Source organism: Parasteatoda tepidariorum, chromosome 10 (genome assembly GCF_982258835.1).
Source record: "Parasteatoda tepidariorum strain Cologne lab strain chromosome 10, Ptep-v5.0, whole genome shotgun sequence".
NCBI classification, from domain to species: domain Eukaryota; kingdom Metazoa; phylum Arthropoda; class Arachnida; order Araneae; family Theridiidae; genus Parasteatoda; species Parasteatoda tepidariorum.
Window position 1 is genome coordinate 101,782,660 of NC_141764.1, and position 288,358 is coordinate 102,071,017.

At 30.3% G+C, this 288,358-nt stretch overlaps 6 protein-coding genes across 8 annotated transcripts; 2 read left to right on the forward strand and 4 right to left on the reverse strand.

Moving 5' to 3' along the window:
* Nucleotides 1-26,692: 26,692 nt before the first annotated feature.
* On the reverse strand, nt 26,693-27,288 carry LOC107448885 (small nuclear ribonucleoprotein Sm D3). Its single transcript, XM_016064236.3, has one exon. The coding sequence runs from the start codon at nt 27,155-27,157 to the stop codon at nt 26,795-26,797; it is 363 nt and encodes a 120-aa protein (XP_015919722.2). The 5' UTR covers nt 27,158-27,288; the 3' UTR covers nt 26,693-26,794.
* A 125-nt stretch (nt 27,289-27,413) lies between these two features.
* Pex14 (peroxisomal biogenesis factor 14) lies at nt 27,414-48,379 on the forward strand. Its single transcript, XM_016064269.4, has 6 exons — nt 27,414-27,608; nt 33,305-33,389; nt 34,847-35,064; nt 38,792-38,950; nt 41,240-41,322; nt 44,879-48,379. Exons 1-6 carry the CDS (start codon nt 27,543-27,545, stop codon nt 45,126-45,128), a joined length of 861 nt encoding a protein of 286 aa, XP_015919755.3. The 5' UTR covers nt 27,414-27,542; the 3' UTR covers nt 45,129-48,379.
* Nucleotides 48,380-52,131: 3,752 nt separating this feature from the next.
* Nucleotides 52,132-109,669, reverse strand: Sf3a1 (splicing factor 3a subunit 1). The gene is made up of 21 exons (XM_043038809.3): nt 109,360-109,669; nt 105,859-105,897; nt 102,715-102,843; nt 100,934-100,968; nt 100,315-100,433; nt 98,149-98,308; nt 95,386-95,448; nt 95,198-95,288; nt 91,461-91,532; nt 91,308-91,384; nt 88,716-88,799; nt 87,996-88,143; nt 84,413-84,511; nt 72,880-72,960; nt 71,267-71,358; nt 68,809-68,951; nt 68,118-68,482; nt 66,094-66,311; nt 61,277-61,378; nt 55,371-55,442; nt 52,132-52,308 (listed from the first exon to the last, which is right to left on the reverse strand). The coding sequence occupies exons 1-21, from the start codon at nt 109,469-109,471 to the stop codon at nt 52,207-52,209; spliced, it is 2,403 nt and encodes an 800-aa protein (XP_042894743.2). The 5' UTR covers nt 109,472-109,669; the 3' UTR covers nt 52,132-52,206.
* Nucleotides 109,670-110,861: 1,192 nt separating this feature from the next.
* LOC107448911 (meiotic recombination protein REC8 homolog) lies at nt 110,862-175,219 on the forward strand. 2 transcript variants are annotated; one of them, XM_087153525.1, is made up of 18 exons: nt 110,862-111,087; nt 113,530-113,604; nt 114,636-114,704; nt 117,892-118,028; nt 124,625-124,697; nt 133,662-133,852; nt 135,827-135,909; nt 140,024-140,079; nt 145,731-145,863; nt 151,461-151,610; nt 152,426-152,480; nt 157,906-157,989; nt 162,410-162,468; nt 164,343-164,409; nt 164,489-164,525; nt 168,631-168,824; nt 170,096-170,293; nt 174,199-175,219. In XM_087153525.1, exons 2-18 carry the CDS (start codon nt 113,552-113,554, stop codon nt 174,267-174,269), a joined length of 1,710 nt encoding a protein of 569 aa, XP_087009651.1. In that variant the 5' UTR covers nt 110,862-111,087; nt 113,530-113,551; the 3' UTR covers nt 174,270-175,219. The 2 variants fall into 2 exon arrangements, with proteins under 2 accessions (XP_087009651.1, XP_087009652.1); XM_087153526.1 differs by lacking the exon at nt 110,862-111,087 and adding an exon at nt 111,559-111,678 and having other exon boundaries at nt 174,199-174,402.
* Nucleotides 175,220-185,613: 10,394 nt separating this feature from the next.
* spz6 (Spaetzle domain-containing protein 6) lies at nt 185,614-213,957 on the reverse strand. 2 transcript variants are annotated; one of them, XM_071184375.2, is made up of 6 exons: nt 213,912-213,957; nt 203,184-203,461; nt 200,902-201,096; nt 196,877-197,161; nt 195,043-195,368; nt 185,614-187,245 (listed from the first exon to the last, which is right to left on the reverse strand). In XM_071184375.2, coding segments are annotated over exons 1-6 (1,104 nt in total). In that variant the 5' UTR covers nt 213,930-213,957; the 3' UTR covers nt 185,614-187,243. The 2 variants fall into 2 exon arrangements, with proteins under 2 accessions (XP_071040476.2, XP_015919718.3); XM_016064232.4 differs by having other exon boundaries at nt 195,039-195,368; nt 213,912-213,956.
* Nucleotides 213,958-229,986: 16,029 nt separating this feature from the next.
* On the reverse strand, nt 229,987-272,334 carry LOC107448909 (dehydrogenase/reductase SDR family member 7). The gene is made up of 8 exons (XM_087153537.1): nt 272,167-272,334; nt 258,220-258,369; nt 252,879-252,982; nt 249,839-250,031; nt 234,364-234,410; nt 233,213-233,332; nt 232,395-232,561; nt 229,987-230,119 (listed from the first exon to the last, which is right to left on the reverse strand). The coding sequence occupies exons 1-8, from the start codon at nt 272,285-272,287 to the stop codon at nt 230,056-230,058; spliced, it is 966 nt and encodes a 321-aa protein (XP_087009663.1). The 5' UTR covers nt 272,288-272,334; the 3' UTR covers nt 229,987-230,055.
* Between the last annotated feature and the right edge of the window lie 16,024 nt (nt 272,335-288,358).

Genomic DNA, 288,358 nt, shown 5'->3' on the forward strand with positions numbered 1-288,358 from the left:
ATGAACGCGCTTTTTCTAGAAAATATTCTTAGCATCGAACTTTTGGTTTCAGTGTTACTATGCTCTGCTGAAAAATTTTATTTGGCCAAGATATACTGTATTCGGCCGTTTTTTTTTTTGCTGAACATTTAGTACGTCGCTGTACCGAATACCGCTCATAACCGAAATGCCGCATCAAAAAGTGTTTATTTAAATGCGCGAATAGAAATTCGCCTCTTGTGATAACATCGCAGTTAATAATAATAACGTGGAAAAGTATAACAATTAAAAAAATAAAAAAACTTAAATTAATGCTGAACTCAGCACGAATAAAGCGTGTCAAATGAGCGATTTAAAATTCCTCATAAAATAATCGGAATTTTTTAAACTACGCGGGAATGCATAGCAATAACTGCCCCAAAAAAAATGGTTGAAAAAAAGAAAGAACTGCCGAAAAGTGATTATTTAAATGAGCGATCTGAAACTCGCGTGTCGTAATAATATCGTTATAAAAATTCAGGATTTTCGAAATTGTGTGGAAAAGCGGAAATAAGTGCTTAAAAAATCATTTTGATTTATGATAAAATCGGCTTAAAGAAAGCGCGGTAAGCATACATTTACTATAGAACAAATAAAAATTGAGAGCTTAAAAACGTGATGACTCAAAAGTGTGATAAAAAAATTTAAGACATTTTTGATTATTTTTTATGAGTTCAGAAGCTCTCGCGCTTCAGTGATCGGAGGGCCGCAGGTTGTGCACCCCTATTCTAAGCAATTAAATATATAAATTTAAGTGAAAAAGTTCTTATCCTTCTAAGTTCTCATTCTTCAAATTAAAGTTTATTGTATTGGTCATTTTTGGTTTCTTCTTGTGACCCAAAAGAAATAGATTTCTTCCAAGCAAAGTACCAATCCTTGTCGAAATCTGATTATTGCAAGCCCTGATTTAACATTTTGCTGTCCTTTTTTGTTGATACTCAATTGAAATTGTGAGTTGCTGCAGGACCTCAAATAATAGTCCTGGTGTATCAAGGAAATAAAGTGATTGGTTTAACGCCCAATCCAAATTGTGGGTGTGATATCTACATACACTACAACTATATTGCCATTACCTAAATATTTTAAAGCATTGCTTTAAATTTTTATGTATTTCAATGAAGATCACTTACATACACATTTATAAAAATATTTTAAAGTTGCCCATTTTTTTAAAAATATATATTTTATAAAAAATTTCTATGTGTTGTTGGTGTGACATAAAAAGGACATGTATTTTCATTTTTCAGCACAAAAACTTTAAAAATTCTGAGTGATCAATTTTCTAAACACTGAAACTGTTTTTCTTATGTGGCTGGTTCTTTTTGTTTGTCTCCTTTGCTTTGACTCATTATTTCTAATTATTCTGCATATGCATGAGTTTTTTTTAAAAATATTCACTGGTATATAAGACATGCTAACTTGATTCAATCATGAGGTACAGAAAAAAATTGCAAACGATTATGAAAAAGTTAAGCAGATTTTACTAAAGCTGTTTAAATTAATGCCTAAAAAATTTCGCCAAAAGTTTTTCTCGCATAATAAAAATGTAGGAAGTACAGTCCGCAAAAAAAAAAAAAAACGAATCACCCTGAATAACTTTCGTTCTAATGATCGGATTTTCACGAACTAAGTGTCAATCTTAATGGTTCTTGGGGGTGACCTCAAATATGCTAATTAATTAGTGTTAACTATTAATTAATTTACGAAATCAGATACAAAAACGTACTTTCTCTGAATAAACATGCATTTTTTTTTTACATATTTGGATTTCTTATCTTCAAAATATAGGGGGTAGCCGCAATCTGGGAAATGTGGTCCCCGTACTTGGGTCAGGAGAGCGATTCAAAGTTCGTACCCCTTAATGTTAATTTCGCTTTTTGTGTTTTCAGTCATATTTTCAAAACTAGTGAAGCAATTCAAAAAAAATTTGCACCCACTCATAAAACTCATTTTCCCAAAGATAATTTCATGCAAAAAATATTTTTTAATAATTTTTTATTATTTAATTAAAGTGAGGATGAAAAAATATTGAATTATAAGGTATAAATTTTTTATACCATATTAATCTACATATTTTTCAATTGAAAAATCTAAAGTTTCAACTGTTTTTATTTATTAGAAGCTGAGAAAAATTAAAATTAATTATTTTTAAAAAAATAATTTGGCGACAATAAAGAAATAACTAATTGGGGCGATTAATATTAAAATGTGATAAACTTTGGAGAAACTTGACTTCGCGCGTAAAATTTCATATTTTTTTCGCTAATAATCGTTTGCTAATCTTTTTATTTCTTTCACACTATAAAATACGATGTTTCTTTTTTAGTCATTTAATAATTTATTTGCAATTTAGTGAAGAATTTAGAATAAAAAACACTTTATTCAACAAATGTCTAGTTTTAAAAAAGCGTGCTTCTGATAGAATACACCAGATTGTGCTTATTTAATGTGATTATTTTTTATTTATTTTATTTTGTTTTTCAATAACTGATACAATTTCAATAATATACATACGTATGCATAGATTTGGAATAATATATTTATCAATTTCTTGAATATATATTTTATAAATATTAATAAAAATACGTAGTCAACATTTTTAAACATCTCTCACAACATCGCAAATTTCTCAACATCTTATAGGGTAAACTAAACAATGAAGGAACACTTAAGCTTAGCTTGCCTTTAAAAAAAATTCATAAAAATTTCAAAATTTGTAATTTTAGCTAAATGATGGTGTCGACATATTTGTTATTGAATGCAAATTACGTAAAAAAAAAGTTAGATAACTTACATAATATTGTTTTAAGCTTTTGGTGGTTTAAATAATAAGTAGTAAGATGACCAAGTGAAGGAACAGTTCTTACCAGTGAATAAACACTAAATTTTCCAGTGAATGAACACTTAATTTTGAGAATGTTTAATGCTCGTTAGGAATCCATAGGCCACACAAATGTCTAAAAACAAGATTTTTCTTGGAATTACGACATATAACCATAGTTAATGTGGAAAATATTACTTTTTTTTCAGTCATGGAATGGAAAGTAAAATATGTTTAAATACATAATTTTAAAAAAATGTTTTTCATTTTTTTCCCCTCATAATTTAATAGTCCGTTCTAAATTATGAATGTTTATCATAGTGTAATCCGATGATGTTTTTATTATTATAATTCGATCATTTTTTTGTTTACTCTTTTCCCCATATTTTTTAAGCTTTTTTTTAAAAATCTTTTTAAGTATTTTTTTTCTCTTCGTCATGAGTAATTTATTTCTTTTGATTTAACCTTCCTTTTTTTTTCCAAATTTTTGGCCAATGTAAATGTATCTTCGAAATTTCTTTTGATTTTCCAGTTCCATTTCCAGAATTCCTCACTGGATAATAAATGAGAAAAAGGAGTTTCAAAGTTTGAGTAAAACCCATTTCTCATTGACTTATATCTAGTAGTTACTTATGAAACTAATTGTTTCTGCAACTAACAATGCCTCAAGAGGAGTTATCTCAAAATCAGTTTTCAAGATACTTTCATTATTAATGTTAGTTGTCTCAGCTTCAGAGCCAAAATTTGATTATACAATTGTTCTTTTTGAAATAAATTCTTCCATATTGAGAAAAGCACAGGCTATTGGATATTTGGGAGATTAAACTTTTCTGTCAATGTTCCTTTAAAAATTTGCAACATAACTTGTGAGATTTCCTTCGCAAGCTTCTGAAGAAATAGCGCATCGTTACTCTCGAAGCATGTGTTTTGTTGATAAGTTGTCTTGCTCATTAACTCTTGGTGTCTGTTTTGCATGCATTTGTTACAGTCAACGTTTTCTACATCGAATGGAAAAATATCGCATTTCATAAAAGCATTTTAACTTCATCAGTTGATGCCTCAAATCTTATTTAAAAATGGATGTAAAATTTTCTAGACATATTGTTTTCAAGATCTAACGAGAGATTTCCATGAATCAGGTAGAAAACTAAACCAGAAAATTTGTTTTGAGGAACAAAACTTTCTCAGTTTCAAATTAATATGAGATTTATACCTATCCAGAAGAAGCAAAATATGGAATTTGATTGCATTTTTAATTAACCATGGGTAGAAACATTTGCAATATATTTGTAAAATGTTGCTGCGGTCATCGTTCCATTTCTTGAATAGCTTTCTCCAATGAAATAAGTAGCAGGGACTGATTCTGTAATATCTCAACGAATTCTTCTGTAAGGAAAAACTACCAATGGAGGTACTTTTTCTTTCCTAGGTACTTTAGAATATAAATCCTTATAATTTTTAAGGCCGAAGATTTTTCCCGTTTAAGGGCAGTATTCAACTCTTGTTTCATTCGCATTGTAAATGCAATCACTTTATAAAAGGATGCCAGGGCTACTTCCCTCCTAAAGATTCTTCTGAAGTTCTTAAACCCAGTATTTCGAATATTATTCTCTAAGGGAAGTTTTGCCTTTTGAAATTATCTTCGCATTCCATTGAGTTATCGGTGGATGTCGCCTTAAAAAAACTTCACCCATTTTTCGCCTAGATAATTGTCTTTAAATGGATTTTTCCTACCAGTTCCCGTTAGGACATTAAGGACGGCAATAAGATAATAATTTGGCTAATTATTGGCACAAAATCCTACAAAGAAATTTTCCATTCAAGCTTTTATTATTATATTTAGTTGTTATATTTAGTTAATAAACATAGTTTATTAAGGTGTCTAAGGTATATGTAATAACTAATCACTACATTTATAAAGATAAATAATAAATTAATTATTATTATAATTCTTTAAATAAATTTAGCAATTACATTTGCATATTTAAATGAAATTGTTATAGGAACTATTCATACAACATTTAACTGAATTTTAGGAGTCCTCTATGTCGCTGAACTACTAATTATCCATGTAAAATCATATTTCACACATACTATTCATTCACTGGGAAATCTATTCTCAGTGAAGGAACATGCCTGTTCCTTCACTGGTTAGAAGTTGTTGTTTTTTTATTTTTAACATAATTTTGATTTATAATATGACAAAAAGTACAAGAAAATTAAAAATTTTCTTTTCTTCTAAATTTTAACATTTTAAAAATCTTATTCTTTACCATTTTACGTTTATTATTTCTTCATTAATATACTAATAAATTTTTTTAGAACTTTAATTTAGATTTTCTTTAATTTAGGTTTCCTTTTTAAATTATAGTCAAGTTTTTTTTTAAAGAATTATTGTCTGCTAGCTAAGAATAAAACCTTGTTAAGAAATTAAAAACATTCAGCTGTTTAAAATTATTTAATGCAAAACAGCTGATTATTTACTTAGCATACTATTTTTTTTGAAAAAAGAATATAAATTATTGATTTTTTTTTTTGTTTGTTTCCTGTGACTTCAACTTAGATTATCTAAAATAGTGTTGATGTTTTATAAGTCACTACAAAGAGGATAAAGATACCGAACATAAAAAGCTGTGGAATAGTAGCCAATTTTTTTAGTGTCTTAAAATATCTCAGTATCTTAAGTGTCTCCTACTATCTTAGTTGTGAAATTAAATTTTTAATTATCTGACCACGTGTGATTCACTAATTATTTCATTATATCTTTTACTCTTTATGATACTAAGTAGATTTTTTTTCTGATAATATACTAAACTATTTTGTTTAATTTTTTACTTTAGCATGATTTCCAAGATATTATTGTAGTATAATTTGTTATCAGGAAAATACCTTATTTTGTTAAGCAGGAAATATTGAAAATTGATTCCGAAGCTGTGCCAATTTTAGAGTCATCTGATGCTATAAAAAATGCTTAAAAAATACACAATGTCCGAACTTATTTTAATAAAAAAAAAAACGTGGCAAGAAGGCTAACATACTTTTCACAGAAACTGTGAAAGCTAATTTTTCCTATATTTAGTCAAAAGAGGATAAAAATGATATTGCTCCAAGGGACCTACTCAATAATTTCGCTATTTCCAGAATGAAATCTGTTTGATCGAAGCATATTATTCCTTAAAAATTAAAACGAGGGAAAAATTAACTTTTATTATTTATCTAAGCTTATTCCATTTATTTAATGATAGCGATATTAAGGTTAAGGATATGCGTTGGAATCTCCGTTTATTATTATACTATAAATGTATTAAATCATGTAGCTTGAATAATTTATTTTAAGTAAATTATTTAACAATTTTAAGCAAATAAGGGTGTAAAAATAAACTCGATCGAAATACTCCGAAAGTATACCCTGAAATATATGTAGAATAAACTTTGGAATCGATATATTAAAAATACCTTTTCAAACAACTTCGAGTAGGACGGAAACGCTAACTTGTTTAAAAAAGCTGTCCTCGTAACTATTTAATTTCGATTCCTAGTACTAGGGGACATTCCATTTTCACATTCGACTTTTAAAATTTCAATTGTAAACGGAATTTTTTTATGACTTAAATTAAAATGTTAAGGCTTGCAGCAAAAAAAAAAAATTTTTTTTTACTGCATTGATTTTTTTACAAAGTAGTGAATTATTATTTTTTCAATCTAAGAACCTGTGCCTGTAACATATGTAAGACTTATTTTAATATCGAGTGATATAATTTAATATGTTGTGTAACTAAATGGATAATCCCGAGAAAGTGAATCGAAAATATAAAAACTTCATTGATTTAAAAAAATAATAGATGATAATAAAATTAGACATGTTTTGAGCGTCCAATAATAAAAGTCACAAGTTATCCACGCCTGACAAGCGATTATATTTGAAATCTCGAAACATATCGACTTTTACTTCCCTCTTCATATGTTTTGAAGCCAGTTGAGTTTTTATCGTCAATTATACTGTTTTACATTTGGGTCTTGATCATTATTTTGATAAGGATATTACACTCGTTAAAGTAAACATATGCATTTTAGTATTTTATCAGGATTCATGTGGTCTTTAAAAACGTAAGAACATCAAAGTTGTAAAAGTTATATTTTTAACTTAAAAATTACTTTTTGACACCAGATATTTTGAGTTAATGAAATTAAATATTTTATCTTTTAAGTTTTTGTGCCCCCATTTCAGTATCTTATGGATCTTACGAGCTCTGCTTAAAAAGAGAGCAACAGATATATATACGAAAACAAAAATAACCTTAGTAGCAGTATTTGGTGATAAATGTAGCTTATCGTAATTGAAGAATATGCTGTGCGACATTTTATGGTGAATTTGCGAACGTAAAAGTTTCAGAATGTATCGAAACATGAGGATGCTATTTGCTAATCATCTTTATCCAAAGAAAACGATGTAACCAAAATATCTAGTAGAATGAAGCGATTTTTAAACAATGAATCCTACAATATTCAACATATTATTTCAATATCTTATTCTTAAACATAACATATTTCAATCTTTTTAAAATGCCACTAAACATTCTGCAATTCCTTGAGTTATAGAAAACAGAAATATTGTAAATTATAGAAAACCTTGTGAATGTGCATTAGAATTATTATACAATCTACATTTTATTTTTCAAGCACTTTTTTTTCCTTCAAACTTTCTTGCCTAGAAGAAACTTTCTTGCCTCGATTAAAGCTGTAAAAATGATTATCCCTAAAATTTTGTCTATAGCTATAATAAGTTATGTTCATTTGATTTTAGTATAAAATCCTCGAATAAATATAGTAAAAACAGTGTAATCTAAATAATATCAGACAAGGGCGCCGACAGAATAATATAAAAGGCGGTGCAACCCTCTAACAAACAAACCCCCCCCCTATTTTTTTTTTTTTTTTTTTTTAAATATTGGGTTATTACATTTTATTTTGTTATAACATATACTTTTATCTGTAAATTTTTTTCAAGATACATTTCTTCATTGCTAACAAGATATTTTTTAAAAACTACGAATTTACGTGGTACGAAATGTGGAGGAATAGAGAAAATTCTTATGAATCCTTCGAATACATCGATTTAGCTATTGAGGCCACACCGTTTTATCCAGCTGTAGCGGAGGCAATCAAAATAGGCCTAACTCTTCCAGCTACTACGTGCACTATTGAACGCACTTTTAGTATAATGCAACGCATGAAAACATGGACTCGGTCTACAATGTCTCACGAGAGATTAAGTAGTTTGTGCATGCTCAATGTGCGTAAGAAAAGAATCAAAGATGACTCAGAATTCATTGAAAACGTTATAAACAGATTTGGACAGCTAACAAGAAGATTACAATTCTAGTTTGATTAAGCAATTTTTTAATTGTTATGTATCAACAATTACTTAACTATTTGTTTTAGAATAAAAATATTTTTAATAAAAAAAAATTATACTCTTTAATTGTTGAAAAAAAAAGCCAGAGGGGTGCAAGTGCACCCCGCTGCCGGCGCCCTTGATATCAGATAAAAAGTTCATGTATTTAAATTCTAAAAACTATCATAAATAATTTATAAATCGATTCAAATTCACTTTTCAAAGGAGATTAAAATAATTTAATTTTTTTTTTTTGCTTTTTGGACAGAAATCCCCTAAAAAAATTGTTTATTGCCTAGAAACTTAGAGATATTTTCTATTAACAATAAATTAAACCCCTCCGAGCAATCACTGAACATTATTTCAATTTTTCTACTATCAGAGCTTGGTTGCGTAGCAACCTAGTAAAATTAAGCACTCCTCTTTTGAATTAGTCAATAGGTTATCTTAAAATATTTATTTGCGCAGGCGACTTTTTTTGGCGGTTTTCTGGACTATCGCCAAGTATATAAACCTTTATTGCGGCTCAATTTACCACCCAAATTTTTTAAAATTTTGTCTACCCCCCCTAATTCAAGTGTCTAGATTCCAAATATGGAATCCAGAATTGGAGATTGACACTTAGTTCGTGGAAATCCGATCATTAGAACGAAAGTTATTCAGGGTGATTCGTTTTTTTATTTTTTGCGGACTGTACATGGAAAAATTTTGCTTACGAATTAATAAGTTTTTTTAACGAATGGATAGATGGAGTTAAAGTAGATAGTTTTGAAAAGTTGAGAGATCTTATTATAGCGGATCAGATAAAACGTTAAGTGTCGCAAGAAGTAAAAGATCATTTTATTGATGATTGGTCTAGGTTCATTAATCCAGATGATTTAATAGAAAAACTGGATGATTATGATATTTTGATATCAACTTTTAAGAATAAACAGCCGCGTAAGGAAGGATTTTTCGACAAACGGAACTTCGTTAAAGATGATACAATTGCTACGTACAGCGAAAAGAAAAAATTGTACCGTATGAAATGAAACATAATGAAAGAGGTGACCTAAATGCTTCAACTGTAATAATTTTGGACATATTTCTAAGGACTGCCCTTCACCAAAACCAGTTATAATATGTCGAAAATGCAATAGAACAGGTCACATAGCCAAAAATTGCTTTTCTAAAGCTGAAGGTAATTGTTCAAGTGATAAAAGTTTATCTGTTACGCAAGGCGAAAATACCGAAGAGAGTGCTTCATACTTGTAAAAGGCAAAACTTAATAATCGTGACGAAGTACAGGCTTTAATTGATACCGGCAGTTCTTGCTGTCTTCTTAAGATGTCAGTTGCTCAGAAACTTGAACCTGCTATCAATGAATTGTATGGTTTTGGAAATCAAAAGGTTCCTGCAGTAACCACTGTTGCAAAGATTGAAGCTGATATTGAAGTCGATAATGTAAAAGGCAAAGGAATAAGTATTTATGTTGTTCCTGACAATGCGCAGCCAGTTGATCTAATTATCGGACGAACATATCTTGACCTACCGTACATCGCTTATGCCAGAAAAGATTTCATATCGGATATCGATCGGGAGGAAGAATCATTTAATAATTTCTTAATCGAAGAAAAAGTAAATCGAATCTGCTTTAAGGTTGTTAAGGCAACTGAATTATAGAAATATAGAGTCAATCTAATTAAATATTAAGCAGAGGATATCGAAAATGGACTAATTATAATGGTACAGAGCCGTTTTTATGTTTATAGGGGCCCTTTATGAGTAAATTTAGAGAAAATTTTGAATAATTTCTAAAAATTATTTTATTTTAAGAGTAAAAAACATATAAATTAATTATAAAAGTTTATATACATTATTTTTATCGAAAATTTATGGTAACAATACTTGTCGCGCTTTTTGAGAGGCGAATCTTCTATCACATCATCAAAATCAATTTCCTGTAAGACATACATTTTGCTTTGCAGATCAAAATCTGTTAGACTTAAAAGCATCAAATTATAAAGGTGTGTAGAAAATATGCAAGGAGTTCGAAAAAATACAAGGTAATACAGTTTAATTATTAGTTTTTTTTTATATTTATAATCGCCGTTGAAAGTTATAAAAAAAAAGTTAAACATTGGCTCAATTTTGAGCCAAAGTTTAACTTTGAAATGTTAAGAGAACTTGGAGGAGTTGATGACCCCGACAGATTTAACATGCACCAGTCACCATTTTATACTTGGGTATTATTCGCCCGGCTCAATTCGAACTCCCATTCTCACGAACACGAGTCCATAGCCCTACCATCAACCAAGCTATCGTGGCCAAATTATTAGTTTATTTTATAACGGTCATTGAGCAGCCCACGCGATTTCGAATTTACTACTACTAATGTTTATCTCCGTAGCCTTGTAATTTTGAACCCAATCCAGCAGACAAGAGAACTCCAGCATCAAGTAGTGGAAGAAATTTTTGCTTTCGTGGAGGACGTTTTGATGGAACAAGCCCGCATTTGAGTTATATGGAGAGGAAAACCACGAAATCCTCCCACGGTTAGTCTGATACCAAGGGAACTCTAATCCATGATCCGCCTACCACTGAGGATATTTCACGTCAGCACTGTGGTCGGTAAAAGCCAGGTGTGGAATTCATATCGATCAGCCATCATTGGGATTCGAACTCGTTGCACCTCATTCGGAGGAGAATGTTCTATCCCTTGAGTCCAACTTTATTGAGTAATAACTCTGCGGCAGGTACCAATTTTCCAATTTTATTGATTGGTACCAATTTTATTGATTTGCTTAAGTTTAATCATCTTCAAAATGTAAATGGTAATTCAATCGTAATTTTTGTAGAAAAAAAAGGAGACAAACCGTTTTTCCTCTTAACCTGCAATGAATGCAGAAGCAACCACGAGGGTTAGTGAGCAAAATGAACAGGTAGCGGAGCCTTCCAGTTTTTTAAATAATTGTTAAATTTTAGTTATTAACATGCGTACTTAAAAAAATAAGAAAAACATTTTTCAGCATTAAGGAATAATAATTAAAAACTGTCAGCTGGAATAGAACCCACGATCTCGCAGTTTTATGTTAGATTTCATAATCATCAGCCCCAACTATACACACCTGCCTTGCGGATATTTTTTATTTTTTAAATTTAATAAATTAAGTCATTTGGATATTTGACATTCTTGAAAAAAGCTTTCCAAATTACCATTTTTAACGTTTATAACAAGTATCTTCAGGGCGATTCTTTCGTTACGTGTGTTACTTTTACACGACATATTTCAACTTTAACACTTATTATAATAAACTTGTTAGATATTTTTTTATGTTTTTCTTAATTTGTTGTTAAATCTATATGTGTTGTAAGTTTTCAAAACGAAGATTAAAGGCGCAAATTAATTTGATGTTGAAAAAAAAAATTTCTGAAATTTTGTTACGTGTGTTACCCTTTATAATGCTAGATATTTGAAACTTTGAATATATTCATTTAATTCTGTGAAGTATAAAGGCAAAAAATTAAGATATTTTCTTTTATAGAGAGATACAATATCGAAGCTGTGTTGAGTGATTTTTAAAAATTTCTTGCAACAGTAAAAACTTCTTTATTTTGGTGAAATTGGTGCGTTACGTGTGTTAACTGAACGTTACGTGTGTTACCCTCTGTGAATATTTCAACTGAGAAGTCATAAATGTTGCACTAAAACATTTATTTATTTTAATTTAGCAGAAGAAAAACAATTTATTTTAGCAAATAAAATAGTTAATGGTCTGGAAAGATGGTTGTAGCCCTTCTTTATACTGGTTTAGAAAGTAAAACATAGCAAATCTTAGGCACATCTATTCCTTCAAAATCATTTCTGTTTGGAAACAAAAATATGCATATTTTCCAATTATTTTATGCAAATATTGCATTTTAAGTTTACAAGCATGTGCATTTGCGTCAATAATGTTCCCGAGATAGAGCATATGTCGTTTTAATTTCAGTTATAGGCGTACTTCTGATCAGGAGGGAACAGAAATTGACTTACTGACTATTTGTGTGCCACAATGTGCATCTATGCATCTTATTCAAGTATCTAACGATACTTATGCATAGATTTTATGCTTTGTATTACCGTTGCCATGTATTGATCTTTTCAATTAATATCTTTATTTCCTTTTGGCTAATATATAATGCTGTTGTATTAGGCATGAGTTGATTGGTTAGCTTTGCAAACAGCACTGGATAGCAAATAAATTTTTTTGTATAACAACACAATGATATAAATAACTTTGCTTTTTGCTTCGCTTTCAAGATTTTGTACTACACACCTATCCCATAGAAGAAACTTCTGCATGTGATATCGTAAAATATTTCCAAATTAATTTCTTTTTTTATATTTTGATTGACAAAATATGAAATAATTCAACCATATATTTATTTTTAAATTCTTAACTTGACTTATTACTATAGAAGGTTTCTGTTAGCTCATCTTCTGAAGTAGAATCGTTTTTAAACAGTCTTAAAACAAAAGTGACATTGTTTCACCTTTGTCTTTGCCTTAGGAAAATATTGTAAAGGACTCTATTTTAAACTCCTTAGGAGAGTATCGTCTAAGACAACAGCTGCTGTGAATAACGGAACTGTGGCTGGATAGCATAATGCTGATTGAAATTCGTTTTGATATTCAAAAGAATATGCTATTGCAAAGTCAACTTGAATTTCCCTGGTTTTAATGCTAGATATGTTTGTTTGGAAAGTATCACCTCGGATTCTTTTAACTCTTACGTATTATTGAAAGTTAGTCCAATTTTCAAGAGTAATTTCAAAACATTCTTCTTGCACATTTGTCATTATATATTTTTTATTGTGAGCTATTGTCATCTTTTTCTCATCGTTACCAAACTACAATAAATGATGGTTAGAAATCTATAACAAGCAATGAGAAATTTTTGTAAGTATCAGAAGCACCCTTCCAACAATTAGATCCAAAATTTCTTTTACTTTATATACATAAATACTTCTACCATCACCATGTATTGTCATAAACTTAATTTTAGCCTTCCAGTTAAAGAATAAAAATTTCATGATATTTGTTTTAATTCTAAGTTTTACAGTAGCAATAAATTTTTTAATCATAAAGCACTAAATATGAAAAATTAAACAATGTTTAGGATGCAACTGACGAAAATCAGTATAAGCCTCCCTTAGAAACATTGTTAGATAGTTCTTTCGTTTTATTGCCCGTTTTTCCCCGTAATAATCCAGAGAATCAGCTCTTGTTTCAATACAAGCATAGTATGGAAGAATTTACCCCGACCCGCCCTTATTTAGGGCATACGGGTAAATGTTTATTAAAATCAAAAAAAATATCCAGAGAACAGTAGAAACATAAATTACATAAAATACACATCAGACATGGCAACAGCCCATGAACATGGCGGGCGTAGAACAGCTAAAATCATGTAAGGTGCTAAACATTAAAACAGCAATATATTAAAAGTGTCAATTAAAAGAATAATTTAAAAGAGCAATTTAAAAGATAAACGTGCAAAAATTACAAGAGAACAATATTGTAAAACAATTAAAAGCATTACTATTAAAACCAATTAAATAGTACAAAAGTAAATAACAATAAAATTGGAGCAAGTAAAAGAAGAATAGTTTATAAAAGACATAGTAAAAAAATGAGACACCCAAGCTGGAAGGAACAAGTTCCGAGACATTAAAGACCGTCCCCCAATACATCCTCTAAAGTTTGTTTAATAATCTTTTTTATGATATTTCTACAAGTCAGGTTAGCATAGCATTGATGTTGGCCAATATTATTAAAGTTATTGCCCCGGATTGTCTGGAATTGAGAACAATTTATTAACAAGTGATCAATAGATTGATATTCACCACAGTAATTGCATTCTGGAGTTTTGTGGAATAATTTATATTGGTGTTCTCCAAACACTCCGTGGCCTGTTAAAAATTGATTGAGATAGAAGTTTGCTTGTAGTCTATTTAATTTCGGGTCTTTAAAAAATTTGAATGTCTGTCTCCCTTTCTCGGAACTCCGCCAATCCAGCCCCCAGCGCTTCATGCTATATAATTTAACCTGGGTTTTAATTTGGGCGATGGAGCTTGGGACCTCAAGGGCAACCCGGCAGAGATCGGTGGCTTTCTTAGCTGCTCGATCCGCCTCCTCGTTGCCTTGAGTACCTATATGAGCTTTAACCCAATTGCAGAGTATATTGGATCGCCATAATTGTTTAGTGTTTTCAACAATTTTTGAGCTTGATACTGGGTTTTGTAAGGCTTGCAACGAGGAAAGCGAATCAGTATAGATAGTGGCGTCTGGATATTCTTTTTTAGAGAGCCAGAGAAAAGCATTATTAATTGCCACCAATTCTGCCATGTAAACACTACTATTGTTTGAGATCCTGGTGGAGGTTGCCTCGATTAAAGTACCGTGCATTTTAGTAACAATGCCGAAGCCAGTTCTATATTCTGTGGTATCAGTAGCGGAGTCGACAACCTCCAAATACAATCATAGTATAAACAATCTAACTTTTGAAGCAAATCCATTTATTAATAATTAAGTTCATCTGAAAAACTTAGTGGTGAGACTTTTACATCATTATCAATCTGTTTTGAAAGTTCAAGTCTAACTTTCATTATTTCCTTATTTTCTTTCCTTTGAAGTGCAGAATCTTATGCTCTTTTCTTTTTTTCTTCATCTTCTTATTCTTTTAAATCCAGATAAGGACACTATTTTAAGCTTATCCATTTTATAATAATCTAGCAAATGCAGTCGAAATATTCTACTTAACCATAAACGTATAACAAATAGAAGTTTGGGAAAACAATTTCCAAAAGTTTCAAAATTATCGTCTTATTATGCTGTTTTTTTATTAATGCTTATACCGACCTGATTTTACAAAAACCCACAATCTTACAATTCCGTATTTGTGGCATTGAAGTTGCGTGGCGGTTATAAAAAATGTCCGAACATGATTTAAATCTTTTATTGAAAATAAATAAATAATTAAAGTGTATAAGTACCTCTAAAGGCTTGGTTTCTTAGGACAGGACGCCGTCAGCTGGAAATCAGCGTTAACCTCTGATTGGTCCATTTGTGAGTTTGATAGTATACGTCATCGAACGCTCATCTTGAACTACAATTGCCGTCCAACTCAACTGCAGTTGGATTACAGCGTGACGTTAACCACAGAAGCAATGGCGGACAACATCCAACAGCACATTGAAATCAGCCAAGATTTTGATTTTGACATTAAACATAGCTTCTTCATTAAACATAGCAGTCTTCATTTAGCTCAGCTATAATGTGTTTTTTCTTGGACAAAGTCATTATTTGCTCTCTAAAACACTGGTCGACAATAACAAAATCAATGCAAATTCAAAATAAATATTTGTTTACGTTATTAACGCATGCGCAATGAGAGATAATGTCTGCGTTAGACCGACTGCTCACGCTGAGCTAACAAAAAAGTATTTTTTTGGCGTCAGATCTACGTCAACTTTCCGCTGACGCCCAGATAAGGCGCTAGTTCTAAGAAACCAGGTCTTGAGCTAACAAACCAGTATTTTGTTGGCGTCAGCGTGACGTTGACGTCACGCCGACGCCCAGATAAGGCGCTTGTCCTAAGAAACCAGACCTTAACACACATAACAGTAACGCGCTTAACTTTTCGTTACGTGTGTTACCTTGAATAAAATTAATTATAAAATTTTAACTATTGGCAGTTTTAATTCTAGAATTTTTTCCGTTGCATATCTTGCCTTCTTAATTTATAAAACAAAAAATTTTTAAATTTTCTTTTTTACTAAAGTTTTTACAGAAAAAAATGCAAAATTATGTTACGTGTGTTACTGGGAAATTAGACTATCTTGATTAATCGACTTTCAAACAAGCAAAAAAATTTAGGCCAAATTAAAAAAATACATTAAGCAATGATAAAAGAGTAAAATAGTTATATTTATTACTAAAAACTATTTTATTGCTCCTTAATATTTTAAGAACTCCATTGGAATATAACATAACAAGTAAGAGAACTCCTGTTAAAATTCATAGTGTTCCACCTTTAGTTAGAATTCACATAAATATTTTTTGTAATTCAAAAAACTATCTTAACTATTAAAAAATGTACATCTTCTAGATTCCGAAATTGTGTCATTTTTGATTTTACGATAATTTTGAAAATTTAGTCACTCAGGACCACTTTTCGTGGAATCGCCCTTCAGTTTATTTAGAAGTAAACCATAATTCGGCTATCTTATTCATTTTTAGCACCAAAAATATATGCACCAAAAATAAATTCAAAACTAGACTAGATATAACACAAGGATTGCAAATTTAACTGTCGGATATAAAGCCTTATTTAAGATTGAAAATGATAGAACGATGAAAAATCTACATTCCCCGAATTAAATATTTTAAAAATAGTCTGTTTTTAGGTTATAATATTCTTAATTACATTAATAAACTTTAATCGTAATGTCGGGGTTCCGCCGATGGAAGACATTTAATATATCAGTGGAACACACTAAAGCTTTATATCAATTAGCAAATTAGTTTTAGAATTGCAATTATAGAATAATTATTATAAGATTATTATAGAATGAATAATAATTATAGAATGAAAGGTTTTAAAAGACAAATATTTGTTAATGTTTAATATTTAATCTAAGAAAAAACATAACCCATATTGAAATTTAACGAATAGCCCCTAATAAATTTCGTGACAAAAAAGAATTGAAGCCTGATTGATTTCCGGATTTTAGAAACACCTTCTAGTTTTACTATTCAATCAAATTGGTTTCGATGTCTTTCATCCCACATGTCTCACTAGTGATTCAGCATATTTTGATATCATTTTTGTTTCGTTCTTACTTAATATTAATTTGTTTGCGACAGTTATTTTTTTACTACTTTTTCGCGTATTAATTGTTAAAGTATTAATTGTTTTTTGAATTGACAATTTCAATCATCTTTTAGGTATTTAAAACTGCAGCATATCACATGAAAGTATTAAGTATATATCATTTTTACAATAAAGTAAAATAAAAAGAATTCTGATCCTTAGGAACAGATATTAAATAGTCTCATGATCGAATGATGGAGCATAATTACCGTTTCAACAAATCAAAATTTTTTTTACCTTTTAAACTAAAAATTTACTTATTTTTAAATAATTTATTAATACTCAAAATATTTAAAAGATGATACGACAATGAAGTTTTTTATTTTATTCAATCATTTATTTATATTTTTTCTATTTCATTAAATTAAATGCACACGTTTAAAATAAAACAAAGCTGTCAAAATTTCATATATACAGGGGTGATTGTGAGCCCAAGTCAAAATTCCGGAAAAATTAAAAAAAAAAAACGTTTTAATTGAAAAATTAAAAAATAATTTAAACAAATTTTTTTCTCCCTTTTCTCAGTATTTCTTAGTTTGATTAAAATTTTACGCATACCTATACCATTTACACGTACCTATGATGACCTGGAGAAGTAATTAATATTTACAAATATGTCTTTCTTTCTTGAGTTTATGATTATAACAACTATTTACTGATAAAAAATGAATATTAATCATGAATATAAGCTTATTAAGTATCTCTCTGGCTCTCCCTTACAAACAAATAAAATAAACTGTGTTTTTAAGTTCCACCTTTGAAAATTTGATTTCCGGAAGCTTTTGTGATCAAGGATTTTTTGAAACGTCTGAACCTTCGATCTCCGGAAACTTCCGGATGACTGTTAGCAAAAATTCCGGAAATCCGGATTTTTTTCCGGAGCACAATCAGCCCTGTATATAGTATCGATTTTTAATTTTAAGAAATTGTTCCGACTTTGATATTAGGAAATTTAAAATCCTTATCAATGAAAAAATTGAGAAGCCTTATTAACTTTAAACACATAATAGCAACAAAAAGGAGTTAAAAATAGAAACAAATATGATTAATAAACAATAAAATCATAAGCTAACTAAATAAATTAATTTCGTGTACGAAATTTTATATTACAAATTAAACATATTTCATATTTAGAGGAAACATGGAAAATTTGGTTATACAGGAGTTCTAAACAATTTTTTCTCGTGTTTAAACATTTTTTTAGCTGATGATCATTTGATTTCAATGCACTATTAAACAAAATCATATGTTGTTTCTGTCTATTAGCAGTAGGTAAAATTAAAATAAAATTACATTTGTTGTATCAATTTTATCCAGAACAGACCAAATCAAGAGTTATGGCAAACAGGCCAGAGGCCAGTCAAAGAGGGAATTGAATAGTGGCCCGCCATTTAAATAAATAAACAAAAATATCTCAATGTATATATAAAAAACTGCGCAAACCTTTCACGTTTTCCCTAAAATCAAATTGATTTACCAAAATTGATTTAATAGAAACCTCCAACGTGAAAGATTTATGTCTTCTTAATATCCTACGAAATTTGATATAGAAATTCCTATTTTCCTCTTACGATTGATTTGAAAAATAACAAAATTAATTCAACTACAATAATTAAATAAATTAAACAATTAGGCTAGTTGAAACATTTAGGATGATTAAAGGGGAAAAAAAAGCTTTTATAATAAATTTAAAAAAATTTCTAAATTTTGCAAGAGAGAAAAATTTGAATTGAAGGAGTCCCAATTTAATTGGAAATCTCAAGACAGATTCTAACAAGACCCTTCCCCTATTTACAGCCTTAGAAATGTTTTCTTCATAGAAATTTATGACCAGAAATCAAACAAAAGAATGCAAATGTTTTCTGTGGATATCTGATATTTCCGAAGTTAGGAAAAAAGAGCCCCTAAGCAATATCAAGAAACTAAAAACATTTTTTCACAGTGAAAAGTGACGAGGCCATTTGACAACTCTGTGGGTGGTAGCTACGAAAGTGGGGATATTTTCATGAGTGGAAAAAGCGTTTTATTGCTCTTTTGGTTAGAAAAGTGAAGAATAACAATTATTTTATATTTGTAAACACTTTGATTAGATTTTGAAAAGCATCCGACTATGTAAATAATAATCTGAATAAATCTCTGTATAAAACTTTAAAAAAAGAAGAAAAAAGTGGGATCTGGGGGTCCTCTTGAGTTATAAATAATAAATGAGTTAGAATTAAAAAAAAAAAAAAAAAAAACAATTTATGCAATGAGATTTTAGACTTTTCGGGGGCTTTCCTTAAAAACGACTGTGGTTTGCCTCATCGCTTAAAATTTAGGGGGGGGGGCTCTCTGCCCCCCCCCCAGTTTGTCATACCGCTAGATAGTAGAGCAGTGTTCCCCAACCTTTTTATCACCCCGGACCTGTCAACGTTTGATAATTTTACCGCGGCCCGCTGGGGGGGGGGGGCGTTGATTGCTTATATTTTAGATTATTTTGATTTATTAATTTTCATTTAATTGTATTCAAACATGGATTCAAAATAAAATACAGTTACACCAAAAAATAAATATGAATGGATTTAACATTTTAACTTAGTAGAACGTTAAATCAATCAGAACCCTGAGCTTGTTTCTTTGCAATGAGGCGGCTCCTTCTGGGGATAATCGGAGACAATGATACATTACAAACATTAAAAAATTTATGCCACTACCTTCGGGAGCGCCTTTTATTTAATTCAATAAAATTTTAATGGAACACAGATATTTTTAATTTGGGGTATAAACCTAGGAATTTAGATTTAGTTTCAATGAAATGGGCGGCACGGTACCATTTGATCCACGGACCGGGGGTTGGGGAACACTGTAGTAGAGGAAGCAACTAAGTAAGACATAAAAACAAAATAGAGAAAGTGATAACTATCAACTACATGCAGTTCTGGCCTTTCTCCCTCTCTGTGAAGCGTGTTTGTTCTTTTGAGAAAGGGAAATAATTCTCGGAAAGTCTTTTAAATGTTTCTTACAATTCCTTTCATGTTAAAGTAGAAATGCAATTGCAAAAAAGATAATATTAAGCAATTTTCTCCTCACAATCAAAATATATGATGTGGTGCTTTCATGCCCCTTTGACCTTCGGAGCCTTCGAAGGCCATGCTTGCTTATGCCCCTGTCTGAGCAATAGTAATTACAAACTGAGAAAACTTGTCTTAATTTTTTAAAACTTACAATTTCAATGATTAAATGATTGAGTAAGTAAAACAAAGTTGAATATTTAACCTGTGGAAGTATTTTTTATCTGTTTATATCCAACAGCCGCTGTCATGATTCAGAGACTATTAGATGGAACAATAAGAGATTTTGCACACTTCTAGAGAAATAAATCTGATCTAAAGACATAAATAAATATCCTGATATCATAATTATTGATACGTCAAAGATTTCTTTAACCCCTTAACTTGTGTGCTCGAGTTAATTTGAGCAGTATTTTATGCTGCTATAATTTTTCACACTCGAATATAACAATGTGAAAGATAAGAAGAAAAAAAAATCGTTTCATTGATATTTATCCTTTACATAGGATTGTAAGCACTTATTTATTAAAGAATAAAATATATACCCTTTTTCCATGGAACAAAAGCGCAGTATATCAAAATCGTCCACCAAAAAAAAAGTTGAATCAGGTGCGGAATCAATTTTTTTCAAAAAATCTGTGTTAAAGGGTTAAGCTACTAAATTATATATATATATATATATACGGTGAATGACCGAAATTGGTGGTTGGTCGATTTCCACAGTTGTATGTCGACAGTCACATGCTTTGGTAAATATCCGAAATATAAACTAGGTCTAGTTAAGTATACCCTACATGTTTTCTTTAAAGGTCAAGTGCCCAGTACGCATTTAACTGGTACTCCGAACACTGATGTTTCTTCTATATCTTAGGCTGATATTAAAAAATGAAATTAATATCACAATATCAACAAATAAATTAATATCAAATCGGATCTAACAAATATTTCAGACATTCACTAAAGAGACTATGTGATTGTTGACATTCACCGGTGAAAGTCGACATTCTCTTGATTTCGGTCATTCACGGTAATATATATATATTTACCGCGTTACGGTTTTTTAAATATGAATTTTTAAAGAACTTTATGTAAAAATATTAAGGATGGCAAAATACATTTAATGTATGCATTGCAATTTTGTAATATGTCAATTGTTTTATGTAAAGAACTCTCACATAAATCTTTCCACCACAAATTAATGGATTCTGATGGATCAAAATTTTTAATGGTGACATAGGACATTTTAATCAAAATCCTGCTTTCCAAAGTAGATCTCTACATCAGTGTTTCTTAACCTTTTTGGTACAATGGACCCCTTTTAAAATTTTTTAAGAAGTCACGGACCACCCCCTGTGAAAAAAATTATTGCAAAAAACATCAATTATTAGAAAACATTTAATTTTATTATTTTAATAGTATACAAAATTTTTAAAATTTAAATTTTTAATGTGAAGGTTGCCGCTGCTTTTCCTTAATTAATAAATTGGATTGGGGGATGGTATTAGACAAAGCAACGCGCATATCATGTTCAACATTCAATCGATTTCGATATTTTGATTTTATTGTCACAAGTGTGGATGATTCCGCTTCGCAAAGATTTACTGTAGCAAATGGAACTATAGCTGCCATAGCTCGCTTTACAAGCAATGGGTAGGCTTCCAAACATTTTTAAAATTAGGAGTAGTCAGCGGACCCCCAAAATATGACTCATGGACCCCTTAGGGGTCCATGAACCACAGGTTAAGAAACCCTGCTCTACATCAATGTAATTTTACTATTAAACGCTCTTTAAAAAAAAGGAATGGGGAAAAAAAAAATTTCCGGTTGTTTATTTAATAAATCGCCACTTTTTTCGGTGACTGGCCATATGGTGAGTTGTTATTTTGAAGTCTGCTAAAGGATATTGTGATATAAGACTTTTTTTTTTTATAAAATATGTGATAGTTTGCTTGAGAACAGTTAAGGAGTTAAAGTTTTTTAATTAATCCCCTTTCCTCTATGATGTTCTTTGTTTCTTGTAAGGCACAACGGGGATTTTTTGGTGCAGATATTGATATGGATTTTCGTTTTAGGTATCAATCCTTGCTCACAAAAAAATAATAATCAATAAATAAAAAAGATTAATAAAATTTTGACTTTATTTTCAGGGTTGACAAAAATCATAATTTAAAAAACAAAAATTTGATTTCTTTTTTACATTTACTTAAGTACCTAATAAAAGAATTTAATAATACTTATTATTTAAGAACAATATTATAGCTAAAATAATTAAATGTTTCAATCTCAACTTGATAATTAATGTTAAAGATCGGGTGACTGTTTGTTAATTAGATATCTAATGAAAAGCAAATTAGTTAAGATCTGAAAACTTTGCTAAAAAATATATTTTTAAATTAAGTTAGGTAGAACAAGTCTTGATCTAAACAAACTGCATTTAAATAAGCATAAAACTAAATGGATATCATAAAAATATATTTTTTGCCCATAAATTATTTTATTAATGGAAAATTATAATTTAAAAGTTTAATGACAATCTTATCCAGGTTTAGTCTATTTTTTTGGTCACTTTTTAATTATAATAATTTACAAGCATATCCCTTTTGTTATTTCTTATTAAATAACCTTTTTTATTAATGAAATGATATTTTAAAAAAATCCTATATCTAAATGTTTTAATTAATTAGAGTATAAAACTATTTTATTCAATAAATCAATAATTTAAACTTAGTTTAAAGTATTGATTTTTTTAAAAAATCATGTTGATTTAAATCAATGTTTTTTAATGAAATGATGAAAGAAATATGCATGTAAATGCACACTCCTCTTTTTATTTCAGAATAAAAACATTCAATGTCAATGAAATCGATATTTAAAAAAAAAAAAAAAAAAAAAACACTCTTGAAAATACATGAATTATATTGTATAAAATTACCCCTATGACTCAAAATTTTTATTAAATATATATTTTTTCCATTAATTTTAGCCAAAATAAATGAAAAACATTATACTTTTACATTTACATTTTAATAATTTATAGTTATGAAATATAGCTTTAAAAACCGTTGTTTTTCTCTGCTTTAAAGGTAAAATCTTCCAAACAGGGTCAACTTTTGAACAATATTTTTTTCAAATTTGCACTTATCTAAATCAAAGAGAGCAATTATTAAACACTGAAATTACTTTACTCGACAAAATCAATCATTGGCAAATTTTCGAATATGAATAACTTAAATAATTGATATTTTTAAAACAAATCACACTCAATTTAAATCAATGCTTTTCTTTTATTGCAATAGTGAAAGAGATATGCATGTAAATGTATAATAATTTATAGGCATGTACCTTTCATCATTTCTTAGTAAAATACCATCATAATCTATGAAATCAGACTTTTTTCAAAAAATCACACCTTAAATAATGCATTTATTAATTATGTTGAATAAAAATATTTTATAAATGTACTGACAATGAAAAAAAAGTTTGCTTTAATTAATGGCTTTAAAAAAATCGAGAGCTTTAAATGCAAATCTGCTAAACATATATGAAATTTTCGAAATTTGTACAAAAATTATATGTACAGTTTATACGAATCGATCTTCCCCGGTGCTTCATTTCAACATTTGTTGAAATACATTGCATTAAGCAACGGTAATTTGAATTTTCCTTTCAAATCTCACAATTAGGAAGACTTGGGTTCCGTGAAAACAAATTTTAAGCAATTAGTTTTTAGAAAAAAGTTTCTACTCCTAGAAATTTCATTCATAAAATTATATGTTCATTCATAATTTAAAACTAATCAAATGACATGTTTTACTTTTTAAAAAGATTCATTGCAGTAACTTCATAATTAATTATAAACCATTCTTTCTCATTACATTGCTAAAAGGCAAAAAAAAAAAAAAATTACTGAAATAGCTTTTCTAAAAAGTATTTCTTTTCTGGATCCTTTTGGTAATAATAAAGTAATATTTTTTTAGCATATACTACATTTTAGACTTATACTTGGACCAAAATGGTGGTTTCATGAAAAAAACCCATGGGGGCTGTGCTTTCTTTCCTTCCTCAAAACCTCAGAGTTTTAACGAATTCTGGTGTAATAGGTAGCCATCTCAGGGCAAGTCACAAGTCTTTTGAAATTACCTTTTAGCGATGTGAACAGGTATTATTTTGGAAATACATTTGATTGCTGGTTTCGGAAACCATTGATAAAATTTTTATGGAGGTACAAGACAAAACTTTAGTGGTAGATACAGATATTAATTTAAAGCCTCGGAATAGGTATTCACCCTCTTGAATGTTTAAATTCCTTACTTTGAGATAAAAGCTATTAGACCCAATTCAATTGATTCATACAAAGATAGCATTTTTGTATATTTATGAATACAAGTCTAAAATTAGGATAAAGTTAATGAAACAGGGATGGGTGTGCGATATCTAGGAGTGAGGTCGATGCAAGCGGTTGGCCCCTCAAATCAGGTTTCTAACTTCCCTGATTTTTCCAGGTAAAAATCTTGAAATTTACAGGTCAGCAAGGTTTTTTTTCCCTTCCCATAAAGTGTTGGATTGATACAAGAAAAGTACCAATATTATAAAGTATTTTATTTAAATTGTTTTACTTTAATGTAACATATTAAAATAAAAAAAAATAAAAACTAAATATATTTTAACAACTTAGCAAGATTTTGTTTACTATTTTTGAATTTTTAACGTTTTTGTACAAAATGTTTATAAAATTAGGATGGATGTGGAGAAAATAATATGTTTAGCTTATAGACTATACAGTAGAGCACCGATTACGAACTGCTCGGGACCGAACGTGGTTTGAATAACAAAAAGTTCGGATAATTGGAAAGTTGTTTAAAATCTAGTTTAAATTATTATTATTTATGCAACAATACATGTATGTATATATGGTATAACAATACATGTATGTATGGCTACTATAAGAAAGTTACTAAAAAAGGTTGTAAATTAAATATAGTCTTCAGATGTAGTGGATATTATTTATTCTTCTAAATTTAGAAAAATTGTCAATAAGTTAAAAAGTATTCTAAACTTAAAAAAAAAAAAAAAGAATTCGGATAATTGGCGCTCTACTGTAAGGTTTTTACTGAATAAAATATGTCTTAATGTGTTACTTCCAGTAGTTCTTTCAGAAATTGCACCAAATGGCAAATACAGAGTGACTAAAAAAAAAAAAACCTTGATAAGTATTGCTCAATATGCTTTCATTAGGGATGTGATGAACAGTGATTTGGCAGAATAGTCGGCTATTCGGCCAAACAAATCGTCTGCATACCAAATATTAGGTGGCCCAATGATATTTTCTTTTTTCATAAAAAAAAATCATTCATAAACATTCATTTTTTATATATAAATAAATTTAGTCACTTTTGAAAATTTATCAAAACTTAGCTATATTATTGGTAATAGAAAAATATAATAGTTTTCCATTTTAAGATAAATAAAAAGCTAACTAGCAGCTATAAAAAAAAGCTGTAGTTGTAAAGTTAAATAAAATAGAAATAGAGAAATAAAAAAAATATTCTTTTTATCCTTAAGACAAAACTGTAATACCAAAAATAGTATTTGACGAAAAAAAGCATAGGTACATAAAACGTTAAGAAAAATAGTCAATCACAAACACAAAAATCTATCTTAATTCGCAGAAAAAAAAATTCAAAACTGAACATCTGTTTTCTAATTATACTGCATTTGCAAGAAAAAGTGAAGAAAAAAGAACCGTCTAAACAAGTATAAGAGTGAGCAGAATTTGCACAAAATCTCTTGAAAAAAAAATTTGTATGAAAGAGTAGAAAACAATATCTACAAGAAGAGTTTTGCAGGTTTAATCAATAATTTTTAAGATTTAAGAGTGCAGATGAACAGGCCCGTAGTAGGTTAAAAGACTTCTCATTTTTGAACTAAGGGCTATTTCGGTATCTTGATCTGTTATGCAAACTACAATCACCAAATGGATTACAAACTTTTTAATTTAAAAAATACATAAATAGTGGTTTGCTTAAGAGTGGCTACAAGTTATACCCTTAAAGTTTGTCCCTTCCTATGATTTTTTAAAAATTAGTTTCTGCCCAGAATTAAGTAAGACTTGGCTATTATTTTGGTTTAGAGCATGAAATTGACACCCTCCCCAGAACTACTTTAACATAATCTGCTCATACACGTCATTTTTAGTGGAATTTAATAAGTCCAGGCCATCATAACAAACATTTCTAAATGTTAATTGGCGAACCATCCACGCAGACATAACTTTACAACGATTTTTATAAAAAAAAACAAACATTTAAAAACAAAAATTACAACACTTCTTTTTTTGGTTTGTTTCAACTGAAAGCAATCATGTTGTTAGGCGATAGTTGAGATTGTGTATTACAGGAATGGCCGATAAATCACTGTAATGAAATAAAAAAAAATGGAATAATTGCACTCATAATTAATTATATAAATTTGAAATTGTAGTTACTGTGAATAAATGAAAACTATCAGAAAATACGATTTTCAAGAGACATTTAATGAATAGACAATCACAGTGAAGCATAATTACATTTCATATGACTTTTCTTTAAAAAAAAAAAATACAGGAACAGATGAATTAATAACGACGACGATCACCACCACCACCACCAAATCGGCCGCCTCTTCCACCCCGACCTCCTCTGCCTCCACGCATTGGGGGTCGACATTCACGATTGAGTTGTTGAACTCGGTCTCGTGCTTCAGTTGGAAGTCCGATGTATCGGATCTTAGCTCCTTTCACGTAGACACTATTCATTTCAACTTCATGTCCACTAGCGAATACCGCTTTGACGTTGGTGAGAGTTAAACTCATATTATCTTCGGAATCAAGAAGAGTCCCAGTGAATACCTCACCTGTGGCTGTATCAACCACCACTTTTTTATTTTCATACTCCCTTAAAAGTTTCAGAGGGACGCCAATTTCATCAGATCTCGACATAATAATTAATTAAAATACAACGATACCGTTAAATATAATAAAATTATTCAACAATTAAAATAAGGCGAAATACCGGGAATCAGAAATAGTTTTATAGAACTTTTTTCTGTGTCTAATAAAAGCAGTTTACAGTTAAGTAACCTCATTCAGAATATTTTAACTTTGGAAAACAATAATATATTCTGGTGGCCAAGATTTGAACCAATAGTTCAGGTTAAAGCGATCATATATACACATTCAATTATATTTGACGAATTTTTAGTTGATCAAGGTTCATAAGTGGCTAGTTGATGTTGAAGCGAAAAAGTATTTGTTGTTGATTTTACTTCCTCTTCTTTTCCCCAGCGTTTAACTTAACTCTTTGTTTTAAATAATCTTTCTAAATATGTCGGACAATCAAGATTATACCAATAATGAGAAAATAGCAGATTCTTCAATTCGTGATCATTTGGTTAGTTATTTTTAATTTATAAATTTTGTTCTAAAATCCAAAGGGATTGTAACTAAATTTCTTAATATACAAACTGCTTTCGTCTTAAAGTTATTTTAATTAGTGTTAAAGTTATTCTTTTGGGCTGATAATTTATTTTAATCTATACTTACGATCTATTAAAATGAACCTTTTTTCTTCATTTTTGAAAAATTTTTGTGCATTAACAAACGTCAGCATAAGTCGAAATGTTTTGAACTTCCGACCGATTAAAAACGTGGAAAAACAAAACGTATATACGAATTCTGCTATGCCCGAATTTACTCGGGATAAGAAATAGTTGCAATATATACAGGATTATCCAGTTAAAAGAGTGATCTGGGTTACAGGGATGAGATTCTTCCGCGGATTCGCGGATTTCCGCTTTTTTTCAGATTTTTCCATTTTTCCCGCTAATTTCCGCTGAAATTTTTTTTGCCCAAGTTAAAATGTTTGATGAGGAATTTAAATTTCCGCGGAGGGAAATTGTTGAAGTCCCTTTTCCTCTCTCTGAAGTTTCTCTAAAAATCATTTCCTTGGGATAAAACTGGTTGACCTTTATACAGGGATGAGATTTTTTTTGTCTCTCGAATTTCAGCCTTTTTATCAAAAACTCCTATTCTCTAAAAGTTTCGTTTTTTTAAATAAATATCCCGTTTTTTTTAAATTAAGTCATTGAAGTAAAATAATTATATTTATTTACGATTTTCAAAGATAAACAGAAAATTCAATCTACGCCCTAGCTGCTAACTTTTCCGCATTTTTACTTATTTTAGCTATTTTCTCCGATTTCACGCACAGAAAATAAGATTTTCCGTATTTTTTATCCGTCGGCTGGATAGCTCGTATTTTCGTAATTCTGATCTCGATTTTCATTCACGCGATTTTAATATCAATCATCGATTTTCGTATTTACCTGATTTAAAAGTTGCACATTGCGATTCTTATTTACGCTATTTAAATATCGTATATTATGATTCTTATTTACGACATTTAAAAATCCAATATCGTGTTTTGTATTTATGCATTTTTAAAATCTCGATTTTATTATCAAATCTCGATTTTCATATTTACCTGATTTAAAAGTTGAACGTTGGCGATTTAAATATTGTACAGTGCGATTCTTACTTACGAGATTTAAAAAATCAATATCGCGATTTATATTTACGAGCTTTTAAAGCCCTATGTAGCAATTCGTATTCACGTGAGCTTAAAATCCAATATCGTGATTCGTTTTTGTGGTTGTAATATCGCGCGATTTAAAAATTATGTATCGTGATCAAAAAGTTAAAAAATCATGATTTGTATTTTCGCATTTTTTAAATTCGATGTAGAGTTTCATATTTACGTGATTTGAAAGTCTCATATCGGGATTTATATTCACATGGTTTACAAGTTTAAAAATCGCACTTTTTTGTCAAATTTTTGTTTATATATATATATATATATATATATATTTTTTTTTTTCCTTCTTTTTTTTTTTTTTTTTTGGATTTCCTCTTTTTTACTTTCTGACTACTCTCATTCCTGGTTAATTCCTGATTTCCACATATCTGGGGTAAATAATTATCTATTTTCATGAAATTTGAAATAAGAACAAGAATTCTTGAACATTTACACCAATGTTATTTGCTGTTTTGTTTATAAAGTGAAGTATTTTTTAAAACTGCCTACTATACTTTCCTTTTCAAAAGATTGGTTCCTAAATATGATCTTCCACCCTCTCTTAATTATTCATACTATCACGGTTGATATAACGACCCTTATGATCCGGTCGAAAACGGAAGTTATAAAGATCCTGAGAGCACACAAAATACCTTAAATATTAACTCAGTTGAAAAAAGATCAATTTTTCCAAGGACTGCTATTTTTTTGGTAAGAATTTGTAACTAAATAGAAAAGTCGGTGCACAATATTAGTAGGAATGTTATTGATATTCTAACAATATTAATATAATATTGAAATAATACTTCATGGCTGAAAAATACATTAAAAATAATATGCTGGTTCGGGGCTGCGACTTTTGATAGATAACATGCATTGAGGTAACTGTGAAGAAAACATGTTTTAATTTGGAAATAAACCACAGAAGTAGACTGACATTTCATAAAAAGAGTGAATATAATTTTCAAACAAGAGAAATAGGGTTGATAAATTTGTTGTATTATTTGAAAATGAAACTACAGAAATTATGAATGACCACCTAGAGCTTAAGATAAGAATTTAGGGAGTCATATTCTTCATTCAAGAAAGATTAAAGATGTTTTACATTTATTGTGTAGTACTAATATGAATGGAAATAATGGTTTAAAAAATTTATTTAAAACTTTTTCTCAATCAAATGAATAAATTTTGGTAACTTTATCAGGGATGAGATTTTTCCGCTTTTTAGCAGATTTCCGCTTTTTTTCACTTTTATCTCTTGAATTTCAGCTTTTTTATCAAAAATTCAGATTTTCTAAAAATTTCACTTTTTTTTTATAGGTATTCCGCTTTTTCAGAAAATTCACCGATTTTCAAAGAGAAACAGAAAATTTAAACTATATAGCTACCAATCCTTTCTCATTTTTACTTATTTTAGCTATTTTCTCCCCTTTTACACGCAGCAGATAAGATTTTCCGAATTTTTTACCCGCCCTCCAGATATATCCGATTTTCGTAGTTCAAACGACGCTGTGTCTGACAAACCTTTTAGAGGTCCCAAACATGGAATTTGCTAATATCTCGATTCTTATTCACACGATTTTAATATCAAACATAGCTTTTCATATTTGCTTGTTGCGATTCTTATTCACGCAATTTGAATATTGTACGTTGCGATTCTTATTTACGAGATTTAAAAATCCGATATTGTGATTCGTATTATTTACGTCTTTCTAAAAATCTATGTAGCGATTCGTATTCACTCAAGTTTAAAATTCAATGTCTTGATTTGCTCATGCGGTTTATAATATCAATCATTGATTTTCGTATTTATACATGATTTTAAAATAAGGCATTAGGATTCGCATTCTGAAAATTATGCATCATAATTCTTATTTATGCAATCTAAAAATTACGCATCATGATTCGTATTTGCGCTATCTAAAAGTTATAAATTGTGACTTGTGTTTACGTGTTTTAAAAATTCTATATCCCAGTTTGTATTTTCAAAATCGTATATCTAGTTTCATATTCATGTGATTTCAAAATCCATAATTGTTATTCATATTCATGCAATTTTAAGATCAACTATCGCGATTCTTGTAAGAAGTAATTTTTTTAAAATTAGTTACTATAAAGTTGACTGTTTTTCTAACGACGATTATTAGTATATGTAAGTGTTACAACATCAGAGAAACTGGAAGGGAATATATTCAAAACTTATATTCTGTGCTTGCAAGGAAGAAAAAATAGGATTTGTCACAAGATGTTTGAAGATGGACTAACGACTAAATATAGCAAACAGAAAAGATATAGCAAACAAAAGCAATCACTTAAAAAGGGATTTAAATTTTTTTTTTTTTTTTTTTTTTTGGAAAAAGAGTAATTAACTCATCATCAAAATTTTATTTATAATTGCTGTTATTTATGCTATAAAATGCAAAATTCTTATCAAATGAAAAGCAATTATCTAAACAGTTGCTGATTGTCATGTAATTTTTCAAACTAAAATAGCAAATTTTGTATGTTAAGGAGTTACTATATATTTCTACTTCACTGTTATTGATATGTTTCAGAGGGCTCTACTTAGATTAGACTATGATATGAACATAATGATTTGGTCCATTGTTAAAGTTTTTGTTTTCAATATAATTTAAAAATTAATATTACTGATATATTTACTATAAATCACATAACAGTATTTATTAAAAGAAATGAAATATTAATGTATATTCTCAGTAGTTTTAATTTGCTAAACCAGGTAGTTTTTTAAGTAATAATTGTCTCTTATGTGAACAGAGGGAAAATATAATTTCCAGCTTTATTTTTTCAGTTGGTAATTTTTATTTTCACTAAATGTTAAGTATCATTGTAATCATTTATATAATAATAGATTAGTACACAATTGTATGTCAACAGATTATTTATTACTTTAAACTGCCTGGAATTTATTATTAAAGGGTTGTACTTGCGTAAAATTTACTATTGTGGAAATTCAGCTTTTTTGCCTTTTCGCTAATCTCATCCCTGCTTTATTAGAATGAATAGACATTAAAATAATATTGTGGCTATGGAATAGCGAGTGAGACTCTGCGTCGGTCATTATAATGGAAAGGTCACTGTAATGGGAGAGGGTTGTACCAAATAGCATAGAATGTATTTTGAAACTGTTGACAATGTGTCCTAAAAGAGCTCCTAAAATACAAACTATGTGTTTTACGAGCTTCGCTAATTAACAACCTATTATTTCAAATATTTTGTGCAGGAACCTTATAGCAATGAAATTTCCAATTTTGTTTCACTATCTTATCATTTTAATATTTTACCTAAAAAAAAAAAAAATAATAATAGCCATTTTTACAGATTTAACATATTTAGAATATTTCGAAATTTTAGACACAGCATGCAAATATTGCTCTTTGAATTGCATAATGTCCTAATTTTCCTCACTTAGATCATTATCATGTAACAAATCAAAATTATTACAATATTTTACAGTACTAAAACAATGTTACAGTATTACTTTTACAATATTATTACATTACAATACTTTTATCACTGAATCTTTTTTAAATTTTTTTTTATTAAAGTACATGTCTTAATTTTCATGAGCTCTGTATGAAATTAATCATTTTTTGTTTGATTAAAAAATTTGTTCTTAAAATTACCCATAAATGAAACTCTGGATATTTCAAAACAAAGGAAACTAGATTGATTCTCAATTATCTTATCTGCCCACTATGATGTCCTATTAAAACTAATTCCTATTCACAAAATTAAATTTGAAACTTACCATTTTCACATCGAATCTTGTGCCCATGTAGGATCTAGTGTGTAATAGTCAATAAGTGGCAATTATGTACCAGCATGAAATTTCAGCGTGCATGTTATGTGGTCTCAAAGTGCTCCATTTTTTCCTATCAAGGAAAAAATCTATTCATATTTATTAAACTAAATGGGTTACTTTTGATTGAAAACACTAATAGCTGAAAAAGGTCTTATAAAATAAGTTTATGTTTTTTGACTCTAAATATTGAGCATAAATTAGTGTTTGATACTTGACTTTTGTGATTTTTCCAAACCTTGGTAAATGTGAAATTAGCTTAGACGCCACTACAAATGATACTAAGCCAAATATTTTTTTTCTGTGATTGGTTTGATCCTAACATAATTAAAGTTGCAGACAAATTTTGGATTATGATACTAATGTTAATCCCAAAAAGAATTCTGATCTTCAGAAAAGGGATAGTCTTGTCACTTTGCAGAATTTTATGTAACAAAATTATTTTATATTCAACATGTTCAAAACTGATAAATATCTGTTTGAAAGATAAGATAATGGATGCTGTTAGTATTGACATTAATTAATCACAATGCATTTCAGTTCTTTGAATTTTATAAAATATTAATAATGAAAAACAATTTATTATATAATAATAGTTACTGCTTATTAATCATATTTATGCACTGTTTTTTTTTATGTACCAGTTAATTTCTAATTAATTTTGAAGTAATTTCATGTAAACCTTTTTCAGGTGGAGACAGCTGTTAATTTTTTGCTAAATCCAGATGTTAGACAACGACATGATGATAGTAAAATCAACTTTTTAAAGAAAAAGGGTACTTTAATTTTTTTTAAAAATTATAAAATTAAAGAAAGTTATATAAACTTTGTGACAAATATGAAATATCAACTACATCATTTAAAAGCTTTTATTTGAGGTATATTATAATTTTTATTAACAAAATGTTTATTTCTTGATAAATATATTTGATTAAAAAAAATTGTATTTATTTGCAAATTTTTTTTGTTGTGAAAACCCCCATTATTTTAGGAAGAAAAACTGATGAGTTTAAAACAATTATGGAGGTTCTTGTATAAAGCAAACAAGAGCCTCTAAGGTGTTTATAAAAATTGAATTTTTATTTAAACTTATGAAATTGTATTTGGTTATCAGTAACTGTTTGTAAACTAGTAATATCACAGAACAAAAAGAAATTAAAAATAACTTGTGATATCACAGAACAAAATAATTACTTTAAAATTCATAATATCTAAACTGAACCAAAATTAAAAATAAAATAATACATTATTTTGGAATAATACCTTTTAATATATTCATAGAATATGACATTTTGTGAATTAAAAAGATTTCTCCAAATTCAGGAAATTTCCTCTAGCAACAAAAGATATTGAAAATCTCAAAAAATAAGTATGTGATTTAGTTTTTTCCTTAACTAAAAACAAGCTTTATTGTCCCTTGGTACAATCACTATTTATTGTTATTGAAATCAAAATTGTGGTGAATTTAAATGGACTATTATTATTGTTTCATGACTAAAACATTCAAAAATACTTTCTATAACCCAATGAAATTCATATTCCGAAAATGAAAATTTTTATTTTTATTTTTTAAATGTACTTCTTTAGGATGAAATTTTGTCTTTCTCCTCAAGACTTCAATGCTTCAGATCTTCACATTAGCTGTGTTGCCATCTGTTGGCTAAGGTCATAATTATAAATAATTCTTAAGTCGTCATTAGGTTTCTAAAGAACAAGCGTCCCCGATACTCTCCTCTATTTATTTGAGGAATGCCCATTTTATTTTAGAAATGTTTTTATTATATCGGCTATCTTTATTTTTATTTATTTGAGACTAAAGGGCAAAATTAACCGTTATCACAGGCCACATGACATCTAAAATAACAAAAGACGATTGAAAAACTGTCTGCCATTCGCCAATTTTTTTTGAGGAAAATGCACCTCATGTGCATTTTATTATTGTTATTTTTTTATGAAATAGGTATGGAATTATTATGAATATTTTATAATATTCTTAAAATTACTTTATTTCACGCTTGTTTCTTGAAGTCTTTCTTTATTTTAGAAATGAGCCTTGTAATATTTTGAAAAATGCTTCGAAAGAAATATCTTACATTATTAATATCAACAGTTTAAAATTTTCATTATTTCAAAAACTATCCACTTGTTTAAAGAAGTGGCCACTGTTAAAAATGCTACAACTGGTCAATAGCAAAATTTACTAATTCTATCTGAGACTCATTTTATATTTTAGGTCTAACAAATCCAGAGATTTCAGCAGCGTTTGATAGAGTTAAGCTTGATTCAAGATATGCTAATTCAAGTGTTTCCTCTGATCTTACAAACAAACTTTATCACACAGTTCCACCAGCTCCTTATCAAGGCTACTCATTTTTGTCTCGTCTCACTGGACTTAGTTCATCTTTAATTATTTTTGGCGTTGCTATCTATGGATTACATCACCTATACAAAGTAATTTCATTCTTTCAATTAGTTTGTCTTTTTATGAAAAGTATTTTTTTCTTCTTCTGTACTTTGAAATGCTAATTTTGATGAATTAAATAAAAATTATGAGATGCTTTATCTCAGTGGTTAAGGGACTGAACTGTCCCTGTTTCTTCCCCAATGGCAGTCTGAGGCCCACCCAGTTTCATATTAGTGGGTACAAGCTTATCTGGGAAATAAAGGGGGTCAATGTAAAATGCTGATCACATGACTGGTGGTCATGAAATTGTGCAGTCCCCCCCCCTGATTCACAACAAGCTGTTGCAGGAATACTTTATTTTTTAAAAAATAAATTTTATTTCTAAAATAGGTTAGCCTATTTTTTAAAAATAAAAAAATTCTGTTTATTTTCTTTAATATTAATTATAGTAATTTTAAAGACTAAACATTTGTTTATTTGCCTAATATTTGTCATATTTAACCTCCCTTTCTCATTATCGTGGTAGCTAAATCCTATCCAACAATCTTCCAGCTTATAAAGCAGGTAGTGGTCAATGAAGGCAAAGCACGGGCTTTAAAGTGTCTGTGCAAAGAAGCAATGGTTTAATGGATGATGGAGTAGAAGTTGAACTTCAATGCAAAGGACATGGCAGGGAGCATATGTGACATGGGCATATTAAAACTGACACAATGTCTATAAAAATGTTTTTACTGAAGTGGCTAAGCCAAAGAGTTTTCATTCAAAACGTTATGAAAAAAAAAAAAAAAACTTCCTTGACTTAAATTAGGCCTGTTAGAGTTTTTTTATCTTCAAATTTGTTTTTATTTAGCATTGAGTTTAGAAATTTTAAGGAGAAAGAAAATTATTTGTTGATAATGTGATATCCAATTTTTAAAACTACTTTTATTTGCAATAAGAAATATTATGTACTTTATATTTAAATTTTTTTTTAAGTATAAGTTTTAATTTTTTTAGACGTCTTTCATGTCTTTAACTTATTTTTGACTACAAAAATGTATTTCTAATGATTTTTCAATTCTTTTTTAAAACTTTGTAAAATTTTCAAAAAAGTTTACGAAATTCTTTGTTTTTCTCTTTTTTTTGTGGAAAAATTTATAATAATAATAGTACTAATGATAGTAGTAAATCTCAATAGTAGCATCAGTTTTGAAATTTTCATTTCTAATGTAAATTTGCTAAGTTACGAGATTTTAAAAATTGGAAGTCACCACTTTTTTACCATGCACTTCAGTGAAGTCAAATTCGTGAACTTATGCGATTATTAGTGGCTATTAAAATTCTGTATATTTTTATATGTCTAGATTGATTAAGTATTTAGAAAATTATTTTAGTTTTATATTTCAAAATCTAATTAAAGTAATATTTTATAAGGTACTATTTACAAACATCTGAAATAATTTTCAAAATTCTTAAAGAATGTTGATTAGGGTTAAAAACAGCAGAAAAGATGCATTTTAGAAATTTGAAAAACGAACAATAGTTTTCCATTTAAATTGAAGTCTATTTATTTATTTAATTTAAATATTTTGTAAGGATTTAAAAAATTCAAAATAATAATTTTTCTAATGGCATAAAAACATTTACTTACAATGTTTTTGGAAAAATATTTTAGAATTTGCAAAATATATGTATAGATGCAGTGTTTTGTTTGGTAATATTCAGTTTTATTTAACAAACTAAGAAGAAAAATTCAGACAAAATTTTTATGTAATTAAAGTTAACTTACATTTAGAAAAATAAAAGGTTTTTTATTTTATTTTATAGTTTAAAAGTTATTTTACTTTATAAGTTTTATTTTATAAAGTTTTTTTTTAAAATTTTATCTCACAAAGGACTTTACTTCTTAAAAGTCGAGGAAAGTGTTATTATCCCTCAATTTTTTTTATATAAGTAATATATTAAAGCTTTAGTATGAAAAGTATTATGATTTGTTTGCGTTAGTATAATAAAAAAAGTTTTAAACTAGAATTTTTTTTCTTTTTTTCTTGTAAAAGTATTATCTCTAAATTTAGGAAGTCTAATAATTATTAACAGCAACAGCTATATCATTTTATTACTATTTAAAAATTGTTTATTGTTTTTGTTTTTCCTCTAACTTTAAATGCTCATCAGATAGTTTTTAAGTGGTATTTTGTCCATTAGGTTTTCAAACATCGTTATTTAAAATTAGAAACTTATCACCACTTAAAATTAAAATAATGAGAAAAGTTTACAACTAGCTCTCTAGAACAGTGTCTCTCAATATTTTTCAGCTGTGGAACCCTAAATAATCGACCTCCTTTTGGCCGAGCACCAAAACTTTATGAATAGATTTCATTAGCGATTGTGACCATATCAATTAGCAAAACACAGTTAATTATTTTGAAAATATTTAGTGAATGAATGAAATTTTGTTGAATTCACAGAACTTTCTACACCTTTTGTAAAAATTTATTCTAGTGTTAGTTACTTTTATGTTATTATTTTTTATTCATTTAAATTTATTTTCCACACCACTGCATATATATGATTTAAAAGTTCATATGCAACGTCACTTTGTTCCAGCTTTCTTGTTGTGAGACTTTTAAAATGTTGGCAAAATAACCAAACATTCCGAAAGCATTGATTTTTAAATGTCTACCACTCTATAAAATATTTTGCAGAAAAAGTAGCAGTTGATAGGTCTGTATATAGTTCTTAAGTGATTTTAGTGTATGTATAAACTGAAAATTGAATTAGCTGAAATATGGTTTCCATTAAAATAAATATGAAAAAAGGCATAGTTGAGAATGGTTGTAAGAGAACCATGCTTCTTCATTGTTGAATTTCATTATTTTTATTCAATCTGAAATTCTAATGGTATTTTTCAGAAATGCATTTATCCTTTTCATAACTCATACATTAGAAAAGAACATGGTTTTGAAATTGCTTTCTGTGCAAGCTTTGCAATAAAATAATTTCATAAAAACGGAATATTATATAAATAACGGAAATATTAAATAAATAATGGATTCTTAATTAAATATAAATTTAATTACAGGTTTCAAAAATCATAATGGTTAAAAAAAATTCCTGATTCTCGTAACCCTTTTAACCCTTCCTTCCGTGGAGGGGTTAAAGGGCTTTGCGAAACACCATTTTGGAACCGCTGCTCTAAATGATCTCATAGTCCTTATTGAATTAACTGCTGTGGGAAATCTCCAATATTAAATCATAACTTAAATACGGATAAAGTAATCCAAATAAGCAATTATATATTAAAGTCTTACAATGTTATCCTCATCATGGGACTAACTTGAAAACAGCAATAATTATTAAACTCATCATCTAAAACTTGGTCTTTCTACATTTTGTAATTTTTTATCAGACAAAAAATAATAATATAAAAACAGCCAAAGGAAGTGGTAAAAAAAGAACAGATTTAAGGAAACCAAAAAGAATGATGACTTGACTTGGTAAGTCATTCTTTCCATCTATTTTTAAATAATAAGTATATTTAATTAAATGTCATGGAATATATATTTTTTATTCAACTATAATAATTAATTTATTAATAAAATATGATGTTTTTAAAATTGAAAGCTGGTTTAGTTGAGATATTATTTTTATTTTATTATTATTTAGGACAACGAATTTGTATGACTCTTTAGTATAGTGATCATAGATGGCCCAATATCTCATAATGTTAATGAACTGGTTCTGAATATCACCTTTATTACTGCTGGCGAATAATGTATGTTTTTCTCATTCTAGAAATTCATAAGACCTTGGTTGCTTAATGAAGATGAGGAATCATTGAATCCTATAAAAGAATTAACAAAAAATTTGGCATTGTTGACAGAAACTGTAGAGAAATTGCATGCCACAGTTATGAAACAAAACGAAGAAATTAACAAATTACTACAAATAGAGGTGATATATCTTTATTGCTGATGTCTGAAAGATAGAAAATGAACAATTTATTTTTAAGGATTAAAATAACAGTACATAATTTTACAGTATATTAATAAAATGTGTATTTAATTTTGATTAAGGATCAGCTCGTTAATAATTTTTTTCGGAATAACTTTTTAGTTCTAATTCTATTATTGTCAATGATAAAGAAAATTAAAATATTTAATTTACATTTAAATTCCATTACCATTTTGTTACATACATTTGTTTTTATTTTATTTTCAGAATTTTTAAAAGGGATTCAATTTTTGTTAAATCTAATTTCAATTCTAATTGTGTTAATTATCTGTATAAATATTGTGAATATTTCATGTTTATTTAAATTATAGAAAGCACAACTTTTGAATGTTTAGTTTTAAAATATTCTATAAAAACAATCATGCAATTAAAAATAAAGGAAATTGTACAAAATATAGATATTACATGTATTGAATACTTATTAAAAATCTATTTAATTATCTACAAGACATCAAAAATATATTTTAGAAAGATAGTTCATCTGAATATAGTTTAAAACATAATGATACATCTAGCATGAGTAAGCCATTACAAGCACAAATATGATGGTTTTTTGACATATAGCTGTTTCAATGCTTTAAACATGAATCATCTTTAGAGACAAGTTGAACTAAATTTCCAAGTTGAGCTGACTCCGATTATAATGATCTTTTGTAGGTTTGAAACAGCTGTAAGTGCTTTAACGCTTATGGTTATATGTATTATTTCTTTCAGCACAAACTATATTTATTTATGTTCTAAGTAATTAATCCTTTCAACATTAAAACTACAACTGTAAAAAACTCAATTTTAGGAAAGGAAATTTAATAAGTTACACATAATGTTTTTTCTATAATTAAAATAAAAAATTACGTCAAAAAAAGTTTGTTTTTTTAGAGGTTATACTAAATCTGAAATTTTGCTGCATTAGGGATATATTACTTGATATTTTTACAAATAAATCATTCTTGATATTTGTGGGGTTTCATCATACAGCTGAAACTGTATTGCTTTAGACAGAAAAATTTTGAAGGAATCTTAAAAACTGTCAATAATCATTTTGTACTGTATGCAAAAATCTTTGCACCTTAAATAACTTTTGATCTAATGATGGGATTTTCACATACCAGGATTCAATCTTAATGGTTTAAGGACCTTATTTTAAATATGCTTATTAATTAGTGCACACGATATTTTGAAATACAAAATCAAACGCAAAAAAACTTGCTTTCTTTGAATAAATGTATCTTTTTTTATTTGATTTTTGACATTTAAAATGTGGGGGTAGCCGCAATCTGTGAAACATAGCCACAATAGTTTGTCAGGAAAGCAGTTGTAAGGTGGGACTCCTTAGTGTTAATTTTACTTTTTGTCTCAAGAACTTTTAAAGCAAATTTTAACATTTTTGTAGACAATTTAAAAATTCGTTTATCCAAAACTAGTTATATGTAAAAAAATATTTCTTTAATTTATTTAATAATGGTTAAAAAAAATAAGCATAAATTTTTAAGCAAAATTTTAAAGCATAAGTTTTTTTGCATCACTTCAAAAAATGTCATTTAAAATGCAAAATTCTAAATTTGAGAAAAATCGGTTAAATATTTTCTGCGTTTTTAAATTCTAAAAAAAAGTTATATGATTAAAATTTAATTTCTTGAGAACTATTTGACTGATTTCATTCACATTTTTTATTTATCATGAAAAATTTGCTTCCTTAAAACGATGTGAAAAATGGTGTACTATAGTACTCATATTTTTTTAACCATTATTAAATAAAATATTAATAAGTAATTAATAATTTTTTTGTACGAAATTGTTTCAGATAAACAAGTTTATAATTGGGTGCGAAAATGCTTCGTTTTACTTAAAAGGCTTTTGAGATATGATGATATATACAAAAAGTAAAACTAAGGTTAAGTGATCCAAACTTTCAAGTTCTCCTGACCAAACTATTGGGACCCTATTTTCCACATACCAGCTGTCCTCCATATTTCAAGAGTCATGAATCTGAATCTGTCAAAAAAAAAAAAAAAAATGTTTATTCAAAAAAATATTTTCTTCTGCCTGATATCCAAACTTAACATAAAATATTGCTTGCACTAATTAAGTAGCATATTTGAAGCCCCCCCCACCATTTAAACCATTAAGATGAAGTCTTAGTATGCAATTAATAGATAAAAATTATTCGGAGTATTCCAGTTTTTTATTATGTGTATTGTTCATTATACATTTTATATTTTTGTGTGTTAGGGCTGTGGATATGCTCCTACACCTGTGATCTTGGAAGATGTGAAGCGGGAAGTTAGCTCACTAAAATCTATTCTCATTAGCAGGTTTGTTTTCTTAATTACAAATTTTTAAAAAATACAATTATAAAAGAAAGGAAAAAAGTTCATTAAAATAATCTCAATGAAGTTTTCTTTCTGGTGGTTTACAGGCAATATAGGGATAAGCCTCATTTTTCTCTTGAGAAAAATGTTTAGATCAAATTGTTCTTTTGTGTTGTTTCTATGTAGGCACTTCACAAGGTTCCACTAAATAACAGCCTAATAAAAATAATCGTTTTCCTTTCATTAATTGGATTTTAAATGAGAGGTAACAAAAATGTTGAGATAGGAATGTTCAAAACTTAAAAAAAAAAAAAAAATTAAATAAGTTAGTGAAATTGTTCAGAATGAATGAGTGAACTATAAAATCAATACTTATTTATTAAAATGATTTAAAACAACAAATTTGACTCTTGTAAAAAAAAAAAATTGTTTCTAATATATTTCACTTTTAATCTTATAATTTACACGAAATTTATGCAGAAAATCTTTCCATCCTCACATTTATATTAATTGCAGTCAGTTTTATTAATTATTTATTTTCACCGTACTTTCTAGTTGCTTAATTTACATCCTAGCTAAGATTTACTTTTTGAAAGTTAAGCTACATTTTGTAAATTATTCTAATTTTCTTTCTTACATCAATTTGTATCGCCTTTTAGAGTAAAATCCCTTTAGTAATTTTGTGAATAATATTTTGCGAATAGGATAATTTTTTTTAGTCAAGGAGTTTATGCTAACTGTACAGAAGAAGGCACTTTGCGGTGTTTCAAAATTTGACTTTAATGGTAGACTCTGCACAATGTTTAACTATGATCATTGACATGGCGCTGGGGGGAGGACATAAGGAAATGTGCCCCTTTAATAATTTTCCTAAATTTCCAAATTGCTTAAAGTTATTAGTTTTTTAAATCCTAAAACTTTCAACATATTTTATAATTTAGAAGTTTAACAGTCTTAAAAAAATCAAGAATTTTCGATAATTGATATATAATTGAACGAAAATAATTTATGGTTATCAATTATATGTGAAAGCTGTCTTAAAAAGCCATAAAGATTTTTTTTTAAAAATTTGTTACAATTCGAACTCAATGATACAAAATTTAAGAACAATCAAACAATTTTTCAGTGAATTTAAGTGCAGTCGGACCTCTATTTAAAGAAGTCGATAAATACCGATAATAATTTCATTATATGGAAAATTCGTTAATTAGAAAATCACCTTTTGAAATACTTAAACAACGCGAAACACGTTATAAATTCATAAACACTAAACAAAATTGAAATAGCAATTGATACACCTTTATCTTGTAAACTAGTATTTACCATTTATTTTATAAATCTTAACCATAAAAGAAATTTGAATGGAAAGCAAGAATAGAGCAAAACATTATTCAGTGTTACACTATCATGCTACATACAATTTTAACTAAAAATAGAGCTAAATTTATGTATAAAATTATAGCTGTATTTATCATAAAAGTAATTTTAAACATACATTACCACATGCGTTTTTAAGTTTAATTGCTACTGATGAAATCCATTAATTTTGTCTGAGTTTTTCGTTTGAAATGCAAACGAAAAGATAAAGGGATTTTACTGCTCTCTAAAAGTTAAGTGGCATCGAAAATCAATTCAAGGTCATTTCCCCTTAAAATGCGTCAATAAGTTTAAAATATTTTGGGTAATAGGGAAAGTGGATCTCAAAGAAAAGATCGTTAAATAGAAAATTCACTTCACTATTTGAAAGTTATTTTCCGAAGAAATTTCCAAAATGTTCTTGGTTCCTTGAAAAAAATCACAAACTAGAGAAATTCGCAAAATGGAAGTTTAAATAGTATTATTTATTTATTTTTTACATTATAATTGTAGGTTGCGCCTATTTTAGTTTAGTTTATGCACAATAAATTGTTTTTAGTTGTAATTATTATTTATCAACACTTTACATTAATAACAAAAGTTTTTTAGTATTACAGTACAGAACCCGTTATCCGGAAATCAGAAAACCGGAAAACCAAAAAACCGGAACGGAATTCGATAAATTTTCTCGCCATTTTCAAAAGAAAAAAAAATTTTTTTTTTTTCCTCATAAGATTTTACGATTTTTCTTTCTTTTTTTAAAGATGTTTACCTTACCATCAGTTTGGAAATAATCATTAGCGCATTACTTCATCGTTTTTTCTTATTTTTAAGATTATTTAAAAAAATTTCTTTTTTTTAGTTGGGTTTAACAATAAAAAAAAACGGCAGATTCAGAAAACCGGAAAAATCAGTTATCCGGAATAGCGATGGTCCCGACCGTTCCGGATAATCGGTTCCCTACTGTATTTTAGTTTTCTAGGAGGTTCCTCTCACCAAATTGCCTTTTAATCATCTCTGTTCTTTAATATTCTTAAAAGTCGATATATTTAAAAAAAAATTTGTTTATACTGGTTAAACAGTTTTGTGTACATTTTGTTAATATGTTAATCGCAGCTAAATAAATGATTACTTGGATTTAAAAAATATTCAAGTTCACTAAGAAAATAATACTTTGGAATCCAGATAATGTGTTAAAATAAGAAGTGTAAAGTAATTTTTACTTGTTAACTATACATAACCTTCAGAAGCTGTACAAAAATATGGAAATACTTCTATAAAACAATCTTTCTTTTAGAAGCAAATGTTTTAGAAGATTTTAGAAGTAAAATTTTTTTCACAATTTTAAAGATCAGGCTAGAAGCTTTTAAAAATTGTGTTTTTTTTTTTTACCCGTGCCAAATTTGTGTCGCACAAAATAAGTGTAGGAAGTTAAGAGCTTTTTTTCTTTTTTATTACCACTGTAATTTTAAAATCACATTCCTATAGAATTATTTCAAAATTGCTAGTATTAAAGCTATTAATTTCATCTCCTTATTTTGATCGATCTGAATTGGACAAGAGTAAAATGGACTAAAAAGCCTCAAGCATGATGTTTCTCATCGGGCAAATACGTTTTTTTCTTCATATATGGCATAAAATCTCTTTTAGAAAATGAAAATCTTTATCACAACAAACAGTGAAACGTGAGGCTTTGAATTATATGGAGTTTTTTGTTATGCAGACCATTTTACGAGTTATTAAACTTATCTACTAAACATGATAGCAATATTTATCTGGAACAGGTCATTCATTAAATGCTTTTAAATAGTTTTTTGACATTAATACTTAAAAATGCAAAAATATACTCCGAGTATTTATTATTTCCTGAAAAAAAAAATCGGAATTTTCTAGAGCATTTGCCTGAGCAAACCAAAATTGACAAGTTTATCAATTTTGGTTTGCTTAGGCTATGAAAAGTAACCTCTTAACACATAATTAAATGGATAATGTAAAAGATAACAGTTCATGCTTAGTTACAAAAATTTCGTAATTTTCATTGTAGACTCACAAAATTAATTTAAGTTATGAAAAATTGTGGTTTATAGAATTGCATTACATAGATCTTCCACTGTATTATACTTAATTGTTATATGTAAAGAAAATTGAGCTTAACATTTATAGACACTTCATGTGTTATTAGCGAAATGTCCTTCCTTTCCAGGCATCAGTTTCCAGCCATGCCACAAACACAAACAATCAAAGCAACCATTCCATCTTGGCAGTTGCCTTCAAACGAAACACAGTCCACAGATGAGGACATGAATTCCACATGCTTACCTTTTGAAACAAATCTCTCCTCAAGTGATGGATCTATTAATAGTTTGTTGCCTCATTCTGATGTTAAACCAAAAGATCCTGGTGCGAATGAAATGACTGGTTTGGAAGAAGATACCAAAGCAGATAATGTGTAATATTATTTGTGATATGTAAAGTTTACTTTTATTATTTACGAACTAACGTTGATAAATTTTTGATGAAAATGTAGTTTTGTATTACGGTAAGTAATGTTGAAGTAATTTAAAATATTTGTTAAATATTTTTTATGGCCTGTAAACTGAAATAAGAATTAGAGTATTATTTCAGTCAATTTTTTTTGTTCATAATATCAGATTATTGTTGCTATTTCTTTGGGCTCATTATGGATACTTGATTCACAATTAGCAAATTTTTCTTATCGATGAGCGTTTATGTGATCGAATTTATGGACGAACATACATGGATGAAAGACTTTGCGTTTGCATGTAACCAGCAAAATATTTTGCATTCCAACATTTTTGTTCAAAAGAAACCTTTTCAGTTGTTTTTAGTTTCAATCAATTGTAACGAGAACTTTCTGAGCTGTTGTTTATTTTTTTCAAGTTGTTCAACGTTGAATAAAGTCAGGGTTACATTGAAACTTTCATATGTTAACTGAGGGAGATTGGGGACATGTTAACATTAGAGACGCGTTTAGCCCATCTCATCTCTTATGCAACACTTCTATTTTCTCTAAAATGATAAAAATATTAGTGTTGTGATATGCCTGTTAACAGAAACCCTCCAGCACAGCAGCAGATTATTACAGCACCTGCCGATCATTTTTTATCTTAGTTTTATTTTTAAAAGGCAAGCAAATAAAAGTGAAAAAAGCATTGAGAATCCTCTTTTCCTGATCGAAACTAAAAAGCTGAATTGGCGGATGCAGCAAAAAACAAAGAGTAAAGATTTTCTGTTACTTGATTACAGACTTAACTGTACTGGAATTTAATCCAATTTTTTAGTATCTTTGTATAAAATTTAACTTAAATTCAAACAACATATATAGCTTTTATACATCATTTTTAAGGATCTTATATTTGCAAATTTTCTTAATGTTTGTTAGATTAAACTTATTGTTTCACAATAATAATCTCTGTTTGTGTTGAGATTGCAGACAAATTTGGACTTATGAAGATAGTGCTACAGACTCCCTCCGTAACTTTTGCTACTGGGGCGATGTGTTAGAGTAAACTATTTTTACTTAATTGAATTAATAAAAGAATAATTTTGTGGGTTTTTATCAAGTAGAAAATTCCATAAATTGGAAAATCATTATCAACGGTGGATATTCTGTAACAATCTATTTTGGCAGAAAACTGCATAATAAAACATATTTCTTATTAAAAGTTATTGATAATTCAAAAGATTACATCTTAACACAAAAACACAATAAATTATTTTCAGAACATGACGATTTCATCTCTAAAAGAAAATTTTTCAAATGGGATGTAATTTACCTGTTTTTTTCCGTTTGTTACCAATGATTGAAAAATGATGAATTTTTGAAATGAAAAACATACTCACCCCCACCCTCAATGACTGGTTTATAAACGTTTGACTATATTTTATAATTCAAAAATGGAAACCAAGTTTTAAAATGGTTGAAAAATTTCCTTTTTTTAAAGTATTCTATAGAAGATTGTCATTTTTATGTAATTTGTATTTTTTCTTAACTTTATTATGAAATTTATGTTGATAACTCAAATGTGCAATGCTCTTAAAGGCTCTCTTGTTTATTGATAGCATATTTAATAATGATAAATCAAAATTATAACCATAATTAATAAATATTGATAAAATATTAGTAAAGTGGGAATATACGATGTTTAAACACTATAAAATGTAAACAAGTTAATTTGCAAATTATCTGTAGGTTTTGCTCACTTCCAAGGATGATCAGTTCTTCTCTGTAACCAACAGTTTCTAAATATACATGAACTAAAATTTAGAGGCACTATTTTAGTGCCTTTTATTTTATTTATTTTTTATGGGTTCTGATATCAAGGATTTCTCCTTTTTTTCTGGTTTTGTTGATCAAGCACAGTTGTATTGTGAAAATAATATGTCTTTAATTGTTTACACTTAAATAATAGTACACAATAGCTGTCGAACTTGGAGATATAAATTCTCCTAAAAGTTTTTTATTTCCTTTGGATGGGAATTAAACAAATACAACAAAGAAAGCTCTCTGACAGGCCACTATTTTGCGGATACAAGTCTGTAGTGTCTTGCAGTGATGGAGGTATTTTGGATTTATAGATTCTTTAGTCACATCCAGGATGGTCATATATACGTAAATGATGTTCTCTCAGACAGTTATGGCGTTTTAGGAGTCAGAAAAGAGTCATCTGGTATTGCTTATACTTTCACGTAGTCAAGAAAGGGTTCTCAATTTCATTGTGTGTTTTATACAGAGCTATTTGGTTGATCCAGTCTGCTCATTACGATATATGCTTCATTGGTTAGGTGAATGATTACACTATTCTAAAAGTCTGATGAGCTCTGAAGTATTTCCTCCAAAAAAAGGTTTCTTCGTTTGAAATGTAGCATTAAGAGTAAAACAACTTTTTCTAACTTATAGTGAATAAACATCAGTCGTATCAAAGCAATATCTCCATCAAAAGCTATTATCATGTGTCCCTCAACAGATGCATAAAATGAAAACAAATCTAGAAAAACTTACTGTCAATTATGATTCCATTTTAGCATAGTTAATGTGCAAATTACACCTTCCCTAGCCAACGATGTGTCAGCCCAGGTACTAAAACACTTAATTGCTGACCAGACACTTGAGGGTTCTATTCCCGCCAACAGTCTCGTTCAAAAAAATTAATTTTTTTACTAATTAATTAACTAATTATTTTTTTACTAATTTACAAATTAATAACTAAATTGGTGGGCACTTAGTTATTTTTATGGATGAACACACGAAAGCAGCGTTTCCCAATTGTTTTAATTATGCAACCATAAATAATATCTAGCCTCTTTTAGCGAAACCCAGACATAATAAATATTGACCAAAAATTGACTTTTAGTCTGTAATAGTCTTAAAAATTGGGTTTTATGTCAGACATAGGTCAGGAGCAGCTTTTTATCTACTTCTAAATTTGTTGTATGTATAAATTGAAAAGGAATAAAATAAGCTGAACTATGGTTTTTGTTAAAATTTTAACAAAATGTAAAGAACTATTGCAAACATTGAAAATATTTATCAGTGAGATGTTTCAAGACTGTTGAATTATTTATTTTATTTTGAATTGAACAGTTAGATTGGGAATACAAATGCAACTTTTTAGAAATGCATTATCCTTTAAATCATTTTTCAATACATTAAAAAAAATCTCTCTTTAAAAAAAAAAAAAAATCTTTGCATTTTGATAAAATTAACTGAAATATTAAATGAATGGATTATTGATTAAATATAATTACTCGTATCAATCTCAATTGTACTACTCGTATTCATTTAATTTAAATATAATTACTTGAATATAAATTTCAAAAACAATTAAAAGTCTTAAACCTTGGAACCTGTAGGACACTTTCACAGAACCCTGGGGTTCCACAACCCTTGCCCTAAAGCAGTGTTTCCCAAACTTATGACTTTTGTGTACCCTTTCTAAATTTTTCGTAACGCTGTGTACCACTAATAACAAAATGAATTTATTTTTTACTATAAAAAATTGCACAAAATTTAAAAATCACACCTGACTCTTGACACCACTAATTATTAACTGATAACTGCAAAAAATAGCCAATAGAAAAATACGTAATCGTAAATTTTCACGGCTAGCTTTGTTTTTAAATAAAATTTTTTGAAATTTTCGTTTGTTGCAAGATATTTCGCAAAAGAACGCGTACCCCTGCTAAACTGTTCCCGTACCCCTGGGGGTACGCGTACCACACTTTGGGAAACACTGCCCTAAAGGTATAATATATACACCAGTCTCATGCCTAAGAGCCTATTATTTGCAGAATTTTTTTTTGTAATGATGCAAAATAAAATAAATTTTCTTATAGAAAATATATATTTAGTTTTTTACATTTTAATAGAGATGTAAAACAAAATAGTGATTAAGCTGAAAACTATTTGTTATTAAAGTTATCATTTTGTAAGACTTCAATTTCAGATCAATAGGTACCAATTTGCTTGAAAAGTAAAGGTGGCAATACCAACCACATAGCTTTAGTACCCTTGGTCTTTATGGTTCATTTCTTTAATAAATAATAATCATATTTAAATTTTCAAAGTTAACAAAAGACTTAACTATAAATCACATTATCTTTCATACACATATTATACTATGAGCAAACTTTTAATTTAAAAAAAATGTACTTGATTTTTCTGCTGAAGAATTAATTATTGATTAGAATTAATTATTGAAGTTTAAGAAACTCTGCTCAAAACCAATTAATGTCTACAACACCTAATCATATCCATTATATGTTATTTATTATACAAAATTTTTTTTATTGTATTGATGTACACTATTTTCTTTATTTTAATGAAAGAGATATAAGTATAACTACAAGTTGTATACATTTTGATTTTACTTGTAATTAAATATTACTCATGTAAATAGCAATAAATCTTTACTGTTATATATTTATTTTTTTCATTTAAAATTATGCCACATAAAGAACATACGCTATAAACTTTATTAACTTACATTACAATATTTTAAACATAACTGTGGAACTCAAATCAAGCTGAATCTCTGTTGGCTAACAGTGCAAGTGCCTTAAAAATAAACTTTTAGGACATAGAAGACAAATGATTCTATTCCAGTGTTTTAAAATAGTTTATAAGAGCTGGTATAAGAAAATGCTTATAACAAATGTTTATGGTTTCAGATACATTATTTTTTTCTTTTAAACTTTTGGAAAGATCCAATGACTAATAATACTCCAACACACCTCCTCGTTTATTTAATGGTTATTACAAATGTAAATAATGTTTATCAATAAGAATATTTTTATAAGGTTTGAAAGTGAAATTTATTAAACATAGTATCATATTCTGTTTGTTACTGAAAAATAAAAACCAGAAATCTCAGTAAAATTTTTAAATATTATTTTCACTCTTCTCTTTTTATTTCTTCCCCCAATACTGCTTTTATAATTGATTTTGTACTGCAGAGTATCAGAGCTTATTATTTATAACCCATCATAATATGCAGCAACTATTATTATTATTTTTAAAGACAAAAATATTGTCCAGAGAAACAGAAAAATAATTTTTAAATTTACTCAATTACTTTTTGTTTTAGGTACTCAAATTAGTTTCCCAATCTGCATTTATACATAAGTCAAAGAAAAATTATGACTTTCTAAAATTCCCAACAATGTTATTAAATTTACTGGAATTTTAAAAGATAAAAAATTTAAAAAGTGAGGGGGAAAAAATACATAATTTTTGAAAAATCTAGTTGCTTGTTTATTGACTTATTCAACTTTTAAATTATTTTATTAATTTAAAAGTGTAAAAAAAAATTTCTAATTCAAAAAATAAAATACTAATATTCTTTTTTGCATACTATTTTTAATTTTGCTGTACATGTGTTAGATTAAGCACAATATTTACAATGACTGTGCTACTGTCGTATACACATTTGAACTAATGAAAGTTGTGCTGCATATTGAGTTTGTAAATTCTACTACCAGGTTAGGATCTATGAGAAAAACACCTAACATTTTATATTAATAACTGAATTACCTATGAAATAATGGGTATTCAGCAAGTACATGTAGATAGATGTATGTAAATACATTTTTATTCCTCTAGCAAAAAAGTTTGTATGAATTCGAATTGCAAAAATTGTGTGTCAATATTATGTACTTTTATTATAAATTTTTAAAATACTATTTACACTGTATTTTAAATGCTAGGGTGTGAGATATCTGCATAAGCAAGTTTTTTTTTATGATTAACATTATATTTTATAATTTATTTTTTTACCAAACTTGTTAGTATTTTAAACACAAACTACATAAATACGATTTTAACAAATCTAGACTATCAATTATTAAAAAAAAAAAACAGCCTAGTGTCAGGGAACTTGTCTGACAACACCAGATGTTTGGTCTTCTAATTGTATACTGGACTCTATTAATTTAGATAGATGAAGGTAAAAGAAGAGTCAATAATTTATTAAATGCTTGATTGTTTGGGAATTCATTTTATTATCCAAATATATATTTCTCTTATGTGGCACCATAAACTCTATTATTTGTTAGGAACATAATAGTTATTATTCACTTTGTTAGGGTGTCTAAAGTAATAATTTAAAGTGTTGAACAGGTTAGTTAAGTCAAATATTTCTTTTAGAATAATGTTGTATTTATATTGAAATAAAAACTTAGTGTCAAAGTAATTACTTAATTTATTTTTAATCTGTTCTAAAATGGCTATAGAAATTTTAAGCATAAATTGGTGCCGCATACTGTCACACCAATTATTAGTGACGAAGCTTACCTTTTTCGAGAAATAACATATAAATTTATATTTTATACAAACTCAAGTTATGGTTTGAGAGATGAAGTAGTACAGCATTGGGATGAATGAGTTTATTTTATTTTTATCTTATTAGAGACGGAAATAATTTTAATACTTCTGCCTACTATACGCTGAAATGTTCAAAACTCATTCTTACTATTGTGATTTCAATGGCTGCTGGACAGATTTTTAGTAACAATTGAAATTCAATACATAATACAATTCAACTCATTGATATATCGTGGACATCTGTTAAAAATAATTAAAACTGAAATCGCGGGCAAAATAAATTTAGATAATATAATGCTTAAAGCTAATCAAGGAGCTAAGATTGGAGGAGGGGTTGAAGTTTTGGTGTGCATTTGGCTTGTTTACCATTAAATTTGATATGTTGTACAAGATAGTTTCGAAAGGTGGTTAATATTTTAGTATTATTTTGAGCAGCTGCAAACAAGAGCGCAAAATACCACGCTTTTTGCGAAATTTGATAGGGTAAAAAATTTTATGATAATACCAGATTTTGTACAATCTTGCTTTTCCAGACTTTACTTCCTCCTGTATTTAGTAAGATTTAGTTTGTTTTAAATTTAGAAAGGAATGTAAATATAGTAACGAGTAACACATTGTAAATCTAATAAATTTATTTCAAGCTAAAAGTAAAACTAATTGAATACAATTACAGTTCAGCAAATTGTCATTTACTTTTTGCGTCCACCTCTTTCTTTCACTTGAAGAGAAACAATTGAATTGGGGGTGATGTTGTAAAATGCCAAAGAGTTAGAATCCTTGATAAACATACCCTGTGAACAAATATATAGAAACATTGATATAGTTTGTGTCTTTTTTAAAGCAACATAGGTATCAAAGTACATTTTTTAACATGAAAAAAAGCATGTTCATACTTTGTGATTTATTTAATTTTTTTAAACTTGTATTTTAAGCTATAACCAAATTATAAAATTTTCTGACAATACGCTATTAAAAATTTTGTTTTATTTATACATAGTTATAAGTCAGTGATGTGATTGACAAAAACACAAAAAAGAGGAAGTTTATAACTGTAGTATTAAACGTGCAAAAGAAAAAATGATATGAATTCAATAGCCAATCTGATAATGATTACATTATTATCTATTCAAATAAATATAAATAAATGGTAATTATGTTCTTAGATAAAATCTTGAATAAAATTTTTTTTTTTTTTAATAATTTAGATAACTTTGAGTAATTATGCATAAGCAGGATTTTATGTATCACATCATTTTAAAAAACATTTCTTTAATGGTCAAAGGACCTTTATGGACTTTCTCATCAGTTCTTTGTTTTTTCGATGGTCTTTTATTAACATGACTGATCTGTAGACTGCGTTTTGCAGACTTTTGATCATCAGTGTTGATAGGACAAGAAAGTTCATTTCTCACACAATTTTTAGAGGCCTTAGATTAAGAATCGTGATGTTGGATTTCAAAATCACGTGAATAAGAATCGCGATGCTTGATTTTAAAATCGCGATGCCGGATTTTAAAATCGCGTGAATAAGGCGATATCGGATTTTAAAATTGCGATGTTGGATTTTAAGATTGCGTGAATTAGAATCGCGATGTTCGATTTTAAAATAGGGTGAATAAGAATCGCGATGTTGGATTTTAAGAGTGCGTGAATAAGAATCGCGATGTTCGATTTTAAAATAGGGTGAATAAGAATCGCGATGTTGGATTTTAAAATCGCTTGAATAAGAATCGCGATGTTCAATTTTAAAATAGCGTGAAAAAGAATCGCGATCCCGGATTTTAAAATCGCGTGAATAAGGCGATATCGGATTTTAAAATCGCGATGTTGGATTTTAAGATTGCGTGAATAAGAATCGCGATGTTCGATTTTAAAATAGGGTGAATAAGAATCGCGATGTTGGATTTTAAGAGTGCGTGAATAAGAATCGCGATGTTCGATTTTAAAATAGGGTGAATAAGAATCGCGATGTTGGATTTTAAAAGCACGAAAATACAAATAGCGGTATTGAATTTTTAAATCGCGTAAATAAGAATCACGATGCATAATTTTTTAGAGTCCTTGAATACTTATCGCTACGAGTAATGTTTAAATAGCGTATAAATTCGAATATCGATGTCTGATATTACAACCGCGTGATAACGAATCGCAATATTGAAATTTAAAAATATATCTGAATACGAATCGCGACATTGGATTTTAAACTAGCGGGAATATGAATCGCGATATTGGGTTTTAAAAACGTTTAAATACAAATCGCGATATTGGGTTTTAAAAACGCTTAAATACAAATCGCGATATTGAATTTTTAAATTGCGTGAATGGGAATTGATTTTCAACAAAAGAAAAAAATTTTCAACAAAATATCATTTACTGCATAAAAAATTTTTCCGCGCGGAAATTTATGAAAAAAGAGCGGAAGATATGGAAAAATCTGAAAAAAGCGGAAATCAGCGGATCCGCGGAAGAATCACATCCCTGATAAGTACAGTAGAGCGCCGATTATCCGAACTGCTCGGGACCGAACGTGGTTTGGATAATTGGAAAGTTGTTCAAAATCTAGTTTAAATGATTATTATTTATGCACTAACTTCCCTTCACACTTTTTCTAGGCTTAAAACTGTCAATACTATCTAAAATAACTCTAGCGTGTTTAAACATTTTTTTTTCCAATTTTAAATATTTTCTATTAATTTTTTTAAAACTTTTTTTTCATTTTGAATTATTTTTATTATATTTCAGCTTTTCCTAATTTTTTTTGTCAATTACTGATTTTACCACATTTTTCTTTATTTTCCATTACCAAAGAAATCCAGCAAAGACTTTTGTTTCAAAGAAGATGCTCTTTTTTGAGCAGCCATATCACTTATTCTTTTTAAATAAATCAACTGAACTAGATCAACATAATTTTGACATTCTAGTCAATATCTAGCGAATTGCATGCTTTTAAATGAAAAGGTCCACTATCTTGAACTAGATCACCTACTTTTTCCTCTTTGTCTGTGATTTTCATTCAAAATTTCAGTAACAATTTCATCATTTAAAGTCCTGGGTAGTTTTCTGTGTCTCGACAACAGTCTAATATTTCCTCTGCTGTATAATGTGGCATCTTTTCATCCGGAAGAGCTACTGGTTCAGAAACATCAGTTTCGTTTGCTTTTCTGTTAAGAATTTTATTCCAAGATTTAAAATTCCAAGCACTGTAATCACTAATCATTAACCATAAGTGACAACTACCCATTCCCAAATTGTAGAACTTCAGCACTTATCTATTCATAAACTCCTTCTGCATTCCAACCATTGTAGACTGTCAAAATGAAGCTCGCATTCTTGGATGATAATTTTTAGTTGAAGAGGGTTAAAGGGGTATGTAGGTTTTACTGTATAACAATACATGTATGTATGGCTACTATAAGAAAACTACTAAAAAAGGTTGTAAATTAAATATGGTCTTTAAATGTTGTGGATATTAGTTATTCCTCTAAATTTAGAAATATTGTCAATAAGTTAAAAATTTAAAAAAAAAAAAAAAAAAAATCGGAGATAGTTCGGATAATCGGCGCTCTACTGTATTTATACATAGTTCAAAACTCATGATTCAAAAATAATATTAGAGTACAATTTTGAAAAACTAAAATTTATATTTCATTACACTTAAAAAATAATGAACATATGCTACAAATCATTATTTTAAATTGGAATAAAAATCTTATACGTCTGAAAGAAAATTTAGAGAGGAAAAAATTGCTTAGGAGAAATAGTGGCTCTTCATGAATTTTCGCCACCCATTTAAGAGAAAAAGAAAAGGGGAATTTTAGGAATTAATTTTCTAAGTAACAGCATATGATCTCACCTCAAGTTGAAGCTTTTGTTTACCAGGTGGCATTGCAATTGATTCATGAACCTTAGCTTTGATAACAGACACCTGCAATTATAAAGGTAGATATAAAGAACATAGGAAATTAAGAACTCTACCAGATATTGATAAAATACATGGTTAAAAAAATGAGTATAGAAAAGAGGTTTAGTCAGGAATTTTTTATCCATTATAAAACAAACACTGAGATAGAAAATAAACAGAAGCTAAGTTTCTGCCACCCAAATAAAGTCTCATTATTTATAAAATTTGCAAAATAATTTGCAAATTGCGAGGATTCAATGCATATTATTGTTCCATGTGCACGTTAAAAAAGACAACACATATTTTTATTATTTTCAAATCGTAATAAAAAAGCAATGCTCTGCAAAACCCAACAGCCCGTTGTTTCAGTAATAAGCTTCAGGACTAGTTAGACAAAACATTTAAAGTTTTTATAAAATTGAATTTATTGACAAACTGTTTAATACTTTTTAATTGTCGTTTTGTTTGTTTAACTTTTTAAGCATTAGGTAACCTAATGCTATTTAATACTATATTGGATTTCTTTTTAAAGGATGCCAAATGTAAATTTAGAGAAAGTCAATTTTATTTTAGCACTAAAGCAAACTATGATTAAATTTACATTCAGTACAAACTTAATCAATTATTTCTCATGGGACCATTCATTGTGAATGATAAGTACAGGAAAATGATGAATACTGGTCAGCATAAAATATTAAATAATGACCTTAAAAGTAATAAAGCAGTAATGGACTTGAAATTCAACAAAATTTACGATAATAAAGTATTGTAATTAAAAAATATGTGCATAAGGCAAAAATATTTACAATGCAAAAGAAAAATAAACAAATTTAATAACTGATTTGTGACAGGGTTCCACATTATTTCAATTTCTATATTTTTTGTTTTTAACTTTATTTCAATGAGGAATAAAAGATATTTATACAATTGATGTGCACTATTATTTTTTTTAATAAAAAATATTAAAAAAAAAATTTAAAATGGTTAGGCATTATTTATTGCTTAAAATTACTACATAAATGTTTTTTGGATAAATTAGGAGTGTAGATCTTTCGTTACTTTGTTTATAGTAAAATATACCATATAACAGAAAGACATAAACAATCACAAATAATAATGATAAAAAAAAGGTCAGAAACACTGTTCAGATATAACACGGCTAAAACCAAAGAAAAAAGATTTAGAAAATCGACACAAATGCACTTGATGAAAAACAAAATCATAGCATTAATAAAATATAAATCAATTTTCTTTGTTGTCAGCAGCATAAAATTAATAAAAGTCATAAAGGTGTTGTTTTCCTATAAAAATTTTTTTGTATCCTTAATTTAAAGCCATTAAACTGTAATATTTAATTTGTTTGATTTCTTAATGAAGAGTTCAATGCAATTCTTTGATATGACCTTATTATGATACATTTTAAGATAAACTTTTTGAAATCTATGTCCAACATTATTAACCATTTTAAAATTATTGCCTCTTGGTGCAAATAACTTTTACACACTTGTATCCGCACGGATTTGTAGCGCCACCTAGTATAACTTGTAACACTGAGAGTGTGTGTGGAAGCAGAGCTGCAACGAGCTACAAAAAAAGCTCTCTTCCAAATAATACTAAATAAATATTGTGCATAATTTACAGTCCACTTCTTTCTATTTATTGAGCGAGTTTACATTTATTTCTACTCAAGACTTAAGTAACATTGACAGTTAGAGATATGTACCATCAACTGAGAACCCGGCAGACATCATCTCCAGAGATGTTGATCCTGATAAACTTTCACAATGTAGATTGTGGTTTGAAGGACCAAATTTCTTGTGTAACATCCAAATAGAGACATTCCATCCAGAGTTATTGAAGATGAATTTTCTAATGAATTTAAACCATCTAGTGACTTCAATTGTTTTTTTAGTGATAATAGTAATTTTCTTGATAAATTTCTGGAAACTAGTAATAATTATAGCAAACTCATTCGTGTATTAAGTTTTGTATATAGGTTCATCGATAATTGTCGGAGCACTTATGACACATCAACTGGGTCTTTGTCTTCAGATGAACTTAAAAGAGCTGAACTGAAATTGGTAAGTTTAGTGCAGAAACGGGAGTTCAGCAAGGAAATTAGAAATTACAGGTGAAGTTTCAAAGCAGAGTAAGGTAAGAAATTTATGTCCTTTCATTGATAAAGAAGGTCTCATAAGAATAGGTGGACGTTTGTCCAATAGTGAATTGCACTTTGACAAAAAATTCCCATTATTGTTACCAGAAAAACATAAATTAACAAAGTTGATAATTATTAGTAATCATATTAAGAATTTACATGTTGGACCTCAAACATTATTGTTTATTATAAGGCAAAGATTTTGGCCAATCAATGGCAGATCTATTTGTAGAAAAGTAGTTCGTAAGTGTTTGTCGTGCTTTAAAGCTAAACCAATAACTTGTGATCAACTTATGGGTGATCTACCCAAAAGTCGTGTGAGTCAAAACTTTCCATTTGCCATTTCAGGTGTGGACTTTTGCGGTCCATTTACAATTAAATACAAGAACCAACGGAAAGGTACTTTTCAAAAAATTTATGTCGCAATTTTTGTATGTTTCGTCACAAAAGCGATTCATTTGGAGCTTGTGACAGAGTTGAGCTCTCAAGCATTTATAGCTACATTAAAGAGATTTTTTTCGCGTAGAGGAAAAAGCAGTATTCTGTACTCAGATAATGCGACTAATTTTGTTGGGAGTAATAATGAGTTACAACGATTATTTAGCTTAGTTAAAAATCCTGATAAGAGTTTATGTAATTATATGAGTCATGAAAATATCAAGTGGAAATTTTTGCCACCTAGGAGTCCGAATTTTGGAGGGCTCTGGGAAGCTGGAGTGAGATCCTTCAAATATCATCTGAAAAGAGTAGTGGGTGATAAAAAATAAACTTATGAAGATTTTTTTGACTGTAACTATTCAAATTGTGTCCGTTTTAAACTCAAGACTGCTTACCCCATTATCTTCAGATGCCAATGATTTGAGCGTTCTCACTCCAGGCCATTTCCTGATCGGAAGACCGTTCACATCAATTGTTGAACCTGATGTAACCAATGTATCTGATAATAGGTTGAGTTTATGGCACAAAACCACTAAATTCGTGCAATTAATATGACACACTATTAGAAATTACAGTTAAAGAGTTAATTATAATTATAGTTAAATTATTAAGAACTTAATTAACTTCATGCCCAATGTGATACATGCAAAGATTGCATTAAATGTATCAGCCTGTTTTTTTAAGTGAAAACATTACATTGCTGTTGTGATTTTAATTTGTGATCAAATTTGTTCAGGGGTGATTGTGGGATTGAGTAGAAAACCCTGAAATTTTTATGTGCAAAAAATCGATATTAATTTAGATATCATACATGTTTCATATTTAACATAACTTTTTAAACTAGCATTTATAATTAAATTACCTACTAATGCAGACACCTTTAGAGTAACTAATTCGAGAAAAAAACTTAAGTCTTACAAGAATCACGATGTTGGACTTTAAAGTCACGCAAATATGAATTGCGATATTGGATTTTTCGCATGAGCAGAAATTGGGCATTGGATTTTGAGCTGAATACGAATTGCGATATTTGATTTTAGAAATGCGTAAATACAAATTGTGACGCTGGATTTTTAAATAACAAACAGGAATTGTGATGTATGATTTATAAACTGCATGAATACATACCGCAACACAAAGGTTTTAAATCAGGTAAATCCAAAAATTGATGTTTGATACTAAAATAACATGAATAAGAATTGCAATGTTAGCAGATTCCAGCACAGTACCACATATGCAAAACCTGCCAAACCAAAAGAATGAAATTGGTGAAAGAATCGCGTAAGACGTAATTCTTCATGTAATTGACAAAAGAATTTAAGTAAAAGTCTTGTTAATGAGATTTAGAAAAACCCTCTAAATTTTTTGGATTATAAGATTTTGATTCAAGAGAGTCTGCGAACCAATGATCTTGAAACACACGGAATTCAGCGATATTTGAGCAAAAATAGCATGCCCTGGCTTTTAGTTTTTAGACACGGAAGAATTATAGGAAAAACCTAGAATTCTGGGGTATCCCCGGAATACAATCACCCCTGTTTGTAATAAAAATATATCTTTACATTTCATTTTTAAGCAAAATTATTTATGTTTACTAACAAATCTTAACAGAATCATAAGGGGAATGTTTGGATGCGGAAAAGGGGACGCAAGCTGTCAACTGTGATGTAAAAAAATGTTTATGAAGACGAATGACAATTATGATGAAGTTATTATCAGGAAAGTGACTGCCCCCCTAACTCTAGTCCAATCAAAAATTAGTAAGCAACATTACTTTACTTAGTGATCAGGATGTAGAAAAACTATATATACTAAGTAAAAGAAATTTAGCAGTAATGTTTTTTTTTTTTTAATTATTGAATCCTTTTTTTTTCTCTTAGAAACTAATATGCAATTAATAATTATTATACCTTCACTGCACTAGAGGATGGAGGGCAGAGATTGCGACTTCATGTACCTTTCACAAGGTTGGCAAGATTCTGCCGAAGTGGTTAAAACCACGGGTAGAAACAGGCATGGCAGAAACCCTTATCTGCCACATTTGTGGCAGAAACTGGCAGAAATTCAGAAAATGACATAAAAGTACTGAGATTGACATACAATGGATAACAATTAAATGTTAAACAAAGTACATTTTATTTACAAAATTATGAACAAGAAATTTGAGAAGATTGGACTAGCAGGCATTGCCATCAAGGAACAAGAATGATTTGTGAAACTTTCATCTATTGCATATTTTTTAAAACCGGACCACCATGTAGCAGCTGGGGTAGTTGACAGGAAAAATAAGTTTCAGGAAATGGGTCCGATTTGTTTTATATAAATATTTGATATACTGCACTCTTTATAATTAATATAAACAAAATAATATATATTTACAAACAATGAATTAAAAAGTTTGTTACAGTTATATGGAGTTACATTTTTCAGTTTACTTAAACAAAATGTCATTAAGCAATTACTAGAACTAATATAGATGTATTTTTAGTTTCGGCCAGCAAAAAGCCAACCCTGACCTCTCAGGCATAAAGAATTCAAAGGCAAGGCAATCCCCTTAAGTCCTCTAATCTTAAATAAAAGCAATCTCCTTAAAGATTATACAAATTGTGTATAAAGAAAAACATCAAATATTAAAAAATACCCTGATAATTTATAACATCTACTTTAGAGCTCCAAAAAAAGGAACAAAAAAGAAAGAAAATTACTGTTTTTATGTAAATGCATTTTGATGATAAATACAAACTGCAAGGTGTATAGAACATCATCATATTGCCTGTAATAGGAATTTCTTGCAAACTTAACTTTCCACTGATTTTTTTTCTTTTGTGAAAGTAGTGAAGAAGTAACAAGGTTGTATTTCTGGTTCTCACTACTCTCAATCTTCTGAAGAAGCGAGACATATTTTCTTAATCAATGATTTTTCACTGTAATGCTTTTAACCAGATAATTTTTTATATAAAAAAATACAAATAAATTAAAATTAGTGATTTTAATCATTTAATTTAAATGGTAGACACCCTTGATTTCTTTACTTATTTTAATACCAAATGAAGCAAGTCAATTTATTTATTACTAAATCTCTTCACCAAATTTTTAGCAAACATTTTTTGCTTTAACAAAAAATTTGGTATTAAGATACTTTTCCTAGTACTGTGTGTGCACTCTCTTTGGTTTTTTCTGTACTGTAATAACTTAAATAAATTCCTCTCCAAGTTGGCTCAAATCTAATTATGAATAAAGAAAATAGAAAAGGTATATTTACCATATCCGTCAACGGCAGAGTGAATGCTAAAACTTGACCATTTAATTTCCATTCAGGTTTCTCAGCAACCATTGGAACTTGAACTCTGAATGTAACAGGACCCTAAAATGTTTTACAATCAAGAATTAAATTCAACATAAGAGAGAGTAAAAGAGTAAATGTTCTTTGTTACAGGGTTAATATTTATAAATTGCAACAGATATTTGGCTTCAATATTTTATTCAATTAGAATATAAAGCATTAAGTTTAGCTAAATATTTGAAACAAAATGATAGGCTTATTGTTTTACTATGAGAAACATTTTCTTTAGAATAAATAGAAACAAATTTTAATACATTGTATGCAAGTATGTTGGTAACACCTTTTAGTAGCTCTAGCATTTGTTTCTACGAAATACAATCCATGTAGCACCATTTCTGCAACAAACATTACAAACAATGCTTACCTACATTAGGCTAACACCATCCCTCTACTCCTAAGTTTTTTTTTTAAATACCCTCAAAAAACAGATAAGACAAAAAAATTACATTTTTACGTATCATATAATGTGTTAAAATATTTAGAATTATTTAACGAAGTAGAAATGCTAAACTACAATTAGTCTTTCTTTTTTTTTAGCATGCCATTAAATATTTCGATTTTTCTAAAAGTATCTAACTTAATTTGAAAAAAAAAAAAAAAAAAAAAAAAACTAACATTTTAAGTGAAAACAAAATTATATATTTCACTATTCTTTGTTATGCCAGCAGCAAAAATCAAATAGCACTGCTTAAAAAAATAAATAAATAAACAGAATCAATCAACTTAGAAAAGCTTAGATAAATAATTAATGTTTAATTATTATAGCAATAATTCTAGATTTGCAATGACACTGGGTCCAGAATTATCATAGAAGTGGTAATGTTCTGTTGTAGATGTGCATTTTTATGAAGAGACATTATCGTGCGTATGTATACATTTAAATTAACATGTATGGCCTTAAAATGAAAAATCACAAAATAATAAGCTGCTCCCTTTAGAAGGATGACGAAATGCATTTTAAATATGATTAAAAAAATATTATAACAATAAACATTAAGAAATTTTATGTAAAACTTAATACCAAGAATTTTTTTTAACAGTTCTAGCATATTTATTGTACTGTTTTTCTTTCTCCCCAAGCTAAAGTAAATACTGAATATTTTACAATTAAAAATAGTAATAGCTTCTGTTTTTCCACAAAAGCTAAATCTCAGGGATGAGAGTAGTCAGAAAGTAAAAAAGAGGAAATCCAAGAATATATATATATATATACACACACACACAAAATTTGACAAAAAAACTGCGATTTTTAAACTTGTAAACCATGTGATTATAAATCCCAAAGATTAATTTTAAAATTGTATGAATATAGGAATATGAATCCTGATATGAAGCTTTTGAATCACGTGAATATGAAACTCTATATCTAATTTAAAAAATGCAACAATACAAATCATGTGCGTAACTTTTAGACCACGTAAATACCAGGGATGAGAGTAGTCAGAAAGTAAAAAAGAAGAAATCCAAGAATGAATATATATATATATACAGTGAAACCTCCGTTAAGCGGACATTCATGGGACCAAAAAATTTGTTCGTTTATGAGAGTTGTCCGTTTACGGGAAGGGTACCCTAATAACGAAATTTAACACCGTAAATTGTTTTTAGAATATTCTCAAAGATGTAGAAATAATTAAATAATATCTACGAGGATACTGTAAATATCTACAAGAATATTTATTTAAGCAATAAGAAAGATAAAAAAGAATATATAAAGAAGTTTGATATAAATACATAATTCTGGATGTAGCTACAGATAAATAAATAAATAAATATAATTTTACTATTAGCATACATACTCAAGTTAGACATATGATTCCAAATATGAAAATCAATGTTTGATATTACAGCCGCAAAATTGAATCACGACATTGGATTTTAAGCTCGCATGAATATGAATCGCTACATAGGGTTTTAAAAGGGAGTAAAAACAAATCGCGATATTGGATTTTCAAATCCCGTAAATAAGAACCACAATGCACGATATTTAAATCGCCTAAATAAGAATCACAACATTAAACTTTTTAATCAGGTAAATACGAAAACCGATTTTTGATAATAAAATCGCGATTTTAAAAATGCATAAATACAAAACGCTATACTGAAATTTTAAATCTCGTAAATAAGAATCATAATGTACTATATTTAAATAGCGTAAATAAGAATCGCAATGAACAACTTTTAAATCAGGTAAATACGAAAATCGATGATTGGTATTAAAATCGCGTAAATAAGAATCGAGATATTTGCAGAGCATGGACTTGGGATTTCAAAAAGGCTTGTTTGTATTGCTTTTGTTTAGACATAATAAATAAAAATTTACAAGACTAATTGAATGAGCAAATAAATATTTTCAACACGAAAATGCGAGCTATCTGGCGGACGGATAAAAATGCGGAAAATCTTATTTCTGTGCGTAAAAGCAGAGAAAATAACTAAAATAAGTAAAAATGCAGAAGGGTTAGCAGCTAGGATGTAGTTTGAATTTTCTGTTTATCTTTGAAAATCGTAAAGAAACATAATTATTTAATTTCAACGACTAAAAAAAAAAGGGGGGGGGGGCGGAATCTATAAAAAAGAAAATAAAAAATCAGAAGCTCTTAGAGAATCGGAGTTTTTGATAAAAAAGGCTGAAATTTGAGAGGCAAAAGCGGAAAAATCTCATCCATGTATTAAGGTCAACCAGTTTTATCCCAAGAAAATGCTTTTTAGAAAAACTTCAGAGGTAGGATTGAGGAATTCAACACTTTCGCTCCACAAAAAATTAAATTCCTCATAAAATATTTAAATTTGTTTAAAAAAATTTTCTGCGGAAATTAGCGGGAAAAATCTGAAAGAAAAAAAAAGCGGAAATTCGAGGAAGAATTATATCCTTTTAAATCTAAATGAAATAGTTTTGCAACTAGTTTTTCTTCTTTTCTGTCTTAATTTCATCCTTGCTTCAAAAATGAGTAAGAAGAAGCTTTTGGATCGAATGCTTCGTGTTCAACTTAAGAATGTCTAGGTCTTTGCCTTGTAGAGCAAATTCCCAGTTTTGGCCCAATCAATTGTTTTTGCAGTTTCAGTACAATTGTTTACGTATATTAAATCTCAACATACAGTCATGGCCTACTTATACAATCGTTTTTGGGTTACAAGCTTTTGCCCTGTTCACTGCAATATAAAATACATAGCAGTTCTAATAGTAATATAAGAGAAGCTTACCATAATAATTTTATTGTATTTCATTAAAGAATAAATAGTGAAGTTTCATATGATAAAAAAAGTTTTAAAAACATCAAAATTTAAACGAATCATGATGGGCTTGCACAATAGGGAAGTACTCGCCAATTTATTTGCTTGCTAGGTTTAATATCCTTGATAAAAAAAAAATTTGTCCAGATTTTTAGCTTTTTGTTTTGATATTCCTGAATTTTTGTATATGAACACCCCATTTTTTAAGAATGCAAATTTCTAAAAACACATGAATTTAAAAAATTGAAATACTTACATTTTTGAGCCAAATATTTTTATTTGAAATAATAATGCTAGTAGAAATTGCAAAATTTGATAGAAATCAGAGACTGTCAACTAATCATATACATGGTTAGTAGACATAAACTACGAATACGACGCACATCAAAATAAATTAACTTGTAAATACAGATAGACTGCAGCACATCTACCGTAAATGATTGCCCTATTTTGCTAGCATATAGCCGTCAATAATTTTTCTAAACACTTGCATATGTATTCTTCTAATGTTCAGGATTTTGAAATTAAACAGGGTGGCCACTCCAATCAGATTTCAAATTTCTCTGATTTTTCCAGATAAAATTTTTAAAATTTCCAGGTTTTTGCTTCTTTTTTCTTATACAGTATAGGATGTGTACAAGAAAAGTGTCTATATTATAAAATATTTTATTCAAAATGCTATTTTTTTTAACATATCTTGAAAAAAATAATTTATTTTGATATTTTGGCAAGATTTTTTTATTTCTTCTTTAATGCTTCGGTACAAAATTTTGAATCAGAAATCATATATTGACCAACAAAAGAGTAAAATTAAATAATAATATATAGTTGGTTCTTTATAAAATCTATCATTATTCAATTATAACCAACTAATTTTTGAAGAATTTTATAAAGTTAAAAATACAAAAACATTTTGTCAAAATAGAAAAAAGAAATTTACCACCAAAGCATCGGAAAAAACTTGAGCCATAAATGGATTCAGCCCAAGGACAGAATTTAAAAACAGAAACTAATATCCTAATCTGCTTTTCCACCTCCACCAGAATCTTTCCTAAATTGCACAGTCCCACAGCGATCAAAGATTTCTACATTTGTTTAGCAACTGTGAGAGCATTTTATGTTACATTCAAGTTTAACAGAGCTGTAATGGAGCAAATTTTGATGCAAGCAAAGTATTGCTAAGTTGATGATATTTCAACTGTTTGGCGATACATTTCTGTTTAAAAAAAGTGGGTATAATGGATTAAATAATTTAAATTAAGAAAATTAGTAAATAATTTAAATTAGTGAAATTAAAAAAAATATCAAAGAAAAAATTTCCAGCTTTTCTTTAAAATTCCCTGATTTTTCCAGGCTTTTATCCAAATTTCCCTGATATTTCCAGGTTTTTTCCAGTATAAAAAAAATTCCCTGATAATTCCAGGTTTTCAAGGTTTTCCAGGTGGGTGGCCACCCTGTTAAAGATATTCTAATATTCTTCAAATAATCAGGAAATATTTTACCTTATTCTTTTTTAAGAACTCTTCTTCAGACAGAAGAGATTCTTCAGTCTTCTGTTTCTTTTGGGGCGGCTCATCCTCGGATGTGGGGGTAGCAGAGCTGCTTCCCCCAATCAGAGGCTGTGTGGCAATGGGAGGGGGAGGAGCGACGATTTGCATGGATGGTACAAATGGAGTGCCAGGAGGTCCAATAACTGGGGGCATGGGTGGCCGAGGGATAGCTAGAATGGAAGGAACCAATCAAGATAACAAAAAATATATTTGAATAGCATAAATAGAGTTTCCATTTTCTTTAAAATCTTTTTTAATTTTCACTTTTCCTTTATTATATTAGAATATTTTTATTACTACAATAGTTCCCTTTTTACAATTCATAGTAAGTAAATTAATTGCAATTTTACTTATATTCAAATTCAACACAAATTAGAAATGCATCACATTTCAAAATGGATGGAATAAAATAAGCAATGATCCAAAAAGAAAAAAAATATGGGATCTCACATACGTACAATGTAGAATTTGAAAAATATGGAAGCTTATTTTAATGAATCAAAATTATAATTTCTATGAATAAAAAATATGCTAATAATAATTCCCTTTTTGACATTACAATAAAATTAATAGAGTTTAAATTAGAAATAGAACTCAATAAAAAATTAGTATTTTTTTAGACTTTAATTTTTTAATAAATTAAAGCTAACGCTTAATTTTATCAGGAAACTAATTAACAAGCATATTTAATATGAATCTACTGTTGGAGAGGATATCTTAAAAAACAATGGAATTCGTTTTTTGCAAAAGATTTGATTCTTGACCCTCAAAATACGGCAATAATTTCAGAAGCTTTAATTGGAGAGCAATTTAAAATGTTTAGATTTCTAATGTTATTTTATTCAGAAAAGAAAAAAGATTTCTAAAACAAAATTATAAAATTTTATTGATCTTCTGCAATTATTAGTCTTTAAGCCTAAACCAATTTTATTTATTACAGTGGAAAGTCTCATATCCGGAATCGTCAGACTTTCGGTAAGTCGATAATTAATTTAAATCAACAACGTAAAAATGCATGTGGTTGCTTTATATTTGGAACTTTAGTTACAGATTTTCACAAGGTTTTTAAAATATTGATATTTTAATATGCCATTACGACATCCCACGAATTCCAAATCATACACATAATTTCTTGATCCATTCGATTAGGAACGATACCACAGTGAATCCACGTGGTTTTGACCATTGTTTTTTCAGTGTTTGTCAAAGTAAATTTTCACTTGGTTTTTAAAACCTCAATGTTTTAATATATCATTTCGTTTGACCAACTTCTAAAAATGCATTTCGCTCTCAATTATTGACGATTTCCCCACGATCTGACAAAGATTTACGATCAGATTTTTGTCAGGTAGCGCTACCAATTTTCATAAATATTTAATGATATTTTTTCATACACGGGACAGGGAATTTCGAACCACTAATTTGTAGAATTACTTTTTGATGTACTCGATTTGTGACAATTTAATTCAATAAAATTTTCAACAGCCTAGGATTTCCACAGTCTTTAAAATTTTGTTTTTATTTTTAATAAAATATTATTACGGCCTGCAAATTCCGAATTGCACTTTTGAAGAATTACTTAATGACCCGCTTTAGTTGTGACGATTTCATCTCAAATTTACTATTTTCAGTATGCCTTACTCTTATAAATAAAATAACAAAACAATTACATTTCATATTAGAATTGGCAATAAACAATATAAAAAAAACTTTTTTTTCTATTTCAAGACGAATTTCTCTTTGAAAAAACTTAGAACTTCTCAGCACACCAAACTCAAAATATTTTTATCTACTGACTCCTTAAGCGTTTTAATTAAACTTCTAAACATTTCCCTGATTTTTCAAGATTGATGAAATTCCTTGATCAGGAGGCACCCTGTTCTCAAAATTAAGAAACTTACCAATTTTTTACACAAGAATTAGAAAAACTTTAGATGAATTTCTTTAAAAAAAAAACTACTTGAAGAGTGCTGTACCTAAAAGATGAGGTGGTGGAGGTCCAGGAGGTGGAATTGGAGTCAATATCAAACCCTGAGGAGGAGGAATCATGGGTCGAGGTGGCAAGATGGCAGACACTGGAGGCATGGGTATAGAAGGCATGGGTGGCAAAGGAGGCATCACTGTAGCAGTTGCAGTTGAAGGGGGCATAGGCGGTGGTTGTGGCTTAGGAGTAGTAGTTGTAGTAGTAACACTACTAGTGGATGGAGTAGTTGTTGCAGCTGTGGTGCTCTGTGGAGGAATTGTTATGAGCTTCACGAGTGAAGCTGAGGATACTGCAGATGGCCCCAGAGTTGAATCTTGAGGCTTTGACGGTCCAATCCTTTCTTTCTCTTCATCAGGCCTGTAAGAAATATCAGCTTATAAGAATCATCAGGCATCAGAAAATTAAGTTTTGTATTCATAAGTTTAAACCTACTTTGTAATATCCTTGGGAAAAATATAATTTTTTTTTTTTAACTAAAAAATATGTAACTTTATTTTTTCATGGTTTTAGAGTCAAAAGATTTGATGAAAATTAATGAAGTTATACAGCATGAAGAGTATTTATTTATGACAGTTTAAGTCAAAAGCAATAACAATGGAAACATGTTCTCAATGTCAGTGGCAAAAATGTTTTTAACATTGATAAGATTTATCTAAAAGAAAAGAAAGAATAGAAACACTCACAACAATCCTTTGATTTTATGAATCTGTTGAATCTGCTCCTCAATTGTAATGTTTGCACGTGCAGCTCTGGTGGCAGCCTCCATGCTGGCAGTGTGTCCATCCCAGGTCACTTTCTCTGGACGTTTCTTCTCTTCTTCACCAATCTGAAAAGAATAGTTTTAATCTTTCTGAAATTGTTTCTTTGAAAAGACAATTAATCATCTTTTTATTATTTTGTGACATAGAAAAGTTAACAGTCAAAACATACATATTTGAATTAACTTCAACCAAAATCTAAACAAATAACTGTTTTGAGGTATGCTTTTTTCGGTTCATAACAGAATCTTTTTCCTTGCTTCAAACAACTAAACTTGAGGTATATATTTAAAGAGAAAGCAAATTAAAGAGGATAGTGCATTGCTAGTCATGTATTTACAGTAAATATGGAGAAGCACATGGTTTCAAATGAGTGGCTAATTTTATTCTAGAATATATATATATATCTGAGTGTAATATAAAAAGTTCCAACAAATCTTTCTATATTATTTCTTAATTCGTTATTTAAAATAAAATTCGCTGTTCATATAATTAGTAATTACCATCCTCTTCCAGAAATAGATTGTAGAAATAAATTCCCCCCCCTTTAACACGTTGACTGCCGCACGCATTTACACTGAAATCTTTTTCAGGCCACGAGTACTGCTGTACAAAGTACTCCCAAAGATATTTTTATATTGAGAGTCTCTGGTGGTAACAAGAATAATATGTCGCTCCATTTGTTTCTATGGTATCATGTCTGTTTATTTCTGTCCGTTGTGTCGCACCTATTTCTCATCTTGCCACTTCACACGATCAGTTTGAATCTTTGCCCAGTAAAGAGTATAGCCAAACATTTTTACCCTTATTCATTGAAATTTTGAAAAGAAAAATGGAAAACTTATTTCTTCGTGAGTCAAATAGCTTCGTGAGTTAAATTTTTACGAGGCTCACAATAATTCTCATAATAAATCATTTTCGTATTACTTTTATAACAATTCAATAGTTTTGTTACTTCCTGTAAAATATGCTTTCAAATAAAAACGAATATCCTTCGCGAGTAGTAAAATAAGCGCCACCCCAATACGGGTGATGCGGCCCGATCAGAAGTTTTGCTGTTACCTGAATATGGGTGACGTGGCAGTCAACATGTTAAGCAAGTGTGAGAACCTAAGAAATCCTTTGAACCTATCTCATGAGAGAATTACAATTAATAGTGTTTCCCTTATTTTCATATGACTTGGAAAACAATGAGGAATACTTGGGAAACTTTTCCCTGACATTAAATAATGGAACACAATGATTTTCATTTTCTTTCTCCTCATTAAAATTATAAAATTAAGAATATTGTGTTTTTCCCTGGCCTATGCCTGCTCTGATTTCCTAGCTCGGCCAGACTTTATACTTTTATATATATGTGTATATATACATTTTAACACTTAATCTTTAAACTGTTAACCACAAATTTAGTTTGGATTAGGACCTGGATACATTTCTGCAAAGAATTTTTTCCCCTTGATGTTATTCAAACAAAAGCATCCAAAAAGCTGAACAGTTTAACAGGATTAAAAAATTTTTTTTTTATTTCTTTTTCATTTATAATTAAATGAATATACACTTCCAACAAGTGCTATGAAATTTCACATGTTGGTTAATTGCATTACACATTCAATGTATTTTCAAATCCAGAATGACGACTTTTCTTCCTCCCCTCTCAAAGGAAGAATGACATTCTGGTGCTACCCAAAGTTTGAGAGTCTTCATCTAAATAAGATCATTGTACTTTCAGAGCCCATAGCTACAAGGGTACAATGCATTACAATTTTCAATCAGTGACAAAAGGAGAAATTGCATAGAAACTAAGTCTGCAGTTAATTTAATTCATTCAAAATGCTATTGTTATAAAATTAACTAATCTTTTGTTCTTAAATTGAAAATTTTTATTGTAAGGTATGAACATATGACTTATTTCAAATGCCGTAGTAAACGTTTAACAGGCACAAAAAAAAATGAAGCAAGTTTAAAAGGACTTTATGGAGCGGAAACATGCGCAGGAGAAAACCTTTCTACTGCACATTTCAACCTAATTCTTTTTCCTAGATAAGTTATTTAAAATTTTAAGTATAGAAAAAAGCGAGTTCAAGTAAACCTAGAGTAACTCTTAAGTTTTCAAATTTTTTTTTTTTTTGGCAAAATGTCATAATGTAAAGATGGGAAGATTTACTTAAGATAACGCAGTGTGGAATGCCATAATGTGTTTCCAATTTGAAAATATTTTTTCAGCATTTGAAAATTGATGGTTTAATCTAGGTTTAACTGAACACATTTTTCTCTTAATTTTATATTTTAAAATACCAATGGATTTAAAACAAGATGAAAGGTTTTTACCATAGTATAGTGCCCTCTTAACATAAATACGTTTTGAATTCGCGGCAATAGTTACCTTTTTACCAATAGCAGTCTCTTCAACACCAGATCCAAATATATCAGTTCTTCTTTCAGCAAACTGCTTGAGACTGCTCTCAATGGATGTTCCTATAAGAGAAACAACTTTCTGTTAGATTTCCTTTCGAAATAATTTAGGGGAAAAATAACATAAACCCTCATAAAATTAATATTAATTAGGAAAACATCAATCAACCATTTAAAGAAGTTAAAAACCAATCTTTCTGCCGTTAAAAACATTATAAGTCAATCATTAATAACTTATCTAATAGACAGTCACATAATTTACGAAATATAATATCAACGTTTGTTAGTCTGCCTTTTTTAAGATTAAAAATTATTTTTGCTAATACAATACTTCTAGTTTTTATTACATTTCAAAATAACTTTCAAACATAAACTCTTAAAATATAATACAGCTAAAGATAAGTTAAACAAGGCTTTATTATGAATATTTTTGAGGAAAAAAAGCATTATATTTTTTCTAAAAAAAAAGTCACAGGAAGAATACTCATTACAAACGCTTTAAATAAATTATTTGATACATGAATAAATTATTAGCATAGATTCACATTAGATTCCATCTAATGCCTTGGAAATGCAAAGATGGACTTTATAATTTCTCATTTGCAAAAGTTAATGTTGAATCTATAGACAATGATAATACTGATGAATTAAATGAAGAGTACACGACCTTTTTTCGGAGGAAGACTAGATATTTCTTTTGATGGATTTTCACATTCTGATTATTGTACATGAATAAATTATCTTTTTTTTTTTAAAAGAAATATTTAATATTCTATACTTATTTTTCTCACTGAATTTTTATTTTTTCACTTATTTTCATGCATCGCAACTATACAAAGATTTAAGAATAAAGGATTGCTGTAGAAATGAAGTTAAATTTACTAATTAAACTTTATATTTGCTTCCTTTTGCTATATCTATTTTTATTTTACTTTGTTTATTTTTTTGTGATTCATAGTCAATCAAATATAGACGATTTTTAAAAATTATGCTCTGCATTTTCTTCAGTGGCTTATTTTTTTGTGATTCATATTTAATTATGCTCAATCAAATATAGATGATTTTTTAAAATTATGCTCTGCATTTTCTTCAGTGGTTTTTTTTTTGTGATTCATATTTAATTATGCTCTGCATTTTCTTCAGTGGCTTATTTTTTTGTGATTCATATTTGATTATTTAATTATGCTCAATCAAATATAAATGATTTTTTAAAATTACGCTCTGCATTTTCTTCAGTAGCTTATTTTTTTGTGATTCATATTTAATTATGCTCAATCAAATATAGATGATTTTTTAAAATTATGCTCTGCAGTTTCTTCAGTGGCTTATTTTTTTGTGATTCATATTTAATTATGCTCAATCAAATATAGATGATTTTTTAAAATTATACTTCGTATTTTCTTCAGTAGCGTTTATTTGTCCCCCTCTACATCATGACGATTTTTATCAAAATTAGGGGGGAGGGCTTTATCCGTATTTTATGGTAAGATAATTTTACAAAATCAAATATTGTCTAACATTACATTTTATTGAAAAAATCTAAAAGGAAAAAGAAAAAAAAAAGAAGAGGGAAATATTATTTACCATGAGCATAAACTTCTTCTTGAGTCATCTTTTCTTGAAGTGCTTTATCACGTTGTTCTACCCATCTTGGATCCAATAAACCTGCAAAAGAAATGCACACTTTTACAAACCGTGTCAGTAATTGAGACAAGTAATTTATTACGAAACACATTTAGTTCAAGACTGTAAAAAAAAAAAGGAAATAATGGGAAAGAGAAGAAAATAAAAATAACCTGAACTGAACAGAGAATCTATTAAAAATGAGGAATTTTGTCTAAACTGAGTTCTAAAAAAAGTTATCCCCTTAACGATGTTAATTTTCAAGAAAAGGGTCATAAAAGTGCATATTTTTTTGGATTTTGTATTTGTATTATGTATTTCATTAGTGCTGCAACTAGTTTAAAATAAACTAAGTATTTACAATCACCTTAAAAATATCCTGGTACTGCCATCAGGTGTGTAAAATGAGAAATAAAATGTTCCCCGGGCAAATGAAATGAATTAGTTTTATTCTTATTGGCGCATTACTACTGAACACTCCAGCCCGTCAATATCAAGGGAGCGAGAAATAGTGGGTGAAATCTCAGCCTGTCATTTTCACGGGAGCGAGAAGGAAGCGGTAAAATGACAATACATAATTAAATGAGTTCAATTAAATAAGACATTTATTACCATATAACTTTTTTATTCAAACCAAATTCATTTAAACTCTATTTAAAATTGACTCCTATTTGAATTGTTATGTGATGTTTTCATATTTCCCTTTAGACAATAGAAAATATAATAAATGAAGCAATTTGTTTCTATTTTATTGAGTCTTGTCTCAAACTAGACTAAAACTTATGAATACAAATTAAAAGTAAAATATGAGTGCTACAAAGGCTCAGAAAAAAATTCCCTCACATTTTCCAGATTGATTTCACCAATTTTTGTTGTTGAGAGTATTAATTTTAAAACCAATTCTTCAATTTGTAACATATTCTTACATATATAATATGTTACAAAACACTAACATTTAATATTAGAGTTGAAAATAAACAATTTCTAAAAAAAATATTTGTTATAAGACAAATTTTTACAAAATTAATTGACTTACCAGGACTTCAAACTCAAATTAATTTATTTTTAATGATTATTTTCAGAATAGTAATATTTTCTAATTCTCCGGTTCTTATAAGCAATATGACAATGTCATTTTAGTTGCTTTTGAACAGTATGGACTTAGCTGCCAACTTGTAAAAAACAAAAATAGGAAAACATAACTTGACAAGTAATTTGAACTGACAGTATGTATTAACACCGTTTTTCGAAGCCTTGTCGTCAAGGAAAATAAAAGCCATAGTTTAAGTGGCTTACACTTGAAGCAATGCGATGATTTTAAATATATAGATAATCTCGCCAAGAAGAATTATATGGGCTTTAGAATAGACAAATAACTTATATAAGTTTAAAAGTTATTAAACTTTTTTAAAAATCACCAATTTAGGGAAATATTTTCACCTAGATGGAAATTATCAAGATCACTGCCTTATTCTCAGTTATTGCTCACTTTTATGAGCCCAGGCAATGCAGCATTGGAGTAAGTTTTTAAATATTAAAACATTAAACCACAAACGCTTTTCATTTTCACAAAATTGTGGCTTTTCTCCAAACTTGTTAGATAAATAAATGCTAAAAGAGTTTTTTCTATTTCGATTGATTAAATAACATAAAAAAAGGGTATAGGGTCGATCTTCGTCAGTCGTTTAAGATGACGATCTCATGCATTCAACTTACGTCGGTAATGCCAGGGTGTGTGGGGAACGGCCATTCCCCCCCCCGCTTGCTGTTGGTCCTTTTCGCATGGATCACGACGTCATCCATTATCTGTTTAAAGAGTATTTACGCTTCTGTTGAAGAAGATTATTTTGCATTCTTTCTTTTCGTTACTCATTTGTCCCTCTGTTTGTGAGAGTATGCCTACCAGATTAATATGTTTTTAAAATAAATTTATTGTTGTAGAAACTTTCCACCGTCCTGAATATCAAATTTGCATTAGCCTGGATTTAGCTGAGTCATTGTCAACTTCAATTGGAGAAACTTAAAGGTGGGGTCCATTCCTGCTTGCTATTTTTGCAAAGTGAATTGTTAACTTTAGCAGGGTTCCCATTCAATTTTTTTTTTTAAAAATTCAATGACTTTCAAGGACCTAAGATCATTTTTCAAGGACCTATTCAGTATTACAATTATATGCTAAATTACATGTCAACTAGATTTTACAATTACGTAGAAGCAGAAATTGTATATTTTTAAAACACAGTGCTTATTTGACAACAAAAAATTAAATTATTTATTAAATTTATCATCTAATAATACAAATGGTTGATAATTATATTGCTGTTTCAAATCACTTTGAAAAATTCCAAAAAAAAAAAAAAAATCCAATTGACATAGGATACTAGCCAACATTTAAAAACTAGCATCAGTGAAACTTTTCTTGAAAAATTTAATGAAGTAAATTAATGAAATTGAGTGAATGAATAATGCATATTACATCAAACAAGCATATTATAATTGATAAAGTTCGTGTCATTGCACAGTTATTAAAATATAAATAAGTTTTTTAATATGTTAGATCAAATTTTAGGTTACAGGAAATGTATATAATTAGATAAAATATCAAAATATATCCATTTAACATGTCTGTTTCAATTTTAACAACAAATTATATATTTTGTTACTTCAGAAAATGAGTAATGTATTTTAAACATAATAAAATCTATTGTAGTACAATATTTTACAGAAAACTAACTAAGACTTACAAGCTTTATTTTCTTTAAAATATATCCATAAAATGTGAAGGGTGATTTTTAAAATTTTGTGAATATGCGTAATTTTCACTAAGCATAATTTTTAAATCGCATTTATACAATTCTAGATATACTATATATAAATCAAAATTATAAGAAAGGTGAAGTAAGTCTCAAAGATTATGTAAATCATGTATCACAATGTGTGATTTGTAAATTGAAATTGTATTGAATTGAAATGTGTGAAAGCCTCTCATGTTTTATCTTTCCAGAGAGAGAAAGGTTGAAAGAAACCCAGTTATAAGGTGGGCAGTGATTCTCTATCTCAGAATTTCTTGACTAAGAATGCGAAGCTTATTAATATGTAATTGTAAAAATTACTCTTACTAGCAATACCATAAAAATTAGAGGGGGATATTTTTTTCAAATAAAGAAGAAATTTTATTAAGAAAAAATCTATTAAAAGTCCTGCAACTATAAAAACTTTTTTCTTCTAAAAATTCAGGTATTTTTTCATGAAGCTACAATCAAATCTGTAATAAATATTACAGGGGTAAGTAGCTACATGAAATTTAAAAAAAATATACACATATTTTAGTAGGAAAAAATTTACGTAGGGAGCCAATATTCATTGATTTTGGTTATATTTCGAGTTTAGAAAATAATTTGTAATTAAAATTCACAAAAATGAAAAGAAATTTATGCATTTCTTTGATATGGCAAGCTAGATACAAAACTGACTCCTTTCAACTGTTTATTCATTGAATAAGTTACTGCAAACTTTCTAAAATAAATCAAGCAAATACATATTGCAATTTTTGATTTTTAAATTGCTTGAATATTAATTGCGATGTGTATTTTTTAAATCATCTAACTGCGAATTGCAATGTGTGACTTTTAAATTAGGTAAATAATGAGTAAGGATATTTGATTTTATGATAGCGAGAGTAAGCACTGTGAGGCACCAGAAAAAAAAATCTATGAGAGCAAATTACTGACAAAGGCACATTTTCTGTTTCCTTTCCATTTCAATGAAAAAACTGAGGAGTACTTTTTTAATTATTTCCTGACCAGTGATTGAAATCCAAGACTTTTCCAGAAATAGAAAATTTCCAGACTTTTACTAGTTTTTACGAATTTACCAGTTGTTTGCCACCATAGAAGTAAAAAGGCACAAAAAAACTGAAAAATGGGAAACTTTGGACCCAAAATGGTATTTTTGGAACAAGATTAACAATCAGAACAAATAAGATTTAATTGGAACAGTTGGTAGCTATGCTAGGGTAGTAAAGTATAATTGAAACTTTTAATGTATTTTAATAATGAACTAGATTTACGATTAGATTAGAAACATGCTTTTAAGTTTTTATCAATTAAGTTAAAATAATCTCAAATTTCAAACTCAAAATACCTACAATTATAAAAAGAAAGTAGGTTTTTATGTTATTTTCCTGGCTTCCCTAAATCATTAACACCAAAAACTATATATCGTCTGAGCTCTTTTAAAATATCTAGTTGTTAATAACCCAAAGTGTCAAACAAAAGAGCAAGGAAATAATTGTAAACTGCACTGCCCTCTATAAGATATTAGAGTTATTAAATGAATATTCCTTAAAAAAATTATATAGTGTGACCCTTGCTAGATCTCGGGGGGTTTAAAATAAGGGAAAAAGCTTAGTGCCAAATATTTTATTAGTACACAAATAGCACACGGACAAACAAACATAAATTTAATTAATTAAGAAAAGAGAAATAAAAGGAAGGTCCATTCAGTTCGATGTCTGAGCATCCACTGCCTTGTACATGGTGGCGCTGTTGTAGCTTAGTTATGCGGTTGCTACAGTCTCCCCCTCTGGCTCCGACAACGTCCCGGCGAGGAGACAGAAAGAGCAACACTTGGATGTGGATTTTGGGAAAGGGTATTAATTTGGGGTCTTTTTGGTCGACCTCGCTTACGAAGCGGATATATTGGCTGAGTGTCAGTATCAGGAGTTTGAACGTAAGGACTCAAGGAAGAGGTATGATAAGTTCCGACACAAACATTGGGTTCATTAGGAGTTGAAACTTCATAACTTGTTGGTGAACGTTGGGAAAGTATAATATAAGGAACGTCACGACGAGGTGCAAATTTAGCTGATTTTTGTTTAGCTTTGTTACTTACAGGGTGTGAAGCAACCCACACGCGATCACCAGGTGCATATTGAGAAACTTGTCTTTTTCTTTTATCGGCATATATTTTTCTTCGATCTTGCTTCTTTTCAATAAAATCCTTAATTTGTGTCGAATATTTCGAAAATCTTTTTAAGTATGGTGTAATTTCTGCAACAAAATTGTCATTGTGAATAACTGGTCTAAGGTCATGTTTTATGTCATCGAGAGTTCGTAGTTCTCTGCCGAACTGCAGAAATGCTGCAGTTTGTCCTGTAGTTTCGCACTTTGTAGTATTAAGCGCAAAACGTATCATCGGAAGTTTCTCTGACCACATGGCATGATCATCACCCACAAGAATAGAAAGTCTGGGTTTCAAATCTCGATTCTTGCGTTCAACTGGATTGGCTTGTGGATAATATACAGGAGTTAGTATTTGTGTAATGTCAAGTAAATAACAAAGTTGTTGGAGTACGGCACTTACGAACTGAGTTCCATTATCACTAATAAGTCTACGGGGAAGGCCATAGCGTAGAAAAACTTCTTCTAAAAGTGTCATGGCACATTCTCGAGCAGTGGCAGATTTGAGAGAAAATAGTTCAACCCATTTTGTAGTTGGGTCTTCGATAATGAAAATCTATTTTTTACCGTCAGCGGTTTCAGGCAAGGGACCGAAAAGATCGATCGACAATGTTTCGAATCTTTGGGAATAAATTGGAGTTCTTAGAAGACCGGCTGGTTTTTGGTTACTTGGTTTGTATCTATTGCAATCTTTACAGTTTTAACATAATCCGTGATGTACTTGCGCATTCCAGGAAAGTAATATCTGGTTGAAATTCTGTGAAATGTGCCCTCTGCACCATAGTGTCCTGCAGTTGGGGCATCATGATGTTCCTTTATCACTCTTTCTCGTTCGTGAATGGGGACGACTAACTGCGCTTCTTCTGAATCAGAATCTGGAGCGTAACGGTATAAGACACCTTGGTTCATGACATAACCTCTTTGAGTCCAATTTGCAAAATTTTCGTCTCTTGAACCACTTTCAAAGCTGTCTATTATTTTCTTCACATCTTCATCCTTCAACTGTTCTGCTCGAACATCACTGGCTCTTTTAGATGGTAAGTCCACGATGATTGTGCAGATTTCACAGGTCGCTTTTTCATGCACACAATTAGGACGGGAAAGCATATCCGCAATGACATTCGCTTTACCAGGGATGTATTCAACTTTTAAGTTGTAGGATTGTAGCTGTAATGCCCATCTTGCAAGACGACCTGTAGGGGATTTAAGGCTCAGAAGCCATTTCAAGGGTTGGTGATCAGATGCCACAGTAACTTCCGCTCCTTCGATATATCCTCTAAACTTTTCGAGTGCCCAGACCACAGCAAGTGCTTCCCTTTCAGTTGTGGAATAATTTCGTTCTGCTGGGGTTAGCAAACGGCTTGCATACTCTAACGGATGCTCATCTGGACCGTGTCCCTAAAGAAGAACAGCACCTAATGCATAATTGGATGCATCGGATCGTATGACAAAAGGTTGTGACTCATCAAGTTGCTTGAGAACTGGTGGAGAAATTAAACACTTCTTAAGGAATTCAAATGCAGACTGTTCCTCTTTACCCCACTTCCACGTGGTCCGCTTTTTGGTAAGATTGCTCTAAGGACAAGAAATCGCAGCAAATTGAGGAATGAATCTTCGATACCAGCTGCATGTTTGTAGGAAGGATTGAATCTGTTTAACATTCTTTGGTGGCGGGATACTAGCAATGGCCTCAACTTTGGCAGGGTCTACTTCGATACCGGAGTTGGTAATATAATGTCCGAGGTATTTGACTTTGGAACAAGAGAAATTGCACTTTTCTCGGTTAGCATACAAGTTGAATTGTTGAAGACGTTCAAACACTAAACGTAGATCTTCGAGATGATCTTCAAGTGTGGGTGACATTACTATGATATCATCTAAATAAGCAAGGGTGTTTACCTTTAAGCCATTTCGAAAAATGTCCATAAGCCTCTGAAATGTTGCAGGAGCATTCTTTAGACCAAAGGGCATTCTTTTGAATCGGAAAACCCCAAACTGGCATACAAAGGCAGTTTTATCTTTGTCTGGTTGATGCATGTTTATCTGATAGTAACCGGAACTCAAATCAATAGTTGACATGTATGATGTATGTTTGGCTTTATGGAGAAGGTCGTCCATACGAGGTAATGGGTATGGATCTGCTTTGGTGACCGCATTAAGCTTGCGGTAATCGATGCATAAACGGAATTCTCCATTTGGTTTTGGAATAAGAACTGCAGGTGAGGCATATGGAGAGTCACATTCCTCGATAACTCCTGTAGCAAGGAGTTTTTCAATTTCTTTTCGTAAGATTTCTTTTCTGGCAGGAGAGAGTCTATAGGGTGCCGATGCAACTGGAGCTGTATTCCCTGTTTCGATTCGGTGTTCGATATATGGTGTAGCATCTCCCCCTGGACGGAAGATATGCTCGTAGTCATTCAATAAAGCATTGAGTCGTCTTCTCTGGTTAGAGTTAAGATTTTTCCCTTCATGTGGTTGAAGAAAAGTAGAATTCTTTGCCTTACTGGTCTCAACAGAATCGGCAAACTGTTCTGTAACCTCTCGTTGGAGTGGAAAACTTTCTGCTGGTGTAGCGTTATTCGTAACTTCAGAGAAAAGGTCTTCAGCTTCTGGCTGGCTTTTGCAGAGATTCGCTGGGGTAGCGTCGTCCACAATTCCAGATAGATGATTTTTGACTTCCGGTTGAAGTACATCAGGATTTTCTGAAATATCGAGTTTCACAAATGGGAAAGTTTTATATGGCCTATTACTGAAGTACCACGAGTGTTCTTTGAGATTTAGAACGATTCCTGCTCTTTCTATAAAGTCAATTCCAAGCAGAGTATTATTTCTTTGGGCCTCCGGAATGGCGAAAATTGGCATTGAAAATCTTCTTCTTTCCAGATAGATATTTACATAGGTTTTGAAAACTTCCTTTTTTGGCTGGCTACCGTCGGCCAGAGTCATGGTAAGGTTTGACTTTTCGAAACGAGTCCCTTGTTCTCTAAGGAGGTGATAGAGGCTTTCACCAGCTATGGTATGAGTTGCAGCAGTATCTGCGTATGCTGTTCCCCACATTCCATTGATGTTTACTTCGAGGATTGCCATCTGGCTGGATGTTGACAGACTGTTCAGCTGAATGCTATGGAAACGAGTTGAAATCTTCTTTTCAGTTTTAGGACAATTTGGACAGTTCGACTTGATAAATCCTGGCGTGCCACAATTATAGCAGTAAACAGAGGAGTGTTCTTCTTGCTTGGGCTTCTCGAATTTTCTGACCAAGACCTCTTTCTTCGCAGAGTTGAATCTGGGATAGTCTTCTCTTGCTTTTGTGAATGGTCTCTTAGTGGTAACCACTGGTCCTTCTCTTTTTGTTTTATGACGAAGATTGTCGTATGCGTCTAATTTTTCAACAAGTTCAATTGGCGAGATGATTTCACTCCAATCATCCAAAAAATGTTCCTTGAAGTCTGGTGGACATTTCTTTTTTATCTGATCAGTTATTATGAGTTCTTTTAGCTTTTCAAATGTATTAACATTAACCTCCTTAATCCAATTTTCGAAATAGCTTCGAAGTTCAAAATAAAAATCATTCCATGTGCAATCAGGGTTTTTCTTATGAGTTGCAAATGACTGTCGAAAACGCTCGGCACTTAACTTGAATCTTTTCAGTAAGATATCTTTTATAAAGTTGTAATCTTGAGCTTTTTCATCTGGTTCTCGAGCGATGATCTTTGCAACGTCACTGGGCAGGACTCCTACCAAATATGCAACCCACTGATTTTCTGGAACTTTTAGAAACTTTAGTTGCCTTTCAAAGAGATTGAGAAACAATGACATGTCATCCTCTTTTGCATTAAAGTTGGGGATCAACTTTTTCAATTCAAGTTTCGGTGAATCGGCGTTCAGAACGGGTGATGCCGGTGAAAGTGAAGACAACTTTTGGGCTTCGAGTTGTAGCTTAAGAGTTTCAAGTTCATGAGCTCTTGCTTTTTCTATTCTCTCATCTTCAATTTCTTTTTCTTTGGCGATTCGCTCCTGCTCCATTTCCCTTTGTTTAGAGATTTGAGCTTGCTCATTTGCCTTTTGTGTAGCGATATCTTGCAATTCAGATGCCTTTTCAAAGGAAATTCTCTCTTCTATTAAAGTGGTTAATAAATTTTTTGTTAACTCTTCGTCGTATCCCTCAGACTCGACAATTAAGTCCTTTAGTTGGATGACTTTTAGATTTTCACCTACGTTCAAACCCAATTCTTGTGCCAATCGTCGTAAGTCTTCCTTTCGACCTTTCGCAAGGTAAGCCATTTTGTAGAGTAGTTCAAAATTTTCGTAATAGTTGTAATGTCTATTAAAGTTTCATATTCTAAATAACAGTTTGTAAAAGTTCGTGTTTTTATAGTGTCCTATAAATCCTAATATAAGTACCACTTATTTATTCTAAAATAGGTTAAAATACCTCAAATTAAATTTACCTTCACTTCCAATTTGATATATGAAATTTAAATATGAAAACATGTAATAAATTCACATTGTCTGAAGAGTTTTAAAATTGCAAAAATGTTTAAAAAATATTGTATTTACCACATAAAATACTACCACATAAAATATTCAATGATAGAAATAAAATTATATTTACTTAGAACGATGAATTAAAATTCTATGATGGAATATTATTTTTAACTGTTGTAACAAATCAACCTTCACTTTTATGCACGAATACTGATTCAAGATAATTTATTATAAAATTTTTCATTCTTAAACACAGAAAACACTACTATACAAAATAAAACCAAAATAAAAGTTCTAATAATCTTCTTTAAAAGCTAAACAAGATTGCAAAATAATAAATCTCTATTCTGGAGATTAAAAAAAAAAAAAATCATTAAAAGAAGCAATGGAGAACATGACTTGAAAACCAAATTATAATACTTCTACAGTTTCATAAAATTTATAACTTTTAAAACATACTACACTTACTTATTTTGTAAAAATTAAACAGTGTGTAAATATGTAAAATATCTTTGCTCAAAAAATATAAAGTTCAATTTAATAGATGACACTAAATGTTTACATCATAACACGTATCTTTTTTCTTATAATTATTAAATATAAGCACAAAAAAAATAAAGAACTGATTTTTTCTTTTAATACTTTTGAGGAATCAAAATATCCAATTTATTTCAATAAATGTTACGAGAGCTTAGTATTAATGACATCTTAAACCACCAAATAAAATAAAATAAAATACTCATTTTATAAACGTTCTATTGGGATAACATTTTTTCAAAACACATAAATAAGCTATTCTCATTTATCCATGAATTAAATAGTATTTTTAATCCACAACTTCCTGGTTGGAATGAATTACTAATATACTTTTTAAGAATGATTGCGTAGGCGATTGAAAGTGAAACTTTCTAACTTTACGTCGCCATCTTTAATAAACATTCAATAAATATATAAATGTTTTATGAAACTAAATATTTGCTTTTATCACTTTCATGAAACAAAATAAATCAGTTGTTACCTAACTTAACTAAAATTATAGAATTCGGGGTGAATTCTGAAATACTTTTATACATTTTATGATTAAAATAATGAACTTATATTCAGAAATACGTAAACAAATCTCAATCGTGCAAAAGCAACTGTGCAATAACAACAAAATAAAGCTCGGATGAGCTTTCGCAATTTTTCTTCAAAGTAATACACATATTATAGAGCTTTGGATAAGCTCTTTAGAAAGTACTAAATATATATAATTCAAATAAGACATTAGTTTTTGATAATCATCAACATAAGTTTCCCTTACGATAACACTGTATAAACACTCTTTTATGAAGAAAAATTCAATGCTTAAATATTTAGAATGCAGTTTCTAAGCTTTTGCACAATTTATACACTTTAAAACATAACACTAATATTATCATTAAGTTTCAATAGTTTGTAAATATTTAACTGAATATTTTACTGTAAAAAGTATACTTATCAACGGATGCGGGACTCCGTACAGTATCTTTATGAAAACCAGTACCACTGGTACACATCAAATCGTATGATTTCTTGCAGGAAAAGGATTTTCCAAAAACAATGATGAACGGGAAAGGGTTTCCCTGGTTTTCTACCTGAAAAATTATTGAGCAGACGCTCAGACTATTTCGAACAGAAGACGTTGGGCGCCAGTGTGACCCTTGCTAGATCTCGGGGGGTTTAAAATAAGGGAAAAAGCTTAGTGCCAAATATTTTATTAGTACACAAATAGCACACGGACAAACATAAATTTAATTAAGAAAAGAGAAATAAAAGGAAGGTCCATTCAGTTCGATGTCTGAGCATCCACTGCCTTGTACATGGTGGCGCTGTTGTAGCTTAGTTATGCGGTTGCTACAGTAGAAGATTTTTATTTAAAAAAAAATTCCTTTCAATTTTCTATTTTCTGAGAATTACCCAAGAGGATACCTCATCAAAAAATAAATCATAATAAAAATGGAATATATATATAGTATGCACATATTTTAATAAATAATAATTTTAATACATAAAATAAATGTTCATACCAATTCTCATGTGTTCTTGCATTTTATCAGCTGGAATTTTCTCACCAGTGATTGGAGATATTAGGAATTGTTCAGTCACAGGCTGGTTTGGACGCACACCTAAAAGCATTAATAGAAAAGAAAATTTGCAGAATTATTATTTCAAAGGAAAGAAAAAGATGATGTGCTACATAAATGTAAATAATGAGCCCTGTACCCTAATCATCAATATTCTCTAATATCCAAAGATAAATATGTACTTTTATACTTTTTGCTTTAACATCAGATTAAGTTAGATCTATTTGAAACGAGTCTTTAAAAAAATAAATAAATAAAAGTCGAAACTAGCATAAATCACTTGATTTTATTTCTGTTTAACAATTTAAATTTTTTTTAATTGAAAAAAAAATAACATTTCAATAAAGAGAACGTTTTTAAAATAAACTAAAAAAATAATAACTAAAAGTGGATGAAAATATTGGAAACTTTTAAATTACATAGAGCTAAAGGAAAATTATAAACATATTTTAATTAGATCCATCTAGTTTCATGTTTCCTTAAATTCAAATGCTTTTAAAACTTATTAAATAAACATTATCCTAGTTCTGTCCAGAGTAATTTACAATAATTTTATATCAGTAATAATTTACTCTTTATCGGATATCTAGTTGAGAAATTATCTCCCGTTTTTCAAATCCACAAAAGTTTTGAGCTAAAACAAAAATAACTATGATCTTATTTTTCATTGGTTAATTTGCAGTAATTAAAACATCTCCCCCACTCTAGTACGAAATATTAACTTTTTTATCCATGATATTGTTTTTAAATAATAGTAAGCATTAATAATGTGTTTTATTAAATGCTTTGGTTAATAAATGTGAAAAATCTGGTTTAAACTAAATCAGTTTTTTTTTTAAATCATGATTTTTGTCAATTTCAGAGACTATGTTTAAAGAGTCGTAATTTCAGAATTAAGAATGTCATGATTACTAAGCACCCAGAAGCAGAATATTTTCAAATGTTCTGCAACAGGACTTATTAATATATACAAATGTTCTGCAAGGATTTCACAGCGAAAAAAAGTTAGCTTTACATTAAAATACCGTATTTTTCGGCGAAAGCGCCGCTTCGTCAGAAGCGCCGCACCTCGATAAAAATGAATTTTTTAAAAAAAAAGTTATAGAAAGCGCCGCAATGGCGCTGAACCGCGTATATCAGCATCCTTTCAGAAGAGACCTTTAAATTACCATTTAGAATATCTGTATAATAAAAAATTACATTTTTTTATGCATTTCACAAAATAAAGTTTTAATTTCTAAATTATAATAAAAAATTTCTTTTTCAGCAAAAAAAAAGCAACAAAAAAAGTTTTCTCTTTCAGCAAAAAAAAAGAAAAGAAAACAACAAAACTATATAAAATAAAGTTGTTCTTACTAGTTGGCACCGCGCCAAAAAACAGAAGAACAGCAAAAAAATATTTATGTGTTCAGTAGCTGAATTAAGGCTGAACTGATTACAGGAATCCGTAAAACAATGCAATAAGAAAAATAAAATAAAAATTTATTAAAAGGAAGATTTTAAAATTTATTACCGTTAACAATTTGAGGAAAAATTAATACATAATAACGAAACAGCTAACAATAACGAAATAACTAATAATAGCAAGAATAAGAAATAACTAAACAGGCCCCAAAAAAAATTCTGAAGAAATTAGCGAACGGGAAATAAGTTTCACTTTCACAATCTTTGAGGGTGGAATTTTAGTGGGTAGAATGCCCCTCCTTCAATGGAAATAACCCAATGTGACTCAATATTTAAAAGGGGTTGGAGAAAAGAACAGGGTATGGGACCCCTAATCCAGCATTCCAAAATTTGGCACTTAATCTGATCTAATCTTTTTTTTAAATTTTTTTTAAAGAAATTTATATTGATAAGACAAAAAAAATCAGCTATATTCTTTTTATTTGGAATTTTATTCTGTTGAAGTAACTTACTTTATTTTATCTTTTAAAAATAAAAAAGCATGAAAAAAAAATTATAAATCTGTGTCAAAAGAAACATCTGTTTCTTAAGCAGTTTAAAATAAAGTGAGAAGTAAAAACACTTGCATTTCCAATGAACAAAATAAAGAAATGGAAGTTGGAAAAAACTGATCAATCAATCTTGACAGCTGTGCTTGTGCTTTACCCCCCAAATTTCCCTCTTCTGTTTGACCATAAATTGGCCACACCCAGTTGACATTGAAACTACCACGTGGACAACAAAATGAATTCTATCCCTTTTGCGGTTTTTTATTCGATTCATAAATTTTTTTTTATTTTGCCGCTTTTTATTTTTTCTTGTTAATTGTTGCTTGCTTGTTTTTTTTTTATCGTTATTAGTTTTCAGCTTGTTTTTTGTTGTTATTCATTGTTAGTTTCTTAGCATTAATTGCTAAAATTTTTTTTTTTTTTTTTTGTAGTTCCCTGTTAGCTTTTTTTTTTCTTCTTGCGAGGTAAGCGTCTTTTGTTAAAACAAAATGTTATCTAAAAGAAAAAACGAGAACTATGATCTCGCTCCAAAGAAGAAACGATTATTTCTTCTTCATAGGATTCTGATTATTTCTTCTTGATTATATTATATAGATTATTATTTTGATTAGTAAAATTTCTCTTAAGATGGGCCAGTTTTAAATTCACCCCATCATAATCAACGATCGAAACTTGACTAAATTTATTGGTTTTACTGAAATTAACAGTGGAATACAATTATAGTAAAATTTGGGGGCCATATTGGAATTTCCGAAAGAGATCCGAAGTTCGGCATTTCGTCAGTCCCGTGAGTGTCGGATTTAGGGTCCTATACTTCCTTTTCTGTTCGCTCAAATTACAATTGCCAAGGCGCTAAATAGATTTCTAGCTTGCGATTTTTCCTTAAGCTGGGGGTGGATACAAGATGCATACCTTTTAAATTTTCTCCTTATGCAATGTTTTTTTTAAATTATTATTTCGTTTATTTATTTTCTTACAGGCTGCTGCCAAAAAGTTTGCTAAGAATTGGCTATGTTCTGCAGCAGATCGCGATATGGGCGAATATTTCGTCGACTTCGTTATTAATTTTTTTAAATAGTCTTTCTCTCAGAAAATTATTCCATCTTAAATAACTTTCCTTCACAAATTTTTTTGCTACTAAAAAATATTTCGTCGGAAGCGCCGCATGTAGGAAAAAAACAACTTTTTTTTCGATAGCGCCGCGGCTCTTCCGCCGAAAAATACATATTTTCATTTATTAAAATACAGGATCATACACAGATACTGTACATTATTTTTAAACCAAGGCAAACATTCTTGATTTGTTACTTTTTCAATCACTTTTGAGGTGAAAAATTTTGTTAATGACGATGAATTATTAATAAATTATTATCGCAGGAATATGCTGTCACTTATTCAAGATTGCAAGATACAAATTGTTCTGCAGGACCTCGTTTGTTCTGCGACATACGTCACAGTTTTAGGCACTTTCTGCTTCTGGGACTAAGCATTCAGAATTAAAAAGAAAAATGACATCACTTAAAGGCTAATATATTAACTCTTATCATTAATTCCATAAAACATCACTGTTTTACCTTTAGGGTTGTAATCCTTCCTGATGACCACCTGATCAGGTTGTGGAGGGAGAGGAGGTAGCATGGGAGTCGCATCTTCACTGGGTAATGGAGGAGGGCTTGCCCGATCAGTTTCTTCGTCTGAAGAGGAAGAACTGTCATCAGCAACCTGCAAAATAATATCAATTCAGCACAACTACATGCAAAGAAATTTAAAATGACAAAATATGATAATCTAAATTTGAATATTTAAATCCTTTACCTTTTCAGATTTTTGAAAAGTTTACTAAATCCACATCTTTTTATACACTTATGTTGAGAGCTTTTTAAACCCAATATCCTTAATGCATTGAACTTCAAATGAGCAAAATGTTAATTTTTTAATTTATTACTTCTTACATAATTTACAGAACCTCAAAATTCCTCTTGTTTCAGTTCTCTTAGATTTTTGATTTCCAGAGTAACCAATAATGGTATGTTTCGAAGATATGATTTTTTGTTTGATTATTTAGAACAAAATGCGTAATACTGCGTAGTTTTTTTCTTCTTTAAGTTGACTGATTGAGACTGATCAGGAAATCAAAAAAAAAAAAAAAAAAAAAAAAAATAACCTCACCAGAAAAATTAAAAAAGAGAACTGAAAACTCTGAATAATGTAATTTGTAGTCTAAAAAATTATATATATATTTTTCAACATTTCAATTATAAATATGAATTTAATGATGTTTAAAAAGATTTTACCTTATCCTTGCTAACTTTTTCTCTTCCTGGTTCTTTGTCACTTCCATCATCATCTGATTCTACTTCCATCTCCACATCTTCCACCTGTAACATCAATAGAAGATAAAACTAATCATCCTTTATTCAGATAGAATAAAAACAACACAGTTTTAAAATCTGAAACAAAATATTTCTAAAAATTAAAGTAACTTTGTATCAAACAGAAAATTTTAAATTAAGATAATATATAGCAGTGACAAAAACTTTCACATTCGCTGACAGTTCCAAAAGTGATAATTTTATCTTAAATCTTAACAGAGTGTCAAGAAGACTATGGTTGAAGAAAAATTACCTTAAACACATTTAAAAAATCAAATCTGTAAATTCCAGATACCAACCTACCATTTTTTTAAAAAATTAAATTGATAATATAATATTGAATAATTTTATCACATAATAATTTAAAAGAATTTTACGTGTCTGCATTCCCCAGAGCATTGATTCCTTTAAAATAAAAACCTTTCATGTCTTTTTTATGGCAAAAGAATTTGTTATTATATTTGTAGTTTATTATTAATTATACTTTATTTCTGGCAAAATAGCTTGCAAAACACTCTATTTCAAGATTCTCAGACCCCATTTATAAATTATGACACCAAAGAATCTATTATAGAATCATTGAATTTTTAGAAGGGCGGATAATTTTTTTTTTCATTTTTAATTCATTATATTCAATATAAGATGAAATTGATTTTAATAACTAAGCGAATTATCAAGTATCGTAATTAACAGAATTTTTCCAAATATAAATGTTCGGTTTTCTTCTTTTTAGAATTCAGATATCTGCTTCACTCCTCTTCTGATAAAACACTTGTCAGCAATATTATAAGCTAAAAGTATTTATTTGTTCCGATTAATATGCATTGTTATTTTATAACTTCTTTTAAACTGAGATTTCTTTTCAAAACAGTTCTAGAGATCAAAGTTTTTATTTATCTATTTTTTTCAAGAGTGTGTTTGAAAATTTTTCTTTTTGAGAGCTAAGTTGATAACTAACTAATTATCATTTTCACTTTTTTTCAATTGTTTACATTACAGTTTTTTTTTTTAATATCCAGATCCATTTGTTCAATTATTTTGTTTCTGATAATTTTAAGTAGAGGTTTAATTTTAAGTAGAGAGTGTTTACTACCAAAACTACATGCTTTGACTTCATTTAAATCTATTCTCCTCTGTGTGGACATTGATGATTTTTTAAGTAAAGCTGGTCAATTTTTTATTACTATTTCATATTACTGTTTTAAAATTAGTAATCAGTTCCATTAAAAAAAAGCATAACATAGGGGAATGACCGAAAATTACATAAAATGAGGATGGAATTCTAACTAGCTCAAAAGTGATTTTGGTATAAGCCGCCAAAAAATAGTCTATATTCAAAGTTGAGTAAAAAAATTACTCAAATTTGAAATCCCCCTGTTGCAATTTAAATTTGAGTCATTTTTTGACACAGATTTTGCAATAATGTAATCATCTGAAAATAAATGTGAAAAGGCTATCAACTATCAAAAAAAATTTATAGAAAAACAACAAGGATTAACCACAAAATATCGCTAATCTAGAGCATCAAATTGAGATAACTAAGTTGATACTCCTGCATTATAATAACAACGTAATGATACAGAAAAAAAGTAGAAAGAGTCAAGAAAACTATCAGTCAATGACTTATTTATAATTACAACTGTAGAATTGGATGTGCTAAATGAATCGAAAAAATTGTTAACATATAATCACTTTTTAAATCTATTATTCATATATACATGTGTTGTAATAATATTGTACTAATTAAAAACTCCTGTGGAAATGTCTGGGGGAAAAAAATTAAAAATAAAGCAAAATTAGATTAACAAAGAAATCGAGTGTCAAAAAATGCTAACTTAAATTTGAAATTTGCATGTTACAACATTGTGTTACAAATATCACAATTACTTGAAAATCCATGTGGAAAGGGCTGAAGAAATTATAAATAATTGTGAAGAAAACTATTACTCAACGACTTGAAAAGCTAATAATATCATCAGGAAACAAACGTAATAAAAAGTGATTAGTCTAATTCAAAATTAGTACATCATTATAGAGTCGTATTAAAAAATAGGAGCTTTTGCTTTGAAATATAATAATCAACTTTCTTTCACACTTTTTCCTTTTAAGAGAAAGTAATACATAACCGTCGTTGAACAGCCGACCTAATCCAGAAGACAAGCGAACTCCCAGATCAAGCATGGGGGGAAATTTGCCTTCACAAAATCTCCCATGGTTAGCGTGGCAACTAGGGGACTTAAACCCTTGATCTGTCGTCAACTGAGGATATTTTACGTCAGCACTGTGGTCCGTAGAAGCCAGATGCGGAATTCTTATCGACCAGTCATTCCTGGATTCAATCCCAGTACCCCTCGCCGGAAGGCAAACACTCTATTCCTTAATTTTTGTGAAGCAAAATCAAGCACCTTTAAGGTGAGCACGAACCTTATGTATGCAAAATAAATAATAATAATAAAAAAAGAAATATGATTCATATCAATCCTGCTTAAAGTGATAAAATATTAATATATTTACCCCATGTTCATCCAATCGTTGTTGTTGTAACACTCGACTTCCAACTTCATCAGGAGTAGTAGGAGGAGGAAATAATCCTAAAACAACATTTATCAGATTCAGAACAACATTCAAAACATGCATACGGAAAAGTATTCATTGACACGAACCTACCTTGTTCGTTAGGTTGATAATCCACAGTTTCCACCACAACAAAATCATGCCAATCAATTTGTGCATATTGTACTAAAAAGATAATACACAATTAGTATTCCATGCAGCTATTTTATGAAAAAATAAATAAATAAATAGTATCCAAAATTAAAAAAAAACTTGAATTTCAGAATACCAAGTTAATATTTATAAGATCTCAGAAAAATGTGACTGAATTCTGTTGTTTTGAAGGAAAAGAAATTTTACACACACGTAAGTATCTTCGGATTAGTTGATCTCTACATCAAAGTGTCACTTTTTTATTTTTTACTTTATTCAGAAATTGGAGGAGGAAAATGAAATTGGATGTATATAATAAAAAACTTGGGAGAAAAAAAAAGGCAGCTGATTATGTGAATAAATAAAAACAAATCGCCTACAGAAGGCAGTCAGAAATAGAAAATCTTATCATTTAAATATAATAAAATCAAAAATTTTCTTTTTATTGAACCATATCAGTATTTGGGTTTCTTTGAAGAAATTCATAATCATACAATCATTGACAAAAATAAATGGATAAAATTAAAGGAAAATATTCATAATTTGGTCTTCATTACATTTAGAGAATCAAACAAACGCTTGAAATTTAAACAAAGGATGCAGGAACCTTCTCTTTGTGATATTTCTCACCATTATAAATTCTGACTCCCCCCTCCTTTTTTTTGAAAATCAGAGTGGACATTGATGGAAATTTTTTAATAGACACTTTTTAATTAATTGGTATAGCCCTCTACTTATTCAAAAAGATAATTTACCTCTCATTAGTAAAAGTTATATGATTCTACATCAATCTAACAACAATGATGAATGAAATTCAAATTTTCATCATGATATAGTAATGTAGCGCAATTTAGCATATGTCCAAAAATTACCTATGGGAGATCTTTAAATCAATCAAAAATAAATAAAAAAAAGGAATAAATCTATTACAAAAGAAAATATTAATTCTAAACATATGACATCAATATCATTGCCTAATTTTTTCAATTAAATTAATAAAGAAGTCAAAGTAAAAGCAAACCCAAGCTTTATTTCATTTTTCTTAAATTAAAAATGATTTAAGATTTATTGGTTTAAAAATAATAATACTGTAACAAATTATTTTACATACATGCATTAAAAATTAAAAGGAAAAAAAAACGGAAGTGGAAAACAAACCAAAGAAATATTCACTTTAGAAAAAAAAAAATTATTATTTGTTTAAAAAAAACACATCATTAGACCCTTTTTTATTTACTTATTTAAAATAATAAAAAGTAGTATTAACTAATGGTCAAATTCCGTACTTAATAAATGTAAAAATATTTTTACTTATTTATTATTATTTTCATTTTTGAAAATAAAATCGACTAAAGATTTATTTGTTTAAAAATGATACTGACTATCTAACAAATTATAAAACAAACAAGTATTGAAAGAATTTTAATTAAAATTTTAAAAAAATACTTTAAGTACTAATGTTAAATTATTAAAAACCTCAAAACATTACTAAACTTTTTATTTAATTTTAAAAAAAATTGTTTTAACTAATAGCCAAATTTTTTTAAAACTTTGTTTTCATTTTCTCAAAAATAAAAGCAAATTAAATAAAGGTAAGCTTTGTTTTAGATTTTTTATAATTAAAAACGACTGAGCATTTATTGGTTGAACGACAATCAAATTATTATAATTAACTACATTCAATAAATTTTAAAAAACTAACTTTTTATAATAAAGTTAAATACAAAATACCCCTATTAAATTGTACCGCTTAAAATAAAAAACAATAATTGAAAAAACACAATGATTTGATCGATTGAGTTCAGAACGAAAATTTAAGATAACAGCCATTGTGCAGCAATCGCAAAGTAACAGTAGGTCTACTAAAAGTAATTGACAAGAATCGTTATGAAATAATGCAGATTGAAACGATCGCTGCAAAAGTCTCACTGAAAATAATTTACAAGAAACCAGACAATTATTTCTGACGAAATAAAATGCACAACGATCGCAAAATGACTTAAGTCCCATTGAAAATAATCTTCAAAAAACGCAAAATACCAAAGACAAAAATGGACATAAAGAAACCATGCATTGAGTTCTATATTACAACGATGATCCTCGCAGGAAACCGGGAGTTCTGATTCAATTCGCTCTTCGTCATTCAACATCACGAAACTAACATCATCTTAATAGCAAAACACTATCTAGATCTCTGCAGCTAGAAGAAATCAAAATAGTCTTCGTTAGTGTGGTAACAGCGTTAGCCTGGTCAAGGATCCTTGCGTATTAAATTGTTAAACCGCAACTGTAATCTTATTCCAGCGGCTTAAATCAGATTATGATGCATCGGCTAAAACGAAAGTCACTACATTGGCCTACTGATATATGCATTAAATCGATATTTCGCGATACATCGATTCATCGCCCAGTCTTAACTATGCTCCAATCAAAAAAAAGTTTTGTACAAATATAAAAGGTATACATATTAGAAAATAGGTACCTAAATAAAAGTTGGATTACAACAAAATATGAATGTTAGTAGAAGGAAAAAACAATTAAAAGTAACAAAACTGCCCCTCAGAGAGAAAATATAACAAGTACTTTATTAAATCCAATGGAAATTTAAATTTTTGGCTCTTAGGACATAAATGATTGTAATAAAAGTTTGATTTCTTTTGTTAATGTTCTGAAAAGTAACGTTCATTTTTGCGAAAAAACTTTGCCAAGAGTAAAAAAAGTCTCCTAATAGTCGCCTTTTCCTGAAAATAGTTGCTTTTTTTAGCCTTTTCAGGCAAAAAACAGGGTTGCCACTAAAATCTGGAAAAAAAACTTCCCGTGTTTTCCCTGTACATATTATACACAATATATTAAGAGGAAGCAACAATTACTGTGCTCTCGTGTGAGCTTTATGGGGCTAACTATATTTATTAGTTTTTATCGCTGGAAAAACAGTTGAACATACTTAAATAATGCCATAGTAAATTAAATAGTTTATTATAGTAAATGAAATAGTTATAGATTACGCTTTGAGTGGTCAGCATTATTTAAAAGATGAAAATAAGAAACAAAATTCCCTGTATTTTCCCAGTTTGCAAAGAAAAAATCAAAATTCTCTGCATTTTCCCTCTTATTTTAGGTGATTTTTAAATTCCCTGTATTTTCCAGGTTTTCCCTGTGGAGTGGCAACCCTGAAAAAAGTCGCCATAGTCGCCTAAAGCTGAAAATAGTAGCAAATAGTTGCATTTTAGTAGCCTGTGGCGACCCTGTATTGGGACCATATATTGGTGGTCAGAAATTTGAGTTTGTCAAACGAAAGTTATGTTCATTCAGAGAAAGTATGTTCAGTGTCCGATTTCGTAACTTAAAATATCACTTACGTGAGGTTGCCCCGTCAAACCGTTGAGTTCCAGTGCGTGCAAATCCAATCATTAGATTAAAAGTTATTCGGGATGGTTTTTATAGTGCGCTGTATTTAATAAAATTAAAAAAATTGTCGGCTACATCATAATATAAAGAAAAAAATAGGTTTATTGATGACAGATTTTAGTGGAAAAAAAATGAATTACAGATTTTACTATGTACCAGCTGTCGTATCAAATATCAGTTTTTGAAAAATCAGGACATGATAAAATATATAACTGCTCGTAAAATGCATTTTTCAATTACTCCAACTCAAGCCTGCCAATTAAACATAATTCAAAAGAGAAAAAAATTACCCCTCTCTCTTTCAGCTTCTTCTTCCTCACGCCTTTTGATAGCTTCTTGTTGACGTGTATATTCTACTCTGTATCGTACTTGATCCAAAACCTATAACACACAAACATACTCAATTTCACAATCAAAGAAAAACTGAAAAATTATATTTGATAGAAAATTTACACTTTAATGAAAATTTTTGACTTACAGCTTTAGGAGTTTCAGATTCTTTCCTTAGTTTATTCATCAGATCTTTAGGTGGAATTAATATCTTAAATATGCAAATATAACTAATTAAATTTGAAACATACAACTATGTATAGTACAATCAATATTATAAAAAATAAATAACATCAAACGTACATCAGTTGCTAAGTACAGTGGCTGCTGCTCATTTCTGATATTATAAAGAGGCTAATTTTATAACCCTGTATATCTACACTTAGGGAAGAATTAGTTTGAAAGCTAAATTTCGCAAACATAATAAAAGCTGAATCGCTTCATTTATATATATATTTTTTACATTTGATATTTTGATTTAACATGAATATTTAATTAACAGAAAAGTCTAAAAATATTAGCAAACTATTGCTTGATTAACAGAATTTTAAATTATAAATTTTACATCATTCCACATCACAAATCAATATTTTTTTGAAAAACCAAATGTGTGCCGCAGGCCCGGACTGGGATCTAAAGCCGGCCCAGGCATTTCAGAGATATCGGCCCTCTACTTCACCTAAACACCGCGTGCGCGCGAGGCTCACTATTTTTTGTCACTTTATCGATTATGTCGTGGCTATCTAATTCCATTAATAGATCTTTTTCTATTGCCATTACCATGAGAGCATTCAAATTATCCGAAGATAAAGTACTCCTCATTCGATTTTTAATTACTCTTAATGTGGAGAATGATCTTTCACCAGTCACCTGACTTTTTGACAATGTTTGAAAAATTTTAATGCTAGACTAATTAAATTGTAAGAATTGGTCTGTAACATCTTGTAGCAACAAATAACACAATTTTTGCACGCACTGCGTGTCTCACATTTTAGACTTACTTCTTCTGTTTCCAAAGTAAAATCGTTATTATTTTCATTTGAATGATCTTCTGTGATTATTTTATAATCTTCTAAGTCTGAATTTTTCAGTTTTTCCCAATATAAAGCTAAATTTCTTAGTTCAATCCGTAAATTTTCACCTATAGCTGTTTCGTCAAATTTTAGCAAGAGTTTGCTTAACTCATTTAGTTCGCCAGATTGAAGCTTGTTAAAACGTTTTTCAGGGAAACGTTTCGGATCTATATAGAAAAATCGGCATACAATTTTCCATTTGCTGGAAATCGGCGTTCCATTGATGCTACAACTGTGCTGAAAATAATGTTATGGACTTTTATCTTAAATGCAGTGGCTTCATCATCAAAAACTGTTTCATTCGACGCTGTCTCACTCGGCATCAATTTTCTTTTCTTCAATCTTTTTTATGGAAACTTTGTTTGAATTTCTGTTTCTTCAAGCTCCTTATTTGCGCAAATAAGGAAATCATCTGTAACTTTTTGTACACCTTCAAAATCTCTCACTTTTTTTTTTAGTTCTGAACACGTTTGTGATACCATTCCAAAAGCTTTTAAGATGTCTAAACCGGGCATTTGCCCGGTTTAGACATCTTAAAAGGTTAGATGACCGGGTTAGATGAAAGGTTAGATTATCCGGTTAGATGACCGGGCATTTGCCCGGTCTGCCTACTGGCCAGTCCGGGCCTGGTGTGCCGACATTAAGAGTATGTATATGAATGCCAAAATTATTATAAAACTGCTCATAAGACTACTAAAACTTTTCATTACCTATGTTCATTATACAATAAGTTAGATGTTATTATTATAGCTCTAATTCTAAAGTTTAATAAAAATGCAGTTGCCAATCTTCAAACAAAACCAAATTTTACGAGATTTCCAGAACAAAATTTTAGATTTCATTTTTTTTTAAAAGTTTTATCACTATTTCACATTTTAAAAAATCTGTCTCAAAAAAAATTATTATTAACTTCAATAAGCTCAAGATAAATAGGAATGAATTGATTTTAAAGAATAAAATGTTCAACATTCCAATGGTTTATGAAGTTTAATTTTCATATAAGAAATTCCTGTTTCATAGAAAGTCAACATAATTAATTTGAACTATTTATATCACAGAACTCATTTATTAAAATAACAATGGACGTCAAGGAATTAAATGATAAGCTTTTCCAGAACTACAATAGAGTTCCATGCTTCTCTCTCCAGATTTCTTTTTCCAGTTTATTTTCATTTTTATCAGTCTTTCTCAACCTGATCTTAGCTTTGGTTGTCCCATTTTCATATTATTATATAATTGAATATAATGATACTACTTGATGAATTTTTAAAAGTATAAAACTGTAATGTGAGAATAAAATAGATGAAACACAGTAGCAGTGTTTCATTATATTTATACTGATTGGCAGCTTTGCAGCTATGATCTTTCTGATTATAAGTACAAAGCTGCACATTGCTTACAGTTTAGTAATTTAACGAGTAAATTGCAAATTCCAAGTTTGCCCAATTGGTATATTCAAATTCTCTGAAAATTCCAAGTTTCACTGATTACAAAAAGTCCTAAAAAATTATTTTTATGAAGGCAATTATAATTATTTTAGATTTCAAAATTTCTCTAGAACTTAATTTCAATGGTTTGTAAATTGTATATAAAATCATAGCTCATATTAAAAAAATCATGGCTCATAATAACTCATAACAGTCAAAGACTTATAGCTCAGAAGTAGGAATTAAATTCAAAATTTTGGCTGAAATTATAAGTGGTGAAATAAAGATAAAACTAAATACTATACAAATAGTGCACTGCACGTGCTAGGTGAATGGAACCAAATAATGAATAGTTGATTTAATCAGGTTACATTACTACGGATTATTTTAAAAAGACAAAAAAGTTTTTACCTTAGTATATTGCTCCAAAAGTTTAGTGAAATAATTGAACAAACTGTGTTGAGGTCGTAAGAAATCAAACTGGTAGTTTCTTTGTTCACGATTCATTAAGTTTGTCAAGAATTGCCGACCATTCCGGGCCACAAATTGTGCAGTTAATTTGACTATATCTCTGAAATAGAATATTTAAAGTAAAAAATTTAAATTATACAAAGTAAGGTAATTTTGCAATAATTTTTTTTTAAAACTTTGATACAGGGATGCATGTGCAAAAACCAATTGTCTCAGCTAAAAAGACATGTTGTCTTGCGTAAAATGACACTATTTTAGTTAAAAACCCTTTTTCCTAATTCAGTAAATGCTGGTCTAAAAAAACTGCACAGGTTTTACTTTATTTTGATTTCACACTATTTTTTTGAATTCCTCCAAAAATACTTCTCAAGACCTTATATAATAGCATAACTCCATTAACAAATTTTTTGGTTATTTTATTAATTATTTAAGACATAAAATTTTAAAAAATAGTTGTTTTTAAGTATTTTGTAATAATAGTAATAGGTTTATTAAAAGTTCAATATAGTTTATAGTTGTAACATTATTTTATAAAAGTTCAATACAGTTTATATTTGACTTGGTACTGCCTGTTCGGAAATCGGACTTCCACCAGACCGAGTTGTCTTGGCATTGCTCTGGCCACTACACACGAGAGATACTCTTACCAGCAATGGCTGCAGGTTTTTACTGATGGATCCGCCACTCTTTCAACTGGTAGAGCTGGAGCCGGTACTCATTCCAAATATTTCAGCCTTAGAGAACCTCTTGACACTTGGGCAGACAATTTTGATGGAGAAATGTTTGCAATCCTTATCGCTATTACAGCTATTGGTGAACCATCTGAACAAAACATTGTTATCTTTGTCGATTCTCAGGCTGCTATTCAGACCATTTCTGAATATAATTTATACCCCTCTGAACTTGAATTTAAGTGTAAACAATGCATTGACTCTCTTCTTTGTTCTGGAAGAGAGGTGGTCCTCCAGTGGATCCCTGGCCATTGTGGCATTTACGGAAATGAACGGGCTGACATGTTGGCTAGAGAGGCTTCAGCATTGCATCCATTTTCTCATCCAGTTCCCCTTAGAAATGCAAGGCGGCTTCTTAAGAGCAAATTCAGGCACAGAACAATATCTACTCTTAGGGACTTAGCTGATGGAAAGTCCTGGGCTAGCCTTCTTGATGACCAGCAGCGCTCTCACCTTTCCCTCCTTCCCAGAGTCGAGAGAGTTGCTTGCCTTAGAATAATTACTGGACATGACTACTTGCAGGCCCACCCATCTGTTTAAAATTAACCTGGTCAATTCACCTCTTTGTGTGCTCTGTAACACTTTGCCTATGACTGGGGAGCATCTATTCGATTGCCCCTCTCTTCTTGACATTCATTCCTGTGATGACTTTTGTGCCCTCTCACCTTCTGGAGCTACTTCAGTGTTGTATTGGACTGCAAGATGCCTTATGTCTGAGAAGACGATGGAGGGTGTAATTTTTTTTTTTTATAAAAAGAAAAACATATTTGTAACATCGATGAGAAAAACTTTTTTTGTTTGTTTGCCACTTTCTATGTTATTTCATATGCACTTTCAAAATTCTCTGCTAGTTAGTAGTTCTTCATTAAATAATTTTTTAAAAAAACTAATCCCATTATTGTTCATAATAGAAGAATTTCAAAATAAAAATATATTTTAGTCCATGCCTTTTCTGTGTAACATTAGTCATATTATACATTCTTTTTTCTATATAAAACATTTACAATTTTCATTCTTTTCTCTTATATGAATAATAATATTGGGCTATTCAATAGCAGTCCATATAATTTTTTTAAAAATAAATTAAATATTTAGGAAACAAAACTAAAATATATGAAAACCTATCAAAATGTAACGTCAACCACCATGCAATTGCTGCCCATGTGTATTTTAAGTAAAAGTAGTTGTTCTTCAAATTAAAAAGTAAATACGTTCAATTCATTTCCTAATTTTTTTACAGTTTTTTTACATTAAGTGTGTTTATTTGCTAAAGACGACAATTTCACCTCTTATTATGAAATGTTGTTATAACAGACTTATACAGCATCAAGGTTTGTGACACAGAAATGGGAGGAGGGATGAATGAAATACTTACAAATCAAATGCAGAAATGGAGGGAGGGTCTACAATGAACTCATACTCAGGAGGTGGCTCTTTAGGAACACTAAGAAGCTCAGCTATCTTTTGTAAGTCTGGTTTAGACACTGATGTAGCCTACAAAAATAAAATAAGTTTAATTTAAGAGAAAAGAAAACAAACATTACGAATTTGAGGATTGTTCAGGAACATTGACAATTTTGCTTTACAAGAATTGATTTTGCTTTTTTATTTATTCATTTAAAAAAAACGTCACTTAAAAATAGAACAATTGAATTTACTTGCACTTAGTTACAATATAGTATGCAAAATAAAATAAAAAGTATAATACTTAAATAACTTTTAATCTAGTAATTGAATTCTCAAGTATTAAAAGAAGAATAAAAGAATGCTTTTATTTCTTCACTACATATTTTTTTTATTTTTTTCAAGTTAAATTGTTTCATTTTGAAAAAAAAAAAAAAAAGCAAAATTTGCACAGAAAATGCAAATTGGGAGAAATTTTAAAATTTTGAAACTCTCTTTAAGGTTTAATTTTTTTTTGCGAACCATACATTTGATTGCAGAAAGATTATAAACTATACCCAAAATAAGGTAATGAAGATATTGCTACATACTTTTGCAGTAGGAGCTGGAATACCACCATCTGAAACTGAAAATATAAAAGGGGGGGAAAATTAGTTTGTACTTGAATAGAAAAAGGCAATTTATAATGCAATTATTAAAAGTAAAATATAAAAATTATTAAAAAATAAAAACTTTAAAAATGGAAAATTTTAATGCATTATAAGCCAATAAAATTTTTAATTTAAAAAAATCGCTAAGAATCTACTGCCCCTTCTCAATGTGGTTATTTCACCCTCAGAACAGTTGTTGCAAATCCTTTCCGGTTGAATTCGATAGGACCAAAGCATATTCATGAAACGTTAAAATACAGTAGCCTAGCGTTCTTGTTTAAGCGATGCGCTTAAGAACGAACCAAAACTGCAAGGGATTTCGATAATATTCAGGCAGCAAACTTGCTTGTTAATGAGATTAAGTAATACATAAGTCATAAAATAAATATCAATATTTTTTTTATTGAAACATATATGCAACTTCTAAATTAAAAAGAAAAAAAAAATTCTGCAATTGAATTAAAAAAATAAAAAAATTAATAATTTTTTTTTTTATCAAGGAAGTTTATTCTAGCTGTAAATACTACTGTGTGGAACTATTGTCATTGCTAAATACTTAATGCAAATCAAATAGAAGCCTTGTATCATGTAATAAACTCATTAAAAGAATCAGAGCCAAACATATCTAAAAAATTTTGCACATTCCTTCGCAATATATATACTTAAAAAAACTTCAAAAGTAGCAAAAAATTATGTTTCAAGGTAAAAGGCAAAGTTAGGAAGTTTGCTACTGGTCGTGGCTAGTTGTAGCATTTCAAGAATTTTCAAAAGTTTCTTGGCCATTTTTTTAAACGATTAAAAAAACTGGATGATAATGAAATGCATTTTTATCTAAAGCATTTCTCATAATATGGTAAACATTACAAAGTTTCTAAAACCGAAAGAAAAAAAAAAGGTAACAAGCGTGAACTTAAGTAATTTTCAGAAGATAATAAAATATTCATAATAATCAGAAAATTTTTTAACAGAGAAATAAAAAAAAAATTAAACAGAAAAGTGTTTTAACTTCTATTAAGATGCCATGCAAGTCAGCCAAGAAGTTAGAGTGGTCTAAAAATGTGATAACGGATAAAAAAACAAATGAAACATGTTTTGTGATAATAGTGCTGCGATTGATTTTCGTTTTAAATCTGAAGTTGAGAACTCTCAGAGCAAACACATGAAAATACGTTATAATTTTATGAGACCTTAAAATTAAGTAGTATTTTTAAATGAAAGCTAATATATAATTGAATAACACAATTAGTTGTCTATGTATAACTGAACTGTTAGATTTTAATAAGTAATAATTATTGAAGGATATTTTTCTAACAAATATATGGATAAGTCTCAACAAATATATGGATGATTTCTTCCCCTCTGTTGTATTACTTCCTCTTGTGCTTGGAGGAAGTGTTTTAGTCTCTTCTGTTCTGGGTATAGTGATGTATAATTTGTTAAGTGTAGTCTTTGTGTTTACAATTTTTATTTCTTTTAAATAAATTTTATTCTTGTTGCAAAAATGGTTATTTTTATAATTCAAAAGATGTCTAAACTATAATGAGTTTGTCTTTTCTACAATAATGAGTCATTTAAAGTTTTAGGCATGGCAAATTTTCAGCAAACAACGCTCACACGTTTGTGTATAGTGCATAGGTGTGTAGCAGTATAATGCATACGTGTGTAGCAGAAACTCTGAAGAAACATAAAATACCAAAACATACAGTATAAAAATAGAATACCTCCTTTTCCTTCTTTAAACTCTTTGACTTTATGTTGATAATAAGCATTGTAAGGATCTCCAACATTCAGAAAATTGAACTTTTTATTATTAATCTCATTCTGTCTGATTCTGGCTTCAAATTCAGGACCTGAAATGATATTTAATTGGATATGAGCTATAGGCAAATAGTATTGTTGAAGGCATTGTTTACCACCAAACATTGTAATCCAAGAGAATACAAATGACATGCAAACAATATCTATCTGACCATAATTTTAAATTGAGAACAGGCTAATGAACATCAATTTGTTTTTTATTATTCCTTTTGAAACAAAAATTATATCACTTAGATAGCTCCACATTAACGCTTCTGCACCCCAGATCCCAAGGTCAAGAAAACTGAGATGGGCACAGTAGGCCTTGGCCCTCTAGGGCTGTCGCGCCGCTGAATTTTAGTTTAGCTCCACATTAAGATTTAAAAAAATGAGAGATATAAATAACGATTGGATAAAGACAAGAGCTATCGGAATAAATTTTTGTAGGAAAAAAATAATAACAATAATTATAATGAGCCCAAGTTAAAAGAAGCTACAATCTCATGGGAGAATCTCAGCAACATTGCAAGAGTGTCATAGAATGATTTTTGATTCAGGATGAAAAAATTTTGGTTTTGTTTTCAGTATAAGTTTTGCTGTTAGAAAAGTTGTTCTCCAGAAAACTTTTTTTTCTTAGAATTATTTCCAGATGTTTTTATTGAGTAAGGGAGGAGAAAGAAACTTTCGTGATACTCTGTAACTCCTAAAATGGAAATCAGCAACTTTTAGCAATGTTGGAACAGGCATGTGATTTTCCCCCTACTTCGTAAAAATTTATAAATCACAAAACTGCTGATTTGCAAGCTTTTCTGCCAGAACTCTGATTAAATTTTTTTTTTTTGTAGCGATATACCAAATTTTTTAAAGCAAAATGAGACTTAAATTTAATTTCAAGAACAAGAGATTTAATGAAAAATTCTAAAATGGCTGATTTAAACTAGAATTACTTAATTATTATGGCAATCTGAAATAAATATAATAAAAAAAGGTAATTAAATCAGTCAAATTCTAGTTGAAGAATTTAATAATTTTACTTTTTTAAATTTATTAATACAGAACTATATATATATATATATATATATATATATATATATATATATATATATATATATATATATATATATATATATATATATATATATATATCATAAAGTATATTGGAGATATGAAAATAACCTTTTGGGAAAATGACCCATTATATGTATGCAATCTTGGCCAAAGGATACGTGAGAAGGCCTTTTCATTTCCCTTCTAACCTTCAGTAAAAGTTCAGCCTGAAATATAGAACACCTCCAAAACCCGTTCCACTGTATCCCCTACATTTTTGGTGGGGGTACGTGTATACTTCCTGGGGTGTTAAATAACCCGAAACTAATTGACTAACCACTGTCACAGAAAAGGGGATTGCAACCTAAGGGGGTCAACTAGCTTTCAAAAGATATCAGAAGAAACTCACTCTACATCTTATATTATGCTTTTTCTCGTTCTAAGAAAAACTTTAAAAATATTTTTTTTAACTCTAAAATTGGCTTTATTTTCAAAATGGTTTTATCATTTTATTTAACATGGAATTTTTCGAATTATATCTTGAATTTTTTATTATTTTGATTTGATTATTTAGAGAACTAATTAAATAACCAGCGTATTTAAATTTATAAAATTTTACTATGTAGTCATATGAAAGTAATTCATATAAAGTAACTACATTAAAAATAAATTTATGTTTTCTCTATAAATCAAATAAAGTTTGTTAATTTTTTTAAAATTGATTTGTTAATTTGTAAAACTTTTTATGTTAAAGTAAAATCTTGAGTTCAAGATTTTATTTTATTACTTATTAAATTTTTTTCTTTCAATTACAATTCGAATATTTTTCACAACCATTTTTTTTAATTTTAATAAATTTTTTTTAAAGATTGTAACACTGTTCTGAAACTAATTAGATTCTACCACTTTAAAAAACTATATTGACATTTAATCCATTGTTTAAACAAATATGGTTGCTTACTATGTAAATTTGATTTAGACTTAAATATTTGAATTTCACAATTTGAATGAACTAAATTAACCTTCACATAAATAAAATGTATATAGAGTGAACGAATTATCAGTGAATATAATTTTCATAATAAATTACAAGTTTATAAATAAAAAGTAAGCTATTGGTTTTCAAAATGCTCCCCATATCAGTTCTTAGATTTTTAAAAAGAGTTGAACAGAGTAAAAGTATTTGGGAGGAAGGGAGCAAGGCCACCTACGGGGAAGATTAGACCGCAATCATCTCTTGGAGAACGAACTTGGGGGTGGAAGTTGCTTCCTCCTTTCTCAAAGGTAGAAAGTGACTTGAGTTTCAAAGGCAATATTACAAAAAGTAATAAAGATTTTAAAAAAATTGACCTACATTTTCGTGGATAGGAAAGATTGAAAAAATTATTAGTATTTTTTTTTTTTTAATTTATCACTCCGATTCTTAAACAAGAAAAATCGATTCAAAGTATGACAAGCCCGCTATAGACTTTACATGTTAAAAGGAGAATTGAAGAGTCTGCTTGGATCAACACTTTTCTCACGGCAACCACGACTGGGGAAGAGACTTTCTGATCATATAAGCTAGCCCCGTGCTCTTTGTTCGCCAAGTATGCAGTAAATGATTTTCTCACTTCAAAAACACTGTGATTTAGGCATAGTTTAAGATTTACATTGTGATTCAGGCATAGATTTGAACTTTGAGTATATGAATATTCAGGAAAAACAAAGAAGTAGTCAATGTATTTAATAAATTTGAATAGTAAAGAGAATTGCATTTTAAAGAGAATTGCATTTTAAAGAACATGTAAGAATGGAATATTACTTTTAAATTATAGTTATTCATTAATATAAACAATCAAGATAAAAACAAATCTAATTAGAATGCAACTTAAAAAAACAGAACATTCTATTATTTTTACAGAAACACATATTTTCAATAATGAGTACTTTGCTAAAGGTGAACAAATCACAAAGAATATTTTAGTCAGTTATACAGTCAATTTAAAATAGAAAAGTATAATATGAAATGCAATACATACCATTTCTGGCAACAAAACTAGCAGTCTTATCAACAATATCTATAAAATGTTAAGGTACTGAACAAATATTCATGTGAAGACAAAGAACAAGGGTTGTATAGAAATCATCAAAAATTATTCTGAATAAAATGCTTCAACTCTGGGCAAAACTATACAGGATTGCTACATAATTGATTTATTAGATTTCATTTAAGAAATACCAAAAAATTTGCCTCAAACTGAATCTGAGATGATTAAGAAACTTAGCTTTTCACAAAAATATTTTAGTGAAAGAACAATCAACAATAATTTGTGTCGGCGTTCGCCAAAGTAGGCCCAGCCTAAAAATATCCACCAAGGATTTTATGGGTTAGCATGCTTAAATATACCCTGATTTTCTCAAAAATTTACTAGATAAATAGATTTTACTCCAAAAAACTGATGATAAATTAACTTGATAATTTAGTTTTTATTAAATAATTTAGCTAAGTTAATTTGATATATAAATTAAAATACATTCAACAATGCAAGTGTGCTTTTAATTGGGATAGGAAAATTCATAATCTGTTCTTAGGAAGGACACATTGTTGTGGGGTTGGTAAAACCTTGTGCATATTTTTCAATTTATAACTATTAAGTAGAACGTTTTTAATAATCAAAATTTCCTTACATTTTCTTAATTTTCAATGTTATAAATTTGACATTTTTTGCAAATCTAGAAAATTTATACAGATTTAAACTATAATTAATATCAATTTACTTAATAGCTATCAGTTCTTAGGAAATAAAATTTACATAAGTCTAAGTTAAGCAAACTTTAAGACATAATTTAAGGATCTTTTAATTTAATAACTTTAAATTTCCATGCAAAAATCTTACTTATTTTTCATGTGCTTTCTTCTTAATTTAAAAAAAAATAAATAAATGGGTTAATATTGCTGAGATTCCTGTTTTAAGAAATATATTAAGGTGTTTCAAATAAAAATTAAAAGATTAAATTGAGAAGAAAAAAAAACTGTCACTTGATTACAAGCTTAACTGTATACAGGATTATTTCATTTTTTTTAGAATAAGTGCTTAAAATTCAACTTAAATTTAAACATGAAGTTTTTATGTATTATTTTCAGACTTCATGTTTGTAAATTTTGTTACATGTGTTCTTCAAATTAAAGTAACATTTTTATAATTGTCTCAATTTGAGTTGAGGTAGCAGACTAATTTAGATCAATGAAGGCAGTGCTGCAGATTCTCCTTTTAAACACTGCTACCAAGATTACGAGAATAATTACTTCATTTTTTTACTTCTATATGTATAATAAATTCAGTTCTGAATAAATAAGGCCAAAATTCTAAAATATTTTTTTGATTGATGGTGAACTGCATGTACCAAAACTGTTATAGATAACATACTAAAATTAACTTCTTTTAAGACACTTTCTTCCAATAACTATATTAAATATTCATAATGAAACACTTAATTGATTAAATTTTTGGATTAATTAATAGGAAAAAAATAGCACCAATAATTTTAGTTATATTTTTTAAACATGATATTATGAATCATAACTATAATGCAAGTATTGTAATAAAATGTCTCCAAAGACAGAGAAAATTGTCACAGGTTTTTGATCTTAAAAACTCAGTTCTTTCTTTTTGGGTATAAAGATGGTTTTTTTTATTTTTTATTCAAGTTGGCCCAATCTGAAAAAAAAAATTGGGGGGGGGGGAGGACAAACTTGGGGAACTAGTTATTTTTGATAAATAACAAAAACGTATCAAGATAGAAACGGATACAATATGTTTTAATTTGAAATCACACAAATGGACTGACAATTCAAAAAATGATTACATACAATAATCAAATAAGAAAAGTATGATTGGTTTGCTTGCTAGAGCTGCACAATTGGCTATTGGTAACCAGGGGTCTGTCCAGACCGAATTTACTACCGTTTAGCAGTACCTTCACAAATTCAACTTTAGGAAAAACGGCAGTTCACAAATTCAATTTTAGGATAAACGGTAGTTTCACAAAATACTTTTTCTTAAAAATTTTATTTTTGTATCCCTTAAGAAGCGATAAATCCATATATTTGTGTTGATTTTTTTAATAGAATTTTTCACAAATTATGTCATAATTTTCACAAAATAGGTACTTCTCAGAAAAACCTAGACAGACCTCTGGGAATGTTCGAGAAAACATGCCAAGTATGATTGGTAAATTTATTGTATAACATCGAAAAAAAAGTTACAACGATTAAAAATTAACATTTATTACGACCACTTATAAATTAGGATAAGAGTTTAGGCAGAGTTACCGCAGTCCTTGAAAAATTTTAGTAGTGGTTAATAGCACTTATCTTAATATACCACTTTATCAATAAGACATTCAGCAAGCCGCAATTTTCATGCATATATACTTTCATTGGAAAACATTTTTAATGTGGTTACACAGAAATTAAAATATCGACATTTGCTTTATTTTTGCTACTTTTAAATATTTTCAAGGTCAGTGGGAACTCTGTTAGAAAGGTCATGTCACTCTTCCTTCATTTCAAGATAATTCGAAGTGTTTCAAATTTATTGTGGGATGACAGGCATCAAAGGAAAAGATTTAAATCATTTTCTTTGAAAATGATTCCAAATTTCGGTCACTTTAATGAAATGAACAGTTAAGTGGCAATCTAATGGACATTAAAATAACATTATGTCTACGGAAGAACTAGCTTCCTTTTCATGCATCCATCTTTAAATAAAAAAAATCAATTAAAGAAAAAAAATAGTTCAATTACTCACTTAGTAAGTTAGGGTGATATTTCTGAATTGTGATCTAATACAAGTATAATCACCAAATTGAATTTTAACATAAAGATTTTAAAAAAACATGTAAAGGTTTGCCCAGAAGATATACCCTTCTAGTTGATCCCTTTCAGTTATGTTTTTTTAAATTTCTTACACGCCGCTATCCGGAAGTTTGCCAAGACTTGGGGCAATTATTCTATGATACAGAAATCTCCCCATTAGCCTGGGATGTAAATCTACCATCGCTTCTTAAGCAATAACGAGTAACCTTTTGTTGTCTACAGCAAACACATTTTCGTAAGCGAAATTCGCACCATCAAAAACTATAAGCTTGTTTAAATTAAATTATGCTTTACAGCTATTATTAAACGGCAATACCAGGGGCCACAAAAGAGTAAAATAAAAAAATTAGCAATTTAACAGGATTTGTAATTTGTTTCCTAAACGAATTACTACCTTTTCTTACAAATATTGTTATAAAAATAATTATTAATAAGTTGTTTAATACAGAATAAATATTTTAAAAACTTTTATGTGATACTTGTTTGTAAAAATAATGCATGTCGTATAATGATAAAGTAAACTGAAAGTATAATTTCCGCTGCACATTTTTATATGTGTCTTATTAAATGGTTTGTTTATCAGCGAATACTGTAGTTTGTTCGTCCTAAAACGCTGCGTCTAACAAATCTTCAATTTAAAAAATTTTTATCATAAGGATACTCCTCAATTCGGGTGGAGGATAAATAATTCCAATAGTCGGCCTCGATGGTGCACTATCAGCAACATTTTCATTTTGGTTCTCGACAACTTCATTTTCTACAGTGGGAGCCATTATTTAACAAAAGCTGTTACTTAATTAAGCATAAATTACATTGTTAAATACATGTTATAGCATTGCTACTGCTCATCATGAAAGCGCGCAGTCACGGTCGTAGCAACGATTATGGATGGATTCAGATGGATAATCTTTTACAAAACTAAACACAGATGGTGCTATAAATCAACTGGCGATCGAAATGGGCTGCAGGTGGCGTAGAGCAGAACTCTTTTCCTATGGCAACACTTCAGATGCTTTCCCCATTAGCGTGTGGAAAGTCATAGAGGAAGGAAGTACGTTAGTTTCTCTCTTGATTTTCATATAGATTGAAATCTCTTAACTTGAAAAACTATATGGAACTGAAAACAACATTAAACATAGTTCTAAAGAAAACTATTATGGAAATTTCTTTACCTATGGCAACACTTCCCTTCCTTCAATACGAAAGTTACTGAATACTTGAAAATTGACAATGTTGATTGTATGAGTTAAATTTTTTTCAGTTTAAAATAATTTTTTAGTTTTATTAATTTTTCAATAATGGATCATTAATTGAAAATTGCAAAATCATTTCGTCCCGCAGTGGACTGTTAAGACACGGTTCCCAGCATATCACCGTAGTCAAAAATCGCTGGCTGCGGTCAGTGTGCGGGTGGGTGACCACTTGGATTAGTATGCGTAGGGACTACAACAAGATAAAAACAATCACTCGAAAAAATACCTGAACACCGTGCTCCTTCAAATAAAACTCTAACACGCAAAATGCACCATTCAGCAGTGTGTTTTTGAAACTTTAATTATCAGAAAATTCCAACTAAACCTAAAAAACCCATGCACATGCGAGTACCCACTGCATTTGCAAAAGCGACAAAGTTATTTATTTTCCCGTGCTTAAGCATGAATATTTAGAGGGGGGAGGGAAACAAAAAAATTCCAGGAGATGAAATGTTTTTGTTGTTGTTGTAGTAGTTCATTCGTCGCTCTAGAGTTGCACAATGGGCTATTGGCGACGGTCTGGGAAACATCCCTGAGGATGATCCGAAGACATGCCAACACAATTTTGATCTTCTGCAGAGGGGATGGCACCCCCGCTTCGGTAGCCCGGCGACCTGCACTCGATGTTGAACACTTTATGGTAGACCAGTTTAACGAGGACCAATACCGCACACTCTCGGTCCCTACGCAGACTGATCCAAGTGGTCACCCACCCGCACACTTACCGCAGACAGTGATTCTTGACTTCGGTGATCTGCTGGGAACCGTGTCTTAACGATCAGTCCACTGCGGGTCTGATCGTTAGGACTCTCTCAAAGCGATCGGCATTGCGTGAATTATTATCAGTGGGAAAAGCCCTTAAAAAGTTTAAAGTAAGCTATATGCTTGTTTAAAACAACGCTTTAAAGTTGTATACTAAGAAAACTACCAATTAGCACCGTTGTAATTTCGCGCTTCTGATATCCAAATCTTTTAATTGGTTTTTAATAAAGAACAATATTCTTTTAAATTTTTGTTGAATAAAAATAAAGAAAAAAAGGCAGGTGCAAAAATGAATCAGAACAGTTGTATTAGAATTGACAATAGCCATTGTTCTACCTCTTGGGAATTCCGTCCTCTATGTATTCTAAGGGAAAGTAAGTATCTTTTTTAAAGAATTTTTAATTAAAAGTCTTTTGTTAAATTTTTTTTTAATTTAATTATTTAAGTCTTACAAATAGCTATTGTATTCATCAAAGATTATTTAAGGTTTCTTCATTTATTCTAATTTCTGAGGACGAAAATATACTAATCTATTTTCTATGTTTAATTTTGTATTCAGTATTTTATTTTGTAAATTTTCCATTAAAAATGAAATCACTTTCTTTTTATAATACTGCCTTGAAAGATATGATAAAGTATAAACATATTTGTATTTCATTTTTTGTTTTTACTGCTTTTAAATTGTATATTTAAAAAAAAAAAAACTAAGTTATTTTTGTTCTATTGCTTGATTTTAGATACCTTTATATTTTGGCTATTTTTTCAGGTTTCAATGTATTTCATTTTTATAGGATGTGATTAGGAATGCTGCAGAAATTTGGCCAGTACCCTTCAATATCCTGCCAGTCGGTGGAATATTGTGATTTTTGACTTGTGATTGATTTATATTGATTTGTGATTTATATTATGATTATCCATCTGCAACATTCAGCCTGAAGTTAAATATTGAGGAAAAATTTTAAAGGGTAGGGTCACCACTGGCAATTAACCCTGATCAGCCCTTGTGACCTTTTTATGCAAAGAATGTGTACAATATGTTTGTTCTCTTGTGCACTCTGCATTTAATGTAGTTAAATACTTGTGTATGTACAGTAAGACAAAAAAAGAAGAAAAAGAAATAGACAACCCTGAATAACTTCTGATCTAATGATCAGCTTTTCATGTTCTTGAACTCAATCTGAATGACTCAAAGGGATAGCCTCAAATATGCTAATTATTTAGTCCAGACGATAAGTTACGAAATTGGACACTAAAGCATACTTTCTCTGAATAAACATTCCCTTTTTGGATTTAATAAACATACTGAATAAACATGCCTTGTTTTTGATACCATTGATTTAAATTTCTGACCCCCAAAATAATAGGGGGTCCCCATAGTTTGGTCAGGAGAGTGCTCCAATGTTTAGATCCCTTAATTTCAATTTTACTTTTTGTGTATTTTGCTATTTCTCAAGTATTTTTTAAGCGAATTAAAATTTTTTTTACATTCAATTAAAAAAATCGTTTATGCAAAGTTAATTTTGTGCAAAAAATAGCTTGAGTAATATTTATTATTTTAATTAAGAATGGTTGAAACATTTTTGAATTGTAAAGTATAAAAAATTTTACATCATTTTAAAGAACATAATTTTACAGGGCAAAATACAGAATTTAAGCAAAATCTTTCAAATAGTTCCTGAGAAACCGAATTTTAAAAATATGACTTATTCAAAATTAAATTTCTGTGTTTAATATTAATATATAATATTATTTCTATTTATGGTGATTGGAAAGAATTAGAAAAATTAAAGTAGGCTAAGACAATTGGGGATGTATTAAAAAAAGATGAGGATACAGAATGACTTCTGTAAAACATAGTTTTTTAAAATAAATATATATCTAATTTTCAAAATGTCGACTCAGTTATTAGTTTGATTTAATTTTGATATCTGGGAATTTTTATTGTTTACAGCATTTACAATTTTTGAATATTTGTGATATTATGCGTATTATTGTTTTAAGCTCCAATGTTTTTTATTTTATTTTTAAGATACTAATTTTACGTATACCAGACCATATTGTGTTTACTTATGTAGACCATATCATACAGGTTAAGAAAAATACCGCTAGAACAAAATGTTAAATTTTAGAATACTGATCAGTATTATTTTTCATTGACTACCTGACTTCAATTAATGTAAGTTTCTATGATTTTTTTAGACTACTATCTTCATCTATTAATGAAGAATGATACAATCTGCTGATTTTTGAAGAGATTCCCTTTTCTAACAGCTTGAAAAAAATCTAATTAGTATTGACAAAAATTTAATAAGGATTATTTTCACCTCCAAAAACATTTTTGAAGAGTGAAACTCCAATCTGATGTAGAAAATATGCATCAAAATATGTATTGGCAACTCTGGTCGTGTTACTCCAGATCACTCTAGATATTTATGAAATCTGGATGCACCATTTCATCACATAAATAGTTTTCTTCTGAATTTGAAAATTGAAATATTTTGAGTGCATCCATTGGTTTTGTATTACGGAACTTGCCCATCATTGATAAATTTTTAATAACTTTAAAAAAAAAAAAACTTTTTTTAAGAAAAGTTTTTCTCAGGTCTTTAATTTTTTTTTTTATGTATTCATGATTTTTTGTGTCCATTAACATAACATTGTCCATTAATATAGTCCAGTAATAATGGAGTCATATGTGATCCAATAGCATAACATCAAAATACATCTGTACGAAAAAAGTTTTATAATTTCTTTTTTCTCAGTTATGGTTTGTTAACTTAATACTGAAAATCTTAAGTATTTATTTAATATTATAGGTGAAAAAGCTTCCATATCATTATGTTTTATCCCAGTGACATTCTCAAGAAAAGAGGAAAGTTTGGAGTCATATGGTAAGAGAACCCATCTTTTTTATTTTATTTTTTTACTCTATTCAGTTATATTCTCAGTTAGTGACTAACTTTGGTTTGTTTTCTCAAAAGTCCTGATTCATTACAACAGTGATGCCCAACCTTATATCAACAGGCACCCGGAAAATGCATAAATTCTTGCTTTAAAATAAACCAAATGTTTAGAAAAGTTAAGATTTTATTAAAAACTAGCTGAATATTTATTTTTTATGCTGAGTGAAAAGGGAAGAATCTGTACTGGGCAACACTACAAAATCATGCATGGAACAAACTGTAAGACAAATACCAACACAAATGAAAAATCTAAAATAATTCCATTTTTTTAAAAAATATTTATTATTATTTGTAGCTTCCTCAGTTGCTTTATATTACTAGACTTAAGCAAAACACATACTTATTCGTTTATTCCATCTAAATGAAGATTTAACTGTAATCAGTATGATTCTGGTATAATGCTGCTGCTTTAGATAACTCAAAATTTATTAAATTTACTACAATCAAGCTACTTTCTCCTGCACTTATATCTCAGAAGGGCCGCACAAACCCTATTTCCTCATCATCTATTCTACTCGTATCTACCCACAAGTTCTTACTGTCTAACAAACTTATTTATTTTTTCTTGATTTATTTATTAATGCGTAGATAAAATAAGGAGAAAAGCAAAATATTTATTAATATGTGTAGTCCATAAATAATAAAATTCAAATCAGTTTGTCATTAAATATTTTTCACTTTAATTTAATTTCGATTTCAAATCGTCCACTGAAAACTAGAGTGAGAGTGTTTTTAGCGAATCCACCACCTTGGTCATGACACATAAGCAGAGTCACTAAAATATTTATTTAATTTTGCTCTTATAATATTTTAAGTTGACTATTAGTCCTGAAATGTGGTCTTAGCCACACATTCCTATATCTGCATATCTTTTTGGGCAAAACTTTAAGTGTGAAACTGAATTTCAATTATATATATCCGTGTGTATTTTATTTAACTTTTTCCATTCTTACTTTTAGGCTAGCTTCTACTAAAGCAAAAAGATTGCACAGAAGACAAATATGCTCTGTGGACATTGTAGAAGCCAGGTTGTTATGTCAATTTTTTTATTAATTGCACAGACAAAAATTGTATAATTTTTTTGCACAGTAAAATTTTTATTATAAATGCTATTTAGTTAGTTAATGAAGGAAAATTACTATGACAAAGAGTTTCCATTTAATTTTTAAAGTTATGTTTTTTTGTTATGTTGGCCTTTAATGTAAACGAACATCAAAACATACATTATTTAATAAAAAAATAACAGACAATCAGCATTCAATATCTTACAACATTTTCTTATAAGTTAAATGGTCTTTAAATAAATAAAGAATGCTTAGTACACAGCATAAAAATTCAATTTTGGAGATACTAGTTGAAGTAAAAGTTTTGTTTGCAACTATTTTATATTAATGATGAACTGATGTGTATAATATGCACGAACACTGTTTGCTAATAGTTTTTCACAATTACATGAAATTTTTTAGTATTATTTATTATTAACAAAACAAGAAAAAACTTAAAATAATATGATATTATCTATCCAGTAGCCGAATCACAGCCACATTGTCCTAGAACGTTAGATTTTTTGCAAAAACATTTTCTTTTGAAAAGTAAAAAAAAATTTTATTTTCTCTTCTACAGAAATTTACACACAATATTTGTATCATGCATTTAGATAATTATTTTTTTGCCACTCTCAATTTACGCTGATAGTATTGTAAATCAATGTATTGTTTCAATTGTATTTCTGGCAATTATTGATATTGATTTTCATGTGGATTTTAAATGTCCCGATGTTTTTCAAACAATTTGAAAAATTCAAATCGTGCATTTGAATGTTTGCTTTTTAAGGCAATAATTCTGTGGAATGTTTGGCTGTTATTTATTATTGATTTCTCCATATTTTTTATACCATATTATTTATTAAAACAGCTTAATCTCAAAACGAAACACGCATTTGAGGAGCCCGATTCGTCGTCGATCCTTTTTTGGCAATTTCATGATTTTTTTTTTTATTACGATGATTATTTACAAAATACGAAGAGGGAAATAATTTGTGCCCCCCCCCCTCGATAAAATTTGAGAATATCACCCATAATATTAGAATAAAAAATTATATATATATATATTTTTTGTAAACACCGCTTTTGTTATTTTAAATGAGTAACATGTATGCTTGTTATTATTAAAAGTATCTTGCAGAAAGATATAAGCTCCAGAGAATTTTGTCGCGGATAGCTCAAAATAATTCTGCCCCTGGAATTATCTATACATGTAATAAAGTAAAGAATTTGTATGTTCTGGGTATATCGTAAGCTCTAAAAATACGTCATTCAACATGGAGCTCAGGGTTGGCAGGTTTTTGACATGTGACAGTTTTTGACAGTTTAAACCATGGTTTAAACCGTCACGTCAAAAACCTCACTGTCAAAAATGTCGAAAATGTCAAAAACCTATATTCATATGTGAAATTTAATTAATACATAAAATTTATATATTTTTTTATAAAGGATAGTGTTTCTAAATATGTTCTAGAAAAAATAAATTTCAAATTTTGAAGAAACACTTATATTTTGAATAGTAACCAAAATCTTGTACTTTTGAAAGCTCACATCTTTTGTAATATTATGTATTCATTTTCATGTGTTATTGAAAATCTGCAGTGATATTATTAAGAAATTTATTTATAACCAAATTTAGTGTATAGTATAGATTATACTAAAAATTAGACATTTTTAAAGATGAACATTAGCAGTTTTGTACATTAGACATCTTTTAAAGAAAAATCTTTTTAATATTCTTTTAAATCTTCTTAATAATCTTTTTAACATAAGACAATACAAATTTAAGTGCTTTCTGTTAAATACACAGAGTAGTTAGTGTCGATTTACAGTATATTCAGCCTATTCATTTACTATGCTGAAAATTTAGTTTATCCAAATACTTGTGAATTTCATTTTGCTGAATACTATATACATAGTTTTGTTGCATATCTAAATATTCAGCTGTTAAATAATTACTTCTTGCTTTCAAGATATGCATTATTTGTATTCTTAATTATAGTGGGGGAAAAAATTAAGAGGTAAAAATTGTTTTAAAATGATAAGTGTAATAATTATAAATAAATATAATAAACAATATGAATTATATTTATCATTATTCACAAATATAACTACTTTTAAATTCAAATTAACATACTGGATAATAAAGATATTCGGTATAACATTAAATTTTTTTTTCATACACTTGTATCAAGTTTGTATTTATACAACATAACTTGTAATTTCCTTATAAATATTAGTTATATGTTCCTTATATGTCAAAAATGCATAGTAGTAATAAACTTTTAATTTTCTTAAGTATAAAAAAAAAAAAAAATTTCAAAATATAAATATTTAAAAAAATTTTGTGCAAAATTTTTCTGCACATGCATTTGAATATAAATTTCTGAGATTTTAAATCTGTTATTTTGCCTTAATTTTAATTAAAAATATTTTAAAACCTGCTAATTACCTATAGTATAATTAAATTTCAATATAATGCATGGCAACTGTTGGCAGTTTTGAAGTTTATATATTTTTTTAGCAAACTTTAGTTTTTGACATTTTTGACGGGTTTTTGACGGTTTAAACCAGTATTATACCCTTGTCATGTCAAAAACCACTTTTTGACGTCAAAAACCCAACCCTGATGGAGCTAAATGAGTACAATTGTAAATGGATTTTGAAGCTTAATTTTTGATTTTTTAATTATATTTTAAATTCAGAAGAATTTAAAAAAATGAAATTTTCTCTTTGGCTTGTCTAAAGCCATTGTTTTTAAAATAAACTATAAGCGATTCAATTTTGCCAAATACTTTAAAGATAACTTTAGTAACGTTTGCTAGTTTATAGTTCTAATCAAAAAAATTGTTTACTATGCTTTCTGTAATACTTAATTATTTTTTATTCATTTTGCCAGATTTCTTATATCCATTATATGATTGCGGAAGTTTTGCTTATTTTGATAGTTAAAAATTGTCAGAAAGATGGAAGTTTCCAGCAGATGGACATCTGGATATGAAACTTTGTATTGAATAAATTTTAGAATACACCAATATTTCAAACAACAACATTGTTCATGCTGTCAATTTTTCATTTAGTAACATTTTCTCAAATTAATTTTTTTATAGGTAGATTTTTGTGTGTGTTTTATTGATGTTATTTTAATTAAATTTCTGTATTTTCTTTATAGTGAAGATATAATCAATGTGATAAACACGCACAATCTAGCTGGGATGACTAGAAAAGTCTATTTCTCCCTCTATCTGTCCTCTCAGCTAGTAAGTGGATTAATTTATATCGCTGACATGCAGACCAGATATTTATTAGGTAATCTATAAATTGTTTTAAAAATTACTTTTTGTGTTTTCTCCATGAATATTTTGCTATGAAATGAGTGGATAATTGATTATTTTTATGTTAACAGAGATTCTAATTATAATATTTGCAATTTTATTAAATTTTCTGAAGCAAGATTAGGGGATCTAAAAAATTATGGTTTTCTAAAATGTTTGTAATAATCAGCTAAAAGTGAAACTTTTACCTTCCTAACCACTAAGAGCTATTAAATTTTGTTGTTTGCTGTGAATATTTGAAAAAAGTAACACTTGAGTAAGTGTTGCTTTTTATATGCAGGGATGATTGTGCTTCGCAAAAAATCCAGATTTTTCCTAACTGCGATCTGGAAGTCTAAGGTCCAGAAGTTTCAAGAAATCATCGATCACATTTGTGTATAAAAATTCTTCTATATTTTATTTAGAAATATTAGAACTAGAATTTATACTTCTTGGCATCTAGAAAGAGCTTTCATTTGAAAATAATTTTTCTGATAAAATAATAAATATGATTAGAGATAAAAGTAAACTTATTCAAAATTATTCATTTAAATTATGCTGCATATAATTTATTTAGAATTTCATGTTTTGAATATATCAATGATTTAAGTTTATAAAGGCATTAATTTTTCAAAATGCGTCATTAATGATTTTACACACAAAATTTTCTGAATTTTTGAGTTGGGCTACAGTCACCCCTGTATATGTAATAGTAATTTTCTATTTACCTGTATAGAATTGCATAGTAAAAAACTTAAAATTGTTATAATTTGAATTTCGTTTTCTCTATATGTATTATTGTACTTCTGATTACTGATAACTAGAGCCCGGATTTTGATGACCTAAAAAATTTCAACTAATGCCCTTAAAAAGTGCAAAAAATGCCCTTAAAAATGCAAAAATTGCGCAAAAAATGCCTTAACTAAAGTAAAAATATTGAATTAAAAAACTGTTTTGCTCTTTAAAATTATTATGAGTCATTTAAAAGATATAAAGCAATGCAATACTTGTTCTACGCTCATTAAAGCTTGAAACATATGTTTTACAGTACAGAACCCGTTATCCGGAAATCAGAAAACCGGAAAACCAAAAAACCGGAACGAAATTCAATTAATTTTTGAGCCATTTTTTAAAAAAAAAAATTTTTTTTCTCATAATATTTTAGGATTTTTTTTTTCTTTTTTGAAAGATGTTTACCTTACCATCATTTAGGAAATAATTATTAGTGTATTCCTTCATTGTTTATTCTTCTTTTTAAGATTATTTCCAAAAAAACATTTTTTTTTGTTGGGTTTAACAATAAACAAACGGCTTTTTGTAGCGATTCAGAAAACCGGAAAAATCAGTTATCCGGAATAGCAATGGTCCCGATCGTTCCGGATAATCGGTTCCCTACTGTATATCCTAAAATAACAAAAAAAAGGAAAATATATTGACACCAAAATATTTTTATTTTGTATAGAAACTTTAATGGATATAGCAACTTCCATCTCATAATATTACTAAATATCAGAATTACATTGGATTATTAAATGTTTTTCGATACTTTGAAATGTAAACGAGCGTCTCTTGTCTGAAAGTAAATTTTCATCCCCGCAAAAGCTTCTTTCAACGTCTACTGATGTTATAGGTGCGTACTTGAAAAAGACGGTCGTACTTACTGACAATTCTTCTTCAATTTGAAAAGATGTTGCTTCACCTGTTAATATCCAACAGATTTTCTTTATTGTTTGGAAGCCAGTGTAATAATGAAAATTGATAAAAAATAATAAAAATTGTAAAAAATTAACAGAAAACTTTAAAAAATGCATTAAAATGCAAAATACGCCCCAAAATTTCAAAAAATATGCCATATAAATCGAAAAAAATGCTCTAAAAGACAAAAAATGTCCAAAAATGCAAATGTCATCAAAATCCGGGCCTTACTGATAACTAGTGTAGAAAGTTGACACCTATGACTACTATTTTTTGTTTTTTAGATAGTTTAATTTTTCAACCTAATTTAATAACTCCAATGAACTAAATAATGGATCAAGAGCTGTAATAAAGTTTAATAGTTATTTTTGATAGCATTTTCAGCTGTTTTAGGATTTCTACATAGTTTTTAAACTTTTGATTTCGTTTTTAATGTAATTCTATTACAATCTGCAAGTTCTGAATTGTACTTTTAAAGAATCACGTAATGACTCTCTTTAGTGTTGATGACTTTATTTTAAATCCACATTTTTTTTAAGATGTGAAATTTTTGTGCAATCTGAAATTGAGATTGCGATTCTTGGCGGTAATATTCTTTTTATGCAAAACGAAGAGAAAAAATACATGATTTATTTAAAAAAAGATTCCAAATATTAATGAAAAAAATGTATAAAATTAAAAATGAATAAAACATCCAAATGGAAAAATGCGCTTAGCAGCAAAGAAACCTTAGAGGATTTAAACAAATGAGACAATGAAGAAAATTAGTAAACATTGAAAAAAACATGACAATTAAAGCTGACGTCATAAAATGAATTTTCATAAAATGCAAAACTTTTTCTATCAAGAAAGCTAAGACAAAAGTCAAAAAATTGCTTTCTCTGTACCCCAAAAGTTTTGCTGAAGTCCAGGGGAAAAATGTATAAAATACAAGAAAAAATAGTAGAATTTGTAATACAATACAATTGTATTGCTGTACAATTGTATTGTTGTAATATTTTTGTAATACAATTGTATTGTTGTAATATTTTTGTAATACAATTGTATTGTTGTAATATTTTTGTAATACAATTGCATTGTTGTAATTGTAATACAATACAATTGTTATTGTATTGTAAATACCTATTTCTTCTTGTATTTTATATATTTTTTCCATGGACTTGAGCAAAACTTTTGTGGTACAGAGAAAGCGATTTTTTGACTTTTGTCTCAGCTTTCTTGATAGAAAAAGTTTTGCATTTTATGAAAATTCGAAGCTGGTACTCCCTGATGACGTCAGCTTTGATTGTCATGATTTTTCAATTTTTACTAATTTTCTTCATTGTCTCACACGATTTATTTATTTTTTGCATTGTAGTGAAATGCCGATTTTCAATTATGTGATGTGATATCCAATTTTTTATATTTTTTAAAAATTTTACCGGAGATGCCGATTTTATTGTCCGCATGGTTTTTATCAATTGCATTTTCAGCAGTTAAAGATTTCCACATAGTTTTTAAAATTTTGATTTCATTTTTAATATAATAAAATTACAATCGAATCACTCTTTGGGAGAATCTCTTAATGACCTGCTTCAGTTGTGACAATTTAATCTCAGATCCTCAATTTTTTCAAAATTGTAAAATTTTTGCACATTATGAAATTGAGCGTGTGATTTTTAGTGGTAATAATCCTTTAATGCATCGCCATGAGAAAAAAATATCTGATTTTTTTTCCAACTTTGATTTCTGTGATCAGGGTATCCGCGCACCTGGAAAGTCATGAAAAATCATGGAAAGTCATGAATTTCAGTATTGAACAAAATTTGTCATGAAATGTCATGATTTTTGCTATTTTTTTGAAAAAATCATGGAAAGTCATGGATTTAGGTTTCCCAGTGTTACAAGTGCTGCGTCGATCCGTGCCAATTGTGAAAACCTGCGCCTACATGCTCCAAATTGAAGTAGTAGGCTTAAATTGCGCCGCTCTGTGCCGAAAGGGATATTTTCCCCTGGGTATCGCCAAGTCACAATTTTGCGGCAATCCAGCTACTGCCATGTGGGGGGTTGCTCTGGATTCAGTGGGAAGGATTCTTGCTCTCTCATGTGCAACTCTGCTTCATTTTGCAAGATATTCTCAATTTCAGATTTCATTTTTCACTCTCTGAATTGGAACCGAGATTTCCCACGAATTTTCGGGGACCAGCTAAACATTGCCAAATTTTAATAGCAAAAGAAAATTTTACTTCTCTTGTTAATTTCATCGTTATTGAAGTGCTATCGTCTTCATCAATGGCAAGCTAATGGCCTTCTTGCTCTATTCTATTTATAGAATAGTACCCATGATCTTGGAATTGACTTGGGGACCATTCACTAAGTACATGTTTTCATGTTGATCCTCGGAGCAGTCCAGAATCACAAAGCTTCAAAACCTCAAATTTCCATCTCCCTTTTATTCATTTAAATAATAAAGATAGAATTAATTGAGTTCCTTAAACGTAAATTTTTATCTGAGGGACCATCCACTAATTGCAAATTGCTTGTAAACATTTATTTATACTTTATTACTTTTCTTTTACTAATATTTTTTTTTTTTTTACTTATTGCATTTTATTATAGTGTTATTATATTACTTTCAAAATTTTCAGTGCTCTTATTTTGTTTTAGGAAAAACTTAATAATATTTAGAGGCAAGATTTTAAATAAGTATGAAGAGAGGGGCTTTCAGAATTTTTAAAGCAGCAAATAAATCTTAAGTTTTTCAGATTTGTCATTCAAAAATAATTTAATTCATCTCATAAAGATTTGATTTAAAACAATTGATGTAAAAATTTTTAATTATTATAGATTTGTTAAATATTATGAGTGTAGGGACAATATAATAATTTACTTCTAACAAAAAAATTTTGGCTTCAATACTCATTGTATTTGCATTTTAAAATTATTTAATTTTTTTAATTATTTCATTAATGGAATACTGTACTAGGTAATCAATTTTAATTAAAAAAATTTAGGGGCCATTCACTAATTAACATTAGTAATATAAATTTATTAAAATTTGCTTAATTCTTTACATATTTTTATAAATTCGGTATGATCAATATTAATCTTGTTAATGTTTTGTTGAATATACTACTATAAATAACATTTAAATTTTAAGAAAAATATACTCAATAACCTTTAATAGTTAAATTAATTAGAGTTTTAAATTACCTTTTACAGAATTAAATAAAGTAATTATTAATTTAAAAAATAGTATGAGCCACTCAATATTGAATTTATTTAAATTGCTTTTGCCAAAAGCTCATTTTTAAGAAATATTTCGGCTATATTAGATAAATTTTTAGGTCTTTTCCAAACTGAGACACTATTGATTCACTTGCTGTATGATGAAATGGTGTCTCTAGTTTAAACATTGTTAGGGCGTTTTTTAAAGAGTTCTGCTTTTCTTAGTTTGACAGGAAAGCACTTAAAATCTTTGTAGGTAGAAAATGCAGAAATTTGGCAAAATTCAAATTTAATAGATGTTGCACTAGATGCCACAAATGCGATGACATCCTTATCTTCTTCTGCAAAAAAAAATTCTATGTCCTAATAATTCTATTCCTCTTATCTGAGGCTAAGTCGAGGATAGCAGAATATTTAACAGTATTGGAAGATACCAAAAAGAAACCTAATTTGTTTATGCAAGGACCTTCAAAAAAGTGTAAAAAATAAGATATGTTATTAATGAACAAAAAACTCTTGTTATTAAATTCTTGTTTTAATTTTTTTTATTAATTATGCTTCAAATTTTGTTTTGCTGCTCCAAATTTTTTTTTTTTTGCTCCAATTAATCTAATTTCATCCTGTTCCAAATATCTGAATTCCTAACAAAATCATCACTCAGGCATATTTTATTAAAATATAAAGTTATTTTATCATGTTCTTTAAAAATTATGGTGTTCTTTCAGAAAATGAGAAAAAAAAAACATTTCTAGAGGGATATCTTTTAAACTCTTCTGTGATTTAAGAATTTTTATTATTTATTTTTTGAAAAACTTTATTAATTTAAAATTCTAGTTGAAGCAAACCAGTCATTGGCGAATTTTTTTTTTACTCGAAATGAGAACAGAAAAATCAGGAGTATTTCTTTCCTTTCAGATGAGCAAGAAAAGTTTCTTTAGAATATTATTCTACAGAAAAAAAAATTATTTGCTTTTGTATTTTTTTCAGCTATTTTATTGTTTCAACTCTTTCTTTACTCTGTTTTTTAAATTTAAAATCTAAATATGAAGATGCAGAGTATAGCAGTTTTGGTTATACCTATAATTTCAATTAATGTTATTATAATGCTTTTTTTAATTTATTGTTGCATTTTTGTCCGAGAAAATAGTAACTTTGTTAAGTCATGAAAAACTCTTGGAAATAGTCATGGAAAATCATGAAAAGTCATGAATTTGAAAATCTAAAATGTAGCAGATACCCTGTGTGATGTCCACATTGTTTTACATTTTCTGGAAATCGGATTGAAATTAAAGAAAATCGGAAGTCTGGGAGAAATCATAAAGAAGCGGATAATAGTGAAAAAGCAGAGGATTAAAAAAAAAAATTCCTTTTTTTTCCATTGAAAAGGGAGAATAGCTTTGTTTATTTTGATTGTTAAAAAGTGTCCGTAAAATAGACTCTTAGTGGTAAATAGATGTACAGATATGGGACTTAGTACTGTATTTCATTTTTTGTGCTGAATATTTATTTGTAATTGAAAAATCTTGTTAATGCTGATTACTTTTTTTCATATTGAAAAAGTTCGTGCAATTTGAAATAGTATAATTTTGAAAAAAGTTAATTGTACAATATTATAAAATTTGAAAACATTAGTTAAAAGTGAATTTTAAAGAATTTCATATCAAACTTTCTTCTATTCTATATTTTCAGAGGACTTGAAAGCTATTGTTTTTAAATTGAGTGATTCGAAACTACCTTCTATTGATTTAAATAGGACATTAAAGTAAGTAATGTGTGACTGCTTTTAGTTGTTTTTTCAAAGATAATGAAAGATTTGTTATTTTCTTAAAATAATTAATCTGTTTTATTAGATTCTAGACTAGAATTTCTAGCTAACTAGATTATTCATTGTCAATATGAATAAGCTGCTTGCTTATTTAATACAAAATTAAATTTTTTAAGATTATTTTTTTAATTACTTAGTAATGGTCAAAATGTTTTTGAATTGTTACTTAATATAAATATTTTTACCCTATTTTAAACTGTGTAATTTTAAAACCTGAAATTCAAGTAGAATTGGTAACATTTTTTATAAATGAGGATATTTATAAACAGTCTTATTTTTAAAATTTCATATTTGAAGAACTATTTTACTGATTGCATGTGAATTTTGTCTTTGTGAAATAAAATTACATTGTTCAAAGTTATGTAAAAAATATTATGCCTTGCGAATCAAAATTTGTTTATCACTTATAAAGTAATAAAAATTAATGAATTTTTATGAAAAATTATTTTTTGCATGGAATTAAGTTTGAATGAATAAAATATTTTTAAATTTGTGGGCCACTCCCCCTAATTTCAAGAGTCAAAATACATTGAATAAAAAAGTTAGGTTTTTTTGGAAGAAGTTAAGTTTTGTAACTTAAAATATCAGTTGCAAAAAGTAGTGAGCTTATTCAGAATTAACCCCTCAACAGAAGATAGCATTTGTGATAGTTGTTATAATATGCTCTTAAAATAGTGCCTATTGAAAAATACAATGTTTTCTTTTCATGCTTTTTCTGATATTCTAAAACTAAATAATTATAATAAATTTGAAAAACTAATTGATTAAATTTTGGCTTATTTTACTTCTGATTTAGTTTACGTGCCTAGAGTTTAATAAAAAGAAGTTTCATATTTTTCGATTGCAAGAATTTAGGAGTTACCGTGAGTTCAAGACCTGCTTTTGTGAGTTTTCCTGTCGTAATCAAAAATATATGGACTATTATATTTTTTAACATAGTAGGGTTCTCCATTATCACTACCTTTATTACTTATTTTTTAAAATTCTTGTTAAAAATGAATTATAAAATTAACTGATTAAAGCAGGGTTCGCCAAGTGGGCCCACTTTGAAAAAACCCGCCCGGGTTTTATTGGGCGGGCCCACCTTGAAAAAACCCACTTGGAACGATAAGTGGGTTTTTTCAAAAAAAATTTTTTTTTTTACTAAAACTTATTGTTTTGCATTTACTTTTACATAATTTATATTGCAGCATAAATTTGTCATGATTTATATGATTAAGTTTTTAATATTAGTAAAGTAAAAGAAACTGAAATCTTCATGTAATTTTATAGTAGGTATCTACTATTGAAAACTTCAAGTGGGTTTTTTCAAAAAGTAATATTTTAATGATATTAAATCAAATAAAAATTTAAATAATATACTCTGAAAAGATCAATTTTTCAAATATAGTTACATGCTTTATATATTAATAAACAGGTTATTATTATTAATTCATATGTTTAAAAAAATTGAAAAGAAATTTTTTTTTCTTTTTTTGACAAGTGATACATTAACAAATTTAAACAATTTTATTTTCTGACTTTAAAAAAAAAAAGCTAAAACTTTTTATAAGAGAACTTTTTAAAATTATTTATCTAAAAATGAAATCATTTTTCTAGGGTTAATTATTTGAAAACAAATGGGACAAGTAACTGATACTCTTTATAATTATTTGTAGTTTTAATTTCACTTTCTATTAACCTTATTATAAAAACATGTAAGACCATTAAATATTTATTTCAGTTTTTTATTTAACTCAAGTCAGATGAAATTTTAGTTTTTACTGATTATAAATATTTACAGATTATAATTTTATAATAGGTAATATCCATATGTTTAATAAATATAGTAAATAAATGTGTGTGAAAACAAAAAGATTAATAAACTTGTTCCTTTTATATTACTGCATTTATATTTTATAATTCCTAATTTAAAAAATTATGAAACATAATGCACTTAACAATAAAGAAGATTCAAATAGGTAGTGATAATGCGTTATTTAAACTTAATATAAAATACATATAACCAGGGTTCCCCAAGTGGGCCCACTTTGAAAAAACCCACTTGGTGTTTTTTTACAAATTGTTTTTTTTAAATTTGATTAAAAAAGAAGTAGCTCCTCATACTATCATTGGACACATCGTTGAAGTTAACAAATATTTTAGAAATGTGCATCAAGCACATGGATGGGCAAATGAAAAAAACTGCTTGATGACCCAATGACACTAGGTGGAATTCATATTATGAGCACATAAAAACTTTTGCCAATAATTACCATAAATATGAAGAGATTGTTCTTGATCATCAAAATGAATATAATAATAATATGTCAAAAATATTAAATAATGTTGGGCTTTACCAATAAACTATCAATTGGGAAAAACAGATATCAAGTGTTTCTTAAGCTTTAAAAAAGCTTCAATCAGAAAACATTTTAATTTCAGAAGCTGTTGAAATATGAATTAACTTACTATCCTGTGATGAATTAGAACCCCATAAACATTTTGTAAAAAGATTCAATCAGGCTGTTCAGCCACATCATTTATTAGCATATGCGTCCTGGATCCCGAAACAAGGGGACAATTTTTAAATGATGAACAAGACCAATTGGCAGAAAACTGTCTTTCTAAGCATCATCCAGAATTTCTGCCACGTGTTATGGCATTCAAAATTTCCGATCCTGAATACTTTCCAAAATCAATGATGCTTGAGTGCAAAAAATAGTGGAAAATTATGGCAAAAAAAAATAAGTAAATAAATAAATAAAATTCCTAGCTTCCACAAAATTTCTGTCAATTCTTTTTTATTTGAACTCAGCACCAGCATCCTCTGTCTCTATCGAAAGACACTTTTCAAGTTTCGGTTTGGTGCAGAGTAAACTTCGAAATAGATTAGGAATAGATAAAGCTACAAAACTCGTAAAAGTGTATCACCATCTAAGAGAGAAATGTAGACCCTTTGAATCTGTTGTATGATAATAATAATAAAGGAAAAAATTGGACCTTTTTTTTTTTAAGTTAACTCTTAACATCTGCTGACAATTTTTAACTATTTGGAGAAAGTTTATCACAATTAAAAAACAGTTAAAAATTAAAATATTACTTTTAAGATTTTTTAAACATTATTTTTAAGATTTCATTTGAATACAATTTATTTTGTTTCTTTTAATCATGTTTAAAATAATGAAAGCAAACAAAAAAAAAATTTCTATTAAGTGATACATTAAACAACAATAAACAAATTTAAAGTTTTATTTTCTGATTTTAAAAAAATAAGCTATAACTTTTTATATATGCTTTTTTTATAATTTTAAGATTAATTTGTCTTTTGAAACTATAAAGTTAAAATTTATCTAAAAATGCATATATTTATCTAAATATTTGAAAAAAGGGGCAAATAACTGATACTCTTTATAATTATACGTAATTTTAATTTCACTTTCTGTTAATCGTATTATAAAAACATGGAAGACCATTAAATATTTATTCCAGTTTAATTTTATTACAGGTAAAAGTCAGATGAAATTTTAGTGTTTACTTATACAACTCTATTTAATAAATAAAAATATTTTCACAGTAAAATTTATGAGCACTAAATGAAAAAACCCAATTTTCCCCGGGTTTTTTCAAATAAAACCCAATTTTCCCCGGGTTTTTTCAATAAAACCCAGGTGGGTTGGGTTTTTTCAAAAATCCCCGGGTTTTTTCAAACCCTGGATTAAAGTATTTTCTGAAAAAGGAAAAACCAAAAATGGAGATGTGACTATTAATCAAGAAGATATTTAAGTCAATTCCGTTGCCTTTTAAAATTTGAAGGTGTTTTTAATAATCATCTTCCTCCTCTTCATTTTTTTAAGAAATGATCAGGCTAGTATATTTTAGATTTTTTCTCGCGTTTCTCTTTAATCCTCATCAGTAGACAGTGGATTGTATGCACTAAAAAACGGACAAAATGTGCATGCAAATATGCACCAAAAAACTTGAATATATGCTCTTAAAACTAGAAATATGCATTTAAAATAGAAATTAAAAGTTCAACTTATTTAAATACTACTACTTACTTTTTCCAACAAACACAGCTAAAACATTTTTTTGTTAAAAGGAAGAAAGTCAAAATATTTCTTACTTGAATCTACACATTTCTGAAGAAAAAGTCTAAAACTGAAGTATGATAAATGAGAGAAGAAAAATCATTGCATTTTTCGGAAAGATTTTATTAAACTGAATAATTTTTGTTGCAATGCACAACTAAGTGTTTTTCCAAATTTTCAAGGGTGAATTGATGTCGTCAGTCATCAAAAATCATTTTGAAAGCAGAAAATGACCTCTCCACGTCAACCGACGTTATCGGACAAAACTTGTACAATTTCGTACTCATTGGTTTTTCTTTCTCTGGAAGTTCAGTTCCGTTTCCATTAAGAAAATCATTTATCTTCTTCACTGCTGCAAAACCCGGGTTTTTGTTTTGAACGAAACACCATTTTTCTTTTACTTTCTTCCCAACTGAGTCTGGAAGAGCATTGATGCACTGCTGAATTTTTTCAATTTCGGATATGGCCTCGGCCAGGGGAAGACCTTGTGTTTCGAGCTTCGTTATTGCTCCACTTAAGAAAGAAAAGTGAGTGTCAATTATGGCCAAGTCCTTCTGCAAAGAGATATCCTGTAGTAATTCTTTTGTGACATAAACTGAAGAAGCACAGGAACTGTCAATTGCATCTACAACTGACTTTATTGCATCAAAATTATTAGCATAAAAACGTGCAGCTTCAATCCATGTACCCCACCTAGAGAAAAACTTTCTTGATACTAGAAATTAAATCATTCACAGAGGAGAATACTTCTCGAACAGTCTCAGCCAGTCTGTGAACAGCATGTGCCAAACATATAATATGAAGCATTCTGGGATAAAAAATTTCCAGTGCTGCTGCAGATTTGACCATATACGGAGTGGCATCACTGACAAAAATCAAAACATCTTCAGAACCATCTCTATCAGGCCATTATAATCTGATAGAATCATTGACAAACCTTGCTATGGTTGAATGATTGACTTTTTCAAGGGCTTTGCTTGCTAGAAGATGTGGTCGAGTAGGAATATTATCCATTTTTCCACAAATAAAATGAGCAATATAGCGACCGCACTTATCTGTCGTCTCATCGACTTCAATCCATATAGGGCCATCTCCAACATCTCGTCGAATATCACCCAGTACTTCGTTATATATCAGTTGAAGGTAGTTCTTTCTTAAAGTCGATTCATCGGGAATGATCTGATTGGTACAATACTTTTTTAAGAACTGTATTAAGTTTGGATTATTTAACTTTTTTTAAAGGAATATTGCTGCTTACTAAGGCTTTGCATAAATCACTAGAAAAATCACTTTCCTTTTTAGGAACAGGAATAGTTAATAAACTTTGAACAAATGCTTTTGTATTCTGCTTTTTCTTCGCGGAGTGAGCATTACTCTTTATATGTTGATCGATTTGGTACTTTTTTTCACAGGAAATGTGTTTTTGACAAATCACACAAAATACTATTTCCCCATCGGTCGTTAAGTCCTTCCCATAGTCCGAAATCCATGTCTTCATTAAATTTGATTTAGTCAACTTAATTTTTGGCATATTATAAAATTCAGCAGTCAAAAATCACGTTCGAAGCTTCACTAACTACATATTCAACTGACGGATGTCGAAACTATCTATCTATCAGATGGACTATCAAAACATGTTAGAATAGCAGCTCGCTCTGAAAATGTATTCACTCCACCTTTTAACTAATCAATCACAGGAAAGGGAGGTCATTTTCTACCTACCACAGAAGCCTTATTTTCCCCACACAGATTGACAATTATTATTTATTCCAAGAAAAGACATCTCTTCACAGAATATCTGACCATCCCTTTTTGAGGTTTCTATAACGAATGTCTGTTTGGGTGGGCCCTTTGTACCCCCTTCCCGACACACATCTAATTTCTTCATCTTTTTCACGTGATTGCAATCACCCCCAGCAACATCAATCCAGCTCACCCTTTCAGGTGATAAAGAACGACAAAACTAACATAAAAAGAATAGTGATATGATTTTAGGAGGGAAAAGCCATAAAATGCTGAAAATATGCATTTATGAGAGCAAATATACCTTTTTATGCATTTATATGCACAAATGGCAAAAAGTGCTAAAATATGCAATTGCATATGCACATATGCAATTGCATATTATCCACTGTCTACTCATCACATTGCGATAATGTTTTTCTTTTTTTTTCCAATTTTATATATTTATTTGCGATCCCGTTTCGAAATTTTTTATTTGATTTTTAACAAAGGTTCTCAAAACATCAGACCTGTCAACTTCAGTCGTTATACCTAAGACTGTTGGTGACTAAAGTAATAAGTGTATTAAGTGAAACTATAGTGAATATTAAAAAATAAAATTATGAACTCTTTCTCTAAATTTACGTAAGTAACTTATTCACCTCTAAAAACTACTGAACAATTAATTTATTTCTTAAAAACGTAATATGCAACTTTTTAAAAGTTTTTTCATGTTTGTCTTCCCAGATAACAAATTTTCTGAAATTTTTTTTCAACTAAGAGGAGAAATAAGTGGATTTTTGTGTGTGGATTCCTGCTACTTATTTTGCATCATCATCAATCCTATTAAAAAAATAAAACTTCTGTTCACAATGTGAAGCCCAAAAGTTTTTGAATGATCAAAAAACGAGCTTTGTTATCTTTTCCTAAAATAAACTGCATGAAAAAGTAGCAATTGAAGAATTGAAACAAATAAATTGAAATGTCACTCTTAAGCGAGAAATAATCTGTATAAGCTTTGTTAATAACAGTGTTATATTTTCTTTTTTGATTTACCAGACATTTCAAAATAATAAAAAAGGTTTTAAAATGTTTCTACTGTGGAACACTCTGTTTATGCCAAGAATTGAACGAAATAAGCGGTTGCTTTTCAAGTTTTGTTAATTAAAAGGAACACCAAACCAAAGAAAAAGAGAAAAAGAAAACCATTATAACTGTGTTAAAGAAAATGTCAAAGAGGAACAGTTATTCACATATTTTATTTTAAATCAAAAATTTTAGTCCAATTCTTATTTTGGAATTTTAAGCATTTATGGAACCTTTGTTTTAAAAATTGTATAAAAATTAAGCTTTTTCTACAGATCTTTAAGTAAGCTGAGTTGAAACATTAATAAATTGCAATTTTTTAATGTCATTTTTGTACTCCTTTTATTAACATAAAAGGAATTCATTATTTAGTAGCTATTCATTTTTTAGTCATTGGTAGCTTTTTCCGTTAGTCTTTTACCAGTTTGTTTTCAAATTAATATGTGTCCGTCAACCCCAAAGCATGCTTATGATATTTCCTCCTTCAATTTACTTATTTATACATTTTATTTTTTCATTTGTTACAAATATTTCATTTCAGTAACCCACTGGCGGTTGGCCAAATTGAGGAATGCTTCTCCCTAATGCGCTAATCCCCTATCTATTAACATGGAACATTGTTATGCGGAGAAGACTGCATGATAAAACGCGACTTTTTACGTGTGGAACTGTCAGTGGGTTAAATTGAGTATTATGCCAATATTGCTACTGATGCAGCTGCTTCTAGTTCTTGCACTATTAGGTTTTATACTTAATCAGCTATTATTAACTTGGCTAGATAAATTCTGCCATTCAATTGGAAAAAACGTGTTTTACGAAAGATATTGAGGAGAAAAGTGACTTGACAACTATTTTCCTTGGTAATACTACAATGCTAAATTAAAATTTCAGAAAGCTGATTAAAAAAAAAGATTTTTGGAAAAAAACAAACATATTCAGCTTGTACAAAAACATTCAGCTTATACAAAAATGCTAAATGTATAAAAATCTCAAGGTTGAATATTTTTTTACTTGCATGCATTTTTTTTTATTGCATGGCAGAATACAGGTTTTGTGATAAAGTTATCAAGCATTTTTTTCTCTGCTTCTTTTCTTTAAACTATTTTTAGTGTATAGTAGAAGATTTTAGATTATTCTTTATTAAATATATTCAAATCCCCCACCCATCCAAAAAATAACTCTCTGGCCAACTGAGTATTCGGCAAAAGAACCGAATATTCATTACATCCCCATTCATTCTTTAGTATTTAGATTATATACTATTTTGTTTTGATTTAGTTTATTTCTGTGTAGAAATATATATAATTATAAATTTTTAAAAAAACTTATTTTGATATATTTTCATATTGCGCAATCTCAAGAAAACTCTGTTTCTTGAGATTTTTCACTGTGTGTATGCGTGTGCAAAAGCACACCATTTTTAAATTTATTTCTGATCAACTTGTTGCTATCTGAAATTTTTATTTAAAAATGTTTAGTAATTGCTTTTTATTTTTATTTTTAAAGATTCTGTAATAAGTTAAGTAATAAGTTAAGACGTAAGTCTGAAGTAATAAGTTAAGACGTGCCATACAAAACAAAGTTTACAAAGTTACAAATTACACTATTTTTTTTAGCTCTTTGTTCCCCTATCTTAAATAGCTTAGTATATATGTATTGTACCAATAAATGCCCTGATTTTACTTTGGTTTTTATTTTGAATCTCGGCAAAGCCTAAACTATGTAATATTTTCAGCATCTAAAATTAATTTATATTTTTTTTGCAATTTTAAATAGCTTCTAAGAATTTTAATAAGATTATTATTTGGTCCCGTTTATCAAACCCTGGTCTCCTTTTTATTGTTTTAGTTCCATTTTTGGGTGCTTTGGTCCCTTTTTGATTTTAAAAACTGCGAGGACCCTGCCTTATGTAATAAAATTTTTATTCAATCATTTAATTGAAACATGCATTATCTGTCGATCAAGCCTCAGATTTTGAGACATGGTTATTCATTCATTCAAAGATGAACTATTTCTTTCTTAGCAAATCTAAAGTGACATTAAAGGAGCTTAACATGTCTGATGCGCCATTCGACTTTGGTTGCCTAGATCCATCTCCCGAGCCATCTCACCATGTATACGATTATAGTCAGTACTTCCTTATAACAACTCCAAAGAGCAGCTCTGAAGGATCATCTCAGCTTGGGCAATCCATTTTTGAAGTCCCTCGAGAAGGTAAAACATTTTCTCCTTTTTACTGAGGTGTTCATTTTATAGACTAAATCTTGAAAAATATGTGAATTCTATTTGATATCCACCTGTTGTTATTGCACTTCTTTATTCGTGTGTTTAAAAGTTTTAAAGTCCTCTTTTTGAATGCTCTTTTTTGTTATCCTTCGGAAAATTGTTCAGCTTCGAAGTGGTTTAACCAGAGAGTTTTAATCGTTAAATTATATTAAACGCCTAGTAACTAAAAATTATTATTGAAATTATAGGAAAGTCAAATTTATCTGCTCTGATTATTTTTGATACAAGAAAGAAGATTTTTGATATCTGATTATTTTAGATGTAAGCCAACTTAGTAATTAAAACCACATGCCGGAAGATATGAAAACTCTTAAGAAGCATAAACAAGGAAGAGCTATTCATTATTCTTGTGCTTCATTTATACCTTACGTCCGAACGCATTAAAACGAGTGTCATATCATGGCATTTGCCTTAAAGCGTCAGTGTTGGGTATACTGAGAACAGCACGATCATTTCTATTGTTAAAAATGATAAAAGGGATTAAATATTAACAATAGACGTTTTCGCTACACTAATATTTTCCTTAATCTCTTGTGCAAACCTGGAAAAATCAGGGAATTGTAAAGAAAAGCTGGAATTTTTTTTAATTTCACTAATTCACTTTTTTTACTAATTTTCTTAATTTAAATTATTTTATCCATTATACCCACTTTTTTTTGGACGGAAATGTATCTCCAGTTGAAATATCATCAACTTAGCAATACTTTGCTAGCATCAAAATTTGCTCCATTACAGCTCTGTTAAGCTAGAATGCCACATAAAATTCTCCCACTGTTGCTAAACGAATGGAATTTAGGAAAGATTGTGGGGGAGGTGGAAGAAGGGATTAGGATATTAGCTTCTGTTTTTAAATTCTGTCCTTGGGCTGACTCCATTTATGGCTTAAGTTTGTTCTAATGCTTTAGTGGTAATTTTTTTCCATTTTGACAAAATGTTTTTGTATTTTTAACTTTATGAAATTCTCCAAAAATTAGTTGGTTAAAATTTAATAATAATAATAGATTTTATATTGCACTCTTTTTCTGAAAGCTTTTGTATTCCCATTAAAAGAAATCTGTGAGTTATTTTTTCTCAGCAAACCAACCAATCACGCATTTTTTTTTTTACAATCGCTAACAGCAATGTTTATCGACAAATTGTTACAATTGTTGCATTAATGCTAATTTTTTTCTATTTCATTTTAACCTTTTATAACATATTTTAATTAAAAAAAAAATTTTTTTTTAAGAACTAACTATATATTATAATATATTTAATTTTATTCTTTTGTTGGTCAAAATATGATTTTTGATTCAAAATTTTGTACCAAAACATTAAAAAATGAATAAAAAATCTTGCCAAATTATCAAAATAAATTATTTTTTTCAAGATATGTTAAAAAAATAATATTTTGAATAAAATATTTTATAATATAGACACTTTTCTTGTACCCACATCCTACACGTTATTAGAATAAAGAAACTAAAACCTGGAAATTTTAAGATTTTTATCTGGAAAAATCAGGGAAATTTGAAATTGGATTTAAGTGGCCACTCTGTAATAATCAATAGAGAACTACTCATAAGAAGAAAAAAAAAAACGTAATCTCAAAGCAGTTGAAGCTGCACTCCCTCTCTTGCTATCTCTATATTAAGAAAAAATCATGTGAACAGAACCCACTCTTTGATTGGTCAAAATATTCGAAAGCTAAATGAATTTTTTTGAATCGATTGATCGGTTTTAAGAGCACTCCGTTTTTATTTTGTGCACTGTATCATATTTTTGTGAACTACTACAGCTAAAATAAATGTCAATGGGAATTAAGTACGTTTGAATACATTTAGTTCAGTGCATTTTAATTATTATGTCTACACTGTGTATTAAATGTTCAATATTAGTTTACATGAAACTTAATTTTTCTAGGGGAAAAATCATATCTTGCCAGAAAGGAAGATATTACATTGGCAGATGCTCCTCCCTTTGAAAGTGAAGAACCCATACCCGAGGTATTTAAGTTATAAAAACATAAATTTTATTACATTAATTCCATATTTTAAATTAAATTTTTTCATTTTTTAGTTTTAAAAGACTCATTATTTTGTAATTAACTGAAAAATAATAACGATCTTCATTTTTAATGAAGATTATTAAATAGGACTGTCATGCAAAAATATGCGTGGCATATGTTCTGTCATTTAAAAACTTCCTTTTATCCCTTTCCCAAAAATAATCTATCTTTAAAATATTCTGTATTCTTTTTATTCCGACCGTGACTTGAGTATGAAATTAATCTATTGGAGACACCTTTTACAACTGCCTAACTCGTTTGTATTAAATTCAAAACTGTTATGTGGTTGTTAAATGTTCTGACTTTATTAGAAAGACCTTATTATTAATATATATATATATATATATATATATATATATATATATATATATATATATATATATATATATATATATATATATATATATATATATATATATATAAGGATTGTATTGTATATTGATTGTATACAGCAAAAAGTACGAAGTTCTATTATACTACCCTGTATCTTATTTATGAATTTTTACAAAACTGTATTTGAAGTATAATTTTGTAATTGTAAAGTAAAATTCTTAATAGTAGACTGGGTTTTCAAAATATTACTTGCTTAGGAAATATTTGATAACATTTGAGTGTTAATAAAAATTTTTTTAATAAATTTATGAACTAGGAACAGCTTTGGACGATATTCTTACACATATGTTTTAACTACATTTTGTTTTAACTTTATAAAGCAGGGATTAGTCTGGGAAATAGTAATTTTCTACAAAAAACTGGGAAAATTCCTGTATCATACCTGGATAATAACCTGTCTCAGAAATGTCAGTAACATTAATCAGTTATTGAGATACAAGTTAAATAAGTCTAACAAATCTGCTACAATTATTTTTTAAAATTCCACTTTTTAGTAAGACTTTTCCATGTTTTCATTCTCATACTGTTATACGTCTTTGCTCACAAAATCTAATGTTTGACATAACAAATAAAAAAAGTGAAAGTTTTCTGATGAAAAATTGCATGGTATAAATAAAATAGGGTTTAGATTTCAATTTAAATTTACCTGATATATCCAGGGATTGCTCAAGACAAATTCAGGCCCAAGGCCCATCAATTTTTCCAGGCCCTTTACAAAAATGTTTTGAAATTAAATTACTTAAGACATTAAATTACTGACAAAAAAAAAAAGAATCTATTGAACTGCATGATTCAAGAGAAACTTTCTAAGAAATTTTAAAAGCAGGCAATTGAAGATTATTTTTTGAAGATAAAGTTTATATAGAACAACAAAACAATGTTATGTCAAAATAAAAATAGTTTGGTGACCACAAACAATTGATATTAGTGATTGTAGCTGAACTATTTTTATTGTAAGCTGTAATTATTTTTTATTTAGTATTTAAACCAACACAAAGCTTGTCTACCATTCATTAGATTTAATGATAAGTTCAGCACATATGCTAAGATATTAAGGTTATTAATTATAATTCTTATTAAAAAATACATTTCAACACATAAAAAATATGCAAAGGAGCCAAAATTATATCTACTCATAGAAAATTAAAAACACATTTAAATAATAATTTATTTAGATATAACAGATTTTTAAAAATTAAAATTCATATTCACTGAAAAATTTATGATTAAAATATTGATACATTTAAAAGTATTCAATGCAATAGTCTTTTTAAAATTGTTTTTTATTTTTTTAAATTTTTTTTTAGCAACTAATTTTATGAGAATTTCAAAATCCTGTTCTGCAGTATTATCTGTCTCAACTTATAACATGATAGGTTTTTACTGCTTTAAAATTTAATCCTAAATATTACTAAATCTATATAAAGCAGAATATGAAAAAAAGAAACAAAGTTATGTTTACATAAAAATAGTTGAAGACATTTGGTGATCACAAACAATAACTATCGTGGTCTTTTGCTGTGTTATTAAGCTGTAATTATTCGTTACTTAAACGAACATAAAGCTAACCCACCTTACTTTCGAATTTGATTACTGCAATGTTTACGTGAGTTTGCTCGTATCACGATATAAAGAAAATTTGAAATAAAAAAAATTCTTTTTTTTGAGAAAAACTGTTTCTTTCAGTATTTAAAAGAAATTGTAATATTGAGGACTTTTTACTAATGTTTGAGGCCCCTCAGAAATAGTGGGCCCTAGGCCCATGCCTATTGGACCAACCTAGGCAATAATCAGGGCCTGGATATACCTGGAAAAGTCAGGGAATATTATTTTTCTGAAATTGAGTGCGAACCCTGTTTGCTTGCTTTTATTTTCCGAATTAAATTCTGTTCTACGAACGTACTGGAATATCTTCAACAGCATTTTAGTCTTTTTCGACTAATTTTGGTTCATCAGCAAAAAATTAATGAAATAGTGAATTAACAGGGAATACATAAAAATAATAATTAACAGGGAACGTCCTAAACATATCTAATCTTTCATAACCAAATACACAATAAAGCAAAACTCGTAACCAGTCATTACAATTTTTCTAGCCTTATACTAGAAATCATTGGTGCTATTATATCAATCCAATTATTTTCTATTCTATCCGGACTCTTAATATACTTAAATGACCTATTTTGTTATTAAAATTCAACAAAAAGTGAGAAACGTCACATTAGAGTTCTTATTATTGAAATGTTTAAGGGAAGGTGACTCACCATGTCTATTGTCCCTGTGATGACTGAAAGCCTGACCAAAATTTTTTACAAAAATACTTGTTTATAAATGTTTTTTTTTTTTTAAGAAAAGGGTGGAGAATTTCTTTATATCTACCTAAAACTGAATATTTTTTATAAAGAGTCTGATTCATCAAAAAACAATAAGAATTTTTGTGCTTTGAGGACGGAGCCCATAAAACCTTTGCTCACCCTTGAATGTAATTATCTTCTTCCTTGTCTGTACAGCAGTTTTCGTGAACCCATTATAGATACACATCAAGGGAAGTATCTGGTTCTACCTCCGCAAACAGAGGTTGTCGAAACAAAACAGAAACAGTGCTACTTATCGGGCTAAATCTTTATTGTTTGTGAGGGTATGAATCTTCAGTAAATGTGTAATGAGCTGGACTAAATATAACTATTATAACTGTAATGACCAATAAATAAGGAGAGTGTAGAAACAAGAGAACATTAGAGAGTTGACATAGTAAGACAAACTTATCTATACAGACACGGGAGTTAATTAACCATGATATGGTAGGTCTTTCTAGACTAGTAAAATGTAATTTAGAGTTCGTCTGCTAGAAAACAGAACTAATTTCACCAAAATCGAGGTACTCAGTTTTACCCCTCTCTTCCCTATGTTAATGTAAAACCGGACTAACATTAAATTTATGAAGGGTTTAGAATAGCATTCAATTACTCTTTGTGATAAATTTGATTAAGAAACTTACACAGGTGGTCAACTTAACAGGTTTCATTGTACCATGTTTGGTATTGCCAGAATCATCCATTTCAACAGAAGTAAATAATCAACTTAGGTAAGAATATATGCTCATAAAATAACAATGAACGTACTAATTTAGTGAATAAAAAAAAAAGCCCTATATATTTATGTAGTAGTTACTTTAGTCATGGACAATAATGCTTCAGTATGTGATGATTGGGCAGAATCAAAATTATTAGAAAAAGAATTTGATCGAAAAAGGAAGATGGCAAAACCAAAGAACTGCTGAGAAAATCTGAAAGCAAAAATATTACATTAGTTTGAAATGACTATTTTTTTTAAAATTAAATATTTTACAACTTTCACCATTAGTATATTGACTGAATTGTTAAAAAAAATATTCGATTAAGTTATTCAATTTCTAATATCCTGTGTTTGATATCACAAAATATTTACACTCTTCCTCCGAGTTTGTATTTTAAAGATTTGACTGTATTTGAAACAAAAAGCTTTAGATGAGACATAAACTGACCTCTAACAAATTTTGGACTGTATGCATAAATATTAATTACTGTATTTAAATTAACACACAATTTTTTTGTTAGTTATTTTATCATTTTTATACTGTTCAACTATGAAGTCTTCTAATTTATTTTTCTCCCTCATAGTTAGAAGAAGATCTATTTGCCCTCCCATTTCTGCTTCCTTCCACACAACCCGAAAGGTAAAATTGTCAATTCTACTTACCATTTTGATATCCAGTGTTCTCCCTAAGCATTTTTAGAAGGGCACATGCCCTTTCACAAATGTAAATGCACCCTTCTTGCTTTTTTTGTAAAAATGTCTCGCTTTTTATTTATAATAATAATAATAAAAAATGGAAGTTGTAATCACTTCAGATTACCATAACTAGTAAAAGTTATTTGTAATATAAAATATTATCGTTTCTCATATTTATTTGAGTATTTTAGATTCTGTTATGAAGGACACTAATCTAGCTAGATATGATTAATATATTAGTACCCTTCAAGACTAAAGGTGCCCTTGCTTTTGAAAAAGTGCACTTTATTTTTATTTTTAGGAAGATCTCTGATATTTGTATTATATCCTTGCATAAAAGTATGTACAGTGATTCTGCTAGATTTTAAAAATTATGAATCCTAGGGATTTGAAAACTTCTGGGTCCTTTTGTACCCTAAGTGGGTTCCAAGAAAACGATACTGGTCCATATTTTTATGCATAAAGAGTAAATAATTTGTGTTTTAATTTTTTAAATATTATTTTTTAAAAATTTTATATTTTTAAAAAATTAAATCCTATATAAAAATTAAGCCTTATTAAAACTTTCTAAATCTTCAAAAATTATATATTTAAATGATTTTAAAAATTAAAGCTTGAGTAAGTCACCAAAATTTTAAAGGAAAAGAAAAGATGCAAATGATTTGTGATAATTAGCTGATGATAAATTCTCTACCTCTTTATCCATCTAATCAAATGTGCTTGTATAGCATATACATATGTTTATATTATGTGTATGGATTCTATCACTTTAAAAGCTAAAATAATGACAACATTAATGCTTTATTTTAACTAATAAAATTATTTTAATAAAGTAAAACCCTACATAAGATAAAATTTATAAAATTTTTGCAAAAAACAGATCAATGGTTTCTTGAGTTGCAGTATTTAAAATTAACTTTTCAACATCATTTGAGAGTTTATAGAAGTTTTTATAGTTTTCGATATTTCCTTGATGCAATATATTAAGTGGTTTTCTGACTTCCATTGAAGATGGCACTGATGAGTTTATTTCATCTTCTGAGTCTGATTCCTCCATTTCTTGATTGGAAATAACTTTGCAATTTTTGATGTCTGTAACAATGTCAGAATCAGATTTTTCTCCTGATGTTTGCAGGTTATCGTCAATAGCTACGTAACATGAAAAATTCTCTTCCATTTCATTTTCTTCATCGCTGAGCATTTCTTTGAAATAGTTATCAGCTCCATCGCCATTGCTTAATCCTCACTTTTTAAAACAATTTGATATTGTTTGGGTTGAAACAATGTCCCATGAGTTACGAATCAAATGCGTTGATTCCAAAATAGTAAGGGATTTCGATAGTTTGTTTGCAGTTAAGAGTTCCGAAGAGCTGTCACAGTCTATGTCACTAATGATTTTTTGAACAACCATTTTTCTGTGATGAAACTTGAATGATCTTATGATTCCCTGATCAAGGGGTTGAATAATAGCTGTAGTGTTGGTGGCAAAAACACTAATTTAATGATTTTCAAACACAAGTCCTCATCAGCAGGGTGCTCACAACAATTGTCTATAAGTAAGACGACCTTTTCATTTTTCAGCTCCTTGTCCCATTCAAGAAGAAATTTTGTAAAGATGCTGGATGTCATCCATGCGTTATAGCTGTTGGCATAACTGGTGGGCAGGTGCTTTACTCCTTTAAAACATCGAGGTTTTAAACTCTTTCCTATCACTAAAGTTCCTATCAGTTCCTGTCATGTTGCATGTTAGCAGCACGGTTAGTCTTTTCTTTATTTTTTTACATCCACCAGTTGATTCATTTTTAAACAGCAGTGTGTGTTCAGGAAGTGCTCGGAAAAATAATCCTGTTTCTTCCGTGTTGAAAATTTACTCTGGTTTATAGTCTTCGATGAGTGTTGGCCACACAATGTTGAACAATGTTTTTGCAGTCTTTCCATCGGGTTAGCAACCCATCTGTAGCTTTGAAATCAGAATCACTAAATAAGTTAGCAAAGTCTTGTGCTTTGTGAAATAAAATTCCACGGAAAATTGGAATTCTTCGTTCGCGTGCATTTTTGAACCATTATAACAGAGCCATTTCAATTTCCTCCGATTTTCCTTCACGCTTACGCTTTCTTGACAGATTTCCATTCTTTTTTATTTCCTCGGAAATATTTATCCTTTGTTTCAGAATGTTGAAAAAGAGCAGTTTGGGAAATCCCTAATTTAATTGAAGCTTTATGTTGACTACATTTAGGAAGCTTATCATAGTTTTGCAACACTTCGAACTTATCTTTAAGATTCAAATCCTTCCTTTTCAGCATGCTGATAAAATTTAACACCAAACGAACTTAAAAATGATATGTGCTCTAACTCTAACTATAATTTACTCAAGCGGCTTAAATAATATGGAACATGTGCTCAGACAGCTTTTGGAAATCTATTCATGTTCTCTGTTAAGATAGATAACAAAAGAAACTTCTCTCCCTTCTATGGTTCATTCAATAAAAAGTAAAATAAGAATTTGCCCCCTGTTGAGTGTGATAGGTTTCTCTAAACTTCATTCAAGTCAAGGAATTGACATTGATAAATTGATTTCTATGAACTTGCTGCTTACCACCCACATTTTCCCTTAACTCTTACAGTGTATATATCGCAGGAAAGTGCTAACCACACCTGTTTTACAGGTTTGTGAGTAACTGTTGCTTCGTTTAAAAAAATCTTTAAACTTCGAAAAAATAAAATTTTATAAATAAGAACAAAAAAAGCTGAAATATTGCACTTTTGATTTATTATGTAGTCAAAATTTTGATTTTAAAAAGCAGCGGCATTGATTTTATTAAATGATGTTTTTAACATGTATTAATATTGTAACAATTTGGTTCTTGCCGATTTGATTTTATAAAGCGGCCGATTTTATTATCCGGTGATTTTATTAGCCGCGGGCACTGTACAAACTTTTTAATCAAACATCTGCACTAAAGAAGGGTAAGAATGTTATTTTATGCTTGCATAATTTTTTTATTTTTCTGATGTTAATATAGAAGCAAAAAATTTTTTCTTTTCAACATATGGTTAATTTTTGCACAAAACAAAGTTATGATGCTGGTTACTTTTTTGTGTGTGTGTGGTGTAAAATTACATCTCGTAGGGAACATGGCATCGTTCTGCCCCATCTACACATTTTGGTGCATTGGTTGCATTATTGTACATAAGCGGAATTATTGCATGCATATATATTTGAATGGAATTTTGTCACGAAACTTCATTCAATTACTATCTCTTTGCTTCTCAAACAAAATTCACCACAGTCATTTTTACTGGTTTTCTTTTGGTTTATTATAATGCAGTATTTTTATGTAGTATCATTTGGCTTCATATCCACTCTTATTTATGTATATAAAAGAAAATAATTATCAAAGTTTATTATCCTCTATAATGTAGTCAAAGTAAATAATCAGCATTTTATACCATTAGTTCAAGATTCATATGACTCAGGAAAAACCTTAGACCCTTAGGTGCTTAAAATTAGCTTAATTTTATTTCCCACTAAAAATTACAGGGCAGATTATAAAGTGTTGCTTTTGGCCAGGTTGCATTTTTTAACAGAAGCCACTTTTCAAAACATGGCCACTTTTTTAAAAATTTAAAATCTGTTATTAATAATGTAAAGTATTTCTTTTGAATATTTTCTCAAAGTATTGCAAACATTACAAACTTCATTTCTAAAAATAAAGAAACTTTTAAAAAACAAACTTGAAATAAAGTAATTTTCTGAATATTATCAAATGTTCATAATAATTTCATATTTATTAAAAAACATTACAATATAATAGAAATAGGGTGTATTTTTGATAGCTTTAAAACTAACAGTGTAGCTTTTATTTTTTCTGAAAATCATTTCATACACGCTAATAAGAAATTTACAAAAGTGAATGACTGAAGGGTTCACAATTGGGAATTTTGACAACTTAATTTTAGGGAGAAGAAATATTGCTCAAACAATGGAAATAAGAAAGGAGGGATGAGAAGCAGATTTTTTCTGCTTGTCTTTCAGGGCTCAAAGTTGTCATTAAATTCCTTTAAAAAAAGAAAGTGTCCTTAATTATGAAACATTTCAATAAATGTCCTGAAATTTTTATGATTTTTCAAATTTTTGTTGAAATTAACAAGAAGAAAAAATATTATTTATCTGAAATTTAAAAGTTATGTTATATGCTTTATGCCATGAAACGAAGTAAATAACAAAATGAATGACTAATCTTCTTAGCGCTCTGGTACGATTTTAATCTACTTGCAGTATTAGAGACAATTACTCTTAACTTGATGGCATAAAAGTATTGATGTGGTAGAAATATATACGAAACGCTCACTATTCCCTCCTCCTCCTCATTACATCATATTTTTCTTTTTTTCACAAGAGAATCCTGGTATTTTGCTGCAACTTAACAATTTTCCACAAATTTCTCCCCTTTTTTGTAAAAGAAAAAAATTGCGAAACTTTTATAAAAAAAATTTATCCTTATGTTTAGAGGCAATATTGTCCTTGATTTTTATATTTTGGTATTTTGCTGCAACTTAACAATTTTCCACAAATTTCTCCCCTTTTTTGTAAAAGAAAAAAATTGTGAAACTTTCATAAAAAAAAAAAATTATCCTTATGTTTGGAGGCAATATTGTCCTTGATTTTTATATTTTGGACTGCCATCCCTGTATTTTGATTCTTCAGGTTTGGAATTCATTTATCCATTATTTTATGTTGGGGGGTGATAAGGGAAAGGGGAAAAATTATTTTGTCAGTAGGTGGAAAACCTACTTTTTTTCATAAGCAGTTTGTATTCCAAACAAATACAATAGTTTAATTCCCTTTTCAAAAATTAGTTTAAACAGCAATGAATTACCCAACATAAGGACAATTTGGTAATAATAAATTAAATATCTTGTTTATGCAGGCTGGCCATTTTTCTGCAGATCCTCTAAATTCCTTTTTTCCATTCGATTTACACCATAAACTAAATTCTAAAATTTCGAAAATTTGATGCGTGAAACATTGGGACCGTCAACAAATTGTACAAAAGTAATTGAAATATCTCATCAATTCTGCTCATTCTGTTTCTGAATTTTTATGACTCTTGAATAGTGTTATACAAAAGTTAAAAGTTAATAAGGGTGAATTGGGGGTCATATACTTATTATTTTTAGTGGAAAAAAATCAAATCTTGTATAATGGATCGATGAATCTAAATTTAAATTGCTATATTTATTCAGTTTATTTAAAATTATTTTAACCCAATTATCAATGCAATATATACAGAAATATTAAAAATGTTAAACTAAGGGGTCATTAACAAATTGGTTTTTTTAAAATCATTTTCCAATTCTAAAAAGAATGTTAAATCTTAAGATTGGTTCCAATTGAGATTTTATTAGGTAAAAATATTTTAAAACAGCTGACAGAATAGTCCTACAATTTATAGTGAATTATCAATATTTTATTTAATATTGTAATCTTTATAAATTGTAATTTTTATTGTAGTATAATTCGTATCTGATTGTGGTTAAGCTGAATTATTTATTGTCACAGAATCTAACTTTTGATTCTTAACATTATGTAGCGTTGACCCTTTAGAGCGTGATTCAACACCCCTTCAGTACGATATAGAGAAGCCTATCTTGGCTGAAGAACCTGTTGAGCAACAACGAGATACTTCATTGTTGCAAACGCCTGGGTCACCTCCTGAACAAATGGTATTACTTTTTCTTATAAATTTTTACTTCCTTTGTTAATTTTTACTTTTGTTGACTGTCATCTAGTACCAAATTAGGAAATTTGGCTACTGACCAGTGACCGCTTTTTCAAAATTTGAAGATTTTATTAAATGTGGTAAGCATTAGAAGGTTAAAAAAAATGGAAGAAATCAGCGTAAAATCATTTATTCAGTCATTTCACAATCGTTTTTCTCCAATAACAAACTTTGTTATTTACCTTTGGGTATCTGGCAATAAGTTCGTTTGTTTGCATTGGATTTTTACCAATTGTCAATCAAAACATAAATATATTTCTTTTTTCAGTATCATTTATTGCGGGTGTCAGTTTGGTAACTAGAAAATGAACTGCATATATAAAAAAAAAACAGTTCAAAAATATAGTAGATGTTCTGTTAGGTATCCTATGCATTTTGCTTAGGAATGCAGAGCGCAAGAGAATTTTCTCTCAAGTTTAAAAAATTCGCTCTGCATTTCACTCATCAATTTCTGATGAAAATCTTGAAAGCTTGCTTTCAATAGAAAGTAATTTCCCCTACTAACTGTTATGAACACAACTTAGATAAAAATTTCCCATACAAAATCAAATCAGCTCCTAAAGTTTGAAATATGAATATGTAAAAATTCTGTAAAATAAAGAAAATTATTTTGATGTTGAGTTTAAGTAATTATGAATAATGGTTTGAAAACCTTTTTTAGATTTTATTTACATATTTTTTACTTCGCTAAATGTAAGTCCTTATATTCATTTCCTTCTTTAAATTTCCCTTTTTGACTTGCATGATGTATAAAAACTGTACATGCAGCCCAAAAAAATGTCGCTAGTAAAATCTCTGTTATTTTATTTCTCCAATGTTGACTGGCATGTAAACAAATGAGATGAAAATATAGGAGAAAGATGCTACAAACAGAGCAGTCGTCATCGGCTTCTGCTTAGAGGAAGACGACTGATGAGGAGGGCGGAAAAAAACTTAGCAGTTCTTTTAGATCGGTATTTTTTTTCTGGAAAGGGTTAATTTAATTTCAGGAACATTAATTTTGGCAAGATTTGTGAAGGGTCTGTTTGTATGATAAAGTATTTTAGGAAAGTGCTGTTTGTGGGTCCAAATTTCTCTCATTAAAATGTTTAATTGTTTATAAAATCCACTAAGCTCAAAAATTTAGAAAAACGTTATTGGATATTGATTAATTCTGAGAAATTTAAAAATTAACAAAGGCAGAAATTTGAAAAATAAATAAGATGACAGTACAAAATTTATCAAAGGGAAAACTTTTGGCCTGATAATATTCCACCAGGCAGGGATGTGATTCTTCTGCGGATTCGCGGATTTCCGCTTTTTCTCAGATTTTTCCATTTTCCCCGGCTAATTTTCGTGGAATTTTTTTTCTCGAACAAGTTAAAATATTTTATGAGGAATTCAATTTTCCGCGAAGCGAAAGTATTGAAGTCCTCATTCCTCCCTCTGAAGTTTCTCTAAAAATCATTTCCTTGGGATAAAACTGGTTGACTTTTATACAGGGATGAGATTTTTCGTTTTAGCCTCTCGAATTTTATCCTTTTTATCAAAAACTCCGATCGAAAGTTTCGTTTTTTTTAGATAAATATCCCCCTTTTTTTTTTTTTTTTTTGAAAATTCAGTCTTTGAAATAAAATAATGAAATTTATTTACGATTTTCAAAGATAAACAGAAAATTCAAACTATGTCCTAGCTGCTAACCCTTCCGTATTTTTACTTATTTTAGCTATTTTCTCCGCTTTTACACACAGAAAATAAGATTTTTTGTATTTTTATTCGTCCGCCGGATAGCTCGTATTTTCGCAATTCAGACGTCGTGACCCTGTTGTCTGGCGTAAAAGCAAACAAAAAGAAAAAAAAAAATATTTATATATAGACCTGGATTTGCGGTGAAAATATTTATTTGCTCATTCAATTAATCTTGAAAATTTCTATTTATTAGATGTAAACAAAAACAATACAAAAAGCCTTTTAGAAATCCCAAGTCCAGACTCTGCAAATATCTCGATTGTTATTCACGCGATTTTAATATCAATCATCGATTTTCGTATTTACCTGATTTAAAAGTTGCGCATTGCGATTCTTATTTACGCTATTTAAGCATCGTGCATTATGATTCTTATTTACGAGATTTAAAAATCCAATATCGCGTTTTGTATTTATGCATTTTTAAAATCGCGATTTTATTATCAAACATCGATTTTCGTATTTTCCGGATTTGAAAGTTGAACGTTGCGATTCTTATTCAGCCGATTTAAATATCGTACATTGCGATTCTTATTTGCGAGATTTAAAAATCCAATATAGCGATTTGTATTTATGTGCTTTTAAAACCCTATGTAGCGATTCGTATTCACGCGAGCTTAAAATCCAATGTCGTGATTTGCTATTGCTGTTGTAATATAAAACATCGATTTTCATAACTATACATGCTTTAATAATTCGACATTGTGATTTGTATTCACGCGATTTAAAAATTATGCATCGTGATTCGTATTTATGTGATCTAAAAATTACGCACCATGATTTGTATTTTCGCATTTTTTAAAATTCGATATAGAGTTTCATATTCACGTGATTTAAAAGCCTCATATCGGGATTCATATTCATACAATCTTAAAATTAATCACCGGGATTTATAATCACATGGCTTACAAGTTTAAAAAATCACACTTTTTTCGTCAAATTTTCGTGTTTATATATTCTTTCATTCTTGGATTTCCTCTTTTTTACTTTCTGACTACTCTCAATCCTGACCAGGGTATGTGCTTCACACTTGTTTTGCAATCGACTTGGTAGATGTAGAAATTTTAAAAGTTAAATTGCTGTTTTTTTCATTAAAATAATTAAAAATTTTAAACTTCTATGAGGTGGGCAAAACTTTACTGAAAAGTACTTATTGTTTTTGCTTAATTGATTTAAATAATGTAGAGTTTGTCTGATCTGGAGTAAAATTCATCTATTCCACTGCACCATCATATCCGCTCTCCCATGTCTGTGATGTATGCGTATGGTGTGTTTCCATTACGTTGCCATTTGTCTGTGGTACTTCCCTTTAAGCATACCATAAGTTTATGGTGTCCCGCCATATAAATATCATCCATACATATTCCTATTGTTACCATATGCTAATGGTGCATTGCCACACGAATTTCTTAAGTAATCAAAGATTACAATATGTGTACCTTTCAAATGGGTAGTTGAGAAGGAAAAAAAGAATGTTAACTTTAAAGTGCCCTATATCATGACTCACAAAAAGTCTGCTCCAGTTGTCAAGCAGAAACAATCTTATCTCTTCAGAAAAATTGGTCGACTTATCCTGCAATAAATTGATTGGAGTTTCAGTTTCTTGAGTTTCTCTGTTTAATGAATTTATGCCTGTCTAATAGAAGATCAGACCACATGTTTACATAAACTATTTTAAAGACACAAAGTAAAAGTTTGTGTTTTCAAAAGTGTGTGTCATGTAGAATTAGAATAACAAACAGCAGCAGATGGGTCTACTGTATTAAAAAGGATGACAAAAACAGAATAGAAAGGTAAAAAGGAAATATTTTTTGGACGCTTTTTCACCTGTTGTAAGTTTTTCACTCATAAGATTTCTCTTCGTTTTGTTAGTTAGTGTATTAAGTTGAAAATATTTACAATTAGGCCTAAAAAGTACATATTTATAAGGCAATTTAAGTGAAACTCTATATATGCATCAGTCAGAAGGTTTTGAAGTTCATGGTAAATTTAGATGTTAACTTTGAAAACTTACATCAAATAACCTAAATTGAGAAGTTAATCAAGAAATTTGAAGATTTAACCTAACCACCTAAAGTAAATGAAGAGTTTAAAGGAAACCTCATAGAACTCTTATTGGATGAACAGAAGTAGACCAGGCATAGCATTCTCAGTTAATCATAATATTGCAATGGTTATTCTTTTTAACACTGTGTTTAATACAAAGAATCTAAGGAATAATTTGACAATTATAAACAATAGAAACTTAGTTCTGGTGTCATTTAATTAGCAGATATTCATCCTATTTATTTCGCTGGTATACCCTGTAAATCTAGTAAGCAAAAGTGTGATTCCACGGTGTCTAAATTTATATCTTGTTAAAGAAACTATTTAGGTTTCAGGAGCGTAAAATGAATTGGGAGAAGTGCCAACCCAATTTTGTGCAATCTATTTTTCTAAAAAATCAGTAAACAAAACACATTGATGTATAATATCAACTTATTAGAAGGGAATTTATTAAAATTGAAACACATTGGTAGTAAAGACAACTTTTCTCCCAAAACCTTTAAGTAAAGAAAAAATATTGTTAAAGTTAATAATGGGGCCGTATATGTGGAGAAATAAACTTATTTCCCATAAACTTTAGTTTCTTATAGATTGGAGAACGCCTGTTTGGTTAAAATAAATGTTGTTTCTCAGTAGTGACTATGAATATGTCTTTGTTTTTCTTTTGTGGGTGACTCTCTGTGTATCAACTGATAACGAATGGTACTTGCTGTATTTGCTGATGTCAACATTATTTATTTTTTGTCATTTAAAAGGATTAAATAAATTACTATTTCATAGTTATTGGTGAAATGTATTTTTATCACATAGCTCTGCTAAAATGTGGTTTGGTACTCACAAAAAGATTCTGAAAAAAAAAAATTTCTGTCTTTGAGTTTTTTTTTATTAACATTGTTTTTAAATGTGAGATTTTGAGAAATAGTTGAATAGATTTTTTAAAATTTGCATTGAATCAGGAAAGATGAAAAATAATAATAAAATTGCATGAATTAGATCTAGAAGATCTTAGAGAATTGATATTGGAATACATGGGAACAAATTAATTTGAGGAAAGGATAGGTGTAGAAAAATTAGTTTTAAATCTAAAACTAAATTTTAGAAGAAAAAGAAATCCTTCTTTATAAAGTCATGGTCATGTAAAATAATTTCTTTTTGTTACCTTCCATACAAAGCACACTTGTTATAGTTTCTAATGAATAAATGTGCTCAAAATTTAAAAACTTCATAATTTTATCTTTACTTAAAAATAATCTAAAAGTGGAAGCATTTGATGAAGGAGAAGTAGTTTTTGATAGCTTAATCAAGTTTTTACAATGGACCCAGAATTTTATTGTCGAAAATAATTATTAGCTATTGTAAACATGAAGTAATTTATAAATAAAAGTATAAAATTACAAGTGATCAATCTACTATATTCTTAATCATTTTGACGTTAAACTCTTTTTTAAAATTTTTATTATTTTGACAATTACTTTTAAAAATCTCAAATTTTGATGTAGAAATTCATAATCTATTATAAATATTTAATAATTATAAATAAAAATGCGTAAAATTACAATTTATTTAATCTGTTATAATAATTCAAGAATTGTGCTTGATTTGAACAGCTATGTAGCTTGACTTTGAATTAATCCAATGGCAATAAAAAAACTTGCCTAGGTTTTTGACAATTTTTATCAGATTGAGATTGAAAATCTAACCTTAATTGGTTAAATGTCTTGTAATTTCACGATAAGTCTCTCATTATATTTAATTTTTTCTTACTTGAAGGATGGTTTTGTTCTTCCACCCGCTGTTCCTGATGATGGTAGAAGACGTAAACGAAAACGCCAGTTGGTTGTGGATGCAGTCACTAGTTTGACCGGTGACCAGATAAAAAAGAACATTTTATCTGCCAATAAGAATTTGACTACACCTTTGGTAATTTCGTTATTTCTAAATGTACTTCCTGCTCAATGTATTATGTTTTAAGTATCAAAAGATTTTATACATAGATGAACAATTTCTGATTTAATTTCTTTCTTCAAATGACTCAAATACAATGTAAACAAACTGCTTTATAGGAAAAAGCTACCAAATATAATAATAAATTGAAAAGTTAGTGTCACTCTCTAATTACTTCAGAATAGTTTGTATTATTATCTTGAAATTTAGACAAGGATTGCAAGAGACAATTTTAGATCTGATACTAAAAATCGCTCAAAAATGTCGACTGGTTTGTTCGGAAGGAACTTACAAAAATTTTTTTCCCTCATAGGTTTATCATTGTGATAAATTCTACTTTAAATGATTCTGTTTTTTCTAACATTTAAAAGATAATATCAATGACGTTAAAAGTCATCCACACTATTTAAAAATCACACATTGCAATTTGTTTTCTTTCAAATTAAAAAATACTGATCACGATTCGTATTTACACTATTTAAAAGCCACATTTTACGATTCACATTTAGGTTATTTAAAAATCACACATCGATTCGTATTCACGAAATTTAAGAATTAAAAGCAATGATTATTAATTTTGGTAATTGGTACTACTAGTATTGTGATAATAGATTTAAAAAAATCAGTCCTGATCTGTCCAAGATCCCAAAAAATGATCCCCTTAAGCATTATTGTTCTTCATATCTTGGTCACTTGAACAGTATCTTGTGAGAAACCTCATCTTGGCGAGGAATAAGTTTTCCTCATGTTTTTTTTAATGAAATAAAGTTGTTGTTTAAATCTATTTGTAGGTCAAACCAAGTACTCTGGAGTCTGCTAAGTCTTTGATGACCAGATTGGGATCAGGTAATGCTATGCATTGAGCTCAACCGTAGCCACCGAGAAATAAGGCCGTTGAGATCACCGAGGTCTTTTAGTGACGTCACTAGCAGTAGTGTTTAGCTGATATAAAATATTTAAAATATTATGCCTCCGATTTAAAATATTTGTCATTCATTGAACGACAGCTTCGTTTATCTGTCGGATACGTGATTCATTATATACCTTTATTATAAATATATATACCATCATTATACAAATTTTAACAATGTCATAGGCATGTGCAGTCCCAAAATGTAAAAGTAATTACAAAAATGGGCTTAAAGTCTTATTTTTAAAGTTTCCCAAAAGTGAGGAAATGAAAAGATATTGGATTAGTTGATTAATTCCATTAACTGAGACAGTTATCAAATAACTGTTAATAGTCAAGTAAGTGTTATCTCTTATATTTTAATGTTCGTTTTTGCAGAATGAAAGCAGTATTTAAAAATTACAATGTTTTGGGTATTGTTTATTGTTAGCAAATATTATAATATAAAACTAGCAAAGCATTCGGACCAATTAGTGATCAATTAGTGAAATGTATTTTATTGAGTAACATGGCAAATGATTTTAAATTAATTTTTAATATAATTTTTTTTTAAAAAGTTACAATTTAACAAAAACAAATTTGTAGAAAATTTTAAATTCAGTTCATAAAAAATATTCAATATTTTCTTGTCTTTTACCATTGCTTAACTTTTTAATTATTGAACAATTTCTGCCCAGAATATTATACTAATAATGTTCTTGAAGAATCTCTATTTTGTGATTTGATGAATTTTATGAATATGCCAATAAAATTCTAATTTCTTTATTTCTCTCTTTTCTGCCATGATATAACATTTTTATTTGTCTTGTATTTGTTTCCTTATTAAAATGTATAATTTCTTATGTTAAAATATATGATTAAATCCAATATTTGATTATATATTAGAAAATAATAAATTATACACTTAAATGAGGTTAATTCTTTTGATATTAAAAATAGTTTATAATGAATCAAGATTTAAAATTAAAAGAAAAAAAAATATTTTAAAATCATTTTCAATATTATGAAATACACATAATATTGCTTCATGAAAAGCATCAAACAGTTCACCTTTTCATCTTGTTGAGTTATAACTTGATAAATAACATTCATTTGTTCTAATAAAAAGCTAAAAATTCACTTCGTATTATTCCTGAAATACACATAATATTGCTTCTTGAAAAGCATCAAACAGTCCACATGTTCATTTTGTTGAGTTATAACTTGATAAATAACATTCATTTGTTCTAATAAAAAGCTAAAAATTCACTTCGTATTATTCCTGAAATACACATAATATTGCTTCATGTAAAGCATCAAATAGTTCACATGTTAATTTTGTTGAGTTATAACTTGATAAATAACATTCATTTGTTCTAATAAAAAGCTAAAAAGTCACTTCCTATTATTCCTGAAATGCACATAATATTGCTTCTTGAAAAGCATCAAACAGTCCACATGTTCATTTTGTTGAGTTATAACTTGATAAATAACATTAATTTGTTCTAATAAAAAGCTAAAAATTCCCCACTTAAAATTATTTTAAGCTAAAGTAAAAATATTTTACGTCACTTAAAAGTTATTATAGTTTTCTCTTAATACAAATCTGAATACCAGATTCGCCTATGGTTCGCTGGCAGTTGCGAGGATGACGTCACAATCCTACTGTGAGGCCTTGACTCTCGGTGGCTATGACTCAACAAAATATATATTGATAAATATGGTTGCATTTAATTGTTTTAGAAATCTTAAAATAATACTGTTTCAGATTATCTCTAATTATGGCTGACAAGTACTTTAATTATTCAATTATTAATTAATTAATCTATTGTTTAATAGTTTAATTATAAATTACACTCTCAACTAATAACTTAATCATTCCATTTAAAATCCCATTGTATAACATTTATTTTTCGCTACATTGTATAGTGGGAAAAAAACAAACAAAATGGACCATCCTGAATAAATTTTGATCTAATGATCAGATCTTCACGTTCTAGGAGTCATCCTAAATGGTTTGAGAGGGTGACTTCAAATATGCTAATTAGTAAGTGCAGACGGTATTTTAAGTTATGAAATGAGACCCCAAATCATACTTTCTCAGAATAAACAAACTTTTTTTTCTCCTAAGGATTTGTTTTTCTTACTCACAAAATATAGGGGGTAGCCGCAATCTGGGAAATGTGGTCCTCATAGTTTAGGCACCTTAATGCTAATTTTACTTTTTTCATATGTCGCCGTATCTTAAAAACTGTTTGAAAAACTTTTGCACTCAATTATAAAATTCTTTTATCCAAAGATAAATCCGAACAAGCAATAACTTTTAAAAAATACTTGTTATATTTTGAATTGTAAGGGATAGAATTTTTTTCATCATTTTATAGAATGTGATTTTACATGGCAAAATACAAAATTTGAACAAAATCGGTTGATTGAAAAATTGAATTTCAGGTATTTCAAATTCGATTTCTCAGGAACTATTTGACCGAATTTGCTTAAATTTTGTATTTTGCCTTGTAAAATTATATTCTTTAAAATTATGCAAAAAATTGTGTACCTTACATTACAAAATTTTTTTGGCTATTATGAAATAAAATAATAAAAAATAGTAAATATTTACTAAAAGTTATATTTTGCATGGAATTATCTTTGAATAAATGAATTTAATAATTGTGTGCTATATTTTTGTAATTAGGTTAAAAAGTTCTCGATATAGCGAAATATCCTAAAAAGTAAAATTAACATTAAGGAATCCAAGCTTTGGAGTGCTCTCCTATTGGGACCCTATTTCCCTGATTGCGACTACCTCCTATATTTCGGAGGTCAGAAATCCGAATCCGTTGAATTAAAGGTATTCAGAGAAAGTACGTTTTTGTGTGTGATTTTGTAACTTAAAATATAGTTTGCACCAATAAATTAGCTTATTTAAGGTCACCCCCTTGAGCCTTGAAGATAGAGCCATTAAGATCCGATCATTAGATCAAACTTTTTTCAGGGTGGTCCTTTTATTTGCGCAATATATATTGAATTAGCTTTTAAATTATTGCTGTACTGTAATTTGTTTCTAAAAAGTGACTTATTTTGTATTCTACAATATAATTAAAAAAGGAAATATAAAAAATGTACTATTGCATCTTTTACTGAAAAGGAAAAACCATTTTTTTTATTGCTATATTTTTTTTGGCCTTTTAAGTTAAAATTATTTTATTACTTTTTGAGTGACCAATGTTCACATACCTTTGGATCACTTATGTCATGGATTTTGCCGGAACTAGGAATATAATGGATATTCGGCCACTATTCAGTATTTGGCTCTTTTGCCGAATTTCGGTTGGCCGGTCGAATGTTCAAACAAACATTCAACAAATTTTTTTTTTATTTGAATATGTTTTATGAAGAAAAATCTAAAGTGGTGTTTTTATCTATAGAGTTACTAGAAATAGTTTTTACTCTCTCATTTTTTAAATTCTAAAACTTGCACACGGCTTGCATTTTTCTGCTCTGAAAGATATATGGAAAAGCAAGAAAAATTAAAACTAGTTTACTTTATGCTGAACCATAAGTTTTGTACTGCTAATTTTTTAAAATTACTATCAGGCTAGTCAATTTCATTGTGGTTTGGACACTTTCTGTTTTAAGGCTGTTTTTCGAAGGATCCTCCTGATATGAAATGATGCTTTTTTGCTAAAAATATGCTATTTTTATAACTGCTGTGAATTTGCAACTGTTATTCATGACTGTTAAGTCAATCCAAGACTATTTAAAGCAAGTGCTGTTTACGCTTATTTTGAAAATGGCGCAAAATGTCAATATGGAAAAAGGCCACTGTTTCGTGAGAATGAAAAGCGTTTGTGGTCTAATGTTTTAATATTTAAAAACTTACTCCAATGCTGCATAACCTGGGCTCATAAAAATTTGCAAAAACTGAGAATACAGCTGTAATTTTGATTATTTTTATCTCAGTGGAAAAATGTTGCCAAATTAACGCTTTAATAATTGTTTGCCTGTTCTAAAGCTCAGATAATTCTACACAGCAAAATTATGTATATATAGTTTAATATCATTGCATTGCTTCAAGTGTAAGCCACCTAAACTGTGGCTTTTTTATTTTCTTTGGCGACAGAGCTTGGAAAAACAGCCGTAATTGAGAAACTTTTTTTCTTCTTTTTGTTTTGTTTTTGTTTTTTTCCATTTAGCTTTTTTTTTTAAAAAAAAAAGAAAAAAAAACTTTTTATCAGCCTTTTTATTATGATGGGGCAATTAAAATTATTTCTATTGGACTTTTGTTCTTTTTTTAAATTTTTTCTTGAAAATGCAGTGATTTAAAAACTTAAATGTTCAGCTTTAAAATTTTCTTTTGAGAATCAAGATAGATTTTTATTTTTTCTGTTTCCAAGAACGTTACTGATAGACTACATTTCTTTTAACGTTTTATGGATTTTTTTTCTGAAAGTATTATTTTTAGCATTTAAGTTTTGTTTTAAAAATTCGGATAAGTTTTTTTCTATTTCTTTTTTTCAGTGTGGCAATTTTAGTTTTTTCTTTTTTTTTTGTTGATAGTTGTTAGTCTGTTCTTGATTTATCTTAAATATTTCTTATGCATAACTATTATAGTTTTTCGCTCTGTACCCAATAATATTTTGGTTAGTTTTGACTATTTTTCAAATGCATGAAAAATAATATTTACGTATTTGTTTTTTGTTTTTTTTGTTGAAAAAAAATCTTGTAATTCCGCTGAATATTCGACTGTTTATTTAAATCACTATCCGTCACATCCTTAGTCAGAACCACACATAATGTAAATCAACTCCTTTGTTTTATTTTGTATTTCATTTCCAATATTAATAATTGGACTTATTGCCTTATTTTGTTGTTGTTTCTCTGCCATTACAACATTTAACTGACGCGCACTCACCCCGTGTGGTTAAATGTAGATGCTGAATAACAATAGGTATAATTTGAAAGTCATGAATTACTTTTACAAAGTTATAACACTTTTAAAAAAGGCATGTCATTGAAGAGCAACAGATCCTTCAAAAAGCAGTCTTTAAACAAGTATTCTCCTTTAAGACTTTCAGAAAATTGTTTAGCAGTGAATATTAGAAGATAAAAAATATTAAGAAAATTAGTACAACCACCTCCCTCACATTGATTTTTCTCCTCAGTACATAATTTTAATACACTCGTGATGCAAATTCCGCAGCTTTATTTGCAAAAAGCAGAAATTGAATTAAATTAAATTTTAAAGGAATTTCATTTAGAATGATCAAAAATAACCTTAAAAAGAATACTGAATATGTTATTCTATTAAACTGGTATGTACATAAGAATTATTTTTCAAACAGAACAAATTTATTTTTGTGCAATTTCTTTTCTACTTAGGTTCCTTTGTTCCTAAACTGATTCTTGGACGATTTAAAAGATTGAAAACGTTGCCACAACTGGAAGAAGATGAAGTTTCTGGAGGTAATAAGTGTTGAAATATTATTTGCTATTACAGTTGACAAGTAGCGCTTCTCACTCCTGTGCCACAGTCTGTGGGCTCTGTTTTGGGTCTAAACAGGATTGACTCTTCCATCATGGGATACAAGGCATTTCATTTTTTCAGTGGGTCAATAAAATGAGTACCAAGGATGCTTGGCGAATAAATACTGGGGAAGGCGAGGGATGGGAGTCCTGTGATTGGCTGATCACCCGACCTTAACATCTGCTACTCCACCCCAGAGCCCATGATCAAGAAAGCTAGGATGGACATAGTGGGCCTTGGACTATGCCACAGTCTGTGGGCTCTGTTTTGGGTCTAAACAGGATTGACTCTTCCATCATGGGATACAAGGCCTTTCATTTTTTCAGTGGGTCAATAAAATGAGTACCAAGGATGCTTGGCGAATAAATACTGGGGAAGGCGAGGGATGGGTGTCCTGTGATTGGCTGACCACCCAACCTTAACATCTGCTACTCCACCCCAGAGCCCATGATCAAGAAAGCTAGAATGGACATAGTGGGCCTTGGCCCTCCATGGGCTGTCGCACCACTGAGAGAGTTTCCAGTTGGCACTCGATAAAACAACTTTTGTAGGCTGAGCAAAAATGGATGTGATAACATGTAGTTGTTATATTGTATGCTCATTAAAGTACTGTAAATATTAACCATACACCTAAAAAAAATGCTAGAGCAATTTTTACAAAAATTAACCGTGGTTATTATGATTTTTTTTTTTAGTGAAAACAAACTCTCCTTGTTTTTACAAGAAAAACCTGCAAAAAAAAATTTTTTTTTTTAAAGAAATTTTTTTTTATAAATAAATTAGATTTTTAAAGAAATGAAATTCGGCTTCTTTTCAAAGAACACCACAAATGTTTTATTTGCAGAAATACACACAGCCACTTTAAAAGCTTAAGTGTCTATATAAATTTTAAGTTATAGAGCATGTTTATATGAATTGAATATCTACTATATTATTCGAAATTCTATGCTTGATATTTATTCCTAATGGTTTGTTATAGAGGCACCATTAAAAACTTATTTTAATTTCTTTTAAACAATTCAACTCTATACCCTTTTTCAAGACCATTACTGAATGTGACGTATAATGCATCTACATTATGAGCATTACATTACATTAGTTCTCTACATTATGGATAAAATTGCAAAAAAAGACTAGGTGATGAAAAAACATGAAAATTAAGAAAGATTCAGTGTTTCCTAAAAAGAGGCTGAAGAATCTGTTGGAAGCCTTTGTTAATGGGATACCTGTAAGTGACGTAATGTGGGAATTCTATCCTGAGTGGTTGCTGAAACTTAGCATTTGTTTGTGTTAGCAACTGTTCTTTCCATTCTATTTCTAGTAAAACAAGTCCATCAAGAATCAATTCTCTTAAGTGACACATTCTATATTCTTTCACAATGATTCTTTCTCAAAGATTTCAATTCTTTCACTATATACTTACACAGAGACTTAACACAAAACCATATGGAGCCTAAACAAACTAATTATGCATCAAAGTTTCCCGGTACAAAAAACAAAAGTATATATTATAATAAAATGCATAAACTAATAATAAATCTTAAAGTTAGGTAAATGAAGTAGACAAGAAAGGATTATGTTTCAACTCATTCCATGTGGGATCTGTATTTAATTAACTTATTAATTAACTTATTAATTAACTTATGTAGAGAAACTTAGCCCAACTTCAATATGCCAGTTTGCTGATAAAGATCAGCTGGCATTGACGTCATAGGTCTTAATGTGTGGGTAGGGGAGGTCTTCTTGAAGTGCAAGTATCCTATTGAAATCAATTTTTTAAACACTAGAACAGGGAGAAAATATTGTGCACTGAAATGGCAGGAAAGGGTCATTCTAATTCAACAATTTTAAATGACATACCATGGCAAAAATATGTCATTTTTGCGTACATTTCATAACACATATTTAATGTTACATGATAGTTTGTTGAATTTTTGAAATACTGTTGTATCAATTACTAGGCAAACAATTGGATCATACTACAACTAATTTAATAATTCACTCATTTGATATAGTTGATTTCAAGTAAATAGTATTACAAGTTTAAAGTAATGCAAACTAAAACGAAACACAATTGATAAAATATTTATTATTAATATGCTCACTTGCAGAATGATTTATTCTTTCATTCCGTAAGTGAAAAATATTTTCTGTGTCTGTTATATTATTATAAATGTAGCTGAAGGGGTATTGTGTAAAGCATTTCATTTAAATTTTATTGAATGATTAAAATCACAAATGCATATTAGGAATTAATGCAAATCTAATTTTCAAAAATTTTTCTAGTATATTTTTCGCATATAACTGAATGCACTATGTTCTTGTTTCCATTGCATCTCTGGATACTTTATCTCTGAAGCATCAGTAATGATTTGTGGGAAACCACAAGTACCTTTCTTCATCTAATTTTAATCTCTCCTGTTGATGGACTTTCTTGTCACCCTTTCTTAAATTATCCAGCCGCATGATATTAAAAAAATAAGTGTAGTTTATTGTCTAGAAGGAATATTTAGGACATCACGAATATCCGCACCATGCTTCAATGCTTTTGAATCGGGTAACTTTCTACAGCAAAATGTAATGAACTCAGTAGAAAAACACTTTTGTTTCTTTTGGCTTGATAGATAGTTGTCATGTTCCACTGTCCTCAATGAATAAAGCACATATTATTCAAGAATTTCTCTTCTGCCGTTCCTATAATGTGTGACTTATACAATAGTTGTAATTGTTTAGATGAGTTTCTGTTCATTTAATGACCACATTTTCAGATAAGGATTTGCTTTTCATCTTTTCCCAGTTAAAAATAAATCTATTCAAGAGGTATTTAGTTTTGACGTCAACAGATAATCAAAATTTTATTTTAAATTTATCGGATTTGTATGTTAGGCATATATTCCTGAATCTACATTTAGCGTTTGATACCAATAATTGTACATCAACTGCAATATTTTGCCCCGGCCAGTACAGTTTTCAATAAATTTATTCCACATTTCTGATGCAAGAGCAAATTTATCAGTTTGTAATCCAGTAGGTCTTGATATCTTTTCATCGAACTTCAACAATCTTTTTTCCTCTTTGAATCTATCTCTTGAGATAGTTCTTTAAAAATGTTATTCCCTGTGCCTCAGACAACACTATAAATCTAAACCTTTTTCTTCTTGAACTATACCGTCATCCAGTCTTTATATCCAAATTGCTGATGTGTGTCTGATTCTGTGCATTTCTTTATATGCAACAAGATACCATTGTCAGTGAAAAGCTTGAAAGCACTTTGTCATAAAAAACAAGAGTCTGTGCAAAAGATTTTAGTCCTGCTATTTCTTGTAGAACATTATAAGCAGGAACATAGCCACTGTCTGAATTTTTAGAATTTACTTTATTTCAAATAAGGTTATCTAGAACTCTAAAAACAGCATAGCAAAAATCCGGATCCTTTTTTGCACATTTATTTCTGCTGTATTTTTTTTCTTCATGATTTCGTTGTCCTCTTATTCACTAATGGTGTTTTTCTGGAATTCCTCTTCAATGTTTATGGAAGTAATATCAACTTCAACGCCATCAGACTAATTTCCCCGAGATCTCCTGCAACAATTTTTTAATTTCTTTTTCAGTAAGACCTCTTTTTTTTACTTTGTAAGTCATTTTTTTTTAAAAATTTAAAAGCAATATATCAGTAAACAATTGTGTCTATATTTTAGCATATGATTCCTAGCACAAAGGTAAGATGATACTTGACTGGGAATTTATACTGAAATACAGATTTAGAACTAAATAGAGAACTGATATATTAACTCTTAACAACTGCCGTGAGTTATCTCATAGAGTGAATTAACAGCAAAACACTACAGACAAAGTAAATGTAAGATGAAAAAAAAATTATTTAAAAAATTTTATAGCTGTGATTTTTGATGTTAAATATGACATCACGGTTTTATCCATTTTTGAAACTGTCTTTGAATGTAAATTTTAAATTGTTAGTAACTTTTAGAAGAAAATTTTTTTTTTCACAGTTTGATAATGTTTTTAAATTGTTTAGATGTATTGTTATGAAAAACTATTTAATGTCATGAAATTATCAAATAATAATAGTAGTAATAATAATAATAAAAAAACTTGAGCTTGAAATAGCAACATTATAGAATTGAATATTAGTATTATAGAATTTTTGAATATTAGTATTATAGAAAATAAGCATTTATCTATCATTATTTTTTAAAATTTTACCTGAAAATCCAATTGAATCTTTTACATTTTAGTTTACAAATACTTTAAATCTTCACTAGAATATATTTCATTAAAGAATCACTCAGTTCAATAGTTGAAATTAAGATAAATAATTATTTCTGTGTTTCATTTCAGAAGAAAGTGATGAACTGATCCGTCCAGTGAGAAGGCGAATTTCTGTATCAGAGTCTGTCGTAAGTAGAAGTGGTTTAATTTTAAGTGAATGACTACTAGTATAACTGTCAATTTTGTATTGAGGATGGAGCATAAAACTCATAGTATCAAAAGAAATATATGTATTAAGCATTTAATTAGATATTTTTTTCCATAAGCAGATTTTGAAACCGACTTGAAATATTCATTTTATATATATATTTAAGCCAGTAACGAGGAACATGCATACGTAGGGTAATCGCATAATCTTGATTATTTTGAATAGTTCATAACTCTTAAAAATCAAATCAGTATGTTTAAAATTGACTTGAAATTTTTAAAGTTATAACTTAAAATTAGCGTAAAACGAAACTAACTTCACATCTACATCCTGGGTAAACGGAATTAGCGGATCAAGAATTTGTCATAGGATGATATTGTTTACAAAGGAGTTAATTAACTTTTACTTTACAATTAACTTTTTGATATAATGCAAAGAGAGAAGGATATGTGGTTTGAGAATTGATAATTTTTATTCAAAAATATCAATTTTGTCATTCTAAAGCGTTATAAGTAAACTGATCTATATGTAAAAAAAAGAACTGTTTCGAAATTTTTCACCTAATGGTTTCATCCCAGATAGGAAATGGAAATATTTGAGATTTAGATTTTTAAGTTTTTTACTTGAGATGCAAATAATTCTTAATCCCTTATTTATTTATTTTTAGTTATTTTTTTCATTTTTTTAATCTTGTAACCTTTTCTCCTGAAAAACTACAAAAAAATAAATAATTATTTATTTGTAATAGTTTTTCTTATGTGTAATATTGAATTTATTAAAAGTAATAATAATAAGTATGTTAAAAATAATAAGTATGTTTAATACTTAATATGTAACAATAAGGTATTAAGTCCTTCCTTCTTTTTTAAAACCAATTTTTACAATTGATTTTTTGTTATTTACTCCTCTCACTTTTGGTCAGGAAGAATTCAAGGCCAAGTTTTCATTACAGAAAGCAAGTTTCAAGAAGAATGTGTTCTCCTAACCCTTCCTGCTTGAGGTAGTTTGTGTGGACCAACAGCAGAGTTTAGCGTTGAAATAAACATTTATTTAAATTTGTTTAAGATTGTTTAGAGGGGAAGAAAGCTTTGGAGAAATTGGTTCAACAAGTTGAGCTAAAAAAAGAGCTAGACTTATTCAGATACTTGATGAGTTTTTTAGTATAAAGTATCAAGCAAATGAAAGTATAAGTATTTTATTGCTTGTCTTAAAACAGTAGTAAAAAAGTTTAGTGAAGCGGGTCGTTAATTGGATCAGTTGTTTCGAGGCTTTCGAGCAATAAGGCATCTACCACCTGAATTCTCCGGTATAGTTCAGTTGATTTATTGTTGGAAAGATAAAAATTTTACTATTGATAAAATTGCTGAAGAACTGATAAGAGAAGAAAGCAGGTGAAAACTGATATTTGTCCGATGTTAGTGCTTTCAATATTTCTTCTATAAGTAAAGATTTTTAAGAAAGATATGGCGACAGAAAATAATCTCACTCTAAATTAATGGTAGGAAAAAAAAACAATGTCATTGGTCCATGTCATTACTGCCACAAGTATGGACATTTAGTTGGATCAATGCAGATCAAGGTGCTTTTGATTCGTTTAGTTAGTTTCAACTTCAGACTCAAAATATCTTACATTCTGTTTTAAAAGAATAAAATAAAACAAACTTAATTTTTTTCAAACACTGTTTCTTATTTCGAATTCTATTTTCTCAGCACTGAATTTTTTTAAATAAAATACTCTTTAGTACTTTTGAAACGTTTAGTTAGTTTCAATTTGGAACTTAAAATATTAGCTTACATTCTGATTTTTGTTCTAACACTGCTGTTTCTGATTTGGAATTTTTTTATTTTCTCTAGGAGCACGAGAGGGAGAAAACAAGGGATAGATCGGCATCTGGTTTTTTGAAGTCTGCCTCCATCGGAAGTATTATTATATTTATGAACTTTAAAGTGAAGTTAAGCTATTACAACTCTTTATTTATTATTTTCTCTCTTATTTATAGCTCTTGAAGCATCTAGTACTCTATCTGCTACTGCTAGGTAATTACAAAATATATTTATATCAGGGTTGCCACAGACGACTAAAATACAACTATTTGCAACTATTTTTGGCATAAGGCGACTATGGCAACTTTTTTTGCCTGAAAAGGCTGGAAACGCAACTATTTCCAGGAAAAGGAGACTATTGGGAGACTTTTCTAAACTCCTAGCAATGTTTTTTTTTTAAAGCATAATTTGAGTGGAAAATCTGAACCCCACAAGATAGTTTCTGAACACACTAAACTTTTTTTTTCCTTAAAAAATTTTGAAAATTTTGAATTGCAAATTTGAGTCTTTACTTTTTAATTGGTTCAATCTGCACACACTCCATTGTAAGTCTATTTCATTTCTCGATCGCCTTTTCAATGATTATTGCTACGAAATTCCGCATGATTTTTAAAAAATTAATAAATTTAATGCGATATTACGATGCGTGAATTTCGAATTTGAGTAATCACTTTTCATATATATAAACATTTGCGCTTATATAAAAATCATCATATTTGCCACCAACTTGACTGAATGGATCATGGTATATGACGATTAAGTCATTAACAAAATTTTAGTCATATTTTTGATGAATTTTTGTTCTTCGCTAGGCAACTATTTTCCTAGTTTTTGGGTACTATTTTCATGTTTTGGGCTAATATAAGCAACTATTTTGTTCAATTTTTTCTGTGGCAACCCTGTTATATATATTCTAATTTATTACTTTCCAATATATTATTTGCCTTTTTAGTTGTGATATTGCACAATAAAATGAGTTATTTGTATATAATATGAAACCTGGGGTACCAACTATTACAAATTATCCATAATTATTACGATTTCATAGTGAAGATTACGGTTTAGTAATAATAATTACTGTTTTTGAGATTTTCTGTAATCTGTTTAAATTAATTTTCCCCCTCTTCACTACCAAAAGTTTTGTTTCCAACAGATCTACCATAATTTTTTTTCTTCCCCTTAAACAATTCTAAAAGCAGTAAATAAAAAAAATTATTTGTTAGAAACAAGAAATGAAAATAGCAAAGAAATCTTATCTTACTTTCCAACAAGTTATCCTGGTCCAGATATAAATACAACAACTTAAAAACTTACGATTTTAAAAGAATCTGTTCGATTTTTTAAATATTTCTTTCATTGTAAAAGAAATAAGAAAAACTAGACTTATCAAAGTCAAAACAAGTATGTTTTTATTCAAAAATTCTGAAACGTGTTTCAAACGAAAAGGAGTTAGAGTGAGAAAAGGTCTTAAATTAATAGCTTTCACTTTAAATTTGCATCATCGAATATGGAGTAATAAAGTCGTATTCCATTTTATTTTCAGATTGCAACAAATCTTTATAACAATGACTATTAATTTATTTTAAAAAGTTATCAAAATACTCATTAAATTTGGGTTTTTTATTCACTAATTTTTATTGCATAGTTTTGATATATTTTAAATTTCAGTTATTTTTAAATGCTTAAATCATCTTTTTATTTTGAAATGATAAAACTTAATACTTCTTAAAAATCACAAAATTTGTTAGTTTGATTGTAAAGACCATTCATTAATTACTCATTGTTCAATTTATAATCTTGTTTTAGTCTTGTCTTTCATTTTTGCTGTCGCTTTTTTTGTTGTTGTAATATTTTCAATTTTTGATTGGAAAAATTATATTAAAGATAAACTTAGTGTCATTTCTCAGTTGTAAATTTTTCTCTTGTTCATTAAATTGCATTGTTTTTCATTTCTTATACATTTCATTTATTGTGAAATTATAAGTACTTTTACAATGTGCAATAAATTTTAGTAACTGTTTAATTTCTCAGTATCTTTCCCCTTTTATTTTGATCTTTGTTTCCAGATTATGATATATTATGTATACTTATTGTCTGTTTATTTTTGTATATATTTATTCTCATCATATACAATTTAGTTCCTTTCAAACATATTTCGATTTATCTTTGTATTGAAGGATTGATTTCCCAAGACAAGAAAATTCATGTTCCGAGGATTCTCATTATATGTGCGCAAAATTATACCGTTTAAGATCATTTCTGATCAACTTATCCTCATTTTGATTTTTTATTTGAAAATAATTGATGTTGTCCATATTTCTTTTTAAGAAATGTTGTGGAGAATTAAAGACATATGCTGCTCAATACAAAACTTTCAAACTAATGGATTGCACTATTTGTTTATCCTTCATTTATCCTTCTTAAAAATGATCTAAAATTACACAAAAAAGTATGTCCTGATTTTTAATTTGAACCACTTACAAAGCCTGGAAACTCTTGGGACTTTATCTACTCTCTTTATAGAAAAGCAAAAAGATACAATTCAAATCAGAATTTTTAGTAGTTAAAATACAGGACAATAAAAAGAGGCTCTAATTTAATCAAAAATTCAAACATTGATTCTGAATGATCAATTTTATAATAAAGTATAAGGTTTCAGTGCTGTATTAATTTAGTGCCTTAATCTAAGCGTAACTTTATAAATGTTAAGTCACGCATAATTTTATTAACATTCTATATACAATTGAGTATGCCTTAAAATTGAGCTAATTTGAATTTTAAAAATGTATATATTTTGTTATTATATTTCTGATTACCGATAACTAGTTTTGTTTTATTTTATAACCGGCGTTAAACAGCCGACCCGATTTTTCGGGTTTGCGGCCACTGATGTTCAACTCCGTAGCCTTGTCATTTTTAACCCTATCCAGAAGGCAAGGGAACTCCTGGATCAAGTATTGGGAGAAATTTTCCTTCATGGAGGACTTTTTGAATGAATTAACTTGTATTTGCGTTACATGCAGAGGAAAACCAAGAAGACCTCCCACAGGTAGCTCAATGCAGGGTGGCCACCCACCTGGAAAACCTGGAATTATCAGGGAATTTTTTTATACTGGAAAAAACCTAGAAATATCAGGGAAATTTGGATAAAAACCTGGAAAAATCAGGGAATTTTAAATTTCCAGCTTTTCTTTGATCATTTTTTTAATTTCACCAATTTAAATTATTTACTAATTTTCTTAATTTAAATTATTTCATCCAATATACCCACTTTTTTTAAATGTAAATGTATCGCCAAACAGTTGAAATATCATCAACTTAGCGATACTCTGCTTGCATCAAAATTTGCTCCGTTACAGCTCTGTTAAACTAGAATGCTGCATAAAATTCTGCCACGGTTGCTAAACGAATGTAGAAACCTTTGACTGCTATGGGACTGTGCAATTTAGGAAAGTTTCTGGTGGAGGTGGAAAAAGGGATTAGGAAATTAGCTTCTGTTTTTAAATTCTGTCCTTGGGCTGAATCCATTTATGGTTCAAGTTTGTTCCGATGCTTTGGTGGTAATTTTTTTTTCTATTTTGACAAAATGTTTTTGTATTTTTAATTGTATGAAATTCTCCAAAAATGAGTTGGTTATAATTTAATAATAATAGACTTTATTAAATTATAACTATGTATCATTAATAATAGACACCCTTTTTTGGAAAGCTTTTCTACTCCCATTCAAAGAAATCTATGAATTATTTTTTCTCAGCAAACCAACCAATCACATTTTTTTACAATCGCTCATGTATGTCGACAAATCTTTACAATTGTTGTATTAATGATTTTTGATTCAAAATTTTGTACCAAAACATTAAAGATTAAATAAAAAATCTTGCCAAATAGTAAAAAAAAAATATTTTTTTCAAGATGATATGTTAAAAAAATAATATTTTGAATAAAATATTTTATAATACCGACACTTTTCTTGTACACATCCTACACGTTATTTTTATCTGGAAAACCTGGAAAAATCAGGGAAATTTGAAATCTGATTTGAGTGGCCACCCTGCAATGGTAAGAGGACTCTATTTCATGATCCGTCTATAACTGAGAATATTTTACACCAGCACTGTTGTCGGTGCAAGCCGGGTGTGGAATTCGTATTGACCAGCCATCGCTGGGATTCGAACCCTGTTCATCTTGTTGGAAGGCGGACACTCTATCCCCTGAGTCATCACGGCTTCGATAACTAGTTTGGAAAGTTTACACCCCAGTTTAAAAAAATAACAGTATTTTATTGTTTGTTCTTATTCCTGAATTGTGTTTCTAATAGAACAATCAGAGCTGAAGAAAATGTGAGATCCCCTCCGCAGTCTCATCAAGAAGAGGATTATGAGATTTTGTATTCTGATTTGGAACCAGCAATTGCTGAAGCTAGATTTTCCATGCCATTGGTTGATATTGATACTCCTGGTCCTGTAACTGACACCCAACAGCCAGAGAGAAGATCACATCGGATGCCTGAAGGTTGCTTTCTCTATGTCATATATTTTTTTAAATTGAAATATGAATTATTTATGCATTTAAAAAAAAACAATTATTCTTTTATCCAAAAATCTATATGAAATCCTTTATAGTATCATTTTTTTAAAAAATATTTTTGAGATTATAATTGGTTTATAAAACGAAATTAATTTATTACCTAAAACTAATTTAATTTTTAAGGCCGTTTTTGCGATAGGAAGATGGATGGGATTTTAAAAGTTCTATTGACTTTGAAAGTAATTGTCATAAACCTGAACTTCTATGCCTATAAATAACCAAATTTATAAATTCTGTGTTTAGAATTACAAAAAGAACTCAATGAAACATGTAATGTAGAACAGAAAACAGCTCCCTGTGTTGCCTTTGTTTGATGCAGCACAAACCTGCTGTGTTCCCAGATATATGTAAACAGAGCCGTTTATTCTTAAATTTTATTTATATCCTTAATATGTATATATATTTATTTAATTTTCTAAATTATCAGTTGATGGACAGTATGCTTTCAATAAGCAATAAAAACTCACCCATTAAAAATTTTAGCCTACTGGTTAACTCAAAAGTAACAAAAATTTTCAGAACTTTTTTTTTGTATGATTTAGTTCTACCAATTGTTTATCTTTTAGTTTGAGATTTTAAATATTTGACATTTCAAAGAGTATTTAATACCTACAAATAATTGCAGCACCCCTCCATGTTTTCATTAAATTGTTATAGATGAAGAATTGTTTAAAAATCTGAACTTTGACTTTATGATTTTGAGTAGAAACAAGTTTAAAGATGCTTTATAAACATTCACTGTGTTTTATAAAATAGTTTGCTTTGTTAAGGAAGTAAAAGGAGCAAAAGTTTATAAACTAAACACAATAAAATAAGCAAAATACATTACTCAAACAGGCAATCCTTCCTATGCTGTGTGATCTTCCGCAGCTATTTTTAGAATCACATCTATTTTCCACATCTGTTTGTATCTATTTTTTTAGAAGTAAATCAATATTTTTTAAACAAAGTACTTTTTTCTCTTCTCAATAGTATTATTAAAATAGTGATAGAAACTCAATGTTTGTAAAATACCACCTATTTTAATACTTTATGTAAAATATGTCTGTAAACAAGGTTGCTACCTGTTAAAATTGACCCAATAAATCAGGAAAATTTAAGGAGTTTTAGTGATCATCCTGAAATAATTTTTTGTAACACATGAAACTGATGTGGAAAACAAGTGTTTACCTTTTCATATAATCATAACATTTCAGAGTGTTTTGTTTCACCTGAGCGTACTCCACCTCCACCCTCTCCACCTCCTATGAGTGAAATTCTGGACGAAGCTTATGAATTGATCAAGGAGACTGCTGGTGCTAGCATCATACCCAATGTCACCACTTTCAGTGCAGTGCTGAAGAAAACACATGCCACTAAGAAACGTGTAGCCTCTCTTTTCAACTCATTGCTCAGTAAGAAAATTCTTTCTCATTGCTTTAAAATGTTTTATTATGCACTCCAGAGCATTAAATGCATGATATTTTCGAAGAGTCACCTTTAACGTTTTTAAATCTTAGTAGAGATCTTCCCTGTTTTATTATGACACATTGCTTGTTTTCAATTTGATCAATTTTACTATGTCTGATTACTTGTTAAGAATTCGCCAAATGTTATTTTCTTAGACAATGAAAAGTGCATCAGCTTCAGGATTAAAAGTACTTGTTCTAGTCTTAAATTAGATACAGAAAATTTTTAAACTAATCAACTCAGAACTAAAGCAGGTGGTGATTCATTGTTTATTGTCCATTTAAAAAAAAAGATTCAAATTTAAATTTTTTTTTATGTTTAGTAATACAACTTAGTTTTTATGTGCCTTTTTATGTTTATTTTCTTGAAAATTTGAATCACTTTAATATGAAAGCATGATTTTTAGCATTCATTTTCAAGTTTTTGCAAATCTTTAGTAATCATTCAGTTTTTATACATTACTTTTTATGAGGTGTATCTAATAAATATTGAATACCACTGTTATGTACATAGCTGTCAACTTTTATGCATTTTGTGTAAAATTTGTGTTTTTACATTTAAATGGGTAGTAAAATGTATGCTTCGTATTTCTTTCTGGGATTTTTTAATTTAATTTAAAATGATTTTGAACACCACTACTTATAAGTGCATGATAATATATATTATTATTTTTGAAGAAAACAGATATTTCTGTTTATAATGGTAATTCAATTTTTATTTTACTTTCGCCGAAAAAAAATCATCCTTCGAGAGACTAAAATTTGACAGGTTTTCAGTGAAAAAAAAAAACAGCTTTTAAAAAATGGTTCCCTTTTTGTGTGTAGATAGCCTCAGAACGGATATTATTAATGGGGCTAACTGTAATAGAAGTTCAGGATGATCCTCTTGCTTAGTAGCACGGGATTTCAAATCCTCATTGAAACTGATGTTCTCAAATGATATCGTAGGAGGCAAACAGCTAAAAGTCAACGATAGAACGATTTTAAAATTCATAGAACCATGTTTCAAGAAAAGTTCCTTGAAAAAGTTTTCAATCGTTTTTCAAGAAAAGACCATGTGACTAGGTAATTCAATTCAGTGTCAAATAGTTTCGTATTGTAAGATAATAAGCTACTGTTTTCAAAAAATCTTGAGAAAAACTTTTAAAATCTTTTTTTTAATTTTATATATTTTTAACTGTTCATTCACTAGTTTACCTATCAAGTGTTCTAAACTTTTGTTTTTAGTTGAGAATAATAATAATAATAATTAAATAAACTAAGTAAATAAATAAAAAAAATAACACTTCAATGTTATATTTTTTTATTTATTTGTGAATTTGTGTATAATATTATTAATATTAGGTCTCATAGTAAGATAATAAAATTAAGTATATGTTCACGCAATCCAAAAGTGTCTCCAGACTCATAGTATTTGAGTACAGAATGATTGACAAAAAACATTTAACTATTTAACATATTTATTTATTCGTGACAAAGCAAAATATTCATGCACGTTAACATTAAGAACATTAGAGGAAGATTAATCTAAATAGTTATAAGAAAGAACTGCATTGATATTAGTACTAAACATACCATAACTAGTAAAAAAACCCGGTTATTTTTGTTGTACTGTATTGTAAAGTGTTGGCACGTTTAGTGTTAAGTAATTATTATCATATTGAGAATGAAATAATATTAATGATTTTGCTCCCGTAATTCTTCACAACTTTTTTTGTCAAACTTCGGTAATTATGTTTCATTTTTATTAACAAATGAAATTACTTTAAAAGATTTCCTACTGTCACTGTAATTGTTTATTTTCATTGTAAAGTGATAGTCGCCAACAATGGGATCACTAATTTTTGGGGTAAATGAGCAGTTTCATCTTTTCTCTTCAGTAGAAGCACGCATACAACTAAACAACCTCCCATAAATTTGATTATGTTGTCTGCTTTTTTCCCTACCTACTTTTTTTTTCGTGGATAACTTTTTGTAATGTTACGAGAAAAAAAGTTTCCACAAATGTAGAGAATCTCTACCAATGCATCCGTGCGTCTATGTTAGATAAGAATCAAGTAGTAAATACACTGATTTGAATTTTGTTAACATGAATTATTGTACTTCAGATTATGGAAAATTGAACCCCTGTTATAAAATAATCTGTATAACGTAGGTGCCACTCTTCAGTCTTCAGGACTGAAATCAGTTCACTGATTTTCCATCCTCCAATAAATATTTATTTTTGATTTGTTTTCCAAATTAAGTTATAAATATTAACTTTTCCTTTAAAAATATATAAAGATTGTTTTCTGTTAAAATAAATAAATTTTTTTTATTATTTTTAATAAAAACATTGTTGTCTTTCATATTTATCGCAACATGATCATGTAATTATATCACATCACAATGAAAGAATTAAATTGACTGAATTACTTTAGTTTGTGTTTTTTATGAGGCATTTTTAAGATAATAGGCAAAGTTAAACTAAGATTATTTTAAAAAATATTAAATGGGTCGATTTTGGACAAAGTATTTATAATAAAATGTAAAATGAGTAGAAATATAAATAACTCCAAGAAAAAGTTAGTGGTGCAATTCAGCAAGTAGCAAAAAAAACAACAAAAAAAAAACAAGGTTAGCTTTTTTTGTTGTTGTTTTAGAAAAAAAACCAATACAATGAAGAAAATATGTTTTTGAAAAAATAATCAATCATTGGTATAATATGTGGACCATTCCTATGGAAAGTGAGCTATAAATTTCTGAATATTTTTTTAAGTAGTGCTAGACCCTGTTAATTTGTCAAAAAGTAAGTTCAGCCTTAAAATTTTTCTAAAGTGGCACCATAGTATTATGATTAAAAAGTTTGTTTTTATTAAACATTGAACATCAAACATTGTTTCAATTTAAATCCTATCTAATTAAAATAAAGCTCTTTGAAAAAAAATTAAGCTTTTACACATAATTTGGAGAATTTACTTATTAAGAACATAGTTCTTAAAAATCTTTTTAGGTTTTCATAACTGCAGTGTAAAGAACCAATTCAGATTATTTCTTTCTCTTAATTTGATGTGAACGTGGATAATATAAAACTGATTAATTGCCTCTTTTATCATTCTAACAAGTTTTCATAGTTTTTCTTAATGTAACACAAATGAAAGTTAGTTTCAAAGCATCTAACTCCATGAAGACAAATTAGTCTAAATACTAGTTTTAGAAGTCTTTTGAGCTGGATTTAAAATTTTAAGACTATGAAATTGGAACAATAGTACTAGAAATCCCCAAATAAAGCAACAAAGGAACTATAATATGTAGGTAAAATTCCCAACCCAATGGGGAGAACTGCAACAGGGATTTAAAAGGATATTGATGTAATAAAATTAAACAGCAAGATTTGTAGGACACATTTTCTGTTTAAATACAACTAGCCCAACACATGAAAAATTCAAGCACAAACAAATTGGTTACAGGGCTAAAAGACTTCCAAAACTTCGACTCCATTATCATTTTAAAACCATCAGGGTATTAAACTGGTAAGACCTGGTAAAAAAAATAAAAAAAAAACATAGAGAAATGTTCTAGAGAATGCCAGAAGCCCACTCCGGGCTGTCAAGCAAAGGAAGATAAAAATTCCCAACATTAACAGCCTTACGTGATCTATATTAGAGCATTAAAATAAAATAGAATTCATTGTAATTTTTTTTTCTTGTTAAGCATTCTCTAGAATATTTCCTCAAATTTTTTTTTTTTAACAATTTACACTTAAGTAAAAGAAAATAATCAAAAATAAATAAAACTAATTGAAACTGAATGGTTCTTTAATATTATATATTTTATGATGCCATTTCAAAATTAATTAATTTTAATTATAGGTCTCCATGCAGAGGGAAAAATCATTATACAACAGCCAATGGCAGGGGCAGAAATTTTCATTGAACTTTAATCTTAAATTTCATCTTGTATTTAAGTTTACGTTCTTGGCTCAATTTTTTGCAATATCATAATTTTCCTGTTTTACAATTTCTGTGATTTCATTTATATTTAACTTTTATATTTTAGTATTTTTATTGATATTTTTTATTTATATTTTATACTGCATTTGTTTACTGCTGCATTTTTCATGTCATTTTACATATTTGATCTTTTTAAAAAAATTTTTGTGATACATTAATTTTATATTGATGAAAAATTTCATCTTTTATTGTCATTGTACTCTACTGGGCGGCTTATTTTTTTTTTTTATTTTTTTTTTTGTGGTAAGAAGTGTTTTCTGTCTATATCTTTTTTCTTTGTCTTTTTTTTCAGTTATAGTTCCTGTGATTTCATTTATTTTTAACTGTTATTTTTTAGTTTATTGAGATTTTTTATTTCTTTGTTATACTGTATTTGTTAACTGCTACATTTTCCATGTATTTTATCGTTTTCAGTGTTATATGAAATTCATATTCAACCTATGAAAGAACTGATATATTTTACCTAATTGCATAAAATGAATTTTTTTAAAAAATAATACTTTTTTTCCCCTTAATGCTATTTTGAATAAATGTTGCTTTTCTGAACATATTTCTCAGTTTAACTTCTAAATTTTTTTTATTGCAAACCTTTGATCGTATTTTACTTTTATGGCTTTCAGAATCATGAAATCAAAATATTTAAATTAAATAGATAAAAACAAGATTAAACATCTGTGCTCGGGTGCAGCCTTTAAAAGGTATTGAATTCATTAAAAATAATTAAAATCCAAATAAAATGTTTTTTGGAAATATTTCTAGTTTCTTTTGCAAATTATACACTTCATTGTTTTCTGGACCAACTTTACGAATTTCATGATGCTTAGAACTTTATCGCATTTCAAAATTTTTTGAGACTTTAAGGTCAGAAATGTAAAAACTTTTGAAACTCAGAATGAAACTTTTATATATCAGTATATTTAGTATTTTTATTGAGATTTATTTATATGTTATACTGTATTTGTTTACTGCTAAATTTTTCATGTCATTTTGCATATTTTATAATTTTAAAATTTTTTTTAGTGATGCATAAATTTCATGTTCATGAAGAATTTCATCTTTTATTGTCATTGTACTCTGTTTTAAGTGGTTGGCTTAATTTTTTTGTGATAAGAAGTCTTTCCTGTTTTTATCTTTTTTTTTAAAGGTATAGTTCCTGTGATTTCATATTTTTTATTTTAAACTTTTATTTTTTTAGTTTATTAAATTTTTTTATTTCTTTGTTATACTGTATTTGTTAACTGCTACATTTTTCATGTATTTTATATTATTAAAAGTTTTCAGTGTTATATAAAATTCATATTCAACTCATGAAAGGACTGACATATTTTACCTAAGTCTATAAAATGTATTTTTTTTAAAAAAATACTTTTTTTACCTTGATGTTATTTTGAATAAATGTTGCTTTTCTGAACATATTTCTCAGTTTAACTCTAATTTTTTTTTATTGCAAACTTTTGATAGTATTTTACATTTTATGGCTTTCAGAAGCATGAAATCAAAATATTTAAATGAAATAGATAAAGACGAGTAGACATCTGTGGTCGGGTGGGTACAGCCTTCAAAAGGCATTATATTCATTAAAAATATTTAAATTCCAAATAAAATGTCTTTCTTTTTTAAATATTTCTAGTTTCTTTTGCTAATTATAGACCTCATTGTTTTCTGGACCAACTTTACAAATTTAATGATGCTTAGAAATTTAACACATTTCAAAATTTTTCAAGACTTTAAGGTTTGAAATGTAAAAATTAAAAAAAAAAACTCTGGAAAATATTCTAAAAAGAACCTCTTTCTGATGACAGGATGTTCCTTGTCCGGACGGAATAATATTCAAGGAGCTACGATTTAGAGCCAGAGCATCTTGTTTATTAAAGCCTTTTAAGAAGCTTGGTCATAACCAACCATTCGTTCTGAGTATATTTGTAAAATTTTACACCTCAATGGATACGTCGTCAACAGTCCATAACGAGAGCTGGCGGCAATGTGCATGTTTCAGGACGTTTCCATAAATTACAATTGGACCTTTGAAAAGTAATAAAAATTGAGAATGTGCTCAATATTCTTTCCATCGAATTCATGGACTACCCTATTTTGGGAAAGTCCCTCAGTGGACTGATCATTAAGACATGGTTCCCAGCAGATCACTGAAGTCAAGCATCACGTGCGGGTGGGTCCACCACTTATATCAGTCTGCGTAGGGACCGAGGGTGTGCGGTATTGGTCCTCGTTAAACTGTTCTACTGTGAAGGGCTCAACTTCGCGAGCAGGTCATCGGGCTACCAAAGCAGGGGTGCCATCCCCTCTGCAGAGGATCAAAATTGTGGTGTCTTCAGATCATTCTCAGGGATGTTTCCCAGACAGTAGCCCATTGTGAAGCTGTCGTACGACGTAAATGAACTACAACAACCTAATGGTTTCTTTTTGAGCTTCATGATGTCTACCTTAAGCTCCTGAGGTGCCACCCCCAAATAAACTTGTTGGTCATCAAGGGAACAAAGATATTACATAAGATGGGGATGTGCCAGAACTTTTCATTTTACCATCTGCAATAATGAACTACGGTTATGTGGTCACCACAATAGTGATTTGGTAAATGACTGCATCGCAGTTAAATGTATTGCTTACCGCAGGTGGTTATAGTACCATTGGGAATTTTCATTCAAAATGATACTCGTTTTTTTCCTTTTTCTGAAAAAGGGTAAAAAAAAAAAAAATGCGGGAGGCCGCTTTTGAGTCTTGGATAGGGTGAAACGCATCATTAGGTTTTCTGTAAAGGAATGTAATTTCAGGCCGAGCACGAAACTGGTCTTGAAAGTGGCTGTTGGTATTTTAAATTTCAAAAGAGCCAGAGTTTTATCCCATTTATTTCATGCAGATGTTAGAGTTTTTCAAGACCATGCACTGCCATGAGTTTTCACAACAGCTGTTTGTATCGTTGGTTGGCAGAGCATCAATGTTGCCCACTTTGCAGAAGAAATTTGTTTCCCTTGGTATATTTTTGGTCTAGATTAAATTCAGGGTGGCCACCCACCTGGAAAACCTGGAATTATCAGGGAATTTTTCTTATACTGGAAAAACCTGGAAATATCAGGGAAATTTGGATAAAAACCTCGAAAAATCAGGGAATTATAAAGAAAAGCTGGAAATTTTTTCTTTGATAATTTTTTTAATTTCACTATTTTAAGTTATTTCCTAATTTTCTTAATTTAAATTATTTCATCCATTATACCTACTTTTTTTAAACTGAAATGTATCGCCAAACAGTTGAAATATCATCAACTCAGCGATACTTCGCTTGCATCAAAATTTGCTCCATTACAGCTTGGTTAAACTGGAATGCCAAAATTCCCCCACTGTTACTAAATGAATGTAGAAACCTTTGACCACTGGGGGACTGTGCGATTTAGAAAGATTTTGGTGGAGATGGAAAAAGGGATTAGGATATTAGCTTCTGTTTTTAAATTCTGTCCTTGGGCTGAATCCATTTATGGCTCAAGTTTGTTCCAATGCTTTGGTGGTAATTTTTTTTCCTATTTTGACAAAATGTTTTTGTATTTTTAACTTTGTAAAATTCTCCAAAAATTAGTTGATTATAATTTAATAATAATAGATTTCATATTGCACTCTTTTTCTGAAAGCTTTTCTATTCCCATTCAAAGAAATTTGTGAATTATTTTTTTCAGCAAACCAACCAATCACACATTTTTTTACAATCGCTCACAGCAATGTTTGTCTACAAATCGTTACAATTGTTGCATTAATGCTAATTTATTTCTATTTCATTTTAACCTTTTATAACATATTTTAATTTTAAAAAAATGTTTTTTTAAGTACCAATTATATATTAATATTTAATTTTACTCTTTTGTTGGTCGATATATGATTTTTGATTTAAAATTTTGTACCAAAACATTAAAAAATAAATAAAAAATCTTGCCAAATTGTCAAAATAAATTATTTTTTTCAAGATGATATGTTACAAAAATAACATTTTGAATAAAATATTCTATAATATAGACACTTTTCTTGTACGCATCCTACACTTTATAAGAAAAAAGAAACAAAAACCTGGAAATTTTAAGATTTTTATCTGGAAAAATCAGGGAAATTTGAAATCTGATTTGAGTGGCCACCCTGAAATTTTGAACTTGCAAAAAAGTGGGACAGGGCTCAAATAGATTGCCTGTCCCATTTTTTTGGTAACATTCTAGGTATCAACGGTTCATCATTCTAGGTACCATGGAAATTTTTCATTTCAATGCTTGCGAACCTCATAAAGAAACATTTAACTTCTTAACATTTGTTTTCCATTGGCTTACAGTTGCAACCATGTTGGTAGGTATTTTTTTTAAGATAGTCTAAACATCAAATTTGGAAAAAAAAATTGCATGTTTACTTCAGAATTTCTTGGCATTACATGAAAACAAAAACTTTTCTTTGACTCCATGAAAGGGAAAAACAAAACAAAAAAATTTCATGACCTTTAAAAAATTAAAATCATGTATGGAAATTTATTAAATTGTTTGCTCATAAACCCCAGGTATCGCAGGCGTGTCAAATTACCAGCGGGAATATTTGTATTTTTTTCAACCAAAATCTGGTCATTTCACGTTTTTGATTTTTTCCTGCTGCGGTCATTGTGTTCAGGTGTTTATTTGAGTGACTGTATCCAGGTGCTTTCTCGGACTGGGAGTAATGGAGCCCAGAGAGGCACTTGAAAAGGACCTTCAGAAGGATGAAATTTTTCAGAAATCCTAGTAAAACTTTATTGGTTTTGTTATTCATAACTTGATTCACACAATTTCTAAGAAACTTCAAACATTATTTAAAACTTTAAATATTTTATCTTCAATTTTTAAATTTTTTTTTAGTCTGATAAATAAAGTGGGCCATTATAATATCTTAACTTACTTATATATATATATATATATATATATATATATATATATATATATATATATATATATATATATATATATATATATATATATATATATATATATATATATATATATATATATATATATAAAGCTCACCAGACAGCCACCCAAGTGCGCAAGCACCGATGAATCCTTAGGTTTCGTTAGATGACGCAGTGGTCAAGTGACGTGCTCAACTGCATGCACATTGCTTCAACCTGATCAAAGACAAGTAGCTATCAGTGAGACATTTTTGTGTGAAGCGAAAATTATGTGTAAATAGGGGTAAGAGTAAAGATGTGATAGAGTGGCAAAAAGGGGCAATTATGTTTGGCTGTGCCAATGGTCATATGGTGAATGAAGTTGCTGGATTTGTTGTTTCAAAGCTGACTGTTCAACGTGTCTACAAGCAGTGGTGTAATATACGTGGTCACGAAAGACGCCGTCGGAATTGTGGTCGGAAAAAGATCCTGCATGAAAGTGACCGAAGACGTGTTTCACAACTTTTCAATCAAAATCGCCACCAAACAGGACAGGAATTGCTTCAGTTACTAAATTAAGATCCATCCCATCCTGTTAGTGAGAAAACATTGCTAAGGGAGCTGTATGCAATGAACATATGGAGTCAAACATCTCTTAAGGGGTCATTGCTCACACGGGCACATGAAGCTACGCGACTTCTGTGGACTAGAAGCTACCGAACGTGGACAGTTGCTGACTGGCGAATGTAATATGGTCTGACGAATCATGTTTTTAGAAAGTAGTAAGAAATTCAGGAATTAACACTTGAGGAACTATTTTCTCAAAATCTGTTCAAATTATGGCCTATGCTGATGATATTGATATCATAGCAGGAACCCCTAAATACCTAAAGCAGGCATTCCTGGACCTGGAAAGAGAGGCCAAAAAAATGCACCTCTCAATTAATCAGAGTAAGACAAAGTATATGCAATGCAACTATACCGATACCTCCACGCACATCGAGATTGGAGAGTATAAATTTGAAAAGGTGAGCTCCTTCACCTACCTTGGCTCTGAAATCAACTCCGAAAACTCTATTTCCACAGAAGTAAGGAAGAGAGTAACTGCAGCCAACAAGTGCTTTTATGGCATAAGAAAATTCCTTAAATCTGACAACATTAAAAGAGACACCAAGTTGCTAATATATAAAAGCCTAATAAGATCAGTTCTCACTTACGCATCTTAAACCTGGACCTTGTCCCAAGCTGATGAGAGGACCATCGCTGCTTTCGAGAGGAAGATACTCCGATCCATTTTTGGTGGTGTGTGTGACAAGGGAGTGTGGAGAAGGAGAACTAACTCTGAACTTTACAGGATATTCAGAGAACCGGGCATTCTGAAGTACCATAAGATCCAGCGCATGAAATAGACCGGACAACTAAAAGAATCTTTTTGGCAAGGCCAACTGGAGTTAGAAAGAGAGGCAGACCCCGACTGAGATGGACGGATTGCCTCCAAAGGGACTTTACCTTAATCAAGGTCAGAGACTGGAAAGCCGTGGCACGCAGAAGAAAGGACTGGTGCAGTCTTCTTGAGAAAGCCAGGGTCCACCCAGGACTGTCGAGCTACTGATGATGATGATGATGAATCACGTTTTTGCATTTATTCAAAAGACGCACGTCTGCGAGTGCAACGCAGACCAGATGAAGCATTTCATCCTGACTGGGTGCAAGCGCAGGTTCAAGCCGGAGGTGGGTCTGTCATGTCCTGGGGGTGTTTTTCTTATTATGAATTGGGCTCCCTCACTGAAGTGGCCACTAACATGATCAAACATGTTTATTTGAATGTTCTGGACAATTCGGAGTTGCCTTTCAGTCACCTTCTGCATGCAGAGTGTGTTGTCGATACCACTATTTTTCAAGATGACAACAGCGAAGTTCAAGGGGCTGGAAGTATACATGACTGGTTTTATGAACACTCAGACACTCCATTACATCTCGGCTGGCCTGCGAAATCACCTGACTTGAACCCCATTGAAAATTTGTGGGGCATATTGGAACAACGGATAAAACACCAAAATCAGCATTATCACAATTTGGTGAATTTGCGCCATCAAATCCTCAACGAGGGGCTTAAACTGGATTCGACGTACTTGCAAAACCTTGTGAGCTCACTTTCTAACCGAATCCAGCGGTTATCAAATCCAGAGGCGGTGTTACACGTTATTAAATGATCTTTTTCATGATTTCTCTAAGGGTGACTAATTTTTTGTCTGGTGTGCTTATATATATATATATATATATATATATATATATATATATATATATATATATATATATATAAGAAGAGAGTGGAACGCGAACGAAAATGTAATTGCATAGCAATTATCGGGGGTTGATCCCTCTAGTGAATATATATAGTATATATTTATATTCCAGTTATGTGTCTTCCAAATGCTAAAGAAATATTGTGTTGAGGTATTTTACTTTTAATTTTTTTCCATATTTTAGGAGGGAGTTAAACCTAACCTCTGAGATTTTTGTGGGTGGGGTCCCATTTATTTAACATAGACACTGCACTTAAAACGGCCGATACGCTGTTCGCCACAGTTGCTGAAATTGGGACGTTCTATCATGGCTTCAGTATTATTCATAATTCTAAAAATGGAATGAATAACAAGAAAATTTGTTTTAAAAGTATGTTATATTTTTTTCTGCGTTCTTTTTGTTTGAAATTTACATTGGATCACCTTTAAAGTGGTCTACCACAGTAACTGGGCTCCAAAGGGTGATTGCAATTTTAGGTCTATGGTCAATCCAACCCTGGGCACTCTTAACTGGGACTCTGATCCCTTGCCTCCAAATGGAGCTAGAAATCTTAGATTTTTTTTTCTGAAAATAAAATGTTCTTCTTTTTTCCCCTGTCATTTTTATTTCCTATAATGACGTGTCATTCTTCTCCCTAGAAAGTTAAATTAACAGTTGTCGCATGACTTATCAAAATAAGTGATTAGAAAATGGTTGGTCAGTCACCACCAAATGGTCACTTGTTAAAAATGAACCCTATGTATATTTTATTATTAAAATAATTTCAAGAATATGGAATTATTTTTAGTATCTTATAATATTCTGCAAATATCTTTATTTCCTATTTGAGAGAGGATTCAAAAGAAATGTCTCCTTATTAAGATCAAGAATTTTTTCAATTGGTAAAAATGTTTTATTTTTGAAAAGTTACCCCATCTTTAATAAAGTGGCTCTGTTAAAAATATTACAACTGGTTACAGGATTACTACAACTAGCCAGTAGCAGAATTTTTCTCTCCTTTGTTCATGTCTTTTGAAAGCTTTCAGTGATTCTGCTAGACTTAAGAAATTACAAGACTTCCATATTTTTAGATTCCTTTTAACAAAATCCCTATTTAAAATATGAATTTTCAGCCTCAAATAATATTCATAATATTATTTTATCTATTGATAGACAAAACAAAGATATTAGAGCTATCAAAGCTTTTAACTTGAACTGATCAAACACCTGCATCAACAATATATATTTGCAACATTCATGTCAAAGAGTTTTGTAGACATTCATAACCTTTCTAAATTATTTTGCAAATGGTTCAATAGTTTCATCAATAATATTTTCCTTGTTTCAAAACTGTATTCACTTTCTCTCTCTCTCTCTCTCTTTTTTTGAAGTGTGGTTTCTGTTGGAGAAATAGCATGTGGCGTACGCATTTTCTTTTTTTAAACTTTGTAGTTATTCTGATGTGTGTCCCTTAAGGAAAATGTCTACCTGTAACCAATGTAACAGAACAGAAAAGTGATGGCTCTGGGGATAAACCGCGTTCGAATCCCAGCGATGACTGGTCGATACGAATTATGCATCCGGCTTGCACCCACCACAGTGCTAACGTAAAATATGCTCAGTGGTAGACCGATCATGGGTTAGTGTCCCCTTGCCGTCAGGATAACCGTGGAAGCTTTTCCTCTCCATGTAACAGCAAATGTGAGTTTATTAAATCTAGAAAAAGCCTTTACGATGGCAAATTTCTCCCTAATACTTGATCCCGGAGTTCCCTTGTGTTCTGGATTGGGTTCAAAATGACAAGGCTACGGAGTTGAACATTAGCAGTTGTAAACCCATAACATTGGGTCGCCTATTCAACGACGATTATAAAATGAAGTAAAAAATGTAACAGAGTAGTAATTAAAAATTTTGAAGGAAGTGGACCGAAGAAAGAATAATATTTTTATCAAAATAAGCCCTGGCAGAGCTTTTTATGGCAACACTAGTCATGCTTTCACCATAGTCGTAGGATTCGAAAGTACGTTAGTTTCCTGTCTTGAATTTCAAACCAAAATGTTTTAAGTTGTCATAGGATTCGAAAGTACGTTATTAGTATACTGTCTTGAATTTCAAACCAAAATGTTTTAAGTTGTCATAGGATTCGAAAGTACGTTAGTTTATTGTCTTGAATTTCAAACCAAAATGTTTTAAGTTTGCAAACTATATGGAACTCAGAACTGATTTGAAATTTTAAAAATTATTTTTGATAATCGAAATGCATAAAATATTATAAAGGGGGGGGGGCATCATAATATGTTCCCATTCATTTGAGCAGAGGGGGAGATGGAAGGGGGAGGTTCTAGTCATGCAATCGGTCTTCTCCAAAAGTGTTATGAAGTGCATCGAACGTCGACTGAATTTCTTTTTGCTGCTTTGTTTCGTCTTTCTGGAAAGTTAATAGGATTGTTCAGTAATAAATAAATTGCTAGTTTATTGATTTTTATTGCTATATTAAAACTTAGTTATTCCTGTTGCTGGAATGATAGTTTAATATAACATTACTTAATTGAAATACCCTTTCTTCATTCAACGATTTTCGATGAATGTGGTTCATTCATGACATGGCTCCAGAAGACTTCGCTCAACAGTCACTGAAACAGCTTTTTCAACAACTTAATTTATGGATGGTATTGATATAATCTGAAAATTTATTTCTTTAGCCAGTGTTTTCATTACAGAAAAAAAATTGGAGAGAATTTCTCACCCTTTCTCAAAAACAGGGTGAGATTTCTACAAATTAAAAAAACACGAATAGATTTGGAAAAAAATTATTTCTTTAATTATAATACATTTTTAAAATCTTCTAATTGGATTTTTTTTGCTGCATCATCATATGGAAAATGTTCAATATCTACTTTTTCAACAGCTATTATATTTATTTGGTTAAAAAATATCCGTATTTGTTTCGTTTTGACCGTTTCTACTGACATTTGTTTCATTTTCATTTGTCCGCTACGGAGTAGAAGATGTCGCCTTAACAAGGTATTTGTTCATCTTACATTCATGCACAAAATATTTAAACGTCTTACATGAAGATACCTTACCTACGGTGAACACGTGGTTGCAGAGAAATGTGCTCTGAAAGGGTTCTGGGAGGGGGGAGTTCTGCTGTTCGCACCGGTTCTGAACAATACTGGTAAATAGGGAAGCTAGATAACAAGGACCGATGTTCAAAATAATGAAAGATCAAGGAAGAAAAGTGAAACGGATTTTATTCAAAATGGCGAAAGACGAAATTTTTTCCAAAATTCGCGCATTTTGAAATTGATTAATAGAGTGCGCGAACTTCTCGCGTTTATCATTTTTTATTGCGAGAAAATAAAAAAATATGAGAAAAATAAAAAATTCTCGCTCCAATAATTAATATAATCTACTCCTCAACTTAAATTACCTACTCATTGAGACTTTCAGCAACAGCATAATCTTTCAAAACTTGAAGATAAAAGTAACATTCGGTTCAAAACATTTTTATGTATAGCATTGTAAATAAAAGTATATCGCTAGTTTCAGCTTTTTATACTGGCTGCTGCTCAAAATGTTTGTTTTTGTGAAATGCGTATGTGTGAGCTTGAAAAAGACTTGAACTCGAAATGACATGACTTTTTAAATGTTCAATCCAACACAAAACGACTTACTTTTGTTTTGTTTTTGGAATACTCAACATAATCATGACAGATTTCAGGGGTCGTAGTAACCGGCTATATTACAGATGTAGCTTTTCAGATGATCTTTTAACATTTAGAATGCTAACAATAAATGTTTTTTTTTTAAAATCTAAATCCTTACAATGTAAATTTAATAATATCACCAGTATAAATCTGTGACATCCTTGTAGAAACCGCTGTTGAAGTGAATAATTGAGAAAAGTGATTTATGCTAGTGGACATTGCCACATCACGAATTTACTTGTATTCCTTCAAAAAAGAAAATACTCATTAAAGAAGTTTGATGAACGGATGCTCCCAAATAAGCATTTTGAGCTGTCTCCAGAATAAGCTCACCCACGATGCTTTTAAAGTTATAATTGAGAAATTACAAAGAGAACCTTTTATTAAATATAACATTTATTATGGACAATAACAACACGAACATATAAATAAATAAAGAAAGACAAAACTTAATGTGTTTTCTTACATTTGGAACTACTTTATAACATGAGATTTCTATTGTTAAAAAAATCTACAGAAATTGTTTCATTTCTGAGACCAGCTCTTCTTTAAATCTAATCAACCTTTATTCTTTGAAAATGATGCACTTTATCTTATTCAGAACGACACTGCATATTTATCATAATTCGAAGAAAGAACCCATAAAAATGAATTCCTTTTGAAAACTGCTACAAAGTTCCGTGTCTAGATTTGGGTAAAGTAGTAATAGTCATTCAACTTGCGCTTTGTAATGCGGCTAACACTATGTGACTAAACCTTTAACTGCGGAGTGATTAAAAAATTCTTGATAGTTGAGATCTTAAATGATTTTTTTTATGCATTTAAATAGCATTGTTTATGAAGGGAATGTGTCTGCTGGCTTGAGCGGCCATCGATGGCGATCGAAGACACACTATTAATAGGGCGTCCATGTTCTCCATCATTAAACGCCCTGTTTAGCTTGTTTGTGTTTCAATGTAATGTACCGACCAGCGGAAGATCTTTTTTATTATTTCAGCGCATCTTTTGAATTTTCTATCCACTCATTTCTTAATGAATCCACATTTTAGTGAGAGCTCCGAATTATCAAAGTGTTATTATGAACTTCTAGAGTGACACAAATTTTGAATAAAACACTTTAGAGAATGCTATACCGCAGGAAAAACTTCTCATCGCAAATTCTGTTTCAACTTCATTCACTCATTGGTACACTCAGTAAACCAGAAAGTTTCAAATGCTTAAAAATCAAAATTATAGCAGGCTTACTTCCCCATTGAATAATCCTTTTTTAATCTTGCCATAATTTGCAAAATTCACTTTTTTTTGTACTTTAAATTTTAAATCACTTATGTAGCAAAAAAAATCATGAAGTGTTTTTTATGGGGTATAGCTCCCTTTTAATAAAAAGGTTTGAAATTTTTATTTTATTTTAGCCCGTATCATAACCAGCGTAGCACTATACAAAGGTGATTGAAGGAGCACATGCAATTATTATTACCAATTAATTATCATCCATTAATTTCGTCAATATCGTGTCGTGCTGCAGTGTATTGTTTCGAGTTGGAATACTCGTCAGTTGGATAGTTCCCCCCCCCCCCATTCATTCATGAAAAGTTTTGAATTTGTAAAATGTCTTTGTAAGAAAACAATTCATTAAGATAAATATACAATACTGTTGACAAGATGGTCATTCGAATAGTAAAGTTTTAACCCATCAGTGTCCTCTTCGGTGACGGTTTCCAACACTTGCACGATCCATTCACCAGGAACCAATCGTAGTACAGCCTGACCACATAGCATCCGATAGCGTCGAACCCATCACAGTGTTTATGTTTCTGTGCTGCTCTTTGGTCAATGTCATCTTCACCGACACGCCTTTTCAAGTATTGCTGGAAATTGTAAAAATCTTCGACCGGTGGCATGGCCGTCGTGGGTGAAAAACTGTCGGGGTAATATATTTCGGCCACCAACAGGCTGACCCACCTTGGAGATTCGTGGCACACTCCATCCATGAAATCGCAACGACTGTTCCTGAAATTGAAATGAAGCAAATAAATCTTTACCGGTGGTGTGTAAGGGGAGGTCCAAATATCACGTAGGCATACATTTTCCAAACTTTGAACTCCCCTTTTCAGCAAAAAAAAAAGAAAACCCCTTACATAATAAGAAAGTCGTAACCCCTCTGATTTTTACTGAAGTAATCTAATTTTATGATTAAAAATCAAACAAAAGATATGTCTTTGGATAAAACAAATTTTACTCGTTAATTTATTTTAGAAAATTTTTGTAGACTATTCTTGAGGAACCTTTTGTGTTCAAAAGTTTCGAACTCTGCAACTCTTTTCCCCGGAATGGACAACTCAACTTTTCGTTTTGTGATGTAACGAAGTAAAACCGAGCTTACAGCCGAATTATTTACCTCAACTTTGTCCAAAATTTAAACAATTTGCCCAAATCTATTCAGCTTTTATACGTAATTTTTTTGTTACATTTCTAATTTTGCTCTTTAAGAAGAAAATAAGTAAACTTTTATGTCAGTATTGCTCATAACCATCCTCCCCCTTTGTGAGCAAAAATAAGTAAATTATAAACTCCTCCCACTTAGATGCTTACGTAATATTTAAAGAATGGAATAATATGCCAGTTTTCCTTCGCTGACTTCCATATTTTTGTTTGTTTGTTATCAGCATAAAATTTAGGTATCCAACTGGTTTCGACAAAAAATTTTTTTAAAAAAAATATTCAATTAAAATTTTAATTTTATGTTTGGTAACCAGGGGTTCTAAAATTATAAATTTGAAGTTTAAAAATGTATAAATTATTTTTCAAAATATGGCAAATTTGAGCTTAAGGATTACAAATTTTTCATGTTACGTTAGCAGCTCTATAACAAATTGTAATACATAAATTTCAAATTTTTTTTCTAGATATAATAATAATGTGATCACATGTGTTTTGAACTAAAATCTTAAAAAAAGGAAAAAATAAGCAATGCACTAGAACTAAATACGTTCTGTCATATCAAATTTTTATAGAAAATGTCTAAATTATTCTTACTTAAAACTTGATAAAGATAACAAATTCAAACTTGGCGTTCAGTTTAAAACATCGCTAACATTTCACAAAATCTACATTCAAATTGTCAAAGAAATTTTTTCAAAATTAACGTTTTTCAGAAAAAGCATTTAAAGTGCATGAAAATTATGAACAAAGAAAAAATTTATGTTTATCAATTTCAAATTAATATTGAAATGTACAGGTTTAGAATTTTCTACAGTGAAAAGTTTTCGGAACTTCAGTAATCAAAAAAGTATACAAAAGTTAGACGTTAAGAATCTATCCAATGAGCGAGCATTGGATTGCGAAGAAATCCGAAATGAACTGCGAAAGCAGTTCCGGGGGTTGGCGAGCGCCTGCGAGCAGGGGGCGAAGCCTCTTAGTATATATATATATATTTCTCTTACACGGCGACAAAAAAAAGCCTCATTACAACTCCCCGAATGACAACGCTGGGAAATGTCACATGCCAAATCTAGCTGAGGTGGCTCAACATATAGCGCTTTTAAAAACGGAAACTGAAATAACCAGAGAGAGCATTATCAGCTGCGGCAATCTCATACTATTAAGCTAGGCAGAAGTGAGTAGTCTTTGTCGATAGATCTCTATTTAAGTATTTTGTCGAAAGCGCTTTTTTTTCACGAATTTATATATTACGAATTTATTTGACGATTTTTGATTTATATCACGAATTTATTTGTTTTATTATTGTTATTAGTTATTCATTGAAAAATGAGTCTCAGTCGTGCTGTTACGCTTTAAGATTTTATACTATAGCGCATTTCTAATAGATTTAACGAATTACATGTCATTTATTTGAATTCAAATTTATTTTAATGACTTAGTATTTACTAAAATGATGTAATTTTTTTTAAAAAAAAAGTTTTTACATGAATTTGAATGATTGTTTTGAATTCTTAGAATTTTGTGCATTTGCAATGTACCTAAGTCAGTAGAGAGCGAAGCGAGCTTGGTTTGCGAAGCAAAAAACCATATAAGATTGCGCAGCAATTTTCGGGGGTTGGCGAGCGTTAGCGAGCAGGGGGAGCAGCCCACTAGTGTAATTCTATTTCCTTAGTGCTGTTTTTCGAAGGTTCTGTTGTAACATAAAATGATGCCATTTTTTTAACTGCTGTGAGTCATGACTGTTTAGTCAATCTATCTAAAGCCGCTTATTTTGAAAATAACGTCAATATGGAGAAAAGTCACAGTTTTGTGACAATAAAAAGCGTCTAATGTTTTAATATTTAAAAACTTACTCCAATGCTGCATTACCTGGGTTCATAAAAATTTACAAAAACTGTGAATAAGGCAGTGGTTTTGATAATTTTCATCTAAGTGGAAAAGTGCGCCATATTAACGATTTTTAAAAAAGTTCAATAACTTATAAAATTTTTAAGTTATTTGTCTGTTCTATAGCCCAGATAATTCATCATGGCTAGATAATATATAGTTTAAAATCATCGCATTGCTTCAAATGTAAGGCACTTAAACTATGGCTTTTTTTAAAAATTTTCCTTGGCGACAGAGTTTTGAAAAACGGCGTTATTACGCAACATTTTAAGATTAACTTATTTGAATAGGTGTCTAAACTTATTAACCGTTTTATAATTTGTATTAATTATTGATGTGAGTTAAAACAATATGCTATTACCATTAAAGAGATGCGTTAAATGATTAACGATCAGCTTCTGTGTGATGATGCATGCACAATTGTATTTAATATGTCAGCCTGTTTGGTAAGCGAAAAATTAAATAACGATTGTGAACTCACACAATTTGTTCTAAATAATTTTAAATGCTATTTCAAAAAAAAAATTATTAATGAGAAAAATTATTTCTGTTCGCTTATAGATCGTAATAAAATCCTAAGGGAAATGTGTTGAGTTGTGGAAAGTGCGAGCAAATATAATTATTTCTTTTTCATATATTATTTTATTTTATAACCGTCGTTACATTAAGATCTCCCAACTGCTTTTCTTTCAAGAAATTCAATTAAACTTAATTATAATGAATAACTTCCGATATCTGTTTCCATATCCTTAACAAACAACTTTCTGAAAAAACATTTTGAGAAACTCGCTCCGCTCGCCGAACCTCGTGGTAGCGTCTCACTCATCTCTTTTTTTTTTTTTTTCCCCTTCTCTTTTCTTTCCTTCTTCTTCTTTTTTTTTTTTTTTTTTTTTTTTTTTTTTTTTTTTTTTTTTTTTGCTTTCTTAACAGTTGATATTTTTCAAGAAAAAAATTGCATATATATCTCTGTATCATTTTGCTTCTATGCATCATTATATATTAAACAATTACATTATTATTTTGTTTGCTTTGTATAAAGTTATTGTAATTGGGTATAATATGAAAAAAACACAACTACTTCGATTTAGTAGGAACAACATATGACGCAATGCTAAACGAATGGAATTTAGTTGCTGTTTATTTAGTTATTGTTATTAGTAGTTGTTGTTATTTGTTTTAGTTGTTGTTGTTTATTTAGTTGTATTTAGTTTCAATAACTTTTCTTTATAATGCAATAAAATCTGGCGAGCAGCTATTTAAACGATCGAACACTTCGTTTGCTTATTTGTGGCTTGAAGTTAGGCTCGCAGAAAATGCCGTTCATGGGTTAAATTTAGTAGGAACAACACGACCTGTGACGTAGGCTATATTATACCCAATTGTATGTAGAAACATTTTGTTAATATGTTAAACGTAGCAAATTGAACATGGATTTGAAAGAAAAAAAGAATGTGTGGCTCAATAAGAATTAATTTTAGTAGTTAAAAATCTAAAACAATTCGCGATCGCAACACTCGAGTCCGCCCTCTAGCGGGAGCCTGAAAATATCGGGCATTAGTTCCATCATAACCATTGGCAATGACGGACGCCATTTTTCTTAGCAGCAAATAAGAAGCAAAATTTCCCTAAGGAAAAGGTAGAAAAACTTGGAAAAACTAACCAGAACATGCCAAACATTGAAGCAGAACACGCCAAGCATTTGAAGAACAATTTCTCAATAATTTTTATCTCTCTATTACCAACAACATAACTTCCGATTTCATGATCACTTGCTGTTACAGATAGGTGTAGTACAGTAAAATAATTTTTTCTGTCTTCAATTCATTATAAATTAAAGTGAAGTCAACATTGCTTTCGTCATTCCAATGAATAAAGGGCATTCAGAACGTACAGAACTGTAATAGTTATAGAATATTCTTCTTCTTTATAGAATAGTATATATTTCTGTATCTAAGTCAGAAAACAACAATAAAGAATCATTCGAACTATTTGAAATAGTTTCATTTGTGCTGATTATTAATAAATTTTTATCGTTTTCTTGGTAATTTTTTTTTAGTTTTGAAAGAATAATATCAACTAGAATTCAGCTATTATGTTTTTAAGCTACATATTCAAATTCATATCGAGATCTTACAATTATAAAATTTTGATGTGTCATATGTTATCTAAAAGTACTGAAAGGATAATCTGTGCATATATTATTTGAAAATAAAATTTTCAAACGAAGAACATTTTATTTGGAATTCTGCGGATTTATAAAACAGGCGAGTGTTATGATTTTTACAATAAAAAATGTGCTTGTAAATTTTTTTCTTCTTATTTGATGATCGTTCTGTACAGAATGGTTTTTTACGTCTGATTAAGAACTATAATAATAATAATAATAATAATAAAAAAGAAACAATATGAAAATCTTTATTTCAATATGAAGAATTTTTAAAATCGTTTTCCATTCGTTTAGCATTGCGTCATATGTTGTATACCCAATTGGTACATTTTCGTTTTTTCGGTAAAATATTACGCTCCTGAAAAAATAAAATTGCATCTTGTATTGTTTTTAGCAAATCCCAAAGATTTCGTAGCACTAAAAAATAGCTTAAAAAAAAGAATTTTTTTTCCTTAAGCATTCTTTATTTACGTTTTTTAGTTTTTAAATACGTTCTTATGATTTTTATTGAAACTTAAAGTTTTTTGATATAAATTGTTGTCAAAGAACTTTGTTTACGAAATTAAATTACATAAAATTATGAGGCTTTATGTCCTACTTTTTGTTCATTTTAATTTTTGAAGTAATATGATTCTTAAAACTATGGAATGTAAAGTTTAAATGGACCTTTCAAGTTATATCATTAAATTTAGTAAAACTATTTCTTAGGCATTAGGTTTTAACTCTAATTAGAAGATACATATTTTTTTCTGTTTATTTACAAATATTTTTCCAATGTGTTTTAAATGTTCCTTCTCTAAAAAAAAAAAAAGAAAAAAAAAGAGAGAGACACCATTTTGTTTCATTTGCATAAGAAAGAATATCAAACATTTTTCTTTTTTAAATTTAATAAGCCACAATAAAGAAGGAACGTTACAATCCTACAGGCTACATTAAAGACGTCTCCAGAGTAACTGAATGACTGTTCATTTAGAAATCGCAGGTATTCGTCTCAAACAACAACGCAACCTATAGTTCGTTGCGACAGCAAATAACCTTCTATCGCATAACAGTTCCAAATCGGAAATGGTTTTTACCTCTCTCGAGACATTTATATTTAAAAAAAATTTCGATATAAATATTATGATTTATATCTGGCAACATATAGTCTCTTTCTCCATTTAAGAAAAAAAAAAAAGATTTTTTTTGTTGTTACTTTTGACATTAAATCCAGGGCGAGTTGTTAAAATGAAAATCTCGAGAGATAAATTGTTTGTCAACAATCGATAAATAATAATTATTCAAGGAAAATAGTGCAAGAAATTCGCAAAAGAAGCACTTAAAAATGTATTAACTTTCAAACAAATTGAAACTTCAAAAAAATAAATAAATAAATAAATAAAAAAATAAATAAAAAAAACTTGAGTAAAGTTTAGAAATAAAAATGGCTCTTTCCGTACGTCACGTTTTAATTCTGTAGCCGCTTTTCTGAGTCCTGTGGAGCAGCCCGCTTGGTATTTTTTTACCTCCATGTAATTATTCTAGAACTAATTCTCTAATGTTATTATTTTTATTTTATTATTCCATGGAAATCTCGGTACATTTTTCTACATAGCTTCGTAATTTCAAGTCTCTAAGTCTTATAGTTTTTGCGCAAGTAAAGCAAAATGTAACGTAAAGTTGGATATCCAAAACACATGCGGCCCTTACGTTGTTTTTTTAATCTTTTTTTTTTTATCAAGGTGGAATTTATTTATAGATCTCTCTCTAGCAATGCTGAAGGAAAAAAAAAGGGAAAAAAATCATTGAGTTATTGTGCGTTAGTTATCTCAAAACTAGTTTTAAAGATCACTTTTTAATTAACCCGTTGACATACGAAGACGTTTGGGAGACGTCATTTGTTTCTTATGTCAAAACAATTAACGTGTTTCAGACGTCTTCAACACACAGATGTCAACTTGCGTCGGACAGCAAATAAATATTTTAAAGTGGTAGTTTATCAATTGTGATTCTCGGTTTAATAAATTCAATTTAGTAGATTTTTATCCACCAGTATTTCTAAATAATTCGTCACCACTTTATAGTAGTTATGTCGCCCAGTTTAGTTACTAGCGGAGACTGGAGATGCTATTTATCTAATCAAGATAAGTAATCTTAATAACAGCGAGACGTTTTCTTCGAGCAAAGCACGGTGGACTTCATTTTTGTTGATTACTCTCAACTCGTTTTCAAGTCATCTCACAGCTTTTCCTCACCATGGCAATAAGCCATCCCCCCCTCCAACTCATCTTTAGCTTTATGCTCCTGACCTCAGTGTTCCACCTCATCGATCCTCCAGGATGAAAGGGCCAACTCGGCCTCTGGCACCCCGACCAACCACCAAGACAGAGACAGACAGTAGTTATGTCATGCTATATCTTTTAAAAAGCAAGTAAAAATTGTCAAATATTCGCAAAATTTTGTTTGTAGTTATTTACCTTTTTTTTAAATTTTGGTACGGAGCAGTTAGCACCTCTCTCAACATTCCGTTGCGAGTTGTTGTTTACAGTGCAATCAAAGATCATTTCAACATCAAGAAATTATATCTCAAGGGGTTAATATCTAGCTCACAGTCGTATATAAAGATATTGTTTTGCAGAATAAAAAAAAAGCCATTAAAGTTTTATTGCTTTTTTGCTTAACAAACCTATCTGAGAAAGAATTTGCAACATATTCTTATACTTTCATGCGAGATAAATGCAAAAATAGATAAAATGGAGTACGGAAACTGAAGTTGCAAGGATGCTTTACCGCGGCCAAAACTCTTCATGGCAAATTCTTTTCCACCTACAAAAAACACTTATATCATAAATTAAGGATAATACTAGCTCCGTCAATAAGTTTCAATGGGATTTCGTAAACCCACTTAACATAAGCTTGCAATTGGACAAGTTTCAATGGGAATTTGTAAATCCACTAACATAGGTTTACAATTCGGTAAGTTTCAATGGGAATTCGTAAACCCACTAAACATAAGATTACAATTCTGTAAGTTTCAATGGGAATTTGTAAACCGACTAAAAAATAAAGACTTAAAATTTGGTAACTTTCAATGCTATTTTGTTAACTCACCAAAGAGAAACAAAAACCCAAGATTAAGTTTCTTAATTATTATTAATTAACCGAGTCATTTTCAAAGGGATTTTGAGAACTACTGTCTTTCATGACATTTAGTTTCTCAAAAAATCTAATATTTGACCATTTGGGTTTTGTTTTGTTCCTGTAACGAAGTAGGAAAATATGGATACTATAAGGAAACTAGAATGAAGCTTATTAAAATTTTACTTACATACATTTTGTCTGCTGTACTGTCTGAGTAAAGTATCCTTCCTGTGGTATCTGCACCACGTACTTCCACACGCCCTGGTAATTCCTGGCAAATGTCGGTGTGACATATTCTTCGGACGATGGGCAGGGCGTGGGCGGCAGGTCATCACTGGGCCTTCTGGTCTCTGCCGTCTCTAGGTCTGCAGTCACTGGCTTCCGTTTCCCCAAGCCTCTCAGAGGGGATGCATCGCTGGCCATCAACTTTAACACTAAGGAGAGAGCACTGCTGCTGCCTGGTGATGCACCTGTCAACACTGACAGGACATGGGCCAGCGTTGAAGGCTCTTCTTCCCTGAAGGAAAGAAAATTTTAAAAAAAATATTTAAAAGAATTCATAAATAAATCGATAGATAGATAAAGAAGTAGTTAACTGAATAGTTAAATATATAGATAAATAAACAGATAGATAAATACATATATAAATAGATAAGTAAATCGATAATAAACAGATAAATAAATAAGTGGATAAGTAAATAGTTAAATAAATGAATAGAAAAAAAGAAAAACTATCTGTAGCGCATGGTTTGGTTTGCAGTTTTCCTTTTGTTCTGTGACTCGAGAAAGTGAAAGCAAACTTATTGGCTGTCGAAATGGGCTACAGGTGGAAGCAAAACTCTCTACCTACGGCAACAATTCGCATGTTTTCACCATTTGGGTGTGAAGAGTCATAGGAGAAGGGCATACGTTAGTTTCTCTTTTGATTTCAAATGGAATAAAAATTTTTAAGCTGAGAACTAAATTGAGCATAGTTTTGAAAGAAAGCTATGTATAAATAAAAAAAAAATATTTTTGACAATTAAATACGAAAAATATTAAAAAAGAGGAAAATATTGTAATATATTCCTATACAACTGAGAAGAAGAGGAGAGAGAAGGGTCAAGACATGGAATCGGTGTTCTCTGCAGATGGCGTATTCGAGCGTTGCGATCGCGAATTACCACTGTACGTGAGTTTGGGACTTCATTATCTACCTGTATTAATATATTTGGTACCGATTAAAATACCACATAGTAACTTAATATCAGTAGTATCTATTACTAGAATTAACTAAGCATCGTTGTCATAAATAATTCTTCGACGATTTTTAACAATCTCCGAATAAATAATTTTCTCCATTAACTTTTGATAATAGAAGCACATTTCAGAAGTTTAACTATTATCAAAATCATGATTTCAGAAAACGTAAGAATACTAATTCTCTGACGTAGCTCTAACATACCATCCATGTCAATTATTGTGCTTAACAGACAAAAAAAACTAAAAATGGGGTTGTCGTAGCTGAGTAGTAGTACTTTATTTACGTAGCACTAGAGTGCAATGCGCCATTAGCGAAAGTCTGGGAAAAATCCTAGAGGATGATCCGCATCCTTGCCAACCCAATTTAGATCCTTGCTGCAAAGTCAAAGGGGATGGCTTTTCCCGCTTTGATAGCTCGACTACCAGCCCGTGAAGTCGAGCATTGTACGATAGAATAATTTACGTTCCTGTGTTATATTACTGTGGAGAGATTAATTGGCATAGAGTGGCAAAATCCCCTGTCAGCATGACAGGAACATTTTAAAAACACAGAACTGACCGTACAGTTTACCCACACGCACAGTTGTTCCCAAGGAATGACGGGACACGACACAAGCACTGGCACGCGTCACCTATCAGTGTCCCCAACAAAACGGCCCTTACTTAAAAAACAACCCTCGTATATTGATTTATATTATATAAATTTATATTATATAGATTCACATGATAGAGAGAGATTTATATTATATAAATCCTTTTATTATTATGTAGATTGTTACTCACGTTGGAGTTGAATCTTTGACAGAACCAAGTCCATTCCCAATCAGTCCCATACTCGAGAGCGTGCTCAGGAGACCCATAACCGCATCCGCCATGTTCATTCCACCTCCGCCATTACTGTCCACCGATTCTGCATTAAGAGAGGGTCGAGCCGCAGTCGATGCTTCCATAGCAACTGGCTGCTGTTGTGCATCGTTGTTGAGTGAAGAAGCAAAACTTTGTGTGAGGGCACTCACTAAAGCTAGTGGAACTTTGTTGTTCGATATCAATGAAGATAATGAACAAAGTCTGCAAAGAAAAAGAAATAATACTTAAAATTTTTTCAAGTATCCTAACATCACAACTTCTACTCTTCTGTTCACAAAGATTATTTTTTTTTTAAAAATCTAGACACTCTGGATAACTTTGGAGATAAGGATTAGATTTTCATGTACTAAGTCAAGGCACGAAATTTCCACTCGTCAATGGCTATTAAATATTTAGGGCTGACCGGTAAGCTGCTCTGTTTAATGTTGAGTTTTAAATCAAACTACAATACTTTTTTTCAGATTTGAGAGCTTGCTTTATGCGATATAGATGGGGAAGTCACAATAGCTGAAAGGTGGCCGCACACTCTTTGAAGACTCAGAATTTCTGTAAGTGGGAAGTCCAAAGAGAATTTGACCCTAAGGCGTCAATTGACAAACGGCATTTCAATGTAAAAAGAAAATTAAGAATACAGACATGATGAAAGTACATTTCTGATATTATTCTTATTATTATGACTTGATGATATGTGGATGATTAATGGACTTTTTAGGAGCCTTATTTTATTATTATTTTGTGACAAATTATTCCATTTATCAGTTTCTACATACTTTCACAGTTTTGATCACCAAAAAATTCTTTATGCTACATGTGTTAACGTTTTAAAAATTGTTCATATTTTTTTGTGAAAATAGTGTTAAATAAGAATATTAGTCTAACTAGTTCATTTAGAATTGAAACTTCATGCACTAACTAAGTTTGATGGGCTGCTTTGTTGGTCGACCGATTAGTGCAAATACACAACGTCAACGGGGCAAAACCTCTGAAACTGTATCAGTTTGAATGTTGTCTAAGAAAATTGATCCGTGAAGCAAGAAAAGAGGTTCTATTGCATAACAGGCTCTACTTTATGTGTGTTTGAGATAAGGGTAAACCTTTTCGCATGCTTTGTTACTGGATTTTGTTTATATTCAGAACAAAGATAAGGCCTTTACGAGGAAAATATTTACATTTTGGCTTTAAGCTCGATTAACAATTAACTTAGTGACATCACACTGTGAACATTTGACTAGCTGTCCATTAAGTTTCTAGATCTCTAAATAAACATAAATTTTTTTCTTTCCGCAATAGGATTCGATTCATTGTCTATAATTTCTTTGAAGAGCAAAAAATGTTTTTAAAAATTAACAAAAAACAAAATTGTTAAACTTATTTTAATTATGCTTTACTAGAACAATTTATTTAAATGAATTTTTGCATTATTTTAATTACTTTGTGATTTGCGTTGAAAACCTTCAAAGAGTTAAAACTAGAGGAGTCATTGAAATTTCGAAAAATGTAACCCTGGCACTGACTCTAAATAACGTTCTTCTATGGATGGTTGAGTGAATGTAAAGCAATTATCTAAAACCGTAAGAAATTTATAAAATTTCCGGTGTATCCCTCCTCTTATGTTATGCTTACAAGGCGATGTGTGAACAGCTTTAATATTCTAGGAAGTGATTTTAATTTACGCGTAATTTTACCTTTTATAAGATTTTTTTTGTAAGCAGTTCGTGAACCTTTTTAGGAAAATAAATATCACGACATAAATAAAGTTTGCCATGTTTTGAGTGTTATTCCTTATTTGGGTGTATTTGTGTAAAATAGCACCGTTTGTTATTTTTTGGGTAGCATCATAACAAGCTTGCGAAGTCTCCCGAATTCATTTGTGGTTTGTTTCGTTGAAAGTTAAATAGAATGAACACGTTATATTGAAAACACTACAAGTATAATAGTATTGGATTGTGCGTTTTTTCAAGATTAGGCGAAAAGATCAATCAGAAGCAGTAACCCGGAAGTCTTACGACGAATTTTAACCTCTAGCGCCATCTGTGCTTAGTTTTACACGGTAAACCCTCCATAGATAGGTTCTATGTTTTCAGCCACCACCTCCACAACTAGTTTCGGAAATATCTTCGAACTTTTTATTACACAGCTATTTTTTCTATATATAATTTTACATGAAGGATAATTTTTAAATCAAATCAATTTTTTAATTTTTAATGAAAAGCCTTATAATTTAAATTATGGATAAAGAACCGTCTAAAGCTAAGCCCAGGTGGCGCTAGCGGTTAAGGCTTCGTAATAAGACTTCCGGATTACTATTCCAGATTCACTTTTACGCCTAGGCTTAAAAAACGCGCCAACCTTCGTTGTTATTGTACTGTTTTCAAGGTAACTTGTGTTATTTACCATTCAATTTGTAAATCCATTTAACTTCAGGTAAAGACATAAAAAAACTGAGAATAACACTCAAATCATAGCAACACTTACGCTTTAATTATGCCGTGATATCAGAGCAGAGAGATGCATGGGAAATTTTGAATGGATAGTGTTTTGATTATAAATGAAAACAACAAAAATCCCGAGCTCTTGACCTGCTCCACTTCTGGATGGAAAGTATATAGCTGCTTACTACAGCTTATTCCGCGAGACGATATTTTCAAACAGATAATTTTGTTTTTAATAAAAGAAACAAATTATATAATTTCTGAACCCAAATCGGCTGCATTTCATAAGATAGTAAGTAATTCTGGTGAGTTTGAAGTGAAAATTTGCTTTAGTTATTTATAGATATATTGTTAAAAAAGATGACATGATTTCTAGATTTAGAAGGAGCTCGCTTTTTTGGCAGTTCTGATTTGGCCTCTTTTTACTTGTTTATTACTGTTTGTTCTTGGGGCAAGCCGTGCACCATCATGCGTTAGTGTTATCATATTGTTCGAGCAGCGAGATTAAGTACATTTTACAAATTATCATTCAGTTTTAGCTAAAATTTCGAAGTTGGTATATAGTTGACAAGGTAAGAAGTGTTTTATAACGATTCTTTTTTTCAAATAACGATTTTTACATCCCGAAATGACAGGTCTTCAAATGACTTTTCTTTAAACACAAATAATAAATCAGGTAACAAATACAGTTGTACAAGAAATACTACTCAAGATAGTCTCTATATACATTGATTACGTTGTGAGCCATAGGGCTCCAAAATACATCGGAAACAGTAACCCGGAAATATAGGTGCAGTGCACCCTAGTGTAGTTGTTGTTGTTCATTTACGTCGCACTAGAGCTGCACAATGGGCTATAAGCGACGGTCTGGGAAACATCCCTGAGGATGATCCGAAGACATTCCATCACAATTTTGATCCTCTGCGAAGGGGATGGCTCCCCCGCTTCGGTAGCCCGACGACCTGCGTGCGAAGTCGAGCACTTTACGATAGAACAGTTTAACGAGGACCAATACCGCACACCCTCGGTCCCTACGCAGGCTGATCCAAGTGGTCACCCACCCGCACACTGACCGCAGCCAGTGATGCTTGACTTCGGTGATCTGCTGGGAACCGTGTCTTAACGATCAGTCCACTGCGGGACGCACCCTAGTGTAGAAAACCATATTTCTATGTTTTGTTCTAGTTTTAGAATTTTGCAATTGTTGACATCCAGCTCCACATCCGCGCATTATGTTATTAACTCAACGTGGTATTTTGAAAATGCTTTTAAGCAAATAGAGATGTCTATGCTAGAGATTGAACTATATCACTTGACGACCAATACAGAAATTGATAATTCAATCGATTGCTGTAATTTTGTGGTTGTGAGTGGACGCTAGTTGTTTGCTTTATTCCTATTGGCTGATTCTTTTTCCTATTGCAATAGAAACGTATTGGTTGCTACTAGTAACTGATTCAGTAGGCAGGTAAGTGAAGAGATATGTGTATTATTTTTTGTAATACTTACATTCCCCCAGACTCGCAGTTCTGTCTTCCGCTTGTTTCATTCTCTGTTGCATTCTTCATCATTTCCATGGATCGACGATGTCTTTGGTGTTGTTTCTTTGTCTGAAACTTGGTGACTTTGGGAATTTTTGGATCCTCTTTGAGGTAGGGCAGAGTTTTCGATAGGAATATCAGCGTCTTGTTTTTAATCAGTTCGCTAAAGAAGAGAGAGAGAGAGAGAGACATTCAAATAATAATAGTTTTCCATACAAGATTTGGAAGGAAAAAAAGCTACATAACTCAAATTTCAATTTAGTTAAGTTCATTAGGTATATTCAACGTTATTTTATTTTACTTTATAACAGCCGACCCAATTTTGAGTTTAGGACTACTAATGTTCAACTCCGTAGCCTTGTCATTTTCAACTCAATCCAGAAGACAAGCGAACTCCTGGATCAAGTATTGGGAGAAATTTGCCTTCGTGGAGGACTTTTTGGATGGAACTAACATACATTAGCTTTACATGGGTAGGAAAACCTCTAAAAACCTCACATGGTTAGCCTGAAGGCAAGGAGACACTAATCCATGATCCGTCTACTACTGAGGATATTTTTATGTCAGCACTGTGGTCGGTGCTAGCCGAGTGCTGAATTCGAATCAACCAGTCATCGCTGGGATTCGAATCCGGTTCACCTCATTGGAAGGCGAACGCTCTATCCCCTAAGACATCGCGGCTCGTTTTTCTCTTTCCTATTTACAATTCAACTTAAATTCAACTTCATGTATAAAATCCTATGCACATAAATCGTAGTGTGCTTTTTGAAAAAAGTAACTAAATAACAAAACAATTGGCGGTGACAAATACGGAAATGCCTACCGTTGCAGGGACGACCAAGGTACTGGGCTGTATCTTTCCTATTAAATTGATTTTTAATTTTTGATGAAATGAAACCAGAAAAAGTTAACCGGATTTTCAAATTTCAACCACCGAAAATTTCTTCATGCGGGAACCGGCTAGACCTTGGAATTGTGAGTAAAATTTTATAGTAATCCTAGCATTCATAAGGACACCTGAAAATTTACCAGCTTTGGAGTTATTTGTTAAAAATTGAAATTTATCTAATCTTATGTAAATGTTTTAGCTATTGCTTTTCTTTCATTTCAAATCTTCCCGTGTCTTTTTGCTACTCTTACAATGAAATAATTGGGGGGAAATCTGTATTATTTTGAAATTTATAGAAGAGGTGGTCCTATTTTTTTTATGGCACATTGCATTGCTTCAGAAAAGATCTGCTATCTAGCAACGTCAAAGATGGGGGAAAAAAATAAAATTGAACTGCAACTTCATTCCTCACTGAGAAAAAAAAGTATGGTCAAAACTGCTAGAATATGGTAAAATTTACTGTATTTCTGGCTCTATAAGAATGCCAAATCTATACACATAGATAATAAAATATGGTTTTACTACAGTACTGTTTGGTTGTTAAAACGGGAAATTTCGTATATGTATGGTAATTTGGTAATTTCATCATGTCATGACACCTTAAAACGTGGCATAAAAACTATTTATTTTGTTAAATTTACTCATGTGTGGTAATACGAACCATTATTTTGAAAACCAAAATTTTCAGTCACCCGTTACCTTACGAAATCCATTGAAAATTCCTTTCGGCTTTTTATGAAAATATGAAAAAACAATAATATGAACGCCTTACACGAGCAAAAGTCAAATTGTGTGATTTTTTAAGCGAGAAAAACTAGAATAGCCTGTGATTGGAGATGATATGGATAAGTTCAGTTTGAGGCGATAGACGGTTCTGTAAATTTGAGAAAATGATGTTCACTATAAAAAAGAAGTTACTATTATAATTTGAGACGGTCGTTATTCAGAATTTATCTCTGAATAAATTATTTCATTTTATCATCGGAATTTGTTCTCATTAATATCGTAGCTTCATAGTCTCATTCTTAGACCACCCGTCATCCTTGATGTCAACAGATTTCTAAACTATGATTTGAGGGCTGGAAAAATTTTATGGTTTGAGGACACCCCTATGCGTGAAAAATATAAATGGATGTGTGATTTCTTTCTTTTTTTTAATCGATAACTCATCATTATCTTGATTATGCATTTGTTAAAGAAATGATTATCTATTAAATTGTTTCTATGTTTTGTTGAAATTATTTTCAGTGCTTTTCATTTTTCGTCTCTGTAAAGTAATATTATCATGGTTAAAAGGAACAAAAAGTAACATTTTCTGTCCTCAAAGTGTTATGAATGAGATGTGATGACGTCTGACTTACAATGGATAGGGATGTCCATTAAACTCTTGACCCATGGGATTGATGGGTATGAAACCCTTGTTCAAATCTCCGCACAGTGTGTACTTCGGCCTTTTACTCTCTCTCATCTGGCAGGGGACGGTAGACATCATGTAGGGGGGTTTTCTGACTTGTGGGGGTCGCATGAAGCGAGAGGGTGCTTTCTCGAATGCGTAATAACCTTCATTTTCACCTCTTCTCACATCGCCGCACAGCATCCCTCCTGGACAGAACAACAGGACAATAGCATAAATTATGCTCTGAAAAAGACAATTTGTTAGAACCTATTCTGAGTATCCTAAAGACATTTTTTTTAAATGAATAAGTAAAATTGAATCTATTTATTGGAGTCATGAGATATTGTGGAAAATTCTGACGGGTTCTATAATATGTATATTTAATCTTTCTTTCGAACTTCTAACTCATATCTAATATCCGCACCGTGCAACAAAAAAATTGTAATCGCATTTTTACGATCACTGATGATGTCCCATTAGTCAAATGTTTTTTTCATCGTTCTTTCTTTTCCGACTTTTATAAAAGCCTTTTTTTCTTTCGTCAGACTTTTACAAAAGTCACAACATTTCAAGTCACTGATGTTTATCCTCTTGTCGTCCGAAAGGATGGATTGGTTTTCAATTCCAGCCAATAGTTTATTTAAAACTTTGTGAAATTATTTTTCATCTTCAGTATTCATATTTTTTTATTAAAATTGCCTGACAATAATTATGAATAAGTTAATCCTAAAGAGAATATAAAAATATTTTAAATAACATTAAAAACGCTCGTTTATGAAAATAGAAAGAAAAACTTCAGTCTGAAAAAACAATCTACTCCAACATATGCCAAAATTATTTTTATTACAGTTTCCTTTCTTTTTTAAAAAAATTTCTTTTTGTGCTGGTTGTGTTAGCCTGATTTCTTTTAACTTGCAGAACTCCTTATTTGTGACTATGGTGTTGAAATTCATCTAGTCAATGAAGGTGAAAATTTTATATTTTTAAATTTCATTAGTCAGGGTTTTTAAGCACAAAATTAAACTTTTTGAGTCCATAAATTAAAATTTTAAGGACTCGTCGCTTATAAGTAATGCAACTATATTAGTTAAAATCTATAGCGTATTTATTATAAAATCTTATGATCGGATCTTCACGTTCTAGGACTCAATCCTAATGGTTCGAGGAGGTGACTTCAAATATGCCATTTAATAAATACGGACGATATTTTAAGTTACGAAATCAGACGCAAAAATATACTTTCTCTGAATAAACCTTACTTTTTCTCGATGGATTCAGATTTCTGACTTCCATAGTATGGGGGGTAGCTGCAATTTGTTAAATAGGGTTCCAATAGTTTGGTCAGGAGAGCGATCCAAAGTTTGGACTTTTACTTTTGCGTATTTCGTCATATCTCGATAACTTTTTAAGCGAATTGACGAATTTTCGCACACAGTTATAAAATTCGTTTGACCAAAAATAACTCCATGCAAAAAATTACTTTTAGAAATTATTTATTTTTTTAATTATTTTATTTTTTAATAATCGAAAAAACTTACGTCATTTTAAAGTATATGGTAAAATACCAAAGTTTTATACTGCGAAATACAAAATTTGAGCAAAATTGGTTGAATAGTTCCTCAGAAATCAAATTTTAAAGAAGTCACATGTTCAAAATTCGATTTCGCAGAAACTATTCGACCGATTTAGCTCAAATTTTGCATTTTACCTTGTAAAATTACATTCCTTAGAATGTTGTAAAAATTGTGTACTATTATTATGCATCGACAATTATTTAATAAATTAATAACAAATAATAAATATTAGCAGAAATTTATTTTTTGCATGAAATTATCTTTGGATAAACGAATTTTATAACTGTGTGCAAATATTTTTTCAGTTAGCTTAAAAAGTTCTGGAAGCATGGCTGGAAATATGCATCAAATGAAATTTTAGTTAAGGGGCTTTGGATCGCTCTCCTGACCCTATTTCCCATATTGCGGCGTAATTTTCTTCTTAACTTTGTACCTGTTTTTGCAGGTTTTAAAACTTCATCCGTTATTTTATGTATCATGTTATTAAATATATTTATCAAGACAGGTTCACATATAAATGGGAATAGAGAAAGTTTTAAATTTTACAATAGAATATAAAATGTTGTCATACTTAGAAAATCCCCTTTTGGTTACAAAACACATATAAGTGTATAAGACTTCTAAAATATAATTGCAAAACACATACTGAATGCAAAATTTTAAACATATTGAATGGTTCTAGTTTGGTATATAGATTTATAAACTTAAGTTTGTTGAGAAGAGTAATATATCAGGTCGCATTGAAATATATTTCTAGAATAATGATTTAATATTTGGATTAGTTTCAGTTTTTGTTAAATATTTAAAGTAAAGCTACAAAAATAGATTTCACAGTAATAAAATTTTTAAAAAAGATAAAACGAAAAAATTATGTAAATTAAAAAAAATATATAAAAAAAATATAACATTAATGTCTACAATTGGCACAAAATATAAATTCATCAATAATTTGAAGCACAGTCCACTAAAAATTGCTGATCTGTTGTTAATTAAGGGAAATTAATAATAAAATCATCACAACTTTTTAAATTGTCCAGCATAAATCTTTATAAAGAATTAAAAAAAAAATTCGATGAAATATTGTAATATAAAAAAACTAGGAGGCTTCGCCCCCTGCTCGCTGACGCTCACCAACCCCCGGAACTGCTTTCGCAGTTTATTTCGGATTGCTTCGCAATCCAATGCTCGCTTTGCTCGCTCATTGGATAGGTTCTTAACGTCTAGCTTTTGTATACTTTTTTGAATACTGAAGTTCCGAAAACTTTTCACTGTAGAAAATTCTAAAACTGTACATTTCAATATTAATTTGAAATTGCAAACAGTTCACATATTTTTCTTAATCACACTATTCTAAATTTCAGTTGTTGAGAAAAGTAACTGTCTTAAGTTTTGTTTCAAAGTCTTTCCCACCAGAGGGCTAAAGCCATGTGTTGTAAAACAATATGAAATAGTAGTCTGCCACTGAACGCCGAATGTAAAGCATCGGCTTCGATGAAGATAATTTTGCATTTTTAATTCTCTGAAGTGCGCCACCCTAATAATATAGAATTTGTAAAATAAATGTAGATATTTTTGATTGTTGATGAAGGCCATCATTTTGTGTTTTCATCAGTGTTCAGAAGCAGAACAACTATAAGTTTTTTTATTTTATCACAAAATTATAAAATGCATAAAAAACAAAGAAAAGAGTAAGAAAATGAGTATAGTCATAGAAAAAGTTAAAATTATAATATAGTATTTGTCAGTTAAAATAAAACTTTTTGTTTAAGTCATTTCTAACAATTAAAATTTCTCCGAGGCAATTCTAAAGTATAAATTAAGGTAGTATTGTTAATTTGAAACACAATATTTTTAGTTTTGATGTCAACAATACAATTCAATTTTTCACAAAAACGATTGTTTCCGTTGTTAAATTCAATGTCAACAATTCAAATTTTTCTGAGGCAAACTCTTAACCTCTAAATATTACTTTTTTATGTACACATTTCTAAATGTCAGTATTCAACCACAAAACAACTTTAAGTCCTCAAATTTAGCATGAAGTTGTAAAATGTAATGAAAGAGGGTCATAGCAATAATGAAAGTAGAAGTAAAGTTAGTACTGTAAAATTAAAACAATATTTTTAATCAATGAGCCAAGTTCTTCAAGAAGCAGTTGTAGAAGTAGGTTGTTTATTTAAAACTTTTTATAGAATTTCTTTAAGAACACAATTGTTAATTTGGGCATTTGGCGATACAACACTTATAGAATTGAAGGATTTGTTGCGTCAAGCGCTCAGGCATCATAATTTTGATCTAGTTGCGCTTCTGTGACATTTTGATTTATTAAGTCAACTTTCAAAAAATTCTATGGCTGGCAACAGCATTTTTATTTTTTAAGTTGTTTATTTTTATTTCTTTTAGAATTCGTTATTTTTTAGCGAAATGTTTTTTAACCTAACAGAATTCTTTGCCGACTGATATATGAAGAAAATAAAGTAAATATTTAAGTGTTGTGAAAAGAATCTTATTTAGTTGTACAGAGTACTTCAGCCAAAGTAAGCCACGTAAGAGAATTATATATATTAGATCAGAAACACATCATTTAAAGGCAGAATGCTTTGATGTTTTCAAAACGTAAACAAAACAAAGCAAATGTTGCCACCGACGGAAAAGAAATACAGCCAAAATTTGGGAGCTACGTAAGAGAATTATATATAATAGATAATATAAAAAAAAAATTAAAAAAAAAATTCGAGAAAATTATATCATTAATTTAAAATTTATTTCTTCTGGCCTTTTTTGACCCAAATTCATCGATTATATTGTTAAAGTCAGTCTTTCGTGCTCTTTCATTTTTCTATAGACAAGTCCATTCAGTCACTCTTCGAACTCCTCCAATAATTTTTTCAACTATTATTGAATAAAATAATAAAAATTAATAATTCAATTAAAGTTATATTGTGTCTTTGGATAAACGAATTTTTTATAATTGTGTGCAAAAAGTTTTCGAGATATGGTGAAATACGTGAAAGATAAAGTCCTTTGGTTCACCCTCCTGACCGAATTATGGGGGTCATTTGTTCTTTTGAGGGAGGGAAATAATTCTCGAAAAATGCCTTTTCACCGTTTTTTACCCTTCCCTTTATATGGGTGTGCAATTTCTTACCTGTGAAAAGAGGAGAGGAACTTAATTTTGAAAAAATATGATGTTCATGTGGGGCTCCCTTGACCCCGACTACCCCGGTGTAGTGAAGGCCCTGATTGCGGCTATCCTCTCTGTTTTGGGGGTCAAGAATCCGCTGAAAAGAAAGGCACGTTTGTTAAGAGGAAATACGTTTTTGCGTCTGATTTCGTAATTTAAACTATCGTCTACATTAATAAATTAGCATCTTTGTGGTCACCCCTTCGAATCATTAAGAATCAGCCCTCGAACATTATTCATGTTTTTGGCGTACATCTTATTTGACAAAACAAATGTCAACTTTTTCGTTAAAATCGGCTTGTCTCGGCGGTCTACACATAAACGAAACGATGGTTGTTTCCTGAGACTGCATTTCTGCTGTGAATTACTTTGGTAAACGCAGATAATTGTCGTCGGGCTAACGATGAGAGGTCCATTTCGTGCAAATGCTAATCGCCTAAAAGTATTCGTCTCCAAGTGATCTTTAAACAAAGTGTTTTCTTCCAGATTCAAGACTAAGAAGTTGAAAATTAAAAAAAAAATTGTTTCTCCAATTGCATGTTTAACGCCAGAAATTCGCGAAGAGTTGACTTAAAGTATGAAGAAAAAGGAGTTGCCATGAGAGACACCTGAAACAGTTTTATAAATTAAGAAAAAATATCTTTTTTAAATGCAACGGAACTGCAATTAAAAATAACTGATGCTCTTCCACAGCTATATAAATTTTAAGTTTTAAAACTAATAAAAAATAACTTTTATGTCACTCTTAGACATACCTTTAGAAGTAGCGAACATTTGATTACTGTCTTTTGATTATTTAATGACTCGCTATTTAAAAGAATTCTTTTTAAACTCCATGACGCAGATGGAACATCGGTGTCTTCCTTTTTTATATATATTTTTTATCTGACTCTCTAATGACAAGAAAAAATATATTTTGGTATTTTTTACTTGTAAAAAAAAAGCAATCTAAGAATTATTCAAAAACGTCCGTAAGGTTATCGAAAATACATTGGTACTAAAATAAAAAAAGTAGTTTTAAATTTTTTGTTTCATTTATATACAAAAATTCATCAATAATTGATTTTGTAAATTGAATAAGTTTCAAGGATGAATAACTATTTTTTTTTTAGATATAAATACCTACAAATAAGTGTAAATTTAAAACATATTTTTTTGCAAGTGAGCCGTGCTTACCTTTAACGCACAGAAAGACATTGGTGTTTCACGATATATTTCATAACCATAAATTATTAAAATGCTAAACATAATAAATTCTCTTATTTTAATCTAAATTATTGTAAAATGATAAAAAAAAGTATGAAAAATATGCTTAATAAAAATTCTGCCACTGAGGGTTAAATCAATAATTAATAAATTCTTATAAATTTGCCTCTAAATCGTTTTTAGACGATTTCCCGACAAACAAAGATAGATGAAACTTAATTCTAGTTTGTTCCAAATAGAAGTTGCTAAAATTTTATTTCCTGAATATAAGCCTAAATATACGTATATTTATTTTAACTTTTTAAACAAAAATATATTCATTAAAAAGTATTAAAATTCTCCATGAGAACATGCAGATGTGTATATATGTCTATCTATCTATCTATCTATTTATCTATCTATCTATATATATAGTGTAAATCTTTCAGTGTATATATATATATACTCTGAAAGATAATATATATATACACTGAAAGTTTAATATATATATAGATACCTCGATTTCGTAAATTAAATTCATTAGCAATAATGAATATATTAACCGAAAAAAAAGACAACTAACTATTTTAAAAATATTTAACTGTGAAGAATGAATGAAAATGTTTCGTCGTGTTATTGAAAATACTTTTAAATTAGATTCTTTGCGAGACAGTTGAATTCGTGGAGCAGCATCTTGTCTACTTCCGAATTAGTTTGTGGTACATAGAAATGTTGAAAATAGAACTGAATTAGGATTTTCGTTGAAATGAAAATGTAAAACAATCGTTAGAAAGATTGAAAATCGTTTTCATAAAATTTGAACTCAAAAGTTCGACGAGTTCGACTCAAAAGTTGAACTCAAAAATTTCGAATTAGAAAATTCTACTAGGGAAATTTTTTATCTGTGCATATTCTTTTCATAATTTATTCAATGTGTTGCTCGCAGTATAGATGTCACGATCAATGTGATTCATTAATAATAACCGGTAATTATTATTAATAACCAAAGAGGACGGTGAAAGTGATTCACTTAAGCGAATTTATCACATTTACCGTTTATTATTAATAATAACCAATGAAGTTTGGTAAATGTAATTCTTTCTCGTTTTTCTTATGGGTTGGAAACAGCATGACAAAATAAGCTGATTGTTTATTTTAGAATTGGACATAATATAGCCTACGTCACAGGTTGTGTTGTTCCTACTAAATTTAACCCATGAACGGCATTTTCTGCGAGCCTAACTTCAAGCCACAAATAAACAAACGAAATGTTCGATCGTTTAAATAGCTGCTCGCCAGATTTTATTGCATTATAAAGAAAAGTTATTGAAACTAAATACAACTAAATAAACAACAACTAAAACAAATAACAACAACTACTAATAACAATAACTAAATAAACAACAACTAAATTCCATTCGTTTAGCATTGCGTCATATGTTGTTCCTACTAAATCGAAGTAGTTGTGTTTTTTTCATATTATACCCAATTTAGGCTCTCGATTCTTTCTTTGTCATTTTTAGGCGTTTGTATTATAGTTTTTCACAAAATAAGAGTCATTTTGACACGTTTCACAACGACACAATGGATGACAATTTAGAAGTCATGAAATGACGTTTTAGAAACTGTTTAGACATACTCAAAACAAAAACAAAAAAAGGTAAAAATGAAAACTTTATATAAACTTGGTTCAAAACATGGCACTTTAAAACAACTGTACATAAGGAAAGGTTTTACCGCCCGTATGGTAGCTTTTATTTCAGCGAATGAAGTTCCAGTGAATGAAATAAGACTAGACTAAGAGAATGCTTTGATAAAGATTCGAACTTCGGTGGTCAAGGATTGCAATAGAAACTCGAGTCGTTGCAAATGTAAAAAGTAAAAAACACTTTGTAATTCCAAATGTCATAGTAGCTTTACTTGCCAAAATAAGTAATTAGTTTAAAAAAATTTAATATTTTAGTTCAAAGCAGCTATGTATTTCTAATATTTTTTTTTTTTTTGAAAAGTGATGTGATTAAAAATTAAAGTATAGCCTACACCAGTGTTTCCCAAAGTGTGGTATGTGTACCCCCAGGGGTACGGGAACAGTTTAACGGGGGTACGTGTTCTTATGCGAAATATCTTGCAACAAACGAAAATTAAAAAAAAAAAAAATTAACTAAAAGCTAGCCATGAAAATTTACGATTACGTATTTTTCTATTGGCTATTTTTTTCAGAGTTAATAGTTGATAATTAGTGGTGTCAACAGCTAGTTGTGATTTTTAACTTATGTGCAATTTTTGAGTCATCTTTGAGTGTTTATCCTATTTAGAGAAACTTTGGTTTACCTTAGAACATTTTTTAATCTTAGATGTACTTAGCCTTGAATGGGGGACACTTGAACTTTTAGTCGACTATTTTAATTATTCTATTCTTATTTTAGTCTTATTTGTATTTAATGTGATTTTTCATATTTTTACCATTTGATGTTTTACCTGACCTTACTTTTATATGTTTTTACCTGTATTTTTGACACCTTTACTGTTGGTTGATTTTATTCACTTAGATGTTTTAAGCACTTTTAACTTTCATTCTGTTTTATTTTTATCATCTATTCGATTTTGGAATTTTTCCTGTGTGTATCAATATTTTAAGTTTTGGTTTTACTTTTCTGTAGTTTTGTTATGTTTAGTTCACGTGACAACGGGTGAAACCCTTATCCGCAAACTCCTTCGGTGGTAGGTCGGTTACTATTACTATTATGTGCAATTTTTTTTATAGAAAAAAATACATTCATTTTTTTACAAGTGGTACACAGCGCTATGAAAAATTTAGAAAGGGTACACAAAAGTTATAAGTTTGGGAAACACTGCCCTACACTGATGCTTCTTCTTCTTTTTTTTTTAAAAAGTTACGTGCCACTGCCTAGAATACAAAATGCTATATAAACCATTTAATCACATTTACCAAACTTCATTGGTTATTATTAATGATAACCTGCTATTATTAATAATTACCGGTTATTAATAATAACCAAAAGAAACGGTTATTATTAATAATGACCCGTCATTATTAATATTAATCAGATTTATCACTTATATCCTAACATTTAAATTTTTTAAAATTTGAATTTGAATTTTTTTTTCTGGGAGGGTGATCACTTGGATCAGTCTGCGTAGGGACCGGGGGTACGCGGTATGGGTCCTCGTTAAACTGTTCTACCGTAGAGTGCTCGACTTCGCGTGCAGGTCGTTGGGCTGCCAAAGCGGGGGCGCCATCCCCTCTGCAGAGGATCAAAATTGTGATGGCTTGACTTCGGATCATGCTCAGGTATGTTTCCCAGACCGTCGCCAATAGCCCATTGTGCAGCTCTAGTGCGACGTAAATGAACTACAACAGCATTTTTTTCTACCGACATGTTATTGAAATAATTTGTGAAACTATCCGAAAGAGTTGTGAATAAATTATGAATTATTATATAGATATAAATAAATACGTAAATAAAAAGCGCGTTTATTGCCGGCAGTACATATATATATATATATATATATATATATATATATATATATATATATATATATATATATATATATATATATATATATATATATATATATATATATATATATATATACATGCGGTACAAATAATAATTATAAATAAATAGCAGTTTGTTGCGATTCTTGGCAAACTACTTTCACCGTTAGTCAAACGCAACTAATTTTTCGAATCTGATGAGTACTAATGTTCTCGTCAATGGAATGCCCCTTCATTCGTTGTCTTAAATTAAATTTAATTGTTGAGAAAGGCATAAGAAGTGGAAGAATAAATTCGTAAAGAAATGGTATTGAATAAAAAAATTGCCTCCTGTAAACACGAATGAACATTTCTTAATAATTCCTTATATAAGGCAAGTTTTATTCAAAATTATTTATTCTTTCAAAACCATTTTGAAAACATATTTCTAAATTTAGACCACAAGCAAAGTTTGTTTCCTAAAAGCAGAGACTACATCTATCATAAAGTAGTTGGTAGTCACTACATTTGAAAAAAAAAAAGTAGTTGCAGTCAACTATAAAAATATTGCAGTTTTTCCGACAATTGAGTATGTTAATGTGAAAAACCTTTTTTAAAAATGTGAAGCACTGCATTGCGAAATAATTGTATAAAGTTTTATGGCATAAAACAAATATTCTTTGTATTCTTTCCTTTTTTAAATTTTCAGAATCTTTGAAAGCTGAGTGGATGACCTTATGGCCGGTGTGGAATGGGTCACTGAAAGAGTGTGTTTATAGAATAATTGAAATTTTATAAAAGGGTTTTTGTTGTAATATTCTTTTGAAGAACTTAACACAAACAACTGATTTTTTAGTCCTTAAAGATTTTTTTTTCTTCCCATTTTCGAATTTTCTTATTTTTTACAGACTTTCATTATATCTTTTATGGGGGTATTGTAGAAGCATTATTTGCCCGCTGTTTGAAAATGTACGTCAAGGTTATAAGTTTTTTCTCATCATTTGATTAGGAGACTTTCTACAACGCTTTGGTTACCCCCATTTTAAAGTTATTCTTATTTAATGAATAAAATAAAAAAATATCTAAATTAATAAATAAAAACCTATTTAATGATCAAAATATAAAGAACTGGACTAGGATAATGTAACGAATAATAGAAAAACTAAACTAAGCAAATAAAAAAATAGAAATAAATCAAAATAATATCTGGAATAATAAAAAGTCTGGGATAAAGGAGGAGGAAGAACTCACCTGTTTGAAGATTCCCATGTTTTGGTCAGGTCAATCTGTGAAAATTTGACAACCTTACAACTTCCGTGACGTCAGATCTTGAAGGAGGACCTCTGGTGGATGTTTTGGGTATTTGAGGTCGTCGACCGTGTAGGACAGGTGGAGGTATGCTGCATTGAAAAAGGAATTTCCCTGAAGAGGGGGAAGGGGGCAAAGGGTGGCCATTATAGGTAGTAGGTCAAGACCGACTGAAAGTTGATACTTGACATATAGAGCGGCAGGTGGAAAAATCTCCGTTACGGTAACCGCATCTCCACCCGCGCAAGCAAACTTTCAATAATACAATCGAAATGAAGTAAATAAAAGAAAAATTGTTTTCAGCACAAGAAATTGGGAGAAAAGTTGCCTCGTCTTAAAGTGAATCGTTTTTGATGTTTCACATTTTTCTTTTTAAATATTTTTTGTTTCGGGAATGTTAGACGAAATTCAATACTGAGAGGTTAAAATGTGAGTATGAAGAAAGATGGTCTGGATATTGATCTTTATTTTTGTCATAAGCAGAAGAATAATATGTGAGGAAATTCTTCGGGCTTAAAAACAATTGAAAAAAAAAATTCTTGGGTTACGTAATTAATTTAAATTTAAAAAAAAATTAAAATGATAATTGCACTTTTATAAGTTCTTCATATTCAGGTTGGATGAGTGATCTGTCGGCCGATTATTTGTTCTTTCTCTCATAGAATTTTCGTTAAGGTTTCACGAAAGAAAAGAAACAGTAGCTCACATCCTTATAAGAGAAAGAAAAACATTTTATTTGCAATGTTATATAAATTGTTTTCGATAACAATATGGAGAAACTGATGAGAGTTAAATGTTTAACTTAAAGAATTCAGGTTCCTCGTTTGATTCATTCATTTAAAAATAATTCTTATCAGGAAAAATTATTTTTAAATGAATGATCCAGACTGTAAAAAGTAAATGACATCAAAGGAAATCCCTGTTAAAAGGTGATAAAGCCTGATATCTGCAATATATCAACTTCACTAAATTGTTTGGCTGTTCCACAAAATTTCTTCACAATTGTGCAGTTCCACACAATTGAAACATAAATGGAATTGTCATTCCACTTATCTCAACCGTTGTAGTCCCACAGACAAATCGTCGATTTGCAGAAGAGCATCAAAGCATCATGGAGAAGAGCATCAAGCATCATGGGCTGCTGTCAGTAAACGGTGGGTGACCACTTTGATCCGCCTGTGAAATGACTGAGGGTGTTCGGTACCTACCGTTTTACCGTAAAGTGATCAAATTCGCAAGTAGGCCGTTGGATTATCAAAGCAAGTGTGCGATTTTCTCTGCAGAGGATCAAAATTGTGATGGCATGTTTCCTCAGAATAGTTTCCAGCTCTATTGCGGCACAGATAAAGTACTATAACTATTCAAACCAATATAGTTTTCATTTATATATATATATTCCTATAATATTTTATATAAAATCAGATTTTGCTTGTGATGTCCTTAAAGGTATCTCTTACGCAACTATGAATGAGCTATATCCTGAACCTGAATGGTTGAGAATCTTTACAGATGGCTCCCGAGTGGATCAGCGGATGAGTGCTGGAGCGGTAGTATTTTGTCACCTGTTCTCTGCCTACGCTTCTGTTGGCTGTTATGCATCCGGTGAAATCGAGGCTATTCTAATTGCCTTAAAACAACTACAGTGTCGTACTGGCCAATTTTCCAGCGCCGTCATCTTATCTGACTCTAAAGCAGCACTTCTTGACATTAACTCTCCACTGATTCCCCAAAACATCTCCATTCAGAAATGCATTGATTGTCTGAAAGACCTGACACTAAAAGGCAGGGGCGTACGCAAGGGGGGGGGTTAGGGGTTTAAACCCCCCCCCCCCCCCTTGAGCTCAGACAAAGTGAATTTACAAAATAATACAGACAAAAATAAAAACTTTAGTAGAAATTATGCGGGGTATTATTTTTTAAGACTATATATTTTTATTTGCCTTATGCCTACTTTTTTTTTCTCACGGTATTTCTCAGAATACTGATAAAACATTTACTATAATAGGGTTGTATTTTTGAAACCAAATTCACGTGATACTGTTACGGGCGAGTCCCGATCACTGGTTCCTTTCTGTCCTGCCAGTCGCGATAGTTTTCGAGACTGGCTGGCATTCGCGAGGTCTGGAATCCTAGACGTTCTGTCGTCTTTGAGACAATTCGAGAATTTTGTAGATACGGTTAAAAAAAATTATATGTAAGGGGGTTACATTTATTTTCGATTTTAGTCAGACTAAGAGTTATCTCTGCCGCTTGTCCTTCGGAGCTTGTTTCTAAATCTGTTTTGTTTTGGAGACTCTGTGCTCGTTGAAGTTATTCATTCCAGCTCGAAACTTTGAGATCGTAGCTTAGTGGATATTTCTGTGCCAATATATATGTATATATTTTTGCTGTTCTTGGATCTTTAGGATGTCTAAACAATTTTTAATTACTAATTTAACAATTTTTAATTACTTGAGAAAAAATCACGACCTGAAATTAGTGAGGTGACAGCATCTAGTACCAATGTAAGTTTTTCTGTTGAACGGAAATGTGATACTTCCGTTGAAGAAAACGTTTCTAGCGTAACAGAATCTGATGAATGTAAAAGCGGCCCTCAAAGTGTTACTTCCCACCCATATGACATTGGACTTTTTTCAGAAGATAATACATGCGAGGATAAAAAACTGGATATACTTAAAAATGTTTGGGAACCCAATCCAGCATTTGTTTTTCCTGAAAAAGGAAAAAGAAAATTGAAATTTCAGTACAAATGGCTTTATCGCTGGAAATGGCTTGCATATTCAGAGGTTAAGGGTGGTGCTTTTTGCAAATTTTGTGTACTTTTCGCCCCAAGTGGTGCCGGTTCTGGAAAGCAACCTTTAGGCCAACTGTGCAATGTAAAATTTGACAACTTGAAAAATGCTGTAGAGCGATTTTCTGAACACGAGAAATGTCTTTCTCACAAAAAATCGATCGAAACTGCTGGGACATTAAACGATATTTTACTTGGAAAGATGAAACCTGTGGATGAACAAGTTGACAGTGCAGCAAGCAGAAGAAAATTAGAAAATAGAAAAAACATTGCTCCAATCATTGAAACCATCCTATTTTGTGGAAATCAAGGTCTCGCTCTAAGAGGACATAAGGATTCAGGAATAATTGCTGTACAACCAGGTGAAGAGAACGACGGAAATTTTCGGGCATTGCTTCGTTTCCGGAGTAAGAACGATTCGACTCTTAAGAACATTTTAGAGTCAAGCAGAAAAAATGCTCAGTATACCAGCCCTCGATTTCAGAACGAAGTTATTGAGGTTTGCAATATTTTAATCCTGCAAAAACTAGTCAGCAAGATTAATGATGCAACTTGCTTTTCCATTCTTACAGATGAAACAACTGATATTGCAGGTATAGAGAAATTATCGTTATGCGTTCGATATGTCGATAAAGAAAATTTTAACATCACCGAACAGTTTTTGCAATTCATTCCGGTGCATGACTTAACCGGAAAAGCAATAGCAACAACAATATTAGACCAATTACAGTTTATTAAAGCTGATATAAAAAAGTTACGTGGACAGGGGTACGATGGTGCTGCATCAATGAGTGGAAAAATTAATGGTGTACAAGCCCACGTAAGAAGTATTGTCCCATCAGCACTCTATGTACATTGCTCTGCTCATAGCCTCAATTTGGCTGTATCAAATGCATGCGAAATAACTGGCATTAGAAATTGCTTAGGGACAATTAAAACATTATACGACTTTTTAAATACGCCAAAAAGACAGTATGTCCTATCTTCAGCAATAGAGGAGATGGAAACCAGCTCTAAGAGGGAGAAAATTAAACAGCTATGTGCAACCCGTTGCATGGAAAGATACGACTCAGTAACCGCTGTGGTGGAACTTTTCGAGCCTATCGCCGAAACACTACAAAAAATATCAGAATGGAAGGATAAGGAATCAGCTACCCAGGCTAATTCTTTACTGTGCACAGTATCTAATTGCCAGTTCGTAATATCTCTTTTGTGCATTTACAAAGTTTTCACCATAACAATCCATCTCTGTAGATACCTACAAAAAACAAGCATAGATTTGATGGAGGCAGTGAGTCTTACAGAAGATGTCATTAAAGATCTAAAATTAATGTTTGAAAATGCCACTAAAACATTCTCTGAAATATTCAGCTCTTCTTCTCTTATGCTAACAAGCATTGGATCTTCCACTTCCATGCAAATCCCTAGAATAACAGGAAAACAGAAAAATCGCGATAATTTTCCCTCATCGACACCGGAAACATATTTCAGAGTTAGTGTTTTTATTCCATTTATAGAAAATCTTATAACACAATTAAACTTAAGATTTGTATCGCATCGTGATATTTTGAAAGGATTTCAGTGTCTTCTACCTGCCGATCCTTTCATTTGCCAACCTTCAAACATAAAGGCTTTTGAAGCTTTAGTGGAATTTTACGCTGGAGATTTGGATACCTGTAAAGAAAGCCTTAAGTCTGAACTAAAATTCTGGTATAAAGGATTAGTGAAGACGGAGGTAGTGTTCCAAAAACTGCGGCGGATGCTCTTGGAATGTGCAATAAAGATATAACACCAAACATTTTCAAACTCCTAGAAATATTGGTCGTTCTACCTGTTTCAACGAGTGCAAACGAAAGATCCTTTTCGACTTTGCGCCGTTTGAAGACTTATTTACGCAACTAAACGGGAAATAATAGAATGAATGTATTGGCGCTCTTAAGCATTCATAGAAAATTTACCCCAGCTGTCGAAGACATTTTAAACGAACTTGCAAAAAAACCCCGTCGTTTAGATATTGATATTACAGTATAAATCAATAAATTTTTAGCGTGTTTGTATACTGGTTTAATTCCCTATCTGTTGGTAAGTCATTTTTTAGTTAAATTCATTGGTTTTCTATGGAATATTCACATTTATATGGTTATTATTTAGGTAGCTGTTACAGTATGAGTAGTTTTTTCTGGCTTGATTTATTCCTACTTTTTAATAAAAATAAAATATTTTACCTCTTATTATAAAAAAAATTATATTCTTAAAATAAAAAAATAAAAACAAAATTTAACTAAACAATGTTGTCTAAATAAAAAGTCAAAATTGTCTAGCTGTCTAAATTAGGGAAGTAATAGTGCTTTATTACATACTCGAATTTCTTTTAGTAATTTCTGAAAATTATGAACCCCCCCCCCCCTTGAAAAATTTCTGCGTACGCCACTGCTAAAAGGCAAGCTAATCGTCCTCCAGTGGATCCCGGGACATTGGGGGATTTGGGGTAATGAAAAAGCTGATTTCTTGGCCAAGAAAGGAACAACTATTGCCCAAGCATCTCGTTGCTCCATCTCTCTGCACTCATTTAAATTGCTGGTCCGAAACCAATTCCGGAACATGCCAGAGAATTTCCGTAAAAGCAATATACACAAAACCTGGTTCAACCATATTTTAACTATCCCAAATCAGCCCAGGTTTACGGCAGTCGCTCTCTTTTGACTTGTAACGGGCCATGACTGCCTGGCCAAACACCTTTTTAGTATAAACATTTTTGACTGTCCTAAATGTAAGCTCTGTCGCCTTGGGGAGGACATGGACCTGCCCCATATTTCCTTCTGTCCTGCGCTAATCTCCACTAATGTGTGTGGACGCCACTGGGAGGCTAGGGCCCGTATGGGCTAAGCATGTCACTATGCATTTTATTCCATTTATCTCTTTTTGCCTTGTTTTTCTTGTGTTTTTTTTAAATCCTTTTTGTTCTTTTAAATTGGCCTGCCATTAGAAAAAAAAATATTTTATCGATATGTTTTCTTATATGTTATGTTACATGCTTATGCCATATTTTATCAATATGTATGGACCGTAAAGTTCACGACATCGCGTGTAGGTCGACGGGCTACCATCCACTCTGCAGAGGATCAAAATTGTGATGGCATACATGACTGTGGATCATCCTTATCGATGTTTCCTAGACGTCACCATAGTGTAGTATTAAGTGCGTCGTAAGTAAAGTACTACGTGCAACTCAAACAAGCATCGTTGTTTATTTATTTATTTCTACATTCCGATCATATTTTATCAATCCCTCATTTATTGTTTTCTTCCCAATCAAAATGCTGAAGATAATGTTTCATAAATAAATTAGATAAAGAACATAGTACAGTAGACGTGCGAAATACAGTGAAAGTTGACCGCTAGGGGTTCATTGCTTTAGTGGTCAACTTAAGCAACTGATCAACTTACTGAGGGCTTCCCCATCATTTATAATATTATGTTATGCTTACATATTTCATGTTATTCCTATACATTTCATGTTGTTTATGTATTTTTTATACGTTACCAATCAGAACGAGGATATGGTCTGAATTCGGTAAGAACGAGGTATATATATATATATATATATATATATATATATATATATATATATATATATATATATATATATATATATATATATATATATATATATATATATATATATATATATATATATATATATATATATATATATATATATATATATATATATATATATATATATATATATATATATATACTAGAGAGCTCCGCCCCCTGCTCACTACCGCTACGCAATTACATTTTCGTTCGCTTCGCGAACAAACTTTAAGTCGTTTTCCTGGAGATTAGCTGGCAATTTTTCTGCACCAGCATCACATAGAGAGAATATGATAGGATTGTAAAATGTCAGAGGAACTTATTATCAACATTATAAACTTATATAAAGCAATTTCAATACAAACAATGTTATAAACTTATATAAAGCGAGGAAGCAATATTATTTAACACATTACTATAGGACATTAGCCGGAGATTAATCTCCGTATCCGAAGCATGCGTGGTAGAGCCTAACTCAAATCATTGTTGATTTTATAGAATGCCGGACGCTCCCTATATGGTGCTTTATCTCCCCCCCCCCAGTAATTTAAATTTTAAACTAAAAACAATTAAAACCTGATGAAAAAGAACTTTGCAAAAATTACAAGCAAATTTAAGCACGTAATATTAATAAGTTGATTCTAAGTAGTATTTCAAAAGCAAATACCATTGCAAGTAATTGCTCAATTAACTTCAATACTGTAAACTGACAAAATATTTTAGTTTCAATCAGAAGTATTCGTAAGTACACCAAGAAATTCGTTTTCATTTAAACGTCTTGACTTTTCAACGCTTCATCGCCGCGCATTCCGCCGTCGCGTATTGATAGCACTACGATTATTTTCCAGTTAATTTTGTGCAGCTAAATCATGTTCAGCTCCATGCCGCTGTTGATATCGCCTAAGATATTCACGGCGATCCATTTTTTATAAAAGATATAAATATTTTAAAGTAAACTCTGTTCAATATATTTTGATAATTTGGAATGTAAATAGTTTTTTGAGAGAGTGTTGATTCAGGCTTCCAATAACTCTACCCGATTTATAAAAGCTATTAAAATATATTGGAATTCTAAAGTAAATAACTGCGCTCTATCAAAACAAACATTTTATTATAAAACTTTAGAACAACTATCTTTTTACATTGCCACTCAAAATTATTAATAAACACTGGATAATATTGCGTTAATGACACTTTTATCTAATGACGTAATAAACAATCGTTTGCATAAAGTTTAGTTCATAATAATCATGTATAGAGCCCCTGAATTCCTAGTATAGTAGCCTTAATCATATATAATCGTTCGGTCTTTTTATAGCCTTACGTAACAAGTGTGAGATCTGTTTTTTTTTTGTTTTTATTTTTTTGGAATGGCGATGTTATAATTTTGTTGTTGAGATAATAAATCTTCCTTTTTATAAACGTAATAGTAGAGTTTTCTTAATTATTTGATTCGAAGTCCTCTGAGTTTTATTTGAGGTCAGTTTGCATTTTGTATTTTTTGACAGCATTATTAAAAATTATTACCTTTTCACACGCATGCGTCCTCGATTTTGATAATAAAAAAATTTCATTGATTTTAATAAAAAAAAAATCAAACAACTGGGAAAATAAGAAAGAAAAAAAAGTATAAAACTTTTTAAAAAATCCGGAAAATAAAAGATATAATATATCAGCCCACACGATTATATCCGCAAAAAAGAGTGCTTTCTGATATCGTATCAATATAGTCAAAGCAAAATATATCAATACAATAGTGTGAGGAGCACTCAAAACATTTTTACAAAAATTACAACAAATAAAATAGAACACAAGTAAAAATAACACGTAAAAAAAGAAAATAGAATAAAAGAAAAGAAAAAGGAGAATAAAACATAAAACATGAACTATAAAGCGAGTAGCGAATTCAAATGTACTTACATGAACGGGAAATTTTTCAAGAATGATTTAAAATATTTTCGTAACAAGATTACCAGATTGCAAAATATGAAAACAAAAGCGCAAATTGAGCGAAACTAGAGGAGTTTTGTTTTGAAGTGCCGTTCTTACTGCATTGCTGAAGTGCTTTTGATTTGTTAGTTTCCAAGGATGGGCCCGAAAATGGATGTGCGCGAGGTAATATTATATTGGATAATTTAAAGAAATTGACCATAAATAATTTTAGAAAATAAATATTTATTTAAGAAAAAAATATAAAATAGAAAAGAGAAACATGAATTGCCTGTTTTGCACACAATTTTAGCCTCGGATTTGCCCGAAATGGATTTATATATATATATATATATATATATATATATATATATATATATATATATATATATATATATATATATATATATATATATATATATATATATATATATATATATAAAAGTTCAAAATGAAGAATAAAACAAAGAAAAATTATAGACATATGAAAAAAAGGGGGTGGGAAATAATAAGTAAAAAAAAAAAAAAAAACAAGAAACAATATTTTACTTAAAAAAAAAAAAAAAAAAAGTGAAATGTTAATTAAAAAACCGGAAAAAAAAAGATATAATCTTTTCTTCAGCCCACACGATTATATCCGCAAAACAGAGTGCTATCTGATATTGTATCAATAAAGCCAAAGCAAAATATATTAATACAATAGTGTGAGGAACACTCAAAAAATTTTTTTTTATAAAATAACTACGTAAAAATAGATCATAAAAAGTAAATATAACATGTAAAAACAGATAATAAAATAAAATAAAAAGAAAAAATAAAATAAAAATAAAAATACTTAAAAAAGGGGGGACTATAAAGCGAGTAGCAAAATCATAACAACTTACATGGACAGTTATTTTTCAAGAATGATTTAAAAATGTTTTCGCAGAAAGATTGCCAGATTACAAAATATGAAAACAAAAGATGAAAACAAAAGCGCAAATTGAGTGTAACAAAAGGGTTCTAAAGTGTCGTTCTTACTGCACTGCTGAAGTGATTTGTTATTCTGAGTTTTGATTTGTTAGTTACCAAGGATGGGCCCGAAATGGATGTGCACAAGGTAATATTATACTGGATAATTTTAAAAATTGATCATAAATAGTTTTAGAAGATAGATGTTTATTTAAGAAAAAATATAAAATAGAAAAGAGAAACATAAATTGCCTGCTTTGTAAATAATTTTAGCCGCGGATTTGCACGATATGGATTAGTACATAGAAAAATTATTTAAATTATCAAAGAAAAAATTTTAATAGATAATTTTTAACACGGATTTGCCCGAAATGGATTTGCACATGGAAAAATTAACAAAGAAAAAATTTTAGCAGATAATTTTAACCACGGATTTGCCCGAAATGGATTTGCACATGGAATTGTATAAATTAATAAAGAAATTTTTAGCAAACAATTTATCCACGGATTTGCCCGAAATGGATTTGCACATGGAAAAACTGTATAGATTAACAAGGGAAATTATTTAGCAAAGGAATTTTTAGTAAATAATTCTAACCACGGATTTGCCCGAAATGGATTTGCACATGGAAAGATTAACAAAGAAAAAATTTTAGTACATAATTATAGCCACGGATTTGCCCGAAATGGATTTGCACATGGAAAAATTACATAAATTAACAAAGAAATTATTTAGTAAATAATTTTGGCAATGAATTTTGGCCTGAAATGGATTTGCACATGGGAAAATCATAAAAATTAACAAAAAAAAATGTTTAGAAAATATATCCACCAAAATATACGATTAATTCAATGATTTTATATAAAATTTTATTACATTAGTTGGGTATCCATTGTTTTTTATCAGATTTTGAAAGAGTTTATCGATTTGTATTTTGGATAAATAAATATTACTACAAATTCTTTTAATTCTGTTCATTTCATTAAAAGTGGTATTTAAATAGATGCTCCTAGAAACATTAGAATTCCAAGTAACTAGTTTATTAATATTAAAATTAAAATCATTTCTTTTATCGTATAAATCAACAAAGCAGATATTTTCAACTTTCATAATACCCAAATCCAAAAAATTGAAATTAATATTATCATCATGATTACGAAGTAAGATTAATTCCTCAGGGTATATATCACTCAATAAAACAGTAAAATCTTGGAAATTAAAGATAATTAAGTCATCAATATATCTAAAAACAAATTTAATACTCAGAGTAAAATTTTTTTCATAATAATGCAAAAATAAGTTAGCTAAGAGAGATGAATAATTAGATCCCTGTGGTATTCCATTAATTTGAAGAAAGATATCCCTTCCATTGTAAAGAAAATTACTAAAAAGACAAAAATTAATCAGAATTTCCCAATAATCAAAATCGCAACAAAGGATATTTTTAAAATCATGGTAATAATTCAAAAGGACATCTTTTAGTTTAGAAAGGGGAATGCTATTGATCCTGGAAATCAAAAGTCGCAATAGAATTAATTTTATTATGTTTAATGAAATCTAAAATCGGTTGATTATTAGTGATTATCCAAGAGAAACCTTCTTTAGTAATATAGTTAATAATCTTATTTAAGTAGTTAGAGAAAATGGTGCCAGGTTTAGTTAAATAAGTATTCGACCCACATGTGATAATTCTAAATTTTACTGGAATTTTATGAAATTTAGGACTGATAATTAAGTAAGGAAATTGTATATTGCTAATTTTAATTTTTAATCTCTTGTAAAAAGCTAAAATTTTTTTAATGGCAATATTATTATTGAAATTACTAAGTTCAAAATTTTTACTATTTTTTAATTCCGTATTTAAAAGTTCAGCATAGAATTTTTTACAGAATATAGCATAATTATTGTTAGCTTTGTCTATGGGAGTAATTACAAAATTTTTTTGAAGTTGCTTAATTGATTGAACAATATTAGAAAAATTTGTTGAATTGTTATTCTTATTTAAATTATCCTTATTATTGAAAATAAAGTTTTTAAAGTAATAATAAACTTCCCATTTCCATTCTGTTAGCATACCTAAAGGTAAAGAGAATCTATTTGATATCTTTAAACAAAAACTATTGAGATCATTAAGAAAGTATTTTAGAATCTTATTGATTGATATATGGTAAATGGGTCTAAATTTTGTGCCTTTTATCATTAAATTCCTAAGTTCCAAGTTTTCTATAATATTTAAATTACCAGTGATAATATGTTTATGATGTTTATCAACAAAATCAAAATATTTATCCTCCTCACAGTGACATTCATAATCGGATATATTAATACTCCCTAAATTTTTGCTTATATCATTATAGTTAAAAATGGTTCTACCAAGTGATTTGTTATATTTAAAACTTTTAATAATGTTAAAATCTTTTAATGGAAATAAAGCTTTAAAATTTACAAATATGTTGTGAAATTTGATCTTATCGAAAATAGGATTTTGAAAGTTAATAACGAAATATAAATTATCTAAACTTTTCTTATTATTAGGCAAAATTTTGCTCATTTTGGCTTTTATAAGATCGAAACAAAGAATTTTGAAATGTAAATTAATGAAAGAAAAGTTAATAATAAGATCGTAGAACTTATATGTTTCATAATTCTTAAGGGAGAAGACAAAATCTTTAATTGGTTTAATACTATATTGTTTATTAAAGTCTTTTTCCATATTAGAAAGAAATTTTATATTTAATTTGTCACTATTAAGAGAGTTTCTATTACTTCTTGAACCCCGTTTACCTCGATTTGTACGCTTATCTTTAATATGAAAAAGTGAATAAGTTGATGAGTTATTGTAGTTAATCTGTGTATGTTGGAAGGTATCGTTTAGCCCATACGGCAGAATTGTTTTGTTTATTTTTATATATATATATATATATATATATATATATATATATATATATATATATATATATATATATATATATATATATATATATATATATATATATATATATATATATATATATATTTCATGTCGACTTTCACCGGTGAATGTCAACCATCACATAGTCGTTTTAGTGAATGTCCGAAATATTTGTTATATCCGATTTGATATTAATTTACTCGTTGATATTTATTCGATATTTCAATATCTGCTGAGGATAGATTAGGAGAGACATCAGTGTTCAGAGTACCGGTTAAATGCCTACTGGTGGGCAGTGGCCTTGACCTCTAAAAAACATTGATGCTGGGCATTCCGGGCAAATGTACACTGGACAGTGGCCGTTAATTAGACCTAGTATATATTTAGGACATTTCTTTTTTTAAAGAATTAATTTATATGCCGGGATTAATTTGATTCGTGAGGAAAGGAATTTTTAATTATATACATATCTACTACGATAACATATTTTTATAAATTATGCATTAGTCTTCTTATCATTATGCATCAATCCATAATCTTCTTATAAGTTAAAAATATTTACAAAATGATGAAATATTTCATCGCAATGTAGTTTCTTTAAAAGTCATTTGCTTAGTATTATTTTTATATGATTAGCATATCACAGTAAGTTAAGTGTTAATATTGATATTAGAAAATTTTTAAAGCTCATAGAAGATTATGAATTAAAAGTGTTAAAAATATGAAATGTACAGAAATCCTTTCCTCAAACTCTAATCTAATCCTTGTATATTAATCAATTTTGAAATAACACTGGGGAACAAATGTTTTTTTTTTTCTGTTGCAGGAGTTTCTTAACAGTAATTTCCCTAATTTTAAGTCTGCAATCGGTTTCTCACTTCAAACTTTCTTAAATGACATTTTTTAGTCTATTTTTCAACGAGACGTTTAAGTTCAGAAACGTTGTATATAGCAAGGAGTCGCGTAAATGTGCACGTTATTAAGATTAAAATGACACAGGAACTGATGGGCATCAGTTCCTATGTTAAGAACTGATGCATATTTCCTATGTAAGGCCACTTCTCTATTATGAACTGATTTTTTTGTGCTTTTGAGCAGGCCATAATAGGGGAAGTGTCCCTAGCAGCGTATGAAGAAATTTCCGTTCATGGGATCCTATGCAGTTTTAATCCAATATTTACGCGACCTCTTGCAATATATAACGTTTTTAAACCACAAACGTAATTTAGAAAGTAAAAAAAAAAAAAAACCGTAGCTTAAGGAGCAAAAATAATTTCAGATCCGAAATACCCAGATCAAGTATTTATGCAAATGCGAAATTTGTTTTCCACTGTAATCATATTTCTCTTCATCATGAAACGGGTTTTTCTTTATCTATTGGCAACAATATTATTCTTATTCATTTTTTTAGGTTGTCCTAAGTAATAATTTAAGTAGCGTTGAATTGTTTATTAAAGGTTAAATAGTTATCTATATATATATTTCTCTTACACGGCGACAAAAAAAGCCTCATTACAACTCCGCGAATGGCAACGCTAGAAAATCGACCAATGATTGCCGCTAAAAATGTCACATGCCAAATCTAGCTGAGGTGGCTCAACATATATATCGCTTTTAAAAACGGAAACTGAAATAACAATTCAGCTGCAGCAATCTCATGCTATTAGGCTAGGCAGAAGTGAGTAGTCTTTGTCGATAGATTTTTATTTTAGTATTTTGTCGAAAGCGCTTTTTTTCACGAATTTATTTGACGATTTTTGATTTATATCACGAATTTATTTGTTTTATTATTGTTATTAGTTATTCATTGAAAACTGAGTCCCAGTCAATGAGTCTTTATTTGAATTCAAATGTATTTTAATGTTTAGAATAATTTTGTGTTTTGAATGTAATCAACCGCATTTACGCGTAATCATCGCCAATTTCAACTGCAATCAGCAAGTGTCTTATCCAATGCAGGATCTGCTGATACGCACCTGGTGTTACTTCAGTGGAGGCGAGGGCTCTATTCCGTCAGCAGAAACAAAATAAAATTCTGAACTCGGGCTATTCTCACTGCTTGCGATTCACGAACCTCCGATCGCCGGCGAGTGAGAATGAGAACCCGATTGGTGAAATATATTCCGCGAAAGATTCACCTATAACGTCCTTCTTATCCCTGCAGAGCAATCGGAGGTGCGTGAATTGCATGCAGTGAGAACGACCCCTAACAGAGAGGGTATTAGGTTAGTGACAAGCGATGTAGAGAAAATCTTTACGAAACATTAGATTTTCCTTGGGGAAAAGTATTCAAGGATGTTTTCTTGGGTTTATGATTTCGAACAGTAAAAGGTGTGTTGCAGTGGGTGTGGCAGGCGATTCTTCAAAAGATTGAGTTCTTGCATTTTATGCTTTTGTTAGAAAGCAATGAAAGTGGAGCGTATCATTTTAAAGAATTTACTGCATCCTCCTATACATCCTTTGTGGCAGATAAATGTTTATTATTTATTCATTTTGAATCTTAAAGCAAATTGTCAATTACAATTTCAATGAAAGCATAATTTTTGTTTGTACAATACATTATTCGAAGACTCAAAAGTATAATTGGATTCGATTTTCGTTAACAACCATCGATTTTAAAAATCCTAATTATTGTACATATATTTAAGACTTTACTAACTTAAATCAGATTAGTGATTCTATCGTTAGCCTTGTTTTTGTTTATCAAGTTGTAAGCCATTTTGTGAATTCTCTTTTTGCAAAAAAATTTATGCTATTTTACTAATTTTCATCATTTGTACTAAAATATGAGAATCGATTTTTTACTTCTTGAGTTAATCAGAGGTTGACGTACACTTACCATATCATGTCATATTTTCTTTGAATTTTTCATGCATTTGTAGAAGAAAGTCTAATGTTCCATTCAACGATAATCGATTTTTCCAAAGTGGCCATGATAAGTCAAATATAAAAGAAATATAGAGTAGAGTAGTCGATTGTCGAATTATAGCGTCATAAGAAGTAACTTTAATTCAATAGTATTATCGTAAATAAAAGTCAATACACTATCCACAGCAATTACGCGGCTTAGCCTTAGGGCAAAACTAACTGATTCTCTCTCAAAATGTTTGGTAAAAATGCAACAGAGAATATTGTTTTGTAGTATTTCTAGTAAACTTTGCCGTCAATTGCCTAACTTGGTACCCAATTTTGAAACTTGGGAAAAATAAATCATTGGTTGAATGCAGCCTTTTAATCCTCTCCGGTTTCTCTTGAACTGATTTTTCAAATACTTTTAGAACATCCTGGTAGGTTCTTGAACATCTCTGCACAGGTACAGCATTTATCTTTTTTTAAAATTGTTACTAAATCTCAGATTACATTATTATTTTTTTAGATTTCTCAGATTATTATTTTGTTACAAACAAAATCTAGGAATTACAGTTCTTAATGATAAAAAAAAATATGTTCTGCCAAGGTATCAAAATATTCTTTTAAGCTTAGCTTAACGTTTATTGGTTTTTCATAATAAAGATACATTCGATTAAAATTATATCTCCGAAATTTTACAATGAGCAATACGTATGCTAGCTTTCATTGCTAACGTTGTCCCAATTCCCAAACTTTTCTTTAGAATTATGTCTCAAATAAGGGCGAACATTAAACATAAGAGTGGTTAATTGAATGCAATTTGATTTTCGAAGGTCTCTGGGATTTTCAAATGATTTTCGATATCGTGTAAAAATTAAATAAATGAGGAACAGATGCGAACTTTAAAATTTTTTTTTTCGTTTATAATATATGAACATTTATAATTTTTATTTATTAAATATGTATAATATGTTTGAATATAATATTACAATATTGAAAATAATTTTTATTATTATATCTTTTGAAATGGGTTAAAATGAACTGTGAATAGGGTTCACCATCTTCCTTCTCTTAGTTTTTCTGCTCGTTCTGGTGTATACAGCTTTCCAATTATTACCCTAAATTAATAAGAAAAAAAGTATCATTATGAATTCATAAATATATTTTGTTATATTCTCAAACTTTTTCACACCGAAATAAAAATGTGGGAAGTGTTAGTTTTATGCATTATGGTAGCTAATTTATACGGTTATTGTTACTGTGGTCGTTAGTTTTACTCGTCTCTCTTTGTAGGGCAACATATAACAAATGAGGATTAAAAAAATGACTGAGCGCAGCCACCAGATGGCCATTTTTTTTAAAATCGAAAATACACCCTATTGTTATTTTTAATAAGTACGAATATTTCCTAATATTATGAATTTCGTATTTTATTGTTTTTTTTAAAAAGATTTTTCATCTTTCTAGAAATGACGTTTGTAACGTTTATCGAGTTTTCAGACATGTTTCAAAAGAAATGTCTTTTATTATTAACATAATTTTTTTTTTTTTAATATTGATTAAAATTTAAATTTTTTGTAAAATAACCACTTGTTTAAAAAAATGCCACTTTAAAAAAAAAACCCGGGCCAGTAGCAAAATTTCATAATGTTGTTTTATATCTCTTCATGAAATGGATTGGATTGAATTCAAGATGAAGCTTTTAACTTAGGTCATTATGAGTGGACGTGCATTAACGTTATGTCCACCAATTTTAAATTTATTCCATGAAAAAGGGAGAAAATCATTATTATAAGTATTACTATGATGCTATGAGTCATTACTATGAGTCGGAAATAAAATCGAAATAATTCTCTCTCCCTAATAATGAGTTCTAACTTCCCAATTAGTAAAAAGAAATTGCGAGCGCAGCAATGAGTGAGCGAGTTGGAAACAAGGAGTTCGAGGGTTGTAGCGAGCGACAATGGCGTTACTTTTACTAAATTTAAAGTAAAATATAAAATAAACGTAATTATTAAAGTTGATTAAGTTTAAATAATAACAAGGAGAAATGACTGTGAGTGAAGCTATCTGCAAAAGAGCGACAGATGGAACAACTTCATTCCTCTGCTCAATCTTAAATAAGGAAAAATAAACTTTTTGATGCAAAATTTCTTTATTTCAGTTTCTGACAAAAACTAAAGGGTCAAATACACAAAAATATTCAATACTAGGGTCTAAAATATTTATGGACAATTTGAGTGATAAATAAGACGCTGAAAAAAATGACTGTTAAAACACAAAATTTATTTTTAAAGCTACATAAATAAATAAATATGATTGGGTTTTCAATTAGGCATTGCATATTTTCCAGCTTTTAAAATTTCTTTAATTTCTTAAATTTATTTATTAATTTATTTCTTAAAATCATTCTTAATCGAACTTTAATTCAATTAAACCAATTATTTAATTTTATTACAGTTTGTGAAAAACTAATAAATATTTCATTCTTTCCTTAACAATCAATGTAACGGCTAACTTTTTATTTCAATACAAATGTAAAACTAATTCATTCACTGTCGTGACTCAATCGAAAACAAAACCTAAAACTCTTTATTTCTTATCACAAAAATATACTAGTTCCCACAGTCTCTTTGGCCATTTGCTTTCGTCAAATTATTTTCAAATTTAATATTGATTACAGGTAGATGGATTGGGATTATTTTTTGGCCATGTTATCTTTCTTTAAATCGCCACCCATGGATCTCTTCCCATGTTCCTAACTGTCCGTTGGGAACAATTCACCTTACTTTTAATTTCGAATTATTGGCGAATGAACTAGGAGGCTCTGGCCTTTCAGTCAACCATTGAATTTATATTTCTACAGAAATCTTTGATGTGAAAGAGAATGATTCTTTTGATCCTTTTCTTTCATTACTTCTAATTATGACTCTCTAAATAATAAATAAATTTTTCTCAAATGAATATCCTTCATAACAAAATTCGAATGTATCTCACACGGAAATTTTACTTAAATTCTGCAAAGAAACTACATCTACTATACAGTAAAGAATTCGCACTTTAACTTTGCACTAAAAACTTTTAGGGGGAGGCACAAAATTATCCTTTAGTTTTTAAAGCCCCGTACAGTCAACCTTCTGTATTAGCCACGTGACTTATTTCAGTTATTACCGCACGCTTGATAAGTTGTGATTTGAACCTCTCCTGGCATTATTTGTTCTACCATTTTCAAACTGAAAAATTGTGTTCTGCTATTTCACTCAAATTCTATCGGAAAAAAAAATAATTAAAGAATTTTATATCTGAGCCGTATAAATTGCATCCCGAAAAATTACCCGAGCTTTTGATAAATGATGGAAATATAATTTGTGAAAAGGAGCTAAAAGGAATTACTTTCTGAAGAATGTCGGAGTGTACTGAACCAAATAAAATAATAGGAGGTTAGGTAGTTGGCATATCCAAGCTTCATCCAGTTTATGAGCAATGGCCACTGCCATCAATCGACCACATCTATCTGTTGGCATTCTTCTGTCGGTCGGACTCGTCGATTCATTAAATTTCTGAAAACAAAGACCAAAATAATAAGTTTTGAGATTCCTTTAAGTGAAACAATCTGATGTTTTGATGAAGACGCTGAGTTCTAATGGGAAAGTCTTAAGAAAATGTGTGGTACAAAAAAATCCGCCAAAATTGCGAGATTTTAATATATGAAGCCTGTCATATGACCATCAGAATTGTAACAGATAAAGCAAGAATGAAGAGTAAACTTAAATTATCTAAAGCTTAACCAGATAAGCGCAGTTGACACGTATAAGCATAGAACCCAAATGTCTGTTTACCACTAGCTATCAAAACTTGAACTTTCAATAAAATACAATAAGAATATTATTTAGTGGTATGTTTCTTTTATATTACTAATAGAGCTATTAAGTATTTTATATTACGTTACATTTTTTCTCCTCTATGTTTGTTTTCTATTTGATTCTCTGCTATAGTTGTCTTTTTATCTTGCCATTCGAAATAAATATAATGAATCAGGATCCAACATGCAAAAGAAGACTCTGCTTTAGACAATATTGTCTTTATAAATTACGTGATCTTTGCTAAGAAAATAAAGAAAGAAAAATTGAGAATATATTGAATCGTCTCGACACACTGAAAAAATTACAGATTTTGTTACTTTTATTAAATATATGTAAAATAAATCTGACTTGTCCAGGTGTTGCCGTAAAAGCATTCTCCAGAAAGTGTGAAAATATTGGACCAGGGCAAAGCATCGTCACATCAATATTCTTTCCTGACATTTCTGTCCTTAAGGTCTCAAAGTAACCCTGAAAACAAAAACATTTTAATTGTTATCAGAACGTACCATACAAAGGCCATCTCTTATATAGTATGAGAAGAACTTTCATAGACAATTAAAAACAAACATGTTTTTTATAACCTTCTTTTTTTGCAGAATGTTCACCACCGACAACACACTCTCGTGCTCAATTGCAAAAGATCTACTGTCGTCATCTGATGGTTTCCTTAAGGTACGTCGAAATTGGCGAGAATTATTCATGAATCAATCTGACCTTGGTGTAAGCTTTCTCAATTATTGCTCATTAGATTTAACGATACCCTTTAAAATGTGCACGAACGCTCTATTCGGTATTAAATTGAATTCATTCACACAGTTTGTTGAGTTTGAAATACTGAATCCGGATAAATATTATACAGCAGTTTTTACCCATACAGAGTACCGGGACCGGGTAACACCCATTGAACAAAAGCTATGGTTTGACAAGAATTTGAAAAATTTATAGAATAGGACCCGTATGTAACTAGGGACTCGGAGAATAGTAAAGTGTTCGTTAAATCCAATAGCTTGTTAAGTACTAACTCAAGGCTAATAAAAAAAAAATTAACGTATAAAGCAATTCACGTGAATCGCTTTTTTTGCATATTTTAATTACATATTGACACTTTCTTTGTTCTTCTCTATCTATGAGTTTTAGAAATTCAACTTTTTTTTTAAAAGGATAAAATTTTTCTTTTTATTATTTTAAACAGCTGAATATAAAGCACGCTTTTAAGAAACGGTAAAAGCAAGAAAATTAATTCTCTCGTTAAATCCGCGAAAATAGTACATTCGAATACATTTATAACTTTGTACCAAACAAAATTTTCCATTTCGTTCGTTAGATCCGGAATTTCGTTAAATGAGGGTTCGTTATAAGTGGGTTCTAATGTATAAATTGTGGTGCTTTATATGCAAGGTGATTTAAAATTATCTAAATATAACATTACCATACTCTCTTTGGAATGAATAACATAATTTATGAAATTAATTGACTAAAAATTATAAAATGGAACTTACATGAAGTGCATGCTTGGAAGCAGTGTAGGATGCAGAGAATGCAGCTCCTGTAAAGGACATTTTTTTTAAATAAAAATACGCAATTACACTACCTCCTACCAACAAGCATTTAGACACAGACAAATCGCGCATGCAAATTTAGAGGTGTGAATTCCTTAATCCCTGATTGGTAAAATATAATTTATCCGCAAAAAAACTTGCCAATCAGGTTCCCATTCACATCTCTGAATTCGTATAAGCGATTTTTTTCCCGCATGCAGTGTGAATGGCTCTGAGTTGTTTCCCTCGTTAAGAATAAGGATCCGTGATGCACTATTTGGAATGACGGATGATGGCCTATTTTAATTTCAGCTAACTGTCCTTTCATGAGACCCTCCTTGCTGTGGTGACAATGGGACCTTCCCAGACCTGAACCCTATAAAGAAGCGATCAAAGGGGAAGAATATATCAACCCTATCAAATCCTTCTAAAAGGCAAAAAACGCAAACCTCTGAGGACTCTGATGATGAATCCAGCAACAGAGAAACAATAAACATGCAAAATGACATGGAAGTTGAAAACAAAAACGACGACAACGAATACAGAAAACCACGAAAATCGGCGAACATTCCACCGATCGTAGTGAAAGATCCAAACTTTGACTGGAAGGCATTTTTAGAAAAAATGAAAGAAAATAACATCTCCGACTTCACTGGGAAAAGTATAGGAGATAGGATGAATATAAAAACTAAAACTCCAGACACATACAGATATATCGTGCAATCCTTGGATAACACCAATACTAAATATCACAGCTACGCACTGCCAGAAGACAGGCTATTAAAAATTGTTATACGTGGAATTCCGAAAGATATTGGGTCAGAAGAAGTAAACCTAGCTCTCAGAAACGAACATGGCATAATCCCAGAGAATGTAGTCCAACTAACCAAAAGAGTTGACGGAGACAGAGTAAATATACCACTCTACCTCGTAACGCTCAAAAAAAGCGAGAAGAATAAGGAAATTTGGCAAATCGATTATCTACTCAGATGCACAACTAAAATAGAAAAATACAGAGGAAGAGGCCAAGGGCCCACACAGTGCCACCGCTGTCAGCAGTTCAAACACTCGCAAAACGGATGCAGGCACGAACCTAAATGCGTCAAATGCGCAGAAAATCATCTAACAAAAGACTGCAAGCTAACTAGAGATGACGCAGCTAAATGTGCGAATTGTAAGGGCCCTCACGTAGCCTGCAGCAAAGAATGCACAGTATACCAAGCCCTAGCCACCAACAACAAAAACAACAATAAAAATAAAAACAAAATGAAACAAGCACCCCAAAGAAAGACGATCGTCGAAAACAAAACATACGCTATCGCATTGCTCGAGGAGAAAACCACGAAAACAGTCCCCGAAGCAACGAATATAGCAGCTGATGCAGAAAAGAACTTACAAACGATCGCTACCTTTGCCAACTTTGCTAGTGGAATCATAAACATGTTCAAAGATATGTGCAAAATTCTCCCGGAAAATCTTACAAACAGTTATGAGTACAACACCAAATAATAAATTTATTCCCCTGAAAATTGCCTTTTGGAACGCCAACAGCCTCAAAAATAGACTCAATGAAACCAAGCATTTTATCTATGAACACGACTTGGACATCCTCGCTATTAGCGAAACACACCTGAATAAATTCAATAAATGCAACATAGCAAACTATAAACAATATAGATGCGATCGAACCACTAGAGGCGGCGGCACGGCAATCTATGTTAAAAGATGCTACAACACTACGCAATACAGCCAAAACAACACAAAAGGCTATGAAGAGATCTCCATCATGTTAACTCTGCAGAACAACAGAAAGATTAAGATTACCAGCTTATACAACCCCCCCCCCCCAATCCATACAAGAAGATACGATTAAAGATCTCTTCCCTGCAAATATTAATACAATAGTGGTCGGTGACATGAATTCTAAACACAAAAATTGGGGCTGCGATCTCACGAATGACGCTGGCAGAAATCTCCACGGACTTGTAAATAAATATAACCTACATCTCTATGCCCCAAGTGAACCTACATTTCATAACAACAAATCAATATTGGATATCTTAATCACAAATATTAGTAATCCCGTCTCCTTAGAAGTTCTACACGAACTTAGCAGCGACCATTATCCAGTTATTGCCACTACATGCTTCAACAGAGAAGAAAAAATCGCCACAAAAAAGAAAACAGACTGGCTCCTTTTCAACAACATCCTAAATTTATCATACAAAGATAGAACCATTGTACTTAAAGATGATATAGACGAGGAAATTAATCTATTAACCACAGACATTAATAAGGCATACAAGGATGCCACAGAAGAAATAAAAATTAGAGCTGACTACAAATTCATACCGAAAATCATAAAAGAACGAATTAAAAAGAAAAATAAACTGAGGAAAGAATATCAACGTACGAACGATCCCGCAATCAAAGCAGAAGTCAATAAACTCCAAAAAATGATAAACAACTCGCTTTTGGAATTCAGACAAGAAACCTGGAATGAGAAAGTTATCGGACTCAACACAAAAGACAACTCAGTTTGGAAGATGATTAAATCACTCAAATCAAACAATATTACTAATATGCCTCTAAATAGCGACAAAGGGAAGATCTACTCAGATAGAGAAAAAACGGAAATTTTCGCAGACACTATAGAAGAACAGTTCTCCCCTAACAAAGAACCAACTGATAAGAGCTCTGACAATCACGTCATATCCTATTATAACAATTTCTTTAACAATGAACAACTGAATAATACTATGAACCCTACTAACGAAGAAGAAATCACACAAATCATCAAAAAGCTTGATAAAAAGAAAGCCCCTGGCAGAGATAACATCACAAATTTCATGATAAAAAACCTACCCCCAAGCAGAATTTATCAACTCACAAATATCATTAATGCAAGCATCAATAAGTGTTATTTTCCGAAACAATGGAAGCACGGAACCATTATACTCTTCCCGAAACCAGGAAAGAACCATCTCAACGCTGAAAATTATAGGCCCATTAGCCTGCTATCCTCCCTTTCAAAAATTATGGAAAGAATTATCCTCAACAGGCTATACCCTCTCCTAGATTTTTTACCAAATGAACAATACGGCTTTCGTAAAAACCTCTCGACTACCAAGCAGCTCACTAGGATTATAGAGTTCATCAGCGAAGGGTTCTATAAAAAACAAGCCACAGCCGTACTCATGTTGGACGTCGCTAAGGCGTTTGACAGGGTATGGCACACCGGACTAATCGTCAAAATGATTCGCCATAAGTTGCCGACAGATTTCATCCACATCATCAACGACTATCTATTAAATAGGACTTTCCAAATCAAAATAAACGAGCATTACTCGACAAGCAGAATGATACAAGCAGGTGTGCCGCAAGGCTCAATCCTTGGGCCCATTCTATTTTTAATATACTGCACTGACTTCCCAGTCATGAATGGAAACCCGAACACACAAACTGCTTTTTACGCTGATGATACAGCAATACTGAGCAGATCACTAAATGAAAATACAGCAATCAAAAGGCTACAAAACAACATCAAAGACATTGAAACCTGGTGCAGTAAATGGAAGGTGAAAATCAATAGCTCGAAATCCAATCTAATCATCATTAGGAAAACCCGCAAAAGGAAGAGGAAAAAGCTTGAAAAAAATCCTACTCTTTAATGAAGAAATTCCTCAAGTAACAAAAGCAAATTATCTGGGCATTGTGCTAAATAACACACTGAACTGGAAATTGCACATCACAAATATCCTACGAAAAGCGGGAGCCGCATTTCAAGCACTTAAGCCGCTACTCAATTATGACAGCAAATTAGCACTAAACACCAAACGACATATATATCTAATGTGCATTAGGCCGATTCTATGCTACGCATCCCCGGCCTGGGGAACAATCTCAAATCAACAGAGGAAGAGATTACGTACATTCGAGCATAAAGTAATGAGGAGGATCACAGGGGCACCCTGGTTTGTTAGAAATAACACACTGTATAACGACTTAAAAATACCGAAAATTGACGAATACATCTATAAACTAAATACTGCCTTTTTTAAGGGCGCCAAAAATTGCGATACATGCGATTTCAATAAGCTACTAGACATTGATTACCTAGACGATAATAGGAATTACAGCCCGATTACCGCCTTTTTTCTTAGCGACTGAGTACTATTTAGGCATTTCTCGTAATCGATGGACAAACTTTTCACTCCGCACCTACGAAGCCCGGCTTGCCGGGGGGAGGCGAGGGAGTGTGAAGGGAGTGCATCTCTCTTGTAAATAATCTTTGTAAATATTTTGTAAATAATTTTTCACTTGTTTCATTTATTAATTTTCATTTGTACTTATAATATGTTCAATTGCGATATACCTACGTACTTAACCCAGATTATACACTGTTTTCTTTATTTTAATATACTGTCATTAGTGACTAGGCACCCCCCTTTTCCGCCCCACCCATTATTTATTTCAATGCGATGAAAGAGCAGATATCCCCTAGGGGATAGGCACTCTGTAAAATATGATTAGTTAGTTAGTTAAGAATATATATAATGTAAACCGGTCCTCCAAGGCTTGGTGTGGTCCCTGAGTTTAAAGTAACAGTAACATTTAGGGGCACTGCAACAAACGCGGGTTTTCACCCTCGGGTAGGAGATGAAACGTTTTCTTTTTTTTCTTCAATTTATTGCTGGTTTGTTTTGCATTTTTGCTCTATTTATAAACAGTACTGTACTACTAACATATATTTTTGAGAATACATTTATATCATACATATTTATTAAATCTGCTAACATATTTTTAGATAGAAAGAAAGAATAAAATGGCGGGAAGCAGCATACCCTATCATACATGTAGAGTTGTCCAACAATCTGTAGCATCCTGTTCGTCCCGCAGTGAACATATCATTAAGACACGGTTCCCAGCAGATCATCGAAGTCAATCATCATTGGCTGCTGTCGGTGTGCAAGTGGGTGACCACTTTGATCAGCCTGCGATGGGACCGAGAGTGTGCGATATTGTTTCTCGTTAAACTGTTCTCTTGTAAAGTGCTCGATTTCGCGTACAGGTCGTCGGACTACCGAAGAAGGGGGCCATCCCCTCTGCAGAGGATCAAAATTGTGATGGCATGTCATTCGGATAATGCTCAGGGATGCTTCCCAGACCGTCGCCAATAACCCATTGTGCAGCTCTAGAGCAGCGTGAACAAACTACAACCAACAACATGTTCACAGGTGACGTACTTCTTGATTGTCCCTTTTCTCCTTACGTCCATTCGCTGGATGTTAGTACATGTGATGATCTACTATATCTGATACCCGCCCTGTAAGTTCTTTTTTCTGGTATATCATAAACCGGACTGAGCAATTTTCCGCGTTAGTTACGCATTCGAAGAGCCATATTTTTTAGCAGCAGTGGTTCCTAATTATTTTGGCTATGAAACCAACCCTAAATAATTGAACATCTTTCTCTGTAACCTTGATTTCATAGATAAAGACAATTGTGAACCAATAAAAGACTACTAATCATTCTGAAAATATAGAATGAGAAGAATAGAAATTTTCACCGCTTTATATTTAATTATCTTAAATTAAGTTTTATGTCTGGTAGTTGAACGCGCAGGCTTGGAGTTGCATCTAGTCTTCTGAATTTGACTTTGGTGTATGCGTTAGCTGAAAGTGTATAAAGTAAACCAAAAATATGATTTCAGTTAAAATGACAATTTTTTTTATGTTGAAAATGTGTATCAAGAAAACATTTCTTCATGGACGAATTTAGTTATTTTTATTTGAAAACTGTGATGAGGAATAATAATGCGTTTTTTATTAGCCTTAAAATTGTCATTGATTGAATCTAAATATAATTACGAGTTTGAAAAATCATTACTTGGTGAAAAAAGTTGTCACTCTCTGGTCTCCTTCAAGATCGTATTCATATATATGTGATATCCCATCACGATTAATAATAGCGTCACAATATAATGCGGACGTGATGTAAATACGGTACTCCGTAATTGTACACATGCTCTTCAAAACTCGGAGTTTGCGGACCTGAAGAAGTGTTTTTTTTCTCCGACCACTCTTCCACGAAACGATAGAATTTCTCGGAACTTTTTGTAAAACTTTGCTATAGATACGTTTCTTTACCGATTTTGAAAGAGAACATTCTTAGAAATCTCCCTTTTAACTATTACATGCCACAAAGTTATCCCAAATCGTTAAACTTACTGTGAATACAGTGAGAAACAAGATTATAGGTATTCGAATATGTATTCGTAGGGATATGAAATTTTACTAATTCCAGTTGTTAAAAAGAGCTAAATAGTAAGTGTAGTTCATCAAATATCAATTATAGAAAATTAAAATCAAATCATAAAAAATTCTATTTTGAAACAAAATTTTTTTACTGGATTTTTTTCCATCTATTCTAGCAACATCAGCAACCCAGTTTATGCTCTTAAATTCAATACTTTTGACAATATCGTTTTTTTTTTGGTTTTAGGCATTTCTAAGTGTAAAAGTCTTTGCCAAAAGCCATTTCCTTTGACGCTACCAAGGATGTTTCTGTGAACTTTTCTTTCAAAAACTCTAAATTTTCTGTGCTCCATTTTTAGTCAAAGTCTTAATTTTCTAATCATACACTAATTATCCTAAATTAAAGAAAAGTTACAAAAAAGGCTATAACTCTCCCGAAAATATGCCAATTCCAATGAAATTTAAATAGGCTGTCAAATAAGAGTTGCTAAGTAAAACTGTAATATAGTGGCACTGAAGTGGTATGACGTCATCTGCAATGAGTGTAAAATAGTACGTTTGATCGCAAGCCAGCGAGTTTTGCTGCATTTCTGAAATTTGAAATTTCAGATAACCAATTTGTAACAATGACCTCCAGACATCATTTGTCTGGAGGTGAAGATATGAAATCTATTGGATGAGGATAAAGTCAGAGGGCTAAATAGGATTCCTTCTGAGGCTCACTTCTCTTAGTGCAAACATCTGGTGAAGGATGTCAACGTCTCAATCTGTGCTTTAAAGTTTTCACGAACGTTGTTTGTTCGCTAGACTACCAGCCATTTGAGTGCCACTCTCGTCACGCCAGAGAAGGTAACATTTAAGGTTTAGGGGTTTAAACCCCCCCCCCCTTGAGCTCAGACAAAGTGAATTTACAAAATAATACAGACAAAAATAAAAATTTTAGTAGAAATTATGCGAGTCATTATTTTTTAAGACTATATATTTTTATTTGCCTTATGCCTACTTTTTTTTTCTCACGGTATTTCTCAGAATACTGATAAAACATTTACTATAATAGAGTTGTATTTTTGAAGCCAAATTCACGTGATACTGTTACGGGCGAGCCCCGATCACTGGTTCCTTTCTGACCTGCCAGTCGCGATAGTTTTCGAGACTGGCTGGCATTCGCGAGGTCTGAAATCCTAGACGTTCTGTCGTCTTTGAGACAATTCGAGAATTTTGTAGATGCGGTTAAAAAAAATTATATGAAAGGGGGTTACATTTATTTTCGATTTTAGTCAGACTAAGAGTTATCTCTGCCGCTTGTCCTTCGGAGCTTGTTTCTAAATCTGTTTTGTTTTGGAGACTCTGTGCTCGTTGAAGTTATTCATTCCAGCTCGAAACTTTGAGATCGTAGCTTAGTGGATATTTCTGTGCCAATATATATGCATATATTTTTGCTGTTCTTGGATCTTTAGGATGTCTAAACGCAAGAATTTAACAATTTTTAATTACTTTGAGAAAAAATCACGACCTGAAATTAGTGAGGTGACAGCATCTAGTACCAATGTAAGTTTTTCTGTTGAACAGAAATGTGATACTTCCGTTGAAGAAAACGTTTCTAGCGTAACAGAATCTGATGAATGTGAAAGCGGCCCTCAAAGTATTACTTCCCACCCATATGACATTGGACTTTTTTCAGAAGATAATACATGCGAGGATAAAAAACTGGATATACTTAAAAATGTTTGGGAACCCAATCCAGCATTTGTTTTTCCTGAAAAAGGAAAAAGAAAAGTGAAATTTCAGTGCAAATGGCTTTATCGCTGGAAATGGCTTGCATATTCAGAGGTTAAGGGTGGTGCTTTTTGCAAATTTTGTGTACTTTTCACCCCAAGTGGTGCCGGTTCTGGAAAGCAACCTTTATGCCAACTGTGCAATGTAAAATTTGACAACTGGAAAAATGCTGTAGAGCAATTTTCTGAACACGAGAAGTCTTTATCACAAAAAATCGATCGAAACTGCTAGGACATTAAACGATATTTTATTTGGAAAGATGAAACCTGTGGATGAACAAGTTGACAGTGCAGCAAGCAGAAGAAAATTAGAAAATAGAAAAAACATTACTCCAATCATTGAAACCATCCTATTTTGTGGAAATCAAGGTCTCGCTCTAAGAGGACATAAGGATTCGGGAATAATTGCTGAACAACCAGGTGAAGAGAAAGACGGAAATTTTCGGGCATTGCTTCGTTTCCGGAGTAAGAACGATTCGACTCTTAAGAACATTTTAGAGTCAAGCAGAAAAAAACTCAGTATACCAGCCCTCGATTTCAGAACGAAGTTATTGAGGTTTGCAATATTTTAATCCTGCAAAAACTAGTCAGCGAGATTAAAGATGCAACTTGCTTTTCCATTCTTGCAGATGAAACAACTCATATTGCAGGTATAGAGCAATTATCGTTATGCGTTCGATATGTCGATAAAGAAAATTTTAACATCACCGAACAGTTTTTGCAATTCATTCCGGTGCATGACTTAACCGGAAAAGCAATAGCAACAACAATATTAGACCAATTACAGTCTATGAAAGTTGATATAAAAAAGTTACGTGGACAGTGGTACGATGGTGCTGCATCAATGAGTGGAAAAATTAATGGTGTACAAGCCCACGTAAGAAGTATTGTCCCATCAGCACTCTATGTACATTGCTCTGCTCATAGCCTCAATTTGGCTGTATCAAATGCATGCGAAATAACTGGCATTAGAAATTGCTTAGGGACAATTAAAACATTATACGACTTTTTAAATACGCCTGAAAGACAGTATGTCCTATCTTCAGCAATAGAGGAGATGGAAACCAGCTCTAAGAGGGAGAAAATTAAACAGCTATGTGCAACCCGTTGTATGGAAAGATACGACTCAGTAACCGCTGTGGTGGAACTTTTCGAGCCTATCGCCGAAACACTACAAAAAATATCAGAATGGAAGGATAAGGAATCAGCTACCCAGGCTAATTTTTTACTGTGCACAGTATCTAATTGCCAGTTCGCAATATCTCTTTTGTACATTTACAAAGTTTTCACCATAGCAATCCATCTCTGTAGATACCTACAAAAACAAGCATAGATTTGATAGAGGCAGTGAGTCTTGCAGAAGATGTCATTAAAGATCTCAAATTAATGCGTGAAAATGCGACTGAAACATTCTCTGAAATATTCAGCTCTTCTTCTGTTATGCTAACAAGCATTGGATCTTCCACTTCCATGCAAATCCCTAGAATAACAGGAAGACAGAAAAATCGCGATAATTTTCCCTCATCGACACCGGAAACATATTTCAGAGTTAGTGTTTTTATTCCATTCATAGAAAATTTTATAACACAATTAAACTTAAGATTTGCATCGCATCGTGATATTTTGAAAGGATTTCAGTGTCTTCTACCTGCCGATCCTTTCATTTGCCAACCTTCAAACATAAAGGCTTTTGAAGCATTAGTGGAATTTTACGCTGGAGATTTAGATACCTGTAAAGGAAGCCTTAAGTCTGAACTAAAACTCTGGTATAAAAGATTAAAAAGGATTAGTGAAGACGGAGGCAGTGTTCCAAAAACTGCGGCGGATGCTCTTGGAATGTGCAATAAAGATATAACACCAAACATTTTCAAACTCCTGGAAATATTGGTCGTTCTACCTGTTTCAACGAGTGCAAACGAAAGATCCTTTTCGACTTTGCGCCGTTTGAAGACTTATTTACGCATCTCAACGGGAAATAATAGAATGAATGGATTGGCGCTGTTAAGCATTCATAGAAAATTTACCCCAGCTGTCGAAGACATTTCAAACGAACTTGCAAAAAAACCCCGTCGTTTGGATATTACAGTATAAATCAATAAATTTTTAGCGTGTTTGTATACTGGTTTAATTCCCTATTTGTTGGTAAGTCATTTTTTAGTTAAATTCATTGGTTTTCTATGGAATATTCACATTTATATGGGTATTATTTAGGTAGCTGTTACAGTATGAGTAGTTTTTTCTGGCTTGATTTATTCCTACTTTTTAATAAAAATAAAATATTTTACCTCTTATTATAAAAAAAATTATATTCTTAAACTTAAAAAATAAAAACAAAATTTAACTAAACAATGTTGTCGAAATAAAAAGTCAAAATTGTTATTCTGCGTACGCCACTGAATGACCGGCTGACCAATGGAGGGCTGTTCTCAACACAGATAGATGAGTCCAAGAATGTAGCCTCTAAAGTGATAGTAGGCGTCGTTTGATTTAAAGATAACCCCGATATCAATCATCAAACATCCGTGAAAGACATGCATACCGAAAAGATAGTGTCTGTGTGTGGTTCTCCTAGTGCTGCATGTCTTTCCACGTGAATGCTCACGTGCATAGAGACGGCATTCTTGATGTTTATATGCTGGTTCAATAGGAGATAATTTAGTGCTAAGGACGGTAACTCACAGAGATCGCTACGTAGATGATTATCTTCAGCAGCAAACAATTCAGAGCATGGATGGTCGGACTTGAATCCAATCGAGCATATTTGGCCTGCTTTTGGAAGACGTGTACCTGCTCTCAATCTTTCTCCGCAGATCCTTGCAATTTCTTTGAAAGGACAATGGCTTGCACTTCCAAAGGAGCTGGCAAACCGCATAGTTGAGAGCATTGCTGTATTGCTGCTAGAAGTGATCGTAATCCATACTGAAGATACTTTTTCTATTCCAAACTCACACATCTAATTTATTCATTTCATGTAAAGGCACTTCTGTAGCACCATAATTGTCTGGTTAATATTTTTTACCTTATTTTATACATAATTATGTTATTTTTTAATGCACTTCCTTTTTCTTATTTGTTCAGTATATTTTATTTTCATTAGAAAAAGACTATTTTGTTTTTCTTTTCTTCCTTTAAGCATTTTCATAAAAATGACGAAAAACTAAATGAATGATGCATTCATTAGACGCAAATACTATTATAGGTTTCAAAAACCGTAACTGGTTATTATTCTTATGAAACAAAAGTCGTAATGTTTGGAACTTTAGAGTTCCGTGGAACAATTTTTGGGAACGGAAAATAAGATATAAAATTGTTGGCCGGAAAAGAAGATATAAAAAAAGTGTTTAATGAACTTCGTGTCAGTCAATGAGATACGATTTTGGATTTCTGAGGTTATCTCAATTTTTGTTATAACAAAATATCCAAGGTAATTAAAACCAGGTACAGTTTCAAACGCATGAGGATTTAATCATTTCCGAAGTGTATCACCAGATGGCGTTTTTTGTACAAACAAGTGCTTGGTATTTTTAATGTCAATTTGCAGAAATCTCGTAAGCTTCTCTCTCAGAGCTTTGGACACTCCTATTAATTACTACAGTTCACCTCGCTAATTGTTTTACACCATCTGTCTCGTGTTTTTGCTTTATATATATTTTTTAATTTTTGAGGTCTCTCTCAATTCGCGATCGCAACGCTCGAGTACGCCGTCTAGCGGGAGCTTGTAAATATCGGACATTAATTTATCACGTTTTGATTTAGTTCCATCAAAGTCATTGACTGAATCAGACGCCATTTTTTAGCAGCAAATAAGAAACAAAATTTCCCTAAGGAAAAGGCCGAAGAACTTGAAAAAAATCTCCAGAATATTAGTAAATCTTTCAGGAACAGAACACGCCAAACATTTGAAGAAAAATTCCTCAATAATTTTTAATTTCTATTATCAACAAACTTGCAACTGATGACTTCCGATTTCGGATACTGTTACAGATGTGTGTATTAAGGTAAAATGCATTTCTTCTGTCTTCAATTCATTACGAATTAAAGTGAAGTCAACATTGCTTTCGTCATTCCAGTGAATAAATATGAATTCAGAGCATACAGAATTGTAATAGTTATAGCATATTCTTCTTCGTTATAGAATAGTATATATTTCTGTATCCATATAATTCGGAAAACAACAATAAAAAATTATCCAAGTTACTTGAAATAGTGCCATTTGTGCTGATTCTTAATTAATTTAAATCGTTTTCTTGGTAAGTTTTTTTTAATTTTGAAAGAATAAGTTCAACTAGAATTCAGCTATTCTGTTTTTAGCTACATATTCAAATTCATATCAATTATAAAATTTTACTGTGTAGTATGTTATCTAAAAGTAATGAAGGTATAAACTATGTATCTATTATTTGAGAATAAAGTTTTCAAACAAGGAACTTATCATTTTGGAATTCTCCGGGAATCATAAATCAGGTAAGTGCAATGATTTTTACAATAAAAAATTTGCTTGTAAATATTTTTTTTTCATTTGATGATGGTTCTCTACAGAATGGTTTTTTACGTCTGACTAAGAACTATAAGAATAATAAAAAAAGAAACAATATGAAAGTTTTTATTTCAATGTTAATAATTCTTAAAATCGTTTTTTTTATCCTAAGAATTCTTTATTTTCCGTTTTTTAGTTTATAATTTTTTGATAAAAATTGTTCTCAAAATACTTTTGAAAAATTAAATGGTATAACATTATGTGTTTATGTATACTTCTTGTATATTCCAATGTTTGAAATAATATGATTCAGAAAAGTATGGAATAAAAATTCGGTACTTACGATGTATTAACGCCACCGTCGCTACAGATTTGGCGGTTTTTAAGTGCCGCCAATCTACACTTAAAATTTTTGCGACAGTTCATAAAATAAAACACTTTATTTAAAATCAAAATAGTTAATTGGATTTCGGTGGAAAATGAGCCGATATAGAGTTTAGCATAGATTCAAAACAATCATATCGCCATATGAACTCTGATGAATAAGATTCCAAATGAAATAACATTTCCAAAACGTACGTTTGCCAAGATAAAGTTTTATGTTTTAGGAATTGGTACATTTTCGTTTTTTCGGTCAAATATTTCCCTCCTGAAAAAATAAAATTCCATCTTGTTTTGTTTTTGGCAAATCCCAAAGACGAATATTCGTAGCACTAAAAATGGCGACAAAAAAGAATTGTTTTTTGTTTTTGTTTCGTCAGCATTCTTTATTTTACGTTTCTTAGTTTCTAAATAATGATTTTTATTGAAACTTGAAATTTTTTGATAAAAATTGTTGTCAAGAAACGTTGTTTACAAAATTAAATTTCATAAAATTATGAGGCTTATGTATACTTTTTGTTCATTTTAATTTTTGAACTAATATGATTCTTAAAACTATAGAATGTAAAGTTTAAATGGGCCTTTCATGTTATATCATTAAATTTAGTAATACTATTTCTCGGGCATTAGGTTTTAACTTTTATAAGAATATACATATTTTTTTCTGTTAATGTACAAATATTTTTCCGATGTGTTTTGGATATTCCTTCTCTAATAAAAAGAGATACCATTTTGTTTTCGGTTGTACAAGAAAGAAGATCAAGCATTTTTCTTTTTTAAATTTAATAAGCCACATTAAAGAAGGAACGTTGCAATGCTACACGCTACATTAACGACGTCTCCAGAGTAACTGAATGACGGTTCATATGGAAATCGCAGGTAAGCGTCTCATACAACAACGCCCCCTATAGTTCGTTGCGATCGCGAATCTCTTCCCCGTTTTTGTTGGCCATTAAATATCTTTTTTGCCCTTCTTTTGTCAACCATTCTTTCTGCGTGTCTCAATGATTAGATTCTTTTTGCCTTTTTACAGTTTAAAATATTCTTTTTTTTTTTTAAAGAGATTTCTTAGATTTCATGGTGAAATATCCTTTGATACTCATCTACCCACTCTGACTGGTCCAAAAATGGTTCTCAAGAATTTGCCAGGTGTCTTCTCATATCTTCTTTTCATCTTCAAAACATCGCTTCATTTTTTCGGGTCGAGTCTCTGACTTATAGATAACCGGTGGTCTAACCAAAGTATGGTTTTTCGTGTTATTGTTTCGATCTCATTAATTTCTGTAGTTCTAAAAAACTGTCGTTACTTGATTTCCTTATGAAACTATCATCAGCATAAGCCAAGAGCTGAATTGATTTCTTATCCGCGAGTATCAATATTTGCATTTCGATTCAGGAGTAAGGGAAGTAAGAGAATTCTTCTTTAAAGTATGCATCAAGGATTTAATATTTTTTAAGTTTAAACTTCCAAAATTAAATATTTCTTAAATTCACTTATTTTAAGTGACTGAATGGATTTAAACACTAGTTCTTAACACAATCACCTTATAACCATGATCTTTTTTTGAATGACCATTTTTCTTCGACACTAATGAAAAGTGAAAATCTCTAATTTTTTAATACATAAGCGTTTATAACTAGTATAGAATTTCCAACTTGAAATTCATTTTGGTGTCATATTAATCAGTGTACAGGTAATATAAATTAATATACGGTATGTAATTAGATCAGTAATATAAGGAGTAATCCGTAATAATCAGGGTGTAATATGCGTGTCCCCCTTTAAAATATATTTTAAAAGTTCTTGCAAAGACTGAAGTTAAAATAATAGAAGTCTAAAATTATTATTAAAGTAAAGAAATATAAAAATCTGACAAATCACTATTAAACATCAAAACTTGTTTATTGCTCGACAGAGAAGAGTTGAATGACGATTATTAGAAAAATCTTTTAGATTCAATTGGCAATCAAACACGTTTTGATTTTTTTTACATCCGCGTTGAGTATTTAAGAATATTTTGTTCAAAATTTTTCTTTACAACTTAAATACGCATATTGCCATAAAAATTAGCGCACCAGAAAGACTTGTCAGAAGGAAATGAAGTTTTACATACGCAAGTACAGCGGTGATAGATGTAAGCGATAAAAAGTCAAGGCAAAATGATCATCATTTATTGCAGGAAAAAAATGCAAATGAATGGAGGTTTTAGTACCCTCTTAAGCCACCGCGAATGCAGGATGCTTTAGGACATTGAGAGACAGTTGCTGTGACTTTATGATGTCCAGCAGTATCTTGTTCCACAGTTGCTGTAAAAACACCGCTAAACAGACTAAACTCAGTGGCTGTCCAATATGCTCGTTTTGTGAGAAATCTGGAGATCGAGCAGGCCAGAGAAGGGTATATTGAACTGTCCCCACCTTTTTATTTCCTTTCTAATAAATATAAATTGAAGATTGATTTCATACAGATACCTGTTATTGATATAACACCCCTTGTCTAAAAAGATTGAAGTAAGCGACGATATAAAAAAAGGCAGCTTTTTTACCCATTTTGCCGACGCAGCTGCTTGTGACGGCAAATTGTCCTCCTCCGTTGGCAATGAAATGAGGCAAAACTTTTCTTGTGAGATTGAGTGTGCCAAAGACATTGATTTCGAACAGATCTTTATCCACTTGAACATCGATTTCTTCAAATTTCGCCCTCTGAGATCTTCCGGCATTATTGACGAGGATATCTATCTAAATGAGGGAACAATAATGAGAGAAAACACATTTTTTAAAATAGAATTTGCATCCGTAGCGTGCAAGTTATAGTTAAACAAATGTAAAATATTTGTCGTTGTTCTGTCTAGTTATGCACAAACTCCACGACATCCGTCTTTATGTTTTGACTGATTGCACGAACTCTATGTTCCCCGCCTTTTGCACCCGTCTCTCTTACCAAGTTGACTCATATATCTAAGATTCGCGTTCCAACTTTGGTACCCGATTTTGAGCATGCGCATTGCTTGAAGGTTGAACTGAAAACTTCCAATCTATTGCCCATTCATGCATCATTACGTAATGACTAATGTCAGTTGGTCTTCCTTTCTGAATTATTTGAAGGAAAAGTTTTAACTGTTTTTTGAATTTTCCCATATAAATAAAAAGTTAACAAATAATCAAAAGTAATTAAATAATCTCTTGGATAGGAATTTTAAGCTCTTAATTTGTGAGGGAGCATTTGGAATAGCTACCTAGGTAAATATAATCGCCGAAACATAGTCAACATGGAATACATAGTCAACATGTTTTATGCGACCGGTTATGCGACCGGGCAATTGTATACCGGCGATGGTACTTAACCTTAAAAAAACACCAGTGTAAGATATACAGCGAAACTCTATATCGGGTAGTTGCACTTAATTTTCGAAACAAACGTCAGTGTAGTTTATTTACAGGCTAATGTTTACCGGGTAATGGCATTTAACCGTAAAAAAAACATCAGTGTAGGATATTGGGTAAGTGTAAACCTTTCGTATTCCGTTTCAGGTCATCAGTATAATTTTGAGAAATTATAGGCCTGTCCGTATCCCCCCCCCAAATGAAAAACATTATTTAAATTTCACTTCACGTCATCAGCAAGATGAATGGGTGTTATCACTGAAAATGTTTTGAAAATGAAAAACCGTGAACATAATAACAAAGTAATAAAAAGAAGGCGAGCAAATGCAAGTCTAGAAATGGAGACCAAAAGCGTTTGAGAAATCCCTCTCGCAGTAAAGAGACAGTGTTTTTGTAGTAAAGAGTCCGTGTGTACCAATATTGGAAAGCAGCCCTCAGACATTTCAATAGTAGAACATTCATGAGACAATAGAATTTTGATTGGTGAAGGAAAAAAATAGTTCCAAAATCTGCCGAAAGATAACGCTGTCAGGGTAATGTCAGGGGAAAGACCAAAGAATGGATTCATTACACACAGGAATGCTGTAAGCCAAAAGGACAGTTCAGGGGTTTACTAAACACTTTTTAGCAAAAAGACAAGAATATGTGTTCACAGAGACAACAGTTATAATGCCCCCCCCCCAAAAAAAAGAAGCTTCATGAAACAAGCATCTTACTAATGATTAAGGCATAAATTGTTCGACGTGCCCTCCGTATTGTTTTTCTACTATATGGAAGCGTAAAATGGCATGCTCCACAACAGATCGGAGGGTATCTGTACTTATGCAATGGATGAGGTGTGTGGTGATGCATGCCTTCAATTTGCCTAGATTCTCAATCCACGCGTTATAAACAACATTCTTCAGGTACCCATAAAACCAGATGTCACACGGGGAACGTGGAGGCTACGTTGTTGGAAAATGGCGCATTATGATCCTATCGTCTCCGAAATGAGCACTCAGCAGCTGCTTCACAGAAGTAGCAATGCGCGGAAGAGCGCTATCTTGCATGAATATGGTGCGATTCACACACTAACCCTGCTGAAGTGTCGAAAGGATATGGTGACGCAAAAGTGCTTCATACATGTCGCCTGCCAGTAACTGTGCAGGTAACAGGACCTGATTTGATCTCGAAGAAAAATGGACAGACGATAAGCGCTACCGTTATTCCGCACTACACACTGACCATTTCAGAATGAAGAGGTAATGGCTGTAGCTGGAACGGATTCTCGGTCGCCCATATCCCGCAATTTTGCATATTTACAGAACCTTGCAAATGGATGTGGGCTTCGTCAGACCACATGCTCCATGGACACTCGTTGTCAACTTCTATCCAGGAAAGCAATCGTAGTGCAAAAGATTCACTCGCTCCCAGGTCAGCAGGTAACAGCTGCTGCACATGAGTTATCTTGTACGAGTAACAGTTCACGATGCTTAATAAGATTTTACGCACAGTGCTAATCGGCATATCCAGAATTCCTCGTGTATTGCTGATTCTTGCATCACTCTTCTTCTGTTCTTGTAATGCTGTAGCCCCATCTTCCACTGCCGCAACCGAAACTGGTTTCCTTCCTCTACTTCGTTTTACGTCAAATGAACTGGAATTTACCAATTATTTTTCGAAGAAAATTTGTGGTTATTAGACCCGATTTTGAGGATTTTAATGTCCGCAACGTCCTTATTGCTGTATATATATATATATATATATATATATATATATATATATATATATATATATATATATATATATATATATATATATATATATATATATATATATATATATATATATATATATATATATATATATATATATATATATATATATATATCGGTGGGTGACAAATGTCTCGTATATTTTGAAACATTTTAACTCTCCTAGAAATGCTTTGGATATTAAGAAATTCTCAACTTTTAAAAATTTATTCATACGTGTTATCAAGAAATAAATAAACGAAAAATGTTACATTTAGTTGAGTATACAACCATAATTAATGTATGAATTTGTGTTAGCGAGACACATTACAAATTCTCTTATACAATGAATTGGGATAAATAAAAATTTACTTTTGAAAGTCAACATTTAACCCTCTTTTTTTCTACTCAGTTGTTATTACAATCATTACAAAAACTCTTAATTATGACCAAATGAAACTTCTTTTACCTTTTGAAATTTCTGCACAACTTTCTGCACGCATTCTTCGTGTACTTTATAGTCAGCCATATTGAACGGCAGCACAAGAATATCTTCTTCCTTTAATCCCATTTCTATAACAAAATCTTTATTATAGAACAGAATGCATTGAAATTCATTACAATAACACATATTCACTCTGCGGGTGAAAATATAATTTCAGAGAAAAAAAAGCGTTATCTAAACTTTATAATTGAGGTAAGCGGGATCAAAATCTTCAAAACCTGTTTGATTGTCGGAAGAAGGCTATTTTTAGAAGTGCTTGTCAGTGACAACGAGCAGTTTAACAGATATTTTTACGGCCTACATCAGTAGCGATAACGTTTCTTTTCCCTCACATAAAAATTCATTTTATTTTAATTCTGGCTTGGACCAGTTATCCCGTATGCAGCCAGCAATAATTCACTCCGTACTATTTAAAACCCCCCACCAAGAAGAAAGTGCAAACTTTATTAGTATTTTATTTCAAAAAACCGACATTGAACAGCCGACCCATTTTTGGTTTAGATTTTTCAATATTTGAATCTAGGAATACCAAAAAGTGTTCCAATCATGGTAAATGGTAGGAAAGATTTAACACAAAATGATCTGTAAAAACCGATAGATGTCTCAATCTACAAAGATATCCACGAAGAACTACTAGCATAGTGAGTTATCAAAATGGAATAAGTCTGGTAAGATATTCTCAAAACAAAATGAGGTAAAAGATACTTTATACAATCCTCAAAGTGAAACAGACGTAGGAAAGAGTCGTACAGTGCGTAAAATAAAAAAAACACCATAAATAACTTTTGTTCTAATCATCGTATCTTCACGTTCTAGGAGTCAATCTTAATGGCTCGAGGGGATGGCCACAAATATGCTAATTAGTTAGTGCAGACGATAATTTAAGTTACGTAATCAGACCCAAAAATGTGCTTTCTCTGAATAAACGTATCTTTTTTTTGAGGGATTCAGCCTTCTGACTTTCAAAGTATGGGGTAAAAATATGGTAATCTGTAAAATAGGGTCCCAATTGTTTGGCAGGAGAGAGGTTCAAAGTTTGGACTCCATAATGCTAATTTTACTTTTTGCGTACTTCGTCATATCTCGAGAGCTTTTTAAGCGAATTGACGAATTTTTCCACACAGTTATAAAAATCGTTTATCCAAAGATAATTCCATGCAAAACATGACTTTTAATAAATATTTATCATTTATTATTATTTTTTTAAATATTAGTCGAAAAAATTTTGAATTGTAAGGTATGCGATTTCTAACATCAACTTTAAACGTTGTGTTCAAAAATATTTCAATTCGCTTAAAAAGTTCTCGAGATATGGGGAAATACGCAAAAAGTAAAATTAACATTAAAGGGTCCAAACTTTAGACTGTTCTCCTGACCAAACTATTGAGACCATATTAGCTATATTTTGGTTAATTATTTTGGTAGTTGAATAAAGGTAAAATAAAATTATAAAAAAAATAATAAATACTTACTAAAATTAATTTTTTTGGATGGAATTATTTTTGGACAAACGAATATTTAACTGTATGCAAAAATTCGTCAATTCACTTAAAAAGTTCTCGATATGTCACAAAATACGCAAAAAGTAAAACTAACTATAAAGGGTGCAAATTTTGAATCGCTTTCTTAACAAACTATCTTAACAAACTATTTTACAGATAGTGGCCACACCCCCCCCCATACTTTGGAAGTCAGAAATCTGAATCCGTCGAAGGAAAGGTAGGTTTATTCAGAGAAAGTATGTTTTTGTGTCTGATTTCGTATCTTAAAATATCATTATTAATTAGCATATTATTAATTAGCATATCATTATTAATTAGCATAGCATATTTGAGGTTACCACCTCGAACTATTAAGAATGAGTCCTAGAAAGTGAAAATCTGATCTTTATATAAAAAATTATTCTTCCGTTTCTTATGTTGCGGCACTATAAAGAATGCAGATACGAAGAAGAAGCAAATAAAGGGTCACTTACAGACAGCACTGAGGAAGTCGATTATTTTATTTGTATGAACTTAAATAGCTTTATTTTATCATCGGATTGTTTCCCATAACTGAAGCTTTTACTTATAAACACTGAATGTCAAAATTTTTCCAGTATCCGTTCGTCTAAATTATAAAAGATATCTAATAAAGGTTTCTTTAAATTTTTAATGAAATCCAATCAAAATTTATAATTGTTTCAATTGATTCGGCTTTTATAAAGTCCCTTGTTTGTGTACCCTTTGATATTTCTTTGTCCCTCAGTGAAGACACTGTTTCTAGTAGCACACCTAAGTCTAGCACGACTGGCTATGGTCAGTAAGTGGGTGGGTGACCACTTCTGCAGCGGTGTCGATTCTCGTTAAATTGTTCTGCCGTTAATTGCTCGACTTCGCGAGCAGGTCGTCGCGCTACCAAAGCAGAGAAGTCCTCTGCAGAGGATCAAAATTGTGATGGCACGTCTTCTGATCATCCTCAGGGATGTTTCCCAGACCGTCAAATTCACTCGATATTTTATAGCTATGTAAGTGTCAGACTCAACCGATGTATTATAACCGTTTTCCAGCAAATTTAAATCCAACATAGCATTGTACGCTTATCCCGATATTTTATAGCCATTATTCAGCCAATATAGACCATACATAAAATTGTCCAAATAATCCGAGAGTTAATAACCGCTACTCAATCAATATAAGCCACATATAGAATTGTTCGATTCACTCGATATTAGCTGAACAATATAGAACCTAAATAAAATTGTACGATACAATCGATATTTTATAGCTGATATTCAGCCAATATAGGCCATATATGGAATTGTACAATTTACTGGATATTTTAAAGCTGTTATACGGTCAATGTGGGTATAGCTAGATATAGTATAGCTAGCTAGTATAGCATCCTATATGGTATAGCTAGATACATCCAACATTTTATTGCTCTTATTTCGCTAATATCGGTCCTATACAGATTTGTTAAGTTCACCCGATATTTTATAGCCGTTATTCAGCCAATATAAACCCTATATAGAATTGTACAATTCACCTGATATTTTGAAGACGTTATTTATCCAATCTAGACCCTGATAAAAATTGGTCCGATTAACCCGATATTTTATAACCGTCAAATAAAACCTAAAAATTAAAATAATAAACGCTTTTCTCTAAAATCATATTTAGTTGACTTTCAAATCTCATGGGCGGATAGCCATCAATATAACTCTCTTGCTATTTTTACAATAAAATCGAAACATGCAGTGCTCTTGGTAGCTCGATTTTCTACTATCAGTATTTGTCATTTTGACCAAGGTGAAAATGCTTTATTCTATAACCGTCGTTGAACAATCGACCCAATTCTGGGTTTATGACTACCAATGTTCAACTCCTTGTAATTTTGAACCAAATCTAGAAAACGAGGAATCAAGTATTGGAAGAAATTTGTCTTCGTGGATGACTTTTAAATGGAACTAACCCTAATTTGCGTTGCATGGAGAGGAAAACCATGAAAATCTTCCATCTATAAATTTCTTATCCTATCTATAAATCTCCTAATAATCTTCTATTTAGCCAGACGATAAGAGTACTTTAACCCATGATCCGTCTACCACTGGGGAAATTTTTTATCAGCTCGCACCCGGTACGACCAGGGTGCAGGAATTCGTATCGACCAGCCATCTTGCTGGGATTCGAGCGCCCCTGAGTCACCACGGCTCAAGGTGAAAATGTTATCATTTCCAGTAATTCGGTTAAGACAGAGTCTTTAATTGGATCACTTCTTCTGAACCCCACTCTAAAATATCGCCAATAATTCAAATGCAACTTTATCAATCTAATTTTTAATTCTTGCAACATCAAACATAAATTTTTGACCAGAAACTTGCCGTTTTGACCAAGGTGAAAATCATTTCCAGTGATGCTGTAAAGGCATTGTTTAATCTGTTTGTGAGCCCACTCTTAAATGGAACCGATAGCCCAAGTAGTGCAGCTCAAGTAAACTATTTGTGAACATCCTGCAATATTAAGAAGTTTTAAGAGTAATAACGCAGTGATTGGAGCCTATAAGCTTCGGACTTTACTGAAAAGTTTGCGAAAGAATTTCGAAGAGCATTCCGAAAGAAAACAGCCAAATAACACTGTTTACGAGCCAGGAAGTCGAGAGGGCGATAAAGCAGGCGGCTCTTCTGAGTTGGTTCAGGATGAGAGGTTAAACGTGAGATAGCCTCTCAGCCGTATGCATCCAACGTAGGTGATAAACAGCCCCACAATTACTAAAAATGGTGATCTTCACACTACTGATTATGGAATAAAGGGCTGTTCAAATGTTACATACGGAGGGTTTTGTGATTTATTCCAACCAGAGGAGAAGAGGGGTAAGACATTGCAATCCTCGTATTTCCAATTTTTCGTATTTTCAATGCAAAAAGTAGTGTCATAATAAATTCCACTTGCGAAATTTCCGAGCTAGAATTAAATTCGTGCAAAAAAAGATTTCTTCGAAGAGTTTAGAGGTCGAGAGTTTGGATCAAAGAAAGAAAAAACGAAATATTCCTAAAGATTATTCGACTCATAATTTAACAAAATAAATGAAAATCTTAAATTTTGCTTCGCGCAAAGTTACATCTTTTATGAGAATTTAATCTTAAAATGAGGTTCCTGCAAAAAAGTCTAATTTTAAAAAAAAGGGGTATTTTATTTCATTTTATAACCATCGTTGAGTAGTCGAACCACTGTTTTTGGATTTACGACTACTAATGTTCAACTGTGTAACCTTGTCATTTTGAACCCAATCCGGAAGACGCAGGTACTCCTGGATCAGTACCCCCAGAGATAGGATTTGCTATGGCAACATGGAAGACTTTGAGACTCGACAGATTTAACGTGCATCAGTCACCATTTACTACATGGGGAGTCTTCTGTCAGGGATTGTGATTTGCTATTTTTTGCTGACAAGGGGGAGTATGAAGAAAAATTAACGGTCGCCCTTTATGGTTACTGGGATAATTTCATATAGCAAATAGCAATTGAAAAATTATCTGCAGTTGACATCTGACATTTTTTCGCCGAAAACACACCCCATATGCTTTCTGTAAAATACTACAGTAAAAATGTTTACCATATTTGGGGAATTTCTTTACACGATTTTAATATCAAACAATATCAAACAATTTTGTAATTGCTTCGAGAAACTGTTAAAAATGCTACAGTTGGGTAGTCATTCCAAATTTTGCCCTATGAGTGGAAGTCTAGAACATGCTTTTGGAATTATTTGAACGATCCCTATGGTGCACTTTTGACACATTGTATCGTCATAAAAACACACTCACCTTTGCATTTTGATTTCACTTTGTTCAGTCTCTCTTGACTGGTGCCCGAGAGAACAATCTTGCTGCCATGTTTGGAGAGCTCGTACGCCAAATATTCTCCAAGACCACTCGATGCCCCAGTTATCCACACAACTTTATTCCTCAACTTTCCTGTAAACGATTCATTCTGTTTAAATTGGAATACTGTACACTATAAGAACTGTGGTGTAATACCTGTTCGAATTTGATGTTTACAAACTCTTTACAATTGGGCGAATGAATACTTTATTTCATGTTAATACCGAATCGATAGTTCAATCACACTTTAAAGGGAGTATTTAAATCTAAATTCTAATAAATGATAAAGATTACTCTGAGAAGATCATACCTGTATGTATTTACTGCAAATATGAATTATTTTTACCCATCTTGGAGCCAGATGATTAATATTTCTTGTTCTCAGACATTAGAAATTATGAATTTTTTTGTGTCTGAGAACACCTTGTTTCAAGTTTCACTGATATTACAAACGGAATGTTATGTAGTTGCCGGGTTTTATTACAATGGATCGTTTTTAATAAATTTATTTTCTCATTTTATAAAAGAGAAATTAAACATGGCTGTTGAAACGTTGTTTCGTTAATTTTTGTACACTAAATTCTGAGTACACACTACTTGATCATGTAGAGAAACATGGTTTTATGAATTTTAAAATCGTTCCATCGTTGACTTTTAGTTGTTTGCCGCCTACGGTATCATTTGAAAACATCAGTTTCAACGAGGATTTGAAATACCGTGCTAGTAAGCAAGAGGATCATCCTGAACTTCTATTAGAGTTAGCCCCGTTCATAATATCCTTTCTGAAATCTTAGCTATCTACACGGAGGGCAGTGAATTTGAATATTGTAGAGCTGGGAGTGGTGTTTTCATCAGCAACTCCGAGCAGATAATTAAATTTAGTATTCGTAATCCTGATTTTTGCTCTATTTGTAGATAAGAAATTATTGAGAGGCCTCTTGAGTTTGCACTTACTACTAATTATAGTAGTATTTGGATTTTGACTGACAGTAAAAATACCATCCAAAACCTAAAATATTTGCCGAAAATATATGATAAACCTGACCAGGAATTTCTAGTGCTTCTAGGCCTGAGGGAATCAGTATGCCTCCAGTGGATTCCTTTGCATGTTGGGGTGTACGATAAAGAGATTGCAGAAACTCTAGCTAGAAATGGTTCAGATTTTCCTATCGGCAATTCTGTGGCCTTCGGAAATCCCCCCCCCCTCTCCACAAAAGTAACTTACTTTCAACTTGGCGCCTCCAACAGTTGTTATGCAGCGGCCCAGGACTTTACAATCAGTCTTGGCAAGATTCAGAAGTAGTCACTTGAAACTCATGAAATTTCTGAATGGGGGAACGAATTTTTCTCCTTACTCCTGCTCACCTTTTGCATTGTTCAGGAGTCTCCTGGATTCAGCTGTTGGTTGAGCAGGATGTTCTCATGCGACGGGATCTTTTGAACCTGGTGTAGGCTTCCCTACACCAGGGAGAGGAGTAACAAAAACACAATCGAGCGGATAATGTGAAAGTTTGATTTCTTCTTGCACGAAGCTGAACATTCCAAGGAAGTAAAATGTTATTAAGAATCATATATGCTTTTAGGTGTATAATAAAGATGTTCTTAAAAGAAGATGTACACATATCTGTCAAATGTAATAAATAATTATATAATATTTAGTCTCTTACTGCTTTGATTTCATTAACAGTAGATTCAATTCATCGTAATATTTTCACCTCACTTTGTATTTATTTCATCAACAATTAATTAATTAGCATATTTTAAGGGTTCGCTCTCGGAGCATTAAATTGAGTTTTAATTTGTGAAAATCCGATCATTACATCAAAAATTATTCAGGGTGACGTATCGATTTTAATTTGCTCACTTTAGAGTGAGTTAAAAAAAAAACAAATTCCTATTTTTATGTTTCGAGTATCTAATCTTATATATGAACAGATTTTAAGTTACGAGAGTTTAGTTTACGAAATCACACTCGAAAATCTACTTTTGTCTGGATAAAAATTTTTTCCCCCTCTCCAATGGATTCGGATTATTGATCTTCAACATATATAGGGAGTAGCTGCAATGCGGAAAATTACGGTCTCAATAGTTAATGCTAAAGTTTAAAATCTCGTAATTTTGCAACTCATAATTTTAAATTCAATTTCTGCGTATTTAGTCATGTCTCGTAAGCAGATTGAAAAAATTTTGCACGCAATTATAAAGTTCAGTTAGCCAAAATTTCCTTGTAAAAATTTTTTTAAAATCAATTTTCATTATTGTAGGTATTTAATACAAAATATTCTCTCAACAGCTCGTTGTGGGACAGGGGTCATGAAGGTTCAGGCCCCACAATTCTATCACCAATGGTATGATTGTGGCAATATTATCAGCATTGTGCACAGGCCACCTTTATTTACCAGACAAGACGTTCCCTAACGATCTCAAGGTGTGTGGGCTTCAAGCAGCCACTGGAATTTGATCTCCAATACTTCACAATAAACAGTTAAAACCGCTGAGTCATTTTTGAACTCATTTTATTTAATAAAAGGTTGAAAAATATTCAATTATTTACAAATCATTAAACTATTTTAAACTTTGCAGTTTTAAATATCGTAATATAAAATTTGAGGGAAATTGATTGAATAGTTCCTGAGTTATGAAATTTTTTAACCATTCAAATAATTTCGTTTAAATTTTTTGTGTGACAAACTTACAAGCTTTAAAATAGGGCAAAAATTTGTATCTCTTAAAATTCAATATTTTTTTCATTCCTCATGAGATAAATTAAATTAAAAAATATAAAAAATTGTTTTTTCGTGGAATTATCTTTGAATAAGAGAATAGTTTATTTTTCAAGATATTTCCAACACCAAATTAGGAGAGGTAATACGTTCATTCTTACTTAAAAACACAAAAATCTTTCACTCAGATTTTTCTTAAAAGTTTACATTTAACGAATTGTTTTGCAACCCTATTTCCAACGTCAAAATCACTGAAATTAATTATTATGTAAATGGAAAAATTATTATTATAAATAAATAAATTATTTGTACAGTGAGAAAAAAAAAAGGAATGACCTGAATACTTTCAATCTAATGATCGGCGCACAAAGAATTATTGGTCAGCTGACCAAACTATTGTGATCCGATTTCCTTGAATCCCTCCTCCGCATATTTTGAGAGTCAGGAATTCAAATGTTACAACGATTCAGAGAAAGTACGACTGAATTCCTACTTTTGAATATCGACTGCAGTAATTATTTAGCAGATTTAAGGTTAGGCCCATTAAAAGTGTGTGAAAATCTGATAAGATAAAAAGTGATTCAAGGTGTTTATAAATGAGAAAAATCATAAGTAAATAAATTTACTTAAGAAAATATATACTTGAAAATTCGCTTCTGATATAATTTCTTTTAAATTTTTTCTTTAAAATTCTTTCCCAAAATTTTAAAATTCGAGTGACTTGAAAAATACCCAGTTTTGCTTTTATTTAAATATGAGGAAGAAAATGTTTTACAATATTTCCTTCCATTTGAATAATATCAGTAAATCAGTGTATTTCACATCAATCATGAAGTGGACTGATTATAAAAGCAAATAATCATGATTTCAAGTGCTTGGATAAGATAACGCCATCTCTTTGGCGAACAACCATTTTATCTCTGAATTCCTTTCTTTAAGGTATCCGACTAGTTTCGACAACTTTTTTTTTTTAAATATTAAAATAAAATTTTGAAAATTGTTTTATAATATGTAAGAACTTATAAAATTAGCGATAAAATTATTATTATTTACTTTTGTTTTTTAAATATTAAAATAAAATTTTAAAAAACTAGTTCACTTGTCTTATAATATGTAAGAACTTATAAAATTAGTGATAAAAATTATTATTATTTATTTTTGTTTTTTAAATGGCCATTTTTTGGTAAAAATAAGGCATTTTTTGCATATACCCTAAACACTGTTAAAATTTCTATCCCCCAAAACAAAAAATCCTTTGAAGATTTTATTCATAAGGCTATCCACTATGTTTTGAACTATTATCTTAAAAGCAAGTGCATAAACTTCTTTGGATTAAAATTTGGGATTAATGTAGTTAAAAAAGCAGATTTTTAAACATTTCCGCACTTGTCTTTTCAAAAAAACATGCATAAAAAATGAAATTCTACTCTTTTTTTCTCTCTTAGCCTGTAGTTTAAAACACGTGTGCATTCATCATAAACACTCATGAAAAATTGTCGACAATTATTTTAAAAACAAGTTGAGATATCGTGTTTAAGGTAGTGTAAAATGTGAAATAATCTGATTTTGAGAAAAACGCATTAGACTTAAAATCGCTAGTTTATCTAGTGCTATTACCTGATACAAAAAACTGCTTAGTAAATAAAGGGAGTAAAAACAAAAGTAAAGAATTTTTAGAAAGCTTAAATTACAAGGATTTTAAGTTTATAATAAACTCAATTTCAGAAATTTTGTCCAAAATCATGTTTTTGCACAAATCAGGTACGTTAAACAAAATTGAGTTTATTTGCGGCAGGAGATATTTAAGCATAAAATAAAGATCACTGAAGAATGTCTAAAATGGTGCCGCACAAACTGAAGGTTACTTACTTATTAAAAAAGAAAACAGCAAAACGACAATGATGAAAATTGATGTAGTTCTCAATTAAGAAATAATGAACTGCTTTTCAGGTGTTTATTAATTGTACTTTAGGTGGAAAATTCGAACCCTCAGTTTTTGCTAATACAATAACAACTAATAACAGCATTAAAAAATTATTTATGATTTTCTTTATTATTTATGCGTTGTACATTGAAGCCGTGTTTAAGTGATTATCAACTTTTCATTTTCGTGGCGTAAATCTTTATTATAAGCTAATTTTTTGTCTTTTCAGATCTGAGAACTGCTGAATCATATTTATACGCTTTTACTCTTTTTACAATGAATGGTTAATGGCTATGGATAGTGGTTGTAATGTCGGTGAGCCTCAAACATATATTTACCCTCCATCCATCTAAATAAAAAGCGAATCGTAATGTTATTGTCTTAGGACATTAAGGCAAAGGGTGAGATTGTTCTTATTTTCCAGTAGCGCCTTCTAAAAGGCCAAGAGTTCGACTTCTGCCACACCCGTTTACAGGGCGGACTTGTTCATACATCCAGAGATCCTGACCCAGAAAACGATCATTCTGCCATTCAGTACCCACAGAAGTTGTTTACGGGAACATGGAGGACTTAGTGACCCGACAGATTTAACATGCATCAGTCACCATTTACTGTACGGGGAGTCTTCGGCCGGCTGGATTCGAACTCCTGTTCTCACAAAAAACGTACTGCAAAACCAGGCTATGCGGGTCCCAGCAAATCGTAATAAATGTAAGCAAAGTATGTTGATTTACATTTCGTAAAAATGTCATATTCTATGTCAAGTGCACTATTTGTAGTCAGTACATTCTAACTTTAGTAAGAATGCACTGTTTTTGATTTTAAAAAGTGAAATAAAGCGCAAATTGCAGAACCACTGGAAAATTGTGCGAACAGGTTATTGAAGCCTTGGTAATTCTTAAAAGTAAGCTATGCCGCTAGTGTAGTCGAATAATGTCTTCTTGGAAATGAAAGTATCTACGACAATTTCTATTAGATCAATAAGTAAAACAAATTAATAGATCTTTATATTGTAGTAGCCGTTTCTGATAACCAAGGTTTTTCTTTCATTTTTTAAGAAAAAAAAAAGTCAAAGATCTAAAGTCAGAGGCTTGCCTCTCCATTCATAAAACTTGACGCGACCCGATATTTTTAATTTAAATATAAACACAAGAAAACCTCTTTCTCTTCCACAACTTCCAGTTCAGAAAGTTGACGGATGTTTATCTCAGTTAATCGTGCAAGGGGATATTTTCAAAAAAGGTAGGTACTTTATTTATGTCGCACTAGAGCTGCTCAATGGGCGTAACACTCGTTGGTGTCGGGAGGTATGAATTAAACTGCTGTTGCGAAAGGTATGAAACAAAATAAACAACAAAAAATGGGTTAATAGGATCTCCTCTTACAGGCCTTGGAGCGTGATTTCATGCTTGAAATAAGGCAGTTCACCATTTCCTATGGCAATGGGTCCCACTCATTCAGTAACGCTGTCTTCATTCCCTGGCTGGTCCACGTTGCAATTGCCCTCCCCAGAGCGGCCCAGACATGCGTCATAGGGTTGAGGTCTAGAGATCTGGCTGGCCAATCCATCCGGCGAATATCTTCACTCTCCAGAAATTCGTCGATCAGTCTATGTGACTTCGCGTTATCGTCCATTAAAATGAATTCAGGGCCAACTGCACCCCTGAAAAAGTTAACAAAGGGCTCCAAGACCTCATCTCTATACCTCACACAGAGCCTCTTTCAAAGATAGGTGTGTGTCCACCAAACAGGATGCCCGCCCAGACCATTAAACCTGCTCCGCCATAACGGTCGATTTCGCTGACGGTGGAGGGTAAGTAGCGGGTCCCTGGTTCTCTCCATATGAACGTAAGGCGAGAATCGGGTTTTAAACTGATCCGGGACTCATCTGTAAAGAGAACAGTCGTCCATTGATCCATACTCCAATCTCTATGCTCTCTGCATCATGCTGAACGGACTCTCCTGTTCCTAGAAGTGAGTGGGACGCAAACAGCAGGTCCTCTTGCAAACAAGCCTCTCTCATGAAGTCGTTTGGAAACAGTCACCCTTGATACATGGGTTCTTGCGGCTGCATACAAGTCACGAGAGAGCTGAGAAACTGTAGCCCCTCCGTTACGCCTCACTATAATGGACAAATGGCCATCTTCTCTGGCCGTCGTGGCTCTCGGACGACCTTGCTCAGGCTTTCTCTCGATGGATCCGGTATCCTGGAACTGTTTCCATAAGTTACGCTCGACGCTTGGCGTTAAATTGAACTCTCTACAAATCTGGACCTGAGATTGGCGTGCTTCTAGTCTCCCCTCAATTCGCCATCCCATTTGTGACATTGCGTCACTTAATCTCAATTTTTCTGTTGGGATCGTGACCTAAAAATTAGACCGAACCCTGACCCCTTTCCTGTGACGCCTCACTGTCTGTCGACCTTCACGCCTGTGACCTTCGGCAGCCTTTGATGTGAACACATGGAGAATGGTTAGCTGCAATCACAGTTTGTGAATAATTGTAATTTGATTTTTCGCAGTCAGTCTATTCACTTCAAGTCCCATTTTAGGGAGTTTAACTACCACTTCTTGCTGTTTCTATAAATATCGCCCATTTTTTTTGAGAGGTGGCATTCAAAATTTGTAAGTCAACAAAATCTACGATCCCTTAACAGGGATTTTTCATTTTTACCCCCTCCTCTCTTCGAGAGACGGAGTTTTTTGTTTAATTGCATGGCGGTCATTATTCCACCCCCCGTGGGTGCGTAAGCTGTCCGGCTCGGCTGTGCTGGAATTCTTTTTTCGCCATGGATGAATCTTCGGAGGGCAGATTTTGAGAAGTATGACTCCAGCGGCAACCCACTCCCGTGTTAAAAAATGATTTTTGTTACATTCTCTCTCCGTTCCTGTTTTTCTCGAAAGCCTTTTTTATGATACGCCAAATGTGATTTTAAGAAGCTGTCCATTTTACGATGTCCTCCACTAATGCCTATCACTTTTTCAATCATGTGCCAGAAATTAGTGTGCTGATGATATAGCGTTTTTGTGATAGTGCTCCTCGATGTGTTGTTCAAAATAAAATAAACAAGGAATTTATAGTGCCTCTCAAGTGTTTTCCCTTCATTTTGATGTCATTGACTCCTACTTTAGGTACCTGTTCAGCTTACTTCTGATAAACTATCAATTATCCTGGTTGGTCGAGAAGGGGTATGTAAAGAAATAAGTCTCTGATATGTTCTTTTTTAGAAATTGTACCTCACCAGTTGTATTTTATGTTATTGCGGCACATCGTATAATTTAATAATATTTTATTTTCGGTCATTTTTAATTATAACAACAGCATTCCCATACAACACCATTCTATCATCTAAACGTTGGTGGTTACTCAATTTTTTTGTTACAATTTGAATTTAACCTATTGCTGCAAAATAACACCAAGAAATTCGCCGAGGTGTGCCAGCGAATGAAATGAGTCTTAACTCACTTCTAAAGCGTGTTTCTCTACTGGCTTCGCCTACACACATGTGTACACTTGCGTATTTGATATACAGGATTTGCATTTTTGTCTAGCAGAAATTAGCTAGTTTAGAAGCAGTGGTCTTATATTCAGTTCAGTTCTTTTCATGAAGTTCGATAAAGTATGCAAATTCTCTCGATTTATTTCACCTGTGTAGTTACTGAAATATGCTTAGAAGAATCTTTTCTCAGATTTTCTCTGATCTCTAATGCATGGCGCAATCTATAACTTTGGTGCTTTAAGCACAAATTAAATAAACGTGAACTACAAATCATAACAGAAATATTAATTTTTATTTTCAGCCTCATAAATGTCATTTTAAAAATTCTGAGAAATCATAAAATGGCATTTTTGGCATCGCAAACATTACCAAAAATTAAAAAATTTTAAAAAATCTGCTTAACACCATTTCTTATTTAATTCATAAATTATTCATTTATGTCAAATTTTTTACCTTAAAACTAAAATCTAATATCTTTCTTTACTAATAATATGATAAATCAGATTTAAAAAAGAGGATGGTGATGGGCTGTTTTTTTTAAAAACTTCTGTTATCTTTACATGACTCATATATTTCTTTTTACAACACCTTCATTAAATTGTTTAATAAACGTTTTTTTAATTTTTTTAAAGCATTCGAAACCTTTTGCTTAGATTATCTCATTTGCTTTTAAAAAGGAAAAATGTATTTCTTAAAATGTAAGTAAATTTCATAAAACTGACATTAAATAACATTACACTAAATAAAATTCTAATTTAATTCAAATTCCATTTTAAAAAATAATTTGATTTATAGATCTCATTCGTTAAAGAAATAAAAAACGAAAAAGAAATCTGAATGAAACATATGCTGAGCAAATATTAAAAAACTCATTAATAGACCTATCATATTAAAAACCATTACGAATATTACAACAATTAACGTATTACAATACTATATTTTGCATCAATCAGTCAATTGTGGAAACAATAATTAACAACTTCAGCAAAAGCAATTATTAAAAACCTTTATTTATTATGTAAAGTCTTTTTTCCTAGATAGTAATAATCACTGATAACACGGCACTCTATTTCCTAAATATAAAGATAGTTTTAAAAGTAACATCGAATTGTGAATATAAACTCTGTTAATAATGCTACCTCCGACTTTTTTTTAAAATTTTATTTTTAATCGGCTTTTAACAGCAGACCTAATTTTAAGTTTACGACTATCATTATTTAACTACGTAGCTTTGTAATTTTGAACCCAACCCAGAAGAAAAGGGAACTCCTGGATCAAGAATTAGTAGAAGCTAGCCTTCGTAGAGGACTTCTGATAGAGTCATTTGTGTTACACGGAGAGGAAAACCATCTACCGTGCGATCGCAGGAAAAGGGAACATGATACGCCTACCAATGGGTATATTTCATGTCAATACTGTGGTCGGAGCGAGCCGGATGCATATCGACTTGTCATTGTTGGGATTCAATACGAGCCCAGGTTACCTCATTGGGAGGCGAGTGCTCTTGAATCACCACGGCTTCCCACCACCGAATTTTTATTTTCTAACCGTCGTTAAACAGCCGGCCCAATTTTTTTGGGTTTGCGACTTCCAATGTTCAACTCCGTAGACTTGTAATTTTAAACCCAATCCAGAAGACTTTGTAATTCCAGGATAAAGTATTGGGAGACACTTGCCTTCGTGAAGGACATTTTGATAAACTAACCCGCATCTGCGTTATATGGGAAATAAAACCACGGAGACCACCCACGGTTAGCTTGACAGCAAGGGGACTCTAACCCATGATCAGCCTACCTTTGAGGATATTTTACGTAAGCACTGTGGTCGGTGCAAGCCGGATGCGGAATGAGTATCACCCAGCCATGGCTGGGATTCGAACACGATTCATCTCATTGGAAGGCTCTAGCCCCTGAGACACCATGGTCTATCATCGGATTGTAAGATTGTGATTTCTCGTGAAGTGATCCTATTAAGAATGGAATAACAATTCAAGGCCGGAAAATGAATCACTATGTATTTGGTTGATCTTTTAATAGCGTTGCCAGCTGTTGCCTTTCATCAGAGCCGGTTTTGTTTGTCGAATAACGTGTAAATACTTGATAGATTAACTAAATTCCGACTTTTAGATTCGATTACACTGCAACAAAAATTGTTGCAATGCCTTTACTTTAAAGTGTTGGATCTCTAAGTGTTTTCCTACAGCAAGAACAAAGGATAATTCACCATGTAGTAAGACATTTCGAATGTTCCCTTACACTACTTGGGGTAAAAAAAAACCACCACCATGTTTGTTATGCAATAATGCTAAAATTAATAATTACAATAAGATATGATACACGTAAAAATCAGTAAAATTATTTTTACTAGAGAATATAAAGCAAGAATCAGTCATTTAGGATGCACTTGTTCACTATTTCTCTTAAAATAGAATTAGTTTGGTAATCAAGCCTGCTCACAGCACAGAAGAAATAGTAAGAATTCGAAATAGGCTTAACAGAACCGAGGTGGATAGAAATGAATTATATTTAAAAATCCTTTAATACTGTTCACTGATATTTAAAATTACAAATATAGTTTTGCTTATTACACAACTGAAATTATACATTAATATTTTAATGGTAAACTTTTATTCCAGTGTAAATTGTGTAGCTGCGTTAAAGTAAACCTTGCTCCATCTCTTACTCAATGATAAACAAACTACTGATGATGATATACAAAGTGCGCAAACGCTGGTGTTCTCGAAAACAACCTATTTTTTTCATGAATGTTTACGAGTAAGCATTCTCAATTATTGGTGTTCAGATTTAATACAGCCATTAAATTGTATATTAAAGAACTATTTGATGTTAACTTGGATTAAAGTGTCTCTTTACACAATTTTTTAAGCTGTTAAACGTCAAATTCGAAGAGTTGTTACGCTACAGATTTTACAATAATTTTCCTCTGATCCATTATCAATCGATACTGGATTTATTTTCACTAGACCGTTCAAATAATACGTAAGCGTCTAATGGGGGTGAGATTTGTTTATTTTTGCTGACAAGGGTGGAGAGAATATTGTTTAAATATGACATTAAAATCACAAAATTTTCAAAAACTTTGTTAAATGTGAAAAAATTTGTATCAAAAACATTTTTGGAAGAAGCTATTTTTGTAAAATTTTTAAATAACTGGAATGAATATGATGCGCCTTGCACTTTATTGCTTATCTCCTGTAAAAATTGTACTAGCCTAAGGGAATTAAGTGCTTGAGGTAAGAAATTTACATCAGTAATTCATTACTTAAGTTGGAATTTGTTGAGAAAAAAAAGAATGGTCAGTTCGAAGATCCTAATAGTAAGCCGTCGGTCTGAGGTGAAGATGGGTTCGCTTCTGAGATTGTCCGACAATAGCCAATAGTATCCAATGAGCCCAACTTATCCAACTAGTACATTGATGGTGTTAAAAAAAATCAGTTGGAAATACAGGTTGTTTAAACAGAAAATGTAGACAGGTACAAAACTGCACTTAGTAAAATTTGTGAGTTCAAAAGAGTTTTGAGATTGTTCAAACAAATATCACGAAAATGTTCAATACGTGATCATGGTTCAAAAGAGTTAGAAGTCTGTAGGGCCCAAGGAAGTTGTTTTGATCACTATTGCAGGTGGGAGGATGGACTGTGCTTGACGGAGAAAAAAAAAGAAAGAAACCGTAACCTGGGGAATAAAAATTTTAAATAATAAATTTTAAGTTGGTCAGGCTATTCGCTTAATTACTTCTGAAGCATTAACAATAGTTCTGAGGGTGGTTTTAGTAAAGTTTGTAGCTTTTATTTGTGGCAGTCCAGTCACAAATTTGTCACCCATAAATAACGATGGGCTTGAGTGTCATTTTATCGATAAGTAGTTCGTTCCTTTTGTTAAGATTAGATTTTCTGCCCTAACAGCTTTAAATTTCTTTGAGATATTAAAGGTTTGTTTTCTAACTAAAACAAGCCGTTTGTCGAGCTCCATTTCTGCTTTTGTCAGGGGCTACTTTTGGTAAGCATGTTGGCTTGGGTTTTATCTATGTTAATGTTCTATTCCTTGAATCATTTTTCAATTATTAGGAAATATTCATTTTGAATGACAGTTTATCATTGCGGTGTCATCTGCAAAGAATGAGATAATTTAAAACAAAAGTGAAGTTTGATAAAAGAAAATCTGGGAAAAAAATCTCTTCCCAGGGCCCGTGCTAAGGATTTCAAATTATTGGCCAGTAAATTAGCCAAATAACAAAAGTATTCGCCAATTTTCGAAAGTCCTCGCTAAATACAAATCTTAACAATTTTTTTTTACATATTTTTCTTTCCAGTAGAAAAAATTATTCTCCAATACTTTCGTCAAAACACAATTTTATTCGCCAAATATACGATTTTATCGCTTTTGGCGAATGCTTATTGTGGGTCCTGCTTCTTTTTTAACACAACGTTACAATGTTTACTTGAAATTAATCTCAAATTAAGATTAAAATTACTACTGTAAAGTCAAAATAAAGCAAAAACAAGGGGGAGGGGTAACAATCCAAAAATTGTTAAAACACACTAAAGTATAATATTTGAACGACCCTTTATTCACTAACAGCTCAAAACATCATAATTTTAAAATAATTTTTCCATTTTCTTCGTAAAATATAGTTTTAAATTTAAACTTTAAGTCCCAAATTACTATTATATGTTTCTAATTATTTAAAACATGCCCCACCTTTTCGAGGAGTTTAAAGCAACATATTGCAGAGAACTAACATTGTTTAAGAACCTCTACTATAGATTGAAAGTTCTTTTTAAAAATTTTATTTGATTATTTCACGCAAAGTATTTTCAATCAGATATTTATTTCATAACCATAATTTTTCAATGTTTATATTATATTTTTATTACTTTGCTAAACACATGTTTACTGCATTTTTCGAAATGTTTTGTTCATATTTATTTAAATTGGAAATTATAAAAGCATTATGTTGATTAAAAAGATATTTGAAATTTGATTTAATCATAACTTTAACGATCGATTGCGCACAAATGTTGTATTTCACCATTTAAAATAATTTTCTCTGAAATCTTGCAAAAATGTGTATACATTACAATTCAAAATGTGTTCGATTATTATTAAATAAAATAATGAAAAAAAAAAGTTAAAGACTGTTTTTTGCTTGAATTTAACTTCGGATTCTAATTATGTGCAATAAGTTTTCTAATTCGCCTACAAATTTCTCGAGAAGAGTGAAATACGAGAAAAGTAAAATTAATCTAAATTTTGGACAGCAAACTATTGGGACCCAAAATATTGATATCCATAGTGTGACTACTCTTACTATTTTTAGGATCCGGAATCCGTTGAAGAAAAAGTATGTTTATTCAGAGAAAGTACGTACCTGTATCTGATTTTGTAACTTAAAATATCACCTGAACTAAGTAATTAGCGTAATTTGGGATAGGTCTTCGATCCCTTGAGATTGATTTTATCCCTTGAGATTTTTTTAAAAAATTATTTACGAACTACATGATACCCGGTCTTTTTTTCTGCCGTTCGAATTTATTTATTAATTCTCTTTAATAGGAAATGAAAATTTACTTCAAATTGAATATTACTTCAAAAAGAAGAGGAAATGAAACTTTACTTCAAATTGAATACTACTTCAAAAATTGAATCATTATTCAACAAAGCGCAATTGCTAAATGTATTTGTGAAATGTGTTGTTGAGCAGAATTAAGAGTACAAACTTACCCGCTATATCATCCAAATAATCATAATAACATAAAGTCAAATCGCCATCCAATTTCCATAGTAGTAAAAATAAAGCAATAAAGCAAATTAAAACAATTGAAGTGACTACTTCGAATAACATATTCAGCGCTTATGTTTCACTTCCCGTGCGAGTGAAACAGTTTGCACTGATAGCCTTTATCACGTCTTATAAAGATAAGACAGCACCTTCAGAAAATCTAATCTTCGTCTCTTGAATTTCATAAACTTCTTATATTCAACTCATTTGTGTTTTAAACCTCTTCTTTACTTTTTAATGACCTTTATGTGCTTTTCTTTTTATTATACATTCATTGACTATACGATATTTTCATGGCCGCTAAGTTAGCTTTAAATAGGTGATCACTTTCCTTGGTGAGAAAGTGATTGAGACCACCAATATTCTACGTCACCCCAAAAGCGTTCCATTTGTAAGATGAACTCAAACATGACGTTTCTCATTGAACTTGGAAGTGACATTTATTTTTCGTTGAATTTTAATAATGAAATAGGACATTTAAATACATTTAGAGTCAGAATAGAAAATAATCGGTAATAACATCGATTTTTAGTCTGAGGCTAGTTAAATTGCAAAAAAAAAAAAAAGATAGTGTAATAATGTTCTATTTTCTCAAGGTTTTATTCTCCTCAAAAACTTTAATTTGTTTTAATTTTGCTAACGAAATTTAATTTTTTTCTTTAAGATATTTGTCCTACTGACCTCCTATTGATTTTAATTCTTTTTTTTTCAAAACATATAAACTTTTGCCTTCTATGCGTCATTTACTTTTCATTACTTTAGGTTTGACTCAAGTAATGAATGTTTCCGCAGCCCACATATATGTATTTTCTCTAAGGAATGAGGAATTATGTACAACGAAATAGCTTCATTTTATCATTCAATCGACATATTTTTTATTAACTAATGATCCTATTGTGATGTTTTATAAACATATATAAATTGTGCAATACGTGCTTTATTATCCACTTTATATTATGTTTAAACTGTGCAATACTATTCTCTATCGTCCACTTCATATTTTTCTCCCCCTCTTTAGGTTGTGCAGTGTTTTAATTATCAAAAGAGATCCTCTTTTTTTCCTACACTCGTAAACATCCTTTGCAAGACCGAACTCTTTAACATCCGCAACTCCTGCTCCTCTGTCCGGAGGAACAACATAACCTGCATTTTCTCTCCTTTGATCGTAAACCAAAACATTCTGCCGAACCAAAACCACTGTTATTCACCCTTCGACTGAAACTATATTTCTTGTGTCCCTCAGCTAATTGAGAGATTTTCAACTGGGCCCTTTTTACTTTCAAAAAGGACTCTTTGACGTTTCCCTCGATTCTATCACTTGAACTTCATTCCTTCCTATAAAGTTTGAGAGTTCCTATCTTTTTAACTATTGGCTATTTTGTATTAGTGTACACTCTTTCTCGATTGGCTGAATGTTGAAAGCTCATGGATGGTTTTTGAGGCACCATTATGGACGAGAGAATTGACAGGCGCTCCTCGTGGTGCACCCTGGATAACGCTAAATCTGTTACAGCCTTCGTCTTTATCTTGTGTGTTGGTCTTTTTGACTCTTCTAACTGTACTCTGTGTACAAATAGGGCCCATATGAATGGCGGGCATCTATGGAACTGCTCTGCCCTCCAGGAGGCCCGCAATTCTTCTAGTTTCAAGACACTCTCCGCCCCTGGAGATATTTTTTTGTTTTGTTATATTGGACTGCAAGACTTCTCATGCTCGAGTGAGAGTAAATGATGGACGTAATTAAAAAAAAAAAATGGAGAAGTGAATTCGCTGTGTGATTAGAAGTTTGAAAAGTGTGTGCGATTCTCTTTTTTAAATATGTGATTTTAACGAAAAAACGAAGGATGTTAAAATGTGATGATCTATAGTTCAAATAAAATGCTATAAATTTTCTTTTTCAAACTCTGATGTTTTGTTATTTGTATGATTTTCTTAAAGAAGTGGGTCAGCATGAAATGCTGCAAAAAATACTGTGGTTCATCGTTATGCGTGAGTAGTTCCGATTTTGTAAATTGGATAGAGAGCAGATATGAGTAAATTAGATAAGTTAGAGAACGCGTTCTTTCGACGCAATTACATTCTAAGTGAACGATCATAAACCAATAACACACATTGCACCGTTGCAAACCCTTTTTTTCTTCAAATTAATTTATAATTATAATGAATTCCCTTTCATTAACACTTTATCTGGCACATATTAAAATGATGTAAAAATTTTGATACATTAACCTTCAACGCGGACAGGATGAGTAACAAATGTCTAGCTTAAATATTATTAAAATCACGAGCATTTCGTTGAAGGGCGTTTTTCAAAGTTATTTTTTTCCTTTTATTGTCCTGAGGATTCTGGATATTTCATTCGTATAAATAAATTGATACAATTCTATATCGAAAATTTTTAATGTTTCAACATTCGAATTTCAAAGATATTTAGCTAATGTATAAGTTGCATGTGATGTGTTTTTTAATAGAAAAATTCACTTTTTGTGTGGAAACTAATAACTATTTATTATTATATTGTGAAATTCTCTAAAGATTAATATCATATTTATTAATATATAATAATTAAAAAATAATAAGAAACGAAATAAAATAAAAGTAGTATCGTTTTATTTTCAATTTTAGAAATGATAAAGTTTTTAGCATGAAAAAAAATTAATATTCCAGAAACAGTTGTGCTCGTTTAAAATAATTTCGACATATACTAAGAAAAAAAACTTAAAAAGTTTTATTTCGAGTATCTTGAGACTACATGGTTCAGTATTAGGTTCCTAAAAAATGTTCTAAAGTATAATTTTTGCGTTTAAAAACCCTTTTTATTACAAATAAGTGTTAAATTTATCAGAAGTTAAATCAATACCGAAACTAACAAATAAAAACCTATTTTAATTTATGATGAAAAGTATAGAGAGCGTTTCTCCAAAATAAATATCATCAAATCGAATGATAATATAATTGTCATTCTGCAGGAAGTAGAAACAATCTTTCAAAACCGAAACCACTCCATTTCCCCCCAATTTAACTGTCTTAAAATTAAAAATCAAGGAAAAGCCCCAAATCGATTATTTTCTACTCAATACAGTTGAATGAACTATTCAGTTATTAAAATTTAAGGAGAAAAGTACATCACTCTTTGTAGGAAACTTCCGTTCAAGTCTGGAGCCCTGAGAGGGAGGACGATCTGCCCTGTCTATGGATATTGTTTTCAATACCTATGTGAACAACAACAATCTCGACCTGCTCGACTTCCGGATGGAAAGTATACAGCCACTTACTATAGCTTATTCTCCGAGGCGATATTTTCAAACAGATAATTTTATTTTTAATAAAAGAAACAAATTATCTAATTTCTGAGCTCATATCTGCCACATTTCATAAGACATTAAGTAATTCTGGTGAGTTTGAAGTGAAAATTTGTTTTAGTTATTTATAGATGTATTGTTAAAAAAAGGTGACATGGTTGCTAGATTTGGAAAGAACTTTCTTTTTTGGCATTCCTGCCTCTTTTTAATTGTTTATTACTGTTCTTGATGCAAGCCGTCCACCATCATACGCTAGTGTTAGCATGTTCCACGTGCCTGTTTTTGTATTATGTCTCTGTTTAAATATAATGTAAAAGAGTTGAATTATTTGAGAAGAATTTTGAATGTGTTACTAAAGAGAATTGATACTTGACGGACGGGCATGGTTTCAGCCTATCAGGATCGAGATACCCACACAACGTCATTTGCAGGTACTCCGTTGAGCAGCGATGAATTGCGCAAACAGTACACGGATCTAATGTTTAGATATCCATCAGATCTCGAAAGAATAAATTGCTGAATTGCATACATTGAATTGCAGCCTGGAAGTTCGCTTATGTGAGGTAAATACTCATTTATTTATAATTTATTGAATTTATTTACTTATATATGTAGTATAAGCGATCTGAAGTTGTTAGAAATTGTTTCTAACTATACATCAAATGTAAGAATTTTCATTGAAAACTGCATTTATTAGGTAGATATTTATTTAAAATGTTACCTTTAAACAACATTTAATAATTTATTTATCAATTTAAGGTGTTTGTGTGGTATAAAGCCAGTAAATAAAGACAAGAGATTGGCTAAATAAGTATTCACCAAACTTATCTCCAAATCGCCTAGTTTTGCATTAAGTTTACACCCCCTCTTGAGCTCAGACAAAGTGAATTTACAAAATAATACAGACAAAAAAAAATTTAGTAGAAATTATGCGGGTTATTATTTTTTAAGACTATATATTTTTATTTGCCTTATGCCTACTTTTTTTTTACACGGTATTTCTCAGAATACTGATAAAACATTTACTATAATAGGGTTGTATTTTTGAAACCAAATTCACGTGATACTGTTACGGGCGAGCCCCGATCACTGGTTGCTTTCTGACCTGCCAGTCGCGATAGCTTTCGAGACTGGCTGGCATTCGCGAGGTCTGGAATCCTAGACGTTCTGTCGTCTTTGAGACAATTCGAGAATTTTGTAGATGCGGTTAAAAAAAATTATATGAAAGGGGGTTACATTTATTTTCGATTTTAGTCAGACTAAGAGTTATCTCTGCCGCTTGTCCTTCGGAGCTTGTTTCTAAATCTGTTTTGTTTTGGAGACTCTGTGCTCGTTGAAGTTATTCATTCCAGCTTGAAACTTTGAGATCGTAGCTTAGTGGATATTTCTGTGCCAATATATATGTATATATTTTTGCTGTTCTTGGATCTTTAGGATGTCTAAACGCAAGAATTTAACAATTTTTAATTACTTGAGAAAAAATCACGACCTAAAATTAGTGAGGTGACAGCATCTAGTACCAATGTAAGTTTTTCTGTTGAACAGAAATGTGATACTTCCGTTGAAGAAAACGTTTCTAGCGTAACAGAATCTGATGAATGTGAAAGCGGCCCTCAAAGTGTTACTTCCCACCCATATGACATTGGACTTTTTTCAGAAGATAATACATGCGAGGATAAAAAACTGGATATACTTAAAAATGCTTGGGAACCCAATCCAGCATTTGTTTTTCCTGAAAAAGGAAAAAGAAAATTGAAATTTCAGTACAAATGGCTTTATCGCTGGAAATGGCTTGCATATTCAGAGGTTAAGGGTGGTGCTTTTTGCAAATTTTGTGTACTTTTCGCCCCAAGTGGTGCCGGTTCTGGAAAGCAACCTTTAGGCCAACTGTGCAATGTAAAATTTGACAGCTGGAAAAATGCTGTAGAGCGATTTTCTGAACACGAGAAATGTCTTTATCACAAAAAATCGATCGAAACTGCTGGGACATTAAACGATATTTTATTTGGAAAGATGAAACCTGTGGATGAACAAGTTGACAGTGCAGCAAGCAGAAGAAAATTTGAAAATAGAAAAAACATTACTCCAATCATTGACACCATCCTATTTTGTGGAAATCAAGGTCTCGCTCTAAGAGGACATAAGGATTCGGGAATAATTGCTGAACAACCAGGTGAAGAGAACGACGGAAATTTTCGGGCATTGCTTCGTTTCCGGAGTAAGAACGATTCGACTCTTAAGAACATTTTAGAGTCAAGCAGAAAAAATGCTCAGTATACCAGCCCTCGATTTCAGAACGAAGTTATTGAGGTTTGCAATATTTTAATCCTGCAAAAACTAGTCAGCAAGATTAATGATGCAACTTGCTTTTCCAGTCTTGCAGATGAAACAACTGATATTGCAGGTCTAGAGCAATTATCGTTATGCGTTCGATATGTCGATAAAGAAAATTTTAACATCACCGAACAGTTTTTGCAATTCATTTCGGTGCATGACTTAACCGGAAAAGCAATAGCAACAACAATATTAGACCAATTACAGTCTATGAAAGTTGATATAAAAAAGTTACGTGGACAGTGGTACGATGGTGCTGCATCAATGAGTGGAAAAATTAAAGGTGTACAAGCCCACGTAAGAAGTATTGTCCCATCAGCACTCTATGTACATTACTCTGCTCATAGCCTCAATTTGGCTGTATCAAATGCATGCGAAATAACTGTCATTAGAAATTGCTTAGGGACAATTAAAACATTATACGACTTTTTAAATACGCCAAAAAGACAGTATGTCCTATCTTCAGCAATAGAGGAGATGGAAACCAGCTCTAAGAGGGAGAAAATTAAACAGCTATGTGCAACCCGTTGGATGGAAAGATACGACTCAGTAACCGCTGCGGTGGAACTTTTCGAGCCTATCGCCGAAACACTTCAAAAAATATCAGAATGGAAGGATAAGGAATCAGCTACCCAGGCTAATTCTTTACTGTGCACGGTATCTAATTGCCAGTTCGTAATATCTCTTTTGTGCATTTACAAAGTTTTCACCATAACAATCCATCTCTGTAGATACCTACAAAAAACAAGCATAGATTTGATAGAGGCAGTGAGTCTTGCAGAAGATGTCATTAAAGATCTAAAATTAATGCGTGAAAATGCCACTGAAACATTCTCTGAAATATTCAGCTCTTCTTCTCTTATGCTAACAAGCATTGGATCTTCCACTTCCATGCAAATCCCTAGAATAACAGGAAGACAGAAAAATCGCGATAATTTTCCCTCATCGACACCGGAAACATATTTCAGAGTTAGTGTTTTTATTCCATTTATAGAAAATTTTATAACACAATTAAACTTAAGATTTGTATCGCATCGTGATATTTTGAAAGGATTTCAGTGTCTTCTACCTGCCGATCCTTTCATTTGCCAACCTTCAAACATAAAGGCTTTTGAAGCATTAGTGGAAATTACGCTGGAGATTTGGATACCTGTAAAGAAATCCTTAAGTCTGAACTAAAACTCTGGTATAAAAGATTAAAAAGGATTAGTGAAGATGGAGGTAGTGTTCCAAAAACTACGGCGGATGCTCTTGTAATGTGCAATAAAGATATAACACCAAACATTTTCAAACTCCTAGAAATATTGGTCGTTCTACCTGTTTCAACGAGTGCAAACGAAAGATCCTTTTCGACTTTGCGCCGTTTGAAGACTTATTTACGCAACTCAACGGGAAATAATAGAATGAATGGATTGGCGCTCTTAAGCATTCATAGAAAATTTACCCCAGCTGTCGAAGACATTTTAAACGAACTTGCAAAAAAACCCCGTCGTTTGGATATTACAGTATAAATCAATAAATTTTTAGCGTGTTTGTATACTGGTTTAATTCCCTATTTGTTGGTAAGTCATTTTTTAGTTAAATTCATTGGTTTTCTATGGAATATTCACATTTATATGGTTATTATTTAGGTAGCTGTTACAGTGAGTAGTTTTTTCTGGCTTGATTTATTCCTACTTTTTAATAAAAATAAAATATTTTACCTCTTATTATAAAAAAAAATTATATTCTTAAACTTAAAAAATAAAAACAAAATTTAACTGAACAATGTTGTCGAAATAAAAAGTCAAAATTGTCTAGCTGTCTAAATTAGGAAAGTAATAGTGCTTTATTACATACTCGAATTTCTTTTAGTAATTTCTGAAAATTATGAACCCCCTCCCCTTGAAAAAATTCTGCGTACGCCACTGCTTGCAACTAAAGAAACGTTTCCCTTAGAGATGAAAGGGGCATCCCGATACCAAAAATCGTTAATAGATTTCAACTAGATTGATTGAAGCGTTTGATAAGTGGAATTTTCTTATCGGTTTAGAACTAGTTATTAAATTACTACAGATGACTTTTTTTAATCAAGATAACATCAATGTTATGTCTTAGCTTATACTTCACATTAAAAAAAGGAAACGATTGCACTATTTCATTATTTTCAAGATAAATGTCAAATTAGCGTTATGCAATTAATGATAATCGTAAACGTGGTAGCATAGATGGACTGCGCCACTAAATTAGCTTTCTGGAATTTATTTCAAACCGTGTGTTTATTTTCGTCATAGTTACACTTTTAAAATATGCTTCTATAAAGATAAATACTTTAAACCAATGGTAATTGAAATAAAAAAAGAAGTTATAAACTGCTTTGCTAAATGAATAGAGAAGTAGTACTAATTCCTTTAGGAGAAACGTAAAAACTCGCCATGCTATTATGGACGCCTATGATGCGTCATTTATTTTGGGAATAAATATCACTTGAAGTTAAAAAATAAACTATGTACTAAAAAGCCAAGTTAATAACTAATGGATCAAGTTTTTTAAACTTATAGTTTTTGTTCAACAAAACAAAATGTAACGTTAAGTTAAAAACCCAAAACAGAGGCGGTGGCGTTTACAATTTTTTACAAAACGTTTTTTAATATACAGAAAAAATTCATTGAAATAGGGTGAACATATTTTACTCTTTCTTTTTTCTATAATTTTTAGCATAAAAGTCAGTAAATAGAAACATTAATATAAGAAGGAATAGGGTTTATCTCTTCACATCCTGACAGCTTACTCCACATTATGTATGCTCTCACAATCCAAAAGTGCAACTGTAATTTTTAAAAATAATATCAATAATTCAAACTATTGAGTAATGTATAAAAATACATTTAATGTATGTATGTAACTATTAATGTAGTGCCTCTAAAAAAATTACAGAATTAATTTAGCTTTTCATGTTTTGACGCAATGTTGTTTTATGTTGCTAATATTTCGCACGTTTTAAAATGTTTTTTTGTTTTTTTTTTTAAATTCCTAGTATTTTAGCTTTTCATGTTTTGTCGTAATGTTTTTTTATGTTGCTAATATTTTACACATTTTAAAATGTTTTTTAAGTGTTTAGTCGTTTTTTTTTAAAATTTAGTTTATAGTTTATTTGTTGACAATAACAAAAAATCTTGCATACTAAATTTCAAAAGTAAAAATTTTCATATTATTATTTTTCATATATATGTAAATATGGAATTATTATTGTCGGAAAATAACTTTATTTCCTGCTTGTTGATCTTAAATTTTTTCTTTATTTTTGAAATGAACCGGAGAGAATTAAATTCGAATGAACGGAAGTTAGTGATTTGTGTTTATTTAGAATAGAGAGGACTAGGATTAATGCAAGACGTTAAAATTCCTAGTATTTTTAAATATTTTTTTAAATGCAAAAAGAAAAGTTACCAAAAACTCCACTTGAAAATTTTTTGAAATTTATAATAAAATTCTGGGAATCTTTTCGAAGAGTTTCAGAGGTCAAGATCAAAGAATCAAAACACAGAAGAATTTTGAAAATTGTTCTACTCAAAATGTATAGAAACGTATATTCTATTTCGTGCAAAATTACATCCTTTGTTAGAATTCAATCATACTACAGTAAAAGTCTTTAGTTAAAAAGCAAATACAAGAGGTCTTTCTTGTATAAGAGTGGGAGGAGTATTGTAGTCAGCTTATTTTGGTTGAAATGGGTTATTTGGCTTATTTTGGTACAGGGCAAAATGAACGATTGCTACTGGCCGACTAAGCATAACAAAAGAGAAAATTGTCGGCCAGTTGCTACCCCGTCACCACTTTTTTATGTTGCTAAAAATGTGATTCAAGTGCATTTTTTCAAAAAAAAATTTCTAATAAAAGTTTTTTAATATTCCGAAAACTTCTGTAATTTCCTCTTGCTTCCAGAAATTTTTCTTCATTTAAGAACTTTGTTATGTTTTCGGAATGCTTCAAGAGAAATGTTATTAATAGCAACAGTTCTTTTTTGATTTTACAAAAGCTACAACTTTGCCGCTGGCCAGTAGCAAAGAAGTTCCCTAATTTTGCCCACAACGCTCGATGCATTGCCATCATAAGCTGTGGCATATCTTATTTTATTTAAAAACTGGCATTGAACAGCTGATCTAGTTTTTGGTTTACAACTATTACATACTTTATCTTAGAGTTTTAACTCTGTAGCCCCATCCAACCCAGAAGACAAGAGATTTATTGGATCAGGCAGTTGGACAAACTAGCCTTCGTGGAGGACTTTTTATGAGTACCAACCCATATTTGTGTTATATGGAGAGGTAAAACCACGAAACTTTCCCAAGGTTTGTCCGAAACCTATTATAAACCATGATCTGCATCAGCGTTGTAATCAGTAGAATTCTTATCCATCGCTGAAATTCGATCCTGAGTCACCTGATAGGGAGTCAAGTATTCTATTTCTACTCCAAGGTGCGGGACATCAAGTTTTGTAAGAAACTACATTTTCTGCGAAGCGAGGATTATTGTGCTGGCAGGTTAACAAGGCGATACAAACCTGAATTTTGAGACCGTTATTTAAATATTTATTTAGAGGTATAATCGATTCACCACGACAACGCTTATTGGCACTTCGTTATTCACTACCTGGCCGATTCAAAGGGGATTTTCAACTGATTCCACATTTCATTCTGGCATTTGAAAGAGAGCTTGCTCGCGTTTCATAAAGATCCCTCAAATTACAAGTAAATTTCTTCTGTTGCTTTTTTTTTACGAATTGTTCATTAGAATTACGAGTGATTAGAAAGCAGTGGCCCCCATCCCCCCAAGCTCTTGGGCGCATTCTTGGGCAATTCTAAATTCCCCCCCAAACTATTCGTTTTATTTAGTGTAAAATCCCCCCCCCCAAGCTTTAAGTGGGAGCATCGTGCGCTCCCCCTGATATATACTTCCCCCCTGACAGAAAGTAAAATGAATATAAGCTCAAATTTATTATATTATAATTTACAAATTGTACAAATAGTTTAAAAGCATTTTGAAGATTAAAAATATGATATTTTGTAAAAATATTGTTAGCACGAATCTTTATAATTTTGTTCCTACAACCCCTCCCCCCTTTTCTAATCTGGCTTACACCATGACTGTGAGATTCTGACTAATCAGATTCTGGCTTACATCAAAACTGTGAAGGTAATTCTGGAAAAATTTTTATTCCCTGATCCCAAATTGGTTTAAGCGAAATATTTTATATATATATATATTTTATTGTTTGCAATTTTCTAAAGTGTCAAACTATTCCTCGTGTTTTCATTTTCTAAAATTAAAAAAAAAATTGTTTTAATCTTTAGAATTTTACTTGATCTATTTAGAAGTGATTTGAGATACCTGATAATTTTCCAAATGTCTCTTTATAAACATAACATATTTGGATGAATACTGAATAAAAGTGAGATATTTTTTTTTTTTGGAATTGATTATTTCTTGCATCTTGCCTCCGTAAGCTGAGAGGGCATAATAAGAATAGGTGCACACATGAACAAAGGAGTTGAAGACCACGGCAACGCAGGCATAGTGACCTAAACATTAAATTGTATGTGTGAATATTACTGTAAAAGCTCGAAATAAAGTCCGAGGATTTACCTTAAAAGCTTGGTAAAATGACGAAATGGTATAATTTTACTGATATAACCTTGGATTCACCAGACTTCAGGTTTTTACCTTAAAATTAAGAAAGAACAATTTGTGCACCAAATGGAATAGTATAACGTTTACTTAAGAGAACTACGTAAAACTGAATGATTACCTAAATTTCATTAAAAACAACGTTTGAATTCCTGAAAGCGCATGCGCTTTGAAAAGTCCCAAAGTTCCCGCAAAATTTGTGCCGGATGATTTTTGACTGTCTTACAATTATGAATTATTCTAAGCTTACAATTTAAATAATTACTATTGCAGCAATTTAAATATTGTAAATACTACATTTTTAGAAGGATGCAATGACTGCTTGTAAAAATATTAAATTACATATTACTTCTTGGATTCGTTGCTGATGGAGCCTGCAATCAGAACTATGGATACAATTAATTAAAAAGTAACAATAAGAGGAAAAATTACTCGGTCAGAAAGTTTTTGTAAAATTTATCTGCAAACATCGAGTTAATTGAACTGAAAGAGAAACAGTTGAAACACTTTAAAAAAAAAAAAAAGTTCATGAAATGAGAAGTGAGTATTACTCACTTAAGGACATAAGAGAAACTGTCTGCTATCGACGACAATTTAAATACTAGGGCAGATCGTCTTAAAAAAATAGAGGTAAGAATTCAAGTTACAATAAATTTTTATGATTTGAATACTGTGAAAACAAATAATAGAGTTGAAATCTGGTTCCTACTGTAGTTTTGCCTGAAATTTCAGGAAAAGTTCAGTTCTTTTAAAATTCAATTTAAGGACATTTGGTGACTTCTCTGATGAACATAAATGTGCTTTTCGATTTCTAGGGAGCTGTGAAGAACCATATGTTCGTAAAAAGCGAAAACTTATCATTGTCTCTCGAGGCGAACTAATGATAATAAAAAATTATTACAACGAACAATTTTCACCGGTACTTTCAGGAGGCCGTAAACATTTTCTCTCTTAAAATTGGAAAGTATTAAGGCAGTTTTAATACTAAAATAATTATCTTTGTACTTATATTGGTTGGTACCTAATAAAAGGGTAGCAATAATCATAATAGCACTTAAAACAAAAATTAATGAAGTGTGGTCCACATATATTTGTTCGATTTATATGGCTGTTCATTTTACACGAAATTTTTTAAACTATTATTCCCTGTTTACTCAAAATTTTCCTCTGTTACCCTTTTTGTACACAGCTTATTTTTTTCATTTCACTTAGTACTCAATACCGAAATTAATTATAAGCACCAATTAAGTACCTATTAAGGAAAACAGGGTGGAAAACATATAAACTTGTTTGATTACTGTATTTAACAATTGCCTTAAATAACTTAAACAACTGTCTTTCATCTTCGCACAAAGCTAAACAGAATCCTTTGTATCCCTTCGATTGTTTCTGCAATTCAACTGTAACATTAGATCGAAGGGTTGCCCATTGAAGAAACTTCTTGCAAGTCAAGTGTTCTTTCTCCGCCAATGAAAATATTCATAGGGGCAACTATGAGTTGCGGTAGACATTTAAATTAACATTTACTCGCAAATTTTCGATCTTATCATTGTTATTTGTGTCTGTAATCATCTAAAATATTACTTAAACGTTTAAAATATTTCCAAGTATTTACATCATATTTTAAAGCTGTTCTTTTTTTTTTTTTTTTTTTTTTTTAAATATAATGAAATAGTTAGTTTGAATAATTATTTTAAACAATTTCAGATACAGGAAGGATGAGTTTTTATTTTTAAGATTCCTTTTCATCAAACGTTTTAAGCTTTAAAGATTGCGCATTTTAAATTTTTAGAATATTATAAAAGTACTTTTTAACATTTGCTAATACTTACGCATTAAAAAATACATACATTTGATCAGTATTAAGAATTGTAATGACATAATATAATTATAATTACCTTATGGAAAATGATAATTAGTCAAATACTGCCAATTTATAAGTAATGAACAACAAACGTGAATTAAAAATGACTACTGATGGTCACCGAATCATAGTTTTGGATTTCGATCCCGAAATTATTTTATAAAAGCTAATAACTAATTCGAAATATTTGCTCTTGTGATTCGAAAGAAATTGTTCGTTCGAAGTTAGCCATCGAAGTCAAACTACCGTGAAACTTCGACAAAGAAACGTTCGAACTATTACGGTTAAATCAGGAAACAATCATTTTCGATCATTTTTGATCGACACAAATAGTCGAGCTGAAGCCTGTATTTCGATCGAATTCTATTTCCATTGCATAATGTCTTGCTCGTCTGCTTCCTAATGTCTTGTGGTTCGACTTTTTCAGATTCTTTGGGTTCCCCTTTTTTTCTTCCAGACATTGATCCATAAAATATAAATTGAGAGCGAAAATTTAGGAAATTTTATAAATTTTTACCATTTTTCTATTTTTTTTTTCATTCTTTTCTCTTTTAATTCTCTTTTACTGTAACTAGAATATATTTAAATAAAGGTTCCAATTAAATGAAGTACCTGCACTCATGGTCCTTACATTACCCCAAACAATCATAATTATTTTTGCATGATGAAAGACGTGTAAAAGTGACACTTGCCGCTGTTTCTTTCTCAGAACAAGGAAAAACTAAAAGATTTGAAAAAGTCATTAACAAACAGAATTATATATATATATATATATATATATATATATATATATATATATATATATATATATATATATATATATATATATATATATGTTGTTGTTGTTGCTAATTCCCATCTGGTCTGACGGGGTCAGACCAGATCAATGAATCCGTTGACATTCAGAAAATCCGAAACCAGAATGGGAGAGGAATGAATGTCATTCCAGTCCAGCCCTAAACAGTTCAAGATGTGCTCAGGTGATGCCTGGTTTTGTTGGCATTTAGGGCAAAGAGGAAAGATTTTTTGATTTGCAGAAAATGTGAGACTTTTTAGGTATCCACTGGCCAGTCGGGATAAGCAGGTGTTGGTTTGCCTATCACCAGGGAGAGATAGAGAGAGTCCTGGTCTTTCTGCTTTATACCAGTAGTGAATAGGTGGAAGCAGCCACTTTTGTTTGTTCTGGGCCTTTTGCCTTGCAAAAAGTTCAAGGTATGTAAGCTCTGAGGTGGAGGGAACTGGATGGTCTAGTCCCTTCTTTGCAAGAGTGTCAGCCAACTCGTTGCCGTGGATATCGACGTGGGACGGGATCCATTGAAAGTGGACCTCATGCTGTTGGGAAATGAGCTTTACTTTTTGTAGGATCGAAAAACTGGTTTTATCTCCAATGAGGGCCCAATTTTTGAGGTGTTGAATTGAACTACGGCTGTCAGATAGTATCCAAGTATTTCCAAGGTGCCCTTCACTCAAGATTTTCTCTAGTCCCCTGTTGATTGCAATTAGTTCGCTTCGAAAGACGGAGCAAAAATCGGGGTTTCGTTGATGAAGAGTGTAGTTCTCTCGAGGTGTTTCAATAAATACCCACTGCCAGTCTGTCTATCCATTTTACTGCCATCAGAGAATATTTTGATGTCGTTTGGAGGGATTTTATTGATGATTTCCAGGGACAACTGTCTGAGGAAGTCAGGCACACAGTCTTTCTTGTCAAGCATGGTAGGGAGGCTTTCATGGAAACTAACATTGGAAAGATCCAAGCAAGTACTAAGATTGCTATGAAGATAAAGAGGTTCAATATTTTCAGCGATTAACAGTTGTGATTTAACATGACTAAAAGGACTGTTTTTCTTTAGCCTTTGATTGCAGGTCCAATTATTTAGGTAAATAGCAGTTAAATTGCCTTGGTCTAAACTGGAAAGTTTATTGTAATATTTCACTAAATTAGCTTGCCTTCTGAAATTTAGAGGTTGCAGATCTGCTTCGTAAAGAACGATCTCTGAAGGGCAGCTACGTTTCAGTCCAGTGATGATGCGAGCGGCGCTCAGTTGAACCTTTTCCAATTTGTTTAAGTTAGATTGAGAAGCACAGCAGTAGACAGGATAGCCATATTCAAGAATTGGTCTAACAAGAGCCTGGTAGGAAGTCCTAAGAGTAGTTGCATCTGCTCCCCAATCCCTACCAGCGATACACTTAATAATATTTAGGCGCTTCCTAGCCTTCGAGACAATATAATCAATATGTTTGTTACTTGTAAATTCGGGATCGAGAATGTATCCTAGGTATTTTGGGTGTTTCTCGTAGGAGAGCTTCTGGTGTTTGAGAAACAAGGATGGTTCATATTTATAAAGTCGTTTATTAGTAGTGAAGAAGGTGGTTATCGATTTGGTTGGGTTGAAGCTCAATTTGAATTCATCTGCGTACTTGGACAGGGCTTCTAATGAGTTGTTGAGTCTCGACTCAATCTCGGTAACGTCGTCACCGCTACCCCAAAGAGCAATATCATCAGCAAACATTCCGATGCGAGTCCCGAGAGAAACAGTTTTCTCTATTCCGGCCATGTACAGAGTGAATAGAGTTGGACTGAGGACAGTTCCCTGGGGTACACCCTGGCTGAGGTGAACTGAATTTGAGAGAGTTCCATTAAACTTCACCCTGATATGTCTGTGATGAAGATAGTCTGAAATCCAAGCCAGTGTATTGCCTCGGATGTTGTAAGAATCGTGAAGTTTTATAACAAGTTTGTCCTTCCATACTCTGTCGAAAGCTTTCGTGAGGTCTAATAAAGCCGCAACGCTGTGATGGGTTGGCCTGTGGTTCTGCGCATCTCTGATAGTTTGGGCGAAGAGAAGAACTTGGTCCATGGTGCTGTGGCCTCTTCGGAATCCGAATTGCTCTCTAGGGAGAGATTTACTCTTATCAAGAAAGAAATGGAGTCTGAATAAGACCATTTTTTCCATTATTTTGCTCGTA

Excerpts from the sequence above, each read along its gene's own strand:
- Sf3a1 (XM_043038809.3), bottom strand. The coding sequence starts at position 109,471 with ATGGCTCCCACTGTAGAAAATGAAGTTGTCGAGAACCAAAATGAAAAT. Across the intron at positions 98,309-100,314 it reads TCCATTTCTGCATTTGATTT|AGATATAGTCAAATTAACTG; the intron begins GTAAGTATTTCA and ends ATTCTATTTCAG. Across the intron at positions 66,312-68,117 it reads TCCACCACCTCATCTTTTAG|CTATCCCTCGGCCACCCATG; the intron begins GTACAGCACTCT and ends CTTCCATTCTAG.
- LOC107448885 (XM_016064236.3), bottom strand. The coding sequence starts at position 27,157 with ATGTCGAGATCTGATGAAATTGGCGTCCCTCTGAAACTTTTAAGGGAG.
- LOC107448911 (XM_087153525.1), top strand. The coding sequence starts at position 113,552 with ATGTTTTATCCCAGTGACATTCTCAAGAAAAGAGGAAAGTTTGGAGTC. Across the intron at positions 140,080-145,730 it reads CCTTCCACACAACCCGAAAG|CGTTGACCCTTTAGAGCGTG; the intron begins GTAAAATTGTCA and ends AACATTATGTAG. Across the intron at positions 168,825-170,095 it reads ATCACATCGGATGCCTGAAG|AGTGTTTTGTTTCACCTGAG; the intron begins GTTGCTTTCTCT and ends ATAACATTTCAG.
- LOC107448909 (XM_087153537.1), bottom strand. The coding sequence starts at position 272,287 with ATGTTATTCGAAGTAGTCACTTCAATTGTTTTAATTTGCTTTATTGCT. Across the intron at positions 252,983-258,219 it reads AGTGAAATCAAAATGCAAAG|AAATGGGATTAAAGGAAGAA; the intron begins GTGAGTGTGTTT and ends ATTTTGTTATAG. Across the intron at positions 230,120-232,394 it reads ACTCCGACATTCTTCAGAAA|GGTAATAATTGGAAAGCTGT; the intron begins GTAATTCCTTTT and ends TTATTAATTTAG.
- Pex14 (XM_016064269.4), top strand. The coding sequence starts at position 27,543 with ATGTCGGACAATCAAGATTATACCAATAATGAGAAAATAGCAGATTCT. Across the intron at positions 27,609-33,304 it reads CTTCAATTCGTGATCATTTG|GTGGAGACAGCTGTTAATTT; the intron begins GTTAGTTATTTT and ends AACCTTTTTCAG. Across the intron at positions 33,390-34,846 it reads CAACTTTTTAAAGAAAAAGG|GTCTAACAAATCCAGAGATT; the intron begins GTACTTTAATTT and ends TTTATATTTTAG.
- spz6 (XM_016064232.4), bottom strand. Across the intron at positions 195,369-196,876 it reads GTCAAAGATTCAACTCCAAC|GGAAGAAGAGCCTTCAACGC; the intron begins GTGAGTAACAAT and ends TCTTTCCTTCAG. Across the intron at positions 187,246-195,038 it reads GTACAGCAGACAAAATGTAT|GAACAGTCGTTGCGATTTCA; the intron begins GTAAGTAAAATT and ends TTTCAATTTCAG.